This window comes from Nyctereutes procyonoides, unplaced genomic scaffold, assembly GCF_905146905.1.
Source record: "Nyctereutes procyonoides isolate TBG_1078 unplaced genomic scaffold, NYPRO_anot_genome, whole genome shotgun sequence".
In the NCBI taxonomy this organism is placed as follows: Eukaryota; Metazoa; Chordata; class Mammalia; order Carnivora; family Canidae; genus Nyctereutes; species Nyctereutes procyonoides.
Window position 1 is genome coordinate 4057585 of NW_026575020.1, and position 283436 is coordinate 4341020.

At 47.5% G+C, this 283436-nt stretch overlaps 9 protein-coding genes, 2 long non-coding RNA genes, 1 other non-coding gene and 1 pseudogene across 29 annotated transcripts; 6 read left to right on the forward strand and 7 right to left on the reverse strand.

The window, feature by feature from the left end:
• Positions 1–10342: 10342 nt before the first annotated feature.
• On the reverse strand, positions 10343–22988 carry IGFBP4 (insulin like growth factor binding protein 4). Its single transcript, XM_055324550.1, is given in 5 exon segments — positions 10343–11565; positions 13516–13650; positions 14376–14419; positions 14422–14532; positions 22091–22988. Coding segments are annotated over 5 exon segments (774 nt in total). The 5' UTR covers positions 22440–22988; the 3' UTR covers positions 10343–11430.
• On the forward strand, positions 21386–26624 carry LOC129509128 (uncharacterized). The gene is made up of 4 exons (XR_008664274.1): positions 21386–21520; positions 24261–24476; positions 24576–24677; positions 25981–26624. It is a non-coding gene; the product is annotated as an uncharacterized LOC129509128 (long non-coding RNA).
• Positions 26625–45945: 19321 nt separating this feature from the next.
• Positions 45946–75217, forward strand: TOP2A (DNA topoisomerase II alpha). Of its 2 annotated transcripts, XM_055332347.1 has the most exons (36): positions 45946–46095; positions 46981–47136; positions 47353–47443; positions 47716–47779; positions 49813–49958; positions 50110–50207; positions 50429–50641; positions 50975–51148; positions 51321–51422; positions 51513–51650; positions 53395–53533; positions 55192–55349; positions 55627–55752; positions 56030–56140; positions 56272–56377; positions 56469–56578; positions 56998–57090; positions 58091–58205; positions 58317–58438; positions 60001–60149; positions 62104–62335; positions 62523–62657; positions 62780–62980; positions 63150–63345; positions 64918–65009; positions 65113–65277; positions 65404–65487; positions 66470–66652; positions 67155–67245; positions 67456–67599; positions 71366–71518; positions 71726–71849; positions 71979–72022; positions 72421–72558; positions 73196–73395; positions 74152–75217. In XM_055332347.1, the coding sequence occupies exons 1-36, from the start codon at positions 46075–46077 to the stop codon at positions 74278–74280; spliced, it is 4743 nt and encodes a 1580-aa protein (XP_055188322.1). In that variant the 5' UTR covers positions 45946–46074; the 3' UTR covers positions 74281–75217. The 2 variants fall into 2 exon arrangements, with proteins under 2 accessions (XP_055188322.1, XP_055188332.1); XM_055332357.1 differs by lacking the exon at positions 67456–67599 and having other exon boundaries at positions 45948–46095.
• Positions 75218–83731: 8514 nt separating this feature from the next.
• Positions 83732–89301, forward strand: GJD3 (gap junction protein delta 3). The gene is made up of 2 exons (XM_055325587.1): positions 83732–84565; positions 85371–89301. The coding sequence occupies exon 2, from the start codon at positions 85375–85377 to the stop codon at positions 86236–86238; it is 864 nt and encodes a 287-aa protein (XP_055181562.1). The 5' UTR covers positions 83732–84565; positions 85371–85374; the 3' UTR covers positions 86239–89301.
• Positions 89302–92371: 3070 nt separating this feature from the next.
• Positions 92372–136241, reverse strand: RARA (retinoic acid receptor alpha). 5 transcript variants are annotated; one of them, XM_055316828.1, is made up of 9 exons: positions 136043–136241; positions 114317–114861; positions 100289–100437; positions 98844–98985; positions 96661–96821; positions 96244–96420; positions 94716–94920; positions 93721–93879; positions 92372–93142 (listed from the first exon to the last, which is right to left on the reverse strand). In XM_055316828.1, the coding sequence occupies exons 2-9, from the start codon at positions 114492–114494 to the stop codon at positions 92925–92927; spliced, it is 1389 nt and encodes a 462-aa protein (XP_055172803.1). In that variant the 5' UTR covers positions 114495–114861; positions 136043–136241; the 3' UTR covers positions 92372–92924. The 5 variants fall into 5 exon arrangements, with proteins under 5 accessions (XP_055172803.1, XP_055172795.1, XP_055172812.1 ...); XM_055316820.1 differs by lacking the exon at positions 136043–136241 and adding an exon at positions 126905–127092; XM_055316837.1 differs by lacking the exon at positions 136043–136241 and adding an exon at positions 115456–115989.
• On the forward strand, positions 135374–142394 carry LOC129504248 (uncharacterized). The gene is made up of 3 exons (XR_008663320.1): positions 135374–135547; positions 138931–139079; positions 141907–142394. It is a non-coding gene; the product is annotated as an uncharacterized LOC129504248 (long non-coding RNA).
• CDC6 (cell division cycle 6) lies at positions 141128–155162 on the reverse strand. Of its 2 annotated transcripts, none has more exons than XM_055316798.1 (12): positions 154476–155162; positions 153423–153610; positions 152199–152480; positions 151875–152074; positions 151448–151623; positions 150937–151043; positions 149995–150134; positions 148361–148461; positions 147160–147224; positions 143631–143833; positions 142459–142599; positions 141128–141945 (listed from the first exon to the last, which is right to left on the reverse strand). In XM_055316798.1, the coding sequence occupies exons 2-12, from the start codon at positions 153595–153597 to the stop codon at positions 141856–141858; spliced, it is 1680 nt and encodes a 559-aa protein (XP_055172773.1). In that variant the 5' UTR covers positions 153598–153610; positions 154476–155162; the 3' UTR covers positions 141128–141855. The 2 variants fall into 2 exon arrangements, with proteins under 2 accessions (XP_055172773.1, XP_055172781.1); XM_055316806.1 differs by having other exon boundaries at positions 154458–155162.
• LOC129518070 (U6 spliceosomal RNA) lies at positions 146239–146346 on the forward strand. The gene has a single exon (XR_008666117.1). It is a non-coding gene; the product is annotated as a U6 spliceosomal RNA (small nuclear RNA).
• A 2762-nt stretch (positions 155163–157924) lies between the features above and the next one.
• WIPF2 (WAS/WASL interacting protein family member 2) lies at positions 157925–211946 on the reverse strand. 11 transcript variants are annotated; one of them, XM_055320423.1, is made up of 12 exons: positions 211767–211946; positions 207955–208101; positions 207066–207233; positions 203757–203889; positions 203620–203655; positions 185249–185380; positions 175889–176021; positions 175053–175169; positions 174007–174663; positions 164633–164842; positions 163243–163344; positions 157925–162813 (listed from the first exon to the last, which is right to left on the reverse strand). In XM_055320423.1, exons 6-12 carry the CDS (start codon positions 185309–185311, stop codon positions 162773–162775), a joined length of 1323 nt encoding a protein of 440 aa, XP_055176398.1. In that variant the 5' UTR covers positions 185312–185380; positions 203620–203655; positions 203757–203889; positions 207066–207233; positions 207955–208101; positions 211767–211946; the 3' UTR covers positions 157925–162772. The 11 variants fall into 11 exon arrangements, with proteins under 11 accessions (XP_055176398.1, XP_055176407.1, XP_055176418.1 ...); XM_055320432.1 differs by lacking the exon at positions 207066–207233; XM_055320443.1 differs by lacking the exon at positions 207066–207233 and having other exon boundaries at positions 203757–203963.
• A 13581-nt stretch (positions 211947–225527) lies between these two features.
• On the reverse strand, positions 225528–238994 carry RAPGEFL1 (Rap guanine nucleotide exchange factor like 1). The gene is made up of 15 exons (XM_055327576.1): positions 238079–238994; positions 235200–235278; positions 234143–234278; positions 233814–233911; positions 231906–232018; positions 231483–231650; positions 230660–230757; positions 230425–230547; positions 229672–229850; positions 229467–229557; positions 228848–228898; positions 228417–228504; positions 228167–228231; positions 227719–227773; positions 225528–227470 (listed from the first exon to the last, which is right to left on the reverse strand). The coding sequence occupies exons 1-15, from the start codon at positions 238596–238598 to the stop codon at positions 227346–227348; spliced, it is 1989 nt and encodes a 662-aa protein (XP_055183551.1). The 5' UTR covers positions 238599–238994; the 3' UTR covers positions 225528–227345.
• Positions 238995–241297: 2303 nt separating this feature from the next.
• LOC129518237 (U6 spliceosomal RNA) lies at positions 241298–241379 on the forward strand (annotated as a pseudogene).
• A 1379-nt stretch (positions 241380–242758) lies between these two features.
• CASC3 (CASC3 exon junction complex subunit) lies at positions 242759–267566 on the reverse strand. The gene is given in 15 exon segments (XM_055330317.1): positions 242759–244470; positions 244934–244995; positions 245125–245247; positions 246022–246236; positions 246493–246591; positions 246834–246948; positions 247587–247651; positions 249624–249935; positions 249938–250308; positions 251578–251754; positions 252766–252917; positions 253008–253166; positions 266536–266573; positions 266900–266927; positions 267288–267566. Coding segments are annotated over 14 exon segments (2109 nt in total). The 5' UTR covers positions 267519–267566; the 3' UTR covers positions 242759–244470; positions 244934–244971.
• Positions 267567–269460: 1894 nt separating this feature from the next.
• MSL1 (MSL complex subunit 1) lies at positions 269461–282058 on the reverse strand. 2 transcript variants are annotated; one of them, XM_055330470.1, is made up of 9 exons: positions 280670–282058; positions 277986–278209; positions 276556–276938; positions 274606–274653; positions 274085–274149; positions 273385–273452; positions 272828–272952; positions 272587–272659; positions 269461–272008 (listed from the first exon to the last, which is right to left on the reverse strand). In XM_055330470.1, exons 1-9 carry the CDS (start codon positions 281435–281437, stop codon positions 271918–271920), a joined length of 1845 nt encoding a protein of 614 aa, XP_055186445.1. In that variant the 5' UTR covers positions 281438–282058; the 3' UTR covers positions 269461–271917. The 2 variants fall into 2 exon arrangements, with proteins under 2 accessions (XP_055186445.1, XP_055186452.1); XM_055330477.1 differs by lacking the exon at positions 274606–274653.
• Positions 282059–283436: the final 1378 nt, after the last annotated feature.

The following is a 283436-nucleotide window of genomic DNA, read 5'->3' on the forward strand; positions in this document are numbered from 1 at the left end:
TTTGAGCTCTCACCTGTGTCCCAGGGCTGAAGGGGAGTCTGTGTGGCCCCCCTGACAGGTTCCAAGGTCTCACTCAGGCTCCATGAGGAACGAGGAGAGGCAGGTGAAACATTGGCAGTCGGGAAGAGTCTCTGAACCCAGATGAGCCCTGAGCTACCAGTCCAGCCCTAGAGAACCAGACAGTGGCTTCATTATCCCACCCTGAGCCTGAGTGGTAGTTCTACCACTAGCTTCTGCCAGTCGGCCATCCAAGTCGTTCCAAGTGATATAGGAGGGGCCTCAAGAAATCTACTTTCCTAAGGAGACTTAGGAAGGGGAGCTGCTGCTTCTGTTGAGGCCCAGCTCTGTGACCCAGTGGCAGGAGCTGCTGCTTCTGTTGAGGCCCAGCTCTGTGACCCAGTGGCAAGAGCTGCTCTGCCTGGAGGGCCTGCAAAGAGACCCTCCTAATGGCTTTAAATCGCTGTTGAGGAGCCCCACCACCCTACCCACTACCAAACTTTGATTCCAGCCTCCCACCCCAACCCCCCTCGACCTAGCTGTGGACCGAGTCAATGGACTCATAACACTCTGCTGCATTTACCACAGCTCATCTTTCCTCCAGGAAGATTTAACAAAGAACTTGACTTAGACCTTTGCTGATGGGCAGAGCAGCCAGCCCAACAAGGGTAAATGGGGTGGGGAGCAGAGGGGAGGAAGGACAGCCCAAAGGGGAGGGGCCTTCATGCCCCAAGTTCAGGAGGTCCTGGGCCTTACAGCCCTTAGTCTAAAGACTCCCTCACCAGTACTTTCCAGTGTCATCCCTCCCAACTTTCCATCCCTCCTCATCCTGCAGTCTACACACACACCCTAAACAACCCGCCACCCCTTTTCCCCTTCCTCCCACCCCCAGGTTCTCCTCTCCTTCCTCACCTTTCTCCAACTCATTCCTTCTTGACCCACCTGCCCTCAAAACCATCCTCTCCCTCTTTCCAGAAAACCCTTCCTCTCTCTCAGTCTTGTCCCATGTAATTTCTTTCCCCACATCCTTTTGGCCCCAGGTGGCTATACCCAGAGCAAAGCCCAGCTTGAGTAGATGGGAAGTGAGAGAGTAAGCTGCCTGCACTGCCAACCACTTTTCAAGTCTCAGATTGCCATCCTCTCTGAGTCCTGCCTCCTTTCTGGCTATAGAGCCACCTCCCCAGAAGGCTGAAGCACCCTCCCCACCCCTGCCACCTCCCCCACACTCATCTGTCTGCTTACCTCAGCCTCAACCTCCTGTCCTTAACTCTCAAGCTCTCCAATAGGCTGAGGGATTAGAACCAGGACAGGACTGGAAGGTGAAGGGCTCTCAACCCAGAGATCGGTGCCTTGCTGCATGCAGCAAGGGTTTTCTGGCTGGATGCTTTGCTCATCTGAGCCAGGAAAACAGATCAGTGCAACAGCATTCTAACAGAGGTTTGGTGAGTGCCATGTAGGGCTGGCAGCAAAAGTAGAAACAGGGAATGTAAATATTACCCATGTGGAGGGAATGAGGGCAATGTTGCCAAGGAGGTAACATTTGGGTTGCATCTTCAAGAATGAAAAGGGGTTTAGGATGCAAAGAAGTGGAGAAACCAACTTTTACTGGGAGTCTCTTATGCGCTCAGTGCAATGTGAGGCACATTAAGTATGTCTAATCCCATTTCACTGATGCCCATATTCTCCTAGCTAGGAAATGGCAGGGAAATAGGATTCAAAATCTGGGCCCATTCTGCCTCAGCATTCTCAAACAAGCAGATAAGATGAATTTGTGCATCAAGCACACCGGTATGTGACGGCACCATGTTCAGTGTAGCTAAAGGATATGTGAGGGGAAAGCAAAGGAGAGGGGATGCAAAGGAGAGTCGGGAGCCGGACTATCCAGAACCTTGGGTGCCCAGCTGAGAACATCTAGGGAATGAATACCTGTTACATGAATGGAGGAGTGAAAGAATGAATGAGGCTGGACTCAAGACCCTTTGTGTACATTTGTGCACAATCCTACATGGCAACCTACTTGGATTTCATCCTGTAGGCAATGGGGAGACATCAGAGACTTTTCAGCCAAGGAGTAAGTGACCATATTTGTGCTTTAGAAATAAGGGTGTTTGGGCAGCCCTGGTGGCTCAGTGGTTTAGCGCTGCCTTCAGCCTGGGGTGTGATCATGGAGACCTGGGATTGAGTCCCACATCGGGGTCCCTGCGTGGAGCCTGCTTCTCCGTCTGCTGTGTCTCTGCCTCTCTCTCTGTCTTTCTGTGTCTCTCATGAATAAATAAATAAAATCTTAAAAAAAAAAAGAAAGAAGGGTGTTTAGGGGCAGGAGACAGGATCTGAGGACTGGGTTGGGGAAAAATATGATCAGAAGAGGAAGCTGAAAAAAAAAAAGGAAGAGGAAGCTGTGAGAACTTGGACTTCAGGCCAGGAAAGGGAAAAGAGCCTAAGGAGCTAGGCTGGGGTAGGATCCTACTTGATTTAGGCCTGGGTCCTGGGTTCCTCTGACTTGAAGGGCCATGTGGGATAGAGCAGGAGCAGGGCCTCCCCGTTCCCCTTGTGTCAGTCTCCTCGGGCCTCCATCATACAACACTGGGTGGCTTAAACAACAGACATTTATTCTGTCACAGTTCTGAAGCCTAAAGTGCAAGCATGGCTGGGTTCTGATGAGACCTCTCTTGGCTTGCAGATGGCCACCTTCTAGTTGTTTGCATACATGGCCTTTCTTCAGTGTGTGCTCCTGGGAAAGGAAATCTCTCTCTTCTTAATAAGGCCATCAAGCCTATAGGATTAGGACCCTACCCTTCTGATCTCCACTAACCTTAATTAACTCCTAAAAATCCTATTTCCAGATACAGTCATACTGGAGGGTTAGGACTGGTGAATTTGGAGGAACACAATTCAATTCTGCCCCAGCCATGTTCCTTGCTCCCACAGTTCCCTGTGCTAGCCTGGCTGGGGCTCTCTTTCTCCTGACCCTGGCCCTCAGAAGCAGCCAAGGACTTATTTTGTAAGTCTCTGCTTCCTAGAAGGCATCTCAGTGTCTACCTCCCTGCAATTGATTCTTGTGGAGGGAGTCACATGGAGCTTGACTTGCAGCAGGCCAGGAACCCAAGCCAGGAGGAGGGAACCAGAGAACATGAGGGAAAGAAGGGAGAACATCACTCACTTGTTCATTCATTCATTCGCCAAACATATGCTGAGCTCCTGTGTGTACAGTGCAGCCTTAGGCATACTGGGGCTGGGCAGGGTATGTGCCCCAGGAGAGACGTTCTGTTCTCCACAGCATTAGATGTGACACTGAATACTGAGATGGGACATATCGTTTGTCCCGTTCATACCACTCTCACCTACACACACACAGCTTCCCTCTTCTGCATCAAGAATTAGAAGTCTAGGTGGTCAGACAGATGTTGGTGGCAGGTCCCCTCAGCCATTGACTAGCTTCATGATTTATCAAGAGTCAGGTGCACAACAGATTGAGCCATCCAGGCACCCCCATCTCATTTAATCTTGATAGTAGTAATACCATGTAATTACTATTATTTATTCTCATTTGATGGATATAGAACTGTGGAGGAGGAGACTAAGTCAGTCTCCCAGGGTCCAACTATAATAAGGAGCGGAGTGAGATTTGAACCCAAGCAATCTGGACCCAAACCCATGGTGCCAATGACAATACTAATGACATTTGGAGCTTATTGAACCCAAGGTCATCAAGTCCAATCCCCTCCACATACACCAGGATAGGGCTGTCTGCCTCTCCTCTGGAGTCTCTGCCAAACCCCTCTTCTCCCATCAGGGATTAGGTCTCCAGGCTGCTGGTGGATGTTGATAAAGTCACCCCTCCCTCCTCCTCCCTGGAATGTGGCACTTTTCTCTCTATGATCTCCCACCCAGAATCCCAGATTCTTCCCTCAGACCTCCTACCTTCCTCTTCAACTGGAGCCCATACTTAGCACCCCCTTTCTGGTGCCTGGAGAGTCCTTACCTATGGAAAGGGTAGGTGCCCAAACATCCCCCTGGACTCACTGGGAGATGGTACAAATGGAATATTGCCCTGAGTTCTTATCCACTTCTGCCACCAGCTCCTTTATGCCTTCAGACAAGAAAGTCACAGACTCCAGTAGACTCCAGTAATGAGTGAGCTGGGTAAAAACTTAAAGGCTGCTGCTCCCAGCCCTGGTCTTCTTGATGGTGACCCTTCTTAGCCACCAGGCCAGTGCCATTCTCTCTCCGCCAACATGCAACCCTCTCCAGGGAGATAACACTCGGCTCTCCCCAAAGCTTCCTGTGTGGTCTTCCCCAACACTACCTCTTACCCAAAACTGTAGGATCTGCCTATGGGCAGCTTCTGTTCTCCCCCCACTCCAGATCTGCCCTCTAAGTTGGATTGCACTGATCCTACTTTCCTCTGCCAGGGCCCAGCATCCCCTACAAGGCCACCATCTGCAGAGAGCACAAACTGGAGGCTAGCCTTTCCCCAGCCTGTGGGCCAGCTCCCCTCCATTAGACCCCCAAGAACATCCCCAACGCAGATATTTACAAAGTCTCTTTGCATTTTAAAGGCAAACTTTCCCACCCCTCTCCCAAAAAAGAAAACTTGTCAAAACTTTTAAGGCCCCAGTTTATATTTCAACATAAACCCCTCTGGGCCTACTGCCCAGGATTTAGGACTCACCCACCCCTAAATTCTGAAATCTCTTTTGGGGAGGGTTCTTGCTTTTACCACAGCCCCTCCCTCATTGCATGGGGCAGAGCCTGCCCAGGGCTTTTAGAAGTGGGGGTGGTCACAGTTCCGGGCTGGCCTGGCCTGACCCCTCACACAGCCAGCAATCAGGCCAGGGTCACTGAGCAGTCACATGTCACTTTGAATGGGAAGCCTTGAAATGAGGCTGAGAAATGAAGTTGGGAAACAGCTCAGCCAAAGGCAATTGGACTTTTTTTTTTTTTTACTTATGTTTTTTTGGGGAAAAAAACTCTATTGTCCGACTAACCTTCCATGATGCTGGAAAATTGAATTTATTTCCTGAGAAGTCTGGTCCAATTTCCCCTGGGTGGGGACAAGACTAGGCTTCCCTCCCTGCTATTCCAATTTAGAAGCTCTGGCTCTACTCAAAGACCAGGACCCAGGAGGGAGGTAGGGAACCTGAGTCCTGGCCCTGCTAGTCAGAGGCCCCCACCCCCGCCCCCTGGCTGTGCTGCCTCACAATTCTTCCCCAGGAAGCCCTCATTCCAGCCCCTCAAGGTGGGGAAGCTTTTCCCCAAAATCTCAGGGCCCCGGTATTCATTGCCATTCTCACTTTCCCAACATCCTGGGTTTGCTGGGCAGCTGTCCTGGTCTGTCTCATATCCACCCCAGCAATCCATGTGTGCCCCTCTGTATCCCCCCAGCTTCCTGCCTCTGTCTCCAATCTCTTCGGGGCAAGCCGATAGAGGTACAGCTGTAAAGCATTTGTGCTGGCCGCCAGGCTGGCGGGGGAGCCATCTGCAGCCGGGTAGCTGCCAGGCCTGCAATGACGGGAACCCTGGGCCCCAGCGCTTCCACCCCAACCCCCAGCACAGGAACCTCTCTGTCTACCAAGGCCCAGGAGACCAAGGGGAAGGGGAATGACCTTGAGGCCACTGCAGGAGACAGTATACAGACCTAGTCAGCCCCTACTTGGCAACCTGCAGCTGAGTTTTGCTGCAGAGATGGGGGAGGAGGTGCTGCTCCCAAAGGAGGCTGACGAGTGGTCAGGGGCTGCCCACCCAAGCCTCAGTGACAAATTTGTCCTCAGCTGGCCAGTACACTCCACTGCCACCCTTCCTGGGCTAATAGAAAAGTTCTCATTAGTGGGCAGAGTAGGAAAGAGGGAAAGGATTCTCTCTCTCCCAGCCCCAACACATAAACCCCCCCACCCAGATCCCCACTTTCCCTTAATGTACATCTACCTCCCCGCCTAGGGGGAGAGGGGGTGCATTGAGTGAATGGACTTCTGAGATGTCTCCAGCCACAGCAGGCCCATCTAGTTCCAATCAGAGCAGGTTCCCAGATCATAGAGGGCACACAGGAGAGGGAGGTTGTGCACACAACCACCCCCCCAGTCAGCCCCTCCCCAGAGTGCTGTCCTTGTCCTGTTTGATCTCCTTTCACCTCCCAGGTGGGTCTCACACAGCCACTGGAAGACTAGGAAAGGCAGGCAAATCCTAGGGCCAGTAGTATGGACTCCAGACCTCGGTCCATGTTAGAAAAGCAGGCTGCAGAGAAGAGTGGGACACTGAAGGGAAGAGGGACCTGGGAGGAGGAGAAAGGGCTACAAATAGGGTCAGCGCAAGTGAAGGTCCTGGAAACCACTAGATCCCAACTGGATCTTAGCACAAATAGGGAAGCAGAGTTCCTGAAAAGGAAGTCTAATAAAAGCCCTTACTGAACTTGCCCCTAAGCCCTGTTTGTGCGTTCTACCCACCCGTCTTAACCAGGAATTAGGATCCACCTTCAACAGATGGGAAAACTGTGGCTCATAGGAATTAAAGGTCCCACCTGCCCAACCTCACCCAGGTGGTAAGCAACTAGAGCCACCATTCCACCTTCCCTGCCATCTCTTAGACTTGGATCAGGTGGGAGCTCAGTTCTGGATAAATCTACCCTCCCCAGCTGGGACCTGCTCTGGTTCCCCAACCCCCACCTCCCCAGTCCCAACTCCTGTCTCCAGGCGCAGGATGAAAGAGACATGCCTGAAGAAAAAAAAAATCGTGGTCACGGCTTGGTGCCAGGGTTCTAATCCTGGCTCAGATGAGTTTACAATTGAGTCTCAACTTCCCCAACGATAAAATGGACCAGTATTATCTAAAACTGGGACAGTGATACTGTGATTCCCCAACCCTCCAGTTCTATCATCCTAAACAAACCTAGAGATTTCCCTTGGCTTGGGTGGTCTTTAGGAAAAAGGTTTATCCCAATTTCAGAATTTAGAGCTGGCAAGGGAGCCAGCTCTAAAGAGAAAGAGGGGACCCAGCCAGCCATGGAAGCCGCTAATCTCCATCTCTCCCTGGGGGGACTTCACGGCCGCCTCCACTGAAAGCAATTTGTCATGCCCTGAATTAAGTGATTCCAACAAGGGTTTAATTTCAGTTTAATGGCTCTGTTTTTATGTGTAATTAAATACCATTGCATGGCGAAAATATGTTGTTTGCACTTTAGAGACTATGTAAGGGCCCAGGAAGCCAATCCCACCGGGTTTCTACTCCCAGGCTCCACCAGCCCCTCCCCTAGTCTGGCTGGAATTGTCCAGGTCATGAAGAAGGGGGTTGGGGACCTGGGGAAGAGGGGAGGGGCCAAGGAGAGAAATGGTCCTGGTGGCGCCTGCTCACTCAGTAGAGCATGTTTCTAATTATCCTCAGCACCCCCACTTCTACTCCCTGACCCTAACTCTCCCCAGCCCCTGGGGCCTCAGACATAGAGGGGACAGTGAAGATGTAATTAGACCCTTGGCTGGCTGTAGTGGTGTCTACTCCCCCATGGGTGTATATAAATGTCTGCCCCATTGTCTCTCCTCCACTTACTTTTCCCATTAACTCCCTCCTCCCCCATGAATATGCCTCCTCCGCATTGACCCTCTCCCCTGACTCACCAACCGCTTTTCCTCCCCTCTTCCCTAAGGCGACCCCAGGACCCAACAACGGACCCAACACATTGTGTCATAGGTGCCAGCCTGCATCCTAGTTCCATCCAACCACATCATCTAGACTTTCTCTTTCTAGGTCAGAGGTGACATTGCCATAGGGGTCTGGAATGCAGGGGCTTTCTCTAGCTGGGGATCTTTCAGGGTCATTGACTACATAGTCATATCCCCCCCAGGAAGGGGGTAGAGCAGGCACCCCAAGTCCGGCATGCCTCATAACATTCCTGGAGCAGCTTGGTATGGCTAAATCTGGCCCAGAGGGCAGAGGGGTTGGGACAAGCAGTCTTTTTCCTGGAAGGAGCTAAAGGGATTGCAGTAGCTGAAACCTAGGGGCCTTCGTAGGAGGAGGGACCAGGAAGCTTGGCCTACTCTCCAGAGATGCCCTCGTCTGAATCCAATACTGGAGTCAGCCCAAGTCTACCCATTTTTCTCCCTACTCCCACCCTGCTGGCTTGCCAGTGGAAAACCCTGCCCCCAACCCTCAGCGACAGCAGGGCTTCAATCTCCACTAATGAGTTGGGAAATGGAAACCAAATGCCTGATGTAGATCAGCACCAATGGGCTAAGGGGTCCTGGTGGGGTGCCTCCCACCCCCCTGCTCCAAGCCAGGAGGGGAATAACTTTTCTTGGGGAGGCAGGGCAGAGTACTCAAGGACTTCAGTTTTAAGTTTATGTGGGTAAATCCCAACAGGACACAAGAAATTTCCTTGTCACCTTCTCCCTTCCACCTCTGCCAAACATGTCCCATGGCTATTAGAATGACCATCCAAGGGTATTTGGAGGCTATGGTAGGGCAGGGAGGGGGCAGGGCTAAGTGCAAACTAGACCAGCAATTCCTCTCTGGAGCCTAGTTCTCCCCACTATGACACTGCCCAGGATGATTTATTTCATATGGCCTGGCAGTGGTGGAGGGTGTCCACATTGACAAAGAGCTGCTTTTATTTCCTTCTTTTTGGACACCTGGGACCTGGCTCCCAGATCTTGGAGGTAAGCATGTTTGTGGGGGGGAGGCGGTGGGCAGGGGAGAGGGCAGTGTTTTGTGGGATGTGTAATTCCCTCTCCCCAAGTGTGTATCCTCTATCCTTTGGTGCTTGAGCTCCCCACAAATCCTACAGTGGGAATGAGTGAGGGCCATTCATTCACAGCCTGAAGGGAAGTATGTACATATTCTGTGAATTTCTATTCCCTCTTGCCTCACATCACATACATTCACACGCAGAGTCACACAGCCCACATAGACACACCCCTTGAATTAGCATCTCCTCTACACATACCCAGACCCGGTACACATGCATTCACTTCTCACTTTGTATATTCAAAAGTATCACTTTGCTATATTTACACACATGCGTGCACACACACTCAAACCCATACACACATACCACAAATATGCAGACATGACACAAAGACACATCCCAGGCCATATATGCAGCTACCTCCCAAGCAGATCCAGCTTTTCTTAAAGGCCCATGGGAGGAAAAGGACCTCTTAGTATCCACTGCCAGGGTAGAGCATTGAGAACGGGAGCTGGAGAAAAAAGAGGAATTTAAAGAGGTGCTTTAGGGAAAAAGATACTTTTCCCTACATTTATTTGGTTTAAGGACCTAAAACTTAATTGTCAGCCTGCACTTGCCTCCTGCCCCAACATCCCTTGGCTTCAGCCCAAGAAGTAGGGGGCTCTGTGAAGGGTGGTCAGAGGGCCAAGGTCACTTTGTTCTTTAATCTCCTACTGCTGGCAGTGGCCTGTGATGCCTTAGGGAGACCAGATGGCTGCGAGATGCTGCCACCGAGGCAGAGCTAGAGAGATGAGGATTGCAGGCTCAGATTCAAGATGCAGATAGCACAGAGGTCAGCTCATCAGGAGCCAGCTCATCAGAAGCCAGTGAATTAAAAGGCCAGGTAGTGCCTCTGGAACTGGGGAGGGGCTAGGAATCCAGAAGACAACCAACAGCAGCCAATTCCCCAAAGTGCAGCAGACTTGGTTCACAGGGTCTTCAGGCTGCCCAGAACCTCCTAAGAAGCCTCCCACCCACCCAGGAGATTAGTGTACACACACACAGAGCACAGAGATGGGGGAGAAGGATGTTGGGAGATGACCAGAAATCCAATTATACCACTTGGGCACAGATTCTGGGTCTGGCACCAAGAGACCACAGCCTCCTGAGCTCAGGACAGCAAGATCAAAGATGCCCCTACTCCCAGCCTCTCAGAACCAAATCTTGACACAACTACCCCATTAAGGAATCTAGGCAGTCAGAGCTATGGACTGTGTTGGAGTTTACCCTCTTTCTCCAACTTCAGGGAAGTACCTCCTCCACCAAATACATCAAGTTCAGATGTAAATCCAATCTGCCTGATGCCCTAGGAGATACCCCAGCTTCACACACCAGATGATCCCAGAAATAACTATGAACCACCAGGACTGTCCTTGCTTACCTTCCTTCAGAAGCCATTATTTGAACACAAACAGTATGACTTTGGGGACAAGGAAGCCCCCTAGGAAGAGGCTGCAGGGAAGGGGAGGGTGAATTGGTTGACTCTTTGCAATTCTCTTAGCGTGTAGGACAGTTCTGGGGACCACATGATGACCCCCTTTTTCCACCCCTGGTGCATCCCTGTCTCTAATTATAAATAAATCAACAAAACACAATTGTCTAGGTTTTTTTGTTTTGTTTTGTTCTGTTTTGTTAAAAAAAAAAAAAAGACATCATGGCCAACTGGTAGGTCCCTAAGTCTCCTTCTATCCAGTCAAACCAGAAATGCCTGGAGGGTAGTAGGGAGGTATAGGATGGGAGGCAAAGCCACAGGCAGTGAACCACTGGAAGGATGGAGTCATCCTGATGACTTCGTGGCTATGACCACAAACAGGGAAGGATGCAGGACCCCAGGCAAATCCTTTACCCCCCAGCATGTGTGTCCTCTTCTCCATCAGGCACATGCAGTCCAACTGTGCATTCTTTCTTCCTAATCAGAGATGGGCCCCTGCTCCCCAGCCCTCTGTCCTGTATGACTTCTTCTAGCCCTCTTCCCTCCCCCACACCAGGGCCTGGGCTGCCAGGCAACCAAGCAGATGGCACACCAGACCCAAAGGTGGGCTTGTCTCTATAGGTCCTTCCCACTGAAGGGACCTAGGGAAGAGAAGAAGGGGAGCCTGGCAGGCTTGAGTTTGGGAGTGAGTCTGGGACTCCTGTCCATTGAATCATCTGCCACTCCACACTTTCCCTATGGCCTCCAACCTCTGACTAAATTGAGGGGAATGACAATGGTACAAGGTACAACAGTCAAGGTACATGACTACTTTCCTCCTCTGATTTTGGAAAAGAGACTTCTCTTCCCCCACAAACTTGTGCTCAGCTTATAAGAAATGACCCCAGATGCCCAAATCAGAGAAAGTCAGAATAAGAGCCCCCAGGGCTAAAAAAACCAGAGCTGGCATGTAGTATGTTGTCAATAAATGTTTTAGAACGGCTGGATGAATGGATGAATGAATGAATGAATGAGTCCACGATCAATTTGGAGACATACCAGGGCTCCCCATTGCCACTCTCAGACGTCTCAGGCTATCTAAGACCAAAGAAGACACCCTAGGCTTTGGCTCACCCCAAGGGCACACCCATGCGTGCGTGCACACACACATACACACACACATACACACAGAAAGGGAAACTTCTAGGCCAGAGACAGAGCCAGGACTCAGACCCAGGCTCCAGGTCAGCTCTGTAGCCTCTAGGGGATGGGGACGGCAGGGGGCATTGAGCCCCCTGCCTCCTGGCAGGGCTCACTCGCGGAAGCTGTCAGCCAACTGGTGGCAGTCCAGCTCCCCTTTTGGCTCCAGGCCCCCTGGAAGCTTCACTCCTGTCTTCCGGTCCACACACCAGCATTTGCCGCGCTGCCCATCTAAGGCCGGGTGACACTGCCAAGACAAGGGTGTGAGAGGTCAGTTCCCAGGCAGCCTGCCCCAATCCCAGCCCAGCCCACGTCAGATAGTTGATCCAAGATGGCCTGTGAGGGCAGAGGCTCTTTCATGAGCACAGACCCTCTGAGCTCATAGAATAGAGAGATCTTGGCCAAAAAGTAAAGGTTGTCTCAGAGGTCAGCACTGGTCTAGTGATAAAGGGCTCAAGTGTCAGAACTTTCAGTGGGATAAAAATTGAAGGAAGAAAACACATAGACCTGTACAACACAAAGAGTGAACCCTAATATAAACTGTGGACTTTAGTTAATAATGTATCACTATTAGTGCTTTAATTTGTAGTACCATATGTACCATGCTAATGCAAGATGTTAACATGGAAACCTAGGGGTGAGGAAGTAGATGGGAATCCTGTATTTTCTACTCAACTTTTCTGTAAATCTAAAACTGCTCTAGAACATAAAATCTATTAATTTTTTTAATGAGTAAAAAAAGTGTTTTTAAAGGATTTTATTTATTTATTTGATAGAGAGAGAGAGCACAAGCAGGGGTAACAGCAGAAGGAGAAGCAGACTCCTCACTGAGCAGGAAGCCTGATGTAGGGCTCCATCTCAGGACCCTGGGATCATGACCTGAGGCTAAGGCAGATGTTTAACTGACTAAGCCACTCAGGTACCCCAGGAAAAAAGTTTTTAAGAATTAGAACAAGAAGGGGTGCCTGCGTGGCTCAGTTGGCTGAGCACCCAACTCATGGTTTTGGCTCAGGTGATGATCTCAGAGTTGTGAGATCCATTGAGCCCTACATGCGGCTCCCCGCTCAGCAGAGAGTCTGCTTGAGATTCTCTCTCCCTCCCCCTCTACCCCTCCCCAGCTCACTGCACTCTCTCTCTGTCTGTCTCTCAAATAAATAAATAAAATCTTTTTTAAATAGGACAAGGATGAAATTGGTGTTGGGATAAAGCTTGCAGGTATGTTTGGCACTGGTTTGGGGGGCCCTTTCTGGTCCTCCACTCATTGCACACCACCCATAACCTCTCATGCCATCCTGGGATTTGCAGACTTGGGGGCAGCCCTTCTCCTATCAAGGCCTCTACTGGTCGAGTGGCAGCCCACTTTGTGGATCTGTCAATAGAGCATGGAGTGGGAGAATATATGTGTCTAGGCCCACCAGGAGCTGGAGAAAGACCCAAGCCAGGACTCCCCAGGCCACACCCAGCACAAGTCTCTGCCCAGATGTGCCACTCCTCCAAGTGAGCCCTCCCCTCATGGGTCAGAGATGGTCTGAGGCAGGCCAACCTTGCCGAACATCCTAGCCTCCTGGGGGGCTTATCAGAGGAACCCATGTTGCATGGGTATGGAAGTTTCTGCATTCACGTTTTCTCTCCTACTCCACTCCTTCTTCTGCTTCCATCCAGAGCTCCCATCCCAAGCTCCCATCCCCAGCTGTCAGATCTGACTTCACCTCCATCCTGGCTGTACCCCACGTGGTTTGGTTACTCAGCTTGGTGGAAGGGCTGGGCTGAGTTTCCTCCTTGACCCTTTATGACTGAGACCTTTTATCTCCAAATGAAACTAGAAACATTCTATGGCAAAGAACTACTCATAGGATGGAGTACAGTACAGGGAATGAGAGAGTGCTGGGAGGTAGAGAGGTTAGCAGGAGTGCTAAATGGTGAATCCAGAGGTGATGGAAATAGCCCTGGATAGGGAGGCAGGATAGCTGGTCTGCCATTAACTCACTCTGTGACTTTGGGCCTCAGTTTCCTCATCTCCAAAATGAGTGTGGTGGGCAAAATAAACTGAGGCTTTAAGGCTGGGGGAGGGTTCCAGGGGTTAGGTTTGGGTTGAGAGGTCTCTTCTCTACTTGAGATCTCCATCCTGGACTACCCTTTGGAGAGACAAGTAATGCCCCAAGAGCTAAGGCCAGGACAGGCAGGGATGAAGACCCACCTGCTTCGGGTGGAAGTTGCCATTGCGGTCGCAGTTGGGGATGGGGATGATGTAGAGGTCCTCGTGGGTGCGGCTCTGTGAGGCAGCCAGACGCTCCAGGGCCCGGTGCAGCTCACTCTGGCAGGAGCCCTGGGGCTGAAGGAAGGGAGAATGAAACTGCTTAGCAGAAAGGAGAGAAGCAGGAAGACCAAAGCTAGGGGTCAGGTCAAGACTGAAAGCCGAGAGGCTGGGCAGGCCCCAGTAGATTCAGGGGACCCTGGTGGGCAGAGCAGGACATTGCAGAGAGAATATTGGGCCAAAGAGCTTCCAAAAAGGAGGGGTGTGAATGGAAGGGACTTTGTGGGGGAACGGGGTTGTGGAAACCTATGGAGATGGTTGGGAATGGAGTGACTTCCAAGCTGAAGGGATAGCTGACATCATACAATTAACTTATGGAACCCAGGCGGGATCCATTAGAACCATCCATCAGAAAGGACATTAGCCAGATGCTGGGGCAGGGTCTCAGGCCCCCTGCTACGGCCAGCATTAACCCTTTAGTTACTGAAAGACTCTGTATGGAGAAGCCAAGAGAAGGGCTAAGAAACACCAGGTGGCTTGGTGTTTACTATTTACAAACGAGTACAGAAATATTTCAGTACTTAACAATCACTTCAACTATATCAGTGTATATGACTGATGACCAGGAAAGGAATATCAAGGAAGAAATGAGGATTCTCTGGGTCCTGGGGATGTATACCAGGTATGTCTTACACACAGTAGGCATCCAAAGAATGTTTGCTGAATGATCATAGTCCAGATCTAGTGTGGGGAGGGTGGGTTGTGACTGTGCACAGGTGCATTTGTAGGTCAGAAGTCCTCACCACAGGCCGAGCTTCCTCCCGAGGCACCCCGATGACCTTCATCTTCCCCCACTGGTGCTGCGGTCTCGAATTTTGGCAAAGTGCTTCTGCAGGCACCGGCGGTCATGGGCGCTACAGGGACTGAAGCTGTTGTTGGGGTGGTCACCCTCATCCTTGTCTGCAGTCAGGCCGAGATGGGAGAGAGGTCAGCACTGGGAAAAGACAGGGCAACATACCAACCCAGCCTCCCCACCTGCTTTCTTCTTGGGGATTCTCTCTACCCTGGCTCTGGGAGAGAACAGGGGACCTTAGGGTGGGGGGGATGAAAGCAACACCCTCCTTTCCTCCCCACTCTCCTGAGATTTCCTCAGGAGAATATTCCTCTTAAAGTCTTTGCCTTGTCCCTCACCCCACCCAGTCCAGCCCTCAGATGAGTCATCAGCTGCAGCTGCGCAGACAGCAGGAGAGTCCCCTGGGCCCTGCAGGGAGGTCTAAGGCAGGCAGGGGCCTCCCCACCAGATCTCGCACCCTCCTCCATTCAGGTCCTCCTACCATCCCCACTCCATCTGCTCTCTCTTCCTGTCTCCTTTCCTGCTCTTTTCAGCATCTGGCTGAGCCAACCAGGGGATCCCCAGATCTGTTGGCTCTGCTGCCCCTCTTCCACATGGCCAAAATCAGAGTTTCCATGAGTGATGAGAAATCTGGCCCAAAAGGCTCTCCCCATTAGCTGAACAGGAGAGAAGGAGTGCAAGTGGGTGTGTATGCCTGCATGCAGGCATCCGTTGTGTGTGTGTGTGGTGTGTGTGTGTGTGTGTGTGTGTGTGTGTAACACACTGTGTGGCCACAGAACTGAAAATATCCTCACACCTTCCTTCAATTCCCCCACCTCAACATCTCCCATCCTTGGATCTTAGACCCCATTCAAAGTCCATGTCTATTGTCCAGAGCCAGGGCACTGGGGAACTGGAGATGGGGGTAGTGAGGCTGGACTTGTGCACTCTCCCTGGGATTTCCTGAAGATTATATCTGAACTCAAGAACAACCCAATCTAGAAGTCCCAGAATTGTAACCACTGCTCCAAACCTTCAGGCAGCAAAAACCAGAATACAGGACTGAGCTGGAGAAAGAGATTGCAAGACCTCTCTGCAGATCAGAGTCACCTCTAAAATGCTTGGGCTTGGCAGCTCCCTGCCGGCCTGAATGCAAAGCCCCTGCCAGCATTCCAGATGTTGGCAGCCAGACAGAAGGTTACATCTGGTTTGCGTCAGGATTTTTTTTTCCTGAGGAGTTAGCAGGTTCCTCCATGCATGGCAGGAGTCCCAGAGCTGCCTCTGGGTCAAATGGTATTTTTCCGTCTAGCCAAAGTTAGTTGGGGGGTTAGTTCTCTTTTTATTCTCCTAGTTCTGGTGGTGTGGGGGGAAGCAAGTAGATACAGGAAAACCAGGCAAGGAGAAATCTAGACTTTCAGAAAGTCTTTGTCAAGATTCCATACCAAAGGTTATTTATAAAATTGAGTCACCAAGGATGGGAAGAAGGTGTTGTCATGAGTAGAGGGCTGGTTTAGAAAGAAGAACCAAAGGTAAGGAATAAATGGAGCAGATAGATATAATCTATCCTTTTGCATATTTAACATCCCAAGAAGGACAGTCTGGAGGGTACTTCAGTCTCATTGACAACATCAAGTTCTTACGGGTCAATAAAGGAGAAAGCACTATAGCAAGACCTCCTAATGCTGTGACAAAAGATGTGAGTAAATTTCAGAAGACTAGGATTGTTATGGTGGCCATAAGAAGAAGGGCCAGGGGCACCTGGGTGGCTCAGCGGCTGAGCATCTGCCTTTGGCTCAGGGTGTGATCCTGGGGTCCTGGGATTGAGTCCTGCATCAGGCTCCCCGTGGGAGCCTGCTTCTCCCCCTGCCTATGTCTCCGTCTCTCTCTCTCTGTGTCTTGTGAAAAAATAAATAAAATCTTAAAAAAAAAAATATGGACCCCAAACCCTCACTCTGAACCAGAGAAAATATCTAGGATCCAGGCTTTTCCCTGTAGACCCTTCCAAGGAACCTTTCTGGCCAAAAGGCCCAAACTGGCCAGTGACCTCTGCCCCTGCATCCACCTTGCACAATACCATAAGACTTTTGGATGAGGTCACAGGGTTTCAGGGGTGTAGGCTGGAGGTAGATAATGGAGAGGAAGAGGAAATGGAAGACCTAAAGGAATTAGAGCTAAATCCTGGAACAACAGAGGCTAAGCTGAAACATGAACAAAAGCATCACCATTCTACCCAGAAAAGACTGGAAGGGATCAAAAGGACTCATTTGCCACAGCCCATGATGCTAATTTGAGGGGCACTCTTGAAACCTGAGAAAAGTTTTGGTCTTTCCTTTGAGTTTGCTTTTCCTTTCACAGCCATAAAGGGAAGCACTACTTCTCCCAGTGACACTTGTTCCTTTGGTAAGTTGGCAGAATGTTCTTAGGTTTGAGAAAGATGAGTTTTCTAGCAATCGGAAGTAGAGAACCTCCCATCCTGGAAGTGTGACCCAGCAGGGTGGTAAAGGGCTCAAGAACCTAAAGAGATCTGGAGTAGAAATTTAACTGCAACTAGGCTTTCCAACATTGAGTTTCTAAGAGTTGAAGTTCACAAATGACTAACACTTGGGGGTTTATTAATGGATATATAGAATGTTTATCTCTTAATTCAGGAGGTATCATTAAGGAGGACAAGGAGAGGGCGCCTGGGTGGCTCAGTTGGTTGAATGTCCAGCTTTTGGTTTTGGCTCAGGTCATGATCTCAGGGTTGTGAGATCAAGCCCCAAGTCAGGCTCTGCACTGAGCACATAGTCTGCTTGGGGTTCTCTCTCTCCCTCTCCTTCTGCTTGCATGCACATTCTCTTTCTCTCTCTCTTAAATAAATAAAATATTAAAAAAAAAAAAGGACAACTGGGTTGGCTCACTGAAACCTGGAGCTGCATGGGACACAGGGCAAGTCTGGAAGCATAGTTTATACTCTTGTGTGGGTAGGGCCCCATGACACACTGAGGGGATTATCTGGGGAAAGCTAAGCAGGCAGCATGCCCGGCCTCCCCCTCCTTGGTTTCCCCACTTTTTTTTGTTGTTGTTAGGCAAGCTTCCTTTTTTATTTTTTGAAGAACTGAAGAATCCTACAAGCCTCCAAAACACACATATTTGAGTCCAGATACTCATCAATGCCATACTTGGACCCCTCTTGCCTGAGGCCAGACTGCTTCACCCCACCAAAAGGGCACTCCACGGAAGAGTTCGATCCTTCATTAACACCAAGCATGCCAACTCCCAGCTGTTCTGCCACTCTCCAGATCTGGTCCCGGTCTGTCCCTGACTCATGTCTAAGCTTTCGAGAAGAATACACCAGATAGAGAGAATAGCTGCTTACTTACTCTCATGGAGACATAGGTACACAGACTATATACCCATATCTGCCCACTCAGACACAGACAGGCCAGGACTCAAGAACCACAAACATATACAAACAATCACGTGTCCAGGCACACACTGGTCCCCACATGCACACCCACATGCACTCAGGCACTCTGACCCTGCCCCAGGGAGAGACACAGACCCAGGGCAGGGCACACTGCCTGCACCATAACTTGTTGACTTTCCATTTAATCTGTAACTTTTCCTTGCCCAGCCTTGCTTAACAGGCAGACTAAGGATCCACCCCAGGATCCACCCCCAGGCTCTGGGTTTGGGAGGGTGAGGGTCGCAGCTTTGGGCCTCTGAAAATGTTAACCTACCCATCTCCAAAACTGGCTAAATACTTGCTACTTCCCTGCTTACTCAGGAATTCCAGCCACCTGGTACTGCTCACCCAGGGGGGCGCCTCTGGAAAGACCCCAGTCCCTGTGGGTCCCCCCAGAGTCAGACCTAGCCCCTGAAAGATCTGGCTTTCTGACTTCCAAAAGGCTTATTTAGGGGGTGGGGCTTCCACATAAGCCAGATCATCTCCTCCAGCCCCTGCTCCGAGTTAGGCCAACAACATGCAGCTAAAGGCAAACCCTGGTCTTTGCTCTAGCAACTGAGGGTAAGGTGCCCAGAGAAAGAAAAGCACCACTGGCTGAAAAGTTCATGGTCAAAGCTAGAGGATTTCCTCTTCCTGGCAGCCTGATTTCAACCCCATGATTCCTCCTCAACCCCAGTCCCCTTCAAGACACCTCGGGTGAGGCTGTGAGGTGGGTGGTCCCAGCCACCCAGACACAGGTGTTTCAGCCACAATTTGGAGGCTCATCCCCCTGCCCTGCAAGAAAGGCCTTTTCTTTCTTCCCCTGGACTCTGCCTAGAGAAACAAAGATCACTCATGCCAGGTACCCAGGCCGTTCTTTAAGGTCTGGGTCACAGGACATCCCCCTCACCATTGTGCCATGCTGCCAGCCTCAGACTGAAGGAAAGCTGGCCTGACCTTTCCATGTCTACAACAGCAAGAAGCACTGAGTTCCTCCCTACCCCTCTCAACTCCCTTGAATGTTCCCCCTACTTTGCTCAGTTGCCCTAATGCCCCTCAAAGTCCCAACATCAGAGGAGGATTTAAGCGTCAACTGAAATCTCCTCAGCTTCTTCATCACCCTCCTCATGATGGCTCCAACTGACAGAGCTCTTACTCCATGCCAGACACCCCAAGTCTGTGAGGCAAGTCCCATTGTCATCTCCATTTCATAGATGAGAAAATGCCAGTAGACTGGGTGGAGGGGAAGGAGGACAGACTTATCCCTGCAGCTCCTATGTCTTTAAATGGAAAGACTCCTGATACCCGAGGCACCAATAATTCTGGCTTTGCCAATACTAAAGAAAAAATGTTAAGCAGCCATGCTCCTCCCCCCGCCTCCCCCAAGGCACAGAATTTCTGGGAAGGCCTTGTTCCCATGACATGACTGGATTCCCAGTACTGAAGTAAGGGGGACAATATTTGCTGCGTTGACTAAAAATTAACCCAGTCTGTCTGTTCCCTAACCCTGTCCCAGAGAGACCCAAGAGCACAGTTTAGGAGCTCCCCAGTCCAAACACTGATCTTCCCACTGTCCACTCCCCCAGATTCCAAGAGTCAAGGGTCAGTCCACTGATGCAGAATTGTGGACTTCTGACGCATGTGTGCCACCCCACCCCCACCTCTGGGGGCCTGAGCAGTGTTAATCCACAACCTTTTCTGGCTCAGAAAGCTGGGACAGGAGGGGTATGGGCAGGTTAGGGGGGCAGAGGCTTAATATGGAAGGAGGAAACCCTTCAGTCGGCAGCTGGACATAGCAAGGCCAAGGGAAGGGGCATGCCAACTGGCTGCCCTCCCCCAGTCACCTGCTGAAGTTTAGCTATAAGAGGAAAAGGCAGAAAGAGAAGCCGGATACCCTCTGCCAAACTATTCCCAAGGCAAGAGGAGTCTAAGCCTTGGGACCTAGGAGGCACAGTGGAAGGCTAGAAAGAATAGCGGGGATAAGCCCTGACCTCTGGCCATCTTGTCTCACCAGAGACCCTGCAGGGCTGTTGTACAATTCTAGGGGACACCTTTCACATGGTGTGGGGGATGCTTCTGTGATGACTAGGAGATGAGAAGGCATGGACACAGCTTGCCGAGTAGGTACCTAGGTCCCCCAGGATTCTGCAGGCTTGCCCTTTCCCTCTGCATAGCCTGCATGAGTGGAGGACAAGCAAGGAGGGAGAGGTGGGTGTTAGAGATCTGGACCCTGTAATCCCAGAGGATATAAAGGCCGATTTACATGATATACACGGGACAATCACAAACTTCATACCCAAAAAGCCCCAAAGCCCCTAGGGGATTAGATTTTTCTCCACTATAGGATGACGTGCTCCTACCCATCCAGGGAGGAAGGGGTGCTTAAGACCCTCTAAGGGCTCTTCTGCCCCGAGTTCATATACTGGGAGAGAAGGCTAGCACTCATCCTAATCTGATGCCAGATACATACCCATTGGCCGGTGGAGGATGGAGATACTCAGGGAGCCCAAGGGCTCAGCCCTCACTCCCAGTCTGGTCTGGTACCAGTGCTCCTCCCCTCCCACAGGCACTGGCATCTGTGCCCCAGGATCAGGGCCTTACTCCCTCAAGATGCCCTCTCCTCCGGCCCCCCTGATTCCCAGATGTGCCGGGTGCCAGACTGGCATTTCTCCTAGAATGTTTTCTGCTGACCCATCTCTCACTGCCTAGGGACAGGAAGGGCAGAGAGGCCTGAGGCCCAGACCCCTGGGGTCCACGTCCTTCCTGTTTTCCCTGCATCCTGCTTTCCTCCGCTAACAAGCTGCAGAGGATTGAGGAAGTGGAACGGTCTGGGACCCAGGGCAGGAAGCTTGGGGCCAGAGTCCCAGCATCCGGACTGCAACAATGGAAGCTTCAAGCCCCAGGAAAAGAGACAGACACAGACAGAGGCACAGGGAGAGCAAAACAGAGTCAGAGAGGGAACAAGAAACAGGCAGAAAGGCTGACAGAGAGAGAAATTCAGAAATTCAGAAAGGCTGACAGAGAGAGAGATTCCAAAAGTAACAGAGAAAGACAGGAACAAAGGCAGAAAGAGAAACAATGACAGAGACGTGGAGAAAAAGAGCCACAGAAAGGGGCTGAAGAGAAAGTGAGAGAAGTGGGACCACAAAAGCAGAAAGGGAACAAGAGAAAGAGAAACTGATAACAGGCCGAAGACACTGAGGAAAGGAGAGCTCCGGAATGCTGGTAGTGAAACTAGAGATTGAGAGACACAGCAGGAAATAACAAAAGAATAAGAAAGTATGAAAAGACTGAGAGCGATTCTAAGGAGAATCTGAGAGGCTCACTGAGAAATGGAAAAAGAGAAAGTGTAAGAATGAGTTTAGGGCAAAGGGCCTTCTAAACCTCTCCCTCTCCCTCTCCCTCTCCCTCTCCCTCTCCCTCTCCCTCTCCCTCTCCCTCTCCCTCGTCTCTCCCCTGCCCCCTCTCCCACCTCCCCCTCTTCCTCTCTCTCCTTTCTTTACTCCCTATCCCACACCCGTTAGGTTTCTATAGCGCTGGGCCAGGAGCCAAGACTTGCTTCTCTTCTGCCACCTCAGACGACACCTGCCAGGAAAGAGGAACGGGGTGCCTGTGTATACCAGGGCAGGATGAGGCGCCCAGGCCTGACAGAGAGACCTCTGTCTCCCCAGTGCCTCTCAAACAGCAAGGTGAGCTACCCAGGGGCTTTGGGGAGGGGCAGTGTCGATGCCCCTCACCACCAAAGCCCCTCTGATCGGCATGTCCCACTCGGCCACACCTCAATGTCAAAAGGCCAAGTCCTGGGTTCTTAAACCCCTGGGGTTTCACCTGTGGCCAGGATGAGGGGAGTTCCAGAATCAGGAACAGAAAGCCACCACCACCACCATCCCCATCCTCTAGTTATCTGACCCTAAGCGGCTCACTTGCAGGCTGCTGGCTGGACCAGGTCAGGTAGTGTTCCATTGTGCACCATCAGCCGGGGCTACCATTGAGCCCTCTCTTCCCAAATAGGCACCTCTGGGAGGTTTGAGATGGAAGGCTGGGACAAAATCTTCCTTGCTGGTGGCAACAGGCTGCTAGGGACTCAATAGCAGTTTCAGTGGGTGAGCCTGTCCCATGCCAGTCCACCCTGCCAAGTACCTGCCTTCTCTTTAATTCACGGGAGATTTTCAAGGGCTTTCCCAGACAGCCTGAATGGGGAAGGGGCTTCTAGGAGGGGAGAACACTAGAGAGGGCATGCAAGGACAGGGGCACCTTACCAGAGGGCTGCAGGCTCTCCTGGATGGCTTCGATCTCCGACAGCTCCATGCACACGCCTTGCCCGTGCATCAGCGTGTGCAGGGGCTTCTCCACCCCCCGGGGCGGGTAGCAGCGCAGGCCCGAGCCGCAGCGAGGGGTATACACCCCGCAGGGCATCCCCTTGCCCAGGGCGCAAGTGGCGCAACAGCCGCAGCCCGGCTCCCGCACCAGCTCCTCGCAGCCCACGGGGGGGCGGCAGCGCGCCAGCTTCTCCTCGGAGCAGGACGGGCAGTGGATGGCTTCGTCGCCCAGGCTCGGCCCGGGCCCGGCGGCCAGCAGCAGCGCGGCCACGAGGCAGAGGGGCAGCATGACCGAGCTAGGACGGGGCGCGGGCGCGGGCGCGGACTCGGGCGCGGGAGGGGAGAGCCCGCGCTCAGACTGGCGGCAGGACACGCGGCGACAGCGCCCGGCGCTCCTGGAGGACTCGACCCGGAGGGCGCGGGGAGACGGGGCGGCCCCGCTGGCGGACAGGGACCGAGCCAGGGAAGTTAGCAAGCGGGCTGGAGGGGAGCGAGCCTGGCCGCCGACGCGCTGCGCCGCATCCTCGGCCCGGCCCTGGCGGCGGGCGGCGGGGGGGCAGGGGGCTGAGCGGCTGCCGGGGACCGGCTCCCCCGGACTTTATACCGGCCCCTGGCCACACCCCCAGCGCCTTCCCAGAGGTGGGGGAGCGGGGGCGCCGGGGGGGAGAGGGAGAGGCGGCCGTTAGGGGGAGGGGGCGCTGTCCTGAGTCGCCGCCGCCGCCGCCGCGGCCGCCGCCGCTATAACATCTGAAAGTCCTTTTCTGCCGCAGAAGGAAGCGGCGCAGTTTGGAAGCCGCGGCAGGCGCCGAAAGCGCCTCTGAACCGGAGCCTGGGAGGGGAGGGAAAGGAAGAGGAGACGCCAAGGGGCTGTTCTTTGGCCCCCTCCCCCGACCTTGGAGGATTCCTTCCCTACCCCGCCGGGGCGGCTGCAGCCCCGCCCCCACCCCACCCCCAAGAACGCGACCTCCTAGCCCGGACTGCTAGTTCGGCGGATTCAGTCTCCCTGGCCCGAGTCCTTTCCACCCTCCTTCGTGCTTCCAGTCCCAACCACTGGAGACCAAGTCGAGTGAAGTGGGGAAAGGAAAGCAAGCACCTATCGAGGGACCCAGAAGGGCCTGGTGGCCCTAAGAAGTTAGGTTCTCTTCCCACTTGCCCTTCCAACTCCTTCCCCCAGCCACCCACCCGCGAAGCACGCGCCCTGGCTCCTCAGGGCTCATCTGGGTCCTGGTCCATTCTGCCTTCCTGAGAACTGAATCAACTGAGCTGGAGAAGGAGGTGCCCAGCCTCTTCTTACTTCCTGGATGTTTGCCTCTACTGCCCGACTCCCTCCCAGAGGAGGATTGGCTAGGGAGATTGTCACTCTCAGTGTGCAAACTGTGCATCGCACAACTCCAGGGGGCACCATTTCTCTTGTAGTCATGGTAGGTTTGTGTAGCTGTTATGACAGCTTTCCAGCAGATGGCAGTCAAGCATTTCGAGGTAGGGATGCCTTTTTCTAATTCAGCCAGCCGTTGCTATTTGGGCTAGTATGTCGGCTGGCTAGGCCCTCTATGAGATCCTATTGGTACCTGTTTACCCCACTCTTGCCTCAGTCCTGCTGGGATCCAGAGGGACCCTAGAGTAACATTTGAGCAGGGATCCATCTCCTAGGATCTCTCTCCGGCCCCCAGGTACTCATCATCCTTCCCCACAAAGGTTTCTCTGTCCTGGAGCTGGTTTCAGGGTAAGCGTGCCTGTCAGGGCACAATCCGTGACCCACTGTGGATTTTTTTTTTTTTCTTTTGGCTTGACTTGGCTTGGCTTGGCTTAGCCTAGAAAGCAGCAAGGCAGCCAAGCAAAAGTGCAGATCAGAGACCGTTTTCCTGCTTCCAGCTTCCTCTCCCAGGGCAGCAGTCTTTCAGTCTCACAGTAATTAGGCCCTCTCCTACTTTCTCCAAGTGTAGACTTGTCCAGGTGAGAGGAGGAAGAGCAGGGCAGCTAGCTGAACTTGTAGGGACAGAACCAAAAAGTTGCAAACTGACGGCACCTACTGGCAATCATCGAGACTGCAGAAGGTCTGAAGAGTTCTGACCAGTAACAAGATTCTGGGATTCTCTCCCTGCTGTCTCAGAGACGTACTGGGGTCTCTCCATCTTGGAGCAGGGCAAACAGAGCCAGAACCAGATTCCTCATATCCCTGTGGAAAGCCCAGCCTGTTCCTGATTCAGAAAACTTCCCCCAGCCCTATCCCCCTCTATCATCACTGAACCCAGTTCTGCCATCAGCTTATTGTATGAACTTGGACACCGCTCCTTGGAGCTTGAATGTCCTGAACCATAAAATAGAGGTAGGTCGTCTCTGTCTATCCTGCCTCTTGAAGCTCTTGTGAGAGTAAAACAGGACCAGAAAGGATGATTCTGATACCAATGCCAGACTTGCCTCATAGACAGCAAACCTAGGAGAGCTACAGGTGCTGAGACATGGAGGAAGGAGTGCCAGGAGATGTTGGGCTGAAGACAAAGAACCTGGAGGCGGAGCATGAGTGCAGGTGAGTGTGGGAAATTCGGGAAAGGTTCCAGATAAGACAGGTACCCAGACCTCTACCCCAGTATCCTTCATCCATCTGCTGGTGCCCATCTGTCCCCCAACATCACTGTCTGGGATAATCTCAATGAAGCAGGAAAACAGAAATAAGTAGGCCATCCAAGCACCCCACCATTCATGCAACACATATTTACTGGACACTGATTGTATGCAGGCCTTGTGCTACATACTAAGGACACAGAGAGGGCCAAGATCACTCTCTGTCTTCAAGAAGCTCACTGCCTACTGAGGGGAAAGAGGCATACAAAAATAAAATGAATCTAAGAAGTGTGCAGGTGCCCTGGGAGGTGCCATATAGGGCATTGTGGGGACCCAGAGGCACAAGTAATCAGTTCTACATCCAAGGCATGGGAAGACTTCATGGGGAAGGTGACTTATGAACCAACCATCTTCCATGCTTAGAGGAAAAAGCACAGGTACTAGCATCAGGTCCACCTGGATGCTAATCCCACCTTTGCCACTGGACTCACTGGGGAACCTGAAACAAGTTTCTCTGAGCTTCACTCTCTTTACCTGGAAAATGGGGCTTTGTGATAAAGAAAGAAGGTGAGAAGGGGAGAGAAAGAAAGTAGCTTGTGCAAATCCCCCAGCCTACAGTGGGCACTTAGCATTTACTCCTTCCTACCCTACCCTGCTGGAAAATATAGTTCTCCGCAGAGCTGGAGAGCTCCCAGTGCCAGGACCTGTGTTCCCCCCAGCAGACTGGAGACCCTCAGAGGACCGAGTTTAGTGTCCTGCCTGGGCATACTGGTGTCCAGGAGAGGCTACATAAAAGGCATAGGATTTGGAGTCAGAGGACCTGGGTTCAAGGTGCAGCACAGCCTCTTAAGAGCTGTGTGACCTTGGATACCCACTTAATGTCTTGAAAGGTCATTTCATCCTCTATTTTAAAAAGGAGGAAAAAAAACACCAAAATTCTGAATTCAGTTCTTCAGTGGTTTTTATATGCTCTTGAAACAAAGATATAACTTTAAAAATTTAACCCTAAAAGCATATAATAATTTTTTTTAATTTTTAAAGAGTTTATTTATTCATTCATCAGAGACACACACAGAGAGAGAGAGAGGCAGAGCACGGAAGGGAGAGAAGCAGGCTTCCCACAGGGAGCCCAATGTGGGACTCGATCCTGGGACTCCAGGATCATGCCCTGGGCTGAAGGAGATGCTCAACCAGAGCCACCCAGGCATCCCTAAAAATAAAATTTTAAAAGAGAGTGATTCCATGGGTGGAATTGGATTACCCCACAGGATGACTGCAAGAGAAGATGAGATAATGGATAAGAAAGGACTCTGGAACCGGAGAAATGGGATGCAGATGATGCTCATTGGTTTTCTTCACCTGATCGCTGCCCCCTTGAGGACTGAGAGCACCTCCTAGAGTCCCCAGAGGCAGAAACGTGGCCCTCCTCCCCCGTCATCTTTTCCAGCCCAAGGCTCTACCAGAAAAGGAACCTGTGTGGGGCACCAGGCTGGCTCAATGGGAAAAGCATGTGACTCTTGACCTCGGGGTTGGGAGTTCCAGCCCCATGCTGGGTTACTAAAAAATCAACTTTAAAAAAAAGGAAAAAGAGAAAGAATCTCTGCCTCCCCCTGGCTCCCTTGTCTGTCCCTAAGCCCCTGGGCACCCAGGACGCCAGGAAGATGCTCCTGATGGAGAAGTGAGAAAAGTCTCCACTCCCCAGCCGCTTCTTCCAGCTCACACCCTCATGGGCTTGTTGCTTAGAGTCTAATTAGCTCCCTTCTTGGTTCAGTTTTAAACCTCTATTGGGGGGCAGCCCCGGTGGCATGGCGGTTGGGCGCCGCCTGCGGCCTGGGGTGTGATCCTGGAGACCTGGGATGGGGTCCTGCGTCGGGCTTCCTGCGTGGAGCCTGCTTCTCCCTCTGCCTGTGTCTCTGCCTCTCTCTCTCTCTCTCTGTGTGTCTATGAATAAATAAATACAATCTTTAAATAAATAAATAATAAATAAATAAACAAACCTCTACTGGGTTCAGTCTGGGCTTCTTAGAGAATTGATAGTCCTGCCCTCGTGGGCTTGCCCTAAAAACTCTTGTCTGACAGAGTAGGCAAAATACACATAATAAGGAAAGTTAACACTTAATGAGCACGGGCCATATGCTGGATGGATATGGTCCTAAGTGCTTCACTCGTGTACTTCACAACAATCTCATGAGGGCTATCCCTGGACTTCCCACTATGCCTGCATTGAGTAGGGGGCCTCAACCACCCTCCATTCTGCTGATGCCTGGACCCCAAGTAGAGTATCCTCCACAGTGGCTCCAGGTGTGGGCTGAGAAATGGCACATCAATACAGCTGCCTCCTTGTGCACCAGGGCCCCATACTTGGAGAGAACAGATCAGGAGAGATAGGATCTCCTTAGAGACCCCACAGTGCAAAGGGAAGTCTGGCTCAGAGGCTAGAGCTGTATCCTTCCATCAGGATATGTGGCACCAGAAATGAACACCCAGACAGAGGATGCAGAGAGGAGAGGAGAGCCCATCTGCAGTTGGGCTGGCCGGGATCCAGTTTCATATCTCTAGGCCAACCAGCTCTGCTACTTGCCAGCTTTGTGGCCACTTCCCCTTCCTTGGCTTCAATTTTACTATCTGTAAATGGGGGGGAGGGGGACTCATTGAATTGTGAACCCCCTTCCAGCTTGGGCAGTCTGGGAATCTAGAACCTTTGAAAGCTTTTTGCATGGTCCTAAACCCATGCCAGCATGACTCCCAACACTCCAGAGTTTGCACTGTTTCTAAGCCAATTGGCACCCATGGAATCTCTTTCTCATTGGCCAAAGACAAGCCAAGTGAATGATGTTAGGTCCTCTGAGAGTTCTGTCACTGCCTAGAAAGGTGACAAGGTTCACTCAAGGCCATACAGCTAGTTAACTAATAGAGCCAAGACTTTTTTTTTTTAGAGCCAAGAATTTAACTAAATATATTTACTACCTGCTACAGACTTATGCCCTGAGCCACTCTGCCTCTGCTGCCGGAGCATTACCAGTGAGCAATGGGCTAAGGGCTCAAGGAAGGTGGGGGTGGGAGGAGAAGGAAGTACACCCTGGGAGAATCTATGCAGATGACACTTGCAAAAGTACAGATGCAGAGGGGAGTCTGGGAGGAGAGTGACAAATGTTAAGAAGGGGAAATTATTTGCCCTGCCTCCCCTGACAGTTGTTGAGTGGAAGAGCAGGGTACCTGCTTGCCAGGATACCTCTTGGCCTGATAGATAAAAAGCCCAGAATCAGAGTAGACCCCATGTTCTTCACCCACATTCCCTGGAGGACCTCTAGGGCCTGTCTCCTACTACCCCAACCCTGGAGAACAGAGTACTACTTACCTTTAGAAAACTCCAGAGATAGGACGCCTGGGTGGCTCAGCAGTTGAGTGTCTGCCTTTGGCTCAGGGAGTGATCCCGGAGTTCCGGGATCGAGTCCCACGTCAGGTTTCCTGCATGGCACCTGCTTCTCCCTGTGCCTGTGTCTCTGCCTCTCTCTGTGTGTCTCTCATGAATAAATAAAATTGAAAGAAAGAAAGAAAGAAGAAAGAAAGAAAGAAAGAAAGAAAGAAAGAAAGAAAGAAAGAAAGAAAGCAAGCTCCAAAGAGACTCTACCAAGGGACTGTTAAACCCACCCTAAAAATGGCTCTAAGCTTAGAAAGGCCCCACAGAGGAATCCTCAGATTTAGCAAAACCCAAGAAAGAGGCCCTGGGGTCCAGAGAAACCCCCAACATCCAGATACATGTGGGCTCTTATTCCCTGGCTACACAGCTTCTCTTTCCACACCAGCACTAGGAGTTCACAAATTTTCCCAGTCATGCCTCCTCTATATTCCGAGACCTCTCTTCCAGCCCCCTCATCCCATGCCAAGAGCCAGAATCTCCTCACTCCAATTTTTCTGTCTCATCCTTTCTGTCCTCCCCACCCCTGTCCACTTCAGCCAAGTCTTCCTCTTTTTCTTACCCAGGAGAACATCCTGGTTGGAGGTGCCTCCCAAACTTGGTGGTAACCAGGCATCCCAACCCCACTGAGGAAAAGTGGGGAAGGGACCTCCAGGAAAGGTGAGTGGACTGCAAGAGAGGAAAGAGAAAAGGGACCTCCATTCCTCGTCTGCAAAATTGGAATGATACCATACCTACCTCATAGGGTTGTGATGACAAGCTTACAGAGTGCTTGCTTTTACCTCATTTAACAAATAGATATGGAAAAACATTCTGAGATATCACTTTATGTCCACCAGATTGATAAAAATTTTAAATACTGGGCACCTGGTGGCTCAGTGGTTGAGCGTCTGCCTTCAGCTCGGGTCATGATCCCAGGGTCTTGGGATCGTGTCCTGCATCGGGTTCCCTGTGGGGAACCTCCTTCTCTCTCTATCTCTATATTTCTCATGAATAAATAAATAAAATCTTCTTTAAAAAAGTTTAAATACTGGTAGTGTGGAGTAAGGGAACTTTCATATAATGCCAGTAAGAAAACAAATGTGTGCAACTGCCTGGAAACAACCAACAACTCCACCCTGAGATATATACCCATTAGAAATGTGTGTGTGTGTGCATGTGTGTATTCCAAAACACATATATGAGTGTTCATAGCAGCACTATTCAGAATAGCCAAACACTGGGATCAATAGTAGAATTAATAAACCTATAGTTTAATAAATATTGCTATACCAACAACATCGAGAAATTATAGATTGAGCAAAAAAGATTACTACTGTAGGATTCCATTTACATAGAATTCAAAAACAGGCAAAACTCATCTATGGTTTTAGAAATCAGGATAGAGTTACTTTTGGGATGAGTGGTAGAAGTAGTCACTTAAAAAGGGCCTCATGGGGTACAGGTGATGTTTTTATTTAGTTACATGGTATATTTACCATATGAACATTCATTGAGCTAAACATTTCTTATTTCTGCACCATTCTGTATGTACTTTACTTTTATTACTTTAACTTTTTTTTTAAGATTTTATTTATTTATTCACGAGAGACAGAGAGACAGAGAGACATAGGCAGAGGGAGAAGCAGGCTCCATGCAGGGATTCTGACGTGGGACTGGATCCTGGATCTCCAGGATCAGGCCCTGGGCTGAAGGCGGCGCTAAACCGCTGAGCCGCCCAGGCTGCCCTACTTTAACTTTTTTAAGAAAAAACTTTTTTTTTTTAATTTTTTTAAAGAATGCTGGCTCTCAAGTAGCCTGGCTGGACTGGATTCTTGGCAGTAGGTTTAGTATAAGTTAGCACACCTCTCTATGCCTCAGTATCGTCATCTTTCACATTAAGTGACCATTATACAGAGTGGCTATAATGATTACATGAATGAATCTGTGTAAAAAACTTGCAATGGTGCCTGCTACATAGTAAGTGCCCAGGGTTGGTCATTAGTCATGACCAGCCAAGTGAGTGAGATTAAGAACCTGGAGCCAGGGATGCCTAGGTGGCTCAGTAGATGAGCATCTGCCTTCAGTTCAGGGTATGATCCTGAAATCGAGGTCCTGGAATCGAGTCCCACATCAGGCTACCCACAGGGATCTTGCTTCTCCCTCTGCCTATGTCTCTGCCTCTCTCTGTGTGTCTCATGAATAAATAAATAAATAAAATCTTTTTAAAAATAATCTGGAACCAAAATGCCTGCACTAAAACCTGGATTTGACATTTACTAGCTCTGTGACTTTGGCCAAGTGACTTTGGCTCCCTCGTATCCTTAAATACGCTCAGTTGTAAAGGAGGGCTAATGGCAGCCCAGCCTAATAGGGCTGTATGAGAACCTACAGAGAAAGTCACTTCATTTTCATAACAAAAAAACACCTTTAGAGCTTCTTGGCTTAGGAAATTCCAAGAGTTTTAGCTCTATGCCAGGATCAAAGAAAGACCAAATATGTATTTCTTATCACAACATCACACCTCTCAAGAAATTGGGATTTCTGCCAATTTCAGAACTGGGTAGAAAATGACAGGTCTAGGTGACCTCATTCCCTACCAAATTAGAAATCATACTGGCATTCTCACCACATCCTCCAGGCCAGCTTGCTGTCCCATTGCTGTCACCTGCAGTTATAGCTCTCTCTGGGCCTCAGCTTCCCCATTTGTACATGAGGAGGTTGAACCTGGTAATCTAAGAGCCAGCCTTGTTTTAATCTATGTTCCAAGGAGATCCAACCCTGCTCCTGTCACACTTGCTAAGTGTGTCTGTCCTGTTGGGTCCCCTGAATGTCAGGTAATTCCCCTGCCTATCTGGGTGGGAATTTCAGGAACTTTGGGACCTTCTGGGATGGCAGGGGGCAGGGGGAAATAGGGGAAGAGAAGGAAGATTGAGGAGCTGGAGTGAGATAGAAAAGCTACTCTGGGGATGCCTGGGCGGCTCAGTAGTTGAATGTTTGCCTTCAGCTTGGGGGGGGGGTGATCCTGGGGTCTGAAGATCAAGTCCCACATCCAGCTCCTTGAATGAAGCCTGCTTCTCCCTCTGCCTATGTCTCTGCCTCTCTCTCTCTCTCTCTCTCTCTCATGAATAAATAAAATATTTTAAAAAAAGAAAAGCTACTCTGCCATCCCCACTTCCACCTCTACCACATGCCCTTCTGTCCCAACAGGGAGAGCAAGGAGAGAAGAGTACCCCAGCACTGGACTCCTGGCTTTCCTGGTGAAAGGGGCCTATGGGGACCCAGGGACTCCTAGTCCTCCAGGGTCCCCAGCAATCACTGGCCTTACCTTTGAAAGGAGAAGTCAGAAGTAAGGGGTGAATGGTTTATGGGTGGGGGGAGGTGAGTGGTAAGTAGACAGTGGGTGGAAAAATGGGTAGATGGTGAGTGGGTGGGAGGGTTTAAGTGGTGGATGGGACTGGCTGGATGGTAGGTGGATGGAGTGAGTAATGGATAAGTGGTAGATGAATGAGAAATGATAGTGATCTTTGGGCAGAAGCCTAATTGAGGGTCCTTGGAATCATGGGGTAGGGTAAAGTTGGCAACAGGAATCTCAAACTGTGAACCCAGATTCCTCCTGAGACAATCTCTATATATGTACCCAAGTACTAGAATCGGCCCTTGAACCCAGAATTAATGATTTTATGGGTGACTCAATTAATGTCCCATTCCCAGGATATCTCGAATTTCCCTAAATAATCTGAGGGCCATGGGCACTTTCCCATGCACACATTCTACTCCCATCACAGCTTCTGGCTTGGCCCCATTGTCTTTCCCCTACAAGAGTCCCCCACCCCCAAAATATACACTGCCAGCTCTGTGGTTCACCTCCACCCCTCTTGCCTCTCCTCCCAGGTGTAGGATGGAATTGGACCTCCTGGTTCCCCTGGTTGCCAAGGGTTTCCAGAACCCCTGGGACCTCAGGACTACCCTACCCATGAAGACTCCCAGGACCAGCCTGGATATGTAAGGACTGGGACTGATGGGCTCCCAAGAACCTTGGGGACACCAGACCTTCCTGGATGCAGGACTACCCTGGTTCTTCAAGGCTATCAGGCCCAGACGGGCTCCCATGGAGCTCAGGGACCAGTGGGGTCCCATGAGCAAGTCTCCTCCAGTGGGCACTTGGGTAGTTCAATCAGGCATCTGACTCAATTTCAGCTCAGGTCATGATCTCAGGGTCATGAGACTGAGCTTCACGTCAGGCTCCACAAGCTCTGGGAGTGGAGCCTGCCTAAGATTCTCCCTCTCCCTCTCCCTCTCCCTCTCCCTCTGCTTCTCCCGCCACCTCGTGTGCACACACATTCATTCTCTCTCTCTCTCTCTCTCTCTCTCTCTCTCTCTCTCTCTCAAAGAAAGAGTCTCCTCCAGGCCAGCCAAGCCAGCCTGGTCCATCAAGGGGCACCTGGCTGGGGATCCCTGGGTGGTGCAGCGGTTGGGCGCCTGCCTTTGGCCCAGGGCGCGATCCTGGAGACCCGGGATCGAATCCCACATCGGGCTCCCTGCATGAAGCCTGCTTCTCCCTCTGCCTGTGTCTCTGTCTCTCTCTCTTCTGCTCTGTATCTCTCATGATTAAATAAAATAAAATCTTAAAAAAAAATAAAAAATAAAAAATAAATTTAAAAAAAGGGGGGGGCACCTGGCTGGCTCAGTCTACTGACTGAGAACATATGATTCTTGATCTCAGGATTGTGAGTTCAAGCCCCATATTGAGTGTGGAGCCTACTTATAAAAAAAAATTTTAAATTCACCCACCTTAGAATCCCCTCTCCCTTATAAAAAAGAAGAAGAAGAAGAAGAAACCCACCCTAGCCCAACTCCTTTATCCCGGGTCCTCCTACAATCTCCATAACACTCTTTTTAACTTCTTTCTGGGAACTGCTCACTTGTCACTGAGTTTTTTTAGCCAATTGTCCTTTTGCTATAGCTAGAATGTGGGTTACTAAACATCAACAATTATGCCTTTCTTTCCTCTTCTTCTCTTTCTTTCTTCACTCCCTCCTTCCTTTTCTTTAGTGACCTCTCCCCCATTCTTCCCTACATCCTTTCCTACAATAAATGTGCTCACATGCAAAACAGGGTCCACACATCCTGTATGGTCTTGGGCTGGTACATAATATATACTCAGTAACATGTGTTGATTCACTCACCATCTACCTCACCTCCGTTGGGATCTGTCTCCCCTTGGGGATCTTCCCCTGGGGTTGAATCATTTGTCTCATTCTGTGTCCTTCCCTCCTCCTCGGTACAGAACTAAAAGTGAGATAGAGGTACAATAAGTGTCCCAGTTTTGCCTGGAGAAAGAGGCTTGCAGGGACCTCCTAGAGCCCCGGGTCCAAATGGAAAGATGACTATGTTTAGATGGCTCTCCCTGAGAGAATAAGCCAGAGCATCCCTCTTTCGTGGCTGTTCTCCCTCTTTCTCTTCTACCTCATCTTCCTCCCTGAAGGGATATCCTCATAAATGCCTCTCAATCTCACCTTCCATCAGTAATTCCTTTAGCTTCGAGGAGGTAGTGCATATAGAACTGGGAATTTTATGTAATCTTGGACATGTCACTTCTTACATGTCAGTGAAGCCTATGAAAATATTTTTATTTTCTTTGGATAAATGATTCCAGATGCCTCCCTTACCTTTTCTTTTCTCATCTGTTTGCTCAGTATTTAAGTCATCGGCAATACCCTGCCATTCTCTCATTCCTTCACCTATTCCACCTCTCTCAAAGTGCTCTGGCATGAGTGGATGCTCTTCCTTCCCCTTCCCTTCTGCCCCCAGGACCACCGTCACTACTGCCCAAGACATACCTTCTGCCTCCTCATAGAACCAAGTAATAGAAGTAGGAGAGTATCTACAGAGACCCTTTGTGACTTCTCTGTCTGTACTTCAGACAGAGCCTTAAGTCGATCTACACCTCTCTGCTGAGCTCAGGTAAGACACACCTATATAGAAGCACCTCACCTGTCCCCAGCCCTAGCTTACCCTACCCTTGAAAGTGATATGGGAAGAGCAGAACATCTAAGAGAAGGGTTGGAGGCAAGGGGCTTGTGAATGAGGTTGCCTGGGCTTTCTCTTTACCCACTCGTTAGGAGCAAGGTTAATTCACCCTAGTGCAGAATTTTCCTCCTCCCCTTTCACCTCATGGGGATACAGCCTTATTCCAGAAAAATCTCCTTTAATAGAACTCTTGCAGTTGACCCCTTCTTCCCCTTCTGGGTTTTCATTCCATCAGCTCCCTCACTGAGTCTTTGAGCTCAAAGGTGCAAAAGCCCTGGGACAGCCCCAGCATCCCCAAGGGCAGCCCAGCCAATGTCAGCAATGGGTACTGAGTCTTCAACTGAATCCCAAGGGGATGAAGCAAAATGTTGGCACAGTGGATCCTGGCTTCCAGGGGGTAGTAAACAGGCATGTGTGGACCTTTCCTTTCACTTTGGGGTTTGATTTTAGTGGCTGTCCTTCCATAGTTGAAAACTCCGGGGGTCCCTGGGTGGCGCAGCGGTTTGGCGCCTGCCTTTGGCCCAGGGCGCGATCCTGCAGATCAGGGATCGAATCCCACATCAGGCTCCCGGTGCATGGAGCCTGCTTCTCCCTCTGCCTGTGTCTCTGCCTCTCTCTCTCTCTCTCTCTCTCTGACTAACATAAAAAAAAAAAAGAAAGAAAGAAAAAGAAAAGAAAAAGAAAAAGAAAACTCCGGCATAAGGGGGCCTTTTGCTGGGTATGCTGCCCCCAGGTGGACAGTGATATTACTGATAGCATTCACAGAGGGTCTTCGGGGAGTGGGCATTGTACTAGGTGCTGAGGTTTCCAAAGGCAAATCCCTACCTTGGGAAGAGCTTGTGGTCTGAAGAGGGAACTTGCAGGTAAACACATCGTGATCAGTGTTATGTAACAAAGAGAAATGTACTGGATGCCAAGAAAGCAGAGAGGAGCCTGGAGGACATGGTGGTTAGGGAGAACTTCAAAGGGAAGTGATGTTGGATCTGTGTCTTGAAAGATAAGTAGAATTTTACAATCTTGAGGAAATTACCTAACCCCTCTAATCCTCAGTTTCCTTAGTATAAAGAGTTGGTAAAAAGATTAGGGGGGAAATTACGTAAAGTGCTTATTACCGTGTCTAGTACATAATTGGCACTCAGATTTATTTTTACGAATTGGCTCTGATAGGGGGGTCCAGCAGGTCTGCAGTCAGTAGAAGACTCTTGTGAGATTTCTGTACCAGGCCTGAGACAGAATTCTTTATTTTCTGAGAAACCTCCAATATTTTTTTTTCTCCTACAACCTTCAACTGATTGGAGGAAGCCCACCAGCATTACTCAGGCATTATAGAGGCATTACAAGCCTTTTTTCCTTAAAGTCAGCTGATTTTAAGTGCCAATTACATCTACAAAATACCTTCACCACAACATCTAGATTACTGTTTGGCCAAACTACCAGATACCATGACACAACCAAGCTGACACAGAAAATTAACCATCATAGAAGTCATTCCAAGCAGAGGCTACTCCAGACAGGGACTATGTTACATTTTTCTGCTTGGTTATGCTTTCTGAAAAATCACTCTTTGTTAAACTACTAAAATACTAGTGTTAAATAGGACTATATTTGAATATGATAAACAATTTAGAGTACATTTACAGAAACATAAACTCCTAGGTAAAATCTTAAAGTCAGAAGGGATTTTTTTTTTAAGATTTTATTTATTTCCTCATAGAGACAGAGAGAGAGAGAGAGAGAGGCACAGGCAGAAGAAGAAGCAGGCTCCATGCAGGAAGCCCGACGTGGGACTCAATCCCGGGTCTCCAGGATCACAACCCAGGCTGCAGGAGGCGCTAAACCGCTGTGCCACCAGGGCTGCCCCAGAAGGGATCTTATAGCTTATTGAATCCAACCCTCACTGTGGAGAGATCTCTCTTACAACATACCTAGAAAATGGTCATCTAGACTCTTCAACATTCCAGTGGTAGAAGTCCCTATGTTCTAGGTATGTCCATTCTTGAACAGCTCTACTTGGAAACTCTGTCTTTACCTGGCACTTTCTCACATCAGCACCTGTACTATTAATTGTTCCTTTTTACTTATTAAAGACAAATCTTAATCTAAACCTAGGATGTTTCCCATCCTTGAATAAAATATTTCCTTACTTGCCCTAAATGTTTATCAGATCAAAGTTCTTTCTTTTTTAATCTGTTAATTTTTGAATTTCAGATAATTAATGTACCGTGTTATATTAGTTTCAAGTATACAATATAGGGATTCAATAATTCTACACAATACTCAATGCTCATCACAATAACTGTACTCTTAATCCCCTTCACCTATTTCACACATCCTCTCTCCTTTCCCCTCTGATAACCACCAGTTTGTTCTCTATAGTTAAAAATCTGATTTTTGGGGGACACCTGGGTGGCTCAGCAGTTGAGCATCTACCTTCAGCTCAGGGTCCAGGGATCCTGGTCCAGGGATCAAGTCCCACATTGTGCTCTCTGCAAGGAACCTGCTTCTCCCTCTGTCTATGTCTCTGCCTCTCTGTGTGTGTTTCTCATGAATAAATAAATAAAATCTTTTTTTTAAATCCAATTTTTTGTTCCTCTCTTTCTTCTTTGATTTATTTTGTTTCTTAAATTCCACATATGGGGGATCCCTGGGTGGCGCAGCGGTTTGGCGCCTGCCTTTGGCCCAGGGCATGATCCTGGAGACCCGGGATCGAATCCCACGTCGGGCTCCCGGTGCATGGAGCCTGCTTCTCCCTCTGCCTGTGTCTCTGCCTCTCTCTCTCTCTCTCTCTCTCTCTCTCTCTCTCTCTCTGTGACTATCATAAATAAAAAAATTTTTTAAAAAATTAAATTCCACATATGAGTGAAATCATAAGGTATTTCTTTTTCTGACTGACTTACTTCACTTAGCATTATACCCTCTAGATCCATCCATGTTGTTGTAAATGGCAAGATTTCCTTCTTTTTATGCCTGAGTAATATTCCTCTGTGTGTGTGTGTGTGTGTGTGTACTACATTTTCTTTATCTATTCATCTATAGATAGGACACTTGAGTTGCTTCCATATTTTGTTTATTGTAAATAATGCTACAAGAGACACAGGGCACATATATCTTTTCAAATGAGTGTTTTTGTATTCTTTGGGTAAATACTCAGTAATGGAATTCCTGAATCATATAGTAATTCTATTTTCAATTTTTTGAGGAAACTCCGTAGTTTTCCACAGTCGCTGCTTCAGTTTGCATTCCCACTAACAGTGCATGAAGGTTCCTTTTCCTTCACATCCTCACCAACACTTGTTGGTTTCTTGTGTTTTCAATTTTAGCCATTCTGACAGTTGTAAGAAGATATCTCATTGTGGTCTTGATTTGCATTTCCTTGATGATTAGTGATGTTGAGCTTCTTTTCATGTGTATGTTGGCCATCTGTACATCTTTTTTGGAGAAATGTTTGTTCATGTCTTCTGCCCATTTTAATTAGATTATTCAGGGTTTTTTGGTGTTCGGTTGTATAAGTTCTTTATATATTTTGGATACTAACCCTATATCAGATATATCATTTGCAAATATCTTCTCCCACTCAGTAGGTTGTCTTTTTGGGTTTTTAGTTGTTGTTGTTGTTGTTGATACCTTTGCTGTGCTCTTGTAGGATCCTTTTCTTGTATAAGCTTTTTTTTTTATGTTGTCCTGATAGTTTATTTTTGCTTTTGTTTCCCTTTCCTTAGAAGACATATCTAGAAAAATGTTGCTATGGCCAATGTCAGAGAAATTACTATCTGTGCTCTCTTCTAGGATTTTTATATATATGGTCTTATATTTACGTCTTTAATCCATTTTGAGTTTACCATATATGGTGTGGGAAAGTGGTCCAGTTTCATTCTTTTGCATGTTGCTGGTCCAGTTTTCCCAACACCATTGTTGAAGAAACTCTTTTTCCCATTGCATATTCTTGTCTCCTTTGTCATAGATTAATTGAGCATATAGTCATAAGTTTATTTCTGGGCTTTCTATTCTGTTCCATTTATCTACATGTCTATTTTTTTTAAGATTTATTTTTGAAAAAAAATAAGATTTATTTTTGAGAGAAAGCATGAGCACAAGTGGGGCGAGAGGCAAGAGAGAATCTTCTCACAGACTCCCCACTGAGCATGAAGCCTGATGCAGGGCTTAATGACCAATGAGATCATGACCTAAACCCAAACCACGAGTCAGATGCTTAACCAACCAAGTCCCCAGGAGCCTCATCTATATGTCTATTTTTATGCTATTTTGGTTATTACAGCTTTGTAGTATATCTTGAAACCTGGGATTGTGATACCAAAATTTATTTCTTAAATATTCAAAGGGCTTCAGGACGCCTGGGTGGCTCAGTGGTTGAGAGTCTGACTTTGGCTCAGAGCATGATCTTGGGATCCTGGATGGAGTACCACATCGGACTCCCTATATGGGGAGCCTGCTTCTCCTCTACCTATGTCTCTGCCCCTCTCTCTCTGTGTGTCTCTCATGAATGAATAAATAATTTTTTTAAAAAATATATTCAAAGGGCTTCAAGACAGCTTAATTTCAAAAGCCCTTTGAAATGTAGGCTTTCTCCTATTGAAGCCTCTAGTTCTTCTAGTAAGAAAATGACTAACTACCTCCTCCAACTGACAGTCTTCTCTGTACTCTGTAAAATTCTCATATTTCTGCTTCCATAGCTTCTTTCTTTTCATTATCAAGAGGGAAGAGATAGAAATGTGTAATCAGCCTTTAATTGTAGGTCTTTGAGAAATACCATGATTTTATTCAATCCCAAACAGAAGGGTACAGCTTTCTGTTTTCTTCAAGTAAGTAATGTTCTACCTCTACTCCACCCCCTTCCAACTCACGTGGTCTCTCAGATCACCTGTGAAGGGAGCTCTGTAGACCCTAACCTGGCCTTGGTGGCTTTGGAGTATCAGTAGAAGGGACAGCTGTCAGATTAGTGTCAGACAGAAGACATTTCAGAAGTGTATTTTTTTTTATTCCTCTTCCTAGGTGGAGGAGTCTGACACAGATCTTCAGTGATGACCTTCTGTGCTCCAGAGTGACCAAGTAAACTGTGAAAATTCAGGTTGCCTGACTATCAAGAGATTTGGTCCACCTCTGCCTCCCCTTCTTGGTGTGAGAACCCAAGAGAATAGAGAGGCCCAGTCCTGGCCTTTGTTGTCAGATCAGAGGGCCTCCCTGGCATGTTCCTTTTACCACTACTATTCTGTGGGGTATAGAGGAAGGATGTGGGGAGCTGGAAAGTGGGGATAAGGGAGTAGGGAGGAGTTCATGGCTGTGTTTGCCCAGGTTTTATTGACCAAGCCTCCAGCAGGCATAGACACCAAGTATAAGCTGCAACTCCAGCAGCTGCCATTAGCAACCACTGATGCTAGGGAGAAGCTAGGGAGTCTTGCGGCACTGGCAGAGATCTAAAGTCAGATCAGCCATGCTGCTAGGCCAGGAAAGAGGGGTGAAGGATGTCACATAGAGAGCGGAAAGAATCAGAGACCATTCTCCTCCTCCCCAGACACCATGGCCCAGCACCTAGTGGGCTTAAGCTTCTATATGGCCTTGAGCTGGGTACTGGCGAGGAATGAAGCCAAATGATTCAAACCAACTCAATGCATGAAAGTCATATTTGGAATTACACAGTGTTAGAACTAGAAGTGCCCTTAACAATCATTTGCCCAGGCTTTGTTTGTTTGTTTGTTTAATGTAAGTAGTCAATGGTGATTTTCAAATGAAATCTTACACAGAACAAAACTCTTACATAGAACATAAAAAGATAAAAGTGGAGCTGCTCTGGATTGGAGAACCCTGGTGTCACCTCCTCAAACTGCCTCCCCCACACCCACAATCACCTCTCTCTAATACTCTGCGGAAGGCATTTTGCTGGGCTACCTAGACTTCAGTTTACAGGTAGAGAAACAGGCCTATAGAGAGGAAGGGATTTACTCAAGGCCATGCAACTAGTAACAAAAGAGTTGGGCTACAACTTCCCACCATAACACACTGTCCCTCAATTTGGCCCAAAGACTGTGTTTCTTTATAGAGAGTCTTGCCACTGGATTCACTTAAACTGCAAGTTCCCTAGTTATTGAAAAATCTATATCTATGAAACTTACATTCTCACACAAATTTGTATAGACAAGTAAGCTTTGCCTTTAGTGCAGTGGGGAAAAGGGACAGGGGTGAGAAGGGCAGAGGGCATGGAAGAAAACAAATACTTAGTCACATGGCAAAAGGTAATAAACACACAGAATTATCAAGATGCACAATTACTGAGGGAAATCTTTTAAATTGTGTTTATTTAAGCTCACTTCTTACACTATAAAAATAAATGTCTATAATTTCTAATTTTCAAATAAGATAGAAGGGAAAATATGAAGTTTTCCTCCCTTTCCACTATTTACAATTTCTTCCAGAGTTTTTCAATGCATACATAAATATTTACCCAGATTGTTCTACACACTATTCTTCACCTCAGTTTTTTATTTTTATTTATTTATTTATTTATTATTTATTTATTTATTTATTTATTTTTCACCTCATTTTTTAAAGCTAAATATATCTTAGTGATATTTCCCTATCAATACCCCTAGACCAACTTCATTATCTTTAATAGCTGCATATTATTAACCTTAAAAATAAAACTGTCAGTTATTTTACCAGCAAAAAAGTTTATTCAGGAATAGCAGAGAACTGCAATTTAGGACAAGCAAGTCCAAAGAACAAAGTAGAGGATTGCTCCTTTATAGAGGGAGGATCATTAGAAACAAAAAGTCCATTGGAGCAAAATGGGGTTCCTAGCAGCTTTTCTTTGACTGAATTCTGAATCTCTCATTGACTAGGCTGTTGTTACTGGAAGGGGAGAAAATCTTTCTTCCTCCAGCTGGGGTAGTAAAGAAGTAGCTATAGTATGGATTTGCAAGGTACCTCTCTTCCTGTTGGGGTCTGCAACTGATGAGGAAAGGTAGGATGTGAGAGCTCCCCCTTCTGGCTTCCTAACTCCATTTTAGTGAGATTTCCCTTTACTAATTTTCACAGTATCGTTCCATTCCATGCTACCAGTTCTTTTTTTTTTTTTTACCAGTTATTTTCTAACAAAAACAATATTGCAATAATTTTATACACACACACAATTGCGGGAGTGTATCAGGATTCCTAGATGTTGTTACTGAGTCCAAAGGTGTGTGCACTTTTAAAATGTTGATAGATACTGGACTGCCAGACTGCTGAGGGAAACCCCTGAGCGGACTTACTGGGGACTAATCTCTGGTCTTTTTTTTTTTTTAAGTATTTTTTATTTATTTTTTTTAAAGATTTATTTATTTATTTATTCAGAGAGAGCGAGAGAGAGGCAGAGACACAGGCAGAGGGAGAAGCAGGTTCCACGCAGGAAGCCCGACGTGGGACTCGATTCCGGGACTCCAGGATCACACCCCCGGCTTCAGGCGGCGCTAAACCGCTGCGCCACCGGGGCTGCCCAAGTATATTTTATTTAAATTCAATTTACCAACATATAGTATAACACCCAGTGCTAATCTCTAGTCTTGAGTTCATCCTCACTGTAGCCTCCTTTGCTTACCTCCCAGCTCTGTTTGATGACCCTCACTGTCCCTTTACCTGGGGCCATTAATGATCCAAGAAACACACCTGCAGTGCCACCAAGAGGGAGAAGCTGAGCTCCATGGGACATTTCCGGCTTTCCTGGCCTCCTCCAACCCAAAGCTGGTATCCCTGGTAAAAAGGACTCATGGGACCATACCCCAGACCCTGGACCAGCCCAGCTCATATAGGAACTCCCAGTGAGCTCCAGCCTAACCAGCTCTATCCCCCAAAATCTAGAGCCACACTTTCAGCCCAGCTCCCTTCACTCAGTCAGCGAGCTAGAGGGAAGAAATAATCCACTTTCAAAAGGAACTCCTACGTGAAGGATGGAGACACAGCTCCTTTAGGACCTCCTCCCCCTGTTGCCCAGTGGAGAGACAGAAAACACAAATACCCAAAGAAGGGACGCCCCGGTGGCTCAGTGGTTTAGCACCTGCCTTCAGCCTAGGGCATGATCCTGAAGTTCCAGGATCGAGTCCCCATTGGGCTCCCGGCAAGGAGCCTGCTTCTCCCTCTGACTGTGTCTCTGCCTTTCTTCTCTGTGTGTGTGTGTGTGTGTGTGTCTCATGAATAAATAAAATCTTTAAAAAAAAATGCCCAAAGAAAACCAAAAAATATTATCAAAGGAACTCATCTGCATTTGCAAATATACTCCAAACAACTGGAAGAAGCCTTGAAAAAAAGGGTCTAAAAATACTCCCTAAACAAGGGGAATTTTGAATTGGTTTTGGAGGAGATGACTTGGAGAATCAACAACAGAAGTAGGGGGAAGATCTTGAAAAGGAGTAGAGGTAGTAACTGCTAACATGTTTCGAGTATTTATTATTTGCCAAGCAATCCACTAAGCACTTTACACGTGTTATCTCCCCTATGCGGAGGCACTCTCATTATCCCCATTTTAGGTAAAGAAATGGAGACACCCTGAAACTAAGTGACTTGCCAAGGTCATACACTCAGCCAAGTACTATGGCCAGGAGTATGAATCTAGTACTTAATGTTGCCCCTAGGTAGGGGTAGGGATGAGAACAAGGCACAGAGTAGCTGGTTTGGACCCCCTATAAAGTTGGGGTGGTGGTAATGAGGCTGTGGTAGCTTCCCCTGGCCCCCTGGAACTGACTCCCAACCCCCTGTTGCCTCCCAGGAGTAGTAGCTAGCAGGCACCTGGAATTTGCTCTGTGGACAATGCCTCCCAGACCCACCCGTCTCAGACTTCCCTGTAGGGATCCCTGGGTGGCGCAGCGGTTTAGTGCCTGCCTTTGGCCCAGGGCGGGATCCTGGAGACCGGGAATCGAGTCCCACCTCGGGCTTCTGGTGCATGGAGCCTGTTTCTCCCTCTGCCTATGTCTCTGCCTCTCTCTGTGTGTGTGACTATCATAAATAAATAAAGACTTCCCTGTAGAACATCCTGTGATGGGCTCTGAAAAGGAGAGGGGTTGACAAAGAAACAGTTTGTGTCCTAAAGAGAAGCCCCACCCCCAACCGCACTCCCACAAGACCATCCTGCTAGAGGGCAGGATGTCCATCCTGTCCTAAGCGCTTTCATATCTCATTTAACCCTCTGTACTTTTAATAAAGGATGATGACATGGGGAAACTGAGGCTCAGGAAGGTTTGTTTTGTTTTTTTCTTTTTGTTTTTTTGGGGTTGTTTTGTTTCGTTTTGCTTTTTACTCAAGCATTTGTGACTCCAGAATCTTTTTGACTCCACAGTACACAATCAGGGTCAAGCTAAACTGCAGGATCCCAGAAAATAGGACTGGAGCTGCTTATTAAATTCCTGTTGCCTCATCCCCAAGCATGGGGATGTACCCCCAGGATGAGCTACAGGGTAGAAGCCAAGAAAGGCAGAGGCTAGGCTGCCATCCTACCCCTACCATGTGGGATCTCTGTGTTCCAGGAGGTGGAAGGCAGAATGGCTGGTCTCTGTCAGGATCATCTTTTTGTTCTGAGACTTGAGAATGAGAGCTGCCCTGGAGCCCAGGGCCTGGTCACCCTTTTGGATGGGCAGAAGCTACTGGATTGGGTAGGCTTCCCTACAATTACTCTGAGACCCGGAGTGATCCTGTGCATTGGAGGTTGCCTATCCATTTCAACAGATGCGGTGAGGAGAATGGAATGAAACACTTGGAATTACTGAAGGCCAGGTGAAAAAAATGACCCTAGCCCACAGGCTACCTCCATCCTCCACCTCCTGTAACATCACCCCGAACCCCCCACCCCACCTCCACACTACCCTTTCTTGGGGCTTTGCTGGCAGAGTAGGCATTGGATATGCTGAGGTGATTTAACAATTGGTTGACGTCTGCTAAGAAATTAAATAGAAGGTGTAAGTAAATGTGCATTTACTTATACTATAGGTAATTATTTGCTATTTATTATTTTTTTAAGATTTTTTTAAATTTATGTATTCATGAGAGACACAGAGGGAGAAGCAGGCTCCATGAAGGGAGCCCACTTGTGGGACTTGATCCTAGGACCCCAGGATCACGCCCTAAACCAAAGGTAGATGCTCAACTGCTGAGCCACCAGGCATCCTGCTGTTTAATGTTTAAATGATAAACTTTCTTAGCTTACATTATGTGGGTAAACGCTTTAATTGTTCCAGAAATTATATAGAATACCCCAAATTTTAATATATCCTAGTATACAACATCATCACTTAAAATTCTATTAAAATGTTGCATGTCACAAAAAAAAAATTTTTTTTTTTTAATAGGTCATCTGAGTGGCTCAGTGGTTGAGCGTCTGCCTTTGGCTCAAGTTGTGATTCCAGGGCCTGCTTCTCCCTCTGCTTATGTCTCTGCCTGTGTGAGTCTCTCATGAATAAATGAAAATAAGGTCTTTTAAAAATAAACAATTTGTTAACCTCTTTTAGATTTCTTGTAGAAGGGGGGAAGAAAGATAGTCACCAATTGTCACACCAGGCTACGGGAGATTCCTGCTTCCTGATTCTGATGCCATTAGCCCACTATAATAAACGCCTTACATTTATCCCAGGTAATCCTCACACAACTCTAAGGTACTAGTGTCATTTTTATCCTCTTTTTTCAGAAAAAAACAAGCGCCAAGTGCCTGCCTCCACCAAGACCACATGACTGGCAAATTGTCCAGGTCCAGCGGGGATAGAAACTCAGGTTATAACGATTGGAAAGAGGTGGCTCAGAGGACAAAAATAGCAGTCATTCAAATTGTGCAGTTATTTTTTCAAGCAGTTTGGGGCGGGTGGCGAGGAACACATTCTTTTGTCATTTTAACATTGTGGATTAACAAGGACAGAATAAACCCGCTTAAACATTTACGGGGCAGAATTTAAAAAAAAAAAAAAAAAACCACCACCCAACTTCTGTCTTTGGAATGTTCTCGTCAAATGAGAGAACACACCTTTTCCTGGATAGCAGAACTCAGGGAATTTAACAGACGGAAGCAAAAGTAACAAGCAGCAGGACATCCCACCGGCTTTCGGAAGGAAAAATTTCCTAGACTAATGGCCCCTAAACCCCCATTCTCGGCTCCTGAGGTGATAACTACAAACTACTCTTCTAGAAACGCCGCTCCACTGGAGCATTTGAATGCTGCTCTCTATTTTGTGCGGCCTCTCTTCTATTATACCCCAAAACCACAAAGGTAGCGCTCTAGTTTCTTCGAAAACAAATTCTTGGGAGGGGAGGTTGAGGCAGGCGCCAGCATCTGTCCGCGTTACCAAGTCGCCAGGCTGCCTGCCCAGAAAGCCGGCGCTCAGTTTCCCCAGGAAAAAGCAGCTCGGATTCCCCTTCCTCTCGCTAAAAACCCTCAGGACGGAAGACGCTTTACAGAGTTCAGGAATCTGAAAGAAGTTAGCAGGGCCTGAGGAACGCTTCCCCTTCTTCCTTCTCCCCGAGCACGCACCTCAGGAAACCCCTCCCCGCTTGCACCCGGAGTCTCTTCAAAGTTGCCGGCACTGAGGGAACAAGTAAGCCCCCCGCCATTGGCCAGTGTCCCTGTCAATCTCTACGCTACGCCTCCGAGCGGTGCCTTTTGGAACCGCTCTAGTCCCGCCCCCCCCGCCTAATTGGTTTGTTCAAACAGGCTCCCGCCCAACTCAAGCGCTCATTGGTGAAAATAAAAAGTCAGCTGCGATTGGTTCCTCGGGACGGAGTCGGTGAGAGCGGGTCAGTGATTGGCTTATTTGGTTTGGGCGGGCTGCAAGGAGGTTCAAACGCGACTGGAGGAGCTCTTCTAACCGACGGGAGTCTGTGGAGAAGAGGCTCGCTCCGTGGTGGTCTCGAGGGTCCGCCGGTTTAGTCGCTTGCAGGGTTCTCGAGCTCCTTCACGACCGTCACCATGGAGGTGTCACCACTGCAGGTACAGCTCGCGGAAGGGGCAGGTCGTGGATCCTCAGCGCGGCCCGGCATCTCCCTGGCTGCCCGCGAAGGGTTAGGCTCCCGGGCTGTGTGTGGTCCGAGTGCCGCCGGCTTGGAGCCGGCCTTGCGCGTCGTCCGCGGTCTGCTGGGCCCGGCGTGATCGTGAAGAGGATAGCTTTCCTTTATGGTGCTAGTAGTGAAATATTACCGGCTACACCGGCTTCTCTGGAGTGTAGGGTTCTGTTTTACTGTTTCTGGGGCGGGTGTTCAACTCTCCTGTATTATAATAATAGTCCGCGTGTGGCCCTAAGCTGCACAGGTGCTTTGCTCTCCTACCCTCGAGTGGAAAAGGAGATTGAATGCCCCTGACCTTGGGAAGGTGCAGGGCCTGGCACGACGTTCCCCAGTGAGGAGCCGGCTCAAAATATGTCCTTCCTGTGTTCAAAACGTTAAGGTAGCCAAACGATTGAATCGATGGGCTCCCAAACTGCGGCTGACCAGAATCTGTTGTGTGCCTGGGACGCAGCAGGCACTCGGTAAATATTTGCGGAAGGTCTGAAAGAAGCGGGTGTGTTTTATTGATGACCTCTAAAACCTTCAAGGGGAAAAAAATTAAAAATAAATGAATAAAACCTTCAAGGGAAATATTTCCATGTCACAACGCACTTGATGAGATAGGTTTGTTCAAACTGAACCCTGGGAACTTGGCTGCAGTTAACTCAAACTGCTGTGTGGGTACAAAAACGATAGGAACTCCACCAATACCTAGTAAAATGATGGTGGCTTGTCATCGTGGGTAAATCATTACGGTGGGTGTTTTGTTTGCGGTTCTTAATAAACCTCTCATTGAAAAATTCCCCCTTCTACAATTTTCTGAAATTGCTAGCCGGTAAATGAAAACATGCAAATCAGCAAAACAAAGAAAAATGAAGATGCTAAGAAAAGACTGTCTATTGAAAGGATCTATCAAAAGAAAACCCAACTGGAACATATTTTGCTCCGCCCGGACACCTACATTGGCTCTGTGGAATTAGTGACCCAGGTAAAACCAAGTAATTTAATGTGGTTATGAAGTAGTTAAAATGTGTACTTTTCCAGGTTAATTTTCTATGTATTCCACGTACTTTGTGTGTCACTAGACCTGGCCTAAGCTATCATATATATGTTGTAGTATTTAATCCAGATATAATAATGATGATAAAACAATAAATATAGGGTAAAAAAGAAAAGTAACTATATTTCTTTGCCTTATTTCTAGCAAATGTGGGTTTACGATGAAGATGTTGGCATGAACTATAGAGAAGTCACCTTTGTCCCTGGGTTGTACAAAATCTTTGATGAGATTCTGGGTGAGTAAATTCTTTCATATAAATATCTACTGGTCAAATCCTTCCTAAGTATCCTTCTTATTAGCAAACCCTCTATAACCAGAGCTCCTGTCATTTCAAACAATAGCTGGCAAGGTGAAGAAGATTACTGGAGTCTGGCAAGTTTAATTCTTTCCTAGAAACAGTGCTATGAATAAATGTTAAATTAACACCTAGTTAATACTGCTTTTTTCTTTCTATATCTTAATTTTTTCTAATACTTCAGTTTCTTACAAATGTGTATTTTCTTTCAGTCAATGCTGCAGACAACAAACAAAGGGACCCAAAAATGTCTTGTATTAGAGTCACAATTGACCCGTAAGTCTCTTGCATGATCTTTTGTTTGTTATAGCTCGTGGTTACTGTTAGTTGCATTTACTTTGATTTATACTAACACTGACCTTTTTATTAAATGAAATTCTGCAAAAGCACAGAAAAGCAGAATGCTACAATGAACAATCTTTGATACCTACACCTAGATCCAACAGTTATCAGCGCTTTGCCATTTTTGCTCCATCTATACTTTTTCAGTTATTTCAAAATAAATTACAGACATTATGATACTTCATCCCTAAATTTTTCAGTAAGCATCTCCAATAATTGCTCTAAGCATTCTGGAGTCTAGAGCTTTCACTTTTTCTCATGATGCTATTCAAATAGGAAACCAGCAGGTGGTGATAGAGAATAATTGGATCTAATATTTCTGGTTATAAATGCTGGGTATCCCTTTGTGGGTACTCAAGGTGCTTGTTTCACCTTTTTATTAGCCTGATCTGTTATGGCATAAACTGCTTTAGGTTCTCTGGGGGAAGTGTGATAATGAGGTACTTGAATGCTCCTTAAGGGCTTGATATCCTAGTCTTTAAACAAATGTTGAGCTAGTTTTAGTCTTTTTTGTAGATAATACTAAGCATAACTTGGAATAAGATCTGTAGTGTTAATCTGGTTATAACTGAGCTACTATCTTATGAGAATTAACTTAAAAAAAACAAGAAAGGGGCAGCCCCAGTGGCTCAGCAGTTTAGCACCACCTTCAGCCCAGAGTGTGATCCTGGAGACCCGTAAATTGAGTCCCACATCGGGCTCCTGGCATGGAGCCTGTTCCTCCCTCTGCCTGTGTCTCTGCCTCTCTCTCTCTCTCTCTCTCTCTCTCTCTCTCTCTCTCTCTCTCTGTCTCTTTCTCTCATGAGTAAATAAATAAAATCTTAAAAAAAAAATAAGAGAGAAATAACTCCAAATAAATTTTTAGCTTTTTTTTTTTTTTTTTTTGGCCAGCAGAGCAATTTACAATTGGTAATGTTTTTCCCTTTCATATTTGTTTTGCATTGTGCTTTGTTGGATGGGAAAGCTAAGGTTGCTAGGCAGTACAGATAGATGATCCTCTTAAAAGCAACATAATAGGGGCACCTGGGTGGCTCAGTCGGTTAAGTGTCAGACTCTTGATTTCAGGTCAGGTCATGATTTCAGGATCCTGGGATCCAGCCCCAAGTAGGGCTCTGCCCACCAAGGAGTCTGCTTTAGGATTTTTCTCTCCCTTTCTCTCCCCACCTCAAACATTCTCTCTCTCTCTCTCTCTCTCTCTCTCTCTCTCTCAAATAAATAAATCTTTTAAAAAACAAAAAAGAAAACAGTTTAATGATATTGTTTCCAAATTTTGTCCTTTCCATTGAGCATAAATCATTTCCCTTTGTTTATCCTAACATTTTAAAACTTAATATTTTTTCGGCATTATCAGTATCTGCCCAGGTGTTGGAAGGGATTAATTTTTTTTTCCTCTTGGCTCCTATTTCAGGAGTGTCAGGAACTAAACATGGTGGGAAAAGTACTTCATGCTGAATTTCAGAATATATGTATGAAAAAGAGTCATAGAGGGGGCAGCCCGGGTGCCTCAGCAGTTTAGCACTGCCTTCGGCCCAGGGCGTGATCCTAGAGATGCAGGATCAAGTCCCACGTCAGGCTCCGTGCATGGAGCCTGCTTCTTAGAACTCTGCCTTTGTCTCTGTCTCTCTCTTTCTCTCTCTGTATCTCTCATGAATAAATAAAGTCTTAAAAAAAAGTCATAGAAATTGAGACTTGAGAATTTCTATATTTTAAGAATAACATTTAAGTATAAAAAATATTAAGCACTAGTTTACCATGTATTTTATTTTATTTTATTTATTTATTTATTCATGAGAGACAGAGACGCAGGCAGAGGGAGAAGCAGGCTCCATTCAGGGAGCCCGACATGGGACTCTATCCTGTGTCTCCAGGATCCGGCCCCGGGCTAAAGGTGGCACTAAACCACTGAGCACCGGGGGCTGCCCTTAACCATGTATTTTACAATAAAAGTTTCATTCTTCCTTTCTTAGGGAAAACAATTTAATTAGTATATGGAATAATGGGAAAGGTATTCCTGTTGTTGAACACAAAGTTGAGAAGATGTATGTCCCAGCACTCATCTTTGGACAGCTCCTAACTTCTAGTAACTATGATGATGATGAAAAGAAAGTAACAGGTAGAGTATGGAGGAAAATAACATACTTGTTGCTGAAAAAGCACACTTTTAAGTGACTGTGGCATAAATTCCAATATTTTAATAATAATAAATCTCTATAATTGATTTGCATTGCCAGTGATAACAAAGTCTTTTACATTTATTTGCTCAGGTGGTCGAAATGGCTATGGGGCCAAATTGTGTAACATATTCAGTACCAAGTTTACTGTGGAAACAGCCAGTAGAGAATACAAGAAAATGTTCAAACAGGCAAGTAAATAAGTATCCTGTGTCTCAATTATAAATTGTACTTTAGCAATTTATAACAGCATTAATGGCTGGTTTAATTTAATGTAATTTATAAGCTATTAAATCATGGAAAATTATTCATGAACATATATTAAGTTATTTTTTAGGACTTCTAAATTTGTTTTTCTAGTTTGTTGTGAAAAGACTTGAATTTTTTATCTTCCTATTTTTTACTTTCACAGACGTGGATGGATAACATGGGAAGGGCTGGTGAGATGGAACTCAGGCCATTTAATGGGGAAGATTATACATGTATTACCTTCCAGCCTGACTTGTCCAAGTTTAAAATGCAAAGCCTAGATAAAGACATTGTTGCACTGATGGTTAGAAGAGCATACGATATTGCTGGATCCACTAAAGATGTCAAAGTCTTTCTCAATGGAAATAAACTACCGGTAAGCATTTTCTGGGGTGTTGTTAAGAGCAGTGAGGGACTTTATATAAAGATCATCGTTAGAGGCAAAATTGATTTTTTTTTCCTCCCATTACCACTTCTAAGATACGTTCCTGAAAAGATAACAGTATGCTACATTTTTTTACTTAGCTCTTTCAAACTCACTAAAAGAACTGTTTTTCTCAGTCTCCTAAACAAATCCTATTATACCCCTTAATGACAATTCTCTTATGCCCATCATTGAACATCATTAGTTTTGAAAAATCTTCATGGTCTATCATTGGATACTTTTTATAACTTTTTTCTAATACCATAACTTTCAATTCCTGTACAGGTAAAAGGATTCCGTAGCTACGTAGATATGTATCTGAAGGATAAGGTAGATGAAACTGGCAATCCATTGAAAATTATCCATGAACAAGTAAACCCCAGGTGGGAAATATGTTTAACAATGAGTGAAAAAGGCTTTCAGCAAATTAGCTTCGTCAACAGCATTGCTACCTCCAAGGTAATTTTATTTTTGTATTAATCATGATTTATCTTTACATTTTTAATGAATAAAATGAACTCGGATATTTGGCTGCCTTGGCATAAAGCTAAGTTAGATTTTTAAAAATAATTGGTCATTATCATAATTTTGAGGATGGTGAGCTTTACAGTTTGGTTTATTTCCCCATTAGGGTGGCAGACATGTTGATTATATAGCTGATCAGATTGTGAGTAAACTTGTTGATGTTGTGAAGAAGAAGAACAAGGGTGGTGTTGCAGTAAAAGCACATCAGGTATGATATTTTAGCAGTTTTTCTAAAGTAAGAGAAAGGCTATAAATAAAGCATAAGTTTATAGCGATGTAATATCAACTTTTCCTGCAGGTGAAAAATCACATGTGGATTTTTGTGAATGCCTTGATTGAAAACCCAACCTTTGACTCTCAGACAAAAGAAAACATGACTTTACAAGTCAAGAGCTTTGGATCGACATGCCAATTAAGTGAAAAATTCATCAAAGCTGTGAGTATCTACAGGGAAATAAGAAATAGAAGCACCTTGCTTTATTTCCATTGCCCTTCTCTGCTCTGCAAAAGCCAAGATTCCTCCCATATGTCTTCTGCCTCTGAAAAAGGGTAAAAAATTGCTTTCACCTCACTGGTCTTATTACAGCCTTAATTATCATCTATATGCCTATATATTTCCCATTACATTATCGCTGTTCAATTTATTCTTTAGATTTTTATTTATTCATTCATTCATGAGAGAGAGAGAGAGGCAGAGACACAGGCAGAGGGAGAAGCAAGCCCCATGCAGAGCCTGATGTGGGATTCGATCCCGGGTCTCCAGGATCAGGCCCTGGGCTGAAGGCAGCGCTAAACCGCTGAGCCACCGGGGCTGCCCCACTGTTCAATTTAGATCACTTTTGAACTCAGCCCATTTAACTGCGTACCAAACATTGAATGCCTAAAGTTGACTCTCAGTCAACACATCCAAAACTGTGTTTTGGTTCTTTCCGTACTCACTGGACCTCTATATGAGGAACTTCCCCACCCCCAAAAAACGAAACTATTTCCTATCTTAATAAAAGTCCCTAACCAACCACTAGGTTGCATAAACAAAGCTGAGAGCCTTCTCTTTACCCCCCTGCCTCCTCTGTAATCCAATCAGTAAGACTCATCTTTTGGATACTTCAGTAGCCTCTCACTTATCATCTCTTTTCTGTATTACTGTAATGATTCTTAATGTTCGTAACAGTTCAGTCCTTCTTTTTCAATGCTCTTGAGTAATCTTTTTGTCTTAAAGGACACGTTTTTGTCTTCATTCTCTTGAAGTCTTTTGGTAACTTCCACCCTTAGAAAAAGTCTAGGGGCACCTTCCTGACTTAGTGGAGTATGTGACTCTTGATCTCGGGTTAGAAGTTTGAGCCCCACATTGGATATAGAGATTACTTAAAATGTTTAAAAAAAGAAATGGGTGGCCCCTGGGTGGCTCAGTAGATTAAGTGCCTGACTTGTGATTTTGGCTTAGGTCCTAATCTCATGAGTTGTGAGATGGAGCTGCACATTGAACTCCGTGCTCAGGTGGGGAGTCTGCTTAGGATTCTCTATCCCTCTGCTACTCCTCCCACTTGCATGTACTCATTCTCTCTATCTTTCTCAAATAAATAAATCTTTAAAAATTAAAATAAGAAATCTTTTTAAGACCAAATTCTTTAATGTGGCCTATAAGACTGCCATCTCCAACCTCATCTCAGTATCACTTTTTCCTGTGTTATCTAAGTTTCAGTCATACTGTCTTCAAATTACTCAGTAGCATTAGTACTCTTGCCCCCCTCCTCAGAGCTTTTCCACATGGTAATCCTTCTGCCTGAAATGCTTCCTGGATGTAGCACACTTTTATCCATAATGCTCATCACACTTGTAATTTCTCATTTTATTTCCATTTTACTGTTGTATCTTAAAGTCCATGAAGACAAGGACCTGACCAATTTGTTTTAATCACTAAATCTCCAACATGGACTCAGTGCTTAGCACAACATAAATATGTAGTCAGTAAGTATTTATTGAACGAATGAACCAAAGGAACCAGTTCCCTCAGTTATGATAACCTAAGACAGGAAGACATAGCCTCTGTCTGAATTTTTTTTTTTTTTTTTTTTGCCTCTTTGCAAACTTTGGATTCTTTTTATTTTTATAGGAACACATTTGTATTCTAGATTTCTAACCAAACTCTTCTTCCCAAATGTGAATCTTCTCATTTTCAGGCAACTGGCTGTGGTATTGTGGAAAGCATTCTAAACTGGGTAAAGTTTAAGGCCCAAATCCAATTAAACAAGAAGTGTTCAGCTGTAAAGCATAACAGAATCAAGGGAATTCCCAAACTTGATGATGCCAATGACGCAGGTACACATTTAATAATGCTTCCAAACATTAAATCATCTGGTTTGATTATTTGTTTTATTCATTAAGAGCATACCATCAATACTTTCCCCTCAACATGTAATATTCAACAGAGTATTTTTCCATGGGTAAAAATCCGCCAATTCCATGTTATTGAATGTTGAGATCATTTCTAATTTTTGACTGTTACATTAATGTTGAGATGACTATTAAGAGTATAAAATAAGAATTTGTAGTGATCTGGGGTGCCTGGGTAGCTTAGTCAGTTAGGCGTCTAACTCACAATCTTGGCTTAGGTCTTGATCTTGAGTCATGAGTTCAGGCCCTGCGTTGGACTCTGCACTGAATGTGGAGCCTGCTTAAAAATATATATATAAAAAAATAAATAAAAAAAATAAAAAATATATATATATATATAGTGATCTATTATCTAATGTAGGGTAGGCAAAAGTTTTCCTGAAACCTCTTAGGTCCTGTCCGGATCTGGAAAAAAAATTTTTTTAAATTAATTAATTAATTTATTTATTTATTTATTTATTCATTCATTCATTCATTCAGAGAGGCAGAGAAATAGGCAGAGGGAGAAGCAGGCTCCCTGCAGGGAGCCTGATGTGGGATTTGATCCCAGGAGCCACCACTGAGCCACCAAGGAGTCCCACTGGGTCTAAAAATTAAACTGACAAAGACAGGTTAACTGATGAAAAACATACAAATATATTTAAATAAATTTTACTTGACACAGGAGCTTTCATAGGGAAATGCCGCCCCAAAGAGAGGGTTAAACCTGAGTGTTTTTGTTAGATTTGAGGAAAAGTAGAAAGATATGATAAGAGCAGAGTATGAACTAAGTATAGTAAACGGGGGGAAGCTCAGTGAGGCCCACTCATTCAGATTCTTTTCAGTGTCTCTCTGGGAGATAAGAACATTCCCTTCCTCTGTGGTATATGGAGGGCACCTCTTACATTAGGGTCTCATGATCTGCTTCAGGGTAGAAGGTTGGGGGATGAGATCAGACTGAACTTGCTTTTAGCATTTTCTCAAGCTCTTTCAGCTTAAAATATTTAGTATGCCAAGTGCCCTATTTTGGGGAGTTCTAAACCCCATCACTAACATATTTTTAACATAACATGATCAAATGAATGTCCAGCAATAGTGTAACTATCACGAGAAATTAGCATAAGAGAAGCACCTGGCTGGCTCTGTTGTTGGAGTATGTGACTCTTGGTCTCAGGGTTGTGACTTCAGGCTCCATGTTGGGTAGGTAAGGAGATTGCTTAAAATCATTTAGAGGTGCCTGGGTGGCTCAGTCAGTTAAGTATCTGCCTTCAGCTCAGGTTATGATCCCAGGGTCCTGAGATTGAGCCCTGCATCAGGCTCCCTTTGCTTGCTACTCCACATGTTTGTGCATACTTTCTCACTCTTTCCCTCTTTCTCTCTGTCAAATAGATAAATAAAATCTTTTTAAAAAATAAAATATTTTTCAGAAAATTCAGAAAAAAATCGTCTGAGAAACTAGGATTTTTTTTTTACTATGAACATTAGTTCTAATATATATCTAATTACTAGTGTTTTATCACAAAACTGTTAATAGCATGTCTGAGTTAGTATATTTGAGGTTTGAACTAAATGTTCCAATATTAATTTGTGTATTTTTATTTTAGGGGGTCGAAACTCCAATGAGTGTACACTTATCCTGACTGAGGGAGACTCGGCTAAAACTTTGGCTGTTTCAGGCCTTGGTGTGGTTGGGAGAGACAAATATGGAGTTTTCCCACTTAGAGGAAAAATACTCAATGTTCGAGAAGCTTCTCATAAACAGGTAGAACCATCTTTAGAATCTAAATCTAGTTGTATAATGCAGGACTTCATGCTTCTATTTCATTCCCTCACTGGGCATTTTGAGACCTATTTTAGATAGTTTATTGTTATTATTTTTAAGACATTGAGTATATTGTAGCATATCTTAACAGATCTTTCTGACTAAAGTATAGGCTAATAATTGAAAATAGTGGAGCTTAAGAAAATCCAAACAACATATACCGTCCTATTTATTTTCAGATTTATAAGCAAAACATTACCTTTTATATCCATTTTAGATCATGGAAAATGCTGAAATTAATAATATCATCAAGATCGTGGGTCTTCAGTACAAGAAAAACTATGAAGATGAAGATTCATTGAAGACTCTTCGTTATGGGAAGATAATGATTATGACAGATCAGGTCAGATTTGCTTTCAAATGTATTAGATTATTACACTAAATTAAACATGTCTTAACTGTTGCATTGCTTTCCTGCTATGGAAGGAAATTATTTAACCTGGAGCTTTATTCATCACAGGTATGTTATACATACAGGTTAAGTGATTGGATTTGAATAGCCTTTTTCTTTTTTTTTAATCCCCATAGAAAAATTTTAGAGAAATTACCAGTAGGTCAAGCATAATTGTTTTTAGTTTTGAAATAATTATTTTGTGTTTTTTCTTTCCAAATATTTCTAGGACCAAGATGGTTCCCATATCAAAGGCTTGCTGATTAATTTTATCCATCATAACTGGCCCTCTCTTCTACGGCATCGTTTTCTGGAGGAATTTATCACTCCGATTGTAAAGGTATGTTAACTTCTAAATTACCATAATGGATATTTTAAGGCCCTACTCAACACTTTATACACATTTACCCCATGATGTACAGTATACAGGGGACTCGAGTCAAAACCACAGCAATGTGTTCTTTACCACAGGTGTCTAAAAACAAACAAGAAATGGCATTCTATAGCCTTCCTGAATTTGAAGAATGGAAGAGTTCTACTCCAAATCATAAAAAATGGAAAGTCAAGTACTACAAAGGTTTGTAAGGAAACCCACATAGAATTTCTCATTTTGTTTTAAACCATTATACAAGATTATATGGAGTAACTTAGTATTCTTGGTTGTGTAGGTTTGGGTACCAGCACATCAAAAGAAGCTAAAGAATACTTTGCAGATATGAAAAGACATCGTATTCAGTTCAAATACTCTGGTCCTGAAGATGATGCTGCCATCAGCTTGGTCAGTTGAATTCTGTTTCATACATTCTAGTTTTGTAAATCACTACTTTTAACTAGTTAGTTGGAGCATAAATATTTATATAGTAGAATGTTTTATAGGGGTGCCTGGGTAATTCAGTTGGTTAAGTGTCTGCCTTTGGCTCGGGTCATGATCCCAGAGTCCTGGAATCAGGCACTGAGTCGGGCTCCCTGCTCCATGGAGAGCCTGCTTCTCCCTCTTCCTCTGCCTGCCACTCCACTCCCCTGCTTATGCTTTCTACCTCTGTCAAGTGAATATAAATAAAATCTTTTTAAAAAAATGTTTTATAGAATATAGAATGTTTTTAGTAAACATATCCTAGAGAAAGGGACCATATGTTTTAGGAAACTGAGTAAGACTGTTCGTACCAGTGACATGTTATTTTTATCTCTAATTTGTAGGCCTTTAGCAAGAAACAGATAGATGATCGAAAGGAATGGTTAACTCATTTCATGGAAGATAGAAGACAACGGAAGTTACTTGGCCTTCCTGAGGTAAAAACTGTATATATTCAGGCACCTGAATGACTCATTTGGTTTGGCTCTTCATTTTGGCTCAGGTTGTGATTTCAGGGTCATGAAATTGAGCCCCATATGGGGCTTTGTGCTGGGAGCCTGTTTGGGATTCTCATGGGGCTTTGTGCTGGGAGCCTGTTTGGGATTCTCACAATCTCAACAGCCCTGCACGTGCTCTCTCTCAATCTTAAAAAAAAAAAAAAAATCCTACAACACAATGACTAATAGCTTCAGTAAAAAACTTAATAATAGGCAACTATATGAATGTGCTTAGATTGCTGCATAAATGTATGGAGCCTCAAAAATTAAAAAGGCAGGGCAGCCCAGGTGGCTCAGCAGTTTAGCGCTACCTTCCGCCCAGAGTGTGATCCTGGAAACCCAGGATCGAGTCCCACATCAGGTTCCCTGCATAGAGCCTGCTTCTCCCTCTGCTTGTGTCTCTGCTTCTATCTCTCTCTGTGTCTGCCATGAATAAATAAAATCTTAAAAAAAAAAAAATTAAAAGGCAATGTAGGGATCCCTGAGTGGCTCAGCGGACTTAGCGCCTGCCTTCGGCCCGGGGCATGATCCTGGAGTCCCAGGATTAAGTCCCACATCAGGCTCCCTGCATGGAGCCTGCTTCTCCCTCTGCCTGTGTCTCTGCCTCACTCATACTCACTCTGTGTGTGTCTCTCATGAATAAATAAATAAAATCTTTAAAAAATAAAAAGGCAGTGCGGATTTTCTTAATTGTGCAACAATTAAATTTGCTTTATCTTTTTGTTTTGTTTTGTTTTGTTTTAATTTGCTTTATCTTTGAAACAGTAAAATACTTTTATATAATTCTGTATCTTTGAGGGACTTAAGAATTATCTCAGAAATGATATGATGAAAGATTTTTGTTTTATTTCTTTATATTTGTTTGTTTCAAGCATTATTAAAATCAATGATCTTTTTTTATTTTAAACAAGATCATGTAATACTTTCTTTGATCCCTCAGGACTACTTGTATGGGCAAACTACCACATATCTGACATACAATGACTTTATAAATAAGGAACTTATCCTGTTCTCAAATTCTGATAACGAGAGATCTATCCCATCTATGGTGGATGGTGAGTTCCAATTTGTTAGCCTGTTTTTGTCCTACATAGAAATCAATGTCAAAAAATAGTAAAGTTGAGGATGTTGAGGATACTAATATTTGTACTTCTTTTATTTTAAAGGCTTGAAACCAGGTCAAAGAAAGGTTTTGTTTACCTGTTTCAAACGGAATGACAAGCGAGAGGTGAAGGTTGCCCAGTTGGCTGGGTCAGTGGCTGAGATGTCCTCTTATCATCATGGTGAGGTAAACACACAATCCATAATGTTTCCAGAAAGCATTATAGCGATAATACCTGCAAAATCATTTTCCAAACACTTAGAGTACTTGATGAGATGAACACTTGTTTATCCATAATAGAGGATGCCTCCAATGTTGAATAGGACTTGATAGAAATTATTGGAAGGCAAGAGCCCTGAATTTGGTGAAATCTGTCAAACTGTAAATGTGCTTATCCTTTGACCTAACAAATCAATTTCTAAAAATAATCTTGGGCAGCCCGGTGGCTCAGCGGTTTAGCGCTGCCTTCAGCCCAGGGCGTGATCTTGGAGACCCTGTGCACTTGGCAGCCATAACGTGGGCTGAGAAAGGCCAGAGCTAGGCTTGCGGGAGTAGGGGCCAGCTCAGTCTCGCCAAACAAAACCTTAACATGAGGGACACCTGGGGGTTGAGCATCTGCCTTCGGCTCAGGACATGATGCTGGAGTCCCCGGATCGAGTCCCACGTCAGGCTCCCTGCATGGAGCCTGCTTCTCCCTCTGCCTGTTGCACTCTCTCTCTCTCTTTCTCTCTCTCTCTCTGTGTTTCTCATGAATCAATAAATAAAATCTTTTAAAAAATAATAATAATAACATTCTGGTAAGGGGACTCATAAATCTACAAGTGACTATATTCAAAGATATTTAGTGATGTTTAATATACCTTTGTGAGGCTAAAATTTAGACATTGAAAATGTCCATCAATTGGAAAATTGTTGTAGATTGTGACACTTCCATGCCTGGAATCAATTATATAACCGAAGTAAATCTGTGTGTACTAACATTGAGAATATCCACAGTCCATTGTTAGTGAGGAGAAAAAGAGCCAGAACAATACTTAAAGCAAAATACCTAGAAGGGTGTGCTCCAGGTTGTTAACTTTGGTTATCCCTGTCAATTGAAAAGGACAACTTTCTAATTTTTATATTTCTGAATTGCTTAACTTTATACAAACATATATTCCCTTTTTCTTTTGTGATTATAGTTTTTTGCATTCATTATATTTTAAAGAACTAAGTTGCCTATAGGTTTCTAGAACTTTAAACGTAATGATTATGTTGCTTGTTGCTTTCAATTAAAATATTGTTAGCATTTGGTAAATGTTCACATATTTGTCAAATGCTTACCCTGTAGCAAGGGTAGGGTAAAAAAAATCAAATATTTTCCTTACTTCAGGGTATAATCACAATTTAAATAGAAGGCCAACACACACACGCACACACAACTATAGATTAAAGTGATGCATGCTAGAATAGAAAAACAGCAAAGTGTTGTAACACAAACAAGGATATGCTTCATTCTGCTAAAGGTGAAGAGAAGACCTATGCCCCCAAGGTTGAATAGGACTTGATAGAAACTATTAGAAGGCAAGAGCCCTGACCTTGGAGCCAGAAGTCTTGGGTTTATGTACATCTGCCATGTATTTATCTGGGAAGAGTCAATAAACATCTACACCTCATAAAACCCTACAGGATTATAGTGGGGCTTAGTCATAATGGATATGTATTAAAAGCCTCCAGATCTGATTAACGAATCTCTTTTCCACCTCTAGATGTCACTAATGATGACCATTATAAATTTGGCTCAGAATTTTGTGGGTAGCAATAATCTGAACCTCTTGCAGCCCATTGGTCAGTTTGGTACTAGGCTGCACGGTGGCAAGGATTCTGCTAGTCCTCGATACATCTTCACAATGCTCAGGTGGGTATGCTTTGAATTTCTAGTGAATTGCCATTTCTAATTTTCAAATGAATTTAGTTGACCAAAAATATAAAAATTCAATTAATCAGAAAATGTAATTTTGATACACTTAGAATATTCTCTTTTTTTTTTTTTTTAACTAGCTCATTTAAGTTTAATTATGCTACTCTTTACAATAAACAAATTCAGGACGCCTGGGTGGCTTAGTGGTTGAGCACCTGCCTTTGGCTAAGGGTGTGATCCCAGCATTCTGGTATTGAGTCCCGCATTAGGCTCCTCACAGGGAATCTGCTTCTGTGTCTGCCTATGTCTCTGCCTCTACTCATGAATAAATAAATAAAATTCTTTAAAAAGAACAATAAACAATCTAAATTCTAATTCAGTTTGATAGCCATGCCTTTGAATTTCTTAGAAGTATTGTTTCCTTACCAACCTAATATTTTTACTTCCATTTCTTATATTTTCTTTTCTTTCATTGTATAGAGCAGTGGTTCTCAACCAGGGTAGATTTTGCACTACCACCCCATCTCCCAGGAGACATAATGTAATGTCTGGAGACATTTTTGATAGTCATGACTAGGGGAGCTGTGCTACATCTAGTGGGCAGCAGCCAGAGATACTGCTAAATACACTATAATGCATAGGATAGCCCCCTATAACAAGGAATTATCTGATCCAAAGTGTCAAAACTGCCTAGGTTGAGAAACCCTGCTGTAGACTTGGGATCAGAGTAAAGAAGAGCTTAATTTTTCCTAAATATCATAGTTGAAATTTTACTTCCTTTATAAGTATGGAAAGTACATTATGAATAGTTTTCCGCTGTCATCCTATTCAATCGCTCAGCAGCATTGGATAATCACTTTATCCTCCTAGAAATTCTTTATTTGGCCTCTAAGACACCAAACTGTTGGCTTTCTTCCTTATTTGTCTTCTTTCCTGGGTCTTTCTCATCTTTCCAACCTATAAGTACTGGCTTGCCCTGAAATTCCTTCATTAGCTCTCTTTCCACTAGCTACACTCACTTCCCATCCATGGATGATAATCCATCCATCTAGTCTCAATAGTTCCAACTCTGAATCTCTTACAGCTGTCTCTCAATATTTACCACTCAGATGTCTAATAAGTATCTCAAACCTAAGTCTGAAACAAAATTCTTAGTCTTCCTGTCTCAGTAAATGGGACACCATCATCCTAATCCTCAGACTAAAAACCGTGAAGTCACCTTTATTCACAATGGCATCCAATCCATCACCAAATCCTACGGGCTTTGCATTAGACAAATATTAAGGCATCCCATTTATCTAAAGTAATATAGTCTACCATTCTTCTTTCTTATGGAAGCCAACTAATTTCTTTTTTTTAAGTAGATCACTCTGGTTCAGAACCTTCTAACTGCTTCATTTAGAGTAAAATCTAAAGGACTTTACATGATCTATGTGTCCACTCCCCATATCTTTTGACTCCCATCTCATAATCTCCCTTCCAAACACAACTGGCCTCTGCCTATAATCAAACATGCCAAGCACACTCTTCAGGGCTTTTTACTTATTGATCCCTCTGCTTACAATAATCTTCAGATAAGCATATGATGGCTCATTCTCTCAATTTATTCTCTAGTATTATCCTTTCAGAAAGTGTTACCATTCCTCGGCACCTTCAATCACTCAATCACTTTTACCTACTTTTTCTTTCTTCTTAGCATTTACCCTACCACCTGACAAAATGTATGTCCATTGCCTTTCTCCCTATAGTAGAATGTGATCTCTTTAGATACTTTATATTTGTGGTGTCTGGCACATACAAAAGTGCTCAATAAATACTGTTAAATGATTATTCATCAGCAAATAAAGCCAAAGTATTTTCATGCATAGATATGAGATAAACATATATCCTTCTTACAAGTTAAATATCAAAGCCAATATTTTTGTAAAATAACATTCTTTGTTTTCTTTAGCCCTTTGGCTCGGTTATTGTTTCCACCAAAAGATGATCAGACTTTAAAGTTTCTATATGATGACAATCAACGTGTTGAACCTGAATGGTACATTCCCATTATACCCATGGTGCTGATAAATGGTGCTGAAGGAATTGGTACTGGGTGGTCCTGCAAAATCCCCAACTTTGATATTCGTGAAGTTGTAAATAATATCAGGCGTTTGATGGATGGAGAAGAACCTTTGCCAATGGTAACTATTCTGTGTGTATCAGGATCCTTCATTTCCTTTTGGTCTAAATTCAGTAGATTATATGGTTAAAGAGGACACATATAAAATTTGTTTTGCCCTTTCATGTTCATTAGATTTAATGCTATTGGGATTTCTGTTTTTAGTGTCACATTTAGAAAACCTATTTTTCTTTAAAATACCAATTTAGCTTCCAAGTTACAAGAACTTCAGGGGTACTATTGAAGAGCTGGCTCCAAATCAGTATGTGATTAGTGGTGAAGTGGCTATACTTAATTCCACAACCATTGAAATCTCAGAGCTTCCTGTCAGAACATGGACCCAGGTAGGTAATTGTGGATTTCCTCTTTGATTTTTGTGATCGGAGAAACACTTTGTACTACTGCTTGTTGAATACTCCTAAGCCTGTATTTAAGACACTTACAAGGGGATTATGCCTTTCTTTAGACATATAAAGAACAGGTTCTAGAACCCATGTTGAATGGCACTGAGAAGACACCACCTCTCATAACAGATTATAGGGAGTACCATACAGACACCACTGTGAAGTTTGTTGTGAAGATGACTGAAGAGAAACTGGCAGAGGCAGAGAGAGTGGGGCTACACAAAGTCTTCAAACTCCAAACTAGTCTCACATGCAACTCCATGGTATGTTTTAATGGTACCCATGTTTGATTTATATTAAAGTTTAATATCAATTTTAAAAGAATATCCTAGAATACTTTTATATTTTTGAAGAAGAAAGTCATTTTCCTAAAACCATTAAAGTTTAGCCAATTTACCTCTTCTTGGCTCTAATCCTATGTTTATTTTCTAGGTGCTTTTTGACCATGTAGGTTGTTTAAAGAAATATGACACAGTGTTGGATATTCTAAGAGACTTCTTTGAACTAAGGCTTAAATATTATGGATTAAGAAAAGAATGGCTTCTAGGAATGCTTGGCGCTGAATCTGCTAAACTGAACAATCAGGCTCGCTTTATCTTAGAGAAAATAGATGGCAAAATAATTATTGGTATGTTTTCAGATTAATAACTATCTGAAAAAAAATAATAACTATCTGCACTAAAACTACAATAATGCCTAACTTTAAACATTTGGAGGGAGAGCAAAATCCTTTAGTTCAGCTGGTTACTTCTACAAGAATTTCTTTCAAATATCTAGGCATTTATAGCTTGAAAAAGATAGCTTTTCTTAGATTGAACATCTTGAGAAATCAAGATTTGGTTGACATTTAGACAGAGAATAGAGAGCTAGAAAGATACCTGTGTAAAGTGATCAAGAGAAGAAATGTTAAGTCTGAGAGAGGAGGGGCAGCCCCAGTGGCCCAGCAGTTTAGCTTCTGCCTTTGGCCCAGGGCATGATCCTGGAGACCCTGGGATGGAGTCCCACATCAGGCTCCCTACATGGAGCCTGCTTCTCCCTCTGCCTGTGTCTCTGCCTCTCTTTCTCTCTCTCTCTCTTTCTCTCTGTGTGCCTCTCATGAATAAATAAATAAATAAAATAAAATCTTTTAAAAAAAAAAGTCAGAGAGGAGAAAAAGGCTGGAACAAAGATTATAAATGGCTTATATTACAAGTAAATTGCATACTGAAGACTAAAAGAGCTATTTCCAGGAAATCTTTTTTTAAAAAGATATTCTAGAAGCAACTAAGTCAGGGTTTAAGTGAGCAGGAAGAAAACAATTTTTATAAAAGCTGGAGTGTTAGTAAGGTTAAAAAAAAAATAGCTCAACCTTGGCCAGGACTAACTGGGAAAGCTAGGCAACTAACTTGTAGATTATAGTAGCAAGTCCCCAAAACATGGCAACATGAGTCCCTGGTGATCACAGAATAATTTTCTATTTTTAAAACTAATAACACTAGCATGTCCGCCCCCTGATTTCATAGAACTATTGTTTAAGACAAGGCTAAAATGAGTGATGTTGGACATGATTCAAAGAAAACAAAAGTAAAGACTGTATCTTGTTGACCGGAATTTAGGAAATAAGGGACTATCCAGTCTTCCTGAGTATAAAAGTGTAGAGAGTCTAAACATGTAATCTATATCAAGTTAATTGGTAAACGATAGTGCTCAGAAATTCATTCTGAAATACCTTATAGCTAGTAACTCAGTATCTCTCAAAGTGTAATAAATTGACTGCAGTCGTTACTAGAAGAAAGGCACTCTAGAAAACCGGAATGGATACAGCATGCAGAAATCAGTGCTTGGGTTGGTGGCACTAAAATCTTGTCCAATCAAATGTTAAAAATCTTAAAAGAGAATATAATTGAGGTAGATACTTATCAGAAATAAAGTTTTTTTTTGTTTGTTTTTTGTTTTTAGAAATAAAAGTTTTGATTGTCTTCTGTTCTTTTAGTGTTAACAATCAGGTCAACAATCTCATATGTGATTTGACTGTCCCCCTTGTGGTAATTTACATTTGTCGGTTTAGGAAAAAGACCTCTCTATACCACGAAGTATAAATTGATGCAAAACAAAGACAGCTTAATTGTTAGTTTTAATCTTTTGAATTAATATGGTAAAACCATATTCCTATCCTAAAATATCGCTCAAAACAATTATTTGTTTACATTTTTTTTAATAGAAAATAAGCCTAAGAAAGAATTAATTAAAGTTCTGATTCAGAGGGGATATGATTCGGATCCTGTGAAGGCTTGGAAAGAAGCTCAGCAAAAGGTAATTTCTTAATTAGCATTTTCTATGTTACTAAAAACTACGTATAATCTAATGTCTCTGTTTCACATTTCCTGTTAAAGCTACATTTTAATTCTTCCTCTAGGTACCAGATGAAGAAGAGAATGAAGAGAGTGACAATGAAAATGAAGCTGAAAAGAGTGACTCTGTAAGAGATTCTGGACCAACCTTTAACTACCTTCTTGATATGCCTCTTTGGTATCTCACCAAGGAGAAGAAGGATGAACTGTGCAAGCTGAGAAATGAAAAAGTGAGTTGTTAATGGAGGGTACATGTTATTCATTTCTAATGGTGAAAGTAAAAACTGTGCTTCATGAAAATTGTGTGCTATTTATGCCTATAAATTAATTCTTAATTTTCTGACTGTCTTATGAAGGAGCAAGAACTAGAAACATTAAAGAAAAAGAGTCCAACAGATTTGTGGAAAGAAGACTTGGCTACTTTCGTTGAAGAGCTGGAGGTGTGTAGTTCATAATGCCCATGTTAGAGTTTTAATGAAATAGAACATTCTAGCAATATACGTCTTTGTCAAGAAATTTCATAATTGGCAAGACAAAGAATATAAGAGGCATAAGAAAACATTCCAAGATAACACATTAAAAAAAAAAAAAAAAAAACGATTGTTAGAATAAAGTAAATGATGCCCGGAAACATGCTACCTAGAAGTTTTTGGACAAAGAGGAAAAGGTAGGAGTTGATTTCTGACTGACTGTGACTGAGAACATAAAGATAATTTAAATATGGAAAAAGACCAATCCAATCTCCCAAGTCAACACAGAAAAGGACAAAGATGTTTACCTTCTGGGCTAGCTAATCAGTAGATTCAGAAGATACTTTGTTATCTAAATCTCCCTAATTTGCTTTGTTTTCCTACACTATTTTAAGATAAGAAAAAGCATTTCATAAATTAAGCTAGAACACTTAACATACAGTTTTATATTGTCATACTTCCGTATGGATATACAAGTGGAATCCCATACTTTCACTTCTTATTTGAGTTTACAAATATGTTTATATGTATCTATGTATTTTGTCCCCAGCACAGTGTCCCCTTTTTATCTTCAGAAGGCTTAAATTGTAGAATCAAGAGTAGAACCCAGTCTTTTGTCTCCACACTTGTCAAATGGGCCTTAATGATATCTTCACTATTATTGGTGGTATTACTTAGTTGTGGCACAGCTTATCACAAATTTACTTTTTAAGTCGAGGGATGCCTAGCCAGCTCATTTGGAAGAGCTTGTGACTCTTGATCTCAGGGTCATGAGTTCAAGCCCCACATTGGGTATAGAGATAGCACACATAAATTTTTAAAAATTTATCTTAAGATGTAACAAATTGAAATCAGTTTAACTGTTGCCTTTTATTCTATTTCTATAAAGTAGCCTGATTTTTGTAGTGTCTTTGTTGACTTATAAACTTGCTTTCTTTTATCTCTTTTGTAGGCTGTTGAAACAAAGGAAAAACAAGAAGAACAGATAGGACTTTCAGGGAAAGGAGGGAAAGGAAAGGGGAAAAAAACACAAATGGCTGAAGTTTTGCCTTCTCCTTGCGGGAAAAGAGTCATCCCCCGAGTGACCATAGAGATGAAAGCAGAGGCAGAAAAGAAAATTAAAAAGAAAATTAAGGTAGGGTGCCTGGGTGGCTGTCAGTTAAGCTTTGCCTTTGGCTCAGGTCATGATCCCAGGGTCCTGGGGTAGAATCTCACATCAGGCTCCCTGCTCGGTGGGGAGTCGGCTTCTCCCTGTCCCTCCCCCCACTCGTGTTCTCTCTCTCTCTCTCTTTCTCTCTCTCTCTCTCTCAAATAAAACCTTTCTCAAAAAAAATAAAACTAAGGTACTATTGAAAAGTTATAGATAAAACTTTTTTCAGCTTAAAACTGAACAAATGATATAAAATTTCTAATCCCATAGTTTGCAATTAATCCTATATTTAATCATAACTTTGCTTTCCTGTGATCCTCATTTTTTTGATGGTTAAGTATCTTGGAAAAGTTATATCCGTACCTTTATTCAGAGCTCTTAACCAAAACTTAAAGAAAAAAATCACTCTGACCAGATATATATTTGTATATTTGACCTTACATTTTTCCAAATAAGTTGGCAGAGCTTGACCATCTTTGTCTTTTAGAATGAAAACACTGAAGGGAGCCCTCAAGAAGAGAGTATCGAAATAGAAGGTCTGAAACAAAGGTTGGAGAAGAAACAGAAAAGAGAACCAGGTATTAAAATATTTTAGTAAAATGGTATAGACTTGAGATTAAATTGTGTCTGATACCTAGTACATTCCGCATAGATGATTAGAAAGCCCTGCTGAGTAATATGAGGGAGGGCTATGTCTGGAGTTTACTTGAATCTCCCTAATACTGTCCTTGGATATGATTTATTTTAGAAAGGATTTTTTTTTTTTAATTTTTATTTATTTATGATAGTCACACAGATAGAGAGAGAAGCAGAGACACAGGCAGAGGGAGAAGCAGGCTCCATGCACCAGGAGCCCGACGTGGGATTCGATCCTGGGTCTCCAGGATCACGCCCTGGGCCAAAGGCAGGCGCTAAACCCCTGCGCCACCCAGGTATCCCTAGAAAGGATTTTTAAATAGTTTGTTAATTCAGCAACTTGAATTCCTTAGTTGAGATCCAAAGAAAACACTCTCAGTTTATTAAATTCCACTTTCTAGCCAATTATAAGACTGTAATATATATTAATATATAAAACTACTTGAGAACAATGAGCACATCTTAGCCATGTTTATATTATCCCTCTAGTTGAACACCACGCCTGGGATGTAAGTAGCACTCAGTAAATTAATAGAATTAAGAATTCTAAAAAAAAAAAAAGAATTCTACTAACATTTGATTATACCTTTGCTGAATATCTACCTTTTTTTAACTTCTTAAGATATTCACATATTAAGATTCATCAATTTAAAGTGTACCATTCAATCATTTTAGTATACTCAACAGTTTTAAAAGTTTTTTGCACCAAAAAGAAACACTCTACCCGTTAATGGTCACTTCCCATTTCCTACCAATTTCCCCTATCGTAGGCAACCATTAATCTACTTTCTGTTTTTAGATTTACTTTATTCTGGACATTTCCTATAAATAAAATCCTACAACATCTGGTCTTTTGTCCCCAGCATTTTTCACTTAGCATGTTTTTGGTGGTCATCTATATAGTAACATGTATCAATACTTCATTCTTTTTTATTGCCAAATAGTGTGTTTCATAGTATGGATATAACACATTTTATTTATTTATCCATCAGTTGATTAGTGTTTGGCTTATATCCACTTTTTAGCTGTTATGAACACTGCTATGAATACTTGTATATAAGTTTTTACGTGGACTTAAGGTTTTTATTTCTTTTGGGTAGATCCTGGGAGTGGAATTTTACTGGGTCATATTTTTCTAGGTTTAACCTTTGGAGGAACTGCCATAATGTTCTTCAGAGCAGCTGCCCCATTTTACATTCCCTCCAGCAGCGTAGGAGGGCTCCAATTCTCCACATCCTCACCAACACAGTTAATTCCTTGTCACTCTTTTTTGTTCTAGCCATCCTAGTGGATATGAAGTGGTATCTCATGGTTTGGGTTTGCATTTCCCTATTGGCTAATTATTTTGAGTATCTTATGTGCCTAAAGGTCATTTATATTTCTTTGGAAAAATGTCTATTCAGACCCTTTGCCCATTTTTCTAAGTAGGTTATTTATCTTTTGTTGTTGTTGAGTTAGTTGTAAGATATCTTTATGTATTCTAACTTTTTTTTAAGATTTTTGTTTTATTTAGAGTGAGCACGGGTGCATGAGTCCAGGAGGGGCAGGGGAAAAAGAGAGGGAATCTGAAAGACTACCCTGAGCACAGGGCTCCACATGAGACTTGTTCTCAGGTCCCTGAGATCATGACCTGAGCCAAAATCAAGAGTCAGAGGCTTGGGGCACCTGGGTGGCTTAGTGGTTGAGCGTCTGCCTTTGGCTCGGGTCATGATCCCAGAGTCCTGGAATAGAGCCCCACATAGGGCTCCCTGCTCTCACCCCCCGTTGCCCCTCCCCCTCAGCTCATTCTCTTTCTCACATTCTCTCTCAAATGAAGTGTTTTTAAAAAAATAAAAATAGGGCAGCCCGGGTGGCTCAGCGGTTTAGCACCTGCCTTCATCCCAGGGGTGACCCTGGAGACCCCAGATCGAGTCCCACGTGGGGCTTCCTGCATGGAGCCTGCTTCTCCTTCTGCCTGTGCCTCTGCCTCTCTCTCTGTCTTCTCTCTGTGTATTCTCATGAATAATTAATTAATTAATTAATTAAAATTGTCTTCACCCTTGTCAAAAATCAATTGGCCATAAATATTAAGGTTTATTTATGGATTCTCAACTCTATTACATTGATTAATCTATAAGTCTAATTTTAAGTATCTACTTTTGTTAATAGATAATGTGTACTCAGCTCTGTGGGGAATACAAGATGAATAAAACATATGGAAACATCTTAGTATTAAACTAAAGAAATAATAAAAGTATGCCATACTGCATACTGCACAAAATTATATATTGACCATCTAATGCATGCAGCACACTTTTAACTTTAAACCTAGCTAGCGATCTTTTAGCATATAAAACCAAAGAATCAGTTGAGTATTTTGAGCACTCATGTTCCCGTGAGTTTTATTACTCTTAAATAATATGAGGACACAAGAAGTGGGAGAGCATGGCATTTACCTTCAAGAGATTTATTAAGAACAAGAGTTAAAGCAGTATATACTAACCTTTGTAGGAACTGAAAGGCGAGATCAGTGTGGGTGCATGTACATTGTAGAGGCTTTATGGGAGAGGTAAAACTTAGGTTGAGTCTTGAAGAGTAGATAAGATTTAGGTATTCTAGATTGAAAAGAAAAATGGGCACATAATACACATGGGACAATGAAAAGTCCCCCTTAACAGAGTGAAAGGGAACTTTATATTGAGAAATAGTAAAAAAATAGTTTAACCAGATTACAGACAGTTAAAGAAACCATTGTTGGAGGATGCTAGATAAGATTACATTAAACTAGGATATATGAAGTAGACAGGTATATTGATAAGAATATGAAGGAGGAAAAAAAAAAGAATATGAAGGAGGCTGCTCTTGTAATCTTTGGGTCAGGACTAGTGAGTCAGCCATTAAACAGGCCTCAAGGTATGTTCCTAGCCATTGTTTTCTCTTTGAATTCTCTTCCTTGCCTTGACTTCCAACAACCTTCTGCTGATCTCTTTACATCTATTCTTGCCCCCTTCCAATCTCTACCTTGCAGCCTGGGAGAATTTTTTTTAATGCAAATCTAGTCATAATGGTTCCCTGTTTATTTTTTTTTTTTATTTTTATTTTTTAACTTTTATTTATTTATGATAGTCACAGAGAGAGAGAGGCAGAGACACAGGCAGAGGGAGAAGCAGGCTCCATGCACCGGGAGCCCGACGTGGGATTCGATCCCAGGTTTCCAGGATCGTGCCCTGGGCCAAAGGCAGGCGCCAAACCGCTGCGCCACCCAGGGATCCCTGGTTCCCTGTTTAAACAAAATCCTTAGGGCTCCTGGTTGGCTCAGTGGGTAGAGCATAGAACTCTTGACCTCAAGGTCATGGGTTCAAGCCACAAGTTAAGTATAGAGTTTACTTAAATCAGTAAACATTTTAAAGTAAAACAAAATCCTTAAAAGACGAGCCACTGTCTCCCAACTTCTGCTTTCTAGCCATATGGATTTATTTTATTTTCTTTTTTTTTTTAAGATTTTATTTATTTATTTATTCATGAGAGAGAGAGAGAGAAGACACAGGCAGAGGGAGAAGCAGACTCCATGCAGGGAGCCTGATGTGGGACGTGATCCCAGGACTCCAAGGATCATGCCCTGGGCTGAAGGCAGGCGCTAAACCACTGAGCCACCCAGGGATCCCCCTGGATTTCTTTCAGTTTACTAAATGTACCATTTTTCCCCCCAGGGCCTTTGTACATGGTGTTTTCTGTGCTAGAATGTTTCATCACCCACCTGCCTTCAACTAGTTAACTCTAATTTAAACTTCAGATCTCAGCTCAAGCATTTCTTGGAGCAGCCTCTTATTAAAACACATAGACACGTTGTATTTCTTTTTTCTTTTTTTCTTTTTTTTTTTTTTTGACACATTGTATTTCTTTATGGGATTAGATGACCAAGCTCTAAGCTCCAGGAAGAGGGACTATGTCCATCTCTGTTCACCGTTGTATTCTCAATACCAGCACAGAGCTCAATAAATATTTGAAAGATGGATGGATTATAGATGGAGAAAAGTGAGTCGAAGAACATGTAAAGGTTGTTAATTCCTATCTCCCTTCTAGGTACCAAGACAAAGAAGCAAACTACATTGCCGTTTAAACCCGTCAAAAAAGGAAAGAAGAGAAACCCCTGGTCTGATTCAGAATCAGATACGAGCAGTAATGAAAGTAACTTTGATGTCCCTCCACGAGAGGTAGAGCCACGGAGAGCAGCAAGTAAGGAAAAGTGAACAACATGCTAGATGTGCTGAAAGATCTAAATGGCCAGGAATTGTTATAGAGCAGTGATTATTAAGTTTTTGAAAAATGAAAGCATCTTTTAGAAGATGAAAGCTTAAATCTTCATGAAATGTTCTATCAATCTGTAGATTAAATACTTCTGTTAACCCTCATTTATTCTTTGTCTATGTATGTTTTTTATAGCAAAAACCAAATTCACAGTGGATTTGGATTTAGACGACAGTTTCTCAGATTTTGAAGAAAGAATTCAAGATGAGGATTCTGTTCCATCAGATGTCAGCCCACATAAGACCAAAGCTTCCCCAAAGTATGTTCTCTCATATGAATTTTATCATGATTGTTGTCAGTAGCCAATGATATATTCTTTGTTGCTTGACACAGTTAGAATTGGTTGTCAGAATGTTGGTTTTTGTTTTGTTTTTTTTTTTAATTCTAGACGTACTGCCAAAGAACTGAAGCCACAGAAAAGTGCCCCCTCAGGTATGTATTTAAGTAAAAATAGTGAGATGTCTTGCTTTACTGGGGCACTCAGATCCAGCTGGGTTCTAACCAGACTGCATTATCTAAGTCCTGCCTTGGAAAATAAATGTGGGTTCTTAGTAGCATTACATTGATGTTCATTAGGATTAGTTTTGCTCAGAAGGAGGTTCTACACTTGGTATACTGAACGTAATCATGTGCTTGCCATTTACTGTGCTGGACGCTAAAGGTACAAAAAACACCTGCCCATGAAGAATCCAGAAATTAGATAAAAGTTTATAAGCGTGTGTTTTACATATTCAAGAAAAGTCTCAGACTTGGTATTTAAATGGGGATTCAGAGCAGGAAACAGATTTTGTTGTGTTGCTTATGTGTACTATTTTCCTTTCCATTTGAAGTAATGGACCTTGATGCTGATGATGCCAAGGACAGTGTACCACTTTCTCCAGGTTCTACTGCTGATTTCTCGGCTGAAACTGAAATTGTAAACCCCCTTCCTAAAAAGAAGGTGGCCGTGAAGAAGATAGCACCAAAAAGTGAGCTTCAGTCTTTCAGATGGGTTAATATTGGGATTAAGTAACTGGCTGCCACAAGTCAATTTCAATTTTTTATTCCCAAAAGTTACTCTTAATGAAATTAAACCTTTTCCAAATGGAAGCAACTATTTAGATCTTCATAATCAAAACTGGTGATTAAAAGGTTTAAAATCAGCATGTTTCTCAAAATGCCAGGCATTATCTAGCTCATTTATATGACAGGGACAGAGTTTATAAGCAGTATAAAAGTTTACTGTAATACATAAACCTATAAAAAAAATAGGTGCTGGGCAACCCCAGTGGTGTAGTGGTTTAGCACCACCTGCAGCCTGGGGTGTGATCCTGGAGATCTGGGATCGAGTCCCACGTCGGGCTCCCTGCATGGAGCCTGCTTCTCACTCTGCCTTTGTCTCTGTCTCTGAATGAATAAAATAAAATTAAAAAAAAATAAAAAGAGTGCTTTCTTATTAAAAAAAAAAAAGATGCTTAAAAATATGTTGGTTCTGTAATGTATTTTCAGCTCTGTGAGATTTTTTTTCTTATGTTAAATATAAGCGATCAACAGCTTGCTAAAGAAAGTTCACAGAACAGTTTATCTAAGAGTGGGCACATGATGAATGCCTGTGTTGATTTGCAGGTCAGTCTTCCTCCTCCACTACAGGTGAAAAAAAAAGGGCTGCACCAAAAGGAACCCAAAAGGATCCAGACTTAAATTCTGATGTCTCTCAAAAGCCTGATCCCCCAAAAACCAAAAATCGCCGCAAAAGGAAGCCATCCACTTCTGATGATTCTGACTCTAATTTTGAGAAGATGATTTCTAAAGCAGCCACAAACAAGGTGAGTATTTATCCTAGTCAGTCCATTTGTTCTAGGTGTTTTAAAAACCAAGATTGCTCTTAGTAATCTGACACTTTTTTTTAATCTGACACATTTTTAAGGAAATAAATGTGGGGTGCCTGGGTGGCTCAGTTGGTTAAGCATCTACCTTCAGCTAGGTCCTGATCTCAGGATTCTGGGATTGAGCCCCATGTCAGGCTCCCTGCTCAGTGGGGAGCCTTCTTCTCCCTCTACCTCTGCCTTCCCCACCCCTGCCCTCACCATTTATACTCTCTCTCTCTCTCTCTCTCTCTCTCTCTCAAATAAATAAATGTTTAAAAAAAAATGTAAATCTCGGGATCCCTGGGTGGTGCAGCGGTTTAGTGCCTGCCTTTGACCCGGGGCGTGATCCTGGAGACCCGGGATCGAATCCCATGTCGGGCTCCCGGTGCATGGAGCCTGCTTCTCCCTCTGCCTATGTCTCTGCCTCTCTCTCTCTCTCTCTCTCTCTCTCTCTCTCTCTCTCTCTGACTATCATAAATAAATAAAAAATTTAAAAAAATGTAAATCTCATAATCCATTTAGCTTTTACTAGTTATGACAAAGTTACATTTAAAAATATGCCACTTAGTCAATGAGAGTTGCCTTACTTAGTTCTGTTTCTAACTAATTAGAAGGAAGGAAACTCCTTGAATTGTAGTCTGTTGATGTATTTTTTGCAGTGATATGTTGCTGTCAGACTAACATTGTGCAAATTATTTGGACTTCCTCTTATAGAAATCCAAGGGGGAGAGTGAAGACTTCCATCTGGACCTAGACTCAGCTGTGGCTCCTCGGGCCAAATCTGGACGTGCAAGGAAACCTATAAAGTACCTCGAAGAATCAGATGAAGATGATCTGTTCTAAAATGTGATTATTTTAAGTAACGGTCTTGTTGAGCCCAAGACAGGTTTTAGAATTAACCTGAATCCTTTCATTTCTTCCCCTCTGAATTTTGTTTGGGGGAGATAGTTTTAATCCAGAACCATCAAAGTGAAGTGTGTAGAGTACAAGTATCTATTACCCTTTTATAATACTGTCCGAATAATGGCCACCTCCTGGGCATTGTTTTCTTCTCTGCTTTGTCTTTGTTTGGAGTGTCTCTTGTCTTTAGAATCTGATTTTAAGTTCTTCTGGACTTTGGAGATGGTTGTATGGTCACTTCGTCATAATATAGCTTATTGACTACTCATTAAGCTAAAATTGTAAAAGTGTCTAGTCTACCTCTTTTCCTACTTTCAGTAAATATGAGATACCACATGATTAATTCTGTTTTACCTTAGTTTTATAGGTAATTTTCCATCAGATAGAATTTTATAGTTCTAGTACAAATACTCCCCGCTCAGCCTTTCATGTGCGGAATTTCTCCTCAAGCATTGAGAAATTTATCCATTTGAATGTTAGCAGAGGCTGAAGAGAAACAGCCTGGCTATGTCTGTATAGCCTCAACACAGTCAATAGGGTGAAAAAAATTAGGCCATAAGTTATGTGACTATCTCAATTCTTGACTTGTCACCTCGAGCTGTCTCCCAAGTTTGAATCTCCCAAACAACAAATATCTAGGGAGCACTGGATTGCAGAAAAGTGGGGGGACAGAGAGATCTTATACCAATGCCATCAATACTCAGCAGTGAGCGGTTATATCCATTTTGGAGAATCTCCATAATTTGCAACTTAGAAGTTTTTTTAAGGCATTTCTGTGTGTGACTTGATTGGTGTTATCAATGTTTTTGTAAATATTTACTATGTTTTTCTATTTCACTTAATTCTAACAGTATTTTACTTTAATAAAATGTTCTAAACATTGCAACCCATTGGTTGCCTTTTTTTCCCTTGCATTATACCTTTTTCTTTACTCTAAAATATACCCCTCTTCACTTCCCCTACCAAGAACTATTGCTGGTGTACCTACCTAACAGCCCCTGGCCATAGTAATAGGTCTAAGAGATAGGCATCCTGACCTAATTAAGGCCAATCAGATATTTCCCTAGGTTTCTATATATGGGTACAAAGCTCTTCATCTCCTTCACAGTCTGAAGGCCTTGGCCCTCCATGAGCAAGTAGTTTCAAATATGCATGGTTGGTTTTTGGGTTTTTTTTTTAAGATTTTTATTTATTTATTCATGAGAGAGGCAGAGGCACAGGCAGAGGAAGAAGCAGGCTCTCTGCAGGAGCCTGATGTGGGATCGAATCCCCAGCCCCAGGATCATGCCCTGAGTCAAAGGCAGACACTCAACCGCTGAGCCACCCAGGCATCCCATTTGGGGGGGGGGGGTGTGTGGAGTTTTTTAATCGTTTTAACAACTATTTTGATAATCAGGAGACAATTCTTGATGATCTCAGTAAATTACATTATAGCAACTAGCTAATCATTTAGAAGATAAATGATAAATCCAGTCCCTTCCTCACATCTTATACCAAAGTTAAGTTCAAACAGACAATATTTAAATGTCAAAAACAAAGCCATTTAAAAATGTACCAGAAGAGGATGACCGGGTGGCTCAGCAGTTGAGCGCCTACCTTTGGCCCAGGGCATGATCCTGGAGTCCTGGGATCAAGTCTCACATCAGGCTCCCTGCATGGAGCCTGCTTCTCCCTCTGCCTATATCTCTGTCTCTCTCTCTCTCTCTGGGTCTCTCATGAATAAATAAATAATTTTTTTAAACATGCCAGAAGAAAAGTAATCTCAAGTTACAGGGGCCTAAACCTAGCCCCAACGGTCGGGTTGATGAAGATCTGGAAAAATGAGCCATTTCATCAGAATCCGGGCCAAAAGGTCAAACTCTGTGCTAGTAATTCTCATTTTAGGAAATGTAGTTCAGAATAAAAATTGGAACATGGGGCACCTGGGTGTCAGTTGGTTAAGCATCTGATCTAATTTCACCACAGGTCATGAGACAGCCCATCCTCAGACTGCAGTGGATGTGGAGCCTGCTTAAGATTCTCTCCCTCTGCACCCCCACATTCTCTCCCTCTCTCAAAAAGAAAAAGAATTGGGACATGTGCCTAATTGAATTTAAGTTTAAAAAAAGAGGACATGCAAAAAGCCATGAAACACAAACACAGGAAATCTCTCGTAGTTACATAATTTGGCAAAATGCTACCATGAGGGGAAAGTGGGGCAAAATGTACAAGGGACTTCTTGTTTCTCAAAATTACATGTAAATCTACAATTATCTCAAGAAAAGCCACATGCAAAGATGCTTACTGAAGTTGATAATAAAATTGAAAGGAACAATGTCCAACAATAGGAGACCTCAGTCAGATAATTAGCTTAAACAAATTATGGTACAATGAGAAATACCAGGTACTTCTTAGGAATGATCATATATATTACTGACTGACATGAAAAGATACCCAGGACCTTATAGAGTGAAGAAGCCTGGTTACAAATCAGAGGTGAAGTGGCTCAGTTAAGTATCTGCCTTCAGCTCAGGTCTTGATCCCAGGGTTCTGGGATCAATTTCTGCATCCAGCTCCCTGCTTGGTGGGGAGTCTGCTTCTCCCTCTATGCACTCCCACTTGTGATCTCACATGCTGTCTCTCAAATAAAATATTTAAAAAAACAACAAATCAGTTCCCATCTAAGTATGCATTTGTTTATAGAAGGAAAGCACATAAACCCTCTTTAGGAAAAAAAAAAAAGTCAAACATTTACCTTGTATAAGCAGAAGCATCCAATTCCTGATTTCAGCTCAGGTCATGATCTCAGGATCTTGAGATTGAGCCCCACCTCAGTCTCCACATTCAGCATGGAGTCTGCTTGTCCCTCTTCCCCTGCTCTCCCTCTCTCTCTCAAATAAATAAAATCTTTTTTAAAAAGTAGAAATTTGTTCCTGATCAGCAATGTACTTGCTAAGATTACAAGTGAATATATCTCTTGACTTCATTCCTTAAGCCAATTGACATTCTAGAAGATAAAAATTCTAGTGCTAATAAACCTGGTTATATATACATTTAGACCCTTAATAGAATAGTTATTTTCTACACATAAAACATTGCTTAGATAAATACAGGTCACATCCATTAGAATTGCAAAAGAATAGTTAGAAAATAAGGGATTCGGGCAGCCCGGGGGGCTCAGCAGATTAGTGCCACCTTCGGCCCGGGGCCCGATCCTGGAGACCCGGAATCAAGTCCTGCATCGGGCTCCCGGTGTGGAGCCTGCTTCTGCCTCTGCCTGTGTCTCTGCCTCTCTCTCTCTCTCTCTCTCTGTGTGTCTCCTATGAGTAAATAAATAAAATCTTTAAAAAAAAAAAAAAGAAAAGAAAAGAAGGGATTCAAAACTTGCATTAGTTGATAAATACAATAAGCTTACTAAGCCTTTTCTTTTAAAACACATTGTAACCCACTGTTCCTGCTGCAAGGGAATTTTTTAAGTGATTTCTGGCCATATTTTCCTAAAACCCAAAGACAAAATTTTTTTAATTCATTAACTGGCTTCTAGAGTGATAGATATCTGTTCTGACCCACCCAGTGTCACTCTCCTCTGTAATTCCACTTCTGGAAAATTATTCTGAAGTCCAGAAAACAAAAGGTTTGTGTCCAAAAGCATTCATGGTAGCTATTTACACTAGTGAAAAATTGGGAATAGAATAAGTGTCCTACAATGGAAGAATGGTTAAACTGGTACACCCTTACCATGTATTACAGAGTCATTAAAAATCATATTTTCCCAGAACATTTAACAGCACAGGAAAGTCATTGTATTGGGTATCAGGGAAAAAAGATACAAAAACTATCCATATACCAAAACTCATTGAATTATATTATAAAATGGTGTGTTTTACTGTGTAAATAGTGTAATAAAATGCTAAGTTTTAGGGGCACCTGGGTGGCTCAGTTGGTTAAGCATCATCCTTTGGCTCAGGTCATGATCCCAGGGTCCTCGAATTTGCAGTGTCAGGCTCCCTGCCCAGGGGGAGTCTGCTTCTCCCTCTCCCTCTGCTCTACCCCCTGCTCATGCTCTCTACCTCACTTACCCTCTCTCTCTCTCAAATAAAATCTTTACAAATACAGTAAATTTTAAAAAGCTTTTAGTGTGAGTCTCAAACATAAACCAGTGCTTCTCAAACTTGTACTTAACAAATCCATTAGAGATCTTGTTGAACTGCAACTTCTGACTCAGTAGGTCTGGAGTGGGGTCTGAAGAGGCATTATCAACAATTTCCCAGGTGATGCCAGTGCTGCTGTTTGGAGACCTAACCTGGAAAAGCCAAGGTGTAAACCACATACCAGTGCTCCTTTATGTGTGGTCCCTAGACCAGCAGCATTAGCATGACCTGAGAGCTTGTTAGAAATTCAGATGATCAGGTCCATTCCAGAACTAGATGACTTAAAAGTACTAGTTTTAAGAAGTGCCCCAGTTAGGAGCAACTGGGTGGCTTAGTTGGTGAAGTCTGGCTCTTAATCTCCACTCACGCCTTAATCTCAGGGTTGTGAGTTCAAGCCCTATGTTGGGCTCCATGCTGGAAGTGGAGCCTACTTTTAAAAAAGAAAGAAAGAGGGACGCCTGGGTGGCTCAGCAGTTTAGCACCTGCCTTCCACCCAGGGTGTGATCCTGGAGTCCAGGGGTCGAGTCCCACATTCGGCTCCCTTCACGGATTCTGCTTCTTCCTCTGCCTCTCTCTTTGTCTCTCATGAATAAATAAACAAAATCTTGAAAGAGAAAGAAAGAAGAAAGAAAGAAAGAAAGAAAGAAAGAAAGAAAGAAAGAAAGAAAGAAAGAAAGAAAGAAAGAAACCACTCCAGTTAATTCTGATGCAATCTGAAATTTAAGTATGCTATTGTGCATTGAAAGGCCAACTGCAGGTGGGCCCCCCTGGGTGGCTCAGGGGTTGAGCGCCTGCCTTCTGCACAGGGCGTGATCCTGGAGTTCTGGGATCCCCACATCCAGCTCCCTGCAAGGAGCCTGCTTCTCCCTCTGCCTTTGTCTCTGCCTCTCTCTCTTTCTCTCTGTGTCTCTCATGAATAAATAAATAAATAAAATATTTTTAAAAAGAAAGAAAGAAAGGCCAACTGCAGGGACACCTGGATAGCTCAGTGGTTGAGCGTCTGCCTTTGGCTCAGGGCATGATCCCGGATTCTGGAATGGAGTCCCATACTGGGCTCCCCACAGGGAGCCTGCCTCTCTCTGTGTGTCTCTCATGAATAAATAAAATTCTTAAGAAAAAAAACAAAAAAAAAAAAAAAAAGAAAGAAAAGAAAGAAAGGCCAACTGCAAGTTGCAGCAAAATGTCATGTTTTCCTTTGGATAATGAAATTTGGGTGATTTATGTTTTCTTCTTTGCATCTTCCTATAGTTTACAAATATAATAAATGTTACATGTCTTCTTTCCAGATGAAAATAACCATAATTTTTTTCTTTTTTTTTTTTAATTTTTATTTATTTATGATAGTCACACACACACAGAGAGAGAGGCAGAGACTCAGGCAGAGGGAGAAGCAGGCTCCATGCACCGGGAGCCCGACGTGGGATTCGATCCCGGGTCTCCAGGATCGCGCCCTGGGCCAAAGGCAGGCGCCAAACCGCTGCGCCACCCAGGGATCCCCATAATTTTTTTCAGATTATAAAAGTAATATATGGATTCTAGTTCTAATATGATGCTGAACCTGTACAGCCAGGAATCCTTCTCAGGTGCCTGTTACTCATGTGTGGCACCACTGCAAAATCTGAGGATGTCTGCAAGCTATGTTGAAAACCATGTGATGGTTAATTGTATGTGTCAACTTGACTGGGTTAACGGATGCCCAGAGAGCTGAGTGTCTTTTAGGATGTCTCCGGAAGAAATTAGCACTTGAATCTGTAGACTGAGTAAAGATCACCGCTGAGTGAAGACCAACGCGGCTGGGCATCATGCAAGCCGCTGAGAACCTGAATAGAATTATTCAGTTGGTAGGGCCCGACTGCCCGACTTGAGGGAACTGAGTTTCTCTGAATCACCACCTAAGCGGAGAGGGCCAGTAACAGGAGCAGATCTGTGACCGTGCGGGTGAAAGTCCCCTTCTTGCGCGCGAGGCCACCTGGAGGGGGAAAGACTACATTTCCCAGCCTTCCTTGCGGAAGGTCATCCTGACCAATGACGTGCGAGCAGTCGGTCACGGGGGCAGCTTCTGGGAGACACCTTGGTGCGCTTATTTCTCCAGCCTTCGTCCCAGCTCCGTGCGCTGCGTGCAGTGCTGCTGACCTGACCGTGGAGAACGAGGGCCATAGCCAGGGAGGGGTTTGCAAGGAGCCTGCTCCCCCAGGACTTTGGGGCGCAGAGCTCCCTGCCATCGATGAACAGCCCACCACCCTCCTTTTATGTAAGAGGAACAGGGATGCCTCGTGGCTCAGCGGTTGAGCGGCTGCCTTCAGCCCAGGGCGTGATCCCGGGATCCTGGGACCGAGTCCCACGTCGGGCTCCCTGCATGGAGCCTGCTTCCCCCTCTGCCTGTGTCTCTGCCTCTGTGTGTGTGTGTGTCTCTCATGAAGAAATAAATAAAATCTCTTAAAAGAGAGGGGGGGGGGAAACCAGCTTCTCTGTTTAAGCCACTGTCTACTTGTTTTGCTGTTACCTCCGAACCTGGTGTTAAGTAATTGTAGAGCCAAGGGAGAGGTCAGGCAGGTCCTGTGTGTGAGGCAACCACGGAGCCGGCGGGGGGTATTGGGAGCCGCAGGCTGAAGCTCCCCGGAGAGGACAGGGAGCCTTGAGGGCCTGCGGACAGAAGGTCGCCTGTCCGGAGGATCTTCAGGCCTGGAAAGAGTTTGAAGGGTCAGACGCGATGCAGCGGGACTGGTGGGGGTGTTAGGGAGGTGCTGCAGGGCAACCAGGAAACCAGGCGCCCACCCTTTGGGGCCTGAGCCTTCCCCACCCTGGCCAAGCTGGGAAGGAAGACAAGAGAGGAATTTTACCACTAACCCGTCTTGGAGTTTTCATTTCTACCCAGGACCGGACATTATGATTACTGATCTCAGACCAAATCGGCCATTTAAGTGATCACAAGCTTTAGAGGTGATCAGAGTGAGCAACTGAGGCATGTGCCCCAACCCTGTTCTCAGGGTCTTGGGGGGAGATGACCTGCAGCCTCTGCGACCCTCCCACCCCACTTCATTCATCCACCTGACAAATATTTACTGAGCATCTACCATGTGCCAGAAGCTGTTCCAGGTACTGACACGGGACAGTGAACAAGGCACCAAAACTCTGCCCTCATGGAGCTTACGTGCTAAGGGAGATGGGTGCTACGTGGGATAAAAAATAAAAAGTACCAAGTATGTTATATAGTGATCGGTGCAAAAGAAATAAAGCTGAGAAAGAGGACAGGGAGTAGAAGGTTAATTCTAGTCAGGGCCGCTAAGGAAGGCCTCACTAAAAGGCAGCATTTATTTTTTTAATTTATTTATTTATGATAGTCACAGAGAGAGAGAGAGAGAGGCAGAGACACAGACAGAGGGAGAAGCAGGCTCCATGCACCGGGAGCCCGATGTGGGATTCGATCCTGGGTCTCCAGGATCGCGCCCTGAGCCAAAGGCAGGCGCCAAACCGCTGTGCCACCCAGGGATCCCTGTTTTTTATTTTTTTAAGATTTTATTTATTCATAAGAGACACAATGAGAGAGAGGCAGAGACACAGGCAGAGGGATAAGCGGGCTCCTTGGGTGGAGCCCGATGTGGGACTTGATCCTGGGACCCAGGGATCACGCCCCGAGTCAAAGGCAGACGCTCAACCACTGAGTCACCCAGGCGCCCCAAGGCAGGATTTCTATAAAGACTAAAAAATATTAGAGGAGCAGAGGGAGGAGACAATACCATCGTGCCCTGATGATATCACTTACTGGGTACAACCATGCGGTGCCTGCGTATGTGTGTCCCCATGTCACAAAATGGCTCCACAGCCCCACAGGCTAGGGTGAAGTGTCTGGGACAGAGATTGACTGTGAACCTGGGCAGGATGGGCCTCTCAGCCCAGTTCCAGATCTTAAGTATGGCCAAGAATGGGGCCATGTGTCGCCAGCCCTGGATAGCATCAGTGACACCTCCTCTCAGGCTGGACAGCGCTATCTGGGAAGGACGATGGGCCCCAGAGATTGAAGTCTCCCCTGTCTGGCCCTGTGGCACCAGGGCTGGGGACACTGCAGTGTGACCATGCGCCTGCCTCACCCGAGCCCACCAGCTCTGCCATTTCCCACTTCTGACAGGCAGACAACCTGATGGGTTTTTTCCAGGCTGGGACAGTGACCTGACCCAGCAGGGACCATGAGTACAGGGGCAGGGACCATTGGACAGGCAGGAGAGATGAGGTGTGTCCCTGAGCCCCCATGGCTGGGGCTGGGGGTCGGGGGTCGGGGAGCAGCTTTGCCAGAAGCAGGCAGAGGTCAGGGTTGGGAAGGTCAGCCATGCCCCCACCCCACATCCTGTTTTTGGAATGTGGGTCCCCAGCCTGTGCTTTCCTTTGGACTTTGTCCAAGGCAGTGTCTCCCCACCCAGGCCCACTCCCAAGGGAACTCTGCCTGACGGTGGGAGGGTTCCCCAGCACATCCATCATTAACCTAGGGTTTTTCCAGGTTGGGCTGGGCCCCTGAGCCAGTGTGGGTGAAGGGCACATTTCCCACCCCTTCCTGAAATCGGGCCAGGGGATCTCTGTCAACACATGGAAAATTATACAGGCCCCCATGGCTAAAGGAAAGAGGAAATGTCATGGAGGAGGAGAGCCTTGGCTTCCCCACTCAGAGAGGAACAGTCATGGTCCACTTGCAGAGTCTGGGTCCACCAGACCCCCCAGAAGCCCTGGGGATTGTCAGACCCTGGGAAACCCAAGCTAGAAGGACAGTTCCATGACGGGCTTAAGCACATGGGCTCCCAGCCAGTCAAGCCAGGCATGAGACAGCGACCAGCTACATACTTGCTGTGTGACTGTGGGCAAGTTGCTGAGACCCTCTGAGTCCCAGCTTGCCTCCTGCCAGGGTCATCAAGAGGATTAAATGAGCTAATTTGTGTGGAGGGCTCAGCACAGGGCCTGGTTGAGAGCAGGTGCGCAGGTGAAGGAGGGCAATGGTGTACAGGTTGGGCAGATTCCTAGAAAGGCCTACAGGGGATGAACAAAATGTCTCAACCTCAGGGATCCCCTCCCTGGCCACTCCGGTCACCATGACTCATCCGAACTCTTTCTCTAATGGACAGCCTTTCCTGCCACCTAGAGCCAGAGGATGTGATTCAGAGCCTTATAGGGGAAGAGAAGTCTTTCTATTTATTTTTCCCATTATAAAATAACATGCTTATTATAATAAATCTGGAGATTACAGAAAAGCGGGAAGAAAGCAAAAGCTTTTTTTTTTTTTAATTTTATTTATTCATGAGAGACACAAGCAGAGGGAGAAGAAGCAGGCTCCATGCAGGGAGCCCAACGCAGGACTCGATCCCAGGTCTCCAGGATCACTCCCTGGGCTGACAGTGGCGCAAAACCACTGAGCCACCCAGGCTGCCCCAAGCAAAAGCTTTTTAACCACCAATGCCGACCACTCTTGATGCCTTCATGGTTTCCATATGGGATCTTTTTCTGGGCCCAGGTTTTCTTTGTTCTCCTTAATATGACTGGGACCTTAGCATTAAGACATAGAACTGGAAGGAAACCTGGAGGTCAGATGGCCCAGTGTCCTCAGTTAACACACCAGGAGACTGGCCTGAAGAGCTCAGTGACTATGCTGCTGCCCCCAACACAGCACCAAACCTCTCTCCAGCCCGGAAGTTGCCAGTCAGTTAATAGTGGGTCTAGGCCTTCCAGTTTGGGGGTATCTGTAAGGTGGGCTTCCATAACCCACACCCCCCACCCCCTGTCAAAAGCAGTTGGTTCTGATTAACCCCCTTCCCCATTCCCAGAAGGAGACACAGCAGTGGGATGGGGGTAGGGGTGGCTTAGGGATCGAAAGGGAGGGCTGGCAAAGGCGAGCAAGGGGCACGGCCCTGTGTCTGTTCCCAAGGGTGGAGCCAGCCAACAGGGCCACCCTGTCCCTTTAAGAGAAGGGGGAGAGCAAGCCCCTCTCGGCCATTCTGTCCTGTCATCCATCCTGGCCAAATCCAAAAGGGAAAATGAAAAGGAGCCTAGGAGAAACAAGTCCCAGCCATCTCCCAGGATCCCTCCCTCAGCTCTAACACCTCAGCTGCAGCCACAGGGTGAGTGGGGTCAGGTGAGGGTCTGGGGGCACCAGGGGCCTGTGGGACCTGGGTGAGTGAGTGTGTGTGTGTGTGTGTGTGTGTGTGTGTGTGTGCGCGCGCGCGCGCCCTTGGAGGAGGTTCTCAAGAGATGTGGGAGACTGGAAGTAGAGGGACACCAGGGAGGAGATGGGAGAGGGCTGGGCCTGTACCCTGCCACTCCGGGGTGGGATGGTGGGGGACACCTCCAACAAAGGATACTACTTACAGAGTTATGGAAGTGGGACTACTTTTGTGTCCACCCCCCAACTCTGAGAGAAGTTCAGTGGGATGAGAGGGGCGAGAGAAGTGGCAGGCAGGGAAAGAAGGTGAGGCCGCTCCGGGTCTGCTGGCTCCCACCTCTCCCAGGGGGGATCTGGAGTCGGGGGTTGGAGGCACCATGGTCGCCCAAGGAAAGCATCCTCGAGCACATAAGGGCGCCGCTGGGTCTCCGCTTCCACAGTGCAGTGGGTGGCTGCGCCTCCTTGATGTCCATGTTCACTCCCTACAGATCTGGACTCTGGAGCACCAGGGAGGGGCTCCTCCCCAGCGCCTGTGGTCCCCGGGAGAAGGGCACCCCCAGGGGCGCACCTCCTAACCCCTCCTGCCCTCCCCCCACCCCACCCCCGCGTCCCCTAGATACCCTAGATACCACAATAGCCCAGCTGAACCCAGGCCTAACGGAGCACCTGCCTCGCCCCAAGGTCAGAGGAGGGCTAGCTGACCCCCCCCGGGGGCTGGGGGGGACGCTGATCGGCGGCCTCTGACCCCCCCCCCGCGTCCCCAGCGCCATGGGGGAGTGGGCGTTCCTGGGCTCGCTGCTGGACGCCGTGCAGCTGCAGTCGCCGCTCGTGGGCCGCCTGTGGCTGGTGGTCATGCTCATCTTCCGCATCCTGGTGCTGGCCACCGTGGGCGGCGCCGTGTTCGAGGACGAGCAGGAGGAGTTCGTGTGCAACACGCTGCAGCCGGGCTGCCGCCAGACGTGCTACGACCGCGCCTTCCCCGTCTCGCACTACCGCTTCTGGCTCTTCCACATCCTGCTGCTGTCGGCGCCGCCCGTGCTCTTCGTCATCTACGCGGTGCACCGGGCGGGCAAGGGCGCGGGCGCGGCGGGCGCGGGGGGCGCGGGCGGCGCGGGGGGCGCGGGGGGCGCGGGGGGCGCGGAGGCGGAGGCGGGCCCCGGGCCGTCCCCGCGCCGCCGCTGCTACCTGCTGAGCGTGGCGCTGCGCCTGCTGGCCGAGCTGGCCTTCCTGGCGGCCCAGGCGCTGCTCTACGGCTTCCGCGTGGCCCCGCACTTCGCGTGCGCCGGCGCGCCCTGCCCGCACACCGTGGACTGCTTCGTGAGCCGCCCCACCGAGAAGACCGTCTTCGTGCTCTTCTACTTCGCCGTCGGGCTGCTCTCGGCGCTGCTCAGCGTGGCCGAGCTGGGCCACCTGCTCTGGAAGGGCCGCCCGCGCGCCGGCCGCCGCCACCGCGCGCACGAGGGGGCGCAGCTGCTCCCGCCGCCGCCGCCGCCGCCGCCGCCGCCGCCGCCGCGCCCCGCCCCCCGCGCCCCGCCCGCCTATGCGCACCCCGCGCCCGCCCGCGACGCCGAGGGCGGCAGCGGCCGCGGCAAGGCGCCCCCGGCCACCGCCCGCCTGGACCTGGCCATCTAGGCGCGGGCCGCAGGGGCCCCGCCGGGCTGTGCCCGCGACCTTGCCCGCCCGGGCGCTTCCCGGCGCTCTCGGTGGCGGTGGCGGTGGCGGTGGCGGTGGGGCCGGAGGATGAGCTGCGGCAGGGCGCGATGCCCGCCTCATCCACGTGGCAGGGAAAGGGACGGGGGCCGCTGGGGCAGAGTGCGTAAGAGGACACAGCAGGGCGCAAAACGGAGGTTCCGGTGGTGCCCAGGAAACAGAATCGCGACACCAGCTTCCCGAGGGCCTCTCCTTGTTCACGCTGGGTGGCCGCCCTAGGTGTGTGCTCACATGTACACTAGGTATGGCGTGGGCTGTGTGTGCATGTGCACATGTAAGACCCGTGTGAGCTGTGTGTGCGCGCGTGCATGCATGTGTCCTCTGTGACCTGTGTGTGTGCATGTGCGTGTGCACAGCTACATCCTACGCAGGCTCTCCGTGTGTGTGTATACCTTGTGTGTGTGAGTCCTGTGCATGTGTGCATCTGTATGTCCTGTGTGAGTGTGTATGTCTGTCTATGTGTGGCTGTGAGGGACAATGGGAGAGAGACATCTCTGGTAAGGTGCCAACAACAGCCGCAGTGGCACTGCAGAAGCTCTCCGCTCTTAATGGAGCCCACGCAGGGAGGAGAGAGGTGCCCCTTCCCCCTGGGCACGCCCCAGAGCCGTAGGGCTTGTGGGCACCATCCACACACTCAACCGTGTCCCCAGACCAGGGTGGCCAAACCCTCCCTTTGATGGAAGCAGAGTGGGGGTGGGCAGTAGGGTCAGCAGGATTCTTTTCTGTCTTCACTTCCTCACCTGGCTGCTGTTCCCCAGGTTCATAAACATGGCCAAGTTCCTTCCATCCTCAAAAGAAATGTGCCCTAAAACGTGCTCCGGGCCCTGCATTTCCCTGCAGCCACCACCATCTTCCCTCCTGGGGGGATACTTGGCTACCTCTTGTCCCCCTCCTGTATCTTCTCTGCCCCATCTGTCTTCCTCCCTTGTACCCCAGCGGTGCTGATCTCCATAAGCTCACCCAGGACTTAAGTGACATCCAGCGGCCCCGTCTGACCACGCCCTGGGCGTTATCCAACCCTGCTGAGCAGGCCACCACCACCCACTCTGCCGTCTTTTCTCCTATGTCCCTGGTCCTCCCCTCTTTGTCCTGGACTCTCCGGCCCGTACGGCACACAGCGGGCAGAGGGGTCTTTCCAAATGGTCCTCCTGCTTACACTCTCGAGGGCTCCCTGTCATCAGGATAAGTCCAGTGCCTGGATGAGGCTTCTGAAGTCCCAACCCTGTCCCACCTGGCCCCAGCCCCACTGCATGGGCTTCCTATGGTTTCTGTGCTCAAAGCATAGAGTTTTTCCTCTTCTTACCAGGCATAGTGACCAATCTCCTTCTAGATGTTAGAACGTGCTGTTTCTTGGCCTGGAGCAGCCTGCCTGTCTGCAGCACTCCCACCTCACCTAGCTAATTCCTGCCTCCCTTTTGGTCTCATTTGGGAAGAAATAGATGCCTTCCCTCACAGTGCCCACACCCAAGTCAGAACTAGGTGCCCCATGGCACCCATGCTTCTGCAGGCAGAGCACGTCTGCTGGATGGCATTGCTTGCTCCTCCACACTGGCCCATAGTAGGTGCTTAGTAAATTTGTGTTGATGAGGAACTGAAGGTGTCTCTGGGGCCCAAAGGCTTATCCATGCTCATGGCAGGCAGCAACATCTCTCTGATGACAGTCAGTTATGTGTGCAAAGCCTGGACCTCCAACAAATTCAGATGGGGATATCCAGCTGTTTTCCAGATGTGTTCATTCAAGAAATATTTGTTGAGCACATACTATACGCCAGGCAATGTTCAAGATCAGCACTGTGCAAGAGAAATAGGATGTGAGCCACATGTGTAATTTTAAATTTTCCATTAGCTACATTAAAAAGTAAAAGGAAACAGATGAAAGCAATTTTAATAACATATTTTCTTTAACCCAGTATATCCAGAATGTCATTTCAACACATCATCGATATAAAGAAGTCTTAAGGAGATATTTTACATTCATTTTTTTGTACTAAGTCTTTGAAATCTGGTATGTGTTTTATGCTTAGAGCATATCTCAGTTTGGACCAGCCACATTTTGAAGACCCAGTCACCACACTTGGCTAGTGACAACTGTATCAAACAGAGTAAACTTGACATTGGGCTTCAGTGGTGAACAAAACCTGCCTTCGTGAAGCTTACATTCTGGTTGGGAAGGCAGGCAGTAGAATATACCACCAGGTACTGCTCAAAATAAGGCGAGACAGTGACTATCCCTGAGGCGTGACACTGGAACAGAATGTAGCAAAGAGCTAGCCCTGAAGCTGCCTCCAGGAAGGGCATTCCAGGTGGAGGGAATGGTGAGTGCAAAGGCCCTGAGGCAGGAATACGTTGGGGGTATTTGAGGGCAGCAAGAAGGCCCATGTGGCTGGAATAGAGTAAGGGATGGGAGTGGGGGTCCCCAGCACCTCAAATGCAACCCCAACTGCCTTAGTGTCCCGTCTCAATGTTGATATCTCCATCCACCCAGGCCACCTCCACCCACTACTGCCAAAGCCTGTCTTCTGCCCGCCTCCCATGTCCTGTCAATCACCTGGTCTCCCATTTTGCCACTTAAGCATTCTTCCCCTCATGCACTCTCACCCCTCCAGAGTCTGCCCAGGGCCAGCCCTGTCACCGGTGGCCTGGAGAGCAACCACGGCTTCCACTCTGCTCCCTGCAATTCCCATCTGAACAGCTAGCTCACTGGCTTGAAATCCTTCACTCCCATCACTCTCAGGGTCAAGTCCGGCTCCTGAACCAGCCCTGGCCTGCGCCCATCCCTGCCTCTCCAACTTACTTCTTCCAGCATTCCAACGGAAATGGTTAAAGCACAGAGCTGGTGACAGTTTGTGATCACATGAAGCTATTTATCACCTCTGTGCCCCTGCTTGCTGACTCTTCCCCTTAGACCTTCAGCTGGGAGGGGGCACCTCTTCCACGAAGCCTTCTGATATTTGCCCCAGGCCTGGTTAAATGCCCCGTGGGAGGCCAGAGATACTGCTAAACATCCCCCCACCCCGTGCACAGGACGGCCCCCCCACCCCAACAAAGAATCCCTAAGCCCAAAATGTCACTTGTGTGGTGGTTGAGAAACCACTCAGCAGCGATGGACTGTGAGCCACGGAGAGCAGCCTCAAGCCCCAGCCAAAGGTACTACTGGGGCAGGGGGCACTTTGTAAATGTGGGGCTGCTGCTTTAGTCGCCACAGTGAGGGCGACCCTCTTGGCATTTGGTAGGCAGAGGCCAGGAATGAAATGATGCCCTCCTACAGCACAGAGTTGTCACATGTGGGTCACCTGTGGCTCAGTCGGTAGAGCATGTGACTCTTGATCTTGGGGTCATAAGTTTGAGCTCCAGGTCAGGTGCAGGGCTTACTTTAAAAAAAAAAGAAAGAGGACAGCCCGGGTGGCTCAGCGGTTTAGCGCCGCCTTCAGCCCAGGGCGTGATCCTGGATACTCAGGATCGGGATCGAGTCCCGAAGGCCGCGTCGGGCTCCCTGCATGGAGCCTGCTTCTCCCTTTGCCTGTGTCTCTGTCTCCCTCTCTCTCTCTGTGTCTCTCATGAATAAATAAATAAAATCTTAATGAAGAAAGGTCACACATGACTTTAAGATGTCCCACGGGACAGTCACACAATGAAAAACCTCTCTATAATTGCCTGAGTCCAAAGCCTGATCTGTTTTACATATAAGACATTATTAGGGTTTTGTTTGGGGACTTTTTTTTTTCTTTTTTTGGTACGGTTTTATTATATATTGTCAGCTTTTATTTGAACATTCACCCATACTCCTTAAGTTTCCTGGGCTTCTTGTACCGAATGGCTTCCAACCTTCTCACATCTTTTAAATCCCAATGTATTAATTAAAAGCAGAAGCAATCATAGGATGATGTCATCATGGGCAAAAACACACTGAAATTCATAATCCTTTCCCTTTGTTTCTCCTTTACGCTGCAGGGTGATAGCATAGTGATTTTTGTAAAGCAAGTGGACAGGTATGTTATGTTAAATTTCCGTCCTAGTCAAAGTGTCAGAAAAGATTTGCTGGAGGACGAGAACCCCTGTCCCCACACGCTCGCTGGCCCGCCGGACGGCGAGATAAGTGAGGCGCTGCCGCCACCCGGTGGCCGAAATAGAAATAGCAGGCACCCCACCCCCATGGAAGGAGCTCACCCTGCCCAGGCGCCCTGCTAACCGCCCCCAGACACAGCCTACACTGCCACCCCCCAGGACCCTCAGACCTCAGTGCTTGCCGCTTCACTGGGGACATCAGGGCTCCAGGAAAGATCTCTGGCTGAGGCGTGGGAGTCCTGAGTACTGGTCCCCCATCTGCGATGAATTCACTGTGTGACCCAAGGACACTGCCCTCACTGGGCCTTGACGTGTAGTGTGAAGGGTGGACAAAATTGCTCTTTTTTTTTTAAGATTTTATTTATTTATTCATGAGAGACACACACACACAGAGAGAGAGAGAGAGAGAGAGAGAGAGAGAGAGAGAGAGAGAGGCAGAGACACAGGCAGAGGGAGAAGCAGGCTCCACGCAGGGAGCCCGACATTGGACTGGATCCCGAGTCTCCAGAATCACGCCCTGGGCTGAAGGCGGCGCTAAACTGCTGACCCACTGGGGCTGCCCCAAAATTGGTCTTTGATGCCACTACCCGCCTGTCACAACTGATCCTCTCAACCAGGAGCAACCAGGTTCCCCTGCAACCTGTCTTCTGTGCCTCCTGCCCACAGAGTGACTTCAAGGGCAGGCAGGGGAGGGCAGGACAGTCCTTCTTGGTGGCACCGGGATGGATGGGATGGCCTTCTAAGCTTCCCCCCCAATCCTATGTTCCTGTTAGGTTACCAAGGGCTCCTGACCCAGGTACCCATGCCAACTACCACTCCTCAAGGTTGAGTCCAAAATAGAACTCCTTTGCCACTTAGTGACCCCCCCCCAGACCCAAGCCCTGGCTTCCAAGGGCTGGGGACTCTCTGAAGGCAGGGGCTGGCTTCCTCCCTCGGACTGGGGACTCTCTGAAGACGGGAACAGTTCCTCCTGTCCCCTCCCCACCTCCAGACTGGAACTCCCTGACATGGGCTGTGTAGACCCCTAGACGAGGCCTAGCTTGTTCCACCAGAGACCCCAGCACAGCCAGGCAGGCGACTTGTCCCCCCTGCTCATACCCAACCCCCCATCCCCAGCTCCCTGCCCACACCGTGAGAGAAGGCAGCTAGGCAGTGAGGCTCTGAGGCACGTGTAGAATAAATATAACTTTATTCTTTATCCAGTAGATCTCAGTGGAAAGTCCAACAGTAACAGGCGCACCAGCGGGCTCTGAGGGGATGAGACCCCAACCCCGGGGCAAGGAGGGCAGGGCAGAGCCAGCTCCCCCAGCCTGGGGGTGCAGGGGGTGAGGGGAGGGGACCCCCTGGAGGCCCGTCCTGCGGGGCAAGGAGGGGGTACAGGTATGGAGTGAGGGGCGGGGGGCAGGCTAGGGAAATGGGAGGAACTCAGGCCAAGTGTGTCTGTTGGCCCATCTGTCCAGGGGTGTGTGTGTGTGTGTGTGTGTGTGTGTGTGTGTGTGTGTGTGTGTGTGTCTAGGGGCCCTGTGGGCAGTGCTGGTGGCTGTGAGGCTGGGGGACAGGTGCAGCTTGAACTCCTTGGTCAGCCCCTTCACGGTGGGGGCTGGAGGGCTTGGATGACGCGAGCCCTGCTGGACAGGCAGCTCTGCCGAGGCCACGGGGCTGAGAAACACACGGGTATGTTGAGGCCCCCCCTTGCTGGGCCCCTGCCCTCTCTCGTGGGAAGCCTCCTCATTCTGGGGGCTGCCTGAAACTGTCCACACTCAGTGGTTAGGCAGAGGGAGTAGGGGAGGGCAGACCTCGGAAAGTTAGTACTTCACAGTTTTAAAGAGAAAACTGAGGAGGAAAAGGCTGGGGAGGAGGGCTAGGGGGTGCGGGGACATGGAGAGAGAGTGGGAGCCCCTTCCGGGCCACTCCCCCCTCCCAGACCCACCCCCCTCCAGCTCTGGATCCAGCTCCCCCCAATACACAGCACAGATTCCTTCAGTATAAATGTGCTTAAAATGAAAATTCTTATTAAAAAAAATCAAAACCAAAAAAAAAATTAAAATAAAAACAAAAACCAGCGAGAATTAATACCTGGGGGTTGGTATGGCAGGGTATGTACAGGAGGAACCCCCCACCCCTCTGGCCCACCCCCTCTGTCACCAACCAAGGCAGGGGGGGGTTCCCGACCGGGGGGCAATGGCTTGCGGGTTCTGAGTATGGGGGAGCCAGGTCCTGGCATTTGCTGGTGATGAAGATGTGGCGAGGGGGGCAGAGGGCTGTCTTGATGAACACAAGGCCCCCAGGCTCCATCCTGAGGCCCAGGACCAGCGGTCCGCACGCAGTTCATGACCTTGCCCGTGATGTCAGCTCAGGCTGCAGGAGCAGGCAGTCCTTCCTGCCCAGGCCTCCATCTGAAGAGTCACCGCCTCCTCCCTCCTGTCCCCGAGGAAAGGGAGGACAGGTTGGGGGGGTAGGGCCGGCAGGGGTCTCATGGTTGGTAGAAAGGCAGAGAAAAGCCAGGGCGTGGGGTGAGGGCTGTGTCCACCGGGCACGGGCAGTCACGGGGAGTGGGTGGCCGGGCTGCTTCTGTTTGAGCTGGGGCTGAGGCTAGGGCTACAGCTGCCGGGTGGGGGGGCCAGGCCGCCCCCATCCCGCCCCCCGCCCCCCGGCTGTCCGCTCAGAGTGTCCAGGCCCTCGGAGTTCTCCAGCATTTCCTGGATGAGAGGTGGCATGGAGCCCGGGATCTCCATCTTCAGCGTGATCACCCGCTCAGCCCCTGCAGGAGAGGAGGAGCTGAGGTCAGCACACCGGTCCGGCCTCACAAAGCTCCAGGAGGGAGGGGGCACGGGTGGGAGGGCCGGTTCTACCAACATGGACATCCACTATGGACCGAACTCGGGCCTCAGTTCTTCGACGGAAGCCAACTCTCTTGAGCCGCCAAGTCTAGGGGCAGCAGCTGTTTCAAGCTCAGGCCCTGACATCAGACTGCCTAGGGCTCCTGTGTGCTGTGTGTTATGGATTCTCCTACAGACCTCAAGAACAGCTGTGAACACCACTATCATCCCCATTCCTCAGATGGGAAGGTGAGGCTCAGAGCTGCTCAGTGCACACCCATACACTCTGGTGGCAAAGCCATGCCCTCAACTACCGTGCAAAGGTGACAATGCCAGCTTCGAGCTCACAAGCAGGTCATGTGGACCCGGTGAAGTCCAGATGAGTGGGGCATCGTCATGGGCACAAAAGCATAGGGCATCAGCTCACATGTAGGGAGCCTGACTCTGGGCATGGGCAGGGGGGGTCCCGGGCAGGGTGTTGGAGTCCAGCTCTGGCGGACACACAGGGCATGAGCCTCACCCTTTGCACTGATGCTTCGCAGGTCTGTGATCTTCATCAGCATCTTGGGGAACATGTGGGGGCGGCTGGGCCTCCGTTTCCGCACATAGACCTTCAGGGCCTCCAGCAGCGGCTCTTGAAGCATGTCCACCCTGTCGGGCTGCTCCAGGTCCTGCCGGTCTGAGGAAGCAGACGCCCCCTGAGCAGCGGCCGGGACAAGCAAGGCACACAGCCGCGCTCCCAGCCTCGGCCACTGGGGGGCACGCTGGCCCAGGCCACAGGCTGAGGATCTCTGCTCCCGGGACCTCCCCACACAGAGCAGTGGACAGGTCTGTGTGCTGTGAGGAACGCCCTGAGAGGCTCTTAAGTGTGAGCAGAGGGCATCTGGGGTTGGTGTTGCCCACGCTGTCCTTTCGGACAGCTCAATTCATAGGGATGGGAGCCCCAAACACAGGCTGTGCCTTTCTCAGGCAAAGGGAGGATGCCCAGGTAGGTCTCACACCCACCCATTACCATGGACACCAGCACATGTCAAAACTCTCATTAACAATCAAATAATAACAGCAGCCAACATTTACTGAGCCTTACTGGAGACAAACTGTGTCTTATTTATTACGCTCTTAATCGCCCCCCATCAACCTTATGAGGCGGAGACCATTATTGCCCCATTGTAAAGGAACGGGGGCTCAGTGAAGTTCAGCAACCTGCTGAAGGTCATAAGCTGGCCAGGATTTGAACCTGGGTGGTCTGACCCTCAAGCCCTCACTCTTAAGCCCCCTAGAAAGGGCACGGCCTGCAAATGGCAAACAAGATGTCAAGTCTCCAGCTCTACTCCTTTGCTGTGTGGCCACAGACCCGCCCCAGCCCCTCTGGGTTCTTGGTTCAGCCCTCAGAGAAGGGCCTGACAAAGGCCAAGGTCCCCTGCTGATCTGAGCCCGGACTGCTGCCTGGAAGGGACTCTGGGGGCTGCCCCACCACCCTGAACCTGGCTCCCCAGCCCCAGGCTCCCTGCCCACCTCCACAGATGAGACAAATGGCACTGAGAAGACCAGTCTCAGCATCATCCATCTCCAGGGGCAGCAGCTGGTTGGCGAAGGCGAAGACCAGGTCTGTGAGGGGGCCGAAGCCGGCATTGTGCATCTGGGTCCGGTTCAAGGTCAGCCCATCTGAGAAGGTCATGGTGTCCTGCTCGGGCGTGTACCGCGTGCAGATCCGCAGGATCTGGGTGCAGAGGATGCACGAGCTCAGGGACTTGACCCATCTCCCCAGCACTTCCAGTACCAGCATCCCCACACAACCACCTGGCGGGCAGCCAAACCAGTGCTGTCCAATAGAACCTTCCGCAATGATGTGAAATGTTCTATGTCTGCACCACGCAAATAGTAGCCACTGGGCACTTGAAATGTGGTTAGTGTAACTGAGGAACTGAATGGAATCTAATCTTAATTTAAAGAGCTACACACAGCAAGCAGCTACTGCACAGTGCAGATCTAGATCATCTGGTCTCCATGAAGAGAATCTAGACAGCAACTAGAATTTTTAGGAGGCAAGGACCTAGCAGGTTTAGGTCTACAGTTCCCAGGATTGGATTCACAGCAGAATTCCATGAATGTGTATCAGCTTCAACCATTTCAAACCCTGATCCGGGTTTGAAACTCTTGCATGTCGGGCAAGGGAACAGTTGACTACCCAGAAATGCCACACTCTGCTCCTCCCACCCCATCCCTACCAGGAAGCTTCAGCCTTGTCACCTCCCAGGTTCCCCACCCTGGAAGTGGCCAAGAGGGGACAGGTGGGCCAAGCCCATTAGGGAAGTCAAGGAGGAGAGTCCTCCAGCCTTGACTTTGACATTCCCTACCATGCACATCCTGCTTCTAGCCTGGCCACCCTCTGCCCCGCCAAATGCCCTGCAGTCCCCTGAATCCAGCTGGTCTCACCCCGTTGGTCCTCTCACACCCTGTTTTTAAATTAGGGCCCTCCCATGTGCCCCTTCTGTACAACCCGAGATGCCCCCTCCTCTGTTGACACCTTCCCTGCCCTCCCCCCACACCAGCAGCTGGCTCTCTCCCCCTCAGGGAAGGGACAGCCCTCCCCCATCTCCAGCCAGTGCTCAGCACAGTTTGGTAACCTCTGTTTACGTATCTGCTGCCTCTACCCACAGAAGGTTCTCAAGAGAGGGGCCAATGTTGTGTCCACTTCCATTCCTAACACCCAGCTCAAGGCCTGGCCACACAGGGTCCTAGGTGAATCTTTATTAGACTGAAGATGATGGGCAGATGTGCAGTGGGGTGAAAGGTTCAGCGGAAAGATGGGGTGAACGTGGATGGGTGCGTGTGGGTACATGGGTGAAGCAGTGTACATCCAGATGCCAAGGGGCTAAGTGAACAGGTGGACACGTTGGGGAAAGGAAGGGTAGACATTTGGGTGGGAGGCGCTTGGACAGATCGATTCCAGATGTGTTTGGGGAAGGTGGTTATCTGAATGGCAGGACCTCCTCCAAGGACTCAGGGGCAGTACCCGGGTGGGCAGGGTGCAGACCCTCACCAGGATGTCCAGGCAGGCAGCCTTGAGGAGGGTGATCTGGTCAGCAATGGTGAGGGTGGTGAAGCCGGGCAGTTGCTTGGCGAACTCCACAGTCTTAATGATGCACTTGGTTGAGAGTTCACTGAACTTGTCCCAGAGGTCAATGTCCAGAGAGACACGTTGCTCTGAGCTGTTGTTCTGAGAGGACGGGAGAGAGTGAGGGCCTTCTCCTCATGTACCCCTTCTCGGCCTGACTCTGCCGCCCCTACAGGCCTGCCCTCCACCCACTTCACTTCCTGAGATCTCCTTGATCAGGAAGCAGTAGGAGGAAGAAGAGGGGAAGGGACAACACGGAAGCCTAGGCAGGGGTGAGGAGGGGCAAGATGGGCCCTGCGGCACCGGGCACATCCCACCCTGCCAGGATGGGGAAAACCATACCGTAGTGTATTTGCCCAGCTGGCAGAGTGCAGGGAAGGTTTCCTGGTGTGCTTTGCGCACCTTCTCGATGAGCTCCCCCACCTCGGGCGTCAGCGTGTAGCTCTCAGAGCACTCGGGCTTGGGCGCCTCCTTCTTCTTCTTGTTTCTGTCGTTCCTCACAGCTGTGGAGGGCAGAGGCCAGGGTTACAGCAGGTGTAGGCAGGGGCCCATCCCCGCCTGAGCTCCTCCCACCACACAGAGCCGCTGGCTGCCAAGGAAGTCACCCGGCCAGGCCTGGCGCACGCGCGCGGAAGTGTACACGCAGGAGTGCACGTGTGAATGCGCACATACAGGTGCACAGGCGGGTAAGGTGTCAACACATGGCCCACCCCTCCATGCCCACCTGACCCACAGGCCAAGGCCTGTCCCGGCACGTGACCGCAGCACACACACTCCTTGGCCAGCCCATGGCCCCTGTGCTCCTACCTCCCACACACCTATGCCAGCCCACACGCCAGGTGTGCAGGTGTCCGGGGCTGAGGGCAAGTGTGCAGAGGGTCCCACCTTCGAGCTCTGCCCCCACTCCCTCTGCTGGCTCCTGCCTCCACTGGCCCCCAGCGCTCCTGGGCAGCAGTCTCCCTGGGGGTCCCTGGAATGGGCTCTGAACAGCCCCCCAGCCTGAAAGTGGGGGCCTGGGCGGGAGAATCTCTCAGCCCATTAGCCGGGGGAGCTGACAAATCACCAGGGGCGCTGAGCCGCACACACCACTCGGCTTTAAAGAAGCGATGGGGTCGTTACCAGCCGATTATCCCAGACACACAATCACTCACAGGGCCAGTGGTGGCGGCTGCTGACGCTGGAGGAAGAGAGGGTGGGGGTGGGGGGCCCGGGGAGGGGACCGGCAGGTGGGGGTGGGGGGAGCTGGCATAATTTGGAGATCACTCATGTCGATTCTGCAAATTCAATAAAGTGCAAGGGAGAGGAGGGAGAGGGAGAGGGAGAGTGGGGGGGATAATTTGGGAAGAGAAAATTGCAGCTGTGACAAGACGTTCATCATTCGGAAGCTTTAATTCTATTGAAATGGCAGCTGCTCAGCTCGGGGGCACGGAGCAGGCGGGAAGGGGGGGAAAGGGGGAGCTGGCGGTGGGAGGGAGGGGGGTCCCCACCCTGGTCCTTCTGTGCTGAAAAGCTCTGGGAGTGGAAGGCGGCAGAAGCGACGGGAGGCGGCCGCCGTGATGGGCCCTGAAGGGAAGGGTCCCAAGTTGTCACCTACTCTGCAGCGCAGAGCTGCCACTTCCCAGGCACCAGACCACACGTCCTCTGCCTCCAGTGGTGGGAGGTGGCAGGCCCCGCTGCAGGGCCCCTCTGCTCCCAGCTGGGGCTCCTCGGGTCCCCCCTACATCCCCTCCCCACTTCCCTCTTCTGCTGCCCTCCCCACAGAGGGCTGGGGGGGGGGTCCCGTGGTCCCCTCCCCCACCCCCTCCCTCAAGGCTCAGGTTCCATGGCAACGGCCACGCAGACAAGGAGGCGTCTGTCAGCGTCATTTATCTCTGACATCATCAATCACCGGTCACCACGGCAACACCCATGATTCAACACAAGAGGGTCTCCCTGTCCAGCCCTCTCTTCCCTCCCTACATCCCTCCCTCCCTCCCTCCGGCCTCAGCTGAGCCCAGACTGGAAACCCCCAGCTCCTCTGGGATCTGAGAAGTCCCAATTCTCTCTTCCAACTAGAAGCCCCTGGCTCCACCAGACAATGGCCTGTAGATCCCTGTGCCAGCCATAGGCCTCTACCAACACACACAAATACCAACCAGCACCCCCGCTGCAAGCCCTCCCCTATGATGCATAATCCGGAGGGCCTCAGGTAGGCCCTGAGCCCTGCCCCAGAGCCAGCAGGGCCTGGAAGCAGACGCACATGCACACGTTGTGTGAGCACACACAGCCAGCCACGTGCAAACAGGGATGGCTGCCCACACACGGGCACACAGCTGGCGGGACGCACGGACAGACAGGTCCTCGGAGTTATATACAAACCATCCTTAACCACAAGCCCACACACCACGCAACAGGCACGCACATTCTCACACACACACACACACACACACACACACACACACACACACATCCACACGTTCCTACTCCCATGGTCGTTAGGGGGCCCTGCCTAATGCACAGCCGGCCCCTGGCACCGTGTCACTCACACTCCTTGGACATGCCCACTTCAAAGCACTTCTGCAGCCGGCAGTACTGGCAGCGGTTCCGGGTCACCTTATTGATGATACAGTTCTTGTCCCGGTGACACGTGTACACCATGTTCTTCTGGATGCTGCGGCGGAAGAAGCCCTGGGTATGGATGAAAAGGAGTCAGGTCAGCCACACCCATGGTGGGAGCAGTGCCAGCCTGCGGCCTCCAGCCTCAGGGACAGAGGGCCCAGTCCAAGGGCTGCCCCAGGTCTTTGGCCATCACCTACCTGGGCAGAAGAAGGTGATGAAAAGGTGAAGAAAACAGTCCACCTCCAAGGACACCCCCCAGAAGGATCCCAGTACCTGCCTCAACATTGCAGGTGGGCAGCGGTCTTCCCACAACCTAGACCCACAGTTCTGGCTTCCTCCCTCCTGGGGAAAAGGACCTCAGGGCCACTAGTAAGTCAGGAAGGGGGCAGATGGGACCAGATGGAAGAGAGGCAGAGCTCTGGAACCCACAGCCCTTGGCTCAGAGCACAGGAAGAGGAGGCCATAGAGGGACACACACAGGCTGGCCAGAGAGATGAAGATGCACGCACGATCAGGAGTATGGCAGCACGACACGTGTTCACCGGCCAGGCAGATGTGCATGATCCTATCTGCGTACATGACCCGGCTGGCCAGGGGCTGCACAAAGGCTGACCAGACAAGCAGATCAGAGGCAAACTGGGAACAACCGGACAGGACAGGCAGACACAGAGTGTCCAAAGCCCTGTGCTTTGCCTTGCTCTTTGCCCCACACCTGGGGATAGCCACTCTGTGCTGAGGGAAAGCCCAGTGCCTCAAGCCTTAAAGCTGAGCAGCTTCTGCACCCCAATCCCAATACACAGGTTCGGGCACTGGGGAGACTGGGGGAAGAAGCCAGGCCGACAGCTGCTTGGACGATGGCAGCCACGTCTGTGCTCTAGAGCCTAATGTGGGCACGGGGAAATCCGGTCAGACACCAAGGATGCCACAGCCTGGACACCTAAAGGAGAGGCCAAGGCAGGGCGCCCGCTCCTAACTGCCTCCTGCCAGGCTGCCATGGTGAGGTTTGGGCAGGGCCATTGGGGGCAGGCCTCCTAGGTCCCTAGCCAAGAGCCAGTTGGCAGCCAGCTCGCTATGACAACCTGGGCAGCAAGCAGTAGCAGGGCGGGTGTATGCCCTGCCAGCTGGAGGATGGAGATGGAGAAAGGGGTTTAGGCAGGAGGGGGAACCTCTGGTTTGGGGGTTCCTGATCATTTACGGGAGGGCTGGAATGCAGCTTTCTCTCCAAAGTTCTGTCACCTTTGGCATGGAAGCAAGAGCAGCAGTTTCAGAGACAGCCCCCCAACCCTGCAACAACAGCATGCTCCAGGACTAAATGGGGGACACCCCATTTATCTAATCAGAACTGTCCTTCCCAGTGACCCCCTCAACTCACCTTGCAGCCCTCACAGGCGCTGACCCCATAGTGGTAGCCTGAAGATTTGTCTTGACAGACAAAGCAAGGCTTGTAGATGCGGGGGAGGGGGGGTGGCGAGGGAGGACTGGGCACTATCTCTTCGGAACTGCTGCTCTGGGTCTCAATGGCTAGAAAGAGAAGAGTGGAGAGGCGGTTAGAGACACAGGTCACCATCTCTAATACCATGCTCACTCTGCCTCAGTATCTCCCCCAGGAGCCTCTCCTAGCCTCCCCATTGCCACCAGGACTCTCACTCTGGGGCAGGGACAGTCTCAGGAAAGCTGGGACTTCTCAGCCAGGCTTGGACAATGAGCCTGCCAATGAAGCTTCTAGCGCCCCATCACTCCTGCCTACTCTCCCAGGACCCTACCTTCAAAATCAGAAATATCAGAGGATAAACTATCAGATTTGTATGTAGACAGAGCTATACCTGGGGGGTGGGGCAGGAGTCAGCCTGGCTCTCAAGCCCTGGTCCCAGGGCAGCCTGGCCCCATCTCCCCCAAGTTAGGAAGGAGTTAAGGCCTGATGAGGAGGGAGGGAAGAGGACACAAGCTGGGGGCAGAGGAAACTGGGGTCAACAGGATATTCAAAGCGGCCACTCCCCCACCCCCCTCTGCTTCCGCTCCCTCCCCGCCCCCCCACTGCCAGTAGCCACAACCCCTCCCCCACTTAAACAATCCCCTGGCCAGGGACCCAAGGCAGGGTGTGCAAAGAAGAGTCACAAATGTTGGAGCAGAGCAGGTAGGGATTCCCTGAGATCAGCAGAGGGACCCCTGGAGACAAGGAAGAGAGTCCCTCTGGGCCCCGGAAGCCCACTGCTCTGGGTGCCCTGTCTGGGGGAAGCAGCATGACAAAGGGGGGTCTGTTCCCATCAATGCTCTGTCTGTCTGCCCTCAATACTATGTCCGGGTTACTACCCTCCTCCCCTCCAGTTATTCAGCTCCAAGAGAGGGGGGGGTGACCCAGCCAACAGGGGCAGCCCCCACTAGCCAAATCCTCCCCGGTGCCTGGCCCCCTGCCCATCACCCCAGGCAGAACAGGGCTGGGCTGGGTGGGAGCTGTCTGGTTGGGCAGCTGGAGGTGTATCGTGCTGGATGACCGAGGCAATCCCAGATTCCCAAGGTACCACTGGGCATCAGCCAGAGCCTTTGCCAAGTCTACTTGTCCAGGGCCAAGGAGGGGCAAAGATGTCTCTCTGAGGAGGTAGATCCGGACCCCCTCCCATACCCCAGAATCCTACCTAGTCTCACCCCAAACCCCAGCACACAAGGTTATGGAATTCAGAGAGTCCCAGAGCTCTTGGTCCAAGCATGAATCACGTGGCCCCAAAGTCCAGGCACAGAGAAAAGCAGCAGCCGGACACTGGGGGCTGGCTGCACATGACCACCCTCCCCCTTACCTGCAGACACCCCAGGGACTGCCAGGCGCTGATGACAGGGAACCAGGCCAATGGCCTTGGCAGGGCTTTCCTGGCTCTTAGTAGGGCCTGGGCACCACTTCCCCGGTCAGCCTGGCTGACCAGCACCGCTGTGGCCCTGGGCCCCTGTCCCTGCCCAGAAGACCAGCCTACAGCAAAGGAACAGTGGATGCCCATACCCCAACCAGTCCACAGCCTCTTCAATGACCTTCTCTGGCCCTCTGCTTCTTACCCCAACACTAAACTTGCCCTGGCCTGGTTTTCCCCCCACCTCCCCCTCCCTGAGCCAGACAAGCAAATCAGACAGGCGAGAGGCCTGAGAACAGCTGCTGGGGGGGGGTGGGGTGGGTTGGGGGGCCTGGGTGAAGCCAGGAGGCAGAGGGGTGAGCGACAAAGGAGCCCTTTGTTGTGCTAACTTTTTCCAAGACGTAAAAGGAGTAACAATAGACAATCCAGACTGGTGGTGGTGAGGGGGTGTCAAGGACAAGGGGGTGTGGGGGACCATGGCCTAGAATCCCGGCCAGCGTTCCAATAAGCAGAGGATGGAGGCACTGACCTCCCCTTCCCTGCCCTCCCCATCCACCCTTTGCCCCAGGCCTACCCACCCAAGGCTCCACCTCTAAAATAGACCAGGCAGGAGGGGGAGAATGGACAGACGGAGCTTTGAGGTACGCTGAGAGAGGGGAGGGCATAGGGAGACACACAGGATACTGGGAGGAGGGACAGACAGCTCTAGGGCCAGAGACTTACGAAAGGGGCAAAGACCCAGAGACATTTGGAGCTAAGGCAAAGTCCAGGGGGTGTTTATAGAACTTAGAGCGTGCTTTCGAAAATTGTTTTTTGGCAGGATTGAGGGAGATGAGCTGAGGTGGGAGCTAGTTTGGGCTGATGAGGCCTCCTTTCGGCCCACCCCCGCTGAAGCTAGCTGCCTCTGAAGCTCTGGCATGCCCTGCACCCCCACCCCTGCACATCCCCACCTGTCACCCAGGTAACTGCTCCGAGGTGTCTCACGGTGCCCTTTGAACCCAGAGCCCTGGCCCAGTCCCCACCTCCCCAGGCCTCCAGCCAGCAGCCTAGGGCACTCAGCCACCCGCCCCCCAGCCTCCACAGTAGTTAGGACAGTCTTAACTCTGCACACCCAACCTCTGGGGGAAGGACTACCGGGGGCCGGCCCCTCCCTGCTCACCTCCCTCCCAGAGAGGCCCCAGCCCACAAAGCTCTCGCTTCCTGCAGAAGGAGGAGGCTGCAGGAGCACCACACCTTCCTGGCTCCAAGTCCTAGCGCCCCCGGAGGGCTGGAGCCCAGGAAGCCAGGTGTTCCCTCCCGCCGGCGCTGCCAGGTTCCCCTCCCCCGGCCCTCTGGCGGGCAGGACGGGGACAGGGGACAGGGGGCAGGGGGCAGGAGGCACATCGCTCTGGATTCCCCACGCCCCAGAGCCGTTCGCAGGCTCGCACAAGGGGCCGGTTTCCTGGAGGAGATCAGCAGGAAATAAGCCGGGCCCCTGGCCAGCGGCTCCCCTCCCAATCCAGCTGGCGCCCGCTCCTCCACAGCTCCCCCAGGGGGGAGGCGGCGGAGGGGGCGCAGGACCCCCCTTCTGTACCGCCCTTCCCCCCCTCCAGGGGGGTGGGTGGGATAGCTCTGGGTGTAGCTGGCGGAAGCAGGCCCCTAGCCCAGCGCCCCCGATAAGCATCTCTCCCCCTCCCCCCAGCACGGGCATCCACGTGCTTCACATTCTTGGACGTCTGGGAGCGGGTGGAGGCGAGAGCGGTGAGACTGGTGGGGGACAGACGGGGAGCCACATCCTGTGGACCCCTGGTCCTCCAGTGCCCCCAAACGGGGGCCATGAGGAGGGAGGCAAGGTCCCTGAGGCCCTGCAGGATTGAAAGGGTCTCCTCCCACCTTTGGTGCAGGTGGCAGGAGGCAGTGGAGGAGGAATGTCACCATAGGACCTCTACACACACCGTGGGGTTCCTCACAAGGCAGTGGTACACCAGACAGGGTCAAGTCACCGCCCCTCCCCCCCAGCAGGCTCTGGGTCTTTCTTGTGTCTCAAAACAACTCCCACACCCACCACTCCCAGCCCACAGCTAGGGGTTGAGCCCACTGGCACCCCAGCTGACATGTCCACACACTTATACAGGGACTGTGGGAACAGGGGAGCAAAGGCCTCTAGCTCTACCCAATCCCAGAGTATGTGGGAAACAGGCCTCCACTTCCCCTTCACCAGCCTCACCAAACCCAAGACTTGGACTCCATGCTCTGCCTCCCCCACCAGCGTGGGTCCAGGGAACCAGGAGGTGCCCCCTAGTAATAAAGGAAGAGATGGGGTTGAAGCTCAAGGTCTGATCCCAGCTTCCCCAATCCTCTGGCAAAGCGGCCAACGTGGTGGAGGGAATGACCAGGGCAGCTCCGCCCCAATTATCCCCCTGGGGAGAAACACCTTCCTCCACCTCTGGAGGATGGGAAGAAGGGTCCTGGATGTCACACCTCTTACTTCTCCCCTTTGACCAAACTCAGCCGACACTGGCACCCTCCCAGCCCTCCCACAGTTGGAAGCCTGCAGCCTGCAGCCACCCAGCCACTTGTCCCCAGAGGCAAAGGTCAGGGGGCTGGACAATAGGAAAGGCTAGGGGTGAGGTGGTTCTGGGAAGGGCAGAGGTGGGGTGTCTCTCCACTTCAGGTCTCTCTCTTCCTAGAGCCAAGGAGCTGGGGGCTACCCTTCAACCTTCTCCAATCTGCCAGGCCTCCAGGGACCCATTCCACCCCTCCTCCCTGGCAGCCGGTCGGGAGGGTGAGAGAAGCTCCAGGGAAGAGTGGAGCCCAGAGCAGGGAAAGGGAAGAAACCCGACCCAGGTAACAATAGCCCCCAGGCGCCGGCTCGCTCCCACCCAGGTACACTACCTCACCGCTGTGTACAAACACACCCAGGTGTGCACCCCAGGCACTCACAGCTCCCAAGGGTGCACCGAGCCCCTCCCTTCCAGAGGAGCCCCAACCCAGACGGAGGACAGTGGGAAGGTGAGCAGGCCACCAGGACTCTAGGGTTCTCATCGGCACCCCTCTTAGGGACAAGCCTAGCCTAGTGCAAGCCCCAACCCTAAATGTAAACAAGGTAACAAAAGGACACAGCTGGATTGGCAGGGATGCATCCCCTCATTTCCAAGGCAGCCCCAGACCCACAAAAACCAAACTCATCTCCCAGAGAACAAGCCAGATTCAGATTAGCAGGGAAGATTCTTCCTACCAGAGCCGCCTCTCCCCCACCCCCCACCCCCATTCCTGGGACAGAAACCTCAAAGATGCCAGCCAAGTGTCCAGGGCCAGAACGACCATCATACGGACAGGTGCCCCTCCCCAAGACGCAAGGGTTGGTTAGGATGGCAGACGGGTGTCAGATGAAGTTGCCCCTTCCTGCCACACCCCACTGCCAACACCAAAGACATGGAGCGGTCCCCTGACACCAACTCTAATGACACAAGGGCAAGGGCTGGGGGCAGCAGCTGTTGCACAAGAGGGGGGCTCTCCCCTAGGCTTTGACGGGTGGGATCTGGGAAAGAGGCCCCTCCTCCTCAGAGCAGCTTAGACAGGACCTGCACCCCACCCTCCCGGGTGGGAGAAAGAACCACTCTGCTGAGAAGCTACCATATTCCAAGCAGGAAGATATAAACTGGGGGCCAAAGGGCTTCGCTTCCCCTGCCACAGCTGGCAGGACAGAGGAGCAAACGTTTCCTGAAGGGAGAAAGCCCCAAAGTTCCTCAGCCCTGGTGTAACAGAAATAGCACCCCGGGCTTCTCGGAGAGTCCAATCGTCCGGGAAGGGCACCCCAGTGTCGAGTCTCGGCGAGTGAAGAGTAGAGACCCGACCCCACGACGCGCCAGGCCCGCACCCCCGGGGGACGGGGAGCGCCGCCGCCCCCCCTGGCCCAGCTCCTACAACAGGAGGGGGAGGCCGGTACCTACAGTGGTTTGAGCCATTCCAAAGCGGAGTCCGGAGCGGGGTGGAGTAGGGGCCAGGGGCGGGGAGCCCCTTCTCCGGGAGCAAACAGGCCCGGTTCTGGTTATAAAAATCCACCACAAGGAAGGGACTGGGGGTGGGGGTGAGCCCCCCCACTTCCACACTCTCGTACATCCTCCCCGCGAAGACAAGAGGTCGGGGCGGGGACGTCCTGCGCGCGGCCTCCCTCACTCCGCCGGCGGCGCCATCCGCGGAGAGCAGCTGGGGGGCGAGGGCCACGTACCCGCCCCCAGCCCCGGCCGCCACCGGAGCCGGGGCCGCCCGTCGCCCGAAGTCCCGCGTCTACGCGGCCGGCCGCTCCGCGGGTCCCAGGTGGAGAGCGGGGAAGTTGTGCGAGGGGGGAGGGGTCCTCGGCTCCCCCCGCCGGGAACGCCCGGCCGCGGCCCGGGAACTCAGCGGCCCCACCTCGAGGGGGGCCCCGTGGCGAGTCGCATGCTGTCCGAGGCCGAGGCCCGCGGCGCCCCAAGCGCGCCGGCCGGGGGCGGGATCGGCGCGGGCCGCGGCGGGCAGGGAGGTGGGGGGGCGCCGGGCGCTTCCTCCTCCCCGCCGGGGCTCCCGGGCTTCTCCGGGGCGAGGATTCCGGGTGGAGGTGGGGCCCCCGCGGGCTCCGCCTCCGCCTCCGCCAGGCCCGGGGCGGCCCGCAGACGCCGGAGCTCGGAGGTGCCGGCCGCGGCCCCCGCCCCCGCCCCCGCCCCCGCCCCCGCCCCGAGCCCGCGCGCCCCGCCCGGCGGCCCCGCCCCCGTCCCTCCGCGTCCCGTCCAGGCGCCGCCCCTGGCTTAACCCTTGCCCGGCGGGTCCGGCTGCCGCGGGCCAACGCAGGGAGCCGACGGGGAGAGGAGGGCTGTGGCGGGCGGGCGGGCGAGCGGGGAGCCCGGGAAGGGGGAGGAGACAAGGGGGGACGCACGGTGGGGAGGCCCGTGGGGAGGCCCCGGAGGAGGCGGCGGAGGACGGGCGGACGCCGGGGGCGCGCCGCGGCGGGGGCTGCTCGCGGAGGCGGCTGCTCGCGGAGGCAGGGGCGGAGGGGGGCGGAGGGGGGCGGAGGGGGGCGGGCGTCTCCCCCGTCCCGGTGCCGGCTCCCAGCGTCCCCGGTGGTTTGGTCAGTCCCCGGCCCGGCGCCGGTGGAGGCGAGGGGACGGGGCGGGGAGCAGGGGGTGGTCCCGGCGTCCTCCCCCAACACACCCCCCACCCGGGGGAGGCCCGGGCCTCATTTGCCTAATGCAATGCGGCTGAACTCTCGCTGAACTCGCCCGGCGGCGCCTCACCTCCGGGTGACCCACCCACCGCTGCCCGTGACATCACCCGCTCGCCAGCCCGCCCGCGGGGCTCGCCCTCCGGCCCCCGGCCCGCCCGCGCCGGGCGACAGCCCCGGGAGACGCGGAGGGCGGCGGCGGGAGGCGGAGGGCGGCCGCGCGCCTGGCCGGGCGTTCGCGCCACGAACGCGGCGCGCCAGGTGTCCCGGGTGTGACATTGTGCGGCTCGGGCGCGAGGCGGGTGAGACACCGGCTTGTGTCATTGTCTGTGACATCATGTGTGACTCCGGCGCCCGCCGGAACCCGACGCGCAGCGCGGAGGCTGGGGCACCAGCGCGTGCCGAGGGGGCTCTCCTGCCCAGCTCCGCGCGCTTCCGGCGAGCAGAGCCCCGCCCAGGGTGTCTCCCAGCGGCTGAACCCGGCCCGGGCCCCCAGCGCGCGGTCCAGCCACGAAGGGCTGAGAGGAGGGGCTGGGGCCTTCCAAGCTGACCACTTCCTCCCGGAAGCCCTCGGGATGCCTGTTTCGGTGGAAGAAAGGCCCAAGAAGGCGGGGATGTCCCTCTAGGGACAGGGTAACAGGGTATCCCCTTACTCCCACTGACCCTGCAGCAGAACTCCCTCCCTCTAAAAGGAGAGAGGAATTGACAGGCTTCCGAAGGACATCCGTCCCTCTAGAAGCCAGGTTCTTAACCTACGTTGTCACTGACTCCCCAAGCAGCTTCCAAGAAATAAGTGGGCATTATTCCTATTTTACATGTAAAGAAACTGAGGTCTCAGCAAAGCTAGCTGGGTTGTCCAAGTTCACAGTGCTAATAAAGGGCAAGTGAGTATTTGAACTTTCTGCTGCCAAAGCCCATATTTCCACCCTGCCAGGCTGATTCAAGAAAAAGTATTTTCTGAGCACCTCCTATGTGGATACTGTGGTAAGCCTGTTCTTGCATACCTTATGGAGCAATGGCCATTAAGCAAACAATCGCTGGTTCGTATATGTATATATACACATATATATGTAATTGCAAACTGAGGTAATTGGTATTATGAAACAACTATAGTATGCTTTGAAGAATTAACACAGGTACCTAAGTACTAATTTACATTGAAGAGTCAGGGAGGACCTCAAGGCAGAGACCTAAAGAAAGTTTAGAAGTTAGGCAAAGAGTAGGAAAGAATGTGGTCCCAGTAAAGGAAAGAGCCTGTGCAAAGGTCCTGGGGTTAGGGACTTGGAGGGGGATATGCTTTGTTCACGGCCCTGATAGAAGACTAGGAAGACAGACACAAGACCAGGCTGGAGAGGTGGGCTGGGGCAGATCAGGTGGGCTTGTTGGCCTCAATATGACTTTTTTTTTAAGAGAAGGTGTTTTTTTTTTTAATTATTTATTTATTCATGAGAGACACACACACACAGAATGAGGCAGAGACACAGGCAGAGGGAGAAGCAGGCTCCATGCAGGGAGCCCAACGTGGGACTCGATCCCGGGTCTCCAGGATCAGGTCCTGGGCTGAAGGCAGCACTAAACCGCTGAGCCACCCGGGCTGCCCTGCATTTTATCCTAAATGCAAGAAAGCTTCCAAACGGAAGAGAAGCAAGACCCGATTTACAGTGGTATAAGATCCTTCAAGCAGCTGTATGAAGAATGGATTGTAGGAGGGCAAGACAGACCAGTTAGTAGTTGCCACAACAGTCCAGGCAGCACAAACAAAGCAGGAGGAGGTAACAAAGAGGACTCTGGTGTGTGGCTTGTGCAACAGCGAAGTTCCCAAGACTGTTCCCAAGTACAGACGTCTACTGGCCTGGTGGACAGGTGGCTGTGGGGTGCCAAAGTGAGGTCCCACCTAAGTGAAGTCTGGGCTGCAGATGGAATGCTGAGGTCTGGGGCACATATGCAAGCCTTGGGCAGTGGATGAGTGCCGGGCAAGAGGGCAGACTGCTTCCACAGGCCTTGGTCTCTTTCCTCCCAAATGACATAGCTCCTGGGCACCAGCTATGTGCTAGGCTCTGTGGTCACTGCTGTGAGGTACTAAGGGATCTGAAACTGTCCCTGCCATCACAGACCTGGTAACTGGGGGAAAGATCTCCCAAATGATTATATTATAGCTCACGCAGGAATGGGGGGTGGGGTGGGAGAAGTCATTTCATGGTAGAGAGATGAGTGTTGGGAGAAAAAAAGATAAGGACCCACAGGCATTCAAAGGCGTGAGAGTGTCATGAGGAAGGGGGAACATCTGTGAAAATTTCTGGAAAGAGATAGTGTTCAGGATGTTCCTTAAAGGATGGAGAGGATTTCTGGAGCTGGAGAAAGAGAGAGGTCCAGGGGGAGATACCTGTTGTCTGCGGGCAACAGCAAGGTCATGAGGCAGGTCAGAGAAGCACACAGTGTCCTGGGCAGAAGACAGGGAAAGGAAGGGACAGCTGCCTGCAGGCCTGAGACCCATCGTCCTCTGCTGCTCCTTTGTCACAGTCCCCATAGTTCCTCCAGGGCTGAGTGCTTAGAGGCCCTCAGCAGGTGTGGGCTGAACTAAACTGGCCCCCACCTGTGCCAGGCCCCTTCCTGTCCCCAACCCCATCTGGAGGGGAAAACAAACCAGAAACCATGCGGCCTGGAGCCAGACAGACATTGGGTTCCAGTACAGGGTGGCTAGCCCCCAAGACACTGCCGAGCTCCATCCGCCTCGTCATTGCTACTCTTGCAGGGTACTTGAAGCTCACCCAGGCTCTCATCAGCCAGCAGGTCACCGTGGCCTCAGAGCAACTCATCCAGCCAGGAACGCATTAAGAGTCTTGCTTTAAAGAGGAGGCTACAGACTCAGAGGACGGGTGACCTGCCCAAGGCCACACGGGAACAGCTGTCCTTTTTAAGCCTTCTGCCCATGGGGCCTTGGTCTGTGGGCTGCTTGAGGTTCCCAGCAACCCAGAAATCAAAATGGGGTGGGGAGGGCCTCTATATCTGATTCAGCAGACAGAGGCTGATCTAGCCAGTCCCGCCTGGGAGACCCAGCTCCACTGGCTGTGCCTGACTCCATGGAGGAGGAGGGGGAAGAAGGTAGTGTGGGCACCGCCCCAGAGTGATCTGGAGAAGGGAAACACTTCCTCTTTCCATAGATGCTACTACCCCCATGGGCAGGCATGGCCTGCACTGGTACATCCCCATGGGCACGTGGCCCACAGCAGGAGGTGGACCTGATGTCTCAGGTCCAAGAGGACAGGCTTCCTTCCCAGAGTCCTGCCAGAGGGAACCCTTGCATTATCAGTGCTACATATAAAAGGTGAGGAGCCCATTCCCATTCAAAATCCCATTCAACAGTCTTTCGGCTGACTCTGCATCCTTGACCCCAGGAAAGGCATTGCTGGCAATACCCTCTCTCCCTGAGCTCTCCCTCTTACCGTCCAAGGAAAGAGTGGAGAGAAGGGAGGGACGGAAGACAGAGTCTAAGGGAAGGGAGGGGCAGAGGAGAGGAAGAGGGGGCACACCCCCGCCTGTCTCCCCAGTTTCCTCACTGCAAGTATCTGGGCAGAAAAGGGTCTCCTCTACTGATTGCTTCCAACTTCCCTGCCCCCACCCCACAAATTGAAACAAAATAATAACTGTGGCTTTTACACTCTGTTCCTACAGTGTCAGGGGGAGGGCGCCTCCTGAGCTCTGCAAACTCCCGGGGGCTGCAGCGGGCTGATTCGAGGGGTGGAGATGGGTGTGAACAGATTGTATCTGCAATTTCCAGGACAGGATGGAGCTCTGGCCCAGGCCTCTTAGCCTCTTTTCCCTCCAGCCTTCAGAATCCAAAACACAGAAGAGGGGGCGTGGCTTGGCTGCCTTCCCGACGCCCCCTACCGGGGGAAGGCAGGAGGTCCTCCGGCAGGAGTGGGCCTCAGCCACGCGGGAGGGGGGGCTCGACATTGGCACAGTCCCTCCCCAGGGGTGCCCCCACTCAGGAGTGCCCCTCACAATACCCTCCTGCAGCTGCTATCTGGATAGTGGACAACAGGTTGGCTTTACCACTCACTTAACCCGGTCATTTCGCCTCCACCCTCATGCCACTTCCTCATGTGCAAATGGGGATAAAGACCCTCTCCCAACATCACAGGGATTAAGGTTTGTAAAACAGAGAGAAAGTCGGGGCACACAGTAGGTGCTCCACAGATGTTAGCATCCCGTCCTCATTCTCACCAACCCCTACCTAGAAGGGGCCTGGGTCCCTCTTCGCTGTGGTAACGGACAGCACAGAATGAGACAGGAATGATGCAACAAGCAAAGGGCAGAGCTGAGGGCATTACGTTGGCGATCTTGCCTAATCTCAGCCTCTGCAGGAGGTTCTGGTCATATCCTTATTTTACAGACTAGGAAATGCACTCAGAGAGGTGATCCTCTGTAGTAGTGGCAAAGCCGGAACCCCAGCTACACCTGCCTGGAATTCCTGGAGTAAAGCAACCAAAAAGGCAGGCCAGTTTCCTCTCCAGCCCAGTCTGGCAGTAAGAACGAGAGACCCTGGCTTCCCCAAACACAGAGCACAATCCACACACCTCTCCCCCTTAAAGACTCTCTCTGCCCTAAGTCACAGCCCCCACCAGCACACAAACAGACACCCCCTCCCTGGCTCTGGATTTGATTCTCCCAAAACACACTCGACCCTCTGACCTCCTCACCCCCAACATACAAACCATTAACCCCCTTCCCAACACACACTCAGCCTTGACCACCCCCCCAAACACTCCTAAAACACACACAACCCTGACCCTCCTCACAATGCACACAGAATCCCAACCCTTCATAGTAAATAGCAGTCCTCAGATATCAAGCCCCAGGGGCTCTAAGGAGGTGGGCAGGGAATCCTGTACTATCTCTCTGGGCCTCCCGTTCTGGCTCCCTGACCCGAGGAAGACTAATACCCACCCCTACCCACAGTGACCTGGACCTGTCACTCCACAGACTACCGCATCTCTGAAGGGGACACCCAAGACATCCAAGGTCCAGCCTCCTCCTCATGTGGGAAGAGGAATGGGAAAGGGAGGAGGGATTATCCAAACATCTTTATTGGTAGAAAGTGGGAGGAAGGATCCTCATCTGTGAGGTTTCCTATGAAAAGGGTGACCGTTGCACCCTGCAGGAATGGGGGCCGCCAAGGTCTACCTCTCCTAGTAGCTGCCTGACCCTGGGCACCAGCCCCAAGGGGAGAGCAGGGAAATGAAGCTGCCTCCATTTCCAACACATGGGAATTTTGATCTGTCATGCTTCGCTATCCAGGAATGAGGAGCTTGGGTCACCAGGCCACCCGGCCCTGCACCAGAAGGAGAGAGATGCATGGCTCCCTGAGGCCCGTGGCTACACCTCTGGTCACAGAGGAGAAGGTCAGGGAGAAGCTCAGAAGCTAGGGGCCTGGGGAGGAAGAGAAGTTGTTTACTAGGAAGAGGGGAGGGCAGGGAAACCCACACACTCACAGGGGGCGGGAGCAGGAAAGGGGCATTGCCTAACCTGGGTGGGGAAAGCCAGAGAAGGCTCCACTTGCCTGAAATGTGGGCACCCCACCCTGAGGGGAGAAGGTTACCAGGGTGGGAAGTGGGGGACCCGGAAACCCTCCCCACCTCTAAGAAAGAGGAAGAAGCTTGCAACACTGAGAGGAGGGCATGGCATTTGCTCGCCTGACACAGAGTAGGCAAGAACCCAGGCCAGGCCCCAGGCCCTTCCAACTCTGAGCAGTGTCTGGGGCTCTGTTCCCATCACCGGAGGAAGGACAAGTTATCCCCAGGTACCAGGTTCTGAGCCTCTGTCTTCTCCCTCCCTAAAAATCCCACCCTGGCAGGAAGTAGATGCTCCAGTTTCACCCCAGCCAAGAATACAAAGTCCAGTCCCTGTAGACACAAGGAACCACAGATATGCGCACCCAAACCCCCGCAACTCTGAACCCAGCGACTGGCCTCCCTATTCGCCTAGCACAGACTGGAAGACTAGACCAAATCAGAGTTCCCTGACTCCCAGCTCACGGTGCCACCCGCCACTGCTGTGCAAGGACGGAAGAGAGGAAGGAAACAGAAGATGGAGTGTGAATGGCCTGGCATGGAAACACGCAGTACCTGCCTGCCCCCTCGTCCCAGGCCATGAGGCGGGGGAGCCTCTGGGTCCCCTCCAGATGGGAGGCCCCTGCTCCAGCAGCCGGTGGGGCCTGGGAGGGAGGGGCTGTGGCGGAGCCAGAGGAGGAGGTCCAGGAAGCGGTGGTGGCGGTGGGCAGACGGCCAGTGCGGGCAGCGAGGCGCCCAGCCAGGGCCTGCCCCAGGGACAAAGAGACTCCCTGGCTCCGGGGAGAGAGCGCTGCCCCCACACTGAGAAGGGGACACTGACCCAGCCCAGCCGGGCACACAGGGCAGTGGTGCCAGGCGGCTTGCCAGTGGCCGTGGGAGGGGCAGTGGGTGCCCGGGGCAGGGTGTTCAGTCCCTGCCCGGCAGGAGAGGTGGGACACGTTTCCCAGGTCAGCAGCTGACCAGCTAGCCGGCTGTCCATGGCCCATTCTGCTGCTTCCAACCCCTCCCGCCCCAGGCCAGGCCCCAGCTCCCTCCTCCCCCTCCCCACCAGCCCTGGCCTGGTGCCCAGCTGGGCCCTGGGGGCCAGAGTTACTGTAAGCGGCCTGGCAGGCCCGAGGCCTGGACTCTGCCAGCTGGCCATAGCTGCTGCCACCTCCCACTACCTGGCTCAGCCAGCCGGGGAAGGGTACTGAGACCCCTGTCCAGCCAACAGGCGACCCCCATGGCAGAGGGTGGAGTCACAGAGAAAACACAGGCCCTGCCAAGAGCATGCATGTGTGCACAGCCAGAGTCCAGGCTGAGCGCCACCTCCTGGGACACTGGCCCCAGCCACCAGGCAACCGTGGGCGGAGCTGGCCGGCGGAGGGGGGGGTCTAGCCGCCCTGGCAGTCTACTCCTTCAAGCCTTTTCCCTCAGAGGCACTGGCTGGGGTGGGGTGGAGGTGGGGTGCCACTCTCACTTGAGTTGCCATTTCCACCAAATGTCGAGAGGTTTGTTTACCCGCCTCCAGCCTCTGTGTCCAGTCCCTGGAGCTATTTATAAGGCCCTCAACGGCACAGCACAGGAGAGGGCGCCAGGAGCCCTGAGGAACAGCACTGTTGCATCTCTCTCTCTCTCTGCTGCCCCCCCCCCCCATCAAACATGACCCCTGTGATCAGCCTACAAGCCTTTCATCCTTGGGTACTGCCCTCAACCCCAAATGATGGTTCCCCCCCCCATCTAGAGTAGATGTGGCCTGAAGAGGAACAGATGTGCCCAGAGGCCCGCCACCCCTCCACGCAGTCCCCTCCCCCCGAGCCTCCTGCCATCCCACTTACTGGCTGGGGATGGTGTGCTATAGCCGCTGACTGGGAGCTGGTGCTGGAGAGTGGTCAGTGCGCCTGGCGGTGAGAGTCCACCCAGCATAGGTGGGAAGAAGAAGGCGTAGGGGGGCACTGGGTAGCCATTGAGGTGCCCTCCCCCAGGTGTTGGGCAGGAGCTGCTGTTGCTGGCCATGCCAAGCAGCCACAGTCAGAAGGGCAGGCAGACAGTCTAGCAGAGGAGGCTCTGGCGGGCTTCAGGCCGCCCCTTCTCGGGGCATGGGGCCTGGGCCCAGAGGGGGGTTGGGGTGGTCAGCCCACCCCCCCTTCTGTCCCGTCGCTGCCGTCCAAGGCCAGCAGGCTAATCTCAGCCTCCTGGATCCCCCACTCTAGCTGGGGGCTGGGTATGGGGGGATGTCCCAAGAGCTGGTCCTTTGGTCAAGCAGTTCCGTGAGGCTGGCACTTTTCTGGGAAGGTCCAGAGCTGGCCTTCAGGACACCGAAGTCGATGCCTCTCCTAGATGGGCCCTGGCTAGGCAGCTGGGGGGGCCATGTCCTGGGGCACTGCAGAAAAAGGAAAGACAGGTGAGTGGGCACTGAGGAGCAGGGACACGGGCATTCCCCGTGGAGCTCCCCAACCTGGGCGGCCGGAGATTTTCCCGTGGCACCCGGCTGAGTAGACAGCTGGCACCACGCCTGGCTGGCAGAGACAGCCCGGGAGCAGGGCCCAGACACTGCTGGGGATGGCAGGCTAGCACAGCCAGGCTGGGGAGACGAGGACAGGGCCCAGAGCCACAAAGGGCCTCTCACCCACAGTCCTGAGGGGAAAGGTCAGGGTCTGCCACCCCAGAGGATCCTTGTAGCACAGGCAGGCAGCTGGGCCTCCTCCCCTCAGCGTGGGTTACCTGAGGTCAAGATGCAAAGAACCCGTGTGCTTGAGGGGAGGGGAGGAGGAAAAGCCGCTTCCCTAAAGCATTGGCACTTCTCAGAAAAATGACTCCTGGGCCAGCGGGACCTCTTACACCACTTCCCCCCAAAATCCAAGCCCCAGCACCCCAGATGGGTCTGTCCCACAGGCTCAGGGAGGAGGCCCACTGCCATACACACAAATGGGGAAATGGGAACCCAGGACTCCTGGGTGTCACCTCTGATGCTTACCAGCATGATGGGCCACCGGTGGGCAGTGTATCAGGAGGGCAGGGACTGCCCAGGGTGGAAGCCCCTACCCCCCAGAGAAGGAAGGGGTGGGGGGACTAGCGAACTCAAAGTTCACCTGCACGCTCTGTGTGTGGAAGCCACATCCCCGGATGGGGTGGGAGGTGGGCACAAGATGAAGGACCGGGTACCCCCGGCCCCGACATCCTGGACACAGATCCATACCCTGTTTGAACAGCTGAGACCGGAGGACACCACGTGCTAACACCACAGAGCAGAGAGAGAAAGAGCTGAACCCCAAGATGCCATGACACAGACAGAGAGGCAGCAAGCAGAGCAGAGAGAGATGGAAAAAGAAAAGCATCCATAAAAAGATGCTTCAAATCAAATCCACTTGGGGTATAGGATATACACAAATACATGTGCATGGATATATTTATTTATACACGAATACCTATACATGTATACATGACATATATATGACATTATATATATGAAAAAAAAAAGAAAGAGAGAGAGAAAGACAAAAACATAGCCATTTAAAACCACAATGAGGGCAGCCCGGGTGGCTCAGCGGTTTAGCACCGCCTTCAGCCCACGGCCTTATCCTGGAGACCCGGGATCCAGTCCCATGTCCGGCTCCCTGCATGGAGCAGGCTTCTCCCTCTGCCTGTGTCTCTGCCTCTCTCTCTCTCTCTCTCTCTCTCTCTCTCTCTCTCTCTCTTTCTCTCTCTGTCTCTCATGAATAAATAAAATCTTTAAAAAAAAAAACTAGTAAGTGTTGGCGAGGATATCGAGAAACTGGAACCCTCATCCATGACTGGAGGGAATAATAAAATAGGAGATTGCTTTCTTTCTTTTTAAAGATTTTACTTATCTATTCATGAGAGAGAGAGAGAGAGAGAGAGAGAGAGAGAGAGAGGCAGAGACACAGGCAGAGGGAGAAGCAGGCTTCATGCCAGGAGCCCGACATGGGACTTGATCCTAGAACTCCAGGATCACGCCCTGGGCCAAAGGGAGGCGCTGAACCACTGAGCCACCCAGGGATCCCCAGGAGATTGCTTTAGAAAACGGTGTGGCAGTTCCTAAAATGTTAAACAGTTATATTATGATCCAGCCATTCCCTTCCTAGGTATCTATTCGAGAGATAGGAAAACCCAAGTTCACACGAAAACTTGTACATGGTTGTCCATACCAGTAGTACTCATAATGGCCAAAGAGTAGAACCAACCCAAATGTCCATCAAGTAATGGACACATGTGGCATCAATGGCACAAAATGTTGTGCCCCTATATGGAAACTTATTCTGTCAAAGGAATGACGTACTGATACAACATGGACACACCTCAAAAACCTTACACTAGTTCTAGAAGGCCATATACTGACGAGTCCATTTATCTGAAATGTCCACAGAGCAGACCAATCTATAGACAGAAAGTAGGCTGCAGTTACCAGGGGCTAGGATATGGGTCTAAGGGAAATGGGAGGTGACTGCTGATAGCTATGAGGGCGCTTTTTGGAGTGATGACAATTTTCTAAAATTGATTGTGGTGACAGTTGTGCAATCTGTGAGTATACAAAAACCACTGAATTGTACACTTTAATGGGTGAATTTTATGGCATGTGAATTACATCTCAATAAAGCTGTTAAGAAAGAAGAGAATGCCTGGCTGGCTCAGTCGGTAGAGCATGCAACTCTTGGTGTTGGGGCCGTAAGTTTGAGTCTCATGTTGGGGGTAGGGTTTACTTAAAAATAAAAAATATTTTTAAAAAAGAAGAAGAAAGGAAGGGAAAAAAGAGAAGAGAGGAAAAAATGAAAGAAACAGGGCCCCAGAGACCCAAACTAAGGACTGCCTCTGTGCCCAACCCCTCATCCTCCACCCCCACCCCCACCCCTCAGCCCAAGCTCAGGCCATCCCAGGTTCTAAGCACCAGGCTCCAAGCTCAGACCTGGAGTCCAGAGGACATGCACACGGCCAGCGTTTGGCCAAGCACCATGCCTGGGATGGAGGAGTTCCTGCCAAGGCCACTGTGGACAAGGCCAGGACTTCTGGGCCCAGCTGGCCCAGGCTGAGGGAGGGGGAGGCAGGGACAGGTACTTGCTAGGGAGGGGGCAGCTCCCTCAGGAGTGAAATCTGGACCTTGTTAATGACCATGATTTTTACTGGCACTAATTATGACAACCATAAGGCCTCTCTCCTTACTCCTGGATGAGGTGCCCCCTTCCCTCCCCCAGGCCCCTGCCTGATTCCCTCCCAGGCTGAGAAGGCTGACGTCAGAGGAACAGGGGCCCCACCCATCGGGCCAGCTGCCACTCCAGCCCCCCCACACCCCTGTGGGGCCCCACACAACGGGAACTCTCAAGCTGAGGGAGCCAGGCAAGGGAAGGAGGGGTTGGCTGAGCCTCATCAGCGTTGACAGTCAATCTCTCTCTCTCTCTCTCTCTCTCTCTCTCTCTCTCTCTCTCTCTCTCCTCTCTCGCAGAAACTCACTCACGCAGGCCTATGGAAAGCATGTCTGGGTGGGCAAGAGCATGCTTGCGCGCCCTAGCCTGTGTGTGTGCGGGCACGCACGTGAGGGAACCCAGAGATATCATCTCTCCACACCTGGGCCTCACCACACAATGAACACGGTTCGGGGCTTGTGTGCACGGAGCCAGGACACAACTCCCGGCAGACACACAAGTACAGCCCCACGGTTGCCCACTCTGCGTATTCCCGGGCCCTCCCGCGGCCCAGCTGGCCTTTGTACCTGCCTTCCTGCACCAGGCCCCAACACACACACTGAGGCGCGCCCTCTGACAAACACTCAGGTGGGTCCAGGTCCATACGGGGGCCTGCCTCCCTGAGGTAAGGCTTGGGAAGCCAAGGCCCAAAAAGCCATTCACTCCAGAACCTAGGCATCCCAACCCAGCTTCTGGGGCAGGGAGGGGAGATTCAGTCAATCCAGTTTAGACCCTCTGCATTCCACCCTGGCCCCCAGAGGAGAAATAACTATAGCCACCTCCATGCCTCAACTCTGCCCGTGAGGAGTGTGAGGAGTTAGTTTTTTTGTTTTGTTTTTTTTAATTTATGATAATCACACAGAGAGAGAGAGAGAGAGAGAGAGAGAGAGAGAGAGAGAGGCAGACACAGGCAGAGGGAGAAGCAGGCTCCATGCACCGGGAGCCTGACGTGGGATTCGATCCCGGGTCTCCAGGATCGCGCCCTGGGCCAAAGGCAGGCGCTTAACCGCTGCGCCACCCAGGGATCCCGAGTGTGAGGAGTTTGACATGGAGTTTGACACCAAGCTTGGAAGCCCCGCCCCACCAAACTCACACCCCAGGGAGAGACCGAAAGGCCTACCCAACCCCATCAGAGCCTTACTATCCCTAACCCAGCACAGCCTGCAAACTCTGGTACACAGTTACTCAGCTCCCCGGGGAGGGCCTTGGGCCATGGGAGGAGGTAAAGGTCACAGAAATGGGCCAAGAGCCAGGCTAGCCAGGGAACAGGGATGGGCGAGGGCAGGGATGATGGGGGCAGGGGCAAAGAGCACAGGCCCTGCCTCATCCCTCTGGAGCCATGACCCTTGGGGAGGCACCTGAGCCCCAGCTCCCTGCACCCAGGGGTAGGGAAGACACAGTCAGAGAACTGAAACCAGCACCAAAGAAAGGGAAAACAAACTACCCACATCCAACCCCCCCATACCAGCTCTACTGCCCGTGTGCACCCTCCCTCAAGGGAGAGAAAACCACAGGCCCACACCTCCAGTAGATTGAGCCTGGTCTGGGTACTGTAGAAAGGAGGGCCCTCACTCCCCAAAGGCGCCAGGATCCCTCACCCACTGTCAGGCATCCCCAGCTGTCCCCAGACTCACACCTAGGAAAAGGCAAGAGCTGGTTGAGCCATAAAGATGGGAGAGAGAACAAGAGATCTGAAAAGTCAAATCTCAGCTCTGCCACTCTGGGTGACCTTGGGCAAGTCACTTAACCTCTCTGAGCATCTGTTTACCGGCTTGGGAGCTGCCACCCTCAGCAACTGGGGGTGTGGTTTCAGACAGTCTGGAAAGCATGTAGCACAGCCCTAGGCGCACAAGAGGTGCTGGGCAGCAGGGCCCCTCTCCACCCACCTCTCACCACACCCTGTGTCTCCCTGGCCCATGAGTCTGCTCCTCCTTCCTGCTCCCCGAGCAGTGTGATAGACAGGCCCCGGAGAGAGAGTTACCCACTTCCCAGGGTCTGCTTCCCCCCAGACTTGAGCAGAGGGATGTGGGTGAGGGGTATTCAGCTGTGGTGGAGGCCCAACCACAACCCTTTCCCAAATTCCCTTCTTTCATCTTACAAACCAAAAAAAGGGAAACCTTTGGATTTGGGGAGGGGAAGAGACTGTTTCCTTTCCTAGCCCCAGAGAAGAGGAGCCAGGGGTCCCAGACCCTGCTGGGCCAGCCTCCCTTCTTCATACACTCCCTCCTCTCAGCTCCCCAGGCTCCCCTGCCACAACAGCTTCCAAGGAACAGGAGTCAGGCAGTCCCGGAGTGGGGAGAGACCAGGACCTGGGGAGCTCAAAAGAAGGGGAGACAGGGGCTTTCCTAAGCATTCTAGACAGTCCATGAATCATAGGCAAATGGCACCCAAAGCTCAGCTCAACTTGGGTCGGGGGCTGAGGGCCACAAAGAACACAAGCCCTGGTAGAAACAAAGACCTGCCCCTCTGAACCCCCTACCCTACCAGGAGCTGGCAGGGCAGGGCGGGACATTGCCCATTTCAAACCAGAACAGTGGGCTGGAACTATTTATAAACTTTCCAGGAAAACAGACACACACACACACACACACACACACACAAAGCCACAATTCTCCCCTCCTTCAAGTTCTTCAGATCTTCAGGAAGTTTAGGGAGTGATGACACTGTTCCCTCTTTCCCTCTTCACCTTTCTCCCTCCTGACAAATCTACAATCCGGCCGCTCTGGTCATCTGTTCACCTTTTTGCTCAGCAGGGTCCCAGCTGCAGGGAGCCAGCCAGGCCAGCCCCACTTGGAGAAAGAGATCACTATCCCCGGGCAGGGCCTGACAGGGACCACCTGGACTGTGCTGAGACTGGGACAGGTGCAGGGCACTTCTTCTCTGCCAGACACTTGGAGCCCCAGACCTGCCTCACTGGAGCTAGGACTTGGTTGAAAACCTGCCCCAAACATGTGCAGGCCCTGAGCACATCTCCAGAGGGGGCTGGGAGGGAGGCTGAAGTCTAGCATCACCCTCTAGATGCTACCACTGCCCAACTGCCTCAAGATGCAGCACTCAGTCCCAGAAGAGTGGGTGCGATGTGTCCTCCATCTGTGCCCCACCTGGCCCAAGGTTCTGCCCCAGCGACACAGGACCACCTGACACCCACGTGCCACCAGCTCAGCAGCAACTGAGCACCAAGTAGAAAGGGCAAGTGGACAAGCCCACACCCAGGACAGGCCAGGTTCTGGGAGGAGGAAATGGTGGTCTCTGAGGGCACAACAGTGCCTCTGACTCCTGTACCCTAGAGGCCCCTGGGAGACATGCTTGGGACCTCCGAAGCTCAGAGTGCCTAAGGGGCCACCCAGAACCCACGGGGTCTTCTTTTGGCACAGAGAGTAGGTGAAAGGGCAGGGGCCAGCCCAGGCCCCCAGGAGAGGGAGCACCCTACAAGGAAGGAAGAAAACAGGAAGAGGAAGAGATGAGCCTGCTGAAGCCACAGCCAGACCACAGGAGTGTGTGGACCAAACAAAGGCACCTCTGTCTGGATGGGGGACCAAAGGGGCACAGACAAAGGGGACCCCCCAGCTTGGAAACCACCGTTCTCATTCCCAGCCTGGCATGGGGCTTTCCCCACCCTCACCTTGGCAAGTGCCCCCTCACCACTCGTCTGCCCACTCCACCATGCAGGAAGCCCAGCTCTCTCACAATGGGAGCACACAACAAGGGTGTGGGTGTGCGTATGCATGTGCGTGCGCACGTGTGTGTGTGTGTGTGTGTGTGTGTAAAACATTCCCCTCCCTCCCGCCCATCCCCTTAGCTCTGCCCTAAAGCTGAGACTGCCAGATTCCAAATCCTAAGGCAGATAGTCAGCAGGACACGGCACTACCAGCCCCCTCCCAGTACCCCTCCCCGGGGACCCAGACTGCAGGGAAGCTGGAAACGCCCCCCCTCCTGCCTCAGGATATCCTTTTGGCTCTGACCCCAGACTAGGCCTGAGTCAGACTGTACCCCGCCCCATACTCCCCCATCCATCGACCCCCCAGGAACTTCCTATGCTACACTGGCCTACCAGCTGGGGGTTAGAACTAGGGGGAATCTCTTCTCTTCTCCATCTCTGGCTGAAGAGGGAAACCCACAAGGGGGTGGGAAGAATGGGTCACAAAGTCTCATGGCCTTCCCCTTAGAGCACAGGGCCTGCACATTCAGGGAGAAGCTGTGTGCAGGGGGGAGGATGGTCTGCAGATCACCACCTCCCCACCGCCGGACTCACACACAACCTGCCCAGAGCCTTTTCCCACTCCAGCCTGTACCCCAAGAAATCAGAGGAGCTCTCTGGGGAAGGTAGTTTCCATGAGAACGCAAGATGGAAGAGGGTCCCAAAGGTAAAAGGAGATAGGGAGCAGAGGTTCCACGAAGCTCTGTGATGATGCATCTTTAAGGCAGCACCACCCAGGCTGGAGGACACAGGGTCTGCAAAATCCAGTCAGACACAGTCAAGCACAGCCAGACACGGTCACACTCCCCCCAACATTTGGTCTAAGTAGGTGGCTATGACTCCTTCCCACAGACAGAAGTCTGGGGGGGCCCTGGGGGATCCGGGGCATCAGAGACCACACACACTCAGCCCGAAATAGCCCCCAAAGCAGGTCCCCCAAGTGCCCCCCCCAACAACTGTGGGCCTGAGGGGGAGGGGCAGCTCCTTCCCCACAAGAACCAGGGTAGTGCCCACGGCAGCCATCTCCATGGCAACCAACAACAAACATCCCAGGAACCACAGTGGGACAGGAAGTGACAGGCACGTGACAGGAAGACATTTTTTTCAGCGTGGGGGGGGACGGTGATGATGATTGTTAGGGGCCCCGGAGAATCAGCTGTCCTCTAAGTTTCCTCCGCTGGGGCTGGAGGGCCGGGGGCCAGCGGAAGGGGGTGACCCCCCCAGTGCCAGCGCGGGGTGCGAGGCTGGTGGCGGGCCTGCCGCGCCCTCCCTCCCGGCCACCGCTCACGGTCCCCCCTGCCCCCCGCCCCTCCGCTTCCTGCCGTGACTAGAGATCAGAGAACTCCCCACCGCAGCTTCCCCTTCTCAAGTCTCGATTCCTGGGCTGGAGGTTTCACCGTGGGCCGAGGGACAGAAGGAAGGAGGGCTGGGGATCTGCGGTAGGACCCGGGGGACAGAGGCTCCGGGGGAGGGGCCGGGAGGGAGCCACTCCTAGGTAGGTGTGTACACACAGGCACACAGCGAGTGGGTCACAGTGACACAGGCCGGGGCACCGTGACATGCGACATGCGGAGACTGCCTGACCTCAAGCAGCTCAGGGGAGGGGAGCGGAGCCATTGGATCCAGTCCGGGCGCCCCAGTCCAGCCCTGTCCTGAGCCTCCGGGTTCATCCGAGGCAGCTCCCCGCCGCCAGACGGGCGAGATCCCAACTGTACCCAGCCCCCGCCGCCTCTCCCCTGCCTTTTGTGCTGAGGAATCCCCCCTCCCTGCTCCAAGGTGCCCGCCCAGACGAGGGCACCTTGGCGGAAGGTGGGGGGAATGGAACCTCCCTCCACCCCCCTCCCCTTCTCTGCAGATGTCCCAGACTATATTTAGCCCAAACCGGGCGGCCAGCCAGACCCAGACTCCCCACTGGTCGGGAGCTGAGCTCCCAGTTTTTATGCAATTAAAACATTAACAGAGAACCACCCCCATCCACAACCCCCATGCCCCCCAGCCCTCCCAGAGCAGCAGAGCTCAGTTAACTTAAACAAGGCCAGGCCAGCTCTGCAGCCAGTGAAGGGGGTGGGGGTGGGAGGGGGGCTGTCACTGGGCAAACAGTAATAAACTCATTCCTTTGCCTATCTCCCAGGCCCTGCCCCCACAGGCAGGATTGGGACATCATCCATGGGATCAGGTTGACACTTGGGGGGGGGGACAGGCTTTCCTTGTTCCGGCCGGAAGGGAAAAGCATATCCAGTGGGGGGGGGTTGCCTGGTTGCAGAAATTCCACCTGTCATTTTGTAGCCCCCTCCATGGCCGGCTCCAGTTACAGGGCTGGGGGTTGGCAACAGGTGCTGGCCAGGCTGGCAGCAGTCTAATCCCCCACCCGCTCCCCAGGCCGACAGTGGTGCCTGGAGGTCCCGGCAGGGGCTGAGCAGACAGGATGCTGGGTAAAAGAAGGAGCCATCACTGCCAGGCAGGTGGAGGTGGGGGGCAGCCCGAGGCCCTTCTGTAAGACCTGGCTCCCTGGACTCGGTGACGAGTGTCAGAGAGTCTGGAGAAGGCAGGGAAACCTGAGTTCTCCAGCACCTAGTTCATTTCCCCAGGATGCCAGGCAGGCGGGCTAGAGTGTGGGAGGTCTGCCTGCCTGCCTCTTCCTCCTCCTCCTCTCCAAATTCCAGGAACAGGCAAGGGAGGCTCCAGTTGCGGAGAGAGAGGGAGAGCAAGCAGGCGGTCCCAGCTTGGGGGGGAAGGGGGGGCGGGGACTGGAGCGGCAGGCCAGATCCAGACGAGCAAGAGACACCCACACCCGAGCCAGACTGGGGACAGACACACCGACGCTGACACATTCACACACTCTGGGCCTGGTCCCTGCACGCCGCCCACCCTGCAGGGACACCCAGACACTCTCAGCCAATCCTGCCAATCCCCAGAACACTCCCTGGACACACACGGAGATCCAGGCCCTCGCCCCCACCCTCTATCCCCCTACAAACCGTGTGGGCTCTAGACAGCAGCCAGAGGGTGGAGAGGGAAACAGAGGGAAGAAAGACAGCAGGCATCAGAGGAGATGTGCAGCCAAAGCCCTGGGAGCTGGGGTATCAGTTGCCACACTCCTTTCCCAAAACCCAGTAAGTCAAGACAACCCTGGTCGTCTTGCCAGGGACCCTGCCAGCTTCCCACACTCCCGAAAACCACTGCCACCAGAAAGGGGTGTGGGGCGCCGGGCAAATGGAGATGTTCATTAGTCACGGGGATAGGATTACCTTCCCCAGATGCCCACCACCCTAGATCCCAGATACTGCTCCTAAACAGACCCCCAGAAAGGCCCAAACACATCTACCCCTCAGCCCAGCCCAGGTCTCGCCCTGCTCTGCCCCAGACCATGCTGCCCAAACAAATGAGAGGGAACTGGGCACTGAGGTTTTATATTTTGGAGCAGGCCCCACCCTCATGTCACACAGTTCTGAGAACTAGAGAACCTAGAGTCTGAGCAAGAAGTAGGTTGGGGGAAAGGTCCCAGAGGACAGAGCCAGCTTCTAAGACCAAAGTATTTAGGGAAGGGAAGCTGATTAATTGGGATCTGGGTCAATGCCCCCAAAACAGACTTGAAGGGCCACTCAGACCATGTCCTCTCCCCCACACCATATGGGGTGGCAGGAACCACGTCATGGCACATGTGGGTGACTATGCCCAGCGGGGGAGGCACAGGGGTGATCAGGATGGGGCTGCCCACAGCTAGCTTCCTGCCAGGCTGCCACATGGTTGGGAGTAGGAGGTGGACCAGAGAAGTGTCCCAGAATGGTAGCACGGGCATTTAGGGTCAAACGAAGGATGGAGATTTGGGGGTTATAGGAGGAGGTGGCCAAGATGAAGCCATTCCAAGTCATTCCGAGGGTCTTCTCAGAACTGCCGCTTCATCTGCAGTGCCCTCACTAGTCTCGTAGGGAAATTCCTGCGGTGACCATTTTGTGCACGTTCACTCACACCCTCAAAGTCCAAAGCTAAGAGCCTCAGCTCCCAGGGGCCTACTGCAGTCTGACCCTAGTGACCGTTCCCGTCTCAGGACCAACCCTCCCAAGCAAAATGACTTCTTAGCCCCTCCCAGTGCACTAACATCTTTTCATAGCCACAACCTCCCTGACCACCCCCCTTCCTCCAGCTCCAAATACTCTTTCTCTTGTTCTTCCCCCAGACTCATCCCCACCCCCCATGGGGGAAGCCCCAAGGTGCTAAGCCACCTCCACTCCAATCTGGGGCTTCCCCGGCCCAGCCACTCCACTGAGAGCACACGGCCCTGGAGGAGAGTTTGGGGCTTGAGCCCACTTTGCAGCAAGACCTGGTGCCCTTACCAAACTACTTCCCCAGAACGACCCTGCCCTGTGACCACTGCAGCCAGGGACGCAGACAAGAGACATCCCTGAATCTCCCACCCAGGGAGCTGGAGAAGGGACAGTGGTCAGGAGCAAAAGCGAGGGGGAGTTTGCAGCAGAAGGTGGGGGAGTGCTCTCAGGAACAAGTCCCTCTAAGAACATATACATACACATGTGCACACAGCCCACAGGCAGAAGGCAATCTGGTAAAAGAAGAGGAAGCTGGCACCAGGTGAGTGGGGAGGGTACCCCACCACGCCAGCTCACGGGCATCCTATCCAAGAGAGGATGGACAGAGGCAGGGAAATGTCTCCCAAGGCTGTGGGGCTTTTGCTGCCTGACTTCCAGAGGGGTTGGTCCCCATCCCCAGCCTAGCACACTGGTGGCCTGCCCCCCTTCCCACCGAGCAGCCTGACAATAGGGCAGTGCCCAGAGAAGAGAGGGGGCATAGCCAAGCCGATTTTCCAGCGCCCCCCCCCTTCCACATACACATCTGGCTAGCAGCTTCCCCTCCTCGTGGGTGGCACCAAGTCCCAGACATCCTCAGCAGAGCAAAGACAACCAGCCCATCCCGCCCTCCCCTCGCCCCAGAAAGCTTCCACAACCCCGGGGTGGCACCAGACCCCAGAGAGCTGCCTCCCCTGCCGGCTCGGCACTGACTCCCGAACCCGAGCCGGTCGGCTCCCCTCGCTCCACGGGGGACACCAGCTGAGCGGGCCCCGCCCCCAGGCGGCGGCTCCGGTGGGGGTGGGCCTCCGGGCCGATTCTCCCCAAACCACAGGGCAGCTCAGATAACAGCAGGGAAAGGAGGGGGCTCGTCCGCTGGGCATCCGATCTCTCCCCAAACAGGTTTGAAAGTCTTTTTTGTTTTGTTTGTTTTTGAAGAGAAAGGGGAGAGGGAGTGGGAGTTCCCGGCGCCGGGGACACGCGCGGAGACAGCCCCAGAGCCTCCCGGCTGCGCGCGAACCCTCGGGCGCACAGCGGCGCGCACACCGGGCTCCCCACCCCGGGCTCGGCGGCGGCGGGCGGGGAGCCCAGGAAACCCCGGGCTCCCGTCGGAGGCCGCCCGGCACCGCGTCGCCGCCCGCAGCTCCCGTCAGGGGGCAGGCCGCGGGGCCCCGATGCCCGATGCCCGCGGTTGCCGGGGGCTCTCCAAAATCCCCGGGCAGAGGTTACCTCGCAGCGGGAGGAAGCAGTCCGTCCGGGGCGCCCGCGGGCTCGGCGTCTGCCCTGACCCTGAGCCTCGCGGCTGCTAAGCGTCAGGGGCGCGGGGTCCCGGGAGAGGAGCCGTCTGGGGGGCCGCGGCTCAGGGGCGCGGGGCGAAGGCAGCGGCCATGGCGAGTCACGTGCGGAGGCTGAAACTTTACCCGGAGCCCCAGACGGGGGGGGGGGGGGCGGAGGGTACGGAGCGGGAGGGGAGGCCCTCTCCCCCCCGACCCGCCTCCGCCCGCCCACTGACCTATCACCAGCCAGGGGCGGGCCCTCAGGATCACGCCCCCCCTCCTTAACCGACCCGGGGAAGGGCGAGTCTTAAAGGAGACGTGCCCAACAGAAGGCTGGACCGTGGGAATCCAGGAGAATTCCCTCCCTCTGCCCCAAAAGGAGAGATTCGGAGCGAGGAGGAGGAGAAGTTCTGCGCAAAGAATGGGACGAGGGCTCCGTAGAGAAAGGACAGCAGCCTGTGGTACCGCGCTGCTTTGCCCCCAACCACACCCACACTGGCAGGGGCACGGATCACGCACACGCCCCACACACCTTCACCGGGGAAGAGGGCGTGATGTGGAAGTGAATACAGGGACTCTGGCGCTAGCCATCAGGCCCCTGACTCCTACACTTATAATCCTCCAGGGGTCAATCGGACCTGAGAGCTGTGCGACCTTGAATTAAGTCGCTTCCTTTCTCTGAATCTTAATTTTCTCATCTGCAAAAAAAAAAAAAAAAAAAGGAAGTGCAAGAGTAGGGAGACCTCCCTCGAGTAATGACTCTTCTGCTCTTCCCCCAAACACCTCTTCAGCTCGAGCGGGTCGGAGGAAGTCGGGCCCAGCCCAACCCGTCGGCGGCGTCCCCTCGCCAAGCCCCCTTCCCCTCCAAAGGGCAGTGGCCCTTGGATCTCCCAGGAGGCTAGCAGGGGGCGCTCAGGAGCACCCCTCCGTGCTTGAGGGCTCTCGGACCCCCGCTGCTCTCTCCTGGACCAGGGCTGGAGGAGCCAGGAAAGCTCACGTTCTGGTTCTAGCGAGGGGGGTGGGGGGTCAGATCTGAACCACTGTGCATCTGCAGAGACCCCAGTCCCCCAACACAGCCACAGGCCGCTCCGTTTGGACGGCTCCGGTCCCCACCTCTAGCAGCCTACTGGGGGATGAAAGAACAATCACAGAGGAACAACACTCCCCCCCCGCCGCGCCCCGTCAGAGAAGTGGCCACAAGTGCCCCCACAGGACTTCCCACTGGAAGGGGAAGTGTCACACTCCCAGGCCTCCACCCCAGCGACGAAGAGACTCTCGGCCTGACCCGGCTGGCCGAGCCCTCCAAGCCACCGGCCCCACAGGCCCCCCGCTTTACAGACTAGGAATTGGAGGTCGGGAGCCGACACGGGGCTCTGTCCCCCATCGCCCTGGCTTCCCAGCGGGGTGGAGAGCCCAGGGATCTGATTGCCTCCCTCCAGCTTTACGTGCCCCACGCCACCCAGCCCTGCGAAGGTAGGACAGGCCGGTCGGCGGGACCGCGGCCCTGAGGTCCGCGACTGGGGAAGGTGCTCGGCCGCGCTTCCCGGGCCCCTTCCCGCCCTCCGGGCCCCGCTGTCTCTCGCTCTCGTCTGGATTTCCGTCCACCGGTGCGAACCGCCCGCCCAGCCCCTCCCGTCCTGTCCCGTCCAGATCCATCCGCAAACATGCGCTCAGCGGGCAGGAATGCGCCAATGGCTCCCAGATGTGGACTCCGACGCTTAACCCCTTCCCCCCCAGCGCTCCCCCCACCCCAGGGCCTTGCAACCTGGGTCTAACCGGCAGCAGGGGGCGTCACCCCGGTGAGAGACCAACCTGGGGTGGGGGCTCAGCGCCAGGCACCCCTCGCCGGCACAGGTTCTTCCTGCCCCAGATTCTACCGGTATCCCCTCCAGCTAAGGCTAAAGGGGAAAGACCTTGAACACAAAAATGCAAGTATGCACAAACACAGGTACCTGCCTCCCATCAAGGGCGGCCTTCGCATATACCTGCCAGCACATAGGGTCATGCACGCTAGCGCATATCGAGATTCAGATGTGTAAATGCACACGCAGGACACCCATATATGCACACCCGTGTGCATGTTTACAGCACACAGGTGTGCACCCCCACGTGCACACATAGGACACACATGTATCCACACCCTTGAGTAGAATCCAGCAAGCTCACCTAAGACACACGAGGTCATGGAGCAGAGTGTGGGGCACACTCCCAAACAGACCTAGCAGTAGGCCCATGTGTAGATGAAGGATGAGATTCATACACCCACACGCCCATTCCCCACAGGGGGCCAGACACTCATACACCCGTATGTATAAGCACACAGCCCACAAGGCCTCTGGGGTACATTCCCCCTGCTCAGGGCACCCAGTCCCACAGGGCTAGTGTCTGGCCCCACCTAGACTTGACTCCAGGAAACCAGAGAGGTCCCCATGGGAGGCCAGGACTCTTCAGTCTACAGCAGCTGAACTCCAGCTATGCTGGACCCACAGCAGGGTTCCCACCCCCCAACCTGCAGAGACCCTCACTCAGAAGGGAGAAAAGTGCAGGAGGCAGCAGGAGACTGGCACATGGAGAAGAGCCACAGGCCCAGGGGCTCCTTGCTCTTTAGGAAAGACACTCTTGGGGCCCGCCCTTGCCCTGTTGCACAAAAAAGGCACTGGGCTGGGGAAGGAGCCTGAGCCACTGTTTTCCCAAGGCAGGGATCCCTCTCCAAACTAGGCGAAACCCAAGAGAGCCCCCAGCAGCCAAAGGAGATACAAAATAGCCCTGAGAGCCCCCAGGAGGGCCCACGCTTCCAGCAAAACAAGGCCTCCCTCTCACAGCCTGTGGGCAGCTCCTATCCAATAGCACCACTGGTAGTGTGGGGAGCGGATGGGAAGCTTTGCCCTCCAGGACCACAGGCAGGGTGGGAGATGTGTGCTGGAACCTGCCCAACCCCTGACTCCTCTTCCCCTCCAGCATCCCAGAGGGAGCTCCTCCCACAAGCACACTAGGCCCCATTCCATCTGATGAACACAGTCCCTGAAGGGTCATCTGGGGCAGGGATCCTGCTGCCACTGTGCAGATGAGGAGACTGAGGTGCAGAAAGGAAACTGCCTTGCCCAAGGTCATGCAACTTGCCAGAAGAAGCGGCGGCAGAACTAAGATTCTGGCCCACAGTCTCCTCAACTGCCCCCCCTTCACCCCGAACCAAACACAGACTCACAGTACCCCGCTGCCTCCTGCTTCATCCTTTACCCCCTCCACAGAGCCCATGGGACAAACACCATCCTTGCAAGGTGCTGCAGGGTTGTGGGTGGGGCCAGGACACACAAGAGACAGATCAGAGAAGGCACCAGGGGCTACACACAGGGTCCCCCCCAACCCCACCCCAAGCACGGTGCCCACCTGCCCAGCAGGCACAGCCGGGTGACTCAGCTGCATCCGGGGGAGATGCCAGGGCAGTGACTCACCTACCGAGAAGAGCTGAGCCTGGCATCTTGCCAGCCCCAGGACAGAAGTGACTTAGTCACCAAGACTGAGATGCCCAGCAGGCACAGCCCAGGCACTGGGGACAGGGGTAGGCTGTGTCCTCCATGGTTACATGCACCCCCTGGCGAAGAACAGGCCTCCTAGGGCAAGCTGTGGCTGTCCCGCCCCAACCCCTCATCGCTGCCCACCCTGGCTCGCCAGGTCCTGTTCCAGTGCAGACAAGTTTTGTGAGACCCCTAGCCTGCCCTGCCCCACCCCACCCCCTGCCCCCTGCCCATCACTCACCACCCACTTCCCCACCAGCCCCACCTCCTCCTGCCACCCAAGTCGTACCCTGGCTGCATGGCTCCTTTAACATGTCCTGGCAGCACCTCCTGCCCCCACAGCCCCTCTCCACCCCCAGCGCACACACATGCACTCACACACACTCCTGCCAGCAGCTGCTGAAGCTGTTGAACAGTTGAACAGGAGGGGAATCAGGAGGGTGGGGTGCAGGGATTGGGTTACCAGAGGCTGATGGGGTGGGCTGTCACCCAATCCCTCCCCAGCTAGTCCTCCCTGGGCACCGTCTCCCTCACCCACCTGCTTCCCCCCACCTCTGGCTGGCAGTCTACTGCCCTTTAAACCCCTCCACCCCCACTCCACCCAACCTAGAAAATAAATGTTCAAGAGTATTTGTCATGTAAGACCAGCCCAGTATAGGAGAGAAAGAGAATGAGAGGGACAGAGACAGAGATGGACAGAAAGAGCGATTCCTGCGCTCAGCGCTCCAGCTGCAACCACTAGGTGTGTATAACTCTTCCTCCGTGGAGCTGGAAAGGGACTGGGTAACTCGCCAAGTCCCCGGAGAGTTGGGGGGGGCCCAAGGGGAGTCGACAGGCTGAACAACCTCAATCCATTTGCACTATTGATTTCTCACACACTGCAGCAGGCCTGATGGGGGGGCATGATAAATCAGCCCCCCAGAGACCTAGAGACTGAGTGGAGAGAGGGGGATGGGCTCCTGTGCCACAATTTGTGGCGCACTGTGCCGGGCTTGGTGGGGAGGGGGTGGCAACAGAGGAATAGGAGCAGTGGCAGGAGGTAGGGTGGAGGAGGGCACATTGGATTCAAGCCCACCTGGAACACCTCCTTCAGGCTGGATCCAATGCTGATTGGAAGAAGGAAGTGGGGCGGGGCAGAAGCACCCCATTTGGCTCCAAACGCAGGGCCCTGAACCACTCCAGGGGGCGCTACTCACAGCATAGTCTATGTGCAGTACGGCAGGCCCCAGGGATGAGGCTGAGGCGGGAGGCTGAATTCTCAGGGACCGTGATCCTCCCAAAGTTCAACCAGCTGCCCCTGCCCCCCAGGCCTTGGGAGGAGGGTTCACTTGTGTCTGGAAGCCTGTGGTAATCCACCCACTCTTCTGCCTGCTTCCCTCCTTTGTCGGTGGCATTGGCAAACAACCAGAAAGACCTAGGCACCTAGGCGGGGGCAGGATGGGGGCTCTGGAGAGCCTGCAAGACTACATCCTAGTCGTTGGTCTGTCCTCCGCTCATCCCAGGACTGTGGACACATCCAGGCCCTCTCTGGGTCTCTAAGATGGAATGAGAGACCTGTTGCCCCTTCCCTAAGGCGTCTCCAAGCCCAGGCTCATCAGCCTCTGAGCCTGTTGGAAGAGGCCCAGCACCTCGATTCACACCAGTGGCCACAGGCCACCTAAACAAACCCCAACCCTGACCTCCTTCCAGCCTGGACACAGGCTCTCTCCACATGATGGAGATTTATAAACAAACCAAGCTGGGGTTTACCGGAGACCCTGCATAAACAAGCAGAGAGGGAAGCAGACCAGGTCGTCCTTTTTGCAGTAGGGCAGGGAGTCACAACCCACCAGATGCACCGAGGGACCCTGATGAGAGAAACTCGGTACGAGGGGTCTGGGATGGGACCGATGCAGCCAGATGACTGGTTGGGTGTCTTAGAGCAAGTGACATTCCCCCCACCCCCGTCCAAGGAAGCCTGTTTGCCCCTCTGTAAGGGTGAGGGATTGCCTAGGTGGTCTCACAAGCCCCTTCCAGTTCTAAGTCTAGAACAGAGAGCCCTGAGGGGTCCCCAGGGTTCCCCCGCCCCACCCCACCCCACCCATCTACCTGGGTCAGGACCCTGTGTGCAAGGCCCTGCCCTAGCCCCAACGTGCCTCTCCACCCTATCTGCTACCCCTCTGGCTCTTCCTTACTCCTCTGCCTGCCTGCTTACCCTCACCTTGCCCAGCCCCTCTGCTGCCCCGTGCTTTTCTGCACGTCCCTCCTGCCAGGGGACAGACCAACTAAAAATAGTCCCTGCAGCCTTTCTCGCCCACAGCTGCCCAAAGAGCAGGAAACGAGGGGGGCAGGGAGGCCCGTGTCCTGCTCTCCCCCACAAACTCCCAGCTCCAAACCAAGTCCAGCGCTCCAGCCTGGGGCTGGTGCCAACTTGGCCATCTCAGGGGCATCCCACACCCCTTCCCTAGGGGGACGCCTGCCCATAAGTGCCTACAATCCTAGAGCTGTCCCTGCCCTCCAAGAGGAGGAGAGAGGAGGCAAGCAGTCTAGAGGGAAACCTTCCCAATTTCTGACAAATCAGTGCCAACCACATTGCGGGCACCGAGAGGGCAGGGCCTGGCTCCACTGACTGGTCTTTTGAGGGCAGGGGGAATTGGCATGGGGAAGTTTGTGCTGGTTTCCTTCATCCTGGCCCAGCTGGAGAGAAGACGGAATAGTGCCCCAGCCTCAATTATGCTAATCCCCTGCTCCCCCAAATGTGGGGGTATGGACATAGAGGTTTCAATGGCCACCCCCAGATGCCATGGGAAAAAATGCTAAAAAGGATAGCAGTAGATCCTGGCTGCCCACATGTAAAGATGGAAGCCTGGAGGCGAGAACAGGCCATGCCTGCCAGGCAGGGCATGTGCTGCCCCCAAGCTGAGTCAGAGGCTAGAAGGGAGGAGTCAGGGGACTGTGGTGCCCCCACCCCTATCCCACCTGGGATTCTTGACACCTCCCAGCCCAGGGAGAATGCCCTCCCCACACAGGGAGGCAGGAAACCAGCTCAGCGACTCTCTGGAGGCCTGCAGAGCAACCCTGCACCAGAGGCAGGCGGGAAACCCAGGAGTCCTGGCGCCCAGCCCAGAGAGTGAGTGAGAGAAATACCTTCCAGGGGAGGAAACAACCCAGAGTGAGGCAGACACATGCTGCCCCCAGCAGCTCCCAGATGTGACCCACAGGGGGGAACTGGCCAAAGGGGCTGGATGGGGAAAGTGCACATATTTCCCAACAAGAAGAGAGAAGAAAGCTGGGCCGTGGGGATGGTGGGAGGAAAGGCAGAGCAAGCCTGGCTCTCACCTGCTGTCCTCTCCTCCAGGTCAGTCAGAGATGGTGACATTAAGGCCACCAAAGATCAAAGAGGTCCTGGGGTCCTGGGCAGGTCTCTCCCTCCCCAGGTCTTCATTCCTAGCTTCCTCTGGCACCCCTTCCCCGGGGCCAAGCCAAGTCAGGAGTCCGCAGGCCCACGGTGGTGTCTGGGAGGCCTGGACAGTGCCAGGGGCAGCCCTCATACCATCCTCCCACTGGCTTACCCCCACCCCCCGCCTGCTCTCAGCCGTCACACAGATCTCAGCTGTCCAATCCGATTAGGGCCCCTGTCCAGTGAGCCGGACAAGAAGGCCACTGGGCAGGGGAGAGACAGGGACAAGGACGCTGAGCAGGAATGGCAGAAGGAAGGTGGAGAAGGTGTGGAGCCCCAGAGGAAGAAAAGCCTGGTAGAGAGATCTGTCCTCTCTGACCACAGGCTCTCTGGCCACAGCTACCACCTGCATTAGGGTAATTCCACAGCCCTGGGGGCAATGGCCTGCCTGGTTCTGCCATCCCACAGATGGGCAGGGATGGGGGTGGGGGAGCCAAGGCAGAGAGGGTGACCTAGATTTAGGAAGAGAATCCTGTCTGAGAACCCCCACTCCCCACCCCAGCCATAACTACTATTTGCACCAGGCTACCCAGCACACTATCCTCTGGGGTCTTTATAGAGGTGGCCCTCTCAGGCAAGTGGGGCTTGCTACCGATAGCCATTTTTTACGAATGAAGAAACTAAGTCGGCTGTCTTCCTGGTGTTGGCCTCACTGAAATAAATTTTCCTGTCTCACCAATATAACAATAAAAAAAAAAAGAAGAAGAAAAGAAAGAAACTGAGCCTTCAGTATAAATGCATAGACATGCTCACACTCAGAATCTCTGCTTCCTGAGTCTAGAGCAGAACTAAGTCTGAAGTCACTCCATTATCCACCCTTTCCTCCAAAACCAACCCTTCTGGGAGCCAGGGAGTCACGGAGAAATGCAAAGCACACCCCACACCTCGATAGAGTTACCAGATGGGGACACGCCACCCACTCCACCCCACAGAGAGCTACAGGGCTTCCCCCAAAGTGTGACCAGCCTTTCCTATCACTCTTCCCCAGTCGGCTACGCTCAGAGGCAGTCCACACACACATTCACAGTTACTCAGACAAGTCATACATCCCTCTTGCAAACCCACTAAGCCAGAATGAGATGCCCTAGATCTTCAGAGAGCAGGCTTTGTCAGCCCCCAACTAGAGGGAAAAATAAGCCACTGTAAACAGTAGGTGCCATTCAGCCCTTTCCCAGGGAGCCTGTAGGAGGGGAGAAGCCTGGGGGTAACACCAGGAGCCTGAGGCTCTGAAAGCCGAGAAACCCAGGGAGCTGGCATGGCTGGGTGGCCTCCCTGATCTGGTCCACACCCCCTTCCCCAGCCATCTGGGCTGAGTCTGTGCTGGCCTGGGCCACACTCTGGGATCTCTCCCTGTCGTCGATGCACACAGCCACCTTTATCAGAAGCTTATAGATCTTAAAACCACAAGGTCTACACACACACACACACACACACACACACACACACACACACGGGGGTGGGGGGGGTGTTTCTTGCAATAGGTGCCAAGGTGTTGGCAGAGATGGGGGCTCCAAGCTGAAAGAAGTTTCCCTAGAGGAACAGGTCACCAAAACGCACTCACAACCTCCACTACCCTCCAGCAAAGTCTTTAGCCACCCAAGTGTGAGATGAGCCCGGAAAGGGGTATCGGGTCCCCTAGAAGGTGAGTAGGGAGCTGGGGGATGCCCAAGTCCCGATCTCTTGGGGCGGGGAGGCCGGGAGGAAGCCGGAGAGAAATCCCCCGGAGGCTCCCGTCCCTCTCCCGCTCCCTCCGCTATCCGCCCGTCACCGCCAATTCTCCCGTCGAGGTGAGGTGGGGGAAGGGGGATTAAGCAATACTGCAAAGGAGGGTGCAAGGGCGTGGGGCCTGGGCAGACCTCCCCCTTCCACTTTCCATTCTTAGCCTGAGATCGGGCAGCGCCGAGACGGGGGGGGGGGGCGGGGGGGCAGCGCAGGAAGGGCGCTGTAGGGTGCGAGGGCTCCGAGCTCTCAGACACCCCACTGTTCCCAGGCTCCCACCCCAGGACCACAGTGAGCAGTGGGGGAGGAGGGATGGGGAAAGCCTGAACTGGCGAGAGGGAAACGACCCCATCAGCAGCTGGGAAGCCCGGCGGAAGGCGGCCGAGGGGGAATTGGGAAGGGGTGTGCGCGGTCCTACCTGCTCAGGTGCGTGCTGGCAGGGGGGCGATGGGGTTCCCAGGAGAACCGGGGAAGCCCTCTCAGCTCGATTCAGGATTCCCCCCTGCTTCTGGGTTAGGCTGCTGCAAGAGGCTCGGGTTCCCGTTGGGTCCTAAAGCCCACTCTCCAAACAGGAGGCTCTCCCGCCCTCTTCCCCCAGCCCTGCCTGGGTCAGCGGGTGCAGAGCTGACTGATGGGGCTGAAGGAACTCACTGGGAGAAAGGCGGCGATCTGAGTCATGGGCTGGGGACCGGAACAGTGCTCAGTCTCAAATGCACAGCACAGGCATAAGGGTAGGATAATATTTGACAAGAGGAAAAAGACATGTCTTCCTGCCTGTCCCCAGCAGATGATTTGGGCTTTGATGCTGAAGATGGGGGTTAAGATTTCCTTCCTTATCACTCCTGCTAAGCCACTGAGCCATTGAGAATTTGGGGATAGAGGCATTCATTTCAGATACCGCCCTCATAGGGCACGTCCAGGGACCCCTCCCCACTATTCCCAAATACCTAGGAGGCCCCCCAGGGGAGGAGGGGGCGATCCCCACACCACCCTGTGCCACGCAAGTAACAGGGTGGCAGTTGGAAGCTGATAGAGTTTCATACCCTGGTGGCGGTGGCAGTTGTGTGTACCTGGGGGTGTGTCAAAGTGGGCAGACATGTACATACAGGTGAGAGCGTGAGCAAGTGGGGCTGGGGGACTTTGGGTTACAACCCTCACCAGAAATGGCAATTGTCAGTGGAAGAATGAATGAGATGCAGAACCTAGAGGTCACCTGATGCCACTACCCAGCCCTTAATAGGATCTCCTGAAACTTTACCAGAATGAATACGGTAAAGAAAGAGAATATTTATCCCAGGTACCATGGGGGATAAATATAGGGGGCAGAGGGGCCTCTTAGCACAATTAGATCAACTTCAAGGTTACGGATCCAATTTAGAATAGGTGATCTTCTCAGTGGGCCAAAACGAGGCACTGGGATTTGGGGTTGGTGGGCCACGGAAAGGTGGATGGGAGCTGCAGAGGGCTGGAGCGAGACTATTTTGCAAGGAGAGTTGCACAGATCTTCAGCAGCAGCAGAGCAGGCAAAGTGTCATGGGGTGAAGGGCCAGGGGAAGTCAGGGACAGATTTGAGGGCAGGGAGAAAGCATGGCTTCTTCCTAGAAGGGGAGAGGGCAGCAATGTTGCATCTACCTCCTTCTCTGTCTTACAGGAAGGACTGAGGAAGGGAGCTAGACGGAATGGATGGAGGCCCCAGGGTGGAGTCCATGGGGTGAGCTCAGGTCAAGCCTTTCTCCCTAACGTGCCTCAGTTCCCTCCCAGCTGTTAACCAGGGCTCTTGGTTCTTCCCAGGCAGTTAATGAGTGTTTACAAAAGAACTTGGAGATCCTCAGATCTCAGCTGGGCCGCCACTCCAGTTATAAAGCCCAATAAGGGCTGAGTGTTATTTGGAGAGGGGAGGAGTAGGGCATCAGGGAAACAGACTACCCTCTTACAAACTAAGGATAAACCGAGCTCAGAGAGGCTCAGAAAGAAGCCTCTGCTGCCACAGGATATCCTGGTGCCCAGGGATGGAGGTCACGTACCCCAGTACCTCCAACCACCACCAAAGGCTGGCCTCCGACTAACTGCAGGCAGAACCCAGACTAGCAGCTGGTCTTCATTAACTCTAGCTTTTTCTCACCCCCCACCGTGAACCCACGGCTTCTCAGGGCCTAGGCTAGAGGGGGCTGCCCTAGCCCGACCTTGCAGCTGACTGGGGGGAGGGTGGCCACACCACACCAGAGGCCAAGTTACCAGCTGAAAATAAAGTTGGAAGCAAGATTCCCTGTCCCCACCGGGAGCAAAGAAAGAGGAAAGCAAAGAGTGTGGGGGTGAGAGGGTGGAGGTGGGGGAATTTAGGGCAAACAGCAGGCAGTGAAGTCAGCTGGATAGAGGCCCAGAAACCCCCACACCCTGGGGCCAAGTCTTACTCCAGCTTTGCTTTCAGCTTGAGTCTTGGCTAGGCCCCAAACTAGGGAAGGCCCTGGCTGCCCCTTCCCGCCTCCCTACCCCCACCTTTATTAAATACACATTTTATCTCTCAGCATCTTCATTATCTTAAGCGAAGGAGACAAGCAGTGGATGGCTCGGCGGCAGAGAGCGGCGGGGAGGGGGCGGTGTGGGGAGCAGACGCACCCTTGTTATAAAGTGCTGATCTAGCTCTTTCAGGCAGTGTGGGAAACAGAGGAGGGATCAAAGAGAGGGAGGCTGATTCAGAACTCAATTAGAGCTTTTTAAAAAAGGAGCTGGCTCTCTCCTTTCGCCAGTCTTCAGACAGCCTCTGCCCAGGCCCCCTTGCACCCAATTAGCTTCTACTGCCAGTGCCTTGGGGCTGGGGTTGAAAATCACAGGAGGCCAGAGGGCACACCTCCCCCCCCCCATGGGGGCGGGGGCAGAATGCACTTCCGAGAAATGGGAGACCTGCACTGTTTGCCACTTACAAGACTCTGTGTCAGAGGGCACCCTACATCTTCAGTTGGAACCCGAGATCTTAACTTTGCTCAAGAGTTGAAAAGTGGGACACCAGAGGTGTGTTCCTCCCTGATCCCTTGCCAGCTAGAGACACAGCTTCTGGCCCATCCCTAGGGACACTAGGAACATCCAGGCAGGCACCCATCTTATCTTCCCAGCCCATAGGTAGGGCGCGCTCTCTCTCTCTCTCCAAACCCAAGGCTTCCTGGGAGCAACATGGAAGTTGCCTCAGGCAAAATGCCACTACATCAGAGGGAGAGATTGGTACGCATCTGCGAGGCCAATAGAGGCCAATAAACGCTCCACAATGTGTCAAGACACATCTTGTTAAGATGGAGCACCCTTCTTTTACAGGCGCCTACTCCACCTCCATGAAGAAACACGGGCAATGTTTACCTCCGTAAGGCAGCGTCTTCCTTGGTTCATTTGTTCATTCGACAACTGTTTACTGAATACCTACCAGGTCCCGGACATTGTACTATGTGCTGGGGACAGACACAAATGTAAGTAACATCTCAAACTTGATTCTTTCTTTTGGTCTCCCTCAGTAGTCAAGGCAACACCTCTCAATGGATATTTTTGAGAATCCCCAAGATGTATCTCCATCCTCCCTCCCAGGTCTCATTAGATCTTAAAAGGGCACTTAATGATGGCAGGGAGCAATGGATGGGGTTGGGGGGGGCAGCAAATAGAGCTCTGTCAACATTTTTGATCTCTGGGTAGCTTGGACCTCACACATTCTTGCCAGTTATCTCGCCACAGGCAAGTCTTTGCTGAGCCAGAAAGGTCAGTGGCAGCTCTGGGGTTGAAACTCACACCAATTTTATTGTGTCTATGTTCTTTCCATGGCAATACCCACTAACACTCTATGGAAGCTGTATCTGCTTCTTTGAAGAAAAATAAATCGGGATGTAGACACACACCCCACCACCTTCAAGAGGAAGAATGTGGGTCAGCATCTTTGCCTCTACTCCATGTGAAACAGGGAACGATCCTGGCAGAAACTATTAACCACAAGCCCAGCCCATCCCTCTAAAAATCCCACTACCTTCCCATAGCTCTCAGCTCCAGTGAGAAAAGCCAGCAAGAAAAGGACTTTCTTCCTCTTCTCAGTCTGCTCCCCGGCTGTCTGAATTACACTTAAGACTTCACTGACAAACATACATCAGCTTTTGCTCCCACAAGGGCAGCGGAAGCCAAGCAGGGACTCTAAGTCTGCTTCACGCATCATTGACAGAACCAACCCTGTTCCAATTGCTGAAGTCTTAAGAGCAGCAATGACCTAGAAATTGACAGTGGGGGGAGAACTGAAAGAAAGGAAACTAACAACCCAGTACAGAGAAAACCCTATTTCCAAATACCAGGGGAAAGGGAGAGAGAAGAGGTAGAGGGGAAAGAAATTTGGCCCCTTTGAATCTGCAAATACGATCTTGGCTCTGAGCCATGGAGGATACATAGCAGCCCCACTGCGAGTCAAGCCATGTTCCTGACTCAAGCCCTACAGTTAAGAGGAAGGCGCCAAGCCTCAAACACAACGAGGTGGGGAGGCCGCTCCTTTCTGGGCAGGATCCTACTGTGGACACAGAACAGACAGCAGCTGCCCACAGTGTGGAAACAAACTGTAAAGCAGTCACGTCTCTTAAGGCTGCAGCATCCAATAAAATGTAATTTAAATCAAGCCTCGCATCTGTTCTCAATCCCATTCAGGCTCTGCTTTCCATCAGCCTTCGGACAATCTTTGCAATTATGCTTGTTAACCCTTGTAGCCCCAGACGCTCTCGGGCTTCTAGGTATGAAACCGTTTTCCACTCACAAGTGACCCGCAGAGGGAGTGAGTGCTCTAGGAAAGGTGAGAGGGCGAGAAGGACACTCACACTAGTCTGCAGACCCTGCTCTGCCACACCCGCGGCTGGCTGGTGTTCATTTCAGAGGGCTGTGTGTCCTTCTATCCCATACCATCTGCTGTAGCCCAGATCACATTGCAAGGATACAGTGGGCAGCATGAATGAAACAGTGGCCAACAGATCATTTGTACAATATCAAGTTCCTAAATTCAAGTCATGTCAGAAGCAAAAGAGCTGGGAGAAGCACAGGCTTGGTCACGGGCTCTCAGACCATTCCTATCACACATGGCTGGCATTCCAGGCATCTGCTTGAGTTATGAAAGTATAGCCATCTCCTCAAAAGAGCAAACTTAGGTTTTCTCCCCCTCCCCTCTAAACTACCCCAGCCTCATGCCTACACTTTTAAGGCAGCCAGTGTGTTATAATAGTGCCCTCTGGTGTCCCCCTCACAAGTTACCATCGAATGCCTTTGGAAACCAAACCCAGAAAAGGGAAGATTTGAGTGGCCATATGGATTAATTTATCTAATAAGACTGGAAAATTCTGAGGTTTAGATGAAAATCCAATCCCAAATAAAGGCCTCTGGAAACAAGTGGCTTCATCTGAGGGCAGCTAAGACTATGCAACAGTTTGGGGAGAAATTTTTTACATTGTCTGCTGAAAAGTCTGAGGTCTCTTGAAATGTGAATGCTTAAAAAGACAAAGAATGAAACTTGGAAATAAATATATTCACAGTCCATAGTTACATTCCTTTTACCACCCCCACAACCTTGGCAGTGTCCAAGAAAGTCAATGAGTCTTTAAAACATCACAATGTGGATGTGCAACGTGAACACAGTATACTCCAAAAAGAAAAAAAGTCTTTGAGCAAAGTGTCCTCCAGATCTCCATGTAGACTTGCTTATTTTCCTGGAACATCCTTTTTCATTATTTTTACTCTAGCCCCAAAGTTCTTTAAAATACACCAATGTTTGAAGAAACTAAGAGGTAAGTACAGGCAACATTCCACAGCATAAATCCTGACTATATACTGTAACACAAGCATATTGATTAGAGACATACAGGAGGTGGAGGTAGTGAATATAATTAAAAAGAATCTACTTGGTAATTTTTAATGCATTAAAATAAGGCCCAAAATCATTGTTCTGTGCTAATATTCATGAATCAATAGATTAAAATTTATCAGTTTCACATTTAAAAAGCTAGTATTTCGGGGCACCTGGCAGGCTCAGTCAGAAGAGCATGCCACTTTCGTTCGAGCCCCATGTTGGATGTACAGATTACTTAAAATGAAATAAAATCTTAAAAAAAAAAAAAGTCATATTTGTTTTCAGACCTGCAGACTTGAATGCATAAAGTACTAAAATGAAGACTCCAGAGCTCTTTAAATGCCAGCTGGATACTTTCGGGTAGCATATTAGTATAAAAAAAGAATTTAAGGCAATCCAGTAGCTAAGATATTTCCAATTAAAGCTTTGTCTTTTAGGGCATGCTCTACTTCCTTCTCTTCAATCTTCAAAGACACCTGGAGGAAGAGAAAAGGACTTTTCATGGTGGAGAACTAACAAAAGCCAAGTTTTTATTACATAAACTTCTACCACGTTGAACTTTTGTCCCAAGAGGCAAGCAAGTTAAACACTGCTTTGTCAATGGTCTGCAGAAAATACCTCATTCATACCAAGTCCCATCCTCCCAGATCTTCAATGCTACCTACCAAAAAAAAAACCAGTTTACCTAACTGTGGTCATATTTAAATCTTTACTTTAGCAAAAAAGGATAAGCTCCAAAACAGGACAATTAAAAGCATTATCACAAAGAAGAGGTTAGGGGCAGCCCAGGTGGCTCAGCAGTTTAGTGCCTGCCTTCGGCCGGGGTGGTGATCCTGGAGACCCAGAATCGAGTCCCATGTCCCATGAAGACTCCCTACATGGGGCCTGCTTCTCCTGCTTGTGTCTCTGCCTTTTTCTCTGCATCTCTCTGTGTCTCTCATGGATAAATAAATAAAATCTTAAAAAAAAAAAAAAGCGGTTTGTTGTACCTTTGTGAAGCGGGTTTCCTTGTTTTTCTTTAATTGTAAAATGCCCCTGGCCTCCAAGAGTCCTGAAAGTGACAAACACTCGGACTGGTCCACAGCTGCCACCTGCTGTTTGCGACAGACGTTACTATAGGCTTCGTATAACTGGAAGGAAGAAGGGAGAACAAACGTTGTTGAAAAGTTCTACCTCTTGTAACCTTATAATTTTGTTTAAAAGTGTGAATTTGTGGGCAGCCCTGGTGGCGCAGCAGTTTAGCTGCCTGCAGCCCGGGGCATGATCCTGGAGACCCTGGATGGAGTCCCATGTCGGGCTCTCTGCATGGAGCCTGCTTCTCCCTCTGCCTGTGTCTCTGCCTTTCTCTCTCTCTCTGTGTCTCTATGAATAAATAAATAAAATCTTAAAAAAAAAAGTGTGAATTTGCATTTATAAGTTATCCGAAAACCCCAATTTTCCCTCTTTTTAAAAAGTTTTTAAAGATTTTACTTATTTATTCATGAAAGACTCAGAAAGAGAGAGAGAGAGAGAGAGAGAGAGAAAAGGGCACAGAGACAGGTAGAGGGAGAAGCAGGCTCCTTGTAGTGAGCCCAATGTGGGACTTGATCCCCAGATCAGGATCACACCCTGACCTGAAGGCAGACGCTCAACCGCTGAGCCACCTAAGCATCCCCTTCTTTTCAATAAAATCCTTGAACAGGGGGTGCCTAAGTGGCTCAGTGGTTGAACATCTGCCTTGGGCTCAGGGTGTGATCCTGGGGTCCTGGGACCATGTCCCACATTGGGCTCCCTACAGGGAGCCTGCTTCTCCCTCTACCAATGTCTCTGCCTCTCTCTCTATGTCTCTCATGGATAAATAAATAAAATCTTAAAAAAAAAAAAGATCCTTGAACAGGCTTTTTGTATTGCTGAAACCTCTACTGGAAAGCAGGAGGAGGAGCTGTATATATTTTATAGGGAGAGGGAGAAATGAAGGGGAGGAGATGAATGGAAAATTCTCAACCACAACCCAAGGGAAATAAAGTCAGTTGCCTTTTATATGGGACCAGTATTTGTTCTTACTGTTAAAAATCCATTCTTAATTCCTATCAGCTAAAGCATAATAGGCCATTTGGACAATATTTGCTCTGCAAAGCACTCTCATCCACTCCAGTTCCATCTGCTGAGATTCTCCACTCACCTTCCCCAGAGTGACCTCTTTGATTTTCAGCTGCCGGATCAAGAGGAGCAAAGAGCAGACCAAGATCTTCTGCTGAAGAGGGAAGGAATCTTGTGCTCCTTCTTTGCTCAAAGTCATTCTGTTACCATCAACTTCTGAGATGACTTGGGATATGTGAATAAGACCAACCCGCTTGGGAACCAGTGACTCAGAGGGTGATGTGCCTAAAAAGTAAATAAATCAAGCTTCATTAGATTTTTAAAATATCATACATATTGAGACAGATGATACTAAATTTTAGTTGGAGGAAATTCAAGTGCTGTCATGAGGTAGCAAAGCAGAGGTTCCAATTCTATAACTATAAGTCAAAGGATGAAATTGCTATCTTCAGAAAGATGATGGCTTGGAAAACAGGGTTATCCTTTTTCTGCACAGAATGATGGGCTATTTTGTCCTGTAGAATGCCATTTAATGTCAGAGAGACAAAATCCACCTCATGAAAGAATAAGGACAGAGAACTACTGTATTCTGCCTCAGAAATTCTCAGTATCTTGAAGATGAAAAAGAGAACCTTGAAGTAAAGATGATTGTGCCTAGTAATTAAGAAAGGTAAAAAAGTTGTAAGAATTACCTAATACTTTCAAATGAGTGGCTAAATGTGGACAATAGAGTGAATCCTACATAAGTCCTCTAGATAGCTTCCCCAAATGGCCTTTGAGGTTTGGTTCACTTGCCTAAGACGATCTACAATAGAGCAACACTTGAGAAAATGTCATTGGATATCTTAGCAGATAGCACCATCTGAGAGGCCGGAGGTTGGGGAGCTGCCAACAAGATGCCTAGGACTATGGCCTCATTGTTTGGAGATGCATGAATTGCAAGACAGAGGAGGGATTTGCTGTAACAACCTTTGCCTAAATTACTTCCTCAGACCATGTGCAGTTGCCCCAAAGAAATTTACTTCTATTTAATTACCATAACCAGGATGCTAACGGTAGTGGAAAAACTAGAGATCACTGATCAAGTAGCAGAATCTTAAAAGCTGAAAGGAATTTAGAGGTCTCTTCTTGCTCCCTACCCCAACAATTTCCACTAGTGGCCATCTATCCAGTTTTTGTTTGAATTTTTTTTTTAAGATTTTATTTATTTATTCATGAGAGACAGAGAGAGAGAGGCAGAGAGAGAGAGAGAGGCAGAGAGAAGTAGGCTCCATGCAGGGAGCCTGACGTGGGACTCCCTGGGTCTCCAGGATCAGGCCCTGGGCTGAAGGTGGCACCAAACCACTGAGCCACCAGGCTGCCCTGTTTGAATACTTTCAAAGCTAGGGAACCCACCTACACATCAAAGAAGCCCAGTAAGCACTATTTATTAGAAAGTGCCAGTCTTGGGGCACCTGAGTGGCTCACGTGGTTAAGCAGAGACTTGATTTTGGCTCAGGTCATGATCTCAGGATCATGAGATTGAGCCCCCCCCCAGCATGGAGCCTGCTTAAGATTCTCTCTCCCTCTGCCCCTCCCCACTTGTGGGCTCCCACTCGAAAGAAAAGAAAAAAAGAAAAGAAAAGAAAAGAAAAGAAAAGAAAAGAAAAGAAAAGAAAAGAAAAGAAAAGAAAAGAAAAGAAAAGAAAAGAAAAGAAAAGAAAAGAGAAAAGAAAGAAAAGAAAAGAAAAGAAAAGAGAAAAGAACCTTCTTATATTTAGTTGAAGTAAGCCTCCGTATAGCTTTCTAGAACCATCAAAAGCTAATCACACATACCAGAGGTCAAAGACAGGTATTAGGTTAGTCTAATAATTTATGCCAGAAACTTACAACCTCCTTTAGCTACGTGTGTGCCAGTGGTGCTTACAAGGGTACTGACAAGCCTAAATGTCATTGGTAGAGGACAAAGGAATAATTTGAAAAGTTAAAGAGAAAGCAGTATCTCATCTCTATCTGTATCACCTGCCATCAGCCTAAGCACTGAAATATTTTTATTAATTATTTTTCAACAAATTGATGAGAAAGAAAAGAAGAAAGAAAAGGAAAAAAGAAAAGAAAAGAAAAGAAAAGAAAGAAGGAAAGATGTTTTCTGTGGAACTATAATGTTAGAAACAATTTTTGATAACTCTCAACCAGTGCAGGAGTGAAAGAGGAAAGAAACAATCAAATCAGACTGTCCTGTTTCTAAAGATTAACACTGAATATTAAATACCAATAAGGTAAGTAGTTCATGGCCATTTTACATCTGCCATGACTAAAAGAACAGGCTAACAGAAAGGAAAATTAATTTCATTTTATTTTTTTAAAATAATTTATTTATTTATTCATGACAGACAGAGAGAGAGAAAGAGAGGCAGAGACACAGGCAGAGGGAGAAGCAGGCTCCATGCAGGGAGCCCGATGTGGGACTCGATCCCAGGTCTCCAGGATCACGCCCCGGGCTAAAGCCGTCGCCAAACCGCTGGGCCACCTGGGCTGCCCAGGAAAATTAATTTTATCATTTTTATAACTGCCCACTGTAGCAATATCATCTTTGTACCTCCACCTTCCTAGACTTGTCTAAAGTCTTGAGATATCCCACGTTGAACTGGATTCTTTCACTGTCTGACTGACTTACTTTCCTCTCACCTATATCAAGACCTAAAGTGAGTGTGCTCGCTTCAGCAGCACATATAGTAAAAATTGGAATGATACAGAGAAGATTAGCATGGCCTCTGTGCAAGGATGACATGCAAATTCGTGAAGCATTCCATATTTTTTTTAATTTTATTTATTTATTCATGAGAGGCACAGAGAGAGAGAGAGGCACAGACACAGGCAGAGGGAGAAGCAAGCTCCATTCCATGCAGGGAGCCTGACGTGGGACTCGATCCTGGGTCTCCAGGACCACACCCGATCCTGGGTCTCCAGGACCACACCCGTTAAGCCACTGAGCCACCTGGGCTGCCCGCATTCCGTATTTTTGGGTAACTGAGGAGGGCACTTGATGGGATGAGCATTGGGTGTTATATTATATGCTGGCAAATCAAACTTCAATAAAAACAAAACAAAACAAAAAGACCTAAAGTGAACGCAATACAAGAACCCAGAGGGAAACTGATCAAGCCTTACTGTCTACAATTTTCATTTCCAGAGCTTAGAAAGAAAACTTGGGATGCCTGGGTGGCTCAGTGGTTGAGCAACTGCTTTGGGCCCAGGGCGTGATCCTGGGGTCCCGGGATCAAGTCTCACATCAGGCTCCCTGCATGGAGCCTGCTTCTCTCTCTGCCTGTTGTCTCTGCCTCTCTCTGTGTGTGTCTCTCATGAATAAATAAATAAAATATTAAAAAAAAATAAAACTTATCATGACCTAACCATTTATGTAATACACTAGGGAACTCGTTTTCACCAATGCATGGACTATAGCACAGACAGGCCAGATTGAAGTAAAGTAGATGAAACTGACAAAAAACACAGACATAGAAAAGGGTAAGTGTGGATTTAACTATGTTCATTTCATCTTTCTACCTCTTTTCTCAGAAAAGTTAAGCTTCCAATTATAAAGGAAGATGGGAAAGAGATAAACTACTTACATTCAGACAGCGGTTTAAGGACAGTCTGGCTTTTGACATCCGACTCTACAATTTCAATAGCTCTCCTATAAAAAAAATTTCTAAAATTAATTTAGGCTGAGCCAAACCAAACACCACACCAAACCACCAAGCTCAAAAACAGACACGTTTTATAATTTTAAAGACCCCAAACAAAACTTGGTTATGTCTCAGCTAAAGGGGACTTAGTTGCCTTGAAATAATTCATGGACTAGGGAATCCGAGAAACTTTCAACACTATATGGTTTCCTCTTATAGATGCCAAGTAGGTCATCATACATTAAGCCAATAATAACATTTTGAAAGAGGAAAAAATGTCATGGATAGGAGAGGATATGTGGGTGGGTGACTGCCTACAGAGAGCCAGTACCACCCATACACACTGAACCTAAAAAGGAGTCCTCAGTTATATATACATATATGTGTAGGCTAAACCACACCAGCCTACATGACTATTGCTCATAGCTGCAGTCTTTACTCAAGTAGTTTGCTGACTAGGGGAAACTTTGAAATCCAGGATCATGTCATCTAGCAATAGGAAGAGCTTACTCTCCCACTGCTGTCTCCAAAGCACTGTGCCCACAGGAAGCCATAAGCCAAACCTGGATCTTTTGCATGGCAGTAGGGGGAGGTTAGACCAGCGGGCCTGCACAGCAAGTATCATTTTAATGGACCCAGTGTCCCTACTGGGAAGGAAGAAATTTCATCAGTCAGCACAGAGGCTTTCCCCAGCAGGAGAGGCAGAGGATGGGAAGGGAGAGAGGTCTGGAGTAGAAGTGTGGGGGACCACCAACTGGAGGAAGGGGTGCTCACAAAAGCAAAGGAAGGGAAAAAAGTCTAAAGGCAAAGATGGTTCAGGTCCATAAATAAACCTGCTTGAGACCAGCTAATGGAAAAGTAAACTGGAGTCTTTTTTAATACAAATGTAATTAACCAATCTATAATCACCACAGGGAGTGCCAGCAACATCTCATTTGTTTCTCCCTCTGTAGGTAATGGACTGATAATGTTTCAGACATTAACACGGTGGAAATGCAGAGCTCCCCACTGAGAAACAAGTCCTCCTTTCTGAGTGTAAAAAGTGGCAGAATGCAGCCTCTTAAGCCACATTCACTTGAGTTACATGAGACAATTAACAGCATTTCTTTTTTTAATAAAAGCAGCCAACAGTGCCATAACTCACCTGCAAACATCTAGCGCTTTTCGAACGTCTCCTGAAAGAGCAGAGACTTTTCGGGCACAGAACTGAATGGCAGCATTATCCAGAACCTGAGCTCTAGATACCTTTGGACAAGACATAGAAGATGACAGCATGAACTATATATGAGACTCCCCTTCTCTGTAATTTAGGTCCCAGACATAAATATTTTCACATTAAGTCTAAACTTGACTGGCCATCCTTTAGGGTCCAAGAGAGAAAAATTTACGCATTTATACATTTTGTAGGCATGTGGTAGAAGCTCAGGAATGGGGGGGGGAGCAACCAGAAATTAGCAAAATGAATAAAATAAAATCTATTTGGTCATTTTCCAAAGAAAGTTTTCTCAAAGGCCCCATTTTTACAGGCCATTGTAAAACTATTGAGAGGTGCCTCGCTGGCACAGTCGGAAGAGCATGCGAGTCTTGATCTTGGGGTCATGAGCTTGAGTCCCACATTGGGCGTAGAGATTACTAAAAAATGGGAGGCCTGTGTGGCTCAGAGGCTGAGCATCTGCCTTTGGCCCAAGGCGTGAACCCAGAGTTCTGGAATCGAGTCCCACATTGGGCTCCCTGCGGGGAGTCTGCTTCTTCCTCTAAGCCTCTGCCTCTCTCTGTGTCTCTCATGAATAAATAAAATCTTTAAAAAAAAAAAAAAGAGAGAGAGAGAGAGATTGCTAAAAGCAAATAAACTTAAGAGTGTCCATACAAAAGCGGGGAGAGGGGAGGAGCACGGGGAAGAGCAGAGGGAGAATCAGACTCTACACTGAGTGTACAACCCAATACAGAGCCCAGCATGGGGCTTGAACACACAACCCTGAGATCAAGATTTGAGCTGAGGGATGCCTGGGTGGCTCAGTGGTTGAGCATCTGCCTTTGGCTCAGGTCTTCATCCTGGGGTCCCCGCACTGGGCTCACCACAGGGAGCCTGCTTCTCCCTCTGCCTATGTCTCTGCCTCTCTGTGTCTCTCATGAATAAATAAATAAAATCCTAAAAAAAAAAAAAAAAAAAAAAAAAAAAAAAAAAACAAGCTGAAATCAATAGTGGGATGCTTAACTGACTGAGCAACCAAGGCCTCTCTGATTTTTGTTCCAACAGTGAGGCATCCAATAAATGGAGCCTTGAGTGGAAATTCATATAAAAATGTTCTCAATATTGGGGGATCCCTGGGTGTCTCGGCAGTTTGGTGCCTGCCTTCAGCCCAGGGCGTGATCCTGGAGTCCCGGGATTGAGTCCCGCGTCCGACTCCCTGCATGGAGCCTGCTTCTCCCTCTGCCTGTGTCTCTACCTCTCTCTCTGTGTTTCTCATGAATGGATAAATAAAATCTTTGGGGAAAAAAAAATGTTCTCACTATGGCCCACAGTAACTCCCTGCTGAGGAAAGCAATCTAAGCAAAAAATAAAAAATTTTAAGTAAGCTCCACACCCAGTGTGGAGCCCAGTGTGGGGCTTGAACTCACACCCCTAAGACTGAGATCTGAGCTGAGATCAAGAGTCAGATCCTCAACTGGCTGAGCCACCCAGGCGACCCTCTAAGCAAAAATATTTTAGGACTGTTAGGTTTCCCCACCAGAGGTGATCCAAGGGACACATAATGTGGTACAATGGGGGGCACTTACCAGATCAAGCCGCTCCTGCAAGATAGTAGCTATCTGATTTTTGGTATAAGGTGGGAAGTTCAACAGTTGCGGCTTACATTTTTCTCTAGCTTGAAGCCTCGGCAGAATTCTGTCCGTGAGATCTAGAGTGTTAGCAATACCTAAGGAAGAGATAAATACTACCAATCATCACAGTCAAATCATCTCAAAGGAAAACTAAACCCTTTTTTTTTTTTTTTTTTTTAATTTTTATTTATTTATGAAAGTCACAGAGAGAGAGAGAGAGGGGCAGCAACACAGGCAGAGGGAGAAGCAGGCTCCATGCACCGGGAGCCCGACGTGGGACTCGATCCCGGGTCTCCAGGATCGCGCCCCGGGGCCAAAGGCAGGCGCCAAACCGCTGCGCCACCCAGGGATCCCAAACTAAACCCTTTGAAAGCTGAACACAACTTCCAATTATAAGCCAGCATTCTGTCGCTTATCACCCCACCCCCACCCCAATACTTATTAGGTAAGATAGACACAGTCATTTTAGAATGTTCTTTTCAAGTTAGGTTTAGAACTGTTCACTGATAAGCAGGACCAGATACTCCAAAAGTCAACTTTTTCTGAAATGAAGTATTATGTCATTTCTATTCAAATTTAACAAAACTGATTTTAGGTTAAAACTACTATTATTTTATAGTAACTTTTTCTTTTTTTAAAAAAGATTTTATTTACTTATTCATGAGACACACACAGAGAGCCTGATGTAAGACTCAATCCCAGGACTCCAGGATCCCAGGACTCCAGGATCACGCCCTGAGCAGAAGGCAGACCTCAACTGCTGAGTCACCCAGGCGTCCCAGTAACTTTTTCATCTTGATAAGAAAGCAGAAAGCTTAAGATGAAATAGGTGATAAGACGAAGAGATTAAAAAAAGAATTCTTTAGACCCATCCTGTAACAGTAACTGAGTACTAACCAATCAGCACCAATCGAGAATTGCTTAGCCAGGGCCATTCAAACAGTGTGTACAATACATCCTGCCCTTTGCTGTCCAGCTGATCCACCTCGTCCAACACCAACACACTAGGTATAGAGAGAAACAATTAGTATCCATGTTCACCTTTCTAACTCTCCAATCTATTAGATCTGGGCTGACTCCAGCTCATATTCCTACAACTGACACCAGTTTGAAGGTCATTATCTGTCCTTTCTCCAGTCCCTGTTACAATGATACCCCCACCATCACACAAAAGTAATATACAGGTTTTTCAAACAATTAGTTTCAGAACATTTTTTTCCCAATTTAAAATTAGGAGGTGTATTTTCTTCTTTCTCTCCTTTTAAGCATATGTAACCACCTCTTGTACAGCAAATATAGGAAATGTTCTTTTCTTGTACAAACTGATAAATTCAAGAGACTAGATTGTGAGTCTGTGGGCAGCAGACCTCGCAGATTTTCACAGAACATGCAGCAGAGCAGTACTTACATCATGGGGTCCTTCTCTGCAGTCATATGGTTTTCCAGTTTCTTCATCATGTCCCTCCCAGCTGGCCTGGATACTTCTTCCTGACAAATCTCCTGAGCAATAGCTGGGAATACAGCCTGGGCACTCCTTAAGGACATGCAATTCAGCATGATAGTTTTAAAGTCTTTCAGTTCCTTCTAGAAAAATGCAAACATGAGAGATATTTAGCCCTCAGATAAAAGTTTTGATAGGACCTGAAAATGCCTTTGAGGAGTTAACATATAAGAGAATAATCTGCTCTCCTTTTGTTTGGAAAGATTTAGACAATAAAACTAAAAACATCTTATTTGAGGAAGACTGAAATCCCCTAAGCACATCTACCTTTCTTAACCCTTAATAACCAAGTGTCATTTTAGCAAGACCATCATATTTCAGACTCTCCATGTACCTCAAGGTCTTGCAGAATTCGGCTTAAGCAGGCAGTTTTTCCAGTTCCAGGAGCACCAGAAAGATAAAGACTTCCGGCTTTTTTCCCACAGATGTGCTCCCTCAGGAAATTCCTGATGACATTCATCTCCTTTTCCCTGGCAGGCAGCCGATCCGGGACAGCTGTATGGAGGACCAGCTTTGCTTGCTGGTAGCAAGTGCCTGTGTCAGACGTGAAAGGACAATTAGAGACAACAGAGGTGACTGAGAAGATCCACCGGGTTTTGTTTGGAGTCACCGGCCTTGTTGACCAGGCTGCGCTAAAAGTTGCCATGTAAGAACGAACCTTCTTGTTTGAACAGTCTCACACACGCAGGTTCTTTCTCCAGTGGACATCTCTGTTCAGGATTTGTTGTGACCTCTTGATCTTTTCGAACCGAGGAGTGGGTTTTGTTTTGGTGAGCTCTGGCTTGTTCTCTTTTGCTAGGAGACTTAACTGTCAGCTGATTGTCAAATACCAATCTGCGTCCCTTAGGTGAACGGGAGCAAGGGGGGCCATTCTCTTTCTTGCCTTGCTTTGGTGGAGAACAGGGTGGTAAATGAGGAGTGTTGCACAGATTGTCATCACCTGAAATATAGTAAAATCAAAATATGATCATCCATAGTAGTGGATACTAAAAGGACTTGCAAAGATCTCTGCTTTTCCCAGAAAGAGGCAAATTTCTATAGTCAAAACCACCAAAACAGAACACCTCTCAGCTAGAAGCACATATTGGCCACCAGATGGCACTACTGAACGTAACAACCATTTGGTAAAGCAAAGGGGGTTTAGTGGAATGAAAATTGTTCTAAAACAAGGTCTCCCATCTTGGCATCATTGAGATCGTGAACCAAATAATTCTTACGGAGGGCTGTCCTGTGCATTGTAGAATGTTTAGCAGGATCCCTGGCCTTTATCCACTATACCAGTAGCACTCCCTCAGTTGTGACTTCCAAAAATGTCTCCAGATACTGCCACATCACCCTTTATTTTGTTTAAAAACAGATGATCTGGGGATCCCTGGGTGGCTCAGCGGTTTATCGCCTGCCTTTGGCCCGGGGTGTGATCCTGGAGTCCCGGGATCGAGTCCCACATCGTGCTCCCTGCAAGGAGCCTGCTTCTGCTTCTGCCTGTGTCTCTCATGAATAAATAAATAAAATCTTAAAAACAAACAAACAAACAAAAAACAAATGATCTGAAACAAAAAAGGACTACCAACCAGTGTTCTAACACAAGAATATCACTGCTTCTATTAATTTCACCACCAATGAGATGAGAGCTTCAGAATAGCTAACTGCCAAGTCATTTAAAACAATGACAGAACTAAGTTCAAAATTAAGGAATTGAAGATCAGAACTATGAAACAGTGGCTTCACTCTGAAGTTCAGTAAATGAACGACATCCATTCTGAAAATAACCAAAGTGAACAATGTGGTCTTAACTGAACTTTGGAAGCTGCTTCAAAGAATGAGGCATCAGAGGTCAACAACTACAGGTCGAAATGTTGTACTTAAATGACAGATAGCTTACCCAAACGTTTTCTGGGGCTGAGAGGCAGAGTTTTTACACAAGAACGGCGTGTGGCCTGGACATTGGTCAGTTCTAGTTTGGTGTCACGAGAGTTTTTAGCTTTGTTCAATGTCTGAGACAGCTTCTTTTTTGGAAATCTGATGGTAGCCTGTGACTGGGATCGGGTTTGAGGCATGATGGCAACACGGCTGGGTACAAAAAAAGATAATGGGACAACGAGTCAATATGTAAAAGTCAAGGAAAATAGCTAACATGGAATTTATATCGATGAGCAACATTCCAATAAATTATAACAAGATTTTAGCATTTAGTTCTGCTTCACAGCCAAATCTGAGCAATAATAACACTTGCTGTCTACCTACTAGGTGTAACACCTACTAGGTGTTGTTTTAAGCATTTTATCTTATTTTATCTTATTCTTTTTTTAAAAAAGGAATCTCTACACCCAATGTGGGGCTGGGACTGGGGACCCTGAGATCATGAGTCCCATGCTCTACCGACTGAGCCAGCCCAGGGCCCCTTAGGCACTCCTAAGCACTCTTATTATCCTTATTTTACAGATGAGAAAACTCAGAGGCACAGAGGCCCAAAGCCATAGCAAACCAGGCATTGCGGCTCCAGAGCCCAAGTTCTTCACCACTTGAGTGATGCAATAAGAAGTTGATCTTAACAGATATGTGCAGTACTTTGAATTCCCTCCCTCACGGGGTGCGGCGTTATCACCAGCTTAGTCCAGCACCCTGCCACATTTGCAGTCCTCCCTCCGCCCGGCACTCGGTCCCCACTCCACACCCTAGCAATCCCACCCTGGGACATCTCCCTCCTGCAACATTCAGCCCCTTTACTCCACGCACGACTGCCAGCCGACTCCCTTCCCTCACCCGACATCAGATCTCCAACCTCCGGCGACCTGAGCTCTTTTCCCCTCATTTCACCTCGGGCCTCAAGGGAGGCAGCGGCCCTCGCCATAGCCCCTCTCCCAATTCCGCTGCCTCCCAGACCCTAGGCCTCCCCGAGTAATCCTCTCCTCTCCACCTGACAAGGCTGAGTCACCTCAGTGCCGGCTCTTCCTCACGTCTCTCGCACCGGTTCAAGGGTTCTTCAGGTCAAGCTTCCGAATGAACTACACACCCGCGGCAGAAATGCCCCCAGTGGCGCTCGCGCCAAATCTGCAGAGACGCAGCTTTGCCGCCTCCCGCCAAAGGCCGGCCAGGCTTCTGATTGGTTGTCGCTAGAGCGCCGCGCGCCTTGGCCAACGCCCCCTCCTTCGCGTCCAGTCCAGCCGGAAAGACCACAACCAATAAGAGAGCCCCAGGTCTCCGAGCTACCTTGAGGCCACGCCCACCGAGCTGGGAACAGGCGGGGCGGGGGGATTCTACATCCGGGGCTTCCGCGGGAAGACGCAAGGTTACGGAGGGAGAGATTCTGGGTAAAGGCGAACCAGAATCGCCGCAAGGAGTGGCGGGAGTCGTAGTCTAAGCTGCAGGCGACTCTGTTTCCACGCCCTTCTTTCCGCGGTAGGTACGGAGATGTGGTTGCCCCTGGTCACTGTCAAACCAATCCATTTTCATTACCCTAATGGGATACATTTTCAGAGAGCTACCACTTAACACCTATGATTTGGGGGGCGGCTCCGGCTGTCAAGCAGGATACTAGGCGCTTATTTATCTCATGTTCAACCCTGCAAAACACAAATCGAACGTGTGGAGGGTTAATTAGAGGTCATAGCATCTTGGCAGTGAAGAGCCTGGGACCTAGATTTCCTGATACTCAAACCAATGTTTTTTTTTTTTTGTCAAGTTCTATATACATAAAGAAATGCACTACACTTCATCTCAGCACCCCCCTGATTTATGTTTCAAAAGTAAGAAATAGGACCAGGTCTTTGCTTTTGTTAAAAATAAAAATAATATTCTGTGCACCTTCTCATTAATTCCATTAATCCACACATTGTGGGTTGAGAGAATTATGGCCTCTTAATTTTAAAACCTTGTTTTATGGCTAAACACTAGGGTTTCAAGGCCAGAGAAGACTGCTATAGAAGAGGCAAGCTGAGCTTTTAATGAAAAATATAAATTAGAGCAGTAATTTACAGGCCAGCTTCCAAAGCTAATAACCTAGCTAAACCTCAGGTTACCTTGAAGGCCAAAACCCAATTCTAGATGATGCCAAGCATTTATCTTTCATCCTTCCGTTTCAAAAGAAATAGAACAATGAAGCTGAGAAATAGGAAAACAATGCTATTACAATCGTCAGTTAATTGTAGTTAGCTCATACAGGAGATAAGAGCAAATCCTGAGTGTTCAAGTATGCCAGGGACTGAGCTCAAGTATTTTACCTATACAACCTTATTCTCACAAGCACTGCACTAAGTTGGTATTATTTTCATTTTGCAAAGGAGGAAACTGAAATGGGTTGAGTAAATTTGCCCAAGGTCACACAACCAGTAAGTGGAAGAGCTGGCATTTGAACTCAGGAAGTCTGACAGGAGCTCAAACACTTGACCACTTAAACATAGGAAGAGGTATTAGACAGATGCAGGTCCTAAATAGGAAGCCTTCTGTGTACTTCTAAATTGGAAGAGATGTGAAAATATAAAATAATAAAATAAATAAAATAAAATAAAAATAAATTGGAAGAGATGGGGGCTCCTGGCTGGCTCAGTAGGAGAAACAGGCAACTCTTGATCTTGGGGTTATGAGTTTGAGCCTTTCTGGGGTGTAAAGATCACTTAAAGCTTTAAAAATAACAGGAAGAGATGGTGAGGGAGCACATTTTGGGAAGACTCTCTAGGAGCTGAAAACTACAACATAGTTTAGCTGCCTTGAATGAGAAAAGTGTTACCACAGAACAGAGGCTTTTCAACCAGATGGTATGTCTGATCTCTTAATGGAGCAAAAGATCCCAGGAAGCTCATATATTTTGATAACCTGGGCGACTAAAAAAATCCTTACTAACCTGAAATGGTAACATGTATCTAACCAGCTTTATGGAATAGTAAAAACCTCCCTCAGTTACAGTGGCTAGAGGGAGCCCAGGAAGCAATGGGTACTTCATATGCATCCTGGAGCCTAAGAAAACACTCACCAGGGGATCCCTGGGTGGCTCAGCGGTTTAGCGTCTGCCTTTAGCCCAGGGAATGATCGGGGAATCCTGGGATCAAGTCCCACATGAAGCTCCCTGCATGGGGCCTGCTTCTCCCTCTGCCTGTGTTTCTGCCTCTCTCTGTCTCTCATGAATAAATAAATAAAATCCAGAAAGAAAAGGAAAAAAAAGAAAGAAAAAAAAAAGAAAACACTCACCAGGAAGAAAAATACTGGTCCAGTATAAGCCTACAAGAATAAATGACCACTGTGGAAGCAGGCAGAAAATCCTAGAAGGTCCGGGTTGAAAGGTCTCTACCTGGTTACTGACATGAAACTCTCCCTTTCCAATATTACAGAAGTTTCTTGCTTCTGGACCTCTGACCTTGCTATTTCCTGTTGGGAATGCCACACGCCATCGGCCTTCCCTAAAGCCTTTTAATAACTTACATAGGTTTCTCTTGGTAGTAGCTACCCTGAAGTGTTCTGCTAGACTCTGAGCTCCTTGGAGGCAAAGACCAGTCTAGCCATCTTTATATCACAGGTGCCTGGCATAAAGTATGCAATAAATGCTTGCTGCAGGAATGGAAAGGACATTCCTGCCAAGTGGATTTCCACCTTTTTCTTTTAGTTTTTTTATTTTTTAAAGATTTTATTTATTTATTCATGAGAGACAGAGAGAGAGGCAGAGATACAGGCAGAGGGAGAAGCAGGCCCCATGCAGGGAACCTGATGTGGGACTTGATCTTGGGACTCCAGGATTACGCCTTGGGCCGAAGGCAGGCGCTAAACCGCTGAGCCACCCAGGGATCCCGATTTCCACCTTTTTCATGAATACTTTTTGCGGCTGGATAGCATATAGTCCTTTATTTTATTTATTTATTTATTTTTAGCATATAGTCCTTTAAATCTCACACTAGGAGATTAAACCTAGGAGAAAATGAATCCAATTACATGTAAAAGTGATCCAGACTGGGCTCCAGTGATGTCAGACACAAAGCAGTTCTCTGTAGTTATCCTCTGGGGTGGTTAGGATCCTGAGGTTGATATTTTAGTTCTCTTACCTCTGTCTGCAGAGTAATGGGAAGTCAGACAGGCAGCATCTTTGCAGCAAGTCACAGTTTGTGGCTGGGCTGGGCCAGGAAATACTTAAATAGGCACATTCACAGTAAGCAGCTGTGTCTCACTAATAGTGAGAGTTGACAAACTAGTGTCCTTATCACCTGCTAACTGATACACAGTATCATGAGGGAAGGAATCAAATCACATTGGAAGGACCTGCCCAACATCCTTTTGTGTACGCACACACAAACTAGCAACACCACCCCAATAGGATAGAGAAACCTTACAGGTTTAGGAAGTTGAGGGTCATTCAGGCAAGCTCCATTTGAGGGCTATTTAAAGTCACAGGAGGAACAATTAAATCAATAAATAGGTAGTTTATTAATCATATTAATAACAATGATGGATCAAATAATCAGGGATTCAGCCAATCTGGCAAGTATGGATGAAAATGAAAGGAGGCCTTTCCCCCCTCCCTCTCATAGGTTTTTATATCTAAATTATGTGAAAGTGATTCATATACACACACCCATTATGAATCAGTATGGGAAAGAATTTCAAGCCTGATGATGAAAGTGTAAGGTGAGCTCATTAAGTCTTAGTGGTGACTATGTCAGCTGACCACAGTGAGCAGAGAATATCTGGTTCAGTTCTTACACCCCAAGTCAAAGTTCAAGAAAGCCAGCCAAGATTGCAACTGCAACATAAAAAGCAGGGGAGAAAAAAAAGCCAACACCCACAATAGACACATTGTCTGCTCTACCCCCACCTCTTCTTCCATACTCAGTGGGAGAATCTGTCATGCAACACAGAAAGAATCCTAAGACATGTAAGGAGAGGACACAAGGCCAGAGTGTCCTGAGTCCCCTGAAATCATGGGCAATGATAAGGTAGGTGGCAAACATAAATGATGACCAAAGCTATCGTATCAGAATCGCCCAGATGAGCATGGTTAATGGGAACTGTGATATACAAAATATGGCAGGAGGGAGGAGGGAAGACCTCTGATCCCTGGGAGGCTGCAGATGCTTCTGCCCAAGTCAGTGTAACTACCTTCTTAGAGGTTCTAAAGTCACTATACTCACCAGAAGCAACAAATTTTCTCCCCTCTCTATGCCACCACTGGAGGCAGTGTTCCAGACAAGAGTACACAGTTTTCAGGTTTTTGTTTTTGTTTTTAAAGCAAGGTTTAATTAAACTGCACAGCATCCAGAAGAAAGAAATGTACCAAAGAATCCAACCTGAGACCAGATTATACATTGTAGAGAGGTGTTGGGGGAGGGGGGAATCACTGCTTATTGGGAGAGGGAGCACTGTAATTGGAATAGAACTCCAAAATAAATCATACAATAAATTATTTTTTTAAAGAAAATAAACTGACCCACATGCAAAGATGGACGGACGGACAGATGGACACACACACGCACGCACACTGCACACATCATTCTAGTCTTTTATTCAGTGTTGAATAGGACATCCATGCTGGTCCCCGTGGGAAAAGACAAAGGTTAGACATGAGAAAAGAAGGCTTGGCTCCTCTGCCACCAGTGGAATGAGATTTAAGACAATTAGAGAGAAAACCCACTAAGTTGTGAGAAACAAGAGTAGAAAGAAGGAAACAGTTATCAAGGAAGATTTTAATTGCTTCAAAGAGAGAGGAAGAGAGCACAGAAATCTAACACAAGTAAAGGCACAATGACCGTGGAGTTGAATGGAACCAAATCCTTCCTTCAGTTAAACAGTTATCCTTCTTTTTGTATGTTTTGAAGGTGACTGTACTTTTGTTTTATTTAGCTTTTAAGAGATGAGTCTTGAAGGCAGAGTTGTAACACCTTCCATTCCCCAAATCAAGGTGGCTTACAGAAAGCCACCTTGACCACATTGCCAGGGACTGAGATTCTGTAGGGAAAGAAAGGCTACACTGGAATGTGAAGAATTGGATTTGCAGTTGATTGTAGGTTGGGTTTCCAGAAGTACAGACAGCTCAGTGTAGTGCCATCAAAGGGCCTTAGATGCCCTATACTCCACCCCCAGAGTTTTGCAGAAGGAAAGGACCCTGGAGTCACATTTTCCCCCACTCCCATAAGCACTCAGCCTACAGATTATTTCAAGTGATCAGGAGAATTAAAACACACCCCAACCCTGAGTTGCTCTGTAGCAAGTCTATTTACAAATTTTTCTCACCTCTCCCTGGAGGTAAATCTGGATTTCAAGTTGGGAAGCTGTGGGGTGAAGGGATGCCCCCAGTGCAACGGCTAGTGGCTAGTCTTGCCTTGGCCAGCATCCTAGTGGCTGGGATGCATTTCTGGAGACAGCAGCCTCACATCCATCAGGTGGGGTAGCCCTAAGCACCCTCACTCTGGGCTGTGAGGATGATGGGGCTCTGCAGCTGGAGGAAATCCCCACAAAAGAAAAACCCACACCTGGAATATCAAAGTGATTTGATCCAGGTTTGATGACCGAAGAAGGGGGGGGGGTTATCTAGCTCATTTAAAAACCTGGAAGCCACTGTTATGCTTCCTAGAAAGGGTGGAAAAAACCATTAAGTTTTTCCCACTAGAGAAAAACATCATAAAACCAAACACACACAAGGGCTTCTAACACAGCTTCCTGATGCTTAGTTGGGCAATGTCTCTTCCTTCTGGGAAGGAATAAGGGGGTTAATGGGACTGGGTAAGAGTCTCAACATGAGACCACCCAATCTTCCACCGAAGAGATGACATTCCCACAAGCAGATAAAATGAGCAGTTTAAAAGGTGAGAAGTTTTAGTGCTCTTGCAGCCAGCCCACCTTAAATCTATATTACAAGCTTTTTACAACATACAAAATAGATCAATAACTAAAAGGATCACATTCCCATCCTTCAATAGTAAATATACACGATATTAAATCTGTTATTAAAGAGGGACCAAATAATGTATAAGGCAAAGACATTTAAATAGGTACTGTGCCATCAATATGCTCTCAAGAAGAAAATCCCTCTGATTAGATCTAGGCCCAGGCCTTTTTTCATGAGGCCAAGAAAATGAGAATACAACCAATACCCATGTGACACAGTCCAAAATGCTGGGGAGTATGAAGGGCAGCAGGTCACAGAGGAGGAAGGTATCAGCCCCAATGAAAAGCTGGGGTTTGGCTTTTACTTGTGATACTTGTTTTGATGCTCTATGTCTGAGTAAAGGTGGGGAGGGTGGAGATATACTTTGATAATATTGTACAAAAGGCATCAACTCCCATTTCAAAAATAAATGGGAAGACTTCACAGTCCAAGTTCAGAAACTGGTGAGCATCTCCCCTGGAACTCTGCTGCAGGATTAACTCTTGAACTCTCTCTTTCCCTCCACTCATGCGCGGTCTTAGCACTACTGGCTTCAAGATGCTGGGGATACTGCTGAGAGATAACTGCTAACAGATTTGAAAATAAAAACAATGAAGAAAATGATCAGAAAAGGTTTGGTGACAGACCTCATCATGGTTTGTCCCAAGAGTCGATGTTATCCAGGGGATGGCGAAGAATAGCAAGGATAGCATACCCTGTACAAACAACCCAAGTCCAGAGCTCTCCCATCTTGCACGGGAAGACTTGGGTTTCACTGGGCACCATGCACAGATCCTTGGTCTGTGACCCAACAGACTGGAGCAGTCCCTAAGGCAATTTAAGCCTATGATGTACCTGGTGAAAATTTCTAATTGACTTCCCCATTCTTTTTGAGGAAAAGCCCTGGCTCCTCCTCTGCTCTCACTCCAAAGCTTTGAGCAGTCTCTGCACTTGGCAAGAGTTGTAGTAAACTGAACATCCCATCTGTAGAGCCCAGGAGCCATTCTGTTGTTGGAGAATGGTGAAGTCCCCCGTCCCACCATCCAAGCTCAGTTCCAACCTAGACTGGAACCCTCTGTGCCCTTCAACTATGACCTGGAAGACAAAGAAACATATTGCTGGCTGCCAAGGAAGACCACCTGGACTGAGGCACACCTCACCAAAGCCTTTGTGCTTCCTGGCACAGAGGAATTTTTGACTATCCCCATAAGCTTCCTCACCCTTCTCTATTCTGCTGTGTTAACCCCTGCAGTCTCACAAAGGAAAGACTAGTGGAAGAAGGAACACGAAGAACCTGCTCAGTCAGATGGGCCATGAACTTTGGAACAAGCAGGCCTTAAAGTCCTTCGCAGCCCACAGAGCTGACCCCTTCCACGAGGTGCTTCACTCTTCCTTTGTCATCCTGGGGCACCCATCAGGGGCTGAATTCTCTGAGCAGGACTAAAAGGGCCAATGGCCTTCACGGCTAGTCAGAAAAGACTAAGTGGTGTCAAGGCCATCGCCCTATCTTTCCATCTCCCACTGCAGGTTTCCGGAGTTTGTCAATCTATAATGAATGAAAGTGACTTTTCACTTGCAGGGATAGGCAGTGCAGAGAGGAAAAAACAGCCCTCAGCCTCACTACCCTGAAGAAACAGGCAAATGGGCAGGAAGTCCCAGAGGACACAAATGGTCCCTTTGCTGCAGAGAAACTCACTAGCTCTAAAAGGGTCCCCAGTTTATTTCACCCTCTCTTTTTATTAGATGTTTAGTTCAACTGATTAGTATTTAGTGTTTCTAGTATCCAACTTCTCCCTGGGGTGACGGCATGGGGTAGGGTGAGAGCAAAACCAAAATACCCCTAAAAAGAAAGCAGACCCATTTCTTTGCCCTTTCTTCAAACTTGACCTTTAAAACAGATCACTTCTCTGCAAATTCCTTTCCTGTTTCACTAAAAATGTCCACTCCCTAGAAGTCCTGGCTGTGCCAGCCTCCTAAATGAGGAAATATAATATTCCTGCCATGCTTCCCCCACAGTGGGTAGGAGAAAGTAGGAGTACCATTCTCCACCCTGCCCCAACAATAAGTTCATTCATCACAAGGCACCTTTCCCCAAGAGGAAAGCAGGAGACATGGAAGCTTTTTCCTCATCTGGCTAGCAGGACTTGCAAGAAGAGGGATGGATACAGGGTTTGAGACCCTACTGTCAATACAAAGAGTCCAATCACCAAGTCTAGAGACGAGATGCATAGATGGAGGTGAGTAGGGAGGACGCTTGGTGTCTAGAGGTGGGTTGCACTGGAGAAACACGTCAGGAGCTCTCATGCAGGTTTCAGGGGAATGGAAGGGACCATCTGAGCAGAGGAGAGGGTCCATCCTTTTCCTGAGGAACAGGACCAAGCCAGGCTTCACCTGAGAATGGGTGGCAGAGGTGGGGCTCCACGGGCAGCTGAAAAATATAAAAATAAAATCCACATACATGAGGTCAATGATCAAACCCTGAATAACCCAAACATTCCTGAAATGAGAGGCTCCTTAAGCTAACCTTTAGATTTTAGGAACTGATTTTGTTGTTTCCTTGTTTTTTTAAGAAAAAACAGATGAGGGACACCTGAGTGGCTCAGTGGTTGAGCATCTGTCTTCAGCTCAGGTCATGATCCTGGAGTCCTGGGATCAAGTCCCACATCGGGCTCCCTGTGAGGAGCCTGCTTCTCCCTCTGCCTATGTCTCTGCCTCTGTTTCTCATGAATAAATAAATAAAATCTTAAATTTTTTTTTTAAAACGCGATGAGGAAAAGCAAATTTTAATCTAAGAAAAATACACCAATTCTACTTTCTATGGAATTATGGAAAAACTTTCATAGACTACTCTTCTCACCTCGGTTTGTTTTGCTGGGATATATTCTCTGAAAGTGTTTATACTCTTCAGGAGCAGGAAAGTCTTCTACTGGATGAAAAGAATACTTTGACTCAAAATCATCTAGGAAAGGAACAGAATATTAAGTCACATCACCCTTCCTTGTGCTCTCACATACCCTGTACCACTTCTGCCCCTCCCCTTGCTAATCTCCTTCACATTCTGATGGACCACAGGGACCTCCCTGGCTCACTAACCCAGGGTTCCTGAGGCCAGTAACAGGATCTTTCAAAGCACCTTACACACACAGAGATGTGCTCAGAGGCTCTTACATTAAGGAATGAGTCTTTGAATTGGTTCTTCAAATCTTTCCACCAAAAATCAGGCACTTAACAGGAAAGGAGACCAGCTGTTTGTTCTGTTTCAGTTAAAGTCATTTTAGAGACTGTCACCATGGGAAACCAACTGACCTGAATCCCCAGATTGGTAGACGGTAACCTAAAATGGAAATTTCTGTCACCAGCTAGTAAGAGATCAGACCAGATAATTCCCCTCTGGGCTACGTTACCCTCATTTAGCTCTACAATATAGTCGGGGACAGCCAACTCATGGCCTCCACTTCCACTTTCCATGGCCCCTCTACAGGAAGGCTCAGATTTTCTAATGGTGTGGCTCAAACACATTCCAAATACCCTGGTCCCCCAATGAGGAACAGACCAGACTGCGAGTGGTAACCATTAAAAAGAATTCAGAGTGTCAGGATTGAAGGAGACTGTACAGATCTTTCCAGGGGTCTTCAACAGAGGGTCTGAGGAAACCCTATGGACAACCTTTGCTTGGGGGCTCCATCCTAGACTCAATGAATTAGAATCTCTTAGGTGGGGCCTAAAACTCATTTATAACCTTAAAAAAGTCAAATCTGATACACTCTTGATCTCATCAACCTCCTGATTTCACAGATGAGGGAAGTGAGGCCCACAGAAGTGAAGGGACTTCCTCAAAGTAACACAGCTAGGTTGTGGCTCTATATTACTAGAATAATGTTGTGTATGATAGGTTTTTGTTGCTGCTGCTTTTTAAGGCCCTCTCCTTCCTAGGAAGATACATCATCCCTGTCTAAATAATCCTGAAAGGGATAAAGTCTCTGACCTAAAAGCCAACCTTGCCTGGGGAGCAAGACAGCAGCTTCAGAGTTATTAGCACAACACCTACTGCTTTTACTTCAATCTCTTCTAAAGCAATCATTGCCTTCTAGAATTCATAGAAGGCAAGGGATGCCAATGGTGGGGGCCCAGAGATCTGAGGTTAAGTCAGGAGAGGATCTGCTGTGAACAAAGGATACTCTAGAGTGGCCACTGGAATTAGCGAAGTCACCACAGGAACTATGAGACTAAAACAGCTAGCTACTCACCCAAGAAAGATCGGACAGTGGTAATAGAATCTCTATGGCCGTTCCTCAGGGGTGGTGGTGGAGGAGGAGGTGGCCCAGCTGGCGTCCTTGAGGGAGGAGGTGGGGGCTTTCCTCGGCTCAGGGGTTCTGACCCATGCATTCGGTACGGTGGGGGAGGAGGGGGAGCATCCCTGGCACCATTTCGGATCATGGGTGGCGGGGGTGGAGGAGCTGCAAGGAAAATCCAAAGCAGTTAGGATAGGATGCAGAGATGGTGAGGGGTGGGGGAATTTGAGAGATAATGTGCTAAGAGTGCCTTGGTGCCTTCCCAAAGAGCCGGGCTCCAGGAGCTTCTGGGCAGCATGTCAAATAGCAGACTCACCCTCCTCTCATCCCTACTTAACAGTGAGAACATTCTTCCAGACCCCAAAGTCCAAAATAAATGTGTGACCCTTTTTATTTCCTATTTCAAGTCAGTCAAGAACTCTGCCTACTCTTGATGATCTTTTCCCTGCCTTTCCATGCCTTCCTCCACAATTCTAATTCAAGGCTCTCTCGTATTTAGCCTGTTCTACTGCAAAAAGCTTCCCAAATGTTCTCCTTGCTTCTCATCTCTTATCATCCCAATGGATTCTGCATAACTCACTAATCTCCCCCAAAACACTTGCTCAAACTTTTCTAAGGACTGTGTATCTCCTCTATCAAGAAGTTCCAAATCCTGGGATGCCTGGGTGGCTCAGTGGTTAAGCGTCTACCTTCGGTTTGGGATGTGATCCCAGGATCCGGATTGAGTCCCACATTGGGCTCTCTGCAGGGAGCCTACTTCTCCCTCTGCCTGTGTCTCTGTCTCCCATGAATAAATAAATAAATCTTTAAAAAAAAAAAAAAGAGGAGGAGGAAGAAGAAATTTCAAATCCTTAGTTTCAACCCCAACTGAGTCTCACCCCATCATCCTTCTTTTTTTACACAGCAACTTACCATGCGAGGCAGGCAGCCTGGTATCACCTTCTCCTCTTCCTTGCTTGATTCCTAGGCTGGGACTCCCACTGTCACCTCTGTATCTCTCTACTACACCACTATATTATATCATAATTGTTCATTTTATGTGCCTCTTCTGCAGCACACACAAGTCAGGGCAGTGTTCGTTCATCTGAGTTTCCAAGCTCAGACAAATGTATAGCACACAGTATGTTCACAATCAACATGTGGTGACTAAACCAAACCACATATGCTTTGCTCTTGTGACTCCCCCAAAAGGTGTGGAAATGCCATCCCCTTTCCCTTACGACCAAACCCAACCTCTCCTTTTAAGATTAGATTCAAGCCCCATCTTCTACAGGCTTTCCCAAAGCAATGCACTCTAATCCCCTCCCTTCTTTGTTCTCCCACAGCATTTATAGGCTGTGTCACTAACTCTAGCACTTAGTAGTATGGAATAAAATGAGTGATTCTCAAAAATGTATAATAGGTTCATCTGCGGAAAGTGCATATCTCCAGTGATTGTCTCATTGCTCAAAAAAACTGGGAATGCCTCTTTGGGAACTCCCTCCAAACCCAGTTTCTAATTAGACATATCCATAAATATATGATGTTCATATCTCATTTTTTTAAAGATTTTATTTACTTATTTTAGAGAGAAAGAGTGCATGCACACATGTGGTAGCTTGGGGGAGGAGCAGAGGGAGAGGGACGAGCAGGCTCTGTGCTAAGTGCAGAGCCCAACGTGGGGCTCAATCTCACAAGCCCGAGATCATGACCTGAGCTGAAACCAAGAGTCAGACACTGAACTGACTGAGCTACCCTGGTGCCCCTCATATCTCATTGCTGAGTTTGTACAACCATCAAGAAAAATATTCATACCTATGTCTGATTTCACTTTTCAAAAATCAAATTCACTCTTAAAAGACAAAAATGTAAAAAAAAAAAAAAAAAAAAAAAAAAAAAGACAAAAATGTGCCACCAAGTAGAAAGTAACATCAAAAACACATCTGAAGGGCAGCCCAGGTGGTTCAGCAGTTTAGCGTCTGCCTTCATTCAGCCCAGGGTATGATCCTGGAGTCCCAAGATCGAGTCCCACATCGGGCTCCCTGCATGGAGTTCGCTTCTTCCTCTGCCTGTGTCTCTGCCTCTCTTTCTGTGTCTCTCATAAATAAAATAAAATCTTAAAAAAAAAAAAAAAAAACACACATCTGAAGACATGTCAACATCACTAGAATAGATTCTTTTTTTAAAAAGATTTTATTTATTTATTAATGAGAGATAGAGAGAGAGAGGCAGAGAGAGAGACAGAGAGAGAGAAGCAGGCTCTATGCAGGGAGCCCGACGTGGGACTCAATCCCGGGTCTCCAGGATCACGCCCTGGGCTGAAGGCAGGCGCCAAACTGTTGAGATACCCAGGCGTCCCAACTAGAATAGATTCTTTTTTTTTTTTTTATTTATGATAGTTACACAGAGAGAGAGAGAGAGAGAGGCAGAGACACAGGCAGAGGGAGAAGCAGGCTCCATGCACCAGGAGCCCGACGTGGGATTCGATCCCGGGTCTCCAGGATCGCGCCCTGGGCCAAAGGCAGGCGCCAAACCGCTGCGCCACCCAGGGATCCCCCTAGAATAGATTCTAAGTAAGGTGTTTATGTTGTATTATTCTATTTTTTCCATTAACTAACAAAAATAGCAGCTATCATTTATTTGGTTTCTGTTATATTCCAGGTACTGCTCCAAGTATTTTATATGCATTAAATCTTTTTTTTTAAGATTTTATTTATTTATTCATGAGAGACACAGAGAGAGAGAGAGAGAGAGAGAGAGAGAGAGAGAGGCAGAGACACAGGCAGAGGGAGAAGCAGGCTCCACGCAGGGAGCCAGCTTTGGGACTCAATCCTGGACTCCAGGATCACACCCTGGGCTGAAGGCAGGCGCTAAACCGCTGAGCCACCAGAGGATCCCCTATGTATTAAATCTTTAAAAATTATTTAGCCACTCCTGCAAAGTATGTGGTATTATCCCCATTTCGCAAATGAAGAAACTGGGATTCAGGTTGTTTGTCTGAGGCCACAGATCTAATAAGACTCAGCATACATTTGCTCTTTCCACTATGCCCACACCGCTTTTCATAACTACCACAGTTCTATATTATCTGCCCCCAAAACATATAACCCACTGAGATGGAAGTGTATCTTTTAGGGGTGCCTGGGTGGCTCAGTTAAGTGTCTGCCTTCGCCTCATGTCATGATCCTGGGATCCTGGGATTGAGTCTGGCATCAGGCTCCCTGCTGAGGAAGCCTGCTTCTTCCTCTCCCTCTGCTGTTCCCCTGCTTGTGTTCTCTGGCTCAATCAGTGTCAAATAAATAAATACAATCTTTTAAAAAAGAAAAAAAAAAAGAAGTGTATGTTTTGGTACCAACACCATGTTCTGTTATCTAAATAATACATGGAGAGACTACTCGGCTTAACAGACGACACTGATAAAGGGTGTATCATCTTTTTTTTAAGTATGCTCTATACCCAATGTGGGGATTGAATGCATGACCCTGAGATCAAAAGTTGTATCTTCTACTGAGTGAGCCAGTCAGGTGCCCAAGAGCATATCTTCTTATTCCTCCTGTATTATTGTTGGAATTTCTGTAGAGTGACTGCAGTTAAGCATGAAAGAGTAATGGAATGATGTGTGCAGACAGGGGGTCCAGCACTGTAGGCCAAATAATGCCACTTTTTATCCCCTAAGATGTACTCTGAATGTCTACCTCACTCTTTTCAAGGTGTAAGTATAGACAGGTGCTATTAGAAGCAGTAACTAAAGAGAAGTCTCCTTAACACCACCTAGCAGATATCTGAACCTTGATTTCATTCTAAATCTGCCCAAATCAAAGCTGTTTCAGGTCACTTTCAAAATATTTCCCTAAAACTCAAGATTTCTCAGGGCCCTGAGAGTCTGTGACTACTCTAGGGGAGGGCCAGGGAGTATAAGGCAGGGTTAGCTTGGATCAAAAGGACACCAGCTACACACTGGAAAGGTGGCAGTGATTAGAGCCAACCCAGACTGGCCAATGGAGTAGGACAAAGAGCACTCTCCTTGCTCCCTTGGCACTCACCCTCAGGGACGGTCATCCCCTCTGGGTTCTGCCATCTCTCCAGTAAGTTTCTGGGCTCTTTGTCACACCCAGTTTTTTTTTTTTTTAAAGATGTTATTTATTTATTCATGAGAGAGACAGAGAGAGACAAGCAGACACAGGCAGAGGGAGAAGCAGGCTCCATGCAGGGAGCCTGACAGGGGACTCAATCCCAAGACCCCAGGACCATGCCCTGACCCAAAGGCAGACGCTCAACCACTGAGCCACCCAGGCGTCCCTATCACATCGGTTTTAAAACCGTCTCAAAAAACAAAACAAAACAAAAAAACCAACCCTGTTTCAAGTGAAGGCACTGGAACCCAAGGACTGTAAGAAAGAAGCAGTTTGTAAAATAAACCTGGGGGTGGGAGATCGCCTTTTGTAAACCTCGATAAACTCAATTTTGAGGAGGGCATGATGGTATTGATTCTTTAAAAAAAAGTCCCTTAAAAATAGTGTCAAAAAAAAAAAAAATAGTGTCTTACTCCACAAAGAAAAAATTCAGAAACCAATACCACTGATCCCTGAGCACCCTGGGAAGACAAAAGACTCCACACTTTTTCAAATGTAAATAATTCACAGAGAAACAAAAGTATATTATCACATAATACTGTCATAATATGATTTAATAATAAAGATAAATCCATGGGACGCCTGGATCTTTTTTTTTCATTTCTAAAGATAAATCCATGGGACGCCTGAATCTTTTTTTTCATTTCTAAGATTTTATTTATTTATTCATGAGAGACACAGAGAGGCAGAAAGATAGGCAGAAAGAGAACCAGGTTCAATGCAGGGAGCCCAACATGGGACTCAATCCCGGGTCTCCAGGATCATACCCCGGGCCAAAGGCAGGTGCCAAACCACTGAGCCACCCAGACATCCCTAAATAAATAAAATCTTAAAAAAAAAGAGAGAGAGAGAAATCCAAGAACTACCTGGAAATCCTTGCATAAAACCATTAACAGTCATCAGCATACTATGATTTACAAAGCACTTCCATACATTTATTTACAACTACCCGTGAAGGTACTATGAAGACATGAGGGAACAAACTCAGAGAATGAGAGCTATCTGCCCAAGGTCACACAATAAAGATAGCTACATACTCAGAAGATCTCTGACTAAAATATCTCAATTTTCTCTCAGTGTTATCACTCTAAGAACTACTGCTCTGGTTATAGAGATGGAAAGCTGGCTGAGGCCTCCATCAGGCCTCAAAGTTGGTGATGGTTAAGGGACAGAAGAAAAAGGCTCATAACTTCACATTTTTTAAAGAAACCACAAAGAACGAACAGAAAAGTGGGAAGCAAGAATTCTGCAGACATTTAAAACTACTCAAATTCAGGGTGCCTGGCTGGCTCAAGTCAGTAGAGCAAGACTCTTGAGTTCAAACCCCACATTAGGCCTACAGCTTTGTTTAAAAAAATAATTTAATTAAAAAAGTAAAACTATTTAGTTAAACCCACAGAAATTACATTATCCCCCACTTCTATTCCTGGATAGGATTAGAAAGATATGGGCTCGGCAGCCCGGGTGGCTCAGTGGTTTAGTGCCGCCTTCAGCCCAAGGCCTGATCCTGGGGACACAGGATCAAGTCCCATGTCGGGCTCCCCTGCATGGAGCCTGCTTCTCCCTCTGCCTGTGTCTCTGCGCCCCCCGCCCCCCGTGTCTCTCATGAATAAATAAATAAAATCTTAAAAAAAAAAAAGATATGGGCTCTACTCTGATAAAGGGTCTTTAAAAAATCCCTAAATTAAAAAATATTTTTTCTAAAGATTTATTTATTCATTCATGAGAGACAGAGAGAGAGAGAGAGGCAGAGACATAGAGGGAGAAGCAGGCTCTTCGCAGGAGCCTGAAGCGGGACTTGATCCCAGATCCCAGCCTAAGCCGAAGGCAACCACCCAACTGCTGAGCCACCCAGGCGTCCCTTAAAAAATAATTTTTAACCTAAACTTTATAGAATCAAAGGCTACCATAAGATTGGAATTCTTATGGCTAAAGCCAGGGAGATACACAGTCAGGAATGTACCAGATTACTATATGACTGCCTTAGGTTAGACTGCCAGCTCCTAAAATACAAATCTCTTATGTACTTCGCCAACCAGCAGCATAGGTTAATGGGCTTTCAGTATGTGCTTCCTGATGACTTAATTTCTTAATCAATGATCCAAACCTGCAAGGACTGTTTAAAAGCTCAAAGGCTTTGTGGAGGATGTGGCTCAAAGTCCAATGATATAAGAGGCCATGGGAGGCAGAATTCCCGGGTCTAAGGTCCCAGGGAGCTTCACGGTCTCCCTAACTCTCTACTTTCAGTCATGCTATTTTGTAAAAAGATTATACAACCTCTTCTACCTTTTCCAAAGCTCCTTACCTCCTCCTCATCCAGTTTAGGCTCATGGTCCATTGTTACAATCACTCCCGGACCTATACCCTTAGCTTCCCGGCTCCACTCTCCCTTGGTGCCATACATGCCTAAAATAGCTAACCCTGGTTAAATGCCACTACTCAGTACCTGCATACGCACAGCTGAACACACACTGTGCCAATCTCACTGAGTGTATGGCTCCTAATCCTGAGTGGGCTTCCGTGCTGCTTCTCCCAGGACACCCCTGCCCCCACCCCCTTTATTCTCCCATACTCCCAGAGCACCACTTCATGCCCTCTCTCTCCTTCCCTCCCCTCACATCAATAGATGTCCTATTTCACCAATAAGAAACAAACTAGAAGAAAATTTGCACATGCTTCTACCATGATGCCCACCTGACCACTTGCATCTATGCCTATGCACTCTGCCTTCCCTCTTGTTACCATGGAAGAATGATCTATGTTCTTATCTAAGGTCAACCCCTTACCTATGGATCAGATTCCATTCTTTTAGCCTTCTTGGAGACATTACTTGGACAATTTCTCCATTCTCCCGTATCATTTCATCAGTATCCAAATGGATACGGAAATATCTTCCATCTTGGAGAGGAGGAGTCTCAACCCTCAATTCTCCTCCAGCAAGTATTCTATTTATCTGCACCCCCACCCTCGCTCCCCTGTAAGGAAACTGAGATTTCTACTTTGCTATCTCTAATTCCTTTCCTCCTATTCGTGAGTTCCCAAACACATCCCAGTTAGACTTTCACTCTCATCCTCCACCACTTCACTGAAACTACTCAAAAGGGTACCATGTGGGATGCCTGGGTGGCTCAGCGGTTGAATGTGTGTCTTCGGCTCAGAACGTGATCCTCAGTCTGGGGATCAAGTCCCGCATCGGAATGCAGGGAGCCTGCTTCTCCCTCTGCCTATGTCTCTGCCTCTCTAAATAAATTAAATCCTTAAAAAAAGGGGGGGGTGTATCACGTTGTTTGGGGGTCGCCCCAAAGGACTCCATGTTGCTAAGACCAGTGTCATTCTGTTTTCAGTCCTGGACACAGCTGATCACTCCATCTTCGCATCCTTCCAGCATCCTCTTGTTTTCTTCCTTCCTCACCAGGGGCTCTTTCTCAGCTTCCTCTCTTGCTACTCTCCATCTCTCTGACTTCTAATATAAAGGCCTCAACCTCTTCTCTATCTAGACTGACTCCCTAAGTGAGCTCACCCAGCATGTGGTTTTCAGTATCATTCAAATTTGGGGTGCCTCAGTTGGTTAAGCTTCTGCCTTCAGCTCAAGTTGTGATCCCAGGGTCCTGAGACTAAGCCCCGATCTGCTGAGCAGAGAGCCTGCTGCTCCACCTGCTTGTGCTCACTCTCTCTCCGTCAAATAAATAAATAAAATCCTTAAAAATATGTATCATTCAAATTTCTCTAGCCCAGACCTTTCTCCTGAACTTCAGAATTTCACAGATATCTAAGAGAAAATAATGAATTGGTGTTTGGCTGACAGGCATCTCAAACTTGACTTGTCCAAAAGTGAACACCTGGGCAGCCCCAGTGGCTTAGCGGTTTGGCGCTGCCTTCGGCCCAGGGTGTGATCCTGGAGACCCAGGATCGAGTCCCACGTAGGGCTCCCTGCATGGAGCCTGCTTCTCCCTCTGTCTCTCTGTCTCTCTGTCTCTAATAAATAAATAAATAAATAAATAATCTTTAAAAAAGAAAAAAAGTGAATACCTGTCTTCTTCCCCCAAACCTGTTGTGGTCCTACCTATCTGCTAGTTTACTCCAACAGCCTCCTAAGCAGTCCCCCTTGTCACCTTTGTCCTCCTGCTGTCTGTTTGCATCACACAAGTTTGTCATTTTAAAAGCTAAAGCAGAGCTGCCCGGGTGGCTCAGCAGTTTAGCGCCGCCTTCGGCCCAGGGCGTGATCCTGGAGATCCAGGATTGAGTTCCACATTGGGCTCCCTGCACGAAGCCTGCTTCTCCCTCTACCTGTGCCTCTGCCTCTTTCTCTCTCTCTCTCTCTGTGTCTCTCTCATTAATAAATAAAATCTTTAAAAAAATTAAAAAGTTAAAAGCTAAAGCAGGGGTGCCTAGGTGGCTCAGGTCATGGCCCCAGGGTCCTGGAATCGAGCCCCATGTCAGGCTTCCTGCTCAGCCTTCTGCCCCTCCTTCTCCTTCTGCCCCTCCACAATGCTCCTCCTTCGGCCCCTCCACAACGCTCATGCTCTCTCTCTCAAGTAAATGAATAAAATCTTAAAAAAAAAAAAGATAAAGCAATGTTTCTCCTTTTTTCCAGTGCTCAGCAATTCACCAAGTAAATCCCAGTCTCAACAAAGTCCTACAGTGTTCTCCTGTGGAAATTTAGCTTCCTGAACTCCATGTCCTGCCACAATGGCCTCCCTGCTGTTCCCAGTCTCATGGCCTTTGTATCTGCTGTTCCCAATGCCTGCAATAACTATTCTCTCAGATAACCGGTTAGCTTACTCTGTCACTCTGCCAGATTGTTACTTTATCAGTAAAACTTTCCCAACCCCTACCTACTCTCACCCCACTTCTGCAATAAAAAATACTACCACTACCCTCCACCCCATATTCCTATTGCCCTTCTCTGCTTTGTATTTCTGTAAAATATTTACATACCATCTATATATATATATATAAATATAAATATATATAAATATAAATATGTATATTTTACTAATTTATTTGCTTGACTATTCAGAGAACAGGACTGTTCTATTGATTGCTGTTTTCCTAACAACAGAGTCTGATATAGAAAAAGGCATTCAGTAAACCTGTTGAATGAGTAAGTGAATTCTTTTTCTTTTCAATCGCTAAAAGAGAGCTTTGGAGAAAAGGGTAAAAAGACAAACTCAATTCTCCAAGGGATAGGAAAAAAAAGTGCTTCCAAGTACTTACCTGCCCCCCGACTGGGAGGGTCCCGAGCTGGGGGAGGTGGTCTATTACTCTGTAGTGAGGGAGAGGCTGAGGTGGGTGGAGGAGGCGCTAGGCCTCTGACAGGCCCTGGTGTCTTCCTATGCAAAGAATTGTGTCTCTGGGGCAGCTCCGGGGCTGACTCATTAGTGGGACTGGAGGGTCCATTGGGGACCCCGGGAGGCTGGCGGTAAGGCGGTGGAGGAGGAGCCAGAGACTGGCCACTTGGTCCCGTTCTGATATTCACAGGGGAAGGAGGTGGTTTGACTGGGGGTGGAGCAGGAGGTCCCTCTCGACCAGGGTGCAGCCTTTGTCCAGGTGTAGGCGGCAAGGGTTTCTCTCTGTTGTAGGCTGGGGCTTTGCTGCTGTGCATAGGCAGAGGTGTAGGGGGTGCATTGGCACGCCGCCCTGGGGGTGGTGGAGGAGGGGCAGAGGAGCTGTGCTTCATGCCTGTACTGCTGGTGGTATTAGGTCGAGAGAGGTCCGGTAACGAGGGTCTCTGCATCCGGGGCAGTTCTGGGAGTGAAGCTCGGTTGCTGTCTGTATCATCTTGAGGGCGCCCACCAGCTGTAGATACCGGTGGCCTTGGGGCAGCAGCTCGAGAACTGGGGACTTGCAGGGCTGGCTTACCAGCTAGGTTCTCTACAAATAAAGCAGATAGCACTCGATCAACAGAGTTAGATACACGCTGGTCGGTATCTCTACTTCACTCAGCCTCCTTAGTGTAACCTGCATGGTAGCAGGATAAATGCCTGTATAATTCTGGGTCTTTTTTTTTTTTTTTTTTATAATTCTGGGTCTTAATCTGGTTTCAGGCTCAGGGCCCACCAACAAATACTGCTGATACAAGTTAAACACATTTTTATTTAATCCCTCAGCTTTAGTTTTATTCTGCTCTGTAACTCCTCCCCTGCTCCCACTTCTCCTTCCTCCCACCTCTACCACAGGCCTTGACCCTAGAAGACCCACTTGGGACTAGTCAGAAATTAATGCACTTGGGAAATATCCTAAGAAACTTTCTGATCAGATACCTGAAACGTCCTTGGCTCCCACAGGTCGGAGTTTCGGCACTCCCCCTTGGAAGAGACCTCCCTTGGGCTGCAGGGCAGCTGCTCCAGAGCCATAACCACCACTGCTTCCTTTGGGTTCTGGAAAGCATACCATTAGGGTTTTCACTTCACATGCCCAGAGCTGGTGACCAAGTCAATCCTGAGGAGAAATGCCTCCTCTATTTGGGCTTTAATTTGGAAACAAATCAATCTTGCTTTTGACTTTGCATTAAAAAAAAAAAAATGCAAGGCCTCTCAGCTCCACAGTTTCATGTGGAAATAAAACTCTTCACCATGATGAAAGAGAAAGAACAAAAGAAACAAGGAGCCAAAGTTCCCTATTTAGGAAAGGCAGAGGGAAAACCAGGATCAAGACACATTCAGCAAAATTTTCTGGGCTCTCCTCTCCAAGTCTCAGATTATATGGGGACCCATGACTTAAGGGTCCAGGTGTGAGCAAACTCTCCAGAGGCCTTTCAGAATGGACACTTCTGGGAATTATAAAATTGTTAGCTTCAGCTTGGCAGTTTTTAGTAACATGGTGGTCTCCTCAGAGAACAGCCAAGAATGTGCCCTAGTGAGCACTAGTCACAGAAAATGGAGTCCTACCCAGAGAATGCTTCCCAAAGGTCAAAGAGAAACTTCTAAGGTATTCAAATGAACAGATGCGAAGACAGCCCAAGAGCATTCAAAGAAAACTCTCCTAAAGGACAAAATGTTCCCATTCAAGGCCCAATAATAAAATGACAGGCCAACCAAGTCTCCAAGTCAAATCCTGGAACCCTGGTGGCTCACTAGGAAATAAAGATTAGACTCACTCTCAAGGATGGGAGCACTCCGATCGTTAATGTTGGTCACCTTCTTCAGCTTGGTCCCTTTGCAGATGTCCTGTAAGAGGGCACCTCGATTCCGCTGCTCATCTCTACTCAGCTTGGGCTGCTCTGTGTTTGCCTGGAGGAAGAGGAGAAAATTTAACTATTCATCCTAAATAGTTCCCTGTACCATGAGCTTGGGATAAATACCATAAGCCAAGCTGGTTTCATGAATGCCCCTCCAACCTAATCAGATCCCTGCATCAAATAACAGTTCCAATGTGTACTCTCAGCCTTCCTAGTCCTTCTGTTGTGCCTTCTGTGAAGGATACAGGTCTCCCTCCTATCAGAAGCTTCTGAAAGGAAGACTTATCAGGGGCGCCTGGAGGGCTTAGTCAGTTAAGTGACTCTTGATTTTGGCTCAGGTCGTGATCTCGGGGTAATGAGATCGAACCCCATGTCAGGCCCTGGGTTGCAGCCTGCTTGCAATTCTCTCTCTCCCACTTAAGAAAGAAAAAAAAGGAGGCCTTAACTAATGCTTGCAGAGTACCTGTGTGCTGGGTTTGTACGTTAGATGCTTTATATGTATGAAAGCCATCATTGAGTCTCTACTATGCCTTAAGCTAAGCATGTTACTTCCATTATCTCATTTATATCTTGAAAAATTTTTATGAAATAGGTATTATTATCATTATCCATTTGGAAAGTAAAAATAACTAAAAGGTTTCCTGAGGCCACGCATCCAGTAAATAGTAAAACAAGAATCCAAAGCAGTTGACTCTAAAATGCCTATCTTGGGATGTGTGGGTGGCTCTGAGGTTGAGCGCCTGCCTTTGGCTCAGGGTGTGATCCTAGAGTCCTGTGATCCTAGAGTCTGTGTCTTTCACAAATAATAAAATCTTAAAAGAAAAAAAAAAGCCTATCTTATCTCAACTAATAGACTTTATTGTTTCCCTATTACTTTATCTTCTAAACAATGTTATAAAATAGACCACATTGGGGCACCTGGGTGGCTCTGTCGGATAGATGTCCAAGTCTTGGTTTTGGTTCAGGTTAAGATCACGGGGCCATGAGATCGAGCCCCATGGTAGGCTCCGTGGAGTCGGCTTGTCCCTCTCTCCTGCTCTTCTCTCTCCCCTGCTCCTCTCTCTGCTTGCATGTACTCTCTCTCAAATAAATAAATAAAATTTTAATAAAATAACACAGGCCATATTATTCCCATTCCAGAGATGAAGAAATGAAGTAGTTTAGACAAGTCAATATCACATGGAGAGTAAATGCAGAGCTGGTCTGATTATGTCAAAGCCCGTGCCTTTCCTCCTTTCCCTACGGCTGCCCCCCACCCTCCACCTTTTCTTTTCTTTCTTTCTCTTTTTTTTTTAATACCTTATTTATTTATTCATGAGAGACACATACAGAGAGAGGCAGAGACACAGGCAGAGAGAGAAGCAGGCTCTGTGCAGGGAACCCGATGCGGGACTCAATCCCGGGACTGCAGGATCATGTCCTGGGCCAAAGGCAGACACTCAACCGCTGAGCCATCCAGGCGTCCCCTTTTTTTTAAGATTTTGTTTATTTACCTTGCCAGAGACAGAGAGAGTACAAGTAAGGGGAGAGGCAGGCAGAGGGAGAGGGAGAAGCAGGGTTGGATGCAGGGCTGGATCCCAAGACCCTGAGATCATGACCAGAGCCAAAGGCAGATACTTAACTGACCGGAGCCACCCAGGCATACCCCTACAGTTTTTCCCAACATCGTTATTTCTTCTCAAGTTCTTCACCCTCCACCTACCTCTTAAATGCCTTTCAGAGTCCTATCCTCAGCCTCTATCTAAACCTCCCCAAGCAAGCTCATCCGGTCCCAGGGTATGAATACCACTGAAGAGCCCAAGTATCTCAAATCTTTATATTTCATCACCACTCCTGGCCCTGAACTTCATACCCATATGTGCTAGTGTCTACAGGACATCTCCAAATGAATATCCCACATATACTTAAAATCCAACATGTGGTACCATGTTCCTTACACAATTTTCAAATGTAGAGAGCTTTTTAAAGTAACCACAGTGGAATTTTTGGAAACCACTAAAAAATGATTCTAACATCTACCTAGAAGATTAAGTATAGGAAAAAACTAAGAAAATGGGACTAGTGGAGCACCTGGGTGGCTCCGTGGTCGAGCATCTGCTTTTGGCTCAGGTCTTGATCCCGGTGTCCTGGGATCGAGTCTTGGATCAGGCTCTCTGCTCAGAGCCTGCTTCTCCCTCTGCCTAGGTTTCTGCCTCTCTCTCGGTGTCTCTTATGAATACATAAAATCTTAAAAAAAAAAGGGGGGGGGGACACCTGGGTGGCTCAGTGGTTAAGCGATTGCCTTCGGCTCAGGTTGTGATCCTGGAGACCTGGGATCGAGTCCCACATCAGGCTCCCTGCATGGAGCCTGCTTCTCCCTCTGCCTATGTCTCTCTCTGCCTCTCTCTCTCTCTGTGTCTCTCGTGAATAAATAAATAAAATCTTTAAAAGAAAAAAAGGAAAGGAAAGGAAAGGAAAGGAAAGGAAAGGAAAGGAAAGGAAAGGAAAGGAAAGGAAAGGAAAGAAAAGAAAAGAAAAGAAAAGAAAAGAAAAGAAAAGAGGACTAGCACCACCAAAAGCTAGGACCAACTACAACAGGCGCACAGGGACAGACAGCTAAAGGAACAAAACAGAAAAGCCCATAAACAAACCTATGTCTGTCTAAGAAATAATAAAAGTGAGGGGCACCTGGGTGGCTCAGTCAGTTAGGCATCTGCCTTCAACTCAGGTTGTGATCCTGGGGTCCTGGGATTGAGCCCCATATCCGCTCCCTGCTCAGTGGGGAGTCTGCTTCTCCCTCTCTCTCTGTCCCTCCCCCTTGGCTCATGCTCTCAGGAGCACAGAGCTCTCTTTTTCTCGAATGAATTAAAAAAAAAAAAACTTAAAAAAAAAGGAAAAGAAATAATAAAAGTATATTTTAGCAGTACAGAAAGCACCGATTATGAAATATAAGCTACTAATAGTAACTGGCTAATTTTGGGGGAAAAAAATAATCAAGTTAAATCCCTACCTGATAGCTTATTCTCAAACAAATTCTAGTTGAGTTATACAATGTAATGTAAAAAAATCCATAGATGTACTATATGAAAAAAATTGGTAAGGGGAAGGACATGACAACCAAAATACAAGGAAAGACTGAAAGATTTATTTATTATAAATTATTTACTAGGAATATAATAAGCAGATGATAGACTGGAAGGACAAATCACCTGTGACATACAAAGGCATTATCCTAAATCTATACAGCAGTTACGTAAAAATGACTTATAAATCAATAAGATAATGAGCGAAGGATATGATAACAACATTGTGTAAAAGAAATCATGGAGCCAGCAAATATGGAAAAAAAATTTTAAATGTAGGTTAAAACACAGTATGGTTATTTACCAGTGAAACTGGTAAAAGTTAAAATTGTAACAGGAGACTACTAGCTTCATGAAGACAGGGTCCACAGCTCACTGTTGTAGACACACTGAAGATGCTTAAAAAAAAAAAAAAAGCATAGAACTGTCTTATGGTGGTCATAAGGATTCAGGGGAACAAACACAAAAGAGTATATCTGGAGAAAGATAAATTAGTATGATCTTTACCCAAAAGTAGTTTATGTACCAAACATCTTTTCTTCCCAATTTTTGTTTTGTTTTAGAGAGAGACAAGGAGGAGCAGAGGGAGAGGAGAGAAAGAATCTTAAGCAGGCTCCACACCAAGTGCAGAGCCCCAAGTGGGGCTGGATCTCATGATCCTGAAATCATGACCTGAGCCAGAATCAAGAACTGGACAGTTAAGCAACTGATCTACCCAGGCACCCCTTATATCAAACACCTTTAAAAAGTCTACACAAGAATTCTACCTAGGAATTAACTTTAAAAAAACAGGGATCCCTGGGTGGCGCAGCGGTTTAGCGCCTGCCTTTGGCCCAGGGTGCGATCCTGGAGACCCGGGATCGAATCCCAAGTCGGGCTCCCGGTGCATGGAGCCTGCTTCTCCCTCTGCCTGTGTCTCTGCCTCTCTCTGTGTGTGTGTGTATGTGACTATCGTAAATAAATTTTTAAAAATTAAAAAAAAAAAAACAACTAGAGAAGTACACAAAGATGTTAATAAAAGCAAAAAATAGTTTATAATAGCATAAAACTGAGAATAATCTAAAAGTTCAATCAAAAGGAACACTGATGATGGGGCATCTATGTGGCTTAGATGCTTAAGCATCTGCCTTAGGGTCAGGTCATGATCTCTGGGTCTTGAGATCAAGCCTTGCGTCAGGCTCCTCGCTCAGCAGAGAGTTTGCTTCTGCTTCTCCCTCTCCCTCTGCCTCTCTCCCCTGCTTATGTTCTCTGTCTCAAATCAATTAAAGAAAAAAAAAAAAGGAACACATTGATGGCATAAACATAGAAGGGAATGATAGTTAAGCTCTTATTACACAGCAGTAAAGTTTTGATACAATCAAGTAAAAATATTTTTTTCAAGTAAAAATATTATAAAACAAAATATTTAATAGAATGAACTTTCTCTTCTATAAAACAGGAATAATAGCAGAACCTACCTCAGAGGGTAATTTTGAAAATAAAATAACACTTTTCAAGAGCTTAGCATAGTGCCTGATATATAATAAAAGCTCAATAAGCAGTAGCTAAGGTTGTATTGAAAGAAAAAGAGATACATACATATAGAACATTTCCAGAATGATATATACTAATACCAATAGAGTCAATTTTGGTAATTAATTAATTGGGTAATAATTCTTTATGTGCATTTTCTAGTTTTCTTTTAGATTTGATCTATTTATTTGAGAGAGAGACAGCACAAGCAGGTGGGAGAGAGAAAGAATCTTTTTTTTTTTTTTTTAAGATTTTATTTATTTGTTCATGAGAGACAGAGACAGGCAGAGAGAGAAGCAGGCTACATGCAGGGAGCCCAACGTGGGACTTCACCCCAGGTCTCCAGGATCAGGCCCTGGACTGAAGGTGACGCTAAACCGCTGAGCCACCCAGGGTGCCCGAGAGAAAGAATCTGAAGCAGACTCCATGTTGACCACAAAGCCCGATGAGCCCCATGAGATCATGACCTGAGCCAAAACCAAAAGTCGGACTCCTAACTGAGCCACCTAGGTGCCCCAAATTTTCTAGTTTTTCTATAATAAATATGTAAAACATATAAAATGCTAACAAAGATTAATTATTAATAACTTAACATTTTCTATTTTTATTGGCATTCTCTAATTTTTACCAAATTTTTAGTACTGTAAAAAAAAATTTTTAATGACATCACTAACCAGTTAATGATGTGAGAAGCCATTCATGATGTATTAATAAGAGCAGATTAGAACTCAATATGCATAGCAGTGTGGGGGAGAGGGAGGGAGAAAAAGAAAACAAAAGAAATCAATAGGTATACAACACAGCCTCCTTTTTAAAAAAGTGGGATAAAAGGGAGGAAGGTGGGGAAGGATATACACAAAACTATTATGACTCATTGGATTATGGATAACTGCTCCTTTATGCTTACCCATAGTTCATAAAGCTTTCTTTTTTTTAAAAAAAAGTAAATTCTGTGCCGACTCTGTGGCTCAAACTCACAACTCTGAGATCAAGAGTCCCATGCTCTACCAAATGAGCCAGCCAGGCACCCCAGCCACAGTTCATCAATTTCTTGAATATCTTACTTTTATAAAGAGAAAAGTATTAAAACACTACTCAACGTATCTAAAACTGAGTCCATATCCTCCTCCAGAAACCTGTTTCGCTTTGTAAACAGCACCATCATTCAATTCCCCACACTAGAGTTGTTTCAACCTCTTCCCTCTTTCTCAGGCTTGTATCAGTCACCAACTCTAAGATTTTACTTTTTAAGTGTTTCTCATTGTTATCTCTTCCATCTTCCCAGCTTCAGTGCAAACTCAATTTTCAACTGTAACAGCTTCTGTCTCCAAGTCTTGACTTCCCCATCCCCAGTCTCAACCCCAAACCACTGTGTATACTGTGAAGGTGACTCCTGCTGGTGAAAATACACTACCTCCCTATTGCTGCCTGGAGAAAAAAAACAACCCTCAGCCTTTGCCTCTGGCTTCATCTCCTACCAGGCCCCTCAAGCAATGATTCAATCCTGGGTGTGCATTCCCACTAATCAGCACCCTTCTATTCTACTTCCTCAATATCAGGTGCCAGCTCTCCCTCTTCTCTTTCTGGCTAAATAATACTCATCTTTTTAAGAATCTGCAAAAGTATCACCTAGAAGCCTTCTCTGACTGCCTTCACTCCCCCAAGTCAGTATGTGAAGCATGTTTTTCCTGTGGCCTCATTTTTCTCTGCATAGAATGGAATCTGCCTGCTGACTTGCCTATCTCACCCATCGTGCTGGCAGGCTTTGAAGGCAGAAATTCTCATTTCTGAGCAATATTACAGATTATTATTTGCTTTTTTTTCTTATCCGCATGTTTTCCATTTCTTTTAATTATACAAACAAATCTTTGAGAAAGAGTCAAGCAATATAGAAGTATAGAGTGAAGGGCAGCCCCGGTGGCGCAGCGGTTTAGTGCCGCCTGCAGCCCAGGGCATGATCCTGGAGACCCTGGATCGAGTCCTACGTCAGGCTCTCTGCATGGAGCCTGCTTCTGCCTCTGCCTGTGTCTCTGCCTCTCATTCTCTCTCTGTGTCTCTATGAATAAATAAATAAATAATCTTTAAAAAAAAAAAAAAGAAGTATAGAGTGAAGTTATTTGGATTTTCCAAGTCATATGCCTAGCCAAGTCTCTGATACTCAGCCCCCAACAAAATCCTATTGAGTAAATGACTAAGACAGTATGATGCAGGGCAATAATCCAAGAGGTTAGAGAGATCCAAGGATATACTTTATACTTTGGTGCTTGAATCCCACTATAACCAGAGCAGTTCTGCTTTTATCTACTTCACTTATTGGGCTTTCATTTAAAGTTTCATCCAAATAGGGGGTTCATATATATCCTCAAACAAAATGTCTAAAAACCAGAACTTATGGAAAAAAACAAGTTGGCAGACCTGAACTCTAGTTCTAGTTCTAAAATAAATTAGCTAGGCAAGTTAATTTTCCTCTTTAAAGTAGTACTTATCATCTGTTAGATACCTAACACACACATACACCAACACTTTAGGGCACTATTTCTTTTTTTTTTTTAAAGATTTTATTTATTTATTCATAGACACAGAAAGAGAGGCAGAGACACAGGCAGAGGGAGAAGCAGGCTCCAGGCAGGGAGCCTAATGTGGGACTCGATCCCGGATCTCCAGGATCACACCCCAGGCTGCAGGCGGCGCCAAACCGCTGCACCACCGGGGCTGCCCTAGGGCACTATTTCTCATCTGTTAAATAATACATACGCACCCCAAGATATTCATTCCCTTAAGTTCTTTTATAAGGCTTCTAAATTTTACAAAACTAAGATTGAAGTAGGGGCACCTGGTTGGCTCACTCAACCTGCAACTCGATCTCAGGATTGTGAGCTTGAGCCCCACACTGGGTGTAGATATTACTTAAAAATAAAATCTTAGGGCAGCCCCGGTGGCGCAGCGGTTTGGCGCCGCCTGCAGCCTGGGGTGTGATCCTGGAGACCCAGGATCGAGTCCCACATTGGGCTCCCTGCATGGAGCCTGCGTCTCCCTCTCCCTCTGCCTGTGTCTCTGCCTCTCTCTCTGTGTCTATGAATAAATAAATAAAATCTTTTAAAAAAAATAAAAATAAAATAAAATAAAATCTTAGGGGGCAAGGCTGGGTGGCTCAGTGGTTGAATATCTGTCTTTGGCTCAGGTCGTGACCCTGGGGTCTTGGGATGATCCTGCATCTCCCTCTGCCTATGTCTCTCATGAATAAATAAAATTTAAAATAAAATAAAATCTTAGGGGTGCCTGAGTGGCTCAGTCAGTTAAGCATCTGACTCTTGATTTCGGTTCAGGACATGGTCTCTGGGTCGTGAGACTGAACCCCACACTGGGGCTCTGTGCTCACTGTAGAGTCTGCCGAATATTCTCACTCTCCCTCTGCCCCTCCCTCCAACTCTCTCTCGAAATAAATAAATACAATCTTTTTAAAAATGTAAAAATAAAATAAAGTCTTAAAAAATGAGATAAAGCACTCATGCTTTCTTTCTCATGTGATACCAGATATTACAATCCACATATAGTAAAAGTAGTTGCCTCCTTGGTTCAAAAGCCACACTGCTTTTTTCCCTACCATTATCAAACCTTTAAGTCTTTTTTTTTTTTTTTTTAAGATATTATTTATTGGGATCCCTGGGTGGCGCAGCGGTTTGGCGCCTGCCTTTGGCCCAGGGTGCGATCCTGGAGACCCGGGATCGAATCCCACATCGGGCTCCCGGTGCATGGAGCCTGCTTCTCCCTCTGCCTGTGTCTCTGCCTCTCTCTCTGTCTCTCTGTGACTATCATAAATAAATAAAAATTTAAAAAAAAAAGATATTATTTATTTATTCATGAGAGACACACAGAGAGAGAGAGAGAGAGAGAGAGAGAGAGAGAGGCAGACACACAGGCAGATGGAGAAGCAGGCTCCCTGCAAGGAGCCCAATGTAGGACTCGATACTATACCCTAGGATCATGCCATGAGCCAAAAGGCAGATGCTCAACTGCTGAGCCACCCAGGTGTCACCCTTTGAGTCTTCTTTTTTTTTTTTTTTTAAAGATTTTATTTATTTATTCATTCATGAGAGACAGACAGAGAGAGAGAGAGAGGCAGAGACACAGGCAGAGAGAGAAGCAGGCTCCATGCAGGGAGCCCGACGTGGGACTCGATCCCGGGACTCCAGAATCGCGCCCTGGGCCGAAGGCAGGCACTAAACCGCTGAGCCACCCAGGGATCCCCCCCTTTGAGTCTTCTTAATAATATTTTTCAGAAACTCCTTTTTTTGATGGGCTGGCAGACCTGATGGACTTGGCTTTAGGATGAACTGGTTTGGAGGAGAAGAAGGAGAGATAAAATAGCAAGAAAACCACTAGGAGTTGCCATCCCTTTTCTCAATGATGCCAGAGAAATGCTGTACTGACCCTTACAGAACAAATAGTTTTAGGGGCAAAAGACTAGTTCTTACTCTGATGCAACCTGTCCAAATCTTCATTTAGACTGAACCAGGACAAGAAAACAAGATAAGCCATTAAAGTCCTAAGAAGACCTCTCAGAAATCAGAGCTAGTTAATGAAGACAGATTTACTTATTCTCTTTCTACACCATATATCTTCAAGTGCACTCACTATGTCTTACAACAGGAAGCCCTAAGTATTCATTAAGGTTTTGAGGTAGCCAGGTGGAAAGATTACTTACCTGATTAAAAGTGGGAGGTGGAGGAGGACCAGGGGGTGGTGGAGGGGGTGGAGGAATTGGCATCCTTGCCCTGCTCGCAGTTGGCACTGCTTTCTCTCCGTTTTAATTTGCAGCTTTAGGTCACTCATATACCTGCAAATAAAATGGAAATTCAATGAGAATAACTCTGCCATCAGAGACAAAGAGTACCCAGGAGAATTAGGGGACTGGGCATGACACAAGAGAGAAACTAAGCACCTCATCCCCCAGTTCCTCTGTGATAGCATCCAGGGCTTGGTAAACTTTTTTTTTTTTGTAAAAGGCCAGATAAGAAATACTAATACTGGGGGGCCTGGGTGACTGAGTTAGTTAAGCATCCAACTCTGGATTTTGGTTCAGATCATGATCTCAGGGTCATGAGATCAAGCCCCACATCAGGCTCTGCTCTGGGTATGGAGCCTGCTTAAGATTCTCTCTCTCTCCTTCTGCCCTCTCCCTTCCCCACTTTTTCTCTCCCCCTAAATAATAAAAATAATACTATTATTTTAGGCTTTACAGACCACATATGGTCTCTGTCACATTTTATTCTTTGATCTATTTTGACATTTTTTAAATAATAAGCTTTATTTCTTAGTTTTAGGTTCACAGTAAAACTGAACAGTAAAGTACAGAGACTACCCATATAGTCCTGTTCCTCCAGCTCGCACACACACAAGCACAGCCCCCTTCACTACATCTTGCAGTTGGACATTTGATACAATTAACATTTCATTACCACCCCAAGTCCATAGTTTACATTAGGGCTTACCCTTGGTGACCTATGTTTTATGTGTTCGGACAAATGTATGACAACCACACATACTGTAACATCATACAAAACAGTTTCACTGCCCTAAAAATCTGTGCTCTGCCTATTTATCCCTCAACCCCCAATCACTGGTCCTTTTTCCTGTCTCCATAGTTTTCTCTTTTCCAGAATGTCATATAGTTGGAATGATGTAATATGTAAACTTTTTTGGATTGTTCTTTCAATTAGTAATACACATTTAAGTTTCCTCCCATGCCTTTTCATGGCTTGATAGCTCATTTCTTTTTAGTGCTGAATAATATTCCATTATCTGGATGCACAAGTTTATCAACTCACCTACTGAAGGACATCTTGGTTGCCTCCAGGTTTTAACAATTATGAATAAAGATGCTATATGTAGGTTTTTGTGGGGACATAGATTTTGGCTCATTTGAGTAAATACCATTGACTGTGATTGCCAGATCATATGGTAAGAGTTACATTATATAATGAACTACCAAATTGTCTTCCTAGTGATTATAATCATTTTGCATTCCCACTAGCAGTAAATGAGAGTTCCTGCTGCTCCACATCCTTGCCAATATTTGGTGCTGTTAGTGTTTTAGATTTTGGCCATTCTAATGGTGCACAGTAGTGCAATCTCACTGTTTTAATTTTTCAATTCCCTGATGACATATGAAGTTGAACCTTTCTTCATATACTTACTTCCCATCTTTTTTTTTTTTTTAAGATTTTATTTATTTACTAATGAGAGACATACAGAGAGAGAGGGGGGCAGAGACACAGGCAGAGGGAGAAGCAGGCTCCATGCAGGGAGCCTAACGTGGGACTCGATTCCGGGTCTCCAGGATCACGCCCTGGGCCAAAGGCAGGCGCCAAACCGCTGAGCCACCCAGGGATCCCCCATATACTTATATCCCATCTGCATATTTTTTAGGTGAGGTGTCTGCTTAGGTCTTTCGCACAGTTTTTAATAGGGTTGTTTTCTTATTGTTGATTTTTTTTAAAGATTTTATTTATTTATTCAGGAGAGATGCAGAGAGAGAGAGAGAGGCAGAGACATAGGCAGAGGGAGAAGCAGACTCCCTGCAGGGAGCCCAATGTGGGACTCGATCCCAGGACCCCGAGATCATGCCCTGAGCTGAAGGCAGACGCTCAACCACTGAGCCACCCAGGTGCCCCTTATTGTTGAATTTTAAGAATTGTCTGTTTTGGGATCCCTGGGTGGCGCAGCGGTTGAGTGCCTGCCTTTAGCCCAGGGCGCGATCCTGGAGACCCGGGATCGAATCCCGAGTCGGGCCCGGTGCATGGGGCCTGCTTCTCCCTCTGCCTATGTCTCTGCCTCTCTCTCTCTCTCTGTGACTATCATAAATAAATAAAAATTAAAAAAAAAAAGAATTGTCTGTTTTGGATAAGTCCTTCATCAGATGGGTCTTTTGCAAATATTTTCTCCCAGTGTGTGGCATGTCTTCTCATTCTCTTGATCTTTACATTCTAAAACTACATTTTTACTTTTTTTTTTTTTTAAGATTTTATTTATTTATTCATGAGAGACACAGAGAGAGAGAGGCAGAGACACAGGCAGAAGGAGATGCAGGCTCCCCACAGGGAGCCCAACGTGGGACTCGATCCCAGATCCCAGGACCATGCCCTGGGCTGAAGGCAGGCGCTCAACCGCTGAGTGACCCAGGCATCCCAACATTTTTACATTTTATTTTTTTTAATTTTTTAAATTTTTATTTATTTATGATAGTCACACACACAGAGAGAGAGAGGCAGAGACAGGCAGAGGGAGAAGCAGGCTCCATGCACCGGGAGCCCGATGTGGGATTCAATCTCGGGTCTCTAGGATCACGCCCTGGGCCAAAGGCAGGCGCCAAACCGCTGCGCCACCCAGGGATCCCCATTTTTACATTTTAAAAATGTAAAAACCAGGGGCAGACCCGGTGGCGCAGCGGTTTAGCGCCTCCTGCAGCGCCGGGTGTGATCCTGGAGACCGGGGATCAAGTCCCACATCGGGCTTCCTGCATGGAGCCTGCTTCTCCCTCTGCCTGTGTCTCTGCCTCTCTCTCTCTCTCTCTGAATAAATAAATAAATCTTAAAAAAAAAAAAAAAAGGTAAAAACCATTCTTAGTCCATGGGCATTATAAAAAAGACCATGGGGACGCCTGGGTGGCTCAGCAATTGAGTGTCTGCCTTCGGCTCAGGGCACAATCCTGGGATCCAGGATCAAGTCCCACATTGGGCTCCCTCTGGGAGCCTTCATCTCCTTCTGCCTGTGTCTCTGCCTCTATGTGTCTCTCATGAATAAATAAAATCTTAAAAAAAAAAAAAAAGACCATGAACCAGATCTGACTTGTGGGCCATAGTTTACTGATCTCCAGTATCCTTAGAATCTGACAAAAGGAAAGGGCAAATATTCCAAAGGTTCTAAAAAATCAAGAGCCTTTAGAGGCAGGCAGAATTTGATTAGAAACATGACTGTGAAGGTCTTCAAAATCCCAACCCTTTCAATAATGCCACTACAGGCTGGATGCCCAACAGAGCTTTTTGCTCCAATCACAAGAACTAGACAGTACTTGGGCGAGATGGTTCCCATGGGGAATGGTATCCGAGCTCACTTCAAGAATTGAGCAGCTGACCATTCTTCCAGGGAAACACCTTCTGATTTCTGGTTTTAAAGCTAAGTCTAGGGGATCCCTGGTGGCTCAGCGATTTGGCGCCTGGCTTTGGCCCAGGGCGCGGTCCTGGAACCCCGGGATTAAGTCCCATGTCGGGCTCCCAGCATGGAGCCTGCCTCTCCCTCTGCCTCTCTCTCTCTACATCTATCATAAATGAATAAAATCTTAAAAGAAAAAAAAGTAAAGCTAAGTTTAGTTTTTCTTTGCCAGGGATCTAACATACTTGACTTTAAAAATTGATCAAAATAGTAAATCCTCATGATCTATCTGTAATTAGAGGGGGGTGTGCAAATTTAAAATAAAAGGATATAGAGAAAAATAAAAAACCTTCTTCTATTTGAAGTCTCTGGGTTCACTCTGACAGTTACCCCAAAGCATTCTTTTAAAAAGCTAGCAGAGGGGGATCTGGGTAGCTCAGTACGTCAAGCATCTGACTTTGGCTCAGGTAATGATCTCAAGGTCATGGGATTGAGCCCTGTGTTGGGATCCACACTCAGTAGGGAGTTTGGTTGTCCCTCTCCCTCTGCCCTTCCCTACTGCTTGTGTGCTTATTCTAATAAATAAAATCCTTAAAAATAAATAAAAAGGTAGCATAAAACAATAGGAAAAAATAATCCAGCTGTATTTCAAATAATAATAATAATAATAATCTATTCAGAAACAAACATATTCAACTAATTCCAGTCACTTCAGTTCCTGCCTTTTCTGAGTTTCCAGTTCTACCTATCTTTGCCATTGCCATGACTGAAACTCCTAGAATGACTTGGAAAAGAGATTCAGACAAGTCCCTAATTCTTTTCATAATTCATGGATGATCCAACCTGCATGCTACAAAGTAAAAAATCACCAAGGGAAACCACCTTATGCCTGACAGCAAGCAAGCACTGTTTATAAGGCAAAACAGTAGTCTCTAGCAAGGCAAATCTTTTTTTTTTCTAAGAAATCTACTGGAAAAGACCACTAATATATTACACAGTTACAAATGCCTTCTTAAAATAGGCTCAATTCAAACTCCTAATTTCAAAATAAATCCATTAAAATAATAATAATAAAAAAACACCTTCATCAAGTGACAGCCTTTCATACTGACAACCAGCAGTGCTTCTCAACCTTTCTTCTGCCTCCACAAAGACTGCATGCATGACATGCTCCTACAATTGACATTGAATATGCAATGATACACTATGGTAGAGTATCACTGCTTCCTGTTTTACAGGTAAGGACACTAAAGCTCCAGAGATGGGTGGAATCTCATGTGTGCACACTACAGAGAGACTGATCTAAGGGCAACCACGCAAGATCATTCTGGAGTAAACTGCAGAATTAGGACTCAAATTTAGATCTTCTGATCCCCTGCTATTTCACTAATCACCACAAAAAAACATGGGTGATGGAAATTGGTTTGGTTTAGCAATTTCCTACTATTTTCGCCAAATGAAAATTCAACCCACCCCAAATTTCTATTTTATTAATAGAATACAAACAGCTCTGTTTCCCAAGAGCAGCCCAATGTAAGTAAATTTACATTAATACAACATTCCTTCCCCTGAAAATCCCCAAAAGCTTTATTCAAACCAATTTGATATTGATACAATCACTAATCCAAAGCAGAGGGTCTGCTTTGAGAACTGCTTTTAGTTAAAAATAATTGAACCAAAAACAGTTCATAAAGTTTTATAACAGAATGACAATTTTTTTCAAGTAGGCCCCATGCCCAGCATGGAGTCCAATGCAGGGCTTGAAGTTACAACCCTGAGATCAAAACCCAAGGTGATATAAAGAATGGGACACAAAACCAAATAAGCCACGCAGGCGCTCCAACAGAATGACAAATTTTAGTGACCAACTACTTTTAATCAAAGGACAAATTCAGGCCTTCTGGGAGCAATCTTTTTTTTTTTTTTCTGGGAGCAATCTTAAAAAACTCTGGGGCACGTGGGTGGCTTCAGCTCGGATCATGACTCCAGGATCCTGGGACTGAGTCCCATATCAGGCTTCCTGCTTAGTATGGAAGCAGGAAGCCTGATATGACCCCTCTGACCCTCTCTCTGTTTGTGCTCTCTCACTCTCTTTCTCTCAAATAAATAAAATCTTAAAAAAAAAAAAAAACAACACTAAAAACTAACATTTCTGGGGCTAGATCACCTTCAGCTCAGGTCATGATCTGAGGGTTCTGGGATCAAGTCCCAAGTCAGTTTCCATGCTCTGCGGGGTGTCTGCTTCTCCCTCTGCCCCTCCCTCCACTCGTTCTTTACCCCTCCCCTCATTCTCTTTCAAATACATAAAATCTAAAAAAACAAAACGAAACTAGTATTTCTGAGATTAAATCTAAGAAGAAAAAAGAGGGTTCTTTACATAATGTTAAATTTTTCCTTTCTGATCTTTTAAATTAGAACTACAAATCTCACCATCTGTGTTCTTCAGAGACCTTGATTTTCAGAAATATAGTGAGACTGCCTCCAGTTCAACAACAAACCAATTTTCATTCCCTTCTTAAGCCCTTCTACCTTAAAAACCATGATAGAATAAGCTTTTCACATCCTCAGGAGTCAGTTTCTTTGAAGTCAAGATCAGAGAGCATTATTTCAAATCTTCTTGATGTCAAATTTATCACAGAATTCTGAGGTAAGTCTTCATAAAACTCAAGCAATACACTTGTAAAAAGCACTCTCTTCTATTCCTCAGAAGACAAAACCCTATTTTTCTATTCAATTTCCTAATGTTTTGTTCCAAATACATATTCCTACATTTTAAGAGCAGGACGCTTCCTGGGTACAAAGATGTTGACCTTTCACATTTGATAAATGAAGAATCCAATTTAGTTGCTGTATTTTTCATATATTTAAAATTATCTCGTAAGTATTCTAGTTACCACTACCATTTCGGGCCTTTATTCAAATGGTATTCTCCTATTATAAACTCAAGTTTCAACCCAAGTTATTTTTAAAAGAAAAAATATATTTTTTAAAGATTTTATTTATTTATTCATGAGAGACACACAGAGAGAAGCAGACACACAGGCAGAGGCAAAAGCAGGTTCCACGCAGGAAGCCCAAAGCAGGACTTGATCTCGGGACCCCAGAATCATGCCCTGAGCCGAAGGCAGACGCTCAACCACTGAGCCACCAGGGGTCCCCCCCCCCAAAAAAAAAAAAAAAAAACTTTTAATTCTAAATCTAAATGCTATCTACTTTTATGCTGAAAGACCATCCTTTCTAAGCTTTGATTACTGAGTAAATTACAGTTTTTGTAATGAAGTAACCAACAAAATCCCATGGGGGCAAAAATTGACCTTAAAAAGTACGCTCCCCAGCAGCCCGGGTGGCTCAGAGGTTTAGCGCCGCCTTCAGTCCAGGGCCTGATCCTGCAGACCCAGGATGGAGTCCCACTTCAGGTTCCCTGCATGGAGTCTGCTTCTCCCTCTGCCTGTGTCTCTGCCTCTCTCTCTCTGCTCTCATGAATAAATAAATAAAATCTTAAAAAAAGTACGCTCCCTCGCTCAGAAAAGTCTCAAGGGCCTTAGTTCTGTCTTACAAGAAACAGTTATATGGAATATTGATAAGAAAATACTTTTTAAGTACTCTCTATACTCAAAACATGGGGCTCAAACTCATGACCCCAAGATCAAGAGTCACATGCTCTACCAACTGAGCCAGCTAAGTACCCCTCCTCTCTCTCCTTTCTTAAATATCTGTTCTTTATTTTTTTTTTTTTAAGATTTTAAGTAATCTCTATACTCAACGTGGGGCTTGAACTCACAACCCTGACATCAAGAGATGCAGGCTCCACCAACTAAGCCAGCCAGATCCCCCCATGTTCAAGTCTTTAATATTCTATTAAACCTCTCCCCAACATAAACAGAGAGGGGGCACCTGGCTGGCTCAGCTGGTTAAGCATTTGCCTTGGGCTCAGGTCATGATCCTGGAGTTCCGGGATCCAGCCAAGTGTTAGGCTCCCTGCTCAGTAGGGAGGCTGCTTCTTCCTCTCCCTCTCCCCACCACCCCCACTGGTCTGCACTCTCTCTGGCAGGTCCTCTCTATCAAATAAATAAATCTAAAGAAACAAAAAGAGAGGGCAGCCCCGGTGGCTCCACGGTTTAGCAACGCCTTCAGCCCAGGGTGTGATCCTGGAGACCCAGGATCGAATCCCACGTCGGGCTCCCTGCATGAAGCCTGCTCCTCCCTCTGCCTGTGTCTCTGCCTCTCTCTCTCTCTGTCTCTCTCGTGAATAAATAAATAAAATCTTAAAAAAAAAAGAGAGACGAAAGAGACATTTCAAGATCCTCTCTGAAAGACCAATAACTCTACCTATTCTTGTCTCCAGAAAATCAAAAGAGAGTTGTGTCTGTAAGAGGAAAGGTTCTAGACATTCACCTCAATGGAATCAAAATAAATCATATCAAAATAAATCTAATAGTATCAGAGATGGAACATAAATGTTTGGCAGAAATAGAAAATCAGTTGCTCTGAGACAAAGTCACATAATGCAGAATTTTTTTTTTAAGATTTATTTATTCATTCATGATAGACACAGAGAGAGAGAGAGAGGCAGAGACACAGGCAGAGGTAGAAGCAGGCTCCATGCCGGGAGCCCAATGCGGGACTCGATCCCGGGACTCCAGGACTGCGCCCTGGGCCAAAGGCAGGTGCTAATCCGCTGAGCCACCCAGGGATCCCCAGAATGGGGTTTTTGTTTGGTGTACTTCAATTCCAGCCAAAAGGAACTACAACCTTGCCTAATGTGGCTTCAATAACCCAAGTAGCTGAAGTGGCAAGACTTTCCAAGCATAGACATTAAAAGCCATTAATGAATCAAATGTTCATAACCATAAAACAAACCCTAGAAACAGTCACATCAAACAAATTCAAAATGAGTAACTCCATTTTGTATATTCTTTTTTTTTTTTTTTTTTTTTTAAGATTTTAAGATTTTGTTTACTTGAGAGAGAGCACAAGCAGGGGGAGCCACAGAGGAAGAGGGAGAAGGAGGCTCCTCCCTGAGCAGGGAGCCTGATGAGGGGCTCAATCCCAGGATCCCCAAGGATCATGACCTGAGCCAAAAGCAAATGCTTAATTGACTGAGCCACCCAGGCGCCCCTCCCATTTTGTAGATTTCTCAACCAGGTTTAAGACAAAATGAAATTAACAGCAAGAAACCAAGGGTAACTGCAACAAATAAGTAAAAAGTGAATGAATAGATTTTTGTTAAAACTAGATTCGAAATTCATGAGCAATTTCACCCCATTCTGAATGATGAGCACTTAACTACTGACTCAAATAATCTATGTTGGCCCATTAGCACCACTGCAGACATTACCTTGAACTAGGAATTAAATTTGAGAACAGTCTTTCATAAATATGCCATCTATTTAATCCAGTAAACCGGGTTTTTTTCATGCTTTTTTTTTTTTTAATAAAGATTTTATTTTGGGGATGCCTGAGTGGCTCAGTTGGTGAGGTATCCAACTCTTGATCTCAGCTCAGATCTTGATCTCAGGGTCTTGATTTCAAGCCCCAAGATGGGTTCCACACTGAGAGTAGAACCTACTTTAAAAAAAAAAAAAAAAAGATTTTATTTTTAAGTAATCTCTACACCCAAAGTGGGGCTTCAACCCCAAGCCCTGAGATCAAGAGTCAACGTGCCTTTAACCCAATGAGCTCTTAAGCACAGATAGCACTGTATCTTTCTATAGTTTTTTCTTTTATTTTACAGCACAAAGTGCTCAACAGTTACATGTACATCTGAACAAAAATAAATTTAAGAGTAGCACTGTCTGAAAGAGCAAGCAAGCCTAAGTGGAATAAAAAAATAAGTGAAGGGTAGACAATGTGCCAGAAACAGAAAAAAGAATGGTATCTATGAAAAGAGGAAAGGAAGAAACATGAGGCTATGTGCATAGTTTAGTGCTCCAAAAATTTTTAACTTGAATTTGTTCCTTCATGAATTCATCTATCATCCAATGAATATTTACTGAGCAGCCTTCACTTAATCCATTCAATAAATATCTGTTCTATCTATAACAATGGTTCTAAGGGGAAGGATTTTGTCCCCCAAAAGACATGTGGTAACATCTAGAGACATTTTTGATGGTCATGACAAAGGGTTACTACATCTCGTGAATAGAAAACACTCTCTAATGCACACAAGAGGCCCCCACAACCAAGAATCATCTAGTCCAAAATGTCAAAAATGCTGAGGCTGATAAACCCAGTTCTAGTGGCTGAGTAAGTTTCTCCAATCTTGGGGCTTACATTCTAGTGAAAGAGATAAACAAGGAAACAAAATCTCAGTTACTGATAAAAAGAATGAAAAAAGATAAATAGGGATGCCTGGGTGGCTCAGCAGTTGGGCCTCTGCCTCTGGCTCAGGTCATGATCCCGGGGTCCTGGGATCAAGTCCCATGTCAGGCTCCTGCAGGAAGCCTGCTTCTCCCCTTGTCTGTGTCTCTGCCTCTCTCTCTATGTCTCTCATGAATAAATAAAATCTTTAAAAGAAAAAAAGAAAAAGAATCATTAGGGGGTGAAAGTAGGAATATAGGGAAGTGTTCTCTTTGACAGGGTTGCAGGGAAGGAGGCTGGCTCTCCACAAAGAAGTCTCTCCATGAGCAGAGCAAACCCTATGAACATCTGGGGGGAAGAGCCCTGCAAGAATTAAAGAATAGCAAGTAAAAAGCCCGAGATGGGAACCAGCTTGACATGTCACAGAATAAGTAAGAAAGCCAGGTAGGGTATCCCAGGTGGCTTAGCGGTTTAGCGCCGCCTTCGGCCCACGGCATGATCCTGGGGACCCAGGATCAAGTCCCACGTCAGGCACCCTGCATGGAGCCTGCTTCTCCCTCTGCCTCTGTCTATGCCTCTCTCTCTCTATATTTCTCATGAATAAATAAATAAAAATCTTAAAAAAAAAAAGCCAGGGTAGCTAGAATAATATAGACAAGAGTGGTAAAAGATGAAATCTGAGGCCTTACAGACCATTCTCCAAATCCCTTAAAAGTAGTATCCTTCTCCATCCAGTATGTCCATACCAAACAAGTTTAAATCAACTAACAGTTCCATGCCCAAAGTAAACAAGTTTAATCAGTTATCTTATTAAACCCACAGCTTGGTTTAAGCACAGCTAAGGGACCTAGATACTAACTGGAAGCCTTCCAGGGTTAAAAATCACCTGACAATAATGTCTGCCTGTCCACCTGCCCTTCAATTTTGCTCCTGAAAAGCAGTACAGTATGGCAAGGTAGGAGTTCATTACCACAGTAAACACAATGGCATCCAGTTCCCAAACCAAAGAACTCACACATGGGAGAAGCACCAGGAGCTACCTAAGAGTATTCACATGCCACTCCTGGAGACTAACAAACAGTAGAAGCCAAACAGGTTCCTATAATTACATAGGAACTGATGTCAACACAGAATTATGAATACACCTTCGTGTGTTCTAGGACAGAGTATAGTGGAAGGTTTCCACTAAAGCATTTTGGTTTCTCTAAAATAAAAAGAAACAGACTAGAATAACTTTTTACAGATATCTTATCACCCTCCCCCGACCCGTGCCAAAAAAGCTTGATATAGTTTATATGTATATATATATATATACAGTTTAAAAATAATCCACAGCCCTCTTCTCTCAATGGAGAAGGTGCTACCTTCCCCTTGAAATTCAATTCAGTCAAATCTCTGGCAAAACAAATTTCTGTCATGCATAGAGATGGAATTAATTAAAACTCTAAGGTTACTCCATGAAGGGAGAAAAATCATTTTTCTAACTGCAGGCATTTTCCATCATGAAATTCAACTATGCAGCAAATCTGATCCAAAACAAGTAATAATAATAATAAAAAATCACATATGCACCATGACTATTTAAACTGAAAATCCTACAACTCCTACAACTAAACCTGGATGTTCTACTCTCCACATCAATGATCTTTCACTGTTACGAGCAGCACGCAACCCTGAAAGAGAAAAGGAGAAGGGTAGAATAAAAATATGTAACTGTATGATGAAATCCTTTTGATATAATTTCTCTAATAAGAAATGTAAGTACACACCCCAACGATGCAGCTTTTCTTCCAAATATGACACTTCCCTCTTGTCCTAGATTTGTTTAAAGTCCTAAAAACATAAACTCTGAAATCTACTTATTCACATACTAATTGATGTAGTAAATATTAGATACCACAGGTTATCCCCAGATACAGGGCAACCCGGGAGCCAAGTCCTCTTATCTAAAATGATGACAAATCAATGAGAAGTCTACTCTTATGTTCAATTAAATACCACAGCTGCAAAGAATGGCTTCATAAAAAAGATGGCTAGAGATTAATTAATGCAAGAACTGTAAATTAAATGTCTGAAAATCATCCTCAACAGGGAATGAACTCACCAAATGTCACCAGCCCCTACTACACCCCTCGAAACAAAGAGAAAATCCTGTTAATCTAAAAACACTAAAGTATTGGAAAGGTGGGGGAAAGTGTACAGAAAAAAGTCAACTGCAGTAAATCAGTAACAGTTCAAAGTAGTACCTTATAACATAGCAAGTGATCAATAATCTATGATAGTAACACTTCAGATTTTGCACTTTTTGTGACATCATTCACCAAAATTTTCAAAGCAAGTTCCAAAAACTTATTAGAGCTGTTTCTAAGGAGTTGTTCATCTTAGGATGTAAACAGGTTCTATGTCAAAGCCAACATGACTTCCTTGGGCTGTATTTTAGATACCAACAGCCACAAGATTTCTAAGAACTAAGGACCAGAATCCTATACTTAGTCTCTTCAACATTAAAAGACATGTACTGGGATCCCTGGGTGGCGCAGCGGTTTGGCGCCTGCCTTTGGCCCAGGGCGCGATCCTGGAGACCCGGGATCGAATCCCACGTCGGGCTCCCAGTGCATGGAGCCTGCTTCTCCCTCTGCCTATGTCTCTGCCTCTCTCTCTCTCTCTCTCTCTCTCTCTCTCTCTGTGACTATCATAAATAAATTTAAAAAAAATTAAAAAAAAATAAATAAAAGACATGTACTATTTGGTTCCTGACTGCCAAGCAATTCACAGCAACCAAGGAGCAGCTGCATAACACCTTATTTCCAGATGCTTTACAGACTGGTAGTAAAAGGTACAGCCATTTTTCTTTTCTAGGCCTTTGGGATCCATAATACAAAAAGAAGAATGTGCCCTTTCATATTATAAAAGTTAAAAACAAACTTCTTTAAAAAAAAAAAAAAACTTCAGGGATCCCTGGGTGGCGCAGCGGTTTGGCGCCTGCCTTTGGCCCAGGGCGCAATCCTGGAGACCCGGGATGGAGTCCCACATCGGGCTCCCGGTGCATGTAGCCTGCTTCTCCCTCTGCCTGTCTCTCTCTCTCTCTCTCTGTGACTATCATAAATAAATAAAAATTAAAAAAAAAACCTTCAAATCACAGCCTTTAATATCTCCAAAAATGATGCTGCATAAATCCAAGACAGATACTTAGTACATCTGTTTCCAAAGCCTGAGTCAATTTTCCACTTCACAAAAAAACAAACAAACAAACAAAAAAAAAGATTCTTGGATTTGTACAGTGAAATGATGCAGAGTAGCTCAATGTTCATAACTAATACTTCCTCTCCACCCACACAGGCCAGGAACCAATGGATCTAGAAGTGCTGGCCAAAAAAAAAAGTGGGAGTCACACAAGGCCAAAGTTATTGCCATCAGCCAGCATTTAACCAGAGGAGAGGAGTTAATCAGATGAAGGACACACACTCTAATTTAGAAATCCGGACCAAAGCCAGACAGACTAAAACACAGTCTGAATACAAAACCAATAATAGGTGGATCCTGAGGAGTTTGCCTCAGAGACTTGGGAGCAATAAATGGTTTAGAAGACTCTTCTGAAATAGAGTTTCCAAACTGATCTGAAGATAAGACACATCTGGATCCTTGAGTGGTTCAGTCAGTTAAGCATCTGCATTTGGCTCAGGTGCAGGGGTTCTGGGATCGAGCCCCCCCCCCTCGTGTTGGCTTGGGCTCCCTGCTTAGTGAGGAATCTGCTCCTCCCTCTTCTCCTTGCTTATGCTCTCCTGTCTCTTTCTTTCTCTCAAATAAATAAATAAAATCTTTAAAGAGAAAAAAGATAAGACACATGTTAGGGCGTTTGTTGAAAACACACGTGTGCCCAGGCTCTAATCCAAACCTACTAAAATCAGAAATCTTCCAACAGAAAAATCTGGTGATCTGTATATTCAACCACCTCCTTAAGTAATTCTCAGTGTTAGGGAAGTCTGAAAAATACTGTTCTGCGGGAGTATTAGTACTCAATTACACCAACACTATCATGACTGAATGGAGAGCAGCAAGGAAAGGCTGATGAATAATCTGGTTAAACATAAATGTGTGGTAGGCATTTATCAATGTTCTCTCAGAAAACACCTTGAAAATGACAGCAAAGGGATATTTTTAAAGGCATAAACCTTAAAAAGAGAGAGAGAGAGAAAATAGAAAAGGATGCAACTGTAGAGACATGTCAACAAAATTCTAGGAGCTGGAAAGCACATGCACTACTGACAAGTAACTTCAAAGAAAGGAAAAAGTTAAATGCTTGCAGCATAAAGTAAATTCCCACTACAAAAATCCAGAAAAAGCTCAGAAACTAAAAGCACCTGGTACCTCTGGACAAAGGGGTTTCAGAGGAGCTAAAACAGGAGAACCGACTGGAAGTCTGTATAAGAAAGAGATCCTCTCTTTCCCTGGCCCATGCTGCCAGGTAGAGGGACTCTGAATCAAGTAAGCAGTGACAGCCTAGGGCAGGAGTACCATACTGAAAATAGATTGAGTGAACATCTTATTTACTCAATGATGAGACCTCTCTCCCTCCCCAGTTCTCTTCTCTCACTTGGTTCCAAAACACCTGCTGCTGGGCTTGTGTTCTCTAGGCAGGAGACTGGAGGAGTCCTCTCTAAGGAAAATGACAAGCTGCCAATACATCCCACAGCGATGCCTACCACTGGATGAGCCAGGGCTCCACACTCAGAGCTTGTAAGTACCTCATTCTCAAAAATAAACAGACATTTGAAGAAAATCTCTAACAGGAAAGACAGGAATCAAAGTAAACAAAACAAAACAAAAAAAAAGTAAACAAAACAATTCCTGACAATGTGTAGAAATACTTACATATAAAGTTCTGAGAACAAAAAGAACTCCTGGATATTTAAAACACTGATACCAAATATTAAAAATACAATAGAAGAGCTGGAAGAAAAAGCTCAGAATATCTAAAAACTTAACGAGGGGGAAAAAAAAAGACAAAATCACAAGAGGAAAAGAAAAAGGATCAATGTTGGAATTTCACCATCTGCATAATAGGGATTCCCAGAAAGACAGAAAACTATCAAAGAATACATTATTAAAAATATAGGGATGCGCCTGGGTAGTTCAGCCGGTAGAGCATCTGCCTTTAGCTCGGGTCATGATCCCCGGGGTCCTGGGGTCAAGCCCCATGTGAGGCTCTCAGCTCGGCGAGGAACCTGCTTCTCCATCTCCCTCCGCCTGCCACTCCTGCTTGTACTCTCTTTCTCTGTCAAATAAAGAAATAAAATCTTAAAAAAAAAAAAAAGAAAGAAAGAAAAGGGGGACGCCTGGGTGGCTCAGTGGTTGAGCAACTGCCTTCGGCTCAGGTTGTGATCCTGGAGACTGGGGATCGAGTCCCACGTCGGGCTCCCGGCATGGAGCCTGCTTCTCCCTCTGCCTCTCTCCCTCTGTGTCTCTTATGAGTAAATAAATAAAATTTAAAAAGAGAGAGAGAGAGAGAGAGAGAGAGAAGAGAAAAAAAAATTTCCCAGGACAGATCAAAATAAGCTTTAAGACTGAAAAGGCCCACTGAATGCCAAGCATGATGAATTTTAGATTTTTTTTTTAATTAATTTATTTATTTATGATAGTCACACAGAGAGAGAGAGAAAGAGAGAGGCAGAGACACAGGCAGAGGGAGAAGCAGGCTCCATGCACCGGGAGCCCGACGTGGGATTCGATCCCGGGTCTCCAGGATCGCGCCCTGGGCCAAAGGCAGGCGCCAAACCGCTGCGCCACCCAGGGATCCCCCGCATGATGAATTTTAGAATAGTTACACCACTGTATTTCACATACCTGTGGTTAAGATAGCACCCTAAAATCTTTCAGAGAAAAAAACAAATTCCACATGAAAAATTCAGAATCAAAATAACATCAAACTTCACAATACTATTAAAAGTTAGAAGACCACAAAATGAGACTTAAAATTTCCAAAGAAAGCCATCTCCAACATAGCATTTTGTATCTTGTCAAACTCCCAACCATTGTGCAGGCAGAAACATGCAAGGCCCCGCAAAATGCACCCCCTCCAATGGAATCCTTTTTCATAAAGCCTCTGGAAGAGGCTCCACTAAAGTATTTGTACTGGGGGCACCTGGGTGGCTCAGTGGTTGAGTGTCTGCCTTTGGCTCAGGTCCTGATCCTGGGGTGCAGGATCCCTGAGGGGAGCCTGCTTCTCCCTCTGCCTATGTCTCTGTGTCTCTCATAAATAAACAAATAAAATCTTTAAAATAAAAAAAAATCTTTAAAATAAATGAAGTATTTGTACTGAAAAGAGATTTATACTTTCATCAGAGTTTAGGGATGAGTTAGCGATTGACGCTCAATGAATCAAGCAGAAGGGAGAAAAAAAGAAAAATGAAAGAATGGTGATTATTATATTAAAGGGAAAATACACGGGCAGCCCAGGTGGATCAGCAGTTTAGTGCCTGCCTTTGGCCCTGGGGCGTAATCCTGGAGTCTCAGGATCGAGTCCTACGTTGGGCTCCTTGCATGGGGTCTGCTTCTCTCTCTGCCTGTGTCTCTGCCTCTCTCTCTGTTTCTCATGAATGAATAAATAAAATCTTAAGGGGATCCCTGGGTGGCGCAGCGGTTTGGCGCCTGCCTTTGGCCCAGGGCGCGATCCTGGAGACCCGGGATCGAATCCCACATCGGGCTCCCGGTGCATGGAGCCTGCTTCTCTCTCTGCCTGTGTCTCTGCCTCTCTCTCTCTCTCTCTCTCTCTCTCTGTGCCTATCATAAATAAATAAAAAAAAGTTTAAAAAAAAATCTTAAAAAAAAATAAAGGGAAAATATATAAGGAAATACAGTATAATCATAGTACAGACAGTCATACTGGACGTTAATTTTTCTTCTTTAGGCTACATTTACCTCTATCCCCTTTCTGGTCCATGGAGGATGGAAGGGGAGCCTGAAAACATTGGAACTACATTTCCTAGAATGCTCTGTCAATGGGGTTGTGGTTTAAATTCCACCAGTACAGAGTCATTCATTCAAGACCTAAAAGATATAAGTATATGCCATTGTTGTTCTTCTAGTAGCAATGAGTAAGTGTGTGTGGCCTCCAATAGATGACATACATGTGGCTTTATAGGTTTCCAATATTCTACAAATTGCCTGCTTTGGTGTTTAAGATAGCGAAGATTATTAACAGTGCAGTTTTTCTGGAATCTCTGCAAGGTGACATTCCCATGACCTTCCAATGATTTCGTAAGCATCTAATATCCTCTGAAATATCAAGAATGGTTTGTCTTTCTGATTGAACCCTGATACATAATATAAAAACATACAAAATACTGACTTAACCACAACTGTGACAGATCTGTATTAGGAGGATTAGCAGGAAGGGTTGAGGGTAGTTAGCAGTATAGGAATGCAAAATCAGGGGCACCTGGCTAGCTCAGTCAGTAGAGCATGTGATTCTTGATCTTAGGGTTGAGTTTGAGCCTCACACTGGGTGTAGAGATTACTTAAAAAAAATTGGGGGGGGGGGCGGGGGCAGCCGGGGGGCTCAGCGGTTTAGCAATGCCTTCAGCCCAGGGTGTGATCCTGGAGACCCGGAATCGAGTAACCGAGTAACACGTCAGGCTCCCTGCATGGAGCCTGCTCCTCCCTCTGCCTGTGTTTCTGCCTCTCTCTCTCTCTGTCTCTCAGGAATAAATAAAATCTTAAAAATAAAAATTGGGGGGCACGTGGGGTGGCTCAGTCAGGCATCCCACTCTTGATTTCAGTTTGGGTCATGATCTCAAGGTTATGGAGTCAAGCCCTATGTTGAGCTCCGTGCTTGGTGGGGAGTCTACTTCCCCACTCCCTCTGCCCTTCCCCTGCTTGCACATGAGTGCACCTACGCTCTCACTATATATAAATTTATAAATCTTTTTAAAAATGCAAAATAATCTTCTATAGTAGAAATTCAAAACATCTAAGGTCAAAAAAAAAAAACCAAGAAATAACAGTATAAGCATACTGTATAAGCATAGTATGAGCACACCATGTAAAAATATGGAAAGAAAAAAAATAAAAATATGGAAAGAACATGCATCAGAAAAAAACACACTGAAAGTACTAAAAGTGATTGAAGACAAATAAGGAAAGATGGAGCAGCTGTTCTTTTCATTATAAATCTTCTAGTACTATTATTGCCTGTTTAAACTATGTATTCTTACTATGTCAATTACAAAATTCCAAACATTTAATTACTAAAAACCAAAAAATCCTAACACTGTATAAGCAAAACCAAACTGCAGACTGACCAAAATTTCAAAACATCAGGTCTGTACTGATGGATCTGTTACCAATGTAATTAAGAACAGCAGACAATCCCAAACCAACCAAAATAATTAAAAGGCCATTATGCTTAATTCTAGAACCTGCATCTCAAATTCAACTCTAATGAAAGCAGGCTGCCTACTGTGACCTCAATCTCTGCCACAACCTGGGTATCACCTAACAATGTTCATCACCGCAGAGTTTACTCTACCACATGTCAGATATATGAGGAACTTCCAGGCCACTGTAAGAAATCAGGACCAAAATTAATTTCAAAGGTAAGCACAAAAACAGAGGGACAGATCTTACCTTAGCTCTTTTTTTAGGGTTTTCGATTTAACACAACTGAAAAACAAAAACAACCAACATCTGTGGTCAAAACATCTTCAGAAGTTCTTAAAAAACTGTTTTAAAGAAACTGTTAATTAGATTAAAAGGTTGCTTACAAGGCAGGCTGAAACCTAGTCACTGATGAGATGGCTCTTCTCACTGTAGACTAGCAGTGTCTCATGTGACCAGGCCTCAGCTTCCATGTGCCAGCCTGCATTCCACACTCCCCTCACAGACAAGTAGAAAAGCCTACCCCAGAGAACAGTCAGAAGTAAGGCAAATCCAGTGATGACAGCCTCCATTAGAAAAAGCCTGAAAGAAAACTTAAACAGATGCTCCATAAAATGTTGATCCAGACTTCACAGGGAGAGAAGTGTCATGCCTCATTTCAAAGATAATATATTAAGTCCCAACTCACCACAGATAATCTAATAACAAAGCTGTCACTTTCATTGTTAAGGAGTCTCTTCTCTCGCTCTAATGCCCCTAAGCCAACAGATACACAGACGCTTCTTGCTGAAATGCTAGAAAAATTTGCACATTTTCATTCCTTGCTCGCTAGTGTTGGGCTGCTAAACCAAGATTCTACTTTAAGTTACGAAAACAGGGCAAGCTGATCCAATTACACAAGAAAGGTACTAAATCAAACAGGACCATCTGGGCTTTGAGTAAGAGTACTGTGATTTCTGAACAAAAGTCAATATACTTGCAGATAAAAATGCTTTCATATATTCAGAATTATAATGGCCCTTGAGCTACTATTCATTTGCACGTCCTACAAGAGTTATGCATCATGTTAAGACATATGGCCTAGATGATGGGTACAACAATGTATTATATTCACCAGTTTATAATGAGAACATCTGTGCTCTCTTTCTAGCCCTATGAGGCTTACAAAAAAGTCAATATTCTCTAGAAATAAGTTTTCTTTCCTAAATAGCAGGTCTGGCAAACTAGGCATTTCATCATCCCCCATAATCTGACAAGATTGAGTTCAGGGTAGTATGGCCAAAGACTCATCATCCCCCATAATCTCAGAATAGTTCCCCAAGTAATCACTAACTTCCAAACCAATTTCCAAGATCCTAAAATTTTAAGACCTAACCCAGCCATGCAAGTTTAATTTGTTGGACATAAAAGAAATCAAGGCTAAAAGAGTAGCCTTTATCCAGAAAAGTTCTTACAGAAAACATGTTCCATCGTACAAGCATCAGATTTCTTCATGATATTGATGATTTCAGCATCAACTCTAGTAAATTAATACCTGTGAAAAGAATTGACCAAAAAAAAAAAACCCAAAAAAACAAAACAAAACAAAACAAAACAAAACCTTCTCCTGTAAAGCCTGGGCTCAAAATTCACTATTGTGGGGTGCCTGGGTGGCTCAGTTAGTTAAGTATCTGCCTTCCGCTCAGGTCATGATCTGAGGTCTGAGGTTCCAGCCCACATCGGGCCCCTGGCTCAGCGGGAGTCTGCTTCTCCCTCTGCTTGCTGTTCTCCCTGCTTGTGCGTGCTTGCACGCGCACATGTGTGCTTACTCTTTCTCTGTGTTAAATAAATAAATATATAAAATCTTTTTTAAAAGTTCACTACTATTTATGTGGCTTTTCTGGAGACCTCACACTCCCTGAAGCCTTACCTCTTTGCTTCTCTCTCCCTAAACTCCAAACACACTGGTACTTACTTCCTTCAAGTCTTCAAAATAGCCATGTTCTTTCCATTCTTTCTGTCCTGAGGACTTCCACCTATGCCATTCTCTCCATCTGCAACAGTCTTTGGTCTGCCCCTCATCCTTTAGGTTTCAGCTTTAAAAATTCCTTAGTAACATTTCCTCACTGCCCTGTTTCTCAATCAACCTGGTTAGGCTTCCTATTAGCTGTTTCCACAGTATTTACGGCAGCAGTAATTAATTATTGTTTAATGGACGTCTTCCCCACCAGACCATACAGCTGCACCACTGCAAGGACTGAATCAGTTGTGTTCACTGACGAAGCACAGTACTTGTCACACAGTAGGAGCTCAAAAATTCTTAGCAAGGGATCCCTGGGTGGCGCAGTGGTTTGGCGCCTGCCTTTGGCCCAGGGCCGGATCCTAGAGACCCGGGATCGAATCCCACGTCGGGCTCCCGATGCATGGAGCCTGCTTCTCCCTCTGCCTGTGTCTCTGCCTCTCTGTCTCTGTGACTATCATAAATTAAAATAAAAATAAAAAATTAAAAAAAAATTCTTAGCAAATAAATGAGTAACAGGGCTAAAAACACACCAGCTTTGGCGATTTTACTTATAATTTACCCCACAGATACAGTCATACATGCTAAAGGCCAAATGTATACGGTTATTCACTGGAGCATAATTGGTAATAGCATTAAGACTAGAAATATTTAATGTGTCTACCAATATGGAGCAGATGCCAAATCTTTTTACTACTTATACAGAATGACTGCCAAAGTAAGTTTTTAAAAAATCCAGATAGTACTAACAGCATCCTACATTTGTTTATGAGAAAAAGCAAAACACACACACACACACACACACACACGCATGTTTTATATGTACATATTTTCTCTGGAAAGAATCTTAAGAAACTGAACACATTAGCTGCCCCTGGGAAGATGAACTGGATTGATGAATACAAAAGCAGAGAAGAGAGACCATTCAGTGTACACTTCTTAACTTTCAAATTTTGAACCATGTGAATGCATTATCTACTTAAAAAATAAAATTTGGGGGATCCCTGTGTGGCTCAGCGGTTTAGTGCCTGCCTTTGGCCCGGGGCGCGGTCCTAGAGTCCCGGGATCGAGTCCCGTGTTGGGCTCCCGGCATGGAGCCTGCTTCTCCCTCCTCCTGTGTCTCTGCCTCTCATTCTCTCTCTCTCTCTCTATGTCTATCATGAATAAACGAATAAATAAATCTTTTTAAAAAAATCAGATGTTTAAAAAAATAATAAATAAAAAATAAATAAAAAATAAAATTTGTTAGGGGCACCTGGCTGAGTTGGAAGAACATGCAACTCCTGATCTCAATATTGTGAATTCAAGCCCACAGTGGGTGTAGAGATTACTAAAAATAAAATTAAACTTTTTATTTGTATTTTTTAAAGATTTTATTTATTTGAGAGAGTGCACGTGCATGCACAAGACAGCACAAGCAGTAGAGAGGGAGAAGCAGGCTGCCCAAAGAGCAGGGAGCCCGACATACGGCGCAATCCTAGAACCCCAGGATCACAACTTGAGCCGAAGGCAGATGCTTAACCAACTGAGCCATCCAGGTACCGCAAATTAAACTTTTTAAAACAATAAATAAATAAAATTTTACTAAATTGCTTACTATCCTTATTTCTAAGACAGTGATGGAGTTTAAATGACTTTGTGATCCTGCCTACTAGCTGAGGACTGGGAGAGGGATGTGGACAGAAGGAAAACTCACAGGGCACCTGGGTGGCCGAGCAGTTGAGCGTCTGCCTTCGGTTCAGGTGGTGGTTCTGGGGTCTTGGGACTGAGTCCCTCATCGGGCTCCCTATGTGGAGCCTGCTTCTCCCTCTGCGCATGTCTCTGCCTCTTTCTCTGTGTCTCTCATGAATAAATCAATTAAATCCTTAAAAAAAAAAAAAGAGGGAAAACTCATTTATCCACAAATCTCAGATAGCCTATCCCATAGTAGATTGTACCACTTTTTTTTTTTTAAGGATTTAATTGATTTATTCATGAGAGACACAGAGAAAGAGGCAGAGACATGCGCAGAGGGAGAAGCAGGCTCCACATAGGGAGCCCGATGAGGGACTCAGTCCCAAGACCCCAGAACCACCACCTGAACCGAAGGCAGACGCTCAACTGCTCGGCCACCCAGGCGTCCCTTAGATTGTACCACACTAGAAGAAATTCTCCATCATTTTTTTTTTTTTTTTTTTACAAATAATTGTCCCAATCTGTACATATGAGAATGTTTTCATAGTCAGAAGGGATTATTGGGAGGAAAAAAAGGGATTATTGAAGTCAGCATTTTTATAAGCTTAGAAAGTAGGTCAATGAATTTCTACTGAAGAAATATCGTAAATACTAAAACTACATTATTTTCACCAGAGGGCCTCAAAATCTAAAAAACTAAAAAATTTTCTGAAAACCAATTATAAGGTGAGGAAACTATACACATTCCTTAGACATACAGATTTGCCAAACTTCAAGACATTCTTCAGTAAAGAAATATCTGAGACAAGATTAAACACAACTCCAATAATCCTGTTTGTTACCAAATCAAAGCCCTGGATCAGAGTCAAAACCTTTGGATCTGAACCTGTTAGTCTCCCAAACCTACGTACCGGGAACAGAATACTCTGGGCTAACAATGGCAGGAGGAAGCTGAATCCAGGGCGACCAAAGAGAGGATTTGTTTCCGGTTAGCTCCAATGTTACAAGGGCCACTGCCATGGACTGCAAGAAATGATCTTCATAATCCACTCCAAGACCTATTGGAGACAAAGTTATCTTCAACTAATTATCCCCTAAAAAACAAAAGGATGTTTACTAAGTAGAACACACTGAAAAGGTATTTACTAAGTAGTACTGAGGACAGCCATTCTAAATTGTTATAACTTTGCCATGTTATATAGCAAATCAGAAGCCACTTCCTGGCCCTCCATTTGATAACTTACTTGCCTCCAAATGCTCTTTCTGCATGTTCAGTCAAAATCTTAAGAGATCTAAGACTAACACAGACACTAGCAAATGTATCACCTGTTTTCCCTACTAATATTATTTATCTCCATAAACTTTTTTTTTTTCTTTAAAGTAGGCTCCACACTCAGCATAGAGCCCAATGCAGGCCTGCAACTGACAACCTTAAGATCAAGACATGGACGGACACTCACCCAACTGAGCCACCCAGGCACCCCTCTCCATAAAGTTCTATTCAGCATTTTAAAATACCCCTCTACAGGAGAGCCTGGGTGGCTCAGCCAATTAGGCATTCAATTCTTGATTTTGGCTCAGGTCATGATCTCAGGGTTATGAGATGGAGCCCCACATTGTGTTCTGCACTGGGCATGGAGCCTGCTTAAGATTCTCTCCCCCTCCCCACTTGTGTGTGTGCGCTCACACTCTCTCTCAAATACAAAATTAAATTAAATACTCCTCTATAATAATACCAAGAAGCGCTCATGAGTTTAGACTGTGGCTCCCTAAGCTAAAGGCTTGGGAATGAGAGTGTAGCAAAAAAATGTGGGAAATTCTCTCTCTTCCTCAATGCCTTGGACTTTGAAAGCTGGGCAGAGGCAATGATTCTGCATTTAATCAGCAGATGAATAAGAAACAGGTCTGAATTTAGAAAAAGCATAAAGGAGCACAAGAACATTCAGAAAAAAGTATTGCCTCTCTATTTCCTTGCAGAGAAGCTCTCAGCTTCTGCCAATGAACCTCATTTTGACATGGAGCACCCCATCTACTCTAATCCGGGGAATATCCCTCAAGAGACTGTCCGTCAACCGGAACTCTGCCAACTTCTGCTTGGGAATTGTGTGGAGAACAGTAGCAACAAGAGCCTACTTTGAGAAGGAGCTCAACAATCACACTCAAGAAGAAAAGAAGTTATTTGGCAAAGGGAAGCTTGTTGCCAAAACGTTAGTCACAGCTGAAGGTCCCAGTTTGTGTCTCTGCAACTATTCTTTGCTCTGACAGAATCTATTCTCCGGCCCAGAAAATCCGGCTCAGCTTCTGTCACCCTCTCCATCTGAAGCAGTCAAGAATCCTTTTATTTTGAAGGTATCAAACTGTGACACCGACAACATGCCCACCAGAGACTAAAAAGGAGGGGGGCAAAATGTGTAATTTGCCATTTTCCACCTAGGAATGGCTCAAGTACAGCAAAGGAAAAACATGACAGAAGGAAAAATGGAAAATCATATGCTAAAGAAGGAGGCTATACCAAAAGCCTGCCCAGAGCTCTGAGCCCCCGTAACTTATTTCCAGACCCTCTGAAAAACAGAGATCCTGGGGTTGAAAAAACAGCAAAATATTAAGCAGGTTTTTTACCCTCAAATAAGTGTATAGTATATACTTTATAGCCTGAAGCTCTTCCTGCTCTTGCTGGGGTTAGTAAGAACACTATGGTTTGCTGAAACAGCGTGAACCAGCGGCCCATGATTTTCACAATCACTTTAGAGGAATAGGAAAACAGACTCAAGTACACTAGGTTACTCTACCACTCAAAGAAGAGGTCAAGAAAGAACTGACAATTTGCTCTTCAACAGGAACAGGACTTCTCTCCCTTCTCAAAAGCCATGAGTAAAACCGGAAAAACTCCACTGTTCTCACCACCTTCCACCTTCCTCTGCATTTCACCTTTGTGCTGACATCACATAACTAATCAGTACAACTAAAGTAAATACTACTCTGATATCAAGTATGAGGTAGAATTGGAAACTGCCCCCCCCCCTTAAGCAAATCACGTCAGACCTCAGAAATGCCAAGACTTTCAGGAACAGTTCTTCTAAGCTAAATTAAATAAGTTTACCTATGGGCAAAGTGTTTAGAATATCATGCCCAAAGAAAAAGTTGGAATAGTCAAATTTTCAAAGTATTAACAATAAAGAAGCTAAAGCTGTCCACAAGCACACTGCTGCCCAACAACTGGCAATGGGGCCAAAGTCCTTGGGCCAAAGCAAAAGACTCAACTGTCTAAAATACTATTTTTCGATGAATTCCCAGAGTTTCTGAGGAAAGTCAATCTGTCAAAATGTAAAATAAAACACTGCATTCTCTGATTCTTCATCAACCAACCTCATTCAGCCTGAGCTCTAACTTCCCTATCTCCAGCTGGATGATAGTCACTACAATGTAACACAATAATATGAAAATTTGGGGCTACTAAAAGTTGACTTTGAAAAAAGTCAAAAAATTGGACATGTATCAAATCAAAATCAACCATTCCCTGGCACAACAAATACAGTAAGGCTTCTAAACATCAATACCTCAATCATGTTTTCAGAGATCACTTCTTTGCAACCACTTTATGTATTTATATGTTTATTTACTTATTTATTTATTATTGAAGTTCGATTTGCCAATAGTATAACACCCAGTGCTTATCCCATCAAGTGCCCCCCTCACTGCCTGTCACCCAGTCACCCCATCCCCCTGCCTGCCTCCCCATTTGCAACCACTTTAAAGATCCCATTCAGTTAACACCATCTTTTAGAGGAAGAGAGGAGCCAAACCTGTCTTTCAAAGGGAAAAAAAATGAGGCAGTTTAATAACTTGCCTCAAAGTTACTTAGTAAATCCATACGTGCACTAGAACAGTCCTTATTCAAGGAGGTTCCAGGAGGAGAAAAACAGACACTAAAAACATCGGGGGTGGGGAGTGGGGCAAAGCAGTAACAGATTATTCAAATCCCTTAAAAAAATATGAATTCCAGTACACACCAGCTTCTTCCAACTCCTCACCCGAGTGTCCTAAGACTTTTCCTTCTTGATCACTCAACACCACACCGCACACGGCCCACGTCTAAGACTTTAGGATTTCCGTCTTCCCTCACTTCACACCACTCCAATCTGAACCCTCAACTCTAGGCTGCTCTCATGCGCAACTCACCACTTCTCAATCCAACCTTTAACTCAATTCTGATTCCTTCTCAACCAACGCTCCCTAGATTCCCTCTTGTGTAAGCAGTTTCCCAAATCATCCTCTGAGCCACTGGTTTTCACTACACTCAATCCCCAAAATGTCACAGTGGCCTCCTCACTCAGAGCATCCTGTTAGTTCCCTGATCACAACAGGTCCTCCCTCCCCATCTCCCTTTTTGCGCACGGTGACTTGTCCCTCACGCCGAGCTGCCGTCTTACTCACCTTACCCAACCCTTCAGGATCCCTTATTTTCTGCCTCTCAACAACCTTCTTTCCCATCTTCAGTCAGCGCTCGCCCCACACATTCCCGACCACTCCTCCCTGCTTAGATCCCCACGCCCCACTCCAGACCCTGCCACCCACCACGTTCCATTCACCCCTCAGACCCCGCCCCCAGGATCCCTCTCTCCTCAAGCCCCTCCCCCAATATCCCCTCTCCAAGCCCCGCCCCAATTCCCCCCTCCCCCGGTCTCCCTCCCACTCAGGCCCGCAGGTCATCTCAGCGACGTACCCAGCCTCCTCTGCCTCTTTCCGACCTGGCCGCAGCTGCCCCGGGAGCGAATCCTCCGCCACCTCCGCCCCGGCTTCGTCCCGTCCTGCTCGCTCCCCGGCAAGCTCCCTCTCGCGCCGCCGCCGCCCCTTTTGCCAACCCGGAAATGGATCTGCTCCCACCGTCCCCAGCGTCCGCGAACAAAATGGAGGCGGGGGAAAGAGGAGGAGGGAGCAGGGAGCGAAGAGACACTACACGCATGCGCCCCTGGAAAGCCCGCCCCCTGCTGGCGATCATAAGGGCGGAAGCCGTAGGGTAGCCGCCATCTTGGGAAGGTCTCGAGAATTTCCCCTCTTCCTTCTAAAAGCAGGGTTTGCAACTTTGGCTGCAATTGGAGTCGTCAGCGAAGACTTAAGCAGATAGCGAAGCCCAGAGATTCCGCTTTAATTGGTCTGGGGTATGACCTAGGCATCGAGACTTTTTTAATTGCGCAGGTGAAAAAATAAAATTGTGCAGGTGAAGCTAGCATGTTGCCGAGGCGGAGAATCACTGAGCTAGAGTCTTGAATATACCCTTTCCATCATTATTTTACCGCGCGCGCGCGCACACCCACACACGGACCCCATAAATGTCTTTCACTAATTTCGGGTCAACGAAAGGATCCGCCTCAGTCAACCTTGCAAGGCCCAGTAGTCAAGCTCCTGTTGTCATAGCAACAGAGAGGCAGGCCCTTGCTAACAAGTCATCCTTAACGTCATCTACTCACCTGACCCTAATGCCCGTCTTTTTCGCGGGGCGTGGGGGGCGTGGGGGGGTCCCTAGTTTCCAGGGCTGGGGAACAGTGCTGCGGACACCTCCAGCTCCTTGAGGTCCGAGGAGGAATCCTTGTGTCCTCCCTGGTGGGGCTGCTGTCAACTCGTTCCCAACTGAGTAAGGATCCCTCCCTAGTCCACTCACAAAAGCTCTTTCCCACCTTAGCAAACCCCATTACCTTCTATCTTCAAAATGCTGTTTGTGTCTCTCCTTGAGTTGAATCCAAAGTAAGGGGACGGGATTGGGACTTAGTTTCCACTACTCACTAGTTGTGTGCTCTTGGGCTTTAGCTACCCTGTCTGTTCAATGGGGCTAATAGTGCCTGCCTGTCTCCACTGTTTCATGGGGTTGGTGGGGGGCTCAAATCAAGTAATGAATGGAAAAAACATGTGATAAACCATAAGTTGTTTTATTTTTGTTTTCCTTCTGTTCTGCCATGAGTAGTGCTAGGCAGCACCCACTAGTCAGAGTCAGTGTTCGCTGAGAACCTGCTGTGGGCTAGGCACCACAAGATGGTTACAGAGGTGACTAACAGCCTCTGCTCTCAGGGAACTCACTGTGTGGTGGGTAGAGTGGATGTAAACAGCTAGCTGAGATGCGAGTCAGCATGTAATTAGTGCCATGGGGATGTATGTGCTGAGAGAGGTCAAACAGGGAGGGATTAACTCCTGCTGAAGAATGGGAGAAGGTTTCATAAATGGTTTGGAACTGGGCCTTGAAGGACAAGTAGAATTTTATTACCAGTCAGGGAAGGCAGAGAATGCATTCCAGGCACAGGGATCAGTGGGTGCAAAGGTAAAAATGTTCAGGTATGTAGTCCAGCATGTCTGAAGGTGGGGTGATTGAATCAGAGAGATGGTAGCCCCAAACTCCCAGTTCTTCAACTTCATGTCCATTCTGTCTCCTTCTTCACCATATACTGTGTGGACCTGCTTTCTATCACTGAAACACAGTAAATACATGGCTTCTCAAGACTTTTGTGCTAGCTCTACTATGCCCCTTCCTCATTTTTCAAGCCTTAGTTCAAATGGCCCCTCTTCAGAGGCATTCCCTGCCCACTGTAGCTAATATAAGTATCCCCCCCCCATTCTCTATAATATCATTCTATGATAAAGGCAGCCGCTGGGGTGGAATACAGGGACATCTCCCCTGGGGAACTAGACATTGGCTTCATGAAGAAAGTGACATCTAAGTGAGGCCTAATGGGAAAATAAGAGTTGGGCAGGGGCAGGAGAGAGAAAACCATTCCAGAGCAGAGAGAGGTTATGTGCAAAACGAGAAGAATCAAAAACTGAAAGCATTTTGATGTGACTAGGGCTCGAATTTATGAGAAAGGCAAGAGATTAGGTGAAAGAAGTCATAACATCTGACGTTTAATTAACATCATGTTACTGTGTAACACTGGCACAACTTCACATGTCATAACTCATGTAATCCTCAAAATAACTTTCTGAAGTCCGTACTATTACCCCCAATTTACAAATGAGGAAACTGAAACACAGCATCCTGCCCGAAGTCACATACCTACAAAATAGCGAACTGTGGGATTCCTGGATGGCTCAGCGGTTAAGTGCCTGCCTTCAGCCCAGGGCGTGATCCTGGAGACCCAGGATCAAATCCCACGTCAGGCTCACTGCATGGATCCTGCTTCTCCCTCTACCTGTGTCTCTGCCTCTCTCTTTCTCTCTCTCTCTCATGAATAAATAAATAAAATCTTAAAAAAAAAATAGCGAACTGTCTCCAGAGTCTATGCTATTAATGCCCATACCAAGTAGTCCTGTGTTGTCATTTGTGATGTGATTTTCCAAAATGGTGAAAGACTCTTGGTAAAGTTCTGAACAACACAAAGCAACCCAGTAATTTTATTCATAAAAAGGACAGGTTAGGGATGCCTGGGTGGCTCAGTGGTTGAGCATCTGCCTTTGGCTCAGAGGGTGATCCCAGAGTTACCAGGATCAAGTCCCACCCACATCAGGCCTCCTGCATGGAGCCTGCTTCTCCCTCTGCCTATGTCTCTCTCTCTCTCTCTCCCTTTCTCTCTCTCTCTCTCTCTCTGTGTCTCTCATGAATAAATAAATAAAATATTTTTTAAAAAGGACAGATTATATTAAGTTTGTGCAGAAATAATCCATGCTTGTACTCCCCTTTTTTTGATAATGTGACGGGCCAAGTACCTGGGAGACCTTCTCCCCCAAAACAACAAAAGAATAATATTGAAAAATATCTTAAGGGATCCCTGGGTGGCTCAGACATTTAGCACCTGCCTTTGGCCCAGAGCGTGATCCTGGAGTCCTGGGATCGAGTCCCGCTTCGGGCTCCCTGCATGGAGCCTGCTTCTCCCTCTGCCTGTGTCTCTGCCTCTCTCTTTCTCTCTCTCTCTATAAATAAATAAAATCTAAAAAAAAAAGTAAGGAATGCAAAACAAAGTAAGCAAAGGCAGGGTTTCTAGAAAGAGGTAAGTAGAACACTGAGGCAGGTTTCTGCTCTAGGGACATTTGCCTAACTGTGTGAACCTGAGCTTTTGCCAGTGGCTCATGGAAAAAGGAAACACCTCAGAACCTCCTCAACAGGGGATTTTTAACAAAATATTCTCCTTCACAAAAATGAGACCCCCAAAGAAGTACAGGGCTCTATTTCTGGTAAGGGTGAATCATAAATAAGCCTGTCTCCTCCTCCCTTGGGTATAGAGTTAATGGATATAGGTTATAGGCTTAGAAAGGGGTGTTTTTTTTTAATAAATGGAATTTTCACATGGAATGTCCAATCATGAGCCATGAGGAGCCCAGGATAATTCTTAGTTGTGTGGATGCGTCCCTTGCATTGCAGCATTCTAGCATCCCTGACCCCTGCCTACCAAATACCTATACCACATCCTTATCATTGTGATAAGCAAAAAAGCCTCCACAAATTTCCAAAATGCCCGGATGGAAAACCACTGCCCCAGAGTACACTGTCAAGTTGACAGGAGCCAATCTATGAAGGACTTTATTATCTGTTATGAAAAGTTAGATTTTTTCTTCTGGGTGAGAGAGAAACCAATTAAAGGTTTAAGTGGGGTAGTGCCATGACCCCTTTTGCCTTCTAGAAAAATCTCTCTGACCGTAGGATGGAGGATAGATTAGATGGGGCCAGATCAGAGGCAGAAACACCTGTGGACAAGAGGCTGCTGTGAACATCTAAGAGAGAAGCAATGGTTGCCTACGCTGAGTGCCAGCTGGCACCAGCTGGACACAAAGACTTGGGAGGCAAGGCTGCCTGTCTCCAGAGCCAAAGGGCTCAAGTTCCAGTTCTCCCCACTACTGAATGGGGTGAGACTTTGAGCAATTTATTCAACCTCTACCACCCTCAGGCTTCTCATCTACAAAATGGAGATAAGACTGTGGAATGTGTCCAAAGTGTGTTCACACTTGGAAAGCACCCACTAATCTTAGCTATGATCATTATTAGGTATGAGCAATAGAGTGGAGAGAAGTAATTCTAGAGATATTTAAGAAGTGGAATGTGAGGGCCAAGGATAGGGAGAAGCCAAAGATGACTCCCAAGCTTCTGGCTAAACTCCTGTGTGCACGTGATACCAACACTTAGCTTAAGAGGCCAGGGCTGTGAATGAACCTGAGGAGCCTGGTGAGGAAGGAGGCAAGAGAGGTCTAGTGGACAACTGCACATTTGGATCTGGAACTTAGAAGAGCAATCCTGGCCATTTGGGACTCCTAACCTATGGTACCTACTTTCCAAAGATGGCCCCTATCAACCCTCGTATTCATCAAATCTGGGCTGACTTGTGACAACCTTTATTTACTGCAGCAGAAGTCATGCTGTACCAGGTACAGGACTAAGCTTTAAGAAGACCTGGCAGCTTACAATCTTGCCTTTGGGACCCGTAAGCTCTCACATGATAAATCAACTACTCTGCCACAGAGATCATCTGGAGAGAGAAGCTTGGACATGGAGAAAGAGAGGTCCAGCCATCCCAGTATTCCAGTGGTGCTACTAGAGTATGAGACAAGCAAACCAGCCATCTTGGACGTTCTAGCTGCCATTAGACTTCTGACTGCAGCCATATGAGACCCCCCAAGTAAGACAGCAGAACTGTCCAGCCAAGCTACTAACAAGCTGGTGGATCACGAGAAGTTATAAAACAGTGGTTGTGGGCAGCCTGGGTGGCTCAGCGGTTTAGCGCAGCCTTCAGCCCAGGGCCTGATCCTGGAGACCCGGAATCAAGTCCCATGTCAGGCTTCCTGCATGGAGCCTGCTTCTCCCTCTGCCTGTGTCTCTGCCTCTCTCTCTCTCTCTCTCTCTCTCTCTCTCTCTCGAATAAATAAATAAAATCTTTTTAAAAAATAAAAAATAAAACCGTGGTTGTTTTAAGCCACTAAGTTTAGAATAGTTGGTTATGCAGCAATAGATCCCTATACAGAATGAAATTGATGAAATCTAAGCCCAGGTGTATAGTGAAAAGAGAAGAAGGCTTAACACAGAGCCAAGGCACCCCGCATGCAAGGACCAAGCTGAGGGAGAAGGCTTATAACGGAGGCTGAGATAAATAGGATAGAGGGAAATCCTGAGAGCGTAGTGTCCTGGAAGTGGTGATAAGTGCTCAGGAAGGAAGAATGGTCAGAAATATCAAATGCCAGTGAAAGAACAGTTAGATAAGTGTCCCTTGGATGCAGTAACATGGGAATCAGTAACCTTGACAAGAACAGTTTCAGTGAATCCTGAGGGTGGACACCAGATGCAGTGGGTTGAAGAATGAAAAAGCAACACAACCAAACAAACTGGAGTTATGGTTTGGGTTCTGTTTTTTTTAGAATTACTTCTATTGACCTGGGTGAATCTCACAAGCATGATGCTGAGAGGGTAAAGTTGCTGCACTATACCTGGGAGGACAGTATTTATAAAAACTTTTAAAACATGGGAATATTAAAAACCTTTAAAACTCAATAATAAAAAGACAACCCAATTAACCACTGGGAAAAGGACCTTGAAGTGAATCGAACAGTGTCCCCCCCACACCCTCAATTCACGCTCGCCTAGAGCCTCAGAATTTGACCTTATTTGGAAGTAAGGTCTTTGCAGATAAAATTAGTTAAGTTGAAGTCAAGCGGATCAAAATGAGGTGAAGTGGATTAGAGTGGGCCCTAAATCCAATGACTAGTGTCTTTATAAGAAGAGGAGAGGACTCAGACACACACAGGGAAGAATGTCATGTGAAGACAGAGGCAGAGATTGGAGTGATGAGTGTACAAGTCAAGCCAATAAAGTTCACACAACCAGAAACCATCTTAATAACTTTAAAATGAACAGTTGAGTGGGTTTCAGTATATTCTCGATATTGTGCAACCACAACCACTAATTCTGGCATGTTTTCATCACCCCAAAAAGAAACCCTATACCCATTAATGGCCTCTCCCAATTCTCCTTTCCTCCCATCTCCTGCTTATTGCTAATCCACTCTCTGTCCCCTGGCAACCACTAATCTACTCTCTATCTTTGTGCCTCTGCTTATGCTGGACATTTCCTTTAATGAGAATCATACAATATGTGGGCTTTTGTTCTTGGCTTCTTCTACTTAGCATAATGTTTTCAAGGTACTTCCCTGTTGTAGCATGTATCAGGACCTCATTTCTTTTTCTGACCAAGTAACATTTCATTTTATGGATATACCACATTCTAGTTTATCCACTCATCAGTTTGAGTTGTTTCCACTTTTTTGCTGTTACAAATAATGCTGCTATAGAATACTCTTGTACAATTTCTTTTTGAGGTGATGAACAAGTTCTAAATTTGATTATGGCAATGGCCACACAACTCTGGTTATGCTAAAAGCCATTGAACTACACTTTAGTGTATGTGAAGTATATCTCAATAAAATGGTTACTCCCCAATGCAAAAAAAAAAAACCTATATTGTTTTGAGATTATATGAACACAGTAAAAGTTTATGGAAACATATGGAAATGACACCACACTCATGAAACTGGTTGTCTCTGGGGAGAAAGGAAGGGGATGTGACAGGGGATGGGTACCAGGGACCTCATCTGCAGGGCATGGTTTTATTTCTTAAGCTGGATGGTGGAGACATGGGTGTGCATTATATTAGTCTTTAAACTTTTTGCACGATTGAAAAATTATACAACACATTTAAAAATGACTTTTTAACACGAATGAATGATTGGGATAAACAGGATATTTGCAAGATGCAAAAATCACTACATACTAACAACCAAGAGAGAAAAAAAAAGTGTATCTTTTTCATGGAGAGATCTAGCAATCCCTCCTTGACAAACTCTACCATCACTGATGTGAGCCAACCTGGCATTATTTGCCACCTGGTATAATGTTATTAACAACATCACCTATATTCCCCTCTAGAATATTTAAGCTCCAGAAAACCACTAGAACAAACTATGCTGTCCAATTTCAGAGCCACTAGCTACATGTACCTATTGAATAATTAAAATGTGGCTAGTCCGAATTGACATATGCTGCAAGTATAACATGAACACCAGGTTTCAAAGACTTATTACTAAAAAAGGTAAAATCTCTCATTAGTATTTTTATATCAATTACATGTTGAAATAACATTATTTAATATATATTGAGTTAAAGAAAATATATTGTTAAAATTAATTCACCTGTTTCTTCTTACTTTTTAAGTGTGACTATTAGAAAAATATAAATTACATTAGAGGGGGTGAAAGTAGAAGTGAACAAGAGCATGGGGAAACAATCTGACAAGTCAAGAATTTGGGACATTTTACAAGACATTTCTACTAGACTTCGAAAAGTCAATGTCATTGGGAAAAAAAGGAAAAGAAAAGGAGCTAGTCTATATTAAAAGAGAAAAATGAGGGATCCCTGGGTGGTGCAGCGGTTTGGCGCCTGCCTTTGGCCCAGGGCGTGATTCTGGAGACCCCGGATCGAATCCCACATCGGGCTCCCAGTGCATGGAGCCTGCTTCTCCCTCTGCCTATGTCTCTGCCTCTCTCTCTCTGTGTGTGACTATCATAAAATAAATAAAAATTTAAAAAAAAGAGACAAATGGATATAAGAACCCAATGCAATGAATGGGCCCTGATTGGATCAGGATTTTTTTAAAGATTTATTTTTTTTTTTAAGTAACCTTTAGCCCCATCGTGGGGCTTGAACTCAAGACCTCAAGATCAAAAGCAAGAGTCATGCTCTACTGACTTAGCCAGCCAGGTACTCCTCTTTTTTTTTTTTTTAAGTTTTTAAAAAGATATTTTTGAGACAACCTGGGAAAATCAAACAGAGACTAGATATTAGGTGATATGGTAGAACTACTACTGACTTTCTTAGGCGTGATAATGCTGTGGTGGATATGTAGGAAATTGTCCTTATTCTTAGGAGGTTCCTGCTGAGGCTTTTAGGAGTGAAATGATATTATTTGCAACTTACCTTCAAATAGCTTGGCAAGGGGATCCCTGGGTGGCGCAGCGGTTTAGCGCCTGCCTTTGGCCCAGGGCGCGATCCTGGAGACCCGGGATCGAATCCCATATCGGGCTCCCGGTGCATGGAGCCTGCTTCTCCCTCTGCCTGTGTCTCTGTCTCTGTCTCTGTCTCTCTCTCTCTGTGACTATCATAAATAAATAAATAAAAATTAAAAAAAAAACAAATAGCTTGGCAAAAGAAAAAGTGTGTGTGTGTATGTGTGTAAAGAGAGAAGAGGGAGAAAAAGTGGGAAAGCATAACAAAAGCAAATTTAGCAACATGATAATTATAGAATATAGGAGGTTTTAAGGATATTCACTGTACTGATCTTTAAGATTCCTGTGTTTGAGTTAATTTGAGATGAAAAGTTGGGGGAGGGGCACCTGGGTGGCTCAGTGGTTGAGTGTCTGCCTTTGGCTCAGGTTGTGATCCCAGGGTCCTGGGATTGAGTCCCACATCAGGCTCTCCACAGGGAGCCTGCTTCTCCCTCTGCCTGTGACTCTGCCTCTCTCTGTGTGTCTTCATGAGTAAATAAATAAATAAATAAATAAATAAATAAATAAATAAAATCTTTTAAAAAAAAGAAAGAAAGAAACGTTGGGGGAAATAAGACAAAATAAAAAAGAAATGAATGAGAGATGAGGATGTGGAGACAATCCTTTCCAGAAGTTTGGCCTTGAACTGGAAGTGACAGAGGGGACAGTAGCTGGAAAAGGCCTGCAGGGTCAAGAAAAGTGTTTTTAAAAATAGGGAGTTGAGAAGGTTTAAATGCTAAATGGGAAAGAGTCACCAGAAAGAGAAGAATGAAAGATACAAGCTATTCTGGTCAAACTTCTGACTCATGCCTGGGGATAGACCGTATGAGAGATTCAATATTCCCCCGGGAAATACTCTACCGTCCTCCCTGTCCCCAAGTGTAGAGAAAGTAATCTTGGTGGTGACACCTAGTGGATTCAAAGGGCACTACTTACGTTCTTCACTCCCCTATACACCTGATCAGGAGGGCATCGTATTGTGCTGGTCCTCTGACCACTCCAGATCATTTTCACCCTTTTGTTCATGCTAGACTAGCCTTGGTTGTGCAATGCTACTAAGTGAGTTCGTCTTCTCCCCACACAGCCCACAGAACGCTTGATCACATCTCATGTCTCGACCACTCTCCGCACAGGGAGGCAGAACTCAGGCAGAGTGGAGAAAGGGACCAGAAAGGATAGTCTCTCCACCCCCTACCTATAGTCAAGTGGCCACTGCAGCCTGGTGAGTGCAAGATGGACATTTCTCAGTTATTCAAGCTCTGGGGATTGTGTAGATAAACAGTGGGTTCTGGAGTCAGATTAACAGTTCAAATTCTTGTTAGCTGTGAGACTTGGTCTCTTTCTACCTCTGATGAGAAATTTCTCATGATCTCAGTTCTCATCGGGAAATTGAGACTAGTAGAGCCAACCTCTTTGTTGGAAATTAAATGAGAGAACCTACATAGAGCCAAGCATAGTGGGTTGGGCGAAGGACACGCTTCCAAACGTCAGTCCTCATCATCACTCCTGAAAGGAAGCAAATGACAGAGGGGTCTGAAGATGGCGAAGATGGAGACAAGGAAAATAACCCATACCACTTTCTCTGTCCTCCCTGGGGTAGAGAAATGGGGACAGAAAGAATTGGCCCCTAGAATCCTGCCCCAGGGCATGGAGTCCTTCAGGGTGGGACCAGAACCCTTTGAGGATGCCAGAACCTGTGCAGCCCTCACACATCTGGATCCCCTGGGGACCAGTCCAGCAGGGAAGCACTGACCAGTCTGCTTGACTGGAGTGGTCATTGATGAGCAGTGCCTCCCAATGCCTCATACCCGACTTTCCACTTCCACTTTTTGGCCATCAAACCTGTTTTAGGGGAACCTGGGTGGTTCAGTGGTTAAGCATCTGCCCTTGGCTCAAGTTGTGATGCTGGGGTCCTGGGATCGAGTTCCTCATGCAACCGGCTCCCGTGGGGAGCCTACTTCTTTCTCTGCCTGTGTCTCTGCCTCTCTCTCTCTCTCTGTCTCTCATGAATAAATAAAACCTTAAAAAAAAAACAAACAACCCTGCTTTAAGTCCTAGGTCGTGTCTTTCAAGAAGCTTTCTTTTATGGTCCCCCACCCCGTCCCCAGACCAGTAGTGAATCTCTTTGGCTCAATCCCATCTTGTGTCTTGTCCACTCTTACAGATACTATTTCAACCAACCTAATTTATTCATTCAGCAAATACATATTGAATGCCTTCTCTGTACCAGGTACCATTCTAGGCTCTGGATAGCAAACAAGACATTCATGGAGCTAAGAGCTGACATTCTTGTAGGACAGTAGGCATGAAGAAAATACACAAAGAAGTAAATATGATGTCAGGGAGTGATGAGTACCTTGAAGAAAATACAGGGGGCTGGGGAAAGAGAGGGAGGAGTGGTGAGATGGGATCTGCATGATCAGGAAAGCTCAGGAAAGAGCAAAGGTGATTCCCTTAGACAGGATTGGGTGTTAGTTTAGGAACAGTAAAGCAGTCAATGTAGCTGTTGTGGGGTGAGTGAGAGGAGAGGGGGTGAGTGAGAGGAGAGGGGGTAAGTGATGGGGTCAGAGAGGAAGGATTTTGATTTTTTTAAAGATCTTTTTTTTTTTTTTTTTTTTTAAATTTTTATTTATTTACGATAGTCACAGAGAGAGAAACTGAGAGAGAGGCAGAGACATAGGCAGAGGGAGAAGCAGGCTCCATGCACCGGGAGCCCGATGTGGGATTCGATCCCGGGTCTCCAGGATCGCGCCCTGGGCCAAAGGCAGGCGCCAAACCGCTGCCCCACCCAGGGATCCCTAAAGATCTTATTTTAAAAAAATAAAGATCTTGGGATCCCTGGGTGGCGCAGTGGTTTAGCGCCTGCCTTTGGCCCAGGGCGCGATCCTGGAGACCCGGGATCGAATCCCACATCGGGCTCCTGGTGCATGGAGCCTGCTTCTCCCTCTGCCTGTGTCTCTGCCTCTCTCTCTCTCTCTCTCTCTCTCTCTCTGACATAAATAAATAAAAAAATAAATAAATAAATAAATAAATAAATAAATAAAAAAGAATTGTGGTAAGATACATATAACATTTACCATTGTAGCCTTTAAAAAAATAAAATAAAAAATAAAAAAATAAAGATCTTATTTATTTATTCATGAGAGAGAGAGAGAGAGAGGCAGAGACACAGGCAGAGGGAGAAGCAGGCTCCATGCAGGGAGCCCGACATGGGACTCAGTCCTGGGTCTCCAGGATCAGACCCTGAACTGAAGGCAGTGCTAAACTGCTGAGCCACCCAGGCTGCCTGGATTTTGATTTTTAATGTGTCATCAGCAAGAGATTTTAATTTGTAATGATCTGAATGGTTTTAGTTGAAATATCTACAGTGAAATGTATAAATCTCACAACTTAGTGAATACATACACACATAACTACCCCAGGTCAAGACACAAAACATTTTTGGGGGGCCTGAGTGGCTCAGTCGGTTTAGCGTCTGCCTTTGGCACAGGTCATGGTCCCAGGGTCCTGGGATCGAGTCCCACAATGGGGAGTTTGCTTCTCCCTCTGCCTGCTTCTCCCTTCTTCCTCTGCCTGCTGCTCCCTCTGCTTGTGCTCTCTCCCTCACTGTCAAATAAATAAATAAATAAATAAATAAATAAATTATTTTTAAGAAAAAGATATAGAACATTTTTATCACTACAGAGGGCTTCTTCATGCCCTTTCTGTCAACATTCTCCCATTCCCATCAAGTAACCTCTATTTTTACTTCTATCCCCATAGGTTAATTTTGCCTGCTCTTGAACTTCTCTTAAACAGAATACCACAATTTGTAGCCTTATGTGTCTGGCTTTTTTACTCAATATAATGTTTGTGAGATTCATTCATGCAGGTAGTAGTTGTCTGTTCTTTGTTATTGCTATGCAGTATTCCATGGTAAGAATATACCACACTTGATTTATCCATTCACCTGTTGAAGGCCATTTAAGCTTTTTCCAGTTTCAGTGTCATTAATAAAACTACGATCACTAGGGCAGCCTGGGTGGCTCAGCGATTTAGTGCCGCCTTCAGCCCAGGGTGTGATCTTGGAGACCCGGGATCGAATTCCGCGTCGGGCTCCCTGCATGGAGCCTGCTTCTCCCTCTCCCTGTGTCTCTGTCTCTCTCTCTCTTTCTCATGAATAAATAAATAAAATCTTAAGAAAAAAAAACTACGATCACTATTGTCCATGTCTTTCGGCAGACATAAGCACTGATTTCTCTGGGAAGTGGAAATTCTGGGTCATAGGTTAGGTGTACATCTAGTTTTAGTAGACACTGCCAAGCAGGTTTCCAAAGTGGCTGTACCAATTTATACTCTCGCCAATGGTGTATAAGGATTCCAGTTGCTCCGCATCCTCACTGATACTGGTATTGCCAAGTTTTGTTTTGTTTTTAAGATTTTATTTATTTATTCATGAGAGACACAGGAAGAGAGGCAGAGACATAGGCAGAGGGAGAAGCAGGCTCCCCATGGGAAGCCTGATGCGGGATTCGATCCCAGGATGCCAGGATCGCAACCTAAGCCAAAGGCAAATGCTTAACCGCTGAGCCACACAGGTGTCCCTGCCTGTTTTTAATTTTAGCCATTCATCATCTGCTTTAGGTTTTTCACAGAGCAATCTGGCTACAGTGTGAGAACCAAGTGGTTGGATCAGGGTTGGGCTGGGCAGAGGAAGCCAAGACACCAGGTAGGAGGCTGATGTGGTCATCCAGTGGAGGTTGGCAAGTAGTCTGCACTAGGTAGTAATAGAGGAGTGATAGAGAAGTGGACCAGCCATGTTCTGGAATTGGAGCTGGCAGGACTGACTGATGAGATGAGGGAGGGATGAGAAGGAAGCCTCAAGGCCAAGTCCTGCATTCTTGCCTTGAAAACCTGGGTGGGTAGATGAGAGGACCATGTTCTGAGATGTAGAAGACAGCGAATAAGAGATGTGTGACAAGGGGAAGATTAAGGGCTTCTGTGTAGCTTTTTGAATATATGTCATCTCCTGGAGCTTAAGCTCTCTTTAGAGCCAAACTGTAGGCTCTAGAAGCCCCCCATCTTAGCATAAGTGGTAGATGTTGATTGTGTGAATGATGCACCCTGTCTGGGTAGTGGCTGGTGGGTGTGTATGCTGTCTGCAGGGACAGACCACCATTAGGGGGCCCAGTACTCCCCCCTCACTCGCCTGAAACTTGACCTTCCACTAGGACTTCCCAGCTACCATCTTCCACCTTCTGGTGTTAGAATTTAATGAGGTCACACGTCTATGGCACCTAGAACATGGAAGAACTCAAACTTCCACTTCCAGTCAGTATGTGACAAGTCTCATGAGGTTTGCACCGTTCCCTCTCATGCACATGTTGAGTTAGTCCAGAACAGCCCAGCTGATGGGCCCAGTGCACTGAGTGGGGGTTCCCCCCTCTTCCCTCCCTCACCCTTTCCCCAGCTTCAGAGAAACAGAATGGAGAACGGCAAGCAGCTTGATTCATAGACTTTATCAGCTTCTTCTCCACCCAGCGGTTTCTGCAGACAACCTAGCCTGTACAGGACACACGGTTCACTCTGGCCAAGCTGGGGAGCAGTGGGGCAGGCATCAAGGCTAGGGGTGGGCAGCAGCTGAGACCGGACCAGTGGAGCCCAGTGTTTGAGGAGGGAAATGGGAGCTGTGTGAGAAGGCTGCCACGCAGAACCAGGAGGGAAGGATGGCCATAGGGAGAGAAAGGTGCAGGACAGCTGCAAGGAAGACACAGGGAGTGGGAGGGGCCCTATGGTCACTGCCTAAGGGATGGAGGAGGTGAGACAGGGTGCCTGTGCAGGTGGGGATGAGGGTGGGAAGAGTCCATACACATTTTCTGTGGCAGGAACAAGACAGACCACTGTATAAAAGGGACTGTACAACGTAACCTATGATACAATGTTTACATATGATACAAGGCTCTTCCCCTCTTTGAATTTTAAAAAATAAATTTACAATTCCAGAGCTTTTGGTAAAAAATATATACACCCCCAGAGCAGGAGCAGCAGCTGCTTTGGCTGCTGCTGCCACTGCCTCTTCGGAAAGGAGAGAGGTGGGCCAGAGAGAAGAGGGATGAGGCTGTGCCAGGAAACCTCACCCAGTAGCTGCCAGGAGCCCTGTGCCCCTCGGCCCTGGAGGCCCATGCAGGAGACAGTGGGAAGACAGAGAGGTACTAAAGGCATCACCACAGTCCAGTTTTGCCTTTATGGTCTTGGCCATTCACTCCCCTCACTTCTGGGGGCTGCCTGCCCAGGTACAGGGGTCCACCCCCTCCCAGCTCGGATGGGGAAGACCCAGGAGGAGTCAAGACAGGGGGAAGGATAGAGACCATGTTGTGGGTGTCCCACAGAAGGGCCAGAAGGGGGTTGATTGCTCCCCTCTGAGCAGTAGACACTCCAAAAGCAGGAGTGTGGGCAGCAGACACCCCCAACTCCTGATACCACCACATTCCACCCTGCAATGCAGAAGGAGTGTCCTGTAGGCAGCTTAGGCCTGTGTTTCCCTGAGCATCTTTTACCCTCTCATTGGACCCCACCCAGACACCTGGGGAAGCCTGAGTTGGGGACTCACAAGGGCTGACGGGTAACCCCTCCCACCTGCTGCTGCCCCCTGCCCCATGAACAGCTTCACCCACAGGCTTGGGCATGCAGGGCAGCAAAAGGAGCTGAGCAGGGAGTGGTGGGGGTGGGGAAAGCACCCCACACCATCACAGGGCAGAGTAGACCCGGGTAGCACCAAACCCTACACACATCACCCTCTCAATTACCAGATGCATTCCTGCTTCTTAAAGGGCACAGGCATACACACACACAGACACAAGGGCAATATAATATTCCAGGGGGATACATCCAGGGCTCCCAGCCCTGACCAGGGAGAAGGCGGACAGGGGTGGAAAGGACAGCTGCCAATTCCCTCCCACAATTCCGCTCTGTGAGATAGGAGGGTGGGCAGCTTTCCTGTCTGCTAGGGAGGAGATTGGAAACTCCATCTCTAGAACGGACCTCAATGGGAGAAGACAGAGGAAGGAGCACAGTGCCCCCCCCCTTCCCTGCGAGGGCAGGAACCAGCAGAATGTGGTTTTGGCTTGAAGGAGCAAGGGGGAGAGGACTTCAGCAGGATGAACAGGCTTATGAGTCCAGGGGTAAGTCCATCCAACTCTTTCCTAAGGGGCAGGAAGTTGCTCCAGCAGAAAGATGTCAGAGGTGGTTTGGGACATCGTGCAAAGTGCTTGAGTGCCAGGTGCCCGAGGACCTTGGTGAGGCGCCAACCAGAACCTCTGTTCTTACTGACTATTAGCCTCCAGCTTGTAGGAGAGCTCAAAGAGGAGGTTCTGGTTGTCGATGACCTGGAACTGGCGCACATAGGCCTTGGTCTGCAGGTGATGGGGGGACGCCTCCATATCCAGGCCTGGGTGCATGACAAGAGAGAAGTGTTCAGGCTCCCAGCCTCCCTTCTTGCTCTATATGCATACCAGCCAGAGGACAGGGGTGTGGATTGGGACAGGTGTTGGGCATAAGGGCCCCTGGGGAGGCCAAGGAGAGGCTGGAGAGCTGACAAGTTTAAGGAGATAAAGAACTGAGTAGGGACTCCTCCCGGAACCCTCCCAACTCAATCAGAGCTCTGCCTGCAAAGCTCTCAGAAGCCCGGGTACTCACAAAGAGGCCGACTCCGGTATTTGCGGATTGTCCTCACTTTTTCAGCCACTGAATGCTGGGAGATGACAAGGAATGAGCCCTAAAAAGGGTATGGAAAGATGCTCCCCCCTCTAATGCTCCCCCTGCTCCATTCTCCAACTCTGCTGGTTTTACCCTACTCCCTCCAGGGTCAAATTCTGGAGGGTCTCTGAAGAACCAAAGGAGGGGTGTAATGGGCAGGAGGAGAGGTAGTGTTGCGCACCTCCCCCCCATCCCTGTCCCAGCCCCAGCTGCCTGTCAGCTTTGCCACCCTGTGGGCGGGTTGCCACAGCAATGCCACCAGGGACAGTCAGGAGTCTGTCAGGCAAGCTGGGCACCAAAGAGGAAGGCTGCTATCTTTAGGGGGCTGCCAGGAGAAGGGGAGGGATGCCAGCCCTCGCTCCTGGGTCAGGGCCGGCAGGCCACTCACCAGCTTCTCAATGTTCACCAAACCATCGACAAGGGTCTTACTCCCCTCGTGCAGGAAAGTCAAGTCTAGAGGAGAGAAGAGAAGCATATGTGAGAAAGAAAAGAGGAGGTCCAAAGGGCCCTTCCTGTCCCCCACATCCCTCACTAGGGGTCTCCTGTTCAGGTAGGCACTCTGAGCTGAGTGACAGGGGTCCAGAGCCAGAAGTGAGGCATGGAGAATGTGGCTAGAAGAGCACAAGAGTGACTCTCACCTTTGAGGATCAGAGGCACGAAGGGAATCACAGGAGGCTTCATCTTGGAGATCACTTCTCGGTAGCTTTTGTGGTTCCGGCAGGGGTCCTGATATTCCAGGGAAGAGAAGTAAAGGGACAGATAGTTCCCATGGACCTTAAAGATGTCCTGTACTCCTCCCTCATCCCCCTGCTCTAGATCCATCTCTAATCAGAGAGGGGTGTGCACGGGTGTCTAGCTGGGGGTGAGGTAGAGAGGGGCTTGACTGTTCTCCTCCCTCCTCCATGGAAAACTGGTTAGCAATCCTCCCCCACCTCCCCTCCCAGCATGGGGTGGGGGCAGTCTCAGGCACTGAAAACCTTGAAGGGAAGTTTGAGGAAGAAGGTTTATGGGAACAGGGAGTTTCTGGGGTGCAAGGCCAGGAGCAGATAAAAGAGCTGAACCCACTCACTGTCAGGTTCTCAAATTTGCGGAACAAGTTTTTGAATTTCCCTGGCAGCTTCTGCAGAGGTTGAAGGAAGGAGAAAGAATGTCAGAGCAGAGCTCCTTGGGCTTCATGGCATCTCTGGCTAATCCTCAGGTGTCAGAGGGGGAAAGGGCCTGGCTCTCTTGCATGGGGCTGGCAAGCTGGTAGGTGGGGAAATAAAGCCAGCCCTTGGTACTGTCTAGGGAGCTGAAAGCCGCCTAGAGGAATGAATTATTCCGAGGAATTGGGGCCTCTCTGCTCAGGCATTGGCTATGAACTAGGGGCCTCACTGAGTGTTGGGTGAAATCCAGTTATCCAAGTCTGTGACCCGGCCTGGGCTGCCTGCCCCCCTCCCACGGGGATTCTAGCTTTTTACAAATTTGCCCAAGGACAGGGTCCATTAGCCAAGCTACACGCCCTGGGGCTGGACCTGCCAGAAGGGGGAGCCTCCTTCTGTCCAGGCACCTCTAGAGGCTCCCTGGTGGCCAGCAGCAGATGCAGGGGCAGGGGCGCAGGGGACGCACTGGGGTGAACCCAGGAGGCCAAGATCCCGAGCAGGGCCAGCACAGGTGGTGGGGGGAGGAGAGGGCAGCGGTGTCATCACCTCCCAGGTCAGCCGCAGGCGGCTGACCGCGGCGTTGTCCAGCCCCATGACCACAGCATAGAAGGACAGCAGGTCCTGGTTCTGCTTGCAGCTGCGGGGGCGTGGGGAAGGGGTTTGGGGGTCAGTGCGCGCTCAGGGGCCTCCACCCCCCAACCTCCCCACTCCCCCCCACTCCCCCCACCCCCAGCCGGCTGGCCACACTCACATGGCCGCGATCTTGAGGAACTTCTTGAGCAGCTGTGCGCGCTTGCCCGGGGCCTCGCAAAGTAGCACCTCGGTGGCCACCCAGTGTGTGACCTCGCTGCAGCGCTGCAGCAGCAGCTCCAGGTTGGCTGTCTCTCGGCGGCCGCGCTCCCCATGGAACACGTAGTCCACGAATTCCAGCTGCGGCCATGGTGGCGGCGGGGCAGGGGGGGTGCACCGGTGCGTTGGGGAGGTGGGCAGGCAGGTGGCAGGTGGCAGGTGGCGGTGCGTACCCACGGAGGGAAGGGCCAGAGGGTGGCGGAGGGAGGGGTTGCAAAGAGAAAGAAACGGGGACAAGCCGGGTTGCAACAGAGACAGGGGTGGGGGGGAAGCAACATTAATAATACACCACTCTATTGAGAACTTACTAGGTGCCAGGTCCTTGAACCATCTGATAGACATTATTGTAACTGCCTTATATTCTTTCTTTAATAGAGAATAGTTTAAAAATACTAACCATGGATCAGGTTCTATGTAAGACCCACCTTACTAAGGCGGGGGGTGTCTCTCTCTTTGCTCTTGTTTTTTTCCCCCCAGATCAGGGATATAAGGCTTAGATGATCTAGGGTGAGTTGGGGTGAATTGCCCCAGGACACCCTGGCAGCCAGCCTTCTAATCCCGAAGTTCAGCTGCACACATTGCCCATCTCCAGACCACCCATGTTGGCATGTTTCTCCCTCCAGGTCCCCAGCCCAGCACTAGCTACAGTCCCCACCTCGTGCACACATCGGAACAGCTCCCAGTGGAAGGCAGTAAGGTGATTGGCAACGTCCTCAGGCTCCACTCGGTGGATCTCTGTGTCTCCCGGGGAGACCTGGATCTCCTCAGGGAGGGGCATCTGGTGGCAGGCAGGGCCACAGGGGCTGGACTCCACTCTGGGCTTGTGAGTTTCTGCCCATAGCCCCTTTGGGCCCTCGCTCCCAGCCCAGGCCTTGTGGCAGAGTTCTTACCAGGGCCTCATAGCTGTCACGAGTGCAGGCAAACAGATGGCTGTTGATGCCCAGTGTGGTGAAGACACAATCTTCAGTCGGCTGGAGAAGGACCTTCTCTGCAGGAGAATGAGCTGCTCTGCCTCAGCCCTGGCCACCTGCACCCTCCCACACCCCAGCTACTGTCTCTATCCCTTCTGGAAACTCCTAACCCTGCACCAACATGTTCTAGACTCATGGGATTCGTGTTATCACCAGTTTATGCCATATTTATCTGAACTTTTTCAAATAATGATTTCTCTTGTGTTCATAACCTCCTTTTTACTCCCAACATTCTTCCACAGCTGTTCCCTCACTGTATCATCCCCATGACACTGGAACACTTTTTTCCTTGCCTCAGAAGAAAAGGGCTCTGGCTACATTGCAGGCTTTCTGCCTTTCCACAGGGATTGGAGGCCCACTGCATGTGTTTTAGCCTCAAAACCACAGCATCCTCAGATATTCTGTGAGGTTAAAGAACCAGATCCCAAGATGAGTACAGAGGCAAGAACCTAGATCAGAATCCAAGTGTTTTGGACCAGTGCTTCCCAAACCTTAGTATGCACAGGAATCACCTGGAAACTTTGTTAAAATGCTTACTCTGAATGCGCAGGTCTGAAGTAGGGTCTGAGGGATTGCAGTTTTAATAAGTTCCCAGGTGATGCTCAATGTGGCTGGTCCCAGGACCGCACTTTGAGGAGCCAGGGCCCAGAATTCCTGTTTGCCCCTGCCCCAGGGCTTGTGAGTTTCTCCTCTCCTGCCCCCCCTGACCCCACTACCCACCCCAGCTCTTTCTGAGCCTCACCTCCGGAGGAGGCCACAGCTACCAGGATGAGGGAGTCCTCACGCCCTGCAGGCTCCTCCGAGTACTGCAATTTTTCTGTCACAGAGCCCAGAATGTCCTGCACAGATGCGGAGAGGCGGCTGCGTATGGTCACGTAAGAGTGGTCAGGCATGTACACCCGGCAGAAGACTGGGCAGAGACAGGAAGTGGCTTCTCATTAGAAAGCAGAATGGCAGCACTGGCACAGCCCCCTCCAGAGCACATTAGTCTCCCACCCCATGTCACCCTTAGCCCTAAATTGGTTGGCTTCTGAAAAAAGAGACTGTGAAAAGGACAGGTTCTACTACACAAGGAGACTGCACTGAGGGTGCCCAAGACCCAGAGACCCCAGGGGGCCCTCAGAGCCACTCTGGAAGCTCTGCCCATCTTAATGTACACACTCACTCTCATCAGAGCCCCGGAAGGCCACTCGGGTCTGCAGACAGGAGTCAATCCGGCGGAAGTGACGGAAGAGTGGCTTCACTTGTTTGCTGGGAGGCTGGCTTTCCTCTGGGATCCTGGCATGGACACAGCTGGGCGTCAGGAAGTCCTGCCACGCATATGGAGTGCCAGGCAGGCAACCGTCAAGCAGGGATTATCAGAACTGAATCAAGGATGCACCAGCACCAAGTTCAGAAAGTGGTGAAGGAAGTCAGAAGAGAGACAATGGCCAGCATGGAACAACTGTCAAAGTGACTCAAATCAGATGCCACCTCTTCCATGATTTCTCTGATCCACCCCACCCACCAGGAAAGGTCACTTTTTGGCCTCAACTGCTGTAGGACACTGGACTAATATTTGTTTATGTGCATATCTTATCTCTTTTGCAAGACTAAGAGCTTTTGAGGGCTGGGCTTAGTTCTTCCTGAATTTTTTTTTCACCCTCCAGGCCTAGCACACTACTTGGCACGTGGTAGGTGTAGGTCATCTGCTTGTTTGCTGAATTTTGCCGACAAGGACTTCACAGCCTGGGAGGGAGACAGACGTGTATGTCATTAGAAGTAGCGACTTCTAACACGAGGCTGGAGGTGTTGGGTGATATAACAAAGGTACAAGGAGAGTTTTGTTGACACGAGGGAGGAGAATCTTTCATCGGGAAGACAGCATTGACCTGGGCCTTGAAAGACAACAGAAAGAGAAGTGGGTGCAGGGTGGTCCTTCGGGAGTGGACCATATACATGACAGCAAGAAATTGGGATTGGGAATGCCCAGGAGTTCAGGGAATGGTAGGGTGTGTAGGGAGTGTCATGGGCGATGAGGGACGTGGGACATGAGGCAGGAGTGTTGAATGCTGTGCAAGGGTGTTGCAATTTTGTCTTGTGGGCAATAGGGAGCCCTGGATGGTTTTGGAATAGGAGCATGATGTCGTCAAACTGGAAGGAACTCTCTGGTGTCAGCATAAGAAGGGAGAAGATGCAAGACCATGAGCTGAAGCCCTGGGCAAGAGGCTGTGGCAATAGTCCAGGTGAGAGCTAATGAGGTCTGAATGAGGGTTGTGATGGTGGAAATGGAGTGGGGGGAGACTGAAATGGCCAGAGGGATGGACGGACAGACTGACACAATGGGGTCCTGAAGCTGCCTCACAGTGGCTCATGAGAACAGATTATGAAATTTGGCGATATTCTGTCTATGGGTCTTTTTTTTAATTTTTTTTTATTTATTTATGATAGTCACACACACACAGAGAGAGGCGGAGAAGCAGGCTCCATGCACCGGGAGCCTGACGTGGGATTCGATCCCAGGTCTCCAGGATCGCGCCCTGGGCCAAAGGCAGGTGCTAAACCGCTGCGCCACCCAGGGATCCCTGCCTATGGGTCTTTAAACAGCCATTAATAAAAAAATGTCCTATAAACTTCTAGCCAAATTATTACCACAGAAGGTAGTATTCTGTTTTACCATATTTTGCTATTATCTATCGTCTTGGAGTTATTTACCTCTCTGGTATTTGGTGAAAATACTAGATAACGGTCTACTACTACACATTTCTTCCCAACTTCACATTCAGTGACGTCATGTTGCTAGCTGGAAATCAGCCAATGGGAGACTTTACGTCATGGGAATCAGCAAAAGCTACAAATTGGGACTTTTTTCCCCCCCTGAAGTGCTGGTTGTTAAATATGTACCAGTACACAGTTGGATTAACAAATAAATGGATGGGAAACGTGACTGGAAGCCATGCTCTGTGCTACACTCTAGCAAGAGAAAGGGGCTAAAATAAAACTGAATTGGAGTCAAAAGGCCAGAGGCAGTCCCCGTAACAGGGGAATATAGGGGACTTCTGTCCTAGCCCCTTCCCCAACCCATCCCCCTCACTTTAGCTCCACTGTTTCCACAAGCTGGTGCAGTCTCAGTGTGTCCTCTCGGAGGTCCTGGTAAAGGGACTCATCCTTCATAATCAGCAGGTACAGATCCTGGGGAACAAAGGAGAGAGAAGGTAAAGGCAGGGATCTCATCCCAAGCATTGCTATTAGCAAGGGCCAGAGCAGGGTCTCCATGTCTTAGAACATAGAGGAACCATTATAGACTGAGGTCCACTGGCATCTTCTCCTTCCAGGTACCCAGCTTAAGGAGTATGGCTCCTTCAAAGAACCCCCCTTCCAGAGCTAATAGCCTGTTCACCCACCTTCTATTCCCAGGCCCACCTTGATGATGCGGCCGGCCCCCTCTTCCTCCTGCAGCAGCCCCTGGTAGGTGTCCAGGAAATGAAGGAGCATGGCCAGACAAGCCTGCTTCCGGCCCAGCCCCTCCGGGCCCTCCATACCTCCTGCCCAAACAAAACTGACCCCTTAGTTAAGAAAAAGCCATGGGCAGGCAGACCCGAGGAAACTGGGAAGGGAGATGAGAAGCAGTGGGTGGTTTAGCCCTCCCAAATAGCCTTGAGGTCTGGGGCCAGGGAGAAGGGTGGTACAGGGGCCCTTGGAGCCAAAACTACCTCATGCCTCAGCCTGGGCTTTTGCTCAAAGTAGGTAGGGATGGCACCCAGTTGACCACATCCATCTGACTACATCCTGCCTATTTGAATTTCACTTGAAGATGCCCTGCCTGGACCGACCCAAGCTCTGATCAGCCCATAACCGGAGGTCAATGATGCTTACCACAAACCTGACCATACCTCAGTGTAAGGCCTGGTGTTTTCTAAGAGAGCCTATGGTATTCTACTCAGTGGCCTGACATTTACAATTAGATCCTAGAATACTCAGCGAGAGGTCCTATGCTTACATGAGACCCTACGAATAGCCTGGCCAGTGGCCTGTCTCTAGCATCTCTAGCAGACCCACTAAAGCACAGCCAGTGACCTGATGTTTACATAGGACTCTATAATAACCCACTGGGCAACCAGATGTTTAGAGCAACAATTCAGTGGGGAGAGAAGCACCCTTAATAGAATAATAACACCTTACATTTGCACAGGGCTCTGCTGTGTCTCCAAAGCACTCCCACATCTCTATCAGATTGATCTCCACAGCAGCCACATAGGTAGGCAGCACAGGTGTTATTTACCTCCATTTTACAGAAGAGGAAACTGAGGCCCCAGGAGCTTAGGTGGTCTGCCCAAGGTCAAACAGCTGTGAGTAAAACCCTTGGAATTGAAACCCAGGAGTGTGTCCTAGGGAAGCACTGAGCTTCTGATGTCACATGTGGGGCAGGGAGAGTGGCTTCCTCCTGACCTCCTCTATTGCAAGCTCCATAAAAGGATATTACTGGTGTAGCTCCTGCAGAAATTTCTCCGTGGGGAGGAAGAGAGAATGGGTGAGGACGATGTCATCCAGCAGGATATCTGTAGAGATCAATTGGCGCCACTGATGTCAGGCAGGCACTTCCAGAACCCGACCGGACACTCACTACCCCCTTCTCTTGCCTCCTAGAGTGAGTTCTCCTTAGCCAGCCTGGAGCCCGAGCCACCTGCCCCGTCATGCTCTACACAAGTACGCGCGTGCGTGCGCGTGCACACACATGTGAAGGTTCTGGGCAGCCGCTGCGGGGGTGGGGTTGGCAGCTGCCAAGGCAGCTGGAGGGAAGGAGGGGGCGCCCTTTGATGGCCACGCCCACTACTCTTCAAGGTGCGTGGGAAGCTGGTCAGATAATACAGCAAGCTTGAGATCTGCCCCAAAACAGAGAGAGATCACAGAAGTGTCTCTAGACAAAGAACTTACAAACACAGAGGTTAGGGTCAGGGGTGTGTAGAGGTTAGGGTCAGTGGTGTGTGTGTGTGTGTGTGTGTGTGTGTGTGTATTCCTCCTCCCTTCCCTACTCCCTACCTAAGAGCTTTGAGTTCCAACTAAGCAGGTGAAACCAGCTCCATTAAAAGGGAGAGGGAGTGACTGCCATCTCTTTGATCCCCAAAGCCCTTAAATAGAAGCCCTGTGTCCTCTGGATGCCCAGAGATGGAAGGGTTAATAATGGAAGGGTGGAGGGGAGTGACTCTCACCACCTTTTTCCCCTCCACTCCCCCATCTGGGCCTGGCTCAGCCAGTCAGCCAGGTACAAGGTCGCCCTGACTTGCAGCCAGCCCTGGGGTGGGGCAGGGCAGCCTGGCACACAGAGACAGGCAGGGAGCAGGGAGGGAGCCAGGTGTCCTCACCAGGACAGGTTAGGGCCAGGTCCCCAGGCACTACCCCAGGACAAAACCGAGGCTTCTGAGATCCTTTAGCTTACCATCCCCTTGCCTCTGATTCTAGCCATGAAGGTAGAGGAGGAGAACCAACACAAGATCCTTTACTTCAACTGTTGCACTTCACAAATGAGAAACCGAGGCCCAGAGCTGGGAGGGACTTGCCTGGGGCTTGAGTAGGAACCCAGACTCCTGAGTCTTTGTTCTTTGCTCAGTATGCCTGAGGCAAGCAGCTTGTCAGGGTAGAGCACAGTGGTTAGATAGGGCTGCTCAGATGAGTTTTTGACTGGTTTGAGGGTAACTTCTCTAAGTCCTCCCTCCCACACAACCTGGGAGGAAGCCAAGATGACTTGACAACACTGGTTGTACTGGAGAGTATCAGAATAGCAGGTTAAGCTGATTTACCCTGGGACTGGTTTGAGGTTCCTCAAACCAGTCACGCTGGAGATCTAGCTTGCCAGCCCATATAATAAGGTGACAATCAATTCAAAAGTTTTTCCCCACGGGAGACCAGGTAGAGTGTGTGGCACCAGGTCCCCGTGGAAGGGGAAAGATAGAGCCTCCCTTTCCCTTTTTGCCTAGCTAGCCTGCTAGTTTCTTAAAGTGAGTCTGAGAGCCCCAGCCGTGGGCAACAAGGAGTAGGGATGCCCAACACCCTTCCTATCTCATGGGAGCGCGAAGCCAGAGTAAATGAAGAACATGGGGCAGAGTGGGGGAGATGCTGCTATGGGGGCTACAGTTTAGCTTCTGTCTCTTCCAAGCCAGGCTCTGGTCCAATGCACAGCCTCCCTAGGAAATGTGTCATAGAGACACAGGGTGTGTGGTGTAGGCGGGAAGTTATGGTTAGGAGAGCTGTGTGTGTCTGATATTTTTCTAATTAAATCCAAAAGGTGTCAGCTCCCCAGGGCAACGACAGCTGAGCCAAGGAGAGGACCCAGGTCTTGAGAAAAATCTGGGGGAGTGGTGTCCTAGTCCACATGCCTAGGTCCAGGCTCCCTGCAGAGTTCTAAGAGCAAAATGTGAAACCCCCATCTTTAGGCCCTCAACCAGGTCTCCCATCCTCAGACCCTACTGGGCTTAGGGAAATGCTGAGAGGCAGACCTAAAGACCCATCGGCCTTCTACCTCCACCACTAACCAGTAGCTTGGGGCCTCAGTTTCCTCAAAGTCCCCTTGTTAGGGGAGCTGGTCAGGAGTGGTGAAATAGCATATCATTTAGGGAATAAGCTTCTCAGGGTGTGGCTATTATTTTTTAAAGAGGCCGTGTGCTGAGGCCTGCCTTTGGAAGGGCAGGAGTCGGAGGGGCTCAGAACCCCCTGGGTGCTGCAGGGTCCTGATGTCTGTCTGCCCAGCCACCTCTCCCCCAGCAAACATCTTCTGAGTCAGCCCCCAACTAGAACACCTCCTTCCCCCAAAGCTGCTAAGGACAATGCATCCCTTTGCCAGAGCTGGAAAGGCTGCTTGGGCCCCCTGTGCCTATTGGGCATTGCCCCACTGATGGGCCAGCCCTGAGCTCTGGGGCTTCTAGACAGAAGCAGGGACTCCTAGAAGGTCCCTAAGGTCTTGGAAAGCACCTCTTGGGGTGGGGGTGGGGGCATGGGACACCATCAGCTCTGGGCAGCTTCCATCTTAGTGTGTCAGGCCTTAACTTGGGGCCCCAGGAGGAGGTAGTCAACATCAGGCACCCATGAGAATCTGTGGGTAAAATGTCCAGGAGAAAGGAAGGGTGGCTTAAGGAGAGAATAAGGTTCAGCGTCTCCAGCCGGTGGGTGAGGCTGCTACAGGGAGGAAGGTGGCACTGCCGCTTCCCGCACAAGGGTCTCCGTTCCTCTCCTAGGCCGCTGCCCCACTTCAGGTGACCGCTCAACGCCACACCGAGGCTGCCGGCAGAGCGCCACCCCCACGGTCCAAGGGCAAGGAAGAGGAACCAGGTAACAACCCCCTACTCCAGGATGGATGAGCCTTACCTGAGGCGGCGCTGTCCCTGGTGGCCCCTCCGGCGAGCCGCTCCAGCACCCGGTTCAGAAGATGCTCCGGCCGCTCGGGGGCGCCCAGGGGCGCCCAGGGCGGGGAAGTCAGGGGCTCGCCCGGGGACAGCTCGTCAGAGGAGTACGAGGAAGGGGAGCGCAGGGGCCCCCCTCCCCCGAGCGGCCCAGGCCCCGGCACCTCCTCGAGCTGGAGCCAACAGGGCCCCCCGCTGCCGAGCTCCTCCGCGACCCCCGCCGGCTCTCCCCCTTCCTCTTCAGGGGGCGGCTCCAGCCCCGGCTCGGCGGGGGGCTCCCGGAGGAAAGCTGGGAGCAGCAGGCGAGACACGCTCTGACGCCGCTGCAGCGGCCGCAGTCCCCCGGCTGGACCGCCGCCCCCGCCAGGTCCCCCGCCCCCGCCAGGCCCGCCGCAGCTCCCCGGAGCCCCGCCGGGACCTCCCGCCACCGTTCGCCCCGCCAGCTGCGACGTCTGCTTCTTCAAAAATTTCTCCAACGGCTTCATGCCCCCCCCCCCGCCCCTCTCCTCGGGGCCGCCGGGGGACCCAGGTGTCCCAGGCGCGGGCGGGGGGGGCGGGGACACGATGCTCAGAGCCGGAGGGGCAGGGCGGAGGGCTGTGCCAGGCGCCGGACTGGGGGCCAGAGGTGCCCGAGGCTCGCTGGCCGGGGTCCAGGGGCCAGTGGCCCGGGGGGGTGCCAAAGGGAGAGAGTGCTCGCTCTCAGTGGCCCCCCATGTCGTTGCAGCCGCCACGCAGCCCGGAGGGCGGGTGAGCTGCGGGGCCGGTGCCCCGGGCTCTGCGCTCCTGGGCCGGGCTGCGGCGGCAGAGACAGCAGGCGGAGCGCAAGGCTGAGAGGACGCGGCGGCGGCGGCGGCGGCGGCGGCGGCGGCTGCGCTCCTGGCCCGGGGGAAGGTGGCAGAACTGAGACCGCGCCCCCTCCCCCAGTCCCCGCCCAGTCCCCGCCCCTGTCCTTCCTGGGCCCGCCCCCTGGGCCGCGCGAGGCTTGAACTTGGACGCTGGGGCTGGCCTCGAGGCAAAGCGGGAAATCAGGAAATCGTGAGGGGCTGAATAGGATTGGCGTCGGAGCAGACGCAGAAATTACGGGCAAAGGTGATGGAGTGATTTACTAATGGAGAGTGATTCCTGGCTTGGGGGGGAGGGGTTGCAGGGGCTTTTTATTTCAGAGTAGGGCAGGTGTGTGGCCTGCAACTTGGACTTACCTGTACTCAGGTGAGACCTAAAAGATTGCTGATTGGGTGTCCATCACTCTCAACCCCGACAGTATGGTCTTTTGCCATATTTGTGGTCTTTATCTTCCTTCTATAGGAAGGGCTGCAAAGGCCTGGGGTGGATTGGCATTGGCACTGGGGGCGGTGCCCATCTGCCCTTTCTGGTAGGGCACAATAGGTGGTGAGGACCTGGCTTGTGAGAGGCAGGTACTGGCAGGCAGGAAGCAGCAGGTTGTGGCAGGTCTAGTTGAGGTGAGAAGAGACAGGAGGCAGGGGGGAGGAGATGAGGAGCACCAGGGCACCTGACTGAGCTGGCAGCAGGAGAAAGCAGGGCCACAGAGATGTGACCAGCTCCAGAACTGCCAAACAATGTCCTTACGCATAGAGAGCCCCTCCAGAGTTGACATGGCCATGAGGCAGGGACAGTAGTGCCAGTTTGCACTCTAAATGATCTTTATTCTTGATGCCTGTGCCAGGAGCATTCTGTCCCTAAGGATACACTGCCCCAGAAGGAGGAGTTGGGTGTAGAGACACACTCAGTGTAAACACATCAAGGTTAAAGTAACAAGGTGGGGGGAGTGGCACCAGGTTCCGGAGGGACTGAAGCTCCTTGGATAATGCCCCACCCGTGTTTACTGTGCGGGGACCAGGCAGGGACAGGAATGCTAAAGACTGGGAGTGGTGGTTGAACTGAGTAGGGTGTGGACTACACACATGTCACCGTGTGTGCCTATCTGGTCCTATGTGTGCTAGAGCATGTGTTCACAGAAATCAAGCTTTGCACACCCATCTGTTTGTGGATTTGGAAAGGAACAGTAAAACGGAGAGCACAGTTCTGGCTAAGAAGCTGGAATAGAGATCTGTGTATCAGCTTGCTGGGCTCCCTTTATTGGATGCCCCACTATCCCTGGGGTTAAGAGGAGAAACTGGCTGGAGTGGCTAGGAGCTCCCCAGGCATTTTGTGAACCAAATAAGAAGAGAGGGCTCCACTCCCAGCACATGCCACAGTTACCAGATTAAGCTGGTTGCCTTGGTAACCTCCTCTCTGGGCAGGATTTGGGATTGTCGGTTAGGAAGGGGGAAGAATTGGGGAGTGTGGAGGGTGTGGGGGCTGGAAATAAAACAGGCAGAGACACTTCTGAAAACTGAAAGCTTGGGGAGTAGGACCCCAACACCACTGCAACTATTCAAGGATATTGGGCAGAGACTAAGTTCAAGGACTTGAATCAGGAAGGAAAGCCAGCATTGAGTCATGGCCCTCCTAGAACCGAGGTTCTTGCCTCAAGTGCATATTGGAATCCAGGGGAATTTCTCAAAAATATTGATGTCTAGGCCACATTCTAAATCAATTAAATCTTTGAGGCGAGGGGACGCCTGGGTGGCTCAGCGGTTTGGCACCTGCCTTTGGCCCAGGGCATGTTCCTGAGCTCCCAGGATCAAGTCCCTCATTGGGCTCCCTGCATGGAGCCTGCTTCTCCCTCTGCTTGGGTCTCTGCCTCTCTCTGATGAATAAATAAGTAAAATATTAAAAAAAATCTTTGAGGTGAGGCCAAGGTTTCTGAAATTGTTTAAAAAATCCCCAAATGGGGGATCCCTGGGTGGCGCAGCGGTTTGGCGCCTGCCTTTGGCCCAGGGCACGATCCTGGAGACCCGGGATCAAATCCCACGTCGGGCTCCCGGTGCATGGAGCCTGCTTCTCCCTCTGCCTATGTCTCTGCCTCTCTCTCTCTCTCTCTCTGTGATGACTATCATAAATAAATAAAAAAAATTAAAAAAAAAATCCCCAAATGGGGGATGCCTGGGTGGCTGAGCCGTTGAGCATCTGCCTTCAGCTCAGGACATGATCTGGGGGTTCCGGGATAGAGTCCCGCATCTGGCTCCTTGCATGGAGCCTGCTTCTCCCCCTGCCTGTGTCTCTGCCTATGTCTCTCATGAATAAATAAATGAAATCTTAAAAAAAAAAAAATCCCCAAATGGTACTCGCTTTGGTAGCATATATACTAAAATTGGAACTATACAGAGATTAGCATGGGCCCTGTGCAAAGATGACACGTAAAAGATCCCCCCCCCCAAAAAAAGATCCCCAAGTGATTCAAACAGTCAGGGTTGAGAATCCCTGCCCTAGAGGGACAACCCAACCCAAGTGGGCTGTCTATGCTGGGAATCAACTTCAGGATTTGAAGCTCTTCTGTTCTGGGTCATCCACAAGGTAGCAGGCCTGTGTGTTGACCCCAGAGGTGAGGTGGGGATGGCATGGAAGAAATGGAGGGAGAATGGTAGGAGGACATTGTAGCCAAAAAACTTTGAGCTTAGCCTCTAGAAGGGGATGGAGCAAGGCTACCTAAGGCTGCCACTTTGCTCTTTATATTCCTCTTCTGTCCACTGAGAGAGGCAGACTGGCAGGGCAGACAACCTGGGGGCTTTGCTGAGCTTGAGTTTTTTCTCACTGAGCTCGTTACCAGGGCAACAGAGAGCAATGGGATCTAACTGCAGGACTGGGGAAAGCAAGAAGCAGGGGCGAGGGGGAAGCATCTCCACATCGTCATTCCTCCTGCCATAACCTTCCCCAAAGATTGGCTGGCATTCTTTGCATGACCCTGGAGATCAAGCCCGTAGTTACCCATCACCCTGTGGGGGAGGAGGAAAGCAAATGGACATTAAGAGGAATTAGGGATAAGGGTTAAGAGAGTCATGGCCCATGGCTCAAGCAGAAGCACCAGGGGATGTAGGGGGGAGTCCCAACTGTTTTAAGGTATACCATGAAGTCCATGTCCCCAGTGTACAAGGATTTGTGGTACCCAAGAACAGATGCCACCAGCTCCACATTAAATTCAATTGCCCCCCCCACACCAGAATCAACCTCTATCATAAACTTCCACCCTATCCAGGATCTGAAAGAAAAGTCACTTCAAAGCTAGGAACTGGCCTGGGCACATCAGAGACCCAGTGGCCTAGGTATCTGGCAACATAAGCCACAGCTGGTGGTCTCAACTGCTCTTTACGTTTACGAAGACTGAGAAGCCTCCCAATTAGGCTGTGGTTCTTGGCACTTTAGTGCCAGTGTGTCTTTACTTTTCAAGAAAGCTAGCTACCTAATGCCTCCCCCTCATCTAGGACCTGGTACAGTTGTATTAACACTGGGAACATTACCCTGGGAAACTCTCCTGCCAAACACTATCAAAGGCAAAAAGGAGAGCTACCTTTCATTAGTTTTTCTGTCCATGACACTTCCAATCTAAGGGATTGCACGGTATCCTAACATGTAGTTAGGAAAAGATAACTAATGGGAGTACAGACACATTTATGGGCTCATCTCTCAGGAGTTCCAGTTCACAAGTCTTGAGTTGGCTTGAGTTGTGACTGTGGCTCTAGGGGAATCAGCAAGTCCTCTCCTATCCCTCCCAAATCAAGACTCATGCAAAACACTGGCAAAGGAGCCAAGTTTACAGTCTAAATTTTATTATCTCGAAGTCACAAAGCTGATCACAAATGTGCACCCTTTAAAATAGTAACAAACAATAACAACACATATGGAGAAATTCTTGCAACAAAACACAGTGGACCAACAGAGACAACTGTCACAGTGTCTTAAGGTCTGGGAATCTGGGCATGCTGCCCACAGGCTTGAGGAGACATCTTCAGGTTTAAGGCAAAGGGGACAGCCTACAAAAGGCACAACCACCAGCCACTCCTGGAAGAATCTCTTAGTTATTTCCTCCTTGGGGCTTACAGCTTGAGTGCCTCTCCCCACTCCCTACCCCACACCTGTGACTCAAGAGTGGTTAGATCAGCTGCTGGAGAGAAGGAATAGAAACAGTGACATTACTTGGGAGAGACAGAGCCACCACCATCTCCCTCAGGTTCTGTAGGACAGGGACAGTGGCCAAGTTACCCCTGGCAGACACAAGTGTTGCAGCAATAGGAATCTCTTCTGCAGAGGCAGTGCCATGGATAGGGAGGAAAAGAGGGGAGGAGCCCTTGCCCTGAAAGTGACTGGTTTCCTTAGGCCTGAAGCCCAAATGTGGTATCTTCTGTTTTCAGGGACAGGAGCAGAACTTGGGGGAAATCAGGTAGTAACATCTAAAACACTTATAGCAGGAAAGACATGGAGAAGAGCAACTGCAAAGTATTGGGTAGACTGTTTGCTGGACAGTGTCTGCCTCTAGAGAGATGCATTGGTCCACTGCAACTGGAAAGGGGACATGGTAGGAGAGATAGAAAGAAGAGAAGCAGGGCCCTCTAATTCCACTTACCTCAAAGATTGAGCCCTGAGGACTATGTGAACACAGACCCCTAAGGTGCGAAGGCTTACTCCACTTTCCCTTTCTCACAAAAACATCTGGTTTGCCATCTCTCCCCACTGTACAGACTTTGTCCTCAAGTAGAGGACTGATGCCTACCACAGTACAGGGACTGATGGAGGCTCAGATTCTGGAAAACTGAAGTCAAGAAGAAGGGTTCCTACCACACACTTTGAGCTTTTCTCCACACAATGAGATACTCTGTGGACGGCTCTGCTTCCATAGGGTTAGAGGAATTAAGAAAATCCAAGTATACAATAACAAAGGCCAGCCAAAAACAAAAGGCCACCTCTTTGCAGACTTGGTACAGGAAAACTGGCTGGTAAAATATCAATTATCTGGGATGCAGGGAAAAACCAAAGGAGAAACCAGAGGAGCTAACAAATCAGAAGGATGAACTCGTCTCATTTAAAGGCAGAGAAAGAAAGAAATTAAAAGAATATTAATTTAAGAATAGCAAGCTAGGCTTTAAAAACAAACATCTTAGGAAACAAAATAAACAGGAAGGAACTTCCCTGGGAGAAGACACTTGAATTTCCCAGGAAAAAGGGAAGAGTAAAAAAAAAAAAAAAAAAAAAGGCGGGGGGTTGGGGGGGGGCTTCTAATCTATCTATAGACCCAGAAGCCTGAGCTCACTGGATCTCTGCTCCTCTGAGCACAGCCAACTCAAGTAAAGAGTGGAAATGGGAGGAAGTCCACTTGTTTGTCCCTGTCTCCAACAGAACCTGTCCTCAGAGGAGGGCAGGGGTCCTCCTCCTTCAGCTGCTTGCTGGTAGGAGCCACCCTATATCTTTGAAGCCCTCCTGGTAGTAAACAGCCAGTTGTATTTCTCTTCTTTCCTGGGTTCTCTGACAGGGGTGGGGAAAAGGGAAGAATCATCAAAGTATTAATGGATCTTCTGGGCATTTACAAGCTGTTTTCAAAAAGCCACATTTCTAAATAATATGTTTTAAAGTCCCTAACAAAACAACAATAAAATCCCCATGGTCTTTCTCCATATCCTTTTAAACTGGCTTTGCCGCAAAGACCTCAAATTGATATTTCCCCTTTCCCTAAAACAAAATACCCTCCTGCATTTTTTCCTTGCAGCTTCCCAAACAAAATTCTGTCAATTTAACAATGGTTTCTGCTTCAATCCTGCTCAGTGCATTCACAAAACAAAGCAGCTGGCAAATTTTGAGACTCATGTAAACCTCCCCATAAGGTATCTCCAGATTACAACTTAAATCATTAATTAGGGAATTGTTATGCAAGTAAGCATAAGCATTAGTTTCAAAAATTTACAAGAATCATAGTATATTATATACTTACTTTTATATGATGTTTGATTTAAAATATTTAGAAACTCATTAACTGGAACCCCTGCTTACAACCTGAAATAACAAAGTTAGAATTTGTTACCAGTTATTTAAAAAAAAAAAAAAGACTATGGAGACACATCCAGAAAGGAGAGAAATCTAGGGAAAAGGAAAGGCCACTGAGGCTGGAAGCAGCTCTCATACCTCAGGTGGTGGGGGCTTGATGGTGACTGGCTGGGGAGTCCTCCGGGGTGGGGAGGGCTTTGGCTGCACCTGCTGCTGGGCGGGGTTATAGTAGGTCACTCCTCCATATACCTGTGATGGGGCCTGGGACCCCAATAAGGCAGAAGAAAAAGTTAGTGATAAATTCACCTAAACTATGATGAACAGGAAACATCATTCAGGCACAAAAATAAAAGTGCTGAGGAACTTTATAAATCTCTAAGCTGCCCCCCTTTAAAATAAGTGATTATTCATTTCTGCCTTACTATATCCTAATTATGTTATGGTTCGTACTTCTTCAAAGTACTACTTAGCTTTCTCTAATTCCTACCATCAACTGAAAAATGGAAGAGGCTGAGCTCAGTGGTGACACCTCACATACCAGATGGTGTCAACCTGTTGGGAATTAAGAAGTACATGGAGGAGGCAGCCCTGGTGGTGCAGCGGTTTAGCACCGCCTACAGCCCGGGGCGTGATCCTAGAGACCCGGGATGGAGTCCCATGTCGGGCTCCCTGCATGGAGCCTGCTTCTCCCTCTGCCTGCTGCCTGTGTCTCTGCCTCTCTCTCTCTTTCTCTGTGTGTGTCTCTATGAATAAATAAAGTCTTAAAAAAAAAAAAAGTACAGGGAGGGGTAAGAATAATATATCTTCTTTATTCAACACTTTAATGGATCATTAAAGAAACAGAAGAGAAGAGATGATGGGCATTACATAAGCTGCATTTCTAGCTCCTGACCACCAAGAGGTGTCCTGGCACCACATGCAAAATCAGTGGCACTGAAATGTTCTCTCAAATTCTTTAACCATTCTCCCCATACCACATCCTTGTCTGATTTATAGGATGTGTACCTAGAAAAATCTGTTCATTAGCCATCTTACCTGTGTATTAGGATACAGATGAGGAGGCGGTGGGGGAGGCAGTGCCCCTGGAGCATAAGGGTAGCTGGGATTACCAAAGTTCATGACGCCTGGAGCAGAAAAGTAAGTAGGAGCAAGCAACTGCTGAGGTGGTGGCTGTCCTGGAGACATGGACACTGGTGGGGGATAGAGGCCTGGATTGGGCAGAGGTGCCGGTGTCTGGTGGGGATGTAAACCTAGACAAGAAGAGAAGACAAAAACAGAAATAGAAGATGACACAATTTCCCTGGGATGGTCTGGCTGCACTGCTCAGCACAGACAGACTCAGGACGGAAGTCCTCAGGATGGACCCAAGAGGAGTTTGCTGCCCAAGCAACCAGAGCGGCCAACCCTGTGAGCAAGCAGTACAGAACTCAGGAGGATGGAGTTTGTGAAGCCCCCAACACATATCCTCATGTACTGGAAGCATACAAGCAGAGGTGCAAAGCTTACCTGGGTGGGGAAGGTGCATTTCTGGCTGCACAATCATGCCCTGAGGAGGCAGTGGGGCAGGGCTGTCACCATGGGTATAGATTGGTCCCTGGAACTGCACTGTAAGATATCACATTGGGACTCTCATAAACTCTCACTCTTCATATCACATGGACCAATCTCCTTGTCCCCCAAACCCTTTAAAAGATGGTCTCAATTTTCCATGTGAAGAAAACAACAGCCAGAAAATGTTTGATAATCACTGTGAGAAGTCAGAAGGGAAATTCAGGAGGCAAGAAGCTGGTTTCTTAGTTCACTTCATCCTACTAAGAAAGGTGCCTGAACAACAAGAAAAAACTCACGTGGATCATAGTAATGGCCTTCCATGATACTGATGTGCACAGGAGGAGCAGGGGGCTCTGGTACAGGTCTTTGCCGCTGAGATGAATAGCGTTTGGCTCGCCCACCCTGGACACCCTGAAATAAAAAGGTATGAGCAGAAAGACTCCCAGAGGGCCGGCTCTCATATCAGGTCCCCCCTCCTTTAAAGGTAAGCACACACTTGGTACATGGCACGTGTTTAAACAGTATTTGCAAAATGAGGGGCTCCTGACTGACTCAGTCAGAAAAGCATGCAACTCTTGATCTTGGGTCTTTTGAGCCCCAGTGGGATGCAGAAATTAAATAAAGAAAAAAAAAAAACGTAAAAAACAAAAAGAATAGGGCGCCTGGGTAGCTCAGCCAGTTAAGCATCTAACTCATTATCAGCTCAGGTCACAATCTCAAGGTCATGAGACCAAGCCCCATGGTTGGGTTCCACTGTGGAGAATTGCTTAGGATTCTCTTTCTCCCTTTCCCTCTGCACTTACTGCCTTGCCCCCTGCCCTGTACTTTCTTTCTCTTGAAGAAAAATAAAGGAGTATTTGCAAAATGAATTGAAAAACCAACAACATACATCAGGATCTGAACGAAGACCTTGCTACCCTTTCTGGAGAGCCAAATTAAATATGGGTAAATCAATGGAAAACGGACTCCAAGACCTTATCTTGGTTTAAACAGTGAACAGCTGTTGCATGCAACCCCCCTCCCCCAACTACTGCTTTCCCTTTCTGTACCATTTCTTCCATCCGGTTAAACTGAGGTGGAGGTCCTGCTCCCATGTGTATATGGTTGGGCATACCTGTGATACACCAAAAAAAGTCATGGCTACAGAGAAAATAGGTATGAGTGGGACTAAAGAGAACATCAAGAAAATGGCAAGTTTAAGAATCCAACACAGAAAAATGCTTTCTTCTTTAAAACTAACAAAATTCCTTTTAAAGTAGCTCTGCTTCCTGTCAACACCAGCATTTGGAAATTTGCCCCCACAGACTGGAACCTTAACACATCAATAACGCCTTTGAATGTGAAAAGAAAAAAAAAGACTTCAATGAGAAAATGCAAGTTCAAATTTTTCCCACCAAATACTTCCCTGTATAGAATCTCTAGGAGGTTAAAATTACACAGTACATTATCAAACATATTGAAAAATCTCAGCCCTTCTGTGCAACAACTGGACATTCTGTGAATTTGCTCGATTATCCCTGACCACAGAGTTCTGGGCTAGATGTTTAGGAAGATACTCACCTCTGGCTGAAAATGACCCAGGATAAAAAAAAAAAAAACAAAACCCAAAGGATATTTTAGAGACTGTCTTCCAATGGTAATAAAATACCAGTAGAAGGATATACTCCTCCACCCAAAGATCAACTCCAGGTCCAATTTAGGCTACACTGGTTTTTGGTATTTAAAAATCATGCACATTGGGATGCCTGGGGGCTCAGCAGTTGAGCATCTGCCTTCGGCTCAGGTTGTGATCCTGGAGTTCTGGGATCAAGTCCCGCATCTGGCTCCTTGCATGGAGCCTGCTTCTCCCCCTGCCTGTGTCTCTGCCTCTCTCTATGTGTCTCTCTGAATAAATAAATAAAATCATTTAAATAAATAAATACATACATACAAATTTAAAAAAATAAATAAATAAAAATCATGAACACCAGAGAAGGATGCTGAAACTCCCAGTCCAAATGAGGATTTACAAACTTTAAGTTCAAATCAGATTTTAGAAACTAGGGACTCTTGGGTAGCTCAGTGATTGAGCAGATGTCTGCCTTTGGCTCAGGTCATGATCCTGGGGTCCTGGGATCGAGTCCTGCATTGGGCTCCCTGCAGGGAGCCTTCTCGCTCTGTCTCTATTTCTACCTCTCTCTGTGTCTCTCATGAAAAAATGAATAAAATTTAAAAAAAAAATTCAGAAACTAAGGAAAAGATCCTCTGATCTACCTGATTGGAGGGAGACAAAAATAGATGAGCAAGAGCGGTGGTAGATAGGTCCTAGTTTCTAGAACTATGCAGTCCAATGTGATATCCAGTAGCCACATGTGGTTATTTAAATTTCAGTTTATTAAAATTAAAAGTTCAGTTCCTCAGTCACTCTGGCCAAATTAGAAGTAGTCAAAAACTTCTTACACTATAGAACATTCTATGGTGCAGCCTAGCTCTACATTAAAGAAATTAGGCTTTCCTTTCAAAGAGATTAGAATATTCTCATCCAAATGGTCAAAAGCGGAAGTTTCTGCCTTCAAATTTATTTTATTCTATTATTATTTTTTAAGATTTTATTTATTTATTCATCAGAGACAAAGAGAGGCAGAGACACAGGCAGAGGGAGTAGCAGGCTCCATGCAGGGAGCCTCAAGTGGGACTCGATCCTGGGATCTGGGATCACGCCCTGGGGTAAAGGCAGATGCTCAACTGCTGAGCCACTCAGGCATCCCTGCCTTCAAATATTTAACCATTAGCTCATATAATAAGAACATTGCCACCTTCTTCCAACTTTTCCTACAGAGAATGGGTAAAAGAGTCTGCATGCAGGAGCTCAATACTAATGACTGGTCTGGTAATAGGAGGCAAAGTAGTGGGGGGTAGTCTTGGGTAACATAAAAACTCTCTGAGGTCTTTGGATGAAAATACCTGTGAATCCATCCATTTCTTTCAGTTAATGAAAACAAAGATATCTGTCAGACCCCATATCTCTGCATGGGGGGTCTAAATCCCATGCCCCCAAACTCAGTGATGTATAGGGAAAAAAGCTACTCAAACCCTAAGGTACCTACTTCGAAGCTCACGTGGTTGCAGGAATGAAGGCTGCCCTGGACTCCAGTTCTGTTCTGTTATGTTTAGTTGTGCCACATCTTGCTCAAGTCCACTTGTAGTAGAATCCACTGAAGCCTCCCAGTTTCCAGTCTTAGCAGGTGGAGGAGGGGTCGTTTCTGGGACTGGAGGTGCTGGGTTCAGCCCTTCAGGTGGAGGGGGCACCTCCTCTGCAACCTTGACTGCATCTCCAGCTTTGATTCTGGTTCTTCTTGCCCGGGAGTAGGATTTCTTCTCAACAGGCCTGTCAGGGGCTGGTGGTGCAGTATCAGGGCAGCAGCTGGTATCTCTGAGGCCGCCTCTTCCTTCTCGGGACTGCCGAGCACTTGAGCATCAGCTTCTGGAGATGGGTCCCTCACAGGAGTCTGCTCTAGGCGCCGTGATCGGTAACTGCTTTCATGTTTAACAGTCTCACCAGATCGGCCACCGTGCTGCCCACCAGCTTCCACAGGCCTAAAACCAGCACGACCTTCCTTGAAGCCCCCAGATCGAGAGTAATTCCTGGGAGCAGACATTCGGCCAGTACCTGCAGCGTTCCTGTTGATAAATGTCCTTGGTGGTAGGGTACCCCCAGGACCCTGGTGGCGATGGGACTTGTTTGGCCGCTCAACAATCCAGTTTGGATCTCTTTGTGGAGGACTCCCAAACCTGAATAAACGGAATGGCAAACGTCTTAAGAAAAGAAATAACAAAAGAGGCCACTAGAGGATTGCCTTGGTGGCTTAGTTGGTTAGGCATCTCCTTTCAGCTCGTAATGATCCCAGGGTCCTAAGATGGAGGCCCATGTTGGGCTCCCTGCTCAGCAGGGAGCCTGTTTCTCCCTCTCCCTGCCACTCTTGTGTTCTGTCAAATAAATGAAATTTTGAAAAAAGAAAGAAAAAGAAAGAAAAGAAAGAAAGAAAGAAAGAAAGAAAGAAAGAAAGAAAGAAAGAAAGAAAGAAGAGAAGAGAAGAGAAAGAAAAGAAAAGAAAAGAAAAGAAAAGAAAAGAAAAGAAAAGAAAAGAAAAGAAAAGAAAAGAGGGATCCCTGGGTGGCGCAGCGGTTTGGCGCCTGCCTTTGGCCCAGGGCGCGATCCTGGAGACCCGGGATCGAATCCCACGTCAGGCTCCCGGTGCATGGAGCCTGCTTCTCCCTCTGCTTGTGTCTCTGCCTCTCTCTCTCTCTGTGTGTGTGTGTGACTATCATAAATAAATTTAAAAAAAAGATTTAAAAAAAAAAAAAAAGAAAAGAAAAGAAAAGAAAAAAAGAGACCACTACAGATATAAACTGAGGGTTAGGGAGACTTCCCATATCCCTCCAACCACTAAGTTATAGGTTGGAATGGCACTTTAAAAAGCAGAGTGTCCCTCTGCCTGTGTCTCTGCCTCTCTCTCTCTCTCTCACTGTGTGCCTATCATAAATAAATAAAATAAAATTTAAAAAAAAAAAAAAATAAAAAAAAAATAAGGGATCCCTGGGTGGCGCAGCGGTTTAGCGCCTGCCTTTGGCCCAGGGCGCGATCCTGGAGACCCGGGATCGAATCCCACGTCGGGCTCCCGGTGCATGGAGCCTGCTTCTCCCTCTGCCTGTGTCTCTGCCTCTCTCTCTCTCTCTCACTGTGTGCCTATCATAAATAAATAAAATAAAATTTAAAAAAATAAAAAAATAAAAAGCAGAGTGTTGGGGTACCTGGTGGCTCAGTCAGTAAAGCGGCTGCCTTCTGCTCAGGTCATGATTCCAGGGTCCTAGGATCAAGCTCCACATCTGGCTCCCTGCTCATCAGGGAGCCTGCTTCTCCCTCTCCCTGCCCCCAGCTCATGCTCTCTCCTGCTATCTCGCTCTCTCAAATTAATAAATTTTTTTTAAAATTTTAAATTAAATTAAAATTCAGAAAATAAAAAGAGTTCCTTCTATAAATATAACTCCAAATTTTCTCACCTGGGTTTCCGGATTCTTCGGGGTTTGATGTCATCAGGATTGTGAGCTGAGCGTATGTCATAGCCATAAAGAGCAATGAGCTCCTGTCGGGACTTTGGAGCTTGTTCATCTTCTCGAAACTTGTCATGTTCCCAGCGACCTTCATCCTTCCATAGCTTTCGCTGACGCCCCTTGGGTCTGGATAAAACCAGGGAAAAGTGTCTGAGGTTGGCAGACTCTGCCAAATAAAGATGTTCATGTAAAAATAAAAAAATAAAAAAATAGGGATCCCTGGGTGGCGCAGCGGTTTGGCGCCTGCCTTTGGCCCAGGGCGCGATCCTGGAGACCCGGGATCGAATCCCATATCTGGCTCCCGGTGCATGGAGCCTGCTTCTCCCTCTGCCTAAGTCTCTGCCTCTCTCTCTCTCTGTGTGTGACTATCATAAATAAATAAATTAAAATAAATAAATAAATAAATAAATAAATAAATAAATAAATAAATAAATAAATTAAAAAAAAAGGGATCCCTGGGTGGCGCAGCGGTTTGGCGCCTGCCTTTGGCCCAGGGCGCGATCCTGGAGACCCGGGATCGAATCCCACATCGGGCTCCCGGTGCATGGAGCCTGCTTCTCCCTCTGCCTGTGTCTCTGCCTCTCTCTCTCTCTCTCTCTCTCTCTCTCTGTGTGTGTGTAACTATCATAAATAAATAAATAAATAAATAAATAAATAAATAAATAAATAAATAAATAAATAAATAAATAAATAAATAAAATAGATGTTCATGAAAAAAAGAGGGTTGGGGAGGGAAACGGTAGAACACTTCACGGGTCTCCCCATCTTCCCAGATGGATTATATAAAACCAAGAGAGAATCACGGCACCTTAGGGCCTGCTGGGCTCAAACAGAACAGGGAGAGAAATGAGGATAGACTTTACTTCAAAGTACTGGGTGGGCACCTTGGAAACATCTCTCACCTATACAGCAACCTACACATGTACTTCATGTCCCAGAGGCTTGAGTCTCAGATTAAGGAAGGCAGTGGAAGTGTGGGTCCAGATCCCAGCTCCTCCACCAAGAATTACCAAAAAACTTAAGCCTCACTTTCCTCATTTGTACAAAAGGGACAATCATAATAACCTGAAAGTACTGTGAGCAGTAAATCAGCAAAGTGCCTGACCTATAAATAGAGCAGCAACAAGTGGCTCTTACCTGACTTCCTCCTCCTGAGTTTGCCCTCGAAGATCATGCTCAAAGAAGAGTCCTTTCCGGGGTATGTATGCTGGGTTCTTTCGATCTTCATCATCATCCAAATGCTTAGGGCCTTTTTTACCCACTTTGTTCTCCACAGGTTCTGTGCTCTCCTGGAGGACAGATAAAGGGCTTCTTATTCTCTCCAAGGTTAAGAGCCCTTATTCTGACCCCCAAAATGGAGGCCTCTGGTGGATACTGACCTGCCCATCCCCACTCTGTCTCTCTCCAGTCACAGTGCCTTTGGTGTCAGGCTTTTCTTCTCCCTTCTCTTCTTTGGCTGAAGAGTTAGCAGCATCATTGGCTTCTGATTTCAGCTCTACTTTGGAGTTTTCCTCTTCACTATACTCCCCTTCTTCACCCTGAAAAAAGTTTTGTTGTCAATTGGAAATGGTGCATTTTTAAATTTTCCATTCTTTAGGTTATTTTTTAATGAACTTTTACTATAATTAAGAATTAAAAGCAAACAGGGCAGCCCGGGTGGCTCAGCAGTTTAGCACCGCCTTCAGCCCAGAGTGTGATCCTGGAGACCTGGGATCAGGTCCCGCGTTGGGCTCCCTGCATGGAGTCTGCTTCTCCCTCTCCCTGTGTCTCTGCCTCCCTCTCTCTCTTCTCTGTGTATTCTCATGAATAAATAAAATCTTAAAAAAAAAAAAGAATTAAAAGCAAACATATCAATACTCTTACTAAAATTTCTAGAGAACGGGGCACCAAAAAAAAAAAAAAAAAAAAAGAGCACAATAAAAAAAAATACATATAATATATACACACATTTATACAGATCCACATAAGCTTCCCAAGAAGATATTCAAGGAAATGTTAACAGTGGTAGCCTCTGGGGAAGAATCCTAGGAGATATGAAAAGGAGGCTTTTTTTTTTTTTAAAGATTGTATTTATTTATTCAGAGAGAAGCAGAGGCAGAGGGAGAAGCAGGCTCCCTGTGGGGTGCCCAACGCAGGGCTCAATCCCAGGACCCCACGATCACAACCTGAGCCAAAGGCAGATGCTCAACCACTGAGCCACCCATGTGCCCCTGAAAGGAGGCTTTAACTGTCTAGCATACAGAAAGAGATTAATCTTTGATAATTTACCCCCATCTTCATGAATTGTTTCTTAAACATGCAGGACCTAAAAAACTACACTCTAACTCAAGTTGTGAATTCTCTCATCTCAAAATGGCTTAGGGCAGATTCTCAACATTTTAGATCGTGTGGACCTCTTTTATGCCCTAAAATTTTCATGGATCTCCACATACAAGAGCTCAATATAATATCCACTGACTGAAAAAAAAGTATGACAAAAAACTCCTATATATTCAGTAATATTCCAAAATAAACTTGTATTGTATTAATTTATATATTCAAAAACAGTAGTCCATAAAGGTGGGAAATGTATATTTAGTCTATAAATAACATTAACTGAACTAGTGAATTTGCAAACTCTTCATAATAATCCTATGATTTCTCAGGCACTATTTACCTTCAAATTGGGAAACAGTGGCTTACATTTTTTGTATCCTGATAGGAATACTCAACTTTCTGTAGCATGAGATCCTCCTAGCCAACAATTCTGTCCAGAATGATATAATTATAAAATTCTGACTTAGAAAATTTCAGAAAACTTGTCTGACCATCACATTTTCTTTTCTTTCTTTTTTTTTAGAGATTCTATTTATTTATTTGACAGAGAGAGAGAGAGAGAGCATAAGCAGGGAAAAGAAGGAGAGGGAGTAGACTCCCGGCTGAGCAGAGAGCCTGATGCAGGGCTTGATCCCAGGATGCCAGGATCGTGACTTGAGCCAAAGGCAGATGCTGAACGAACTGAGCGGCGGAGATGCCCCTATTTTTTTTTTTTAAAAAACAGCACAAACTATTTTTGTCTTGCTTTTTTTTTTGAGGATTTATTTATTTATTTGTTATGACAGACACAGAGAGAGACAGAGAGACAGAGAGAGGCAGAGACAAAGCAGGCTCCATGCTGGGAGCCCGACATGGGACTTGATCCTGGGACTCCAGGATCGCGCCCTGGGCCAAAGGCAGGCGCTAAACCGCTGAGCCACCCAGGGATCCCCCTATTTTTTTTTTTTTTTTAAGATTTTATTTTGAGAGTGGGCAAAGAGGAACAAGGGGAGGGGCAGAGGGGGAGAGAGAACTCCTCACTGAGCAAAGCAGGGAGCCTGATGCGTGGCTCAGTCTCAGGACCCCAGGATCCTGTCCTGAGCCAAAGGCAGATGCCCAACCAACTGAACCACCCAAGTGCCCCTAAATATCACATTTTAGAAATGAAAACCAAGCCTGTGTGCTCTCTCACCTCTCTACTATTCCTTCCCTCTCCTGCCACACCAATATTAGACAATCCTGCTTGTGATGGAGAAACTGCTGGGTCTGTTCATACAGAGGAGCGCCCTTAGGCCATCTTCTAAATAGGGCCACCAGAAAGGGTCAGGTAAGAGAGGTGTGGCTAGTTCTAGGCAGGGAAAAGGAGCAACTAAAGCTCATGCTGAGGGAACTGGCTTTAGAATACTCTCATTTCACAGACTTGTCAGGATTTGGACCTCCAGAGGCAGAGCTATAGGCTAGGGTGGGCAGTATGTTTAGAAACCCGAAAAGACACAAAGAAATGGGTTCAGGGGAAGGTGGGCTAGTCCCCATTGTTGGGTTAACAGGTCATGGTGCCAATTATCCCTCTGCCACCTGGTAGATATGTGCACATTGGTCTTATTCTCCTACTGGGTCTGATACCTGACCTGCACCAGACCCTCTCAGAACTCCAGACCCAGACTAAATCAGGAATGTGATCCAAGAGTCCCACTGTAAGATTCCTGATGAAGCAAGAAGCTCTCGAGCTCTAAGTTTCTGCCGTTTCCTTAGAGTGAAGTCTGTCCAACTGGCCCAGAGAAGCCCATTAACTCCTTTTCCCTGCTCAGTATTCAGGTATCTCAGCCTCTACATGTTCTGGGTGAGGATTCCCAAAGAGGTGATACTGTTGTGAAACCCACAATTTGAAGGAGACCCCACACCAACCCTATAAGGATTAAGCCTTTACCGATAGCTTTTTAATAACCAAGTACCCTTAATTTTTCCCATTTCCCCTCAGTCACAAGAGGTTACCTTCCTTTTGAGATGGGGAAGGGTGGGTGGTAATCATTCAGTTCTTTCCCTGATCCTATGTTCCCTGTATGTTCTGATGCAGAAATCCCAAGAGTCTCGTTTAATATGTATATGGACCTTAATCTATCAGTCCCCACCAAACACACATACACACACACAGACTAAATTCAAACATCTTAAAATAATATTGGAATGATTAATGAGAGAACTTTGTTTTATGCTCTACCCTCTCTAGCCCATGTTGGAATGTCAAATGAGGCAACTCTTTTATTCCAAATGAAAACACTAATTTTGTTTCCAGGGCAGGACAGAAAGATACAAACAGTGTAATGCTGAGGAGACTCCAAATTAGAGTCAAAATCTGGTCTAACGAAGCCAAAAAGTGGCTATCCTTGGACCACACTGCTTTTGCTAAGGGTAGACATCAAAATCCTTTTCCAGAGACAAACTCTCCTACTGCTAATTGTACCTTCAATGAACACTCTTCCCAACTCTGAAGCCTAGCTCTCCCCTAAAGCAACTGCTTCCCTGGTAGCATTCTCACACAGAGTTTTAGCACATTCTTTCGTGCCCTATATATATCAGACTATGACGTGGAGTTTGTATCTTCCACATTCTCAAAGTCTTTTCCAGATCTAAGTTCTCCAGCCTCATTTTTTAATTTTATTTTATTTTTTGTTCCAGCCTCATTTTAAACTCCTACACCCGAGGCTCCTGTCACCTAACTATAACTCTATGCCCTGGGTCAGCCCACCCTGCCACTGACTTGGAAGACCAGCAAGGTGCTCAGTCTTCATCTCTGCTACAGGCATTTGTTTCCATGGCCACACTCCAGACAAGTCTTATCTAGAACTCCTATACGTTTTTAAAGTAGGCTCCATATCCAGCATGGGGCTTGAACTCATGACCCTGAGATCAAGAGTCACATGTTCTGGGATCCCTGGGTGGCGCAGAGGTTTGGCGCCTGCCTTTGGCCCAGGGCGCAATTCTGGAGACCCGGGATCGAGTCCCACGTCGGGCTCCCGGTGCATGGAGCCTGCTTCTCCCTCTGCCTATGTCTCTGCTTCTCTCTCTCTCTCTGTGACTATCATAAATAACTAAAAAATAAATAAATAAACAAACAAACAAACAAACAAATAAATAAATAAATAAATAAATAAATAAATAAATAAAAGAGTCGCATGTTCTGCTGACTGAACCAACCAGGAGCCCTTCCCACACATTTTATTTACTTATTTAGATTTATTTGATAGAGAGAGCACACATACATATAAGAGGAGGGGCAGGGAAAGTGAGAGAAAATCTCAAGCAGACTCCATGCTGAGCAGAGAGCCTGATTTGGGGCTCCATCTCACAATCACTCGAGCCAAAAACAAGAGTTGGGACACTACTCTTGTGCCATCCAGGCGCTCCTATACATTTCACTCTTATGCCATATATATATGTGTGTATATATAAATATGTATGTATGTGTATATATATATATGTATGTATGTGTGTATATATATATATATATATATATATTTATATATAAAGTAAACCTGCTCCTCTTTAAAAACTCTTAAGTACTCCTTTGATCAAAACTGCCACATGCAAAAAATGGGAAGTTAGACCATTACCTCACCCTATATACAAAAATTAACTCAAAAAATGGTGGTATAGCCTGTTAAGTGCCCAACTCTTGGTTTTGGCTCAAATGGTGATCTCTGGGTAGCGAGATCAAGACCCCCATTAGGCTCTCAGCTAAGTGAGGAGTCTGCTTTAAGACTCCCTCTCTCCCTCTACCCCTTCCCTCTGCTTGCTCTCTAATAAATAAATATAAAAAAAAAAAATTAGGGACATCTGGGTGGCTCAGTTAAGGTCTGCCTTCAGCTTAGGTCATGACCCAGGGTTCTTAGATCCAGCTGCACATTAGGTTCCCTGCTCAGTGGGAAGTCCGCTTCTCTCTCTCCCTCTGCCCCCTCCCCCCAATCATGCTCTCCTTCTCTCGCTCTCAAATAAATAAAATATTTTAAAAAAATTAACTCAAAATGGATTAAAAACCTAAATATAAGAGTTAAAACTATAGAACTCTTAAAAGAAAATGTAGGAGTTAATCTTCAGGATTCTGGTTTTGGCATGGATTCAGCAAACCTTCCTAGATATGACATCAAAAGCAGAAGCAAGGGGTATCTGGGTGGCTCAGACGGTTAAGTGTCTGCCTTTGGCTAGGGTTATGATCTCAGGGTACTGGGATCAAGCCCTGCATCGGGCTCCCTGCTCAGGGAGTCTGCTTCTCCCTTTCCCTTTGCCCTGCTTGTGCTCAGTCTTTCTCTCTCTCTCAAATGGGGGGTGGGGGGGAGAAGCACAAGCAAAAAGAAAAAACAGATATATTGGACTTTATCAAAACTGAAACCTGATGTTATCAAAAAAGTAAAAAGAAAACCGACAGAATGGGAAAAAAAGATTTGCAAATCCTATATCTGATAAGGAATTACATCTAGAATGTTTTACAAAGAACTCTTACAACTCAATAGATAGACAACCCAATTAAAAGATGGACAAAGTAACTGAATAGGTATTCTTTTTTTTTTTTTTTCTGAATAGGTATTCTTTCCAAGGAAGATACACAAATGGTCAATAAGCACAAGGAAAAATTGCTCAATATCATTAGTCACCAGGGAAATACAAATCAAAATGAGGCACCATTTTACACCTACTAGGATGGCTAGAATGAAAAAGTCAAGGCGCGGCCATTACATCCTGGCGAGTATTTGAAGAAATTTGGAATTTCCATATATTGCTGTTGGGAATGTAAAATGGTCCAGCTGCTTTGGAAAATAGTTGGACAGTTCCTCATTCAATTAAACATAGTTACTATGAGGCACCTAGGTGGCTCAGTCAATTGGGCATCTGACTTTAGCTCAGGTTGTGATCCTGGGTTCAGGTCCTGCTTCAGGATCTCTACTCAGTGGAGTCTCTTTGTCCCTCTCCCCATCCCTTTCCCTGCTGGTGCTTGCATGCACGTGTGCTCTCTCTTTCTCATATAAATAAAAAGGAATCTCTGGGGAAAAAACAAAAAGACTAAAAAAAAAAAGCCCACACAGTTACCATATGACTCAGCAACTCCATTCCTAGATACAGAACCAAGAGAAATGAAAGCATAAATCCAAAGAAAAAATTATACACTGATGTTAATAGCAACATTATTCATAACAAAAAAAAAGGAAACTCAAATACCTATCAATGAATGAATGGATAAACAAAATGTGGTATACCCAAACAATGGTACACCACACACCACAATGTTACTGAGCCATCATAAAAAGGAATTAAGTACTGATACATGTTACAACATGGATAATAATTGTGAAAACATAATGCTAAATGAAAGAAGCCAGTCACAAAAGTCCATATGTTATGATTCCATTCAAATGAAAGGCCAGAATAGGAAAATTCTTAGAAACAAAAAGTAGATGTGATTGGGGGATCCTTGGGTGGCTCAGCAGTTTGGTGCCTGCCTTCGGCCCAGGGCGTGATCCTAGAGTCCTGGGGTCAAGTCCCATGTCAGGCTCCCTGCATGGGGCCTGCTTCTCTTCTGTGTCTCTGCCTCTCTCCCTGTCTCTCTCATGAATAAATAAAATCTTTTTTTTTAAGATTTTATTTATTTATTCATGAGAGACGGGGGGGGGCGGGGGGGATGGGGGCGGGAGGCAGAGGAGAAGCAGGTTCCATGCAGGAAGCTTGATGTGGGACTCGATCCTGGGACTCCAGGATCACGCTCTGGGCCGAAGGCAAGCACCAAACCGCTGAGCCACCCAGGGATTCCTAAGTAAAATCTTAAAAAAGAAAAAAAAAAAAAGTAGATGTGTGATTGCTTATGAACCAGAGGATGAGGATGGAAAAACTAGGGGGCGGGGGAGAAACAAACACTAAAGGCAACAAGGTTTTTTCCAAGGTGATGAAAATGCTCTGAAACTAATCATTGTAATAGTTGCATATATCTACATATATACTAAAAACCACAGAATTGTACACCTTAAATGGATAAATTATACGGTATGTAAATTATATCTCAATAAAGCTGGGTTTGTTTGTTAAGATTTTATTCATTTATTTGAGAGAGAGCAAGAGTGAGAGTACATAAGCAGACCTAGGCAGAAGAAGAAGCAGGCCCCACCCAGGGAGCCAGACGTGGGACCCGATCCCGGGACCCCAAGACCATGCCCTGGGCCAAAGACAGGCGCCAAACCGCCAAGCCACCCAGGGATACCATTTTTACGCCTATTCCTACTTAGTAATTCCCTTACCCTCTCATCTCCAACCTAAGACATCCACTTCTTTGACCCTCCCACCTTCTCCCTATCCATCCATCTTCTTCCACATTCACCTTCCTCTCTCTTTAATCTCCACAGCCCACTTATTTCAATCACTACTAGATTCCAATCACCAAGTCCCCTGCCACTCCCTTGTGCCCAAGACTGGATCAACTAAAATGTCTGCCTTTTCTAGGTCTTCAGCCAGACCATTAAACATCGACAAAGAGGTTTAAAAAAAAAAAAAATTCCTATAACTTCATACATCAGTGCCACCTGCAACCTCAACCACTCAAACCTCCTTGAGTCTGACAATCCCTCCCCTTCCCTCCACTAAATTCCCGATTCAATGTTTTTCCTTCTACTTCATGAGGAAAACAAAATGAAGAAAAAAACATCTCCCTCTGCCTAGGTCTCCACCTCTCTCTCTCTCTCTCTGTGTGTCTCTCATGAATAAATAAATAAATCTTTAAAAAAAAAAAAAGAAAAAGAAGAAGAATACAAGTTTCCTCCCCCATACATCTTTCCTTCCCACCTCTCTCTAATTACAATGGAAGATGTTTCCCTTGGCTGGTTCTTATTTCCTCTCACATAGTCAATCAAGGACACCAGTACACTTACTATCTACTCTCTCTTTTCTTTCCCTTTCTACTTCTTCCTTCAATTTTGAACCATACTGGATTCTCCAACTTGAAAAAATAACCACCAAAACCTCTCTTGACCTCACAGTCTTCCTTCCAGCTACCATCTCTCTAGCCTCCTTTTCACAGTCAACTTTCTTTAAAAAATTCTCTTGGAGGATTCTGGAAAATGGCAGCAGCATAGTTTTTGATCCCTTCAAATCTCCACATGAAATTATGGCTTCTAGACAGCAAAATCAAAGTCCTAATTTAAACCCTCTGGACAACATTCACAACAAAACTAAGTAAAAAGTATCCCTCGGACCCCAAGATATAAGCACACAGGAATAAAGCACCAACAGCCATAAGACCTGCATCAGACTACTGTTCTTAGAGAGAGCACAGAACTGAGAACAGGAGAATCCTAAACTAATCAAACCAACATTTAATAGAAAGCTAATCTGAGAACAACAGTTGCAACTAAGAGGGATTTGACTATCTCCAATAGCATTTGAATGTGAGGGTCCTGCAGTAAAATGCACTGAAAGGGCTGGAGCTAACACCTCTGAAATCTTGCAACTAACCTAGCTGCCAGGCTCCCTTCTAGAATAGGGCCCCATACCAAAGAAAAACTTGAGAATCAAATTGAGCAGGAAAGGGGCAAAAGAAATGAAGAGAAGCTATAAAACAAGTTAGGGAAGGGAACAAGAGCAAAAAATCTGAGAAAGCAAGCCACCATGGTTCGTTCGTTCGTTCTCTCTCTCTCTTTCTTTTCTTTCTTTAAATTTAAAAAAATTTTTTAAAAATTTTTAAAAAATTAATTTTTTTTTAAATCAGCAACACAAAAATAGAGATGTCAAATTCCAAATAAACGTATTACGAGGAAGAAATAAGTAGAAGAGCATTCCTAAAAGAAAATATGCCAGAAAGGGATCCCTGGGTGGCGCAGCGGTTTGGCGCCTGCCTTTGGCCCAGGGCATGATCCTGGAGACCCGGGATCGAATCCCACGTCAGGCTCCCGGTGCTTGGAGCCTGCTTCTCCCTCTGCCTGTGTCTCTGCCTCTCTCTCTCTCTCTGTATGACTATCGTAAATAAAAAAAATAAAAAAAAAAATTAAAAAAAAAAAAAAAAAAAAGAAAATATGCCAGAAAGACAGGCTCATATCATATAAAAATTCTAACTTCTATTTCAAAATGAGCTAAAAAGACATTAAGAAGCTTATGTAAGGCATGAAAGAACATCAATCAAAATTAGAAAAACTCGGGATCGGGATCCCTGGGTGGCGCAGCGGTTTGGCGCCTGCCTTTGGCCCAGGGCGCGATCCTGGAGACCCGGGATCGAATCCCACATCGGGCTCCCGGTGCGTGGAGCCTGCTTCTCCCTCTGCCTGTGTCTCTGCCTCTCTCTCTCTCACTGTGCCTATCGTAAATAAATAAAAAAAAAAATTTTTCAAAAAAAAAAAAAAGAAAAACTCGGGATCCCTGGGTGGCGCAGTGGTTTGGCGCCTGCCTTTGGCTCAGGGCGTGATCCTGGAGACCCGGGATCGAATCCCATATCGGGCTCCCGGTGCATGGAGCCTGCTTCTCCCTCTGCCTATGTCTCTGCCTCTCTCTCTCTATCATAAATAAATAAATTTTAAAAAAAATAAAAAAAAATAGAAAAACTCAAAAATTAAACCAAAGAACTAGGAAGGTATTACAAAGTCTAAAACTAGAAGGAACACAAGCGTGAATAACCACAGTAATAACACGTTAAGTAAAAATAAAAAGTGCTACCTCATTAAACCTCTCATCTCCCTTTTACTCTTTGCAGGTAACTTTATCACTGACTTTAAAATATTTAAAAATAAAAAAAATATATTTAAAAATATTTTGAAAAATCAGAGATGAAGAAAAAAAGGATTAGAGAGAAAGGGTCAAATACTGAAGACTGCCATGGATAGGGGTTCCATGACACAGAGTAGAGTACATCTCATATCTGTGAACACTGATCCAGAAAAACCACCACCAAGACAAATTCTAACATAATTATCAGACCTTAAAGAAAATATACTGGGAATATCTAGACAAAAACAGCAAGTGACCTCTAAGGGAAAGAAACTGTCAGTTTTGTTCAAGATAAAACAAACTCAGGGAGTGATCCTGGAGTTCCAGGATCGAGTCCTTCATCAGGCTCCCAGCACTGAGCCTGCTTCTCCCTCTGCCTAAGTCTGCCTCTCTCTGTCCCTCATGAATAAATAAATAAATAGAATCTTTAAAAATTTTTAAAAAAGAAATGGGATGAAAAACCTGCAGACTAAGAGACATCAAGTTTTTTTTTTTGTGAAAGGAGTTATTTATTAAAGATTTTGTTTATTTATGAGAGACACAGAGAGGGAGAGGCAGAGACAGGTAGAGGGAGAAGCAGGCTCAACACAGGGAGCAAGATGTGGGACTCGATCCCAGCACTCCTGGATCACACCCTGAGCTGAAGGCAGACACTCAACCGCTAAGCCACTCAGGGGTTCTGAGACAGATCAAATTTTAATAGGCAAAACTGAACTGTAGTGTCTAGGTATACATTTAGTAACCAAAAAAAAAAAAAAAAAAACAAAAAAAAAACCAAGCAAGTAATGCCACTGGCCACACATGGCTATTAAGTACTTAAAATGTGGCTTTGCAACTGAAGAACTGAAGTTTTAAGTTTAACTATAGAGCCACATCTGGCTGGTGACTATTGTATTGGACAGAGTAGAATTAGGCTTTCTTCTCAATTGTTAGACCATATTACTATATATTGCCATTTCAAAGTCCCACAGGCCTCAATTTCAAAACATCCAAAACTTCACCCATCAATGTCCTCCATGAAATCTCCTGGGTCTCATTCTTAGGGAATAACATCATTCATCAATTTGGGCATCCTTTTGACTCCTTAATTCAAGCTCCTTAGTCAATCAATCAAGAAGTTCTGTTAGTACCATCTAAACATCTCTCAAATCTGAGTCCCACTGCCATGTCTCTTCTTTAGGGCACCATGATGTTCTTTGGCTTATCCTAACAATCTCTTAACAGTTCTCCATGTCCCAAGTCTTGCTTCATTCCCCATAATGAGACCTTCAGTAGCCTTCTTTCTCGTTATTAGGATAATAACCAAACTCATTTACATACAGAATAGTGAGATGCTATAAATTCACAATCACCAAACCTCACTGAACACTCCATACCGCCTGACAATGTTTCCAGGGTTTCCATTCTCTAGTGACTACTGCAAACATTCCTCACCCCAAAACTTCTCATCTCCCTTTTACTCATTGCAGATAACTTCATCACTGACTTCAGAGAAAATAAGGCATCTCATTAATCACCACATTCTGGGAATTCCATAACCTAAATAACTTTCAATTCTGTCCACTTCTACTTTCACTGCTACTACTCCACTCCAGTCCACGCTTACTGCTTCCTAGACTTCCATTATAGCTTTTTTTTAAAAAAAGTATTTTATCTTGGGGATCCTTGGGTGGCTCAGCCGTTTGGCGCCTGCCTTCGGCCCAGGGCGTAATCCTGGAGTCCCGGGATCGGGTCCCATGTCGGGCTCCTTGCATGGGGGCCTGCCTTCTGCCTGTGTCTCTGCCTCTCCCTCTCTCTGTGTCTCTCATGAATAAATGAATAAAATCTTTATAAATAAATACATACATATTTTATTTAAATTCACTTTGCCAAGGCACCTGGGTGGCTCAGTGGTTGAGTGTCTGCCTTTGGATCAGGTAGTGATCCCGGGGTCCGGGGATCCAGTCCTGCATCAGGCTCTCCGCAAGGAGCCTGCTTCTCCTTCTGCCTATGTCTGTCTCTCATGAATAAATGAATAAAATCTTTTAAGTAAACAAATAGAATTTGCCAATATACAGTATACACTCAGTGTCCACAATAGCTTTAACTAGCTTTCCTGCCTCCGATCTTGCTCCCCTCAGATCAACTATCATTGCAGACAAAATAATTGTTATAATAATTCTCAAATGTTATTGTGCATAAGCATCAATCCAGGATTTGTTAACATAAATGTCTGAGTCTTCCCTCCCTCTGCAAGATTTTGTTTCAGTAGAACTGGCCAACTGGATTTTCTGAAGCAGAAGTTCCTTAGTTCTGAAAAACACTTCTTTAAAATTTAAGTCTAATCCATATCACACTTGTTTAAAACCTTGTTATGCTTTCTTACTTCCTTAGAATAAAATCCAAATACATTCTAATCAGGCTTACAAGGTATTTTAAGATTTGGACTCAGACTCATCATTTAGCCCCAGTCACACTAAACTTTTCATATTCTCCAACTTGTCATGCAGTCCATCCCTTCCAGACCTTCTTCCCAAACAGTGTTCCCTCTGCTTAGAATACTGCCTGGCTCACTCCTACTCACCCTTCAAGTCTCTATTTTAACATCCCATCCTCTAAGCGTTTCCAAACAATTCATTGCACCTGCCATGTGCTTCCAAAGCGCCCTGTGCTTCTGATATCACGACACCAAACATTGCTGTAATTACTTGCTTAAAATTGGCTATTTTCCCCCAGAATGTAAATTCCAGGAGAGCAGAACTATGTTTGTCTTTTATTCTAGTGCCTTGTATAACTCCTGGCATACAACAGGTGCATAATGAAGAAAAGGAACAAGTAAACCCCTTCATGATCTGATCCCTGTTCACTAATTAGCCTTTATTTCTGGTATCCATCCTGTCTAACAATATTCCAGCCACACCAAACTACTTCCAAGTTTCCAAATATTCAGTTTTCTCTCCTGTGTCTGGATTTTCACAGCTGTTGTTCCCTCTGCCTAAAACAAGGCCTGACTAACTCCAACTTATTCTCAATGGCCTAAGATGGAGTCAGTACTCAGCCATTAACACCCTGCTTAAGCTTAAGCCTATCCCCAGCAGTTGTCACCAACTCCTAGGACTGCCTGCATGTTTATCTGACTTCCTAAGTCATTCCTAAAGACAGAAATTTTAGTATAGTGTTTGCTGTTGCATCTCCAGGATGTAATGGAAATCTAATATGTAGTAACAGTTCTACAAAACTTACAGAATGAACCTTTGATCCACAATCCAATTCCTCCTGCCCATAACCTCATGACCCAAATTCCAGAAATTAGGACTTTATTCAACCCCAGGAAACAAACAGCATCTCTAGTAGTTCATCTAACCAAAACAAATAAAGTCACAAAAGCTTGGCTTATGGAAATTTTCTCCTGAATTTAAGGAGGGAGAAAGCGCCCTAGAAACAGGAATATTTCTGATACAAACAACTCAGGATCCTCTCCTTTTAAGGTCTTCACATACACTTGGAAAAAAAAATTTCAATTAGCTGGTTTCACTTCCTAGCATAAAAGGAACTCTTATTCTGTGAAGGGCTTCAGGATGTTCACATTCTCTTATTTAGAAACTTATTTTCTTCAGACAGGGTGAAAAGCCAACTACTAACAGTACTAACACATGAAACCTGATGTGGAATGCACCAAACTTCTCTCACTCTAAATAAACAAGACCTTTAATAACAGTTTTTGAGAAGCATAAATGAAGAATGCACAAGAGAAATAACAAGGAGGTCATGGTACTTTTGAACCACAGGTGTATACACGTTCTTAAAATACATCAAAAAATTTCCAACCCAAAAAAAAAAAAAAAAAAATTCCAACCCATATACCATAGGGGGAAAAAAAAAAAAGCCTATCACACTCACTTCAGAGTCTTCTGCACTTTCATAATCCGACAGAACGGCTGAAAGGAAACAGAAATATGTAAAGAAAAAAGTTATTACGAATACATTTCCTCATTGCTTTTTGAGTCAAGCTAAGACCCTCGTTCAATTCTGACATCAATCTATCAGAGAGAGAAAATCCTAATTCCCATTTACAAATGGGAAACAGGCTCAATGAGTGATTTGCAGAAGATCATACTGCTAAAACGTAAGCTTGTAGGCATTGTGTTACAAAGAGCCACTCTGTGGTACCCTCCCCCAAATCCTTAACGGTCTGAGAGGATGTCAACTGGTGGAATAGGTGATGTGAGTTGACGGGCAAAATACTTGTCATGATGCTACTCACCATCGCCCTCGATGCCATCTTCACTCTCCTGAAGGAAAGAAGATGACATGATTTAGTTCCTTGATACCCAGAGGGTGGGGAACTGAAAACTCAACACAAAATGGTTGAAAGGGGCGATGAGAAAAGGTACATCTTTAACAAGTAGCAAACGAGGGAGGTCCGGTCTCTTCACTTCCAGCCCCAATTTCTGAATAAAGATCCTCTTTTCACGTCCGCCCTTCCCCCAGAAACCCCCAACACCACCTCCTCCCTCGGGGCTCCGGATGCCCACTGCACTGGGATAGCTCTCTTCTCTAACACAATACGCCCCAGCATCTACCATCAACTCCCAGCGTCCCTTCACCACCTACACCCCGCCCCCCGGCCCGGCCCACCCGCGCGCACTCACACATTCCGACTCCTCAGCGCTCTTGGCCCCCCCGCTCTCCACCCGCCGCAGATGAAGGGCCCCAGCTCGGCCTCCGCGCTGGGAAGGCAGGGAGCCGCTGCCACCGCCTCCTGCGCTACCGCTGCAGCTCCCGCCGCCCCGCGCCGGGGAGCCGCCGCTGTCTGAGCCCGAAGCACCAGACTCCTCGTCCTCCGTGTCCTGCGAAGCGCGCTGCCGCCGCCGATCCGCCATCTTACGGAGAACGGCCGTCGCCGGCCAGCTCCTTACGTACCGCGCCCGTCGCAGGGGCTGCCGGGAGGCTCGAGAGCTAATCCCAGCATGCTTCACGTGCGGACACGGGCCACCGCGCTTTTCAGGGGGAGGGGCTAGGGGCGGGGCTGCCGCCCTGCGGCACATTTGCGGGCGAGTGGGATTACGTAATCGGTGACGTACCGGGGGCGTTCCGCGACCCGGTCTTCCCTCGAGTAGGCCCCGGCGTGGGGAGCTGAGCTCCGGGCAGCCACCTCCGGTTCCTCGCCCAGCCATCTTGGGCCTTCCGAGTGGAGGGCGCCCACCTGCAACAGCTTCGCTGCGGCATTGGAGCTGTTTCATAGTTTTCTATTTCCGTTTCTCATTTCTACCTACGTTTGAAGCAGATCATTTTACTGCATTCGTTTGCTCGGTAGAATCAGTCAAGGTAAACCTCTAAAGCTGTTGTGCTGTATCAGATTTGCCTCAGCAGCCCATTTGAAGCTAAAAGGTGAAGGAGAAAGCAATTGTTTGCAGTGAAGCTCAAGGACTTAGTGTTGCATCACTACCATGTTTTTGTTTTCTCATTTCCTCATCTTGTATCTTCCCACCCCAGCTATCACCTCTTCCAAAGTGCAGGCTGGTATGATGCCAGACTTAACCAAGATTTTGGAACCGATTCTAAAAGAGATGATGATGGGAACAAGCGTTGGTTCAATATCTTGACATGATTTCCTTTTTAAGGGTTACCAGACCGGTAGATAAGAGAAATGCTTGGGTTTTGGCAAGACATGGTCAACAATGACAAAAAGTCTTATTTTCTTTGGACCATAATAAATATACTCAAGATCTATAAGCTATTAGCATACCTACAGGAGTGCACGTTATTAATATGTATCAAACAGAGAAAGGTCACTATGGCAAAGCACAGGATTCTGTCCTCTGTAGTATTTCTTAAAAACTACATGGCTAAAGATCTGATATTTACCAAATTTATAGACCATATGAAACTATAAGCCAATCTGAATACCTTCATAGATAGATTCAGGATCCAAAAGGATCTCAACTAGTTAAACAAGGGGCCAAATGTGACAACTTGTAAATCCAGCTCCAAAACCCAGCTGCCAGAGTTCAAATGGAGGATGTATAATTTAATAAGTGTTGGAAAGAAAGGAAGATCTGGAGGATCTTTTCTATCATAAAGTAAATTGATGCAAATAAAGCTGCCAAGTTTAGTGTCTAAATAAGGAAAGCGATAATCTGCCACTTTACCTTTCAGTTGTTTGGTCTGGGTTCAATTTTTAAATGAATACAAGCAATTTGTTCACTTAGAGGGAACTGAAAAATTCAAAATCCTTACTTTTGAGGAATAAATATAAGCTCTGTGAATGTTTACCATGAAGAAAAGATTGGACAGCCACAGCAATCTAACTATTCAAGAGACTATGAGGAACAGGAAGAATTGATTCTTTTTCATCACCCTGGAAGGCAAACCAAGAACCAATGGGTTGGAGTTACAAGTTAGATTTTACCAGTGAGGAAGGATTTTCTAACAATTAGGAAAAAATGCATAGAAAAAAATGAAATGTTGAAGCAGAAGCTGGACTTCATTTGTCTGGAATGCTGTCAAGGGGAAAATCATGCGTTAGGGGTCAGACTAGATGACTTCTAAGGTCTTTTCAATTAGGAGGCTTTATTCATTTAGATACCAGGCACCAAGTATCCTATCCTACAATCTTGTTTTTAAAGTTGCCACTCACCATAGGTGTAAAGGAGAACAGAACAAAGGGATGAAAAACATGTTGTGTTCATACACAAATAAAAGAGAAAATGATGTATTTTTCTATTTTGTAAAAATAGATTTCTATTTTTAATCTTTCAATATCTACCAGAACTGTTTGATGCTTCCCAATATATCTAATAAATTGAAGCGGAAGTTCAAAAATTAACAGCCACAATAGTTTATTTACAATTGAACTCTTTATAAGATATTTACAAGACAACCAATTTTACACATCAGAAATGGTATCAAAAGTATGAATTACAACACAGACAACAATATGAAATGGGCATAAAACAAAGCTGAAGTGGACAGACAAGCAATTTTTCTTTTTAATTTATTAACACTAGCTTAAACTTTGTTAAAGAAAGAAACAAAGAACTATGTTTTAGGAGAATTGCAGGGCCTTTGTTGAAGATTGAATTTCACAGTGTTGTATCCCATGTAGGGAAAAAATAAGACTAATTTTCCCCCCACACTCTAACACACTGTAATTTCGCTCTTGGGACTTTGCTAATCTACTCTCCAACCTCCTCAAAAAACCTCAATGCATCCAAATCAAAGGAGAACTGATCTAGAAGAGGGGACAATAAAATGAGCAGTCCTAGGTAGAGGGAGAACCAAGGAAATAGAATCCACTTATGTCTGGCCAGATAGCACCTCATGGATTCCTCTTAGTCTAGCTCAAGTTCAGAATCTGGGGAGTCTCCTGGATAGGGCACAAACACAAAGATTTAATTTGCTAACCCATATCCAAATTAGGAATCCGACAAATGCTGAAAACCAAGAAGAAACAGAGGAATCAAGGAACAACGTAAAGAGACACTGATTGGTCTTTTTTCTTCTTGGGCACATTATAAAGGAACATAACATAGGTCAGAGTAGGAAAGCCAAACAGCTTACCATATTAAAATGATGGAGAACAAAGAAAATCTGGCCCAGTTTTTCTAGAAATCTCTTTCCTCCCCTTAAGGTGTGAGATGAGAGCCCCTAGTGGAATAAGTCCTATTTCTCTCTACACTCTTGCTGCAATGAAGTTCACAGCCGGTTCCCTTGTGGAGAGCCCACTCTCCTAAGCAGATGGAGTTACAAATGAAAACCCATAGCCACACACACACACACACACACACACACACACACACACACACACACAAAAGGAGAAATAAAAGCAGCAAGATCATCCAAGAATACTACATGTGCTGCCGGAATAATTCCTTTAAAAGTCAAACCCAGGGAGCACAGATCAACATGTCACAAAAATCTTTAGCAGTGGGAGGCCCCTGAGGAACTTTTCTTTTCTTCCCACAATGGTATCCCCATTTTCTCATGCTCCATTGATGGGCCGGCCACACACCCTACATACCTTGGCTTCTCCTCTAAAAGTGCTAATAATCTGGGGACATATTCTCTTCAAGGATAAAAGCCCCTACCTTCTAGGAGATTAGACCCCTACTTGTTTTCACACCATAGTCATAAAGACTAAACAAAGGCATTTCCTATATATTTAAGACCAGAGGTCTTGGCTCTATTTTCCTTCCAGATAGTTACAGGGATCTTACACTGAGACCAAAGTGGCCTGAAGTGCTGTCCTGAATTTTTTTTTTTAACAAAATGGGGGAAAGGAGACCAAGATGATACACATACAAATCTATTTTTACAAAGTGAATGGAGAAGCTCATTAGGTACATCTGTTTGTTTCCAAGATGTAGACATTTGCCAGCCAAAGGAAGCACATATTTCCACATACACTCCCCCACTCCCCCCACCTTCCCTAAATCTCTATCCCACCACCAAGAGCTCAATTAAAAGAATAGAGCCCAACTAAGGAATACTTGAGAAGTGATGTGACACAAGAACATCTATACAGGCTCTGACATGCCATCCTCAAATGTCAACTGCTTTTGTTTAGAGTCATAACTTGCCCAAAACTAACCATCCCCATTCTCTTTTCTTAAGGAGTAGGGGATAAAATTCAGTTACCCATTAACTAAGAAAATAATCACAGCCAAACACCACTTCCCACACGGCTGTATTACAGAATAGTTTTAAGAGAACATCTGCCAACTTTTTAATCTCTTTTCTACCCTGTGAAGATGACTTGCTTCATCACTTCACTTGTTATTCCTTATCTGGTCCTTAAGCTCATGGTGAGGTTTTTTTGTTTGTTTTGTTTTAGGGTAAACACCACTATACTCAATCTATAAGGAAGGGTATACCAGGGTGAGAAGAGTGCCATGCAGGCACAGCTCTAAAGGCAGGGGTTGCTTCATCATCCACAAGTCTAACGAAGACAGCCCTTTTACCCCTTTAAAATAGCAAATGTATAGAAGCAGACACTTGAGGCTTCTGAATCTGCCATCCTATAGATTTAGCTTGAGAGCTCATTTCCCCAAAAAAGGAAAAGAAATCCCAATCACCCTCCATAATTCACAATTAGCCCAATGAAAGAGTTTTTGTGAAATCAGAGTGATGAAAACAAAACCAAGATCAAGGGAGTATGGAAGGGCATTATCAGCGAATGATAACACACATGAGGACATAGGTCACATATACAGGTCTCTGCCATTCTCTGGGAATGGCATGCTACAACTATCTGAAGACAGAAGGTTCTTGCCAGCCCAGCTATTTCCTACACGTCCGGTGAGGTGTTTGCTTCTTCTGGATCTCCAGCCTGCATCGGCTACGCTCATCCAACCAGGGCAGCTCAAAATTCCTGGCAAAAAAAAAAAGGGTAAGGAAATCAACTTGGAAGACTAGAAGGGATTCAGTGTGGACAAAAGATTAACTCTAAAAAAGATATTATGCCCCTCACCACCCCTAACCCTGACTCCCAAGTTCCAAATTTGAAATGTCCTTCTTGTCTCAAAGCCAGAGAAACAGTGTGCTATTAAAGTGACTAAATAATCTATTTCTAACTCAAAAAGCAATCCTTTTAATTATTTTATCACTACAAGAGCCAGTTGCCCAGATAGCTTCACCTCTGTCCAAGAGCCATGGCCTAAGCTACCTGTTCCACCTTATATCTCGGGTTTCATGAGGTTAAAGTACAGGCCAGGGCAGCCTGGGTGGCTCAGCGGTTTAGCGCTGCCTTCAGTCCAGGGCATGATCCTGGAATCCCGGGATCAAGTCCCACGTTGGGCTCCCTGCATGGAGCCTGCTTCTCCCTCTGCCTGTGTCTCTGCCCCCTGCCCTCCTGTGTCTCTCATGAATAAATAAATAAAATCTTAAAAAAAAAAAAAATACAGGCTACCTGAGAGAGGAGAGAGGGGAAAAAAACACCTTTATACTTACTGTGGAGTTAATTTGGGTAATGGTCGTCCAAATGCTACAACAGGCAAGAAGGGGGTAATCATCAAACTTTCAACTATGGAAAAAAGCCAAATGGGACTTTATTAGTAACACAGAGGGGAAATGTCTAGCAACTACACCTGCTCCAAAATGCTGTTCACTCATTCAGAGCAGGTTGCACCCTGGAGCCTTGCACCCTTTTTCTTCTTCGAAAAACCTACTCTCTTAGATAGACAAAACTTACCATCATCTGGCTCAGGGAAAAATGAGGTAACCTCAGGCTCAGATTCCTGAATTCCTTTCTTTTTATACATTCTGAGCTGCAGTCGTTGTAAAATTCTTTGTTCCCTGATCCTCTGAATATCCCATCTAGGAAAAATAAACCAGACAAACAAAACAAAACAAACAAACAAACAAACCCAGTATTACTGAAAACTTGCTCTATAAAAGCAACTAACACAATCCAGACACTAGGGAGACCTGTGCTGACTCTTTTCAATGGGGTGGGGAGGTCGGGGATGGTAAAGTGAACTGTCTGCCTGGTCAGGAAAGAGCTGTTTAGGTCTAGCAGTCCAAATCATGTGCTGATGTTCCACAGACAGTGGAAATGAGGAAGACCATACACAAAGAAAAAGAAGCCAAACATTTTTACTTACAACTACCAATTCAAACTAAGCTACCCAACCAATTGGGATGGCAGTAATTTAAGAGTGTATAGCGCTCCAGGACTTTTCACAGCATAGGCGAGAGAGGTCAGGGTCCTAGGGCTCAGTTGTTCCAGGATGGTTTCTCTAGCCTCACCTTTTCCTTCTCTTCTCATCCAGCTCCAGTTTTGCATGCCGCTTCGAAAACACACTGTCATCCAGGTTCTGCGTAAAGAACAGCAGCTGATAAACTATTTATTACCACGTGACACATGTATATACGAACTCATTTCCAGCTTCCAGGAATGTAAAATTTTTTCCCTGTAGATCCCACCTGAATCTGTGAATTCTATAGATGTCATGGGAACCTCCTGGTAACAGAATCAACAAAACACACATACTCTTCTTCCCACACCCACCCTTGTAGACTGTCCAAATTTTAAAATTATTTCCTTAAGTTTCCAACATGAAAATCATGTCAAATTGAAACAACCCCTAAAAATGCCATAAACCCTCCCTACCTCCATGCTTTGCCAGAGTCTCAATTTTAAGAGTCAAATGAGTTTGGAATACATAATTTTGCTGCTGAGTAGCACATGCTAACTTTTTTACTTAGCAAGAAATCTCATTTTGTTTTGAACGCTCCCTATTTCTTTTTGAACAGATCATTTAGCCATTCTGAAACTCAGTTTTCTCTTCTATATAAACAAAAGAGTTGGGCTAGGTAATCGTTCAAGTTCCCTTCTGGCTTTAGAGTTATTTAACTCATCCATCCAGTTACTATGACACATTCAAGTTAAACCTCCATTTCTACTCTGTCCATCACTCCCCTCTACTGACGGGTCTTGGGTACCTACCTCCAAAAGGTCTGAAGGATTTGGGTCCCTTAGAGGCTCTACTGAGTGGTCCCTCCAAGAAGGAACTGAAAAAAAAAAAAAGAAAGAAAAAGAAAGGGAGGAGGGGTGGAACCACCCTTAAATCCAAAGTCACACAACCCTCCTATAATTCACTAGGAAAAGAGGTCTCTCCCCAGATAGGACAAAGTTACCAAGTGATAGGAATCCATTCTATGGCCTCGCCTGAAGCCATATTCAGTGTCCTCGCTATGGTATAAAAGAACCTAAAATGCCATTGCAGTCTGCCAGACACAGGATCACAAAAAACCCTAAGCCAATACCTGACAATTCATATAATGGATGCTATTGCAGTTCCTGAAAAACAACTGAAATTTGTAGTCATTTGGAAGTCTATAGTGTAATCATACACCGAGGAATCTCACTCTCCCACATCCAACTGATGGGGAATGCAGCTCCCAACCATCCACCATCCCACCAACCCCCACCCCAGGCCCAGCCAGCACAATTCCTATTCTACTCACCAGCCAAGACTGAAGTTTCTCCTGCAACACTTGATGGCATCAGACACCCTAAATAATGCAGGAAAGAAGAATCATCTCAGTGTAAAAAGAAAAAAAGCCCATACCCAAAATGGAGGAAAGGATCATCACTGAAGTTCTCACTAGGAAGCCATTTTGGTTTTTTTGAGTTGTTCTTTTGAGAATTTCTCTCTGGGGGAGGGGAAGAGGGAACAACAGACAAAAGAAAAGAAAATAAGCCCACCACTTTTTTTTTTACACTGAGACGACTTCTTTTCTTCATTATTTAGGGTGGTTTCCCTGCAACAGTTGATGGCCAAGGATATCAAACCTTAAACTCAGAACATGGCAGGTGAGTAAAAGTTGACCCTATTTTTCAAATAAAAGATCAGTGTTCTCAAAACTTACATATGTAGTCTTCTTAAACAGCTCCCTCCTCCCTCCAAACAAACTACCTTGCTGGTCCAGCCTGAACAACATGCACAAAGACTTTGGCTTCCTTAGAACAAGCCATTGAGCTTCCTCTTGAGATAGGATAAGGATTCACACATTTATTCACAACTCAGGCTCCTCAAAGGGCCGGGATCCCCCCAATCAGACTCTTTCTGTACTGCTATGCCCCCACAATCTCAGAGGTGTTTGAAATTTTCTGTACTAGGGCAGAGAGGGTTTTCAAAACAGCCAGTCAAACAGAACAGCTCTGGACCAAGCCATTTCCCAATCCCGGATGGGAAGTTGCTTCATGGTTTCTCTTAAGTTGTTACACAGCATTGCCATGGCAGCAAGAAGGTTAACCATTAAGGATGAACCTGTTCAACTGACTGAACCAACAAAAAACCTGAACCTAGATCAGGATCCTGGTCTAGCTCATGTACTCAAGTGTGAGGCCTAATGAATTTTAGATAGTTAAGAAGAGTAATCTATCTTCCCCACTTAATTTTTTCACCAGAACAGCCAAACAAAGCCTGGAGAATGCTCTTGTCTTATTGGAATGGATTCCCATCCCCATTCCTGCTAGGGCAAGACACAGTGGTAGAAACTCGGGACTGTGGCTCTATTCAAGAAGGCTTCCCCCACCATCACCCCGGAGTACCCGCAGTGACCGTCACCGACTAACATTACACAATTGAAGGCACATTGCAGTTACTGGTTGATGTAGGAGATAGGGGAGCATCTCTGTGTGGAAGCCATGAAGAAAAAAAAGGGAATGAAGACCAAGGTCCCACATCCCACACCCTCCCCAAGCAGCTCAGATATCCCAAGATAGTCCTTATTGTTTGAAAAATAGTTTGTAGACCATTTTATTTAAATATATGAACAACCAATGGGCTACTGCAATCCAAGTAAACTCTTCACATTTAGAACCTTTGTGAAGTATAGTGAGATAAAGTAAGACTGTTGGGTCTTTGGCAGATTCCTCCTGCCCCCCAGACCGGGACATAGAGATACAGATAAATGTTTATATAGTTAAAGAGCGGAGGCCCAGGTGAAATTCCCCACCCCAAGCTGGCTCCCCAACCGAAAAATTACCATTGGCCCCTGAGAACACCCAAAGACCACCCTCCCAGGTTTCACACAATATCAATTGCAGGAACAGTCGTGCATGGCAAAGTATAAGTTCTATGCATTTCACAGCACAGAAAACCCTTCTTTCAGAGGGCATGCAAGTTGCCGGAGATTACACCCCCAAGTCTGGTGCTCTTGTGATGAGCAACTTACTGGCAAACACATCTCCCAGTGGTGTAAGCAGGCAAATACATTGAGCACATTTTGCTGTAATTCCATCTATTTGCAATGCCTGCACAGTGTCTGTCTCTGGCTGTTAACTTACTCATTCTTGACAGAACTCTGCTTTATTGATTGCACTTTTTTAAAAATGCCAAGGGCATTTTCACACTTGTTAGCTTGACCGCCACCACTAGGGTATAAGAGCAAGTGTTCTCTATGCCTTACTTGCTACAGTCTCCTCCTTCTTTGGAGAGGATTCCCGTAATGGTAACGGTGATGGGGGAGGCTGGTGCCAACGACACAAATACATTTCTGTGGTGGAAAGGTACGGCAAATCTTCTATCTCACTTGAGAAGGCTTTCTCCTTGGGGTGGGTGCTGGGTCCCTTCTGGGGAGTGGAGAGTCTTGGCGGGGTGTCCACTGAAGACCGGGGCTTTTCTGGAGTTTCTTGGCTCCTCAATTCACGTTTACAAACAGTTTCAGATAAGGAACCACAGGGTTCCTCTTTAATGGGAGAGTGCTTAGGAGTTTTTGTTTTGACTTTTGAAAATTCAGGAGCCAGCTTTTTAACAGGAATCTTTCTTTCTGTACTTCCAAATGGGGATTTCCTATTAGATAGGGAAGAAAACATTATAAAATGTATTGACTCTTGAATAAAATCTAATTTGATTACATTTGGGGGCAAGAGAATAAACACGTTCAGGTATCTAAATATCTCAACATCTGGCTCAGTTGGCAGTCACAAGCAAGAACAATCTCATGCTTACCAGTATAACAGGCTCTCAGTTAAGTGTTTGTTGAACAAGTGAGTTTCCATGGTTAAGAATCTCTAATAGTATCTTATTGTCTACTAAATCTAAAAAGGTTCCTATTTTATTCAAGACCCTTTAGCTAACATGAGGTGCCACTACTCTGTGGCCTATGTCATTCCTCTCAACCAGAGCCCAGTCTCTTGTTTTTTTTTCCCCAATTCTAAACCATGTTAATTATAATCTCTACTTCTTTTTTCTTGCTATCTGCTGGCTTTCCTTCTCCCACCAATCTCCTCCCCCAACTCCCATTCCTAGAATGCCACCTCCTTTCCTTTTTACCAACCTAAATTCTAAACTTTTTCAAGATCCATCTCCTCCTTAAAAGCTTTACTAGTCTACCTCAGAATAATCTTTAATGTGTCTGAATCTTGTAAAACTTAATTTACATCACTGTTGTCTACGTTTGTATGTTTTATTGCAGTCGAATTCCAAGTTTGCAAAATTTATGCCACCTTTATAGCTATAGACTGACTAATGTCTTTGGGTCCAAGGACAGTTAGATCTCACTTCTTTGTCCAATACTACTTAACACAATGAAGGAATTTAACACTTCCTAACTTGACGTGAACTGCTATAGTTTTCTTTAAGAAGCTCAGCTGTCACATTTGCTGCCCATTCTCTTTATGATGTGATGTACTCTACATTCTGTAATGACCACAATGTTCCTAACAGATTTTTATAACCTACAAGAACATTTCAAGATAGTTTCTCAGCATGGAAGACCTCATAATTCAGGATATGGCTGTATTAAAACTAATTCATAAATCCCAATCCCCTACTCTCAGTCACTGGAAACACATGTCCTCATCATGTCCAGACAGCATAACAAAGTTATTAGCACACCTTTTGTGTCCCTTTCCACTCCGCCCACAAGAGAAAGGCTTGGAAGGCAGAGTCTGGGATGTCTCGGAAAGCTCCGGCTGGCACTCCAGTTTAATTTTCTCGGATAGCTCCGTTTCCTCTCTTTCTTCAGTTTCATAGCCCTGAAACAGCTTGTGCCTTTCTTTCTCGTTATCCTTCTTTACCAGCTGCATCCTCCTTTCCATACGTTCAATCCGAGCAAGGAGCTAAAAGAGAGAGTGCCAAAATGCAGACTTAAAACACAAAAAATTACACCCAGGTACTTAGCCCCATTTAGGCATCAGTATGGTCTTCTGCCTCTTTCCATGGACCACAGCAATTCAATTTCTTTCTAATAGACAGCGATCCATCTGAATAGTTTTCCTTAAACGTAATAGAGAAAGCAAGGTACTCTGCTTAATTTTAGGGCTAGCCTAGTTGAGGAGGAACATGGGAGAATTTGTAGTTCATTCTTTTGAAAGAAGATTCTCTTCTCTGGGAGGGGCTACAACATGCCTTTCAAATGGCATGGTCTCTGCTACTGCTAACCATGTGGCTCCAAGTCAGTTTGGGAGTTTCCAGAATTAACCTTATGTTCTTTTAGCAGGCCCTAAGTTTCTCTAAATCCTATCCTCTCTTTCACTCCAAAATGCTATACACGGGGGCAAAGTCCAAACAGTATATTGAGAAGGAATTAAAAGCTCACAGTCACAGTGCCACAAGGGATTGCAGTGTTATTTGAAAGGGGTGTGCAGGGCATTTAAACAATGAACACTCAATTTGGAAGAATTATAACAGTAACCAGTACCCATAATCCCATTGATTGTGAAATATGCAAATTCCTTTGCATTTAAGAAAACGAGAAAAATCTACTTTTATCTAAATATTAATTCATAGTCTTTTAACTTTAATTAAAGGAGAACTACATAATCAAACAGAAAACGGACGTCTATTATCAATGAAAACTCCACATTAAAATGTTCTGAGAAAAGGTGCCAACTACACCAAGTAAAACAATGTAGTAAGAATTTCATTTGGGTAGATAGCAATATCAACGTTGTCTTCATTATATCTACTTGGCTGCAGAGATTTCAGTAGAGGCCAAACAACAACTGGAATGAGAGAAACAAGCTTAAGCAACGCTAAGACTGCAATACACAACAAAACAGTGAATGCCAAGTTCGGACTGATACTCTATCCTTATCTCACCCCACTTTTCCTCCCTAGGAAAGTCTGCAAAGGGGCCATTACCTTAGGAACTGAGCATAAACCTCCACAATCAGCAGAGAGCCCCCCCTGTCAGCCATACTCTCATTTCATCTTCTGTTTTGATTCACAGCCTTAACAATACTTAACCATGGTTTGTGGGTTACATTTCCTTGATTTCTTCTCCTCCACTGGTCCTTCTCTTCCCGCCTCCCCCCCCATGTATGGATATGATATGTTGTAATTACAGTACCATCACACCCCTAGACTGCAGTACAGTAGCAGTGCCACCTCCATGTTGAGTAACTTCCACAAATCAACACCATGAGATATTTTGATGAGACCTGCCCCAGCTCCCATTCCACCTTGCAGAATGCATTCTCCAATAAAACAGCCGATGCCTGATGTGATTCATTTGTAAAGCAAACAAAATGAATAGCCCTCTGCTCCGTTGCTCAGCCCTTGGCGCACACAACGCCAGAGAGAGAGAGAGAGAGAGAGAGAGAGAGAGAGAGAGAGAGAGAGAGACTGCTGCAGCCTGAACACAACAATTGTAGAAACCATGTTTATTTTTAGGCAGCTGTAAGGTATGCTAGCACAGTAATACCCCACACACACATACACACACACACACAGCTTTCCTGATATCTGAAAGAGTATGTTTTAATGCATAAGGTGCTCTTGGCTAATGCTGCAGTAACAAGCCTATACAGTCATGTTCCTCAGAAGTACAAAGAAATAAGAAATTACTGCCCTATTTCAAGATCCTAAAATAGGGATTTTTTTTGGGGGGAGGGGGGTGTATTTGATACATTTAATTAACTTTCCCCTGATGCCTTCAAATCTACCAGTCCTTATACAGCATGCTTATATACAAGGGAGCTGGTCAGTGGGTCATGTTTTACAACTCAGATTCTTATTAAAAACTGTCTGGAATCAAAAGCAGTGATTCTCTTCCTATCATTTAAGAAAACTAAAATAGGATTCCACTGTGAATCACCTCTACCTCTCTGCCAATTAAAGGGCCTACTTGCCCTATCTAAAGATGCTAGAGCAGTGCAACAGCTGCTCTGTCCTTCTCCTCTAAGAATGCATTTCTAACCAAAAGCTCTTTCATTTAACCCCTTCCATAAAGCCACCACATATGCATCCCACCTTTGCATAGTCAACCCTTCACAAATCAGGTCTTTTCCCACTCTCAACGTCTTTCCCACAAGTCTAGGGCTGTCATTTTAAATTAACCCCTTGGCACCCGAAACCTCCCCTCCCCCTCCCCCTAGGAGGCTGCCCTTTAACCCTTCCCTCCAACCCAACGTGTCTGTGAGCCTGGTTCCCAAGGACCCGGCACTTAAGATACTCTTTGCTGGTGGCCAATCTCCTTACCCCTAACCAAGGGATACCTTAACCTCCTACAGCCCCCTTCCCCCGAGCATGCGCACAACTCGTTCTTCGTCCCGAACGCAGATTAACCCCTCCCGTACCGTGTCTCTCTCCGACTTCAGCTCCTCGATCTCCTTTTCCTTGGCCTGCAGCTGCTGCTGCTGCTGTTCGATGAGGTCCAATTGCAGCAGAAGGATCTGTTTGAGGCAGGCGGCCTGACTGGAGGCTCCCGAGCCGCCGCCACCCCCGAGAGGGCTCTTCCTCATACTCTTCCATCTGCCCTCGCTGGCCGCCAGGGTCCCGGCGGCGGCGGTGGGCGCGAGGGGTGGCGGCCCCGGCAGAGGTAGTGGTGGGGGTCCCGCCGGGTCCGAGGCGGTGGCAGCTGGGGGGGCCGCCCCACCCTTGTCCCCAGCCCAGGGCGTAGGCTCTTTGGCCGCCGCCACGAGAGAGCCCGTCTGAATGGGCAGCACCGCCTGATACTTGGGTCGGGGACTGCAGCCGGCGCCCGCGGCCGCTGGCTCCCCGCCAATGCCGGCTTGTTTGGTGGCCGGGGGCGGACAAGGCAAGGGCACCGAGCCGCCCCAGCTCTCTTCCTGCTGCCCGGGGGCCGCCCCGGCCGGGAGCAACAAGCCGCGGCCCTTGCCGCCGCAGCCGGCCGGGGAGGGCGCGGGGCTCCCGCCCTGGGAGGAGGCCAGCGGGGGCCCCGGCTCCTTGAGCTTACGGTGCCGGGGGAGGAAGTGGGCTTCGGCCGCCCCGGGCTCGTCCTCAGGCCCGCCCAGCGCCGCAGCCCGCTCGTAGTCCAGTCGCTGCTCAGGGTTGCCGCCGGCAGGGGCCGCGGCCGCCTTGAACACTGCGGATCTCATGGTCATAGTGGTCCGGAGCGGCGCCGGGGACCGAGGCGGAGGGGGGGGTGGGGAAGGGGCGAGGTGCGGGGGGTCGAGGACGGAGGAGGGGGAGGGGAGTTTGGCGGGCTCGCCTCAGCAGCGCGGCAGCAGGCCTCGGCTAGCGCGGCTCCTCCGCGGCCCCGGCGCCATCCCGCCGGCGTGCGGACGAGTGGAGGCCGCGGCTGAGGCCCGCCGCCGGCCCATGGGGGCCTCGCCGCCGCCTCTGCTGCCGCCGCCGCCGCCGCCTTCGCCTCAGAGGCAGGAGCTCGCACCCAGCCGCCCCCGAGCTCATCCCCGGAGCTCGCTTCGGCCCCCCCTGGCCCGGCCGGGCCCGCCTCGTCTCCCCACCCCACACCCCCCCTTCCCCGCCCCGGCCCCCCGCCCCGGAGCTCGCCTCAGCCGCCCCGAGCCTCCATTTTCCCCCCGCTCCTCCTCCGGAGGGGGTGGGAGGGATGGGTCCGCCCAAAGCCCTCCTACTCCGGGAGGGGGTCTGTCGCCTCCCCCGGGGGGTCTCCGCGGCTCGGGGTCCCCCTCCCCCACAGTCACCCCCGGCGCCTCAGCGTTTCCCTTTAAAAAAACGGAGCCGCTCGCAGCCGCCACCGCCGCAGCCGCCACCGACCGGAGGGCGCATGCGCTGGGCGGGGAGCGGGCGGGAGCGAACCGGGAGCGGAGAGGAGGGAGGCGGGCCGCGCTATTGTGAAAGGGGCCGCCGCCGCCGCCTCGAGGGGGCGGGGAGGGGGCCGCGGGGCCGCCGAGGGGAGGCCGGGGCTGAGGGGCGAGGACCGGGAAGCCCGCCGAGGAGCGGGGTGAAGGTGGGCTGCCGAGGGAGGGGCGAGCCGGGGGGGGGTCCGGAGGAGGGAAGAAAGGGCGAGGGCGGCGACGGGCCGGCGGGGGAATGCGGAGGCCGCCGCGGGAAGGGAGCGCGACGGAAGGGAGCGCGGAGGAGGGCAGGGGGTCCAGGAGGCGGGCGCGCCCTTGGCGGCCGGGGACCGAGCGCTCCTCGGCCCGGGCCTGCGCGGGGCGGCCCCTTCCCCCGGCACCTTGGCCGCCCGCCCGGCCCTCGCCGGAGGGGCCCCGCAAACCTCCTGGCCCGGAGTCAGGACTCGGGCTCCTGTCGGAGCCTGTGGGTGTTTCCTGGGGGTAGGATCCTAGCCCCTCCACCCCCTCCCGTCCGCAGCAGCCCCACTCTGGCCAGGGAGAGAATGAGGTTCTTTGTCTATAAGGGATCCAGACCAGAAACGGAGGGACCTCTGGTTCCCGGAGGGAGGAAAACCCATGATGTCTGCTGCCTTAGGGAGTTCTTGCCGCAAGCTCCCTGGAATGAAGCATTGCCAACTACCAACAGTTCTTTTTCCCAACGGCCACCTCCCCAGCCTTCTTAAGTCACTTCTAGCATCTGCTGGAGGTTCATGAAGGGTTGAAGAGATAAAGAAAATCTCGGGAGGGACCTTTATTTTTATTTGTTTAAAGTTTATTTTTTCGTAATCTCTACACCCAACGTGGGGCTCGAACTCACGATCCTTCTCCCCCCCACCCCCCACCCCGAGATCAAGCGTCACCTGTGCCTCCACCGAATTCAGCCAGGCGCTCCGGGGATTTTTATCTTTACCGGGGATAGGAATATTTTAGGGTATTCTCTTATGTGGAGCATTTCTTCCTATCTCACAATGTTCATGGTCTGTGTATGCGTCTCAATTTATTTTTTTTAAGATTTTATTTATTTATTCATGAGACACAGAGAGAGAGAGAGAGAGAGAGAGGCAGAGACACAGGCAGAGGGAGAAGCAGGCTCTATGCAGGGAGCCCGGCGTGGGACTCGGGACTCGATCCCAGACCTCCAGGATCATGCCCTGGGCTGAAGGCGGCGCTAAACCGCTGAGCCACTCAGGCTGCCCCTTTGTCTCCATTTCCATGCAACTTTAGCCAACAAGTCCTCAGTTCCTCCAGGAAGAACTTTTATATAGTCTTAATTCATTTCCTTTTT

Bases quoted from the DNA above. Each gene is read 5' to 3' on its own strand.
- TOP2A (XM_055332347.1), top strand. From the start codon at position 46,075: ATGGAGGTGTCACCACTGCAG. The intron at 62,658-62,779 runs GTAGGTAATTGT...GCCTTTCTTTAG, and splicing joins CTGTCAGAACATGGACCCAG to ACATATAAAGAACAGGTTCT. The intron at 67,246-67,455 runs GTATTAAAATAT...TATTTATGATAG, and splicing joins GAAACAGAAAAGAGAACCAG to TCACACAGATAGAGAGAGAA.
- RAPGEFL1 (XM_055327576.1), bottom strand. From the start codon at position 238,598: ATGAAGCCGTTGGAGAAATTTTTGAAGAAGCAGACGTCGCAGCTGGCG. The intron at 235,279-238,078 runs GTAAGGCTCATC...TGATCTCTACAG, and splicing joins CAGGGACAGCGCCGCCTCAG to ATATCCTGCTGGATGACATC. The intron at 228,505-228,847 runs GTGAGTGGGTTC...CTGGAATATCAG, and splicing joins GCAAATTTGAGAACCTGACA to GACCCCTGCCGGAACCACAA.
- GJD3 (XM_055325587.1), top strand. From the start codon at position 85,375: ATGGGGGAGTGGGCGTTCCTGGGCTCGCTGCTGGACGCCGTGCAGCTG.
- CDC6 (XM_055316798.1), bottom strand. From the start codon at position 153,597: ATGCCTCAAACCCGATCCCAGTCACAGGCTACCATCAGATTTCCAAAA. The intron at 152,481-153,422 runs GTAAGCTATCTG...ACTATATTTCAG, and splicing joins CAGCCCCAGAAAACGTTTGG to GTGATGACAATCTGTGCAAC. The intron at 147,225-148,360 runs GTGAGTTATGGC...TTTTTTTTATAG, and splicing joins AAAGCGCTAGATGTTTGCAG to GAGAGCTATTGAAATTGTAG.
- RARA (XM_055316828.1), bottom strand. From the start codon at position 114,494: ATGGCCAGCAACAGCAGCTCCTGCCCAACACCTGGGGGAGGGCACCTC. The intron at 98,986-100,288 runs GTGAGTTGAGGG...ATCCATACCCAG, and splicing joins GCGCCTGTGAGGGCTGCAAG to GGCTTCTTCCGCCGCAGCAT. The intron at 93,880-94,715 runs GTGGGCAGGGAG...CTGCTTCCTCAG, and splicing joins CATTTGTCTCATCTGTGGAG to ACCGGCAGGACCTGGAGCAG.
- WIPF2 (XM_055320453.1), bottom strand. From the start codon at position 185,311: ATGCCAATTCCTCCACCCCCTCCACCACCCCCTGGTCCTCCTCCACCT. The intron at 176,022-185,248 runs GTAAGTAATCTT...CTCTTCCTCCAG, and splicing joins CACCTCCCACTTTTAATCAG to GCAAACACAGAGCAGCCCAA. The intron at 175,170-175,888 runs GTGAGTCTAATC...TATGCTTTCCAG, and splicing joins GAGTGCTCCCATCCTTGAGA to AACCCAAAGGAAGCAGTGGT.
- MSL1 (XM_055330470.1), bottom strand. From the start codon at position 281,437: ATGACCATGAGATCCGCAGTGTTCAAGGCGGCCGCGGCCCCTGCCGGC. The intron at 274,150-274,605 runs GTGAGTAGAATA...TTTTTTTTTCAG, and splicing joins AGAAACTTCAGTCTTGGCTG to TTCCTTCTTGGAGGGACCAC. The intron at 272,953-273,384 runs GTGAGGCTAGAG...TATTTTTCCTAG, and splicing joins GATGAGAAGAGAAGGAAAAG to ATGGGATATTCAGAGGATCA.